The sequence below is a fragment of the Dermochelys coriacea genome, chromosome 13 (assembly GCF_009764565.3).
Source record: "Dermochelys coriacea isolate rDerCor1 chromosome 13, rDerCor1.pri.v4, whole genome shotgun sequence".
NCBI lineage: Eukaryota > Metazoa > Chordata > Testudines > Dermochelyidae > Dermochelys > Dermochelys coriacea.
The window spans coordinates 32514000-32746166 of NC_050080.1; the positions used below are offsets into that span (position 1 = coordinate 32514000).

At 48.4% G+C, this 232167-nt stretch overlaps 2 protein-coding genes, 1 long non-coding RNA gene and 1 pseudogene across 5 annotated transcripts; 2 read left to right on the forward strand and 2 right to left on the reverse strand.

Annotated features, from left to right (window-relative positions):
- Positions 1–28578: 28578 nt before the first annotated feature.
- On the reverse strand, positions 28579–54563 carry LOC122456523. The gene is made up of 3 exons (XR_006275455.1): positions 53970–54563; positions 43641–43710; positions 28579–30879 (listed from the first exon to the last, which is right to left on the reverse strand). It is a non-coding gene; the product is annotated as an uncharacterized LOC122456523 (long non-coding RNA).
- Positions 54564–59483: 4920 nt separating this feature from the next.
- On the reverse strand, positions 59484–63896 carry GDF5 (growth differentiation factor 5). Its single transcript, XM_038370106.2, has 2 exons — positions 62961–63896; positions 59484–61272 (listed from the first exon to the last, which is right to left on the reverse strand). The coding sequence occupies exons 1-2, from the start codon at positions 63592–63594 to the stop codon at positions 60404–60406; spliced, it is 1503 nt and encodes a 500-aa protein (XP_038226034.1). The 5' UTR covers positions 63595–63896; the 3' UTR covers positions 59484–60403.
- A 12263-nt stretch (positions 63897–76159) lies between these two features.
- On the forward strand, positions 76160–195928 carry LOC119842208 (arf-GAP with SH3 domain, ANK repeat and PH domain-containing protein 2-like). 3 transcript variants are annotated; one of them, XM_043496134.1, is made up of 29 exons: positions 76165–76414; positions 97564–97636; positions 99179–99324; positions 107427–107501; positions 112684–112733; positions 112841–112970; positions 117780–117899; positions 119632–119717; positions 120197–120272; positions 121767–121853; positions 123429–123529; positions 128867–128936; positions 129801–129888; positions 130742–130790; positions 131717–131880; positions 139718–139851; positions 140653–140744; positions 144647–144833; positions 168851–168936; positions 170779–170894; positions 177846–177913; positions 179079–179186; positions 179784–180015; positions 180670–180834; positions 181540–181603; positions 182661–182716; positions 183227–183372; positions 184991–185113; positions 188796–195928. In XM_043496134.1, exons 1-29 carry the CDS (start codon positions 76277–76279, stop codon positions 188868–188870), a joined length of 3105 nt encoding a protein of 1034 aa, XP_043352069.1. In that variant the 5' UTR covers positions 76165–76276; the 3' UTR covers positions 188871–195928. The 3 variants fall into 3 exon arrangements, with proteins under 3 accessions (XP_043352071.1, XP_043352069.1, XP_038226033.1); XM_038370105.2 differs by lacking the exon at positions 117780–117899 and having other exon boundaries at positions 76169–76414; XM_043496136.1 differs by lacking the exons at positions 183227–183372; positions 188796–195928 and having other exon boundaries at positions 76160–76414.
- A 3384-nt stretch (positions 195929–199312) lies between these two features.
- Positions 199313–222205, forward strand: LOC119841940 (annotated as a pseudogene).
- The last annotated feature ends 9962 nt before the right edge of the window (positions 222206–232167 follow it).

A 232167-nucleotide genomic window follows, 5' to 3' on the forward strand; every position in this document is an offset into this window, starting at 1 on the left:
TGGGAAAGCCCAGGAGTAGGGGCAACATGGAATCAATCATAGACTATCAGGGTTGGAAGGGACCTCAGGAGGTACCTAGTCCAACCCCCTGCTCAAAGCAGCACCAACCCCAAATAAATCATCCCAGCCAGGGCTCTGTCAAGCTGGGCCTTAAAAACCTCTAAGGAAGGAGATTCCGCCACCTCCCTAGGTAACCCATTCCAGTGTTTCACCACCCTCCTAGTGAAAAAGCTTTTCCTAATATCCAACCTAGACCTCCCCCATTGCAACTTGAGACCATTGCTCCTTGTTCTGTCATTTGCTACCACTGAGAACAATCTAGATCCATCCTCTTTGGACGCCCCCCCACAACCACTGCCTTTCAGGTAGTTGAAAGCAGCTACCAAATTCCCCCTCATTCTTCTCTTCTGCAGACTAAACAATCCTAGTTCCCTCAGCCTCTCCTCATAAGTCATGTGCTCCAGCCCCCTAATCATTTTTGTTACTCTCCGCTGGATGCTTTCCAATTTTTCCACATCCTTCTTGCAGTGTGGGGCCCAAAACTGGACACAGTACTTCAGATGAGGCCTCACCAGTGTCGAATAGAGGGGAAGGATCACGCCCCTCGATCTGCTGGCAATGCTCCTATTTATTGGCCTTCTTGGCAACAAGGGCACACTGTTGACTCATATCCAGTTTCTCATCCACTGTAACCCCTACGTCCTTTTCTGCAGAACTGCTGCCCACCCATTCGGTCCCTAGTCTGTAGCAGTGCATGGGATTTTTCTGTTGTAAGTGCAGGACTCTGCACTTGTCCTTGTTGAACCTCATCAGATTTCTTTCAGCCCAATCCTCTAATTTGTCTAGGTCCCTCTGTATCCCATCCCTACCCTCCAGCGTATCTACCTCTCCTCTCAGTTTAGTGTTATCTGCAAACTTGCTGAGGCTGCAATCCACGCCATTCTCCAGATCATTAATGAAGATATTGAACAAAACCAGCCCCAGGACCGACACTTGGGGCACTCTGCTTGATACCGGCTGCCAACTAGACATGGAGCCATTGATCGCTACCCATTGAGCCCAACGATCTAGCCAGCTTTCTATCCACCTTATAGTCCATTCATCCAGCCCATACTTCTTTAACTTGCTGGCAAGAATACTGTGGGAGACCGTATCAAAAGCTTTGCTAAAGTCAAGGAATAACACGCCCACTGCTTTTCCCTCATCCACAGAGCCAGTTATCTCATCATAGAAGATAATTAGATTAGTCAGGCATGACTTGCCCTTGGTGAATCCATGCTGACTGTTCCTGAACACTTTCCTCTCCTCTAAGTGCTTCAGAATTGATTCCTTGAGGACCTGCTTCATGATTTGTCCCGGGACTGAAGTGAGGCTGACTGGCCTGTAGTTCCTCCTTCTTCCCTTTTTTAAAGATGGACACTACATTTGCCTTTTTCCAGTCGTCCAGGACCTCCCCCGATCGCCATGATTTTTTAAAGATAATGGCCAATGGCTCTCTTTATGGCTCTCATAAAACTTTTTGAAACTTTGCACTTTTAGAGAGGTAAGGGATTGATTCTGTGTATACAAATTTGCAGAGGGACAATAGGGTTGAGGTCTATTTTTTCTCACCTCTATATATTTATTTATTTATTTATTTAAAACATTTTTTGCTGTTAACAAGCATGTTATCTCTGGAGACACAAATCCACAGTTTGAGAACTGCAAACTAAGCTTTTATTTTATAGTATCTTCTAGACTGAGCACTGAGTCCATTGGGTAGATAGAAAGATTAACCTAAACAAGCTATACAGAAGCCCTTGGAACCGCATAAGATTGGGTCCCTAATCCATTAACTATTGGAACTCATTTACAAAACTTTTCTTAAACATTACATGAATATATTGTCTCATACTATAGAATTAGAATTTGTAATCCCTATTCCATGATGAGATATCTTTGTGCTATAATGTATCTTAATTAAAACTATCTTTGGATAGGTTTTTTCCTCAAAAATCCACTTTATATCAAAAAAGTCAGATTTTAAATTTTTTTTAAAAAAAATCATTGATTTTTATCCACTCTCATGGATTGGAAGGCAGAGGTTGTGAGGGAGGCAAGTTGGAGGAAGTGAGTCGGTGGTTGGAGACAGGAAATTTGGTTATTGGAAAGATTAGAGAGGTACACGTGCTTGGTAAAGAGTGAGTCACCATTCGGGTGTGTGGGAGACTTGATTGTGCATTGCAGGTCAAATGAGGTGAGGAGAAGAAAGTAGGAGCTAAAGGATCAGATGGGACATCTATATAAGGGAGTTGAAAATAAGGAGAGCTAAGAGTCAAAATCAGCAAGGAAGGTGGCTGAGGAGGAATCAGGTAGGTGACTACATGGAGGACAGAAGAGTTGCATGAAATGCTGTTCAAAGTAGCAGAAAGGACAGTATACAGTGTTTGGAACCAGCAGGAGAGGATGATCATCCCTTGCTGTGTGGGCTTTGAGGTGGGGAGTGAGTGAGGAGAAGCTGCTGTAAGAGACCATAGCAGAAGCCAGGGTAAGAGGGGAGGATCCAGGTTTCTCAAACAGACAAAATATATGTGCAAAACTATCACTGATGAAAACTTTGAGATTGCAGAAATTGGTGAATGAGTGGTCCCTGTCAGAGATAAGTTTCAAAGAAACCAATGAAGCTGCCATTCACTAGCAGAGCAAAATTAAAAAGCAGCAAACAGAAAAGAAATCCAAATAAAATTGCTAATTTAGAGGAAAGATGATCCAGTGGTTGGGGCATTTGCCAGCAACTTGAGGCCCCAGTTCAAGTCTCTGCTGTGCACAATTTTTTTTTACCTTGGCAAGTCATGTAGTCTCCGTGCCTCAGTTTCCTATCTGTAAAATGGGAATGATAGAACTATCCTACCTTACAGGGGCGTTGTAGAGTCAATACATTAAAGAGTGTGAAGGGTTCAGGTACTATGATAATGGGGCATGTAAGTATGTTACGTAAAAAATAGTGGAATATTGATTAAAGTTTGCGGTTTTCACCCCCAGAAAACCTAAAGTAAGGGGATACCATTATTCTAGTGCAGAAATTTTGGATTTAAGACACTCTTAAATAAGGAATACCTAGATGGAGTAATCTTTGGGAGGTTGTGATGGGATGCATAAACCCCAAATTGGAAAAAAAGGGGTTGAAGAACTGCTCTGGGCCGAGGAGGCCCCATTTCATGGCACCTACCATAGGCACTGACTCCATGGGTGCTCCAGGTCTGGAGCACCCATGGAAAAAAAATAGTGGATACTCAGCACCCACCAGCAGCCCTGTGGATCAGCTCCTCCTCCTCTGTCCCAGTGCTTTCTGCCCGCCGTGATCAGCTGTTCAGCAGTGTGCAGGAGGGGCTGAGGTGGGGAGAGGGCAGGAAGGTGTGGGGGGGACTTTGGGGAAGGGTCAGGACGGAGCCTGGGGGGGAGCAGGGGTCAAGCACCTCCCACGAACTGGTGAAGTTGGCGCCTCTGGCACCTACAAAGCCTGGATAGGCTGGAGGAGAAACTTAAAAAGGGAAGCAGAGTGGCTTACTGGTGGGTAGTGGAGATGAGCTGACCCAGACTCTGAGCTCCTGGGACTTGGCTATTGTAATCTGACCTAGTCTATTGAGAAGGCACCTGTGACCCTCTGGGGGTTAGAGACCTTATCTTTATGTTTTAGTTCCTTACTTTACCATGTGGGAAGAGAGGGGACTGGTAGGATGCGTTCTGGGGATACAGCTGCATAGCACCCCAGGGTGCAGGACTTAGCTGCCTACTGTTGGGCCCTGGATCAGAGCCCAGTGAGAGTGTAGGCCTGGGCTCCACTATCAACCCTGAAAGGAGGACAACTACAGTGGCCTTGTCACTGATGCAGGGACCCTAGTTGGAGGAAAAAACCCAGAAGATAAACGGGTGCAAACTGGGAGATCTTGACCCAAGTGCGGGGGAGCCTTGAGTCCCCTGCTTAATCTTGAAGGCTCTTCCTCTATTTATACCCTGAGAAGGATAGACTTGAACACATGACCTGGATAGTCACTGGAAGGACAGACCACTTAGGAGTGGCAGTAAGAAACGGGGATGCCCAGGAGGAAGACAACCTGCTACACCCCTATCCAACTACTAGGCAGCACAGGTGGTAAGCATCCCCTTTCACATAGGCATTCAGAGCCTTGTATCTTATGCCACCAACAGACTCAGAGGTTACAGTTAGAACTCACCAAAGCATGGGATTTCTGGTTCATGGGAAAAATTGCAAATGAGAAATCCCCAAATAGTTTTGTTTTCAGAAACACCAACACCTGGTGTTTCCAAAATTAAATGTGCTCCCTGGGACTCCAACAGCCCCTAAGTGAAATTGACATTCTTGTCAGTTTTACCAGTGCTAGTAGCCTGGGTTGACATCCCAGAGAGCCAGCTAGCTTGGGAGTCTGGAAGCCATGGAATATTTGTATATATTTTTTTTAATTTAGGTTTCTAAGTACAGCCAAAAAAGAGAGAAGTGACAATCCCTAATCTCCAGGTGCCCTTCACAGTTGTTTTAAAAATGCAATCCATCATAAAGACAAAATTAGCATAACAATTCCTAAAGACTAATTTTAGCTCTAACAGGCCAACCATCTCTCTAAAGAAGGGTGGACGGTGCTCACTGAATGAGCAGCTATTCAATATTTCTCTTGCTATTCATTGGTCAGCATCTGGCTCTAGATCTTATTTACTGCACGCTCCTCAAACCATGCTCTGACTAAAGGAGTATTAATTTCTTCATGGAATTCTCTGTGCCGGTCATTGCTATGCTTTGGGTGCTTCACAAATATTAATGAACGTATTCTCACAACACTCCTGTGAGATGAGGGAGGGCACTTGATTCGTTCTCTAAGTAATGTCCATCCTGTGCACTGACTGACGGTGGGGTCCTGTGGGAAAAAGATAGGGTGTGAGCTTGTAATGAAAGATTAGCATGACAAATGGGAATGAGGATATGGAGGTAGATATTACCATATCTGAGGTAGAAGCGAAACTGAAACAGCTTAATGGGACTAAATCGGGGGGCCCAGATAATCTTCATCCAAGAATATTAAAGGAATTGGCACATGAAATTGCAAGCCCATTAGCAAGAATTTTTAATGAATCTGTAAACTCAGGAGTAGTACCGAATGATTGGAGAATTGCTAATATAGTTCCTATTTTTAAGAAAGGGAAAAAAAGTGATCCGGGTAACTACAGGCCATTTAGTTTGACATCTGTAGTATGCAAGGTCCTGGAAAAAATTTTGAAGGAGAAATTAGTTAAGGACATTGAAGTCAATGGTAAATGGGACAAAATACAACATGCTTTTACAAAAGGTAGATCGTGCCAAACCAACCTAATCTCCTTTTTTGAAAAAGTAACAGATTTTTTAGATAAAGGAAAAGAAGTGGATCTAATTTACCTAGATTTCAGTAAGGCATTTGATACCGTGCCACATGGGGAATTATTAGTTAAATTGGAGAAGATGGGGATCAATATGAACATCAAAAGGTGGATAAGGAATTGGTTAAAGGGGAGACTGCAGCGGGTCCTACTGAAAGGCGAACTGTCAGGTTGGAGGGAGGTTACCAGTGGAGTTCCTCAGGGATCAGTTTTGGGACCAATCTTATTTAATCTTTTTATTACTGACCTTGGCACAAAAAGTGGGAGTGTGCTAATAAAGTTTGCAGATGATACAAAGCTGGGAGGTATTGCCAATTCAGAGAAGGATCGGGATATTATACAGGAGGATCTGGATGACCTTGTAAACTGGAGTAATAGTAATAGGATGAAATTTAATAGTGAGAAGTGTAAGGTTATGCATTTAGGGATTAATAACAAGAATTTTAGTTATAAGTTGGGGACGCATCAATTAGAAGTAAGGGAAGAGGAGAAGGACCTTGGAGTATTGGTTGATCATAGGATGACTATGAGCTGCCAATGTGATATGGCTGTGAAAAAAGCTAATGCGGTTTTGGGATGCATCAGGAGAGGCATTTCCAGTAGGAATAAGGAGGTTTTAGTACCATTATACAAGGCACTGGTGAGACCTCACCTAGAATACTGTGTGCAGTTCTGGTCTCCCATGTTTAAAAAGGATGAATTCAAACTGGAGCAGGTACAGAGAAGGGCTACTAGGATGATCCGAGGAATGGAAAACTTGTCTTATGAAAGGAGACTTAAGGAGCTTGGCTTGTTTAGCCTAACTAAAAGAAGGTTGAGGGGAGATATGATTGCTCTCTATAAATATATCAGAGGGATAAATACAGGAGAGGGAGAGGAATTATTTAAGCTCAGCACTAATGTGGACACAAGAACAAATGGGTATAAACTGGCCACCAGGAAGTTTAGACTTGAAATCAGACAAAGGTTTTTAACCATCAGAGGAGTGAAGTTTTGGAATAGCCTTCCAAGGGAAGCAGTGGGGGAAAAAGATCTATCTGGTTTTAAGATTCTACTTGCTAAGTTTATGGAGGAGATGGTATGATGGTATAATGGGATTTTGGTAAGTAATTGATCTTTAAATATTCTGGGTAAATAGGACTAATCCCCTGAGATAGGATATTAGATGGATGGGATCTGAGTTACCCAGGAAAGAATTTTCTGTAGTATCTGGCTGGTGAATCTTGCCCATATGATCAGGGTTTAGCTGACTGCCATATTTGGGGTCGGGAAGGAATTTTCCTCCAGGGCAGATTGGAGAGGCCCTGGAGGTTTTTCTCCTTCCTCTGTAGCATGGGGCATGGGTGACTTGAGGGAGGCGTCTCTGCTCCTTGAAGTCTTTAAACCATGATTTAAGGACTTCAATAGCTCAGACATAGGTGAGGTTTTTCGTAGGAGTGGATGGGTGAGATTCTGTGGCCTGCGCTGTGCAGGAGGTCGGACTAGATGATCAGAATGGTCCCTTCTGACCTTAGTATCTATGAATCTATTGTATCAAAATGCACGTGCACAAGGGGGGCAAAGACTTGCCTAGGCAGTCTAAATTTTGGCGTTTCCTGACTTCCGAGTGCTTTACTTTGCAACCTTAATTATATTTTAATGTAGTTTTGTATATAATTTGGTAATTTAGCACCTATCCTGAAAAACAGAATTTGGAACCATATTAACCCCTATATTAGACATCAGCAGAGTTGTGACCTTTAGATCCACACCACAGACTTCTGCCACTTGAGATAATTGCTAGAGGTAGTTGTAGGTCTTGCTGGAACCCTAAGCATAACTAGCAGTATGAACAGAGTAGGCCTGGTCTTGGCAGAATAGTAACACATTAGGTGTCCGCTAACCAAGTAAGCACATTCCTGACCAGAGAGGATTGTACAAAAATACACAGATCTCAAGTAAATACATATTCCTAAGAGATGGTACAAGAACACACCTGTGATGGGTTTCCTTGCCCCCTGGGGTGCCACCTGGAACTGGAGTACCACAGAGCCTCCTGACTCACCAGCTTGGGCACCCTCTCACATTGTGCTGCTGTGACAAAATGCAGACCACTCCCAGTCCTACACTCCCACCAGTATTCACACAGGCAAGGACACCCCAGCTGCAGTTACATGCGGGCTCTGGCCAGCCACTGCATGAACCACAATAGAGAGGCTACAGCCAAAGCACACCCAGCTCCCCAGCCTAGGACCCCAGAGCTGTATCATCCGGTCCTGGTCAAAAACCTGCCCAGTATGAATTTATTACGCAGTTCGTCCCTCCCTCGATGTGGAGAGGAATAAGCACAGTGTCTATGTTAACTGAGCTGAGATTTTCCCTCAGACACTTCACTTAAAGGCATACTGGTTTAGATAAAGCATAAAATAAGTTTATTAACCTACAGAAAGATAGATTTTAAGTGATTATAAGTGATAGCAAACAGATCAAAGCACATTACCTAGCAAATAAACAAAAACGCAAACTAAGTCTAACATACTAGATGAATGGGATTTGAATGAGCAATTTCTCACTCTGACTGACGATATAAGCAGTCCACCAAGTTTCCATGCACAGGCTAGAAATCCCTTTAGCCTGGGACCAGCACTTCCCCCAGTTCAGTCTTTGTTCTTCAGGTGGTTCCAGGAGTTCTCTTGTGTGGGGAGTGAGGCCACAAGATGATGTCACATTCCACCTTATATAGTTTTCCATAGGGTGGGAACCCTTTGTTCCAAATTCAGTTCCCAGGCCAGCCTCTGGAAAAATATAGGTACCAAAATGGAGTTCAGTGTCATACGGTCTGGTCACATGCCCTAGCATGCTCTGCTAAGTCATAGCAGCCATTACTCATAGGCTGTCTGGAGTATTCTCAGGAGGGCTCACCAGATGGGGGATAAGCTTCTCCTAAGGCCTGTTGTTTCCCCTAATGGCCCATTACCCCAAATAGGCCCTTCACAACCAGCTGTCTAGACTGGAAGCTTTTTGCCTAGTGAATATTACCCTGGTGTAACCACATTTGAAATGCAGATACGTAGTCAATATTCATAACTTCAGATACAAAAATGATACATTCCTACAAATAGGATAATCATATTCAGCAAATCAAACTTTTCCAATGACACCTCACAAGACATATCTTGTACCAGATGCATCATAATTATGTAATCATATAATCATACAATTATGAAGAATATGGGGAGCAGTGTCACAACACCAACCCCTCATAAAGATGAGGAGGGGATGACATGATAATGGATAAACTAGCAGGTACAAGGATAAGGGTACAGAGTAGCAGCCGTGTTAGTCTGTATTCGCAAAAAGAAAAGGAGTACTTGTGGCACCTTAGAGACTAACAAATTTATTAGAGCATAAGCTTTCGTGAGCTACAGCTCACTTCATCGGATGCATTTGGTGGAAAAAAACAGAGGAGAGATTTATATACACACACACAGAGAACATGAAACAATGGGTTTATCATACACACTGTAAGGAGAGTGATCACTTAAGATAAGCCATCACCAACAGCAGGGGGGGGGAAGGAGGAAAACCTTTCATGGTGACAAGCAGGTAGGCTAATTCCAGCAGTTAACAAGAATATCAGAGGAACAGTGGGGTGGGAGGGAGAAATACCATGGGGAAATAGTTTTACTTTGTGTAATGACTCATCCATTCCCAGTCTCTATTCAAGCCTAAGTTAATTGTATCCAGTTTGCAAATTAATTCCAATTCAGCAGTCTCTCGTTGGAGTCTGTTTTTGAAGCTTTTTTGTTGAAGGATAGCCATTCTTAGGTCTGTGATCGAGTGACCAGAGAGATTGAAGTGTTCTCCAACTGGTTTTTGAATGTTATAATTCTTGACGTCTGATTTGTGTCCATTCATTCTTTTACGTAGAGACTGTCCAGTTTGGCCAATGTACATGGCAGAGGGGCATTGCTGGCACATGATGGCATATATCACATTGGTAGATGCGCAGGTGAACGAGCCTCTGATAGTGTGGCTGATGTGATTAGGCCCTATGATGGTATCCCCTGAATAGATATGTGGACAGAGTTGGCAACGGGCTTTGTTGCAAGGATAGGTTCCTGGGTTAGTGGTTCTGTTGTGTGGTGTGTGGTTGCTGGTGAGTATTTGCTTCAGATTGGGGGGCTGTCTGTAAGCAAGGACTGGTCTGTCTCCCAAGATCTGAGAGAGCGATGGCTCGTCCTTCAGGATAGGTTGTAGATCCTTGATGATGCGTTGGAGAGGTTTTAGTTGGGGGCTGAAGGTGATGGCTAGTGGCGTTCTGTTGTTTTCTTTGTTGGGCCTGTCCTGTAGTAGGTGACTTCTGGGTACTCTTCTGGCTTTGTCAATCTGTTTCTTCACTTCAGCAGGTGGGTATTGTAGTTGTAGGAATGCATGATAGAGATCTTGTAGGTGTTTGTCTCTGTCTGAGGGGTTGGAGCAAATGCGGTTATATCGTAGCGCTTGGCTGTAGACAATGGATCGAGTGGTATGATCTGGATGAAAGCTAGAGGCATGTAGGTAGGAATAGGGGTCAGTAGGTTTCCGATATAGGGTGGTGTTTATGTGACCATCGCTTATTAGCACCGTAGTGTCCAGGAAGTGGATCTCTTGTGTGGACTGGTCCAGGCTGAGGTTGATGGTGGGATGGAAATTGTTGAAATCATGGTGGAATTCCTCAAGAGCTTCTTTTCCATGGGTCCAGATGATGAAGATGTCATCAATGTAGCGCAAGTAGAGTAGGGGCATTAGGGGACGAGAGCTGAGGAAGCGTTGTTCTAAGTCAGCCATAAAAATGTTGGCATACTGTGGGGCCATGCGGGTACCCATCGCAGTGCCGTTGATTTGAAGGTATACATTGTCACCAAATGTGAAATAGTTATGGGTCAGGACAAAGTCACAAAGTTCTGCCACCAGGTTAGTCGTGACAGTATCGGGGATACTGTTCCTGACGGCTTGTAGTCCATCTTTGTGTGGAATGTTGGTGTAGAGGGCTTCTACATCCATAGTGGCTAGGATGGTGTTTTTAGGAAGATCACCAATGGACTGTAGTTTCCTCAGGAAATCGGTGGTGTCTCGAAGATAGCTGGGCAACGAGAGACTGCTGAATTGGAATTAATTTGCAAACTGGATACAATTAATTTAGGCTTGAATAGAGACTGGGAATGGATGAGTCATTACACAAAGTAAAACTATTTCCCCATGGTATTTCTCCCTCCCACCCCACCCCCCACTGTTCCTCTGATATTCTTGTTAACTGCTGGAATTAGCCTACCTGCTTGTCACCATGAAAGGTTTTCCTCCTCCCCCCCCCTGCTGTTGGTGATGGCTTATCTTAAGTGATCACTCTCCTTACAGTGTGTATGATAAACCCATTGTTTCATGTTCTCTGTGTGTGTGTATATAAATCTCTCCTCTGTTTTTTCCACCAAATGCATCCGATGAAGTGAGCTGTAGCTCACGAAAGCTTATGCTCTAATAAATTTGTTAGTCTCTAAGGTGCCACAAGTACTCCTTTTCTTTTTAAGGATAAGGGTCGTAACTAACATCATCTGGAGTGTGATACATAACTCGTTTGTATCAGTGTATAACAGGAGAAGTCATAGGAGGGATATCTTTGTGCTGGTCTAGGGGGCAGAATCCTGTGTGTTGATTGAACCAGTACCATTGTCGTAGGCATGCGTGTGTTAGTGTACCTGTAGCTCCTATCGGGCAATAGTGCCATGCTTTGTTGACAATAAACCTGGCCAAGCGCCTTCACCACTGAACCAAGCCTGTAGTCTTTCTTCATGAATAACATCGAGGTCTGCTGTCTCAGCAAGCTGCACTCTCTGCTTGTGCAGCTAACACTGGAGTTCCAGGAACAGCAGCACTAGCAGCATTAACAATTTAGCAGCCTTCACAACACTCCATAGCACTAACAACAGTAGTAGGCTGTTATTCTCTTGTAGACCAACCACAACAAGGGGAAGGAGCACATATTTTGCCAGTGGTTTCGCAGACAGGAGAGGAAGGGTGAGACTCAGGAATCCTGGGTTCATTTTCAGATTCTGGGTGGAAATATGAGTTAGTGATTATGCCTCTGTCCCCTCAGTCAGTCTTTTGTCCCTCTGTCCCTGTTTCTCTCTGCTCCTATCAATTCCAGTCTACTCCTGTTCCCCCCACCCTCTGCTCTTCATCCCTTTCCATTTGGGTCAGACTGCTTCCTCCCCATTCTCTGTGTTTCCTGGGCACTAGCGGGAGGCAGAGGGTGTTGAGAGCATAGGAGAGACCGTCTCTATACTCTTAGTTCCAGTGAGGAGCAATTACAGGAATGGTGCATGTGGAGTCTGGTTGGCATGTAGGATATGAGTGGGGGTGGAGCATGTGTGCTCAGTGCAGATGGACTCATAAGAGAATAACAAACCTCTTCTGCACATGTGTGAACTGAGAGTTTTCACACACTTATAATTTGGTCAAATTTGGTCAGATTTTTACAGGGATTACAAAAGGCCCATGCCTGGCCCAATGTGACATTTCCCCATTGCCAAATTTCAGATCTCTGCTCTGAAGGCAATGGAGCTGATTAATGAAATGGTGGTAAGAATGTTTAATATGGGCAGAACAACATATTTTCCCCTAATCTTGTTCTGAGAAATGGCTGAAATGCTTCATCTGAAACAACCTAATAGCATTCATTATGTGCAAACAAAATACTGTCCCAACTTGTATCTATATACTAGGCATTTTAAAGAGTCAATTTTTCAAAGCTAAAAACAATTATGAACAAAATTGATTGGTGCAGGAGGAATAAACAGAAAAATTTCAATGATAATAGGGAATTATTTACAAACATTTTACTAGATGCCAAGATAAAAAACAAAAACCACTGCATCTCCATGGCCATAAAAAGTTTCTTCAGCTAAAACCCCATACTGGTTAAGAAGGGAAATAAAAGTAGCTAAAAAAAGTAATAATAAATGGGAAGATAAAGGGCATTAGATAGAGATGTTAGGATTGGTAAGGGAAGCTAAAGGTATCAATGAAAAATCTATTGTCGATGGGGTTAACAGATATAAAAGGGAATTTTAAAGTATATCAGGAACAACAATAAAAAATCCTAGTGATGGTATTACCATTACCATTACCAGAAAGAGATGGTATAATTATCAATAACAATGAAGAAAATGCTGAAGTGTTCAATAAATATTCACTTTGTTAATGGAGAGTTAAGATTATCTTATGCCGTGTTCCCTTCCAGACCATGGAGGGTGATTACATTAAACCTCTGAAAACCAGGTAATGCCTCGTTTTAAGGTAATGCCTCCCACACCACATTTAGCCTCCCTCCCAAAAAAAAAGTATGTTGGGGAAGATCTACGGCCTGTGTTAAACAAGAGGTCGGATTAGATTATCACAATGGTCACTTTTGACCTTGGTGTCTATTAACTGCCCCTACACAGTCTTAACTCTGTTCCCTTTGAGCCATATCCCTGACAGAAACCATAAGACTATATCTTTCATGGACAAGTAGAGGACAGTGAGGAAAGTACACAAGAATAGTGTGTGAGAGAATTCCTTAAGCCGTCTCTCAATTACAATAAAAGACAACATTAGCCTGGGTTTAGCAAACACAAGCTATTTAAGCCTAACATACACTTGACTATGTCACCTTTTCCAGACATTCCAGCTGTTAGCACCTGCTCATCCTTATCCTGTGCATTCTCTCTAGGACATCCCCTTTGGCTGCTCCGACTGAGCCTTGTGATGCAGCCTGCTAGAACTTCCCAGGGCAACAGTGCAGCACCCAGAGCAGAGAGGCTGCATGGCAGAGTGTGAATGCCAGGGCAGAAGTGAAGTTCAGGTGGGCACCGACAGCATGCAGCAGAGTGTCAGAATGGAGGGAAGCACTCTTCTATTCCCGTTTCCTGATGTACCTAGTGGAGTATCAGCTGCCACAGAGGGCGGTTGCAGATGTGCTAATGGCCCTGAGACCCTGCAGTAGTTTTCACAACTCATTCAAACATTCCTCATCTGCTCAGACCTGATCCCAGCTCCCTCTAGCTGCAGTTGCACCTGTCCTCAGATCCCCGTGGAAGATCTGATAACTTGCTGCAACTAACTCCTACATCATGACACCTATATCTGTCTCAGTGGTCAGTGATAGTGTATGGAGAAGAATGACGATACAGAATTGTACTGGACACAACACAACAGAAAATGACAGATTTTAGCTGGGGATAAGTCAGGCATGCGTTGGTTGGGTTTGGTCTCCATGTCCAACAGCCAGCAGTGTGGAGATATGTGTGACGGGTTGGATCACAGAAACCTCCTTGGGGCTGCCAACTGATGTGCCAAGACTACTTCTGCTCCTGCTTTCCTGCCCTGGCAGCTTGGGACTTCCGTGCCCTGCCTGGTTTGAGCCAGATCCACTAGCCTGATGCAAACTCAGACCCAAGTCTGAACCACGTCCCCTAACAGCTGTAGGCTTAATTGAAAGCAGCTTGGGAAGTGTTCCTATCTTTAACACTTAGATGCCCAACTCCAAATGGGGTCCAAACCCCAAACAAATCCATTTTACTCTGTATAAAGCTTATACAGAATACAGAAAGTAGGATTTAAGTGGTTCCAAGTAGTAACAGACAGAACAAAGTGAATTACCAAGTAAAATAAAATAAAACCTGCAAGTCCATGCCTAATACAGTAAGAAAACTGAATACAGATAAAACCTTACCCTCAGAGGAGTTCCAGCAAGCTTCCTTTTACAGACTAGTCTTCTTCTAGTCTGTGTCCAGCAATCACTCACACCCCCTGTAGTTACTGTCCTTTGTTCCAGTTTCTTTCAGGTATCCTTGGGGGTGGAGAGGCTGTCTCTTGAGCCAGCTGAAGACAAAATGGAGGGGTCTCCCAGGGGTTTAAATAGACTTTCTCTTGTGGGTGGATACCCCTCCCTCCCCCTGTGTAGAAATTCCATCTACAAGATGGAGTTTTGGAGTCAGATGGGCAAGTCATATGTCCATGCATGACTCAGAACTTACAGGTAGTAGCCATGGTTTACATGCTACCTTGAACGTCCTCATGTAGACTTCTTATGTGAATTGGAGCCTTCCAAGGTCCATTGTCCGTTAAGTGCTTCTTGACTGGGCACTTATTTTTCACATTCCTTTCTCAAGAAGCTGACCAAATGCTTTACTAAGGCTACTTAAAAATCAAGCCAGTACACAGCCACTATTCATAACTTCGAATACAAAAATGATACTTGCATACAAATAGGATGAATAGATTCAGTAGATCATAACCTTTACATAGATATGTTACATGGCATATGTAGCATAAAACATATTACAGTTATGTCATATAGTAACTCCTCACTTAACGTCCTCCTGCTTAATGTTGTTTCAAAGTTATGTAGCTGCTCAATTAGGGAACATGCTCGTTTAAAGTTGTGCAATGCTCCCTTATAACGTCGTTTGGCTGCCTGCTCTGTCCACTGCATGTAAGATTTTGTGGAAGAGCAGAGACTTTATAAGGGAGCATTGCACGAGGTCCTCTTCTCCGCCTCCTCCCCCTCCCTCCCAGCACTTCCCCCACCGCCAAATAGCTGTTTGGCGGCGCTTAGGACTTTCTGGGAAGGAGGGGGAGGAGAGGGGAAGCGCTAGATCTCCACTCCTCTCCCTCCCTCCCTCCCAGAAAGTCCTAAGTGCCGCCAAACAGCTGTTAGGACCTAATCACATCAGCCACACTATCAGAGGCTCATTCACCTGCACATCTACCAATGTGATATATGCCATCATGTGCCAGCAATGCCCCTCTGCCATGTACATTGGTCAAACCGGACAGTCTCTATGTAAAAGAATAAATGGACACAAGTCAGATGTCAAGAATTATAACATTCAAAAACTAGTTGGAGAATACTTCAATCTCTCTGGTCACTCGATTACAGACCTAAAAGTCTCAATTCTTCAACAAAAAAACTTCAGAAACAGACTCCAATGAGAGACTGCTGAATTGGAATTAATTTGCAAACTGGACACCATTTAATTAGGCTTGAATAAAGACTGGGAGTGGATGTGTCATTACACAAAGTAAAACTATTTCCCCATGTTTATTTTTCCACCCTGCTGTTTCTCCAGACGTTCTTGTCAACTGCTGGAAATGGCCCACCTTGATTATCGCTACAAAAGGTTTTTTTTTCTCCTGCTGGTAATAGCTCACCTTACCTGATCACTCTCGTTACAGTGTGTATGGTAACACCCATTGTTTCATGTTCTCTGTGTATATAAAATCTCCCCACTGTATTTTCCACTGCATGCATTCGATGAAGTGAGCTGTAGCTCACGAAAGCTTATGCTCAAATAAATTTGTTAGTCTCTAAGGTGCCACAAGTACTCCTTTTCTTTTTGCGGATATAGACTAACACGGCTGCTACTCTGAAACCTAACTATAATAGATGCTGTTCAGCATCCTCCCTCCATACTTGGAATGGGAAGTATTCCATTATCACTGTATGATATATATGGATTCATAGATCCCAAGGCCAGAAAGGACTATTCTGATTATTGGGTCTGACCTGTATCACATAGGCCAGAGAACTGCCCCAAAATGATTTCTAGCAAAGATCTCTTAGAAAAACATCTAAACTTGACTTAAAAATTGCCAGTGATGGAGAATCCACCATGACCCTTGGTAATTTGTTCCCATGGTTAATTACTCTCATTCTTAAAAATTTATAGAATCGTAGAACCAGAGGGTTAGAAGGAACTGCAAGGATCATCTAGTCTAATCCCCTGCAAAGATGCAGGATTTGTGCCTTATTTCCAGTCTGAATTTGTCTAATTTAAATTTCCAGCCATTGAATTGTGTTATACCTCTCTCTGCTAGATTTAAAGAGCCCATTATTAAATAATTGTTCCCCATGTATGTGCTTATAGACTGTAATCAAGCCATCTCTTCTCTTTGTTACACTAAATAAATGCGGTCCTTGAGTCAATAAGGCAGGTTTTCTAATCCTTTAATCATTCTTGTGGCTCTTCTCTGAGCCCTCTCCAATTTATCAACATCCTTCTTCAATAGTGGGCACCAGAGGTGGACACAGTATTCCAGCAGCAGTCATACCAGTGCCAAATACAGAGGTAAAATAACCTCACTATTCCTACTTGAGATTCCCCAGTTTATGCCTCCAAGGATCACATTAGCAATTTTAGCCACAATGTTGCATTGGGAGCACATGTTCAGCTGATTATCCACAATGACCCCCAAATCTTTTTCAGAGTCATAACTTCCCAGGATAAAATCCCCCATCATGTAATCATGGCCTACACTCTTTGTTCCTAGATGTATACATTTACATTTAGCTGTATTAAATATATCATCCTGCTTTTTCCCCCACTGTAGTGAGGTGGAATGGCCTCCCACTGAGCCAGAGGGAAAGGGACCACTCCGTGAACCCTGGTGGGCGAAGCCAGGCTGCAATCACCCCTCCCAAAAGAAGTCAGTGGGTGCAACAGGAAGTATAAAAGGCAGGCCTGTTTCTTCACTTCAGCAGGTGGGTATTGTAGTTGTAAGAACGCTTGATAGAGATCTTGTAAGTGTTTGTCTCTGTCTGAGGGGTTGGAGCAAATGTGGTTGTATCGTAGAGCTTGGCTGTAGATAATGGATCATGTGGTGTGGTCTGGATGAAAGCTGGAGGCATGTAGGTAAGTATAGCAGTCAGTAGGTTTCCGGTATAGGGTGGTGTTTATGTGACCATCGCTTATTAGCACTGTAGTCTCCAGGAAGTGGATCTCTTGTGTGGACTGGTCCAGGCTGAGGTTGATGGTGGGATCGAAATTGTTGAAATCATGGTGGAATTCTTCAAGGGCTTCTTTTCCATGGGTCCAGATGATGAAGATGTCATCAATGTAGCGCAAGTAGAGTAGGAGCATTAGGGGATGAGAGCTGAGGAAGCGTTGTTCTAAGTCAGCCATAAAAATGTTGGCATACTGTGGGGCCATGTGGGTACCCATAGCAGTGCCGCTGATCTGAAGGTATACATTGTCCCCAAATGTGATATAGGTTTCAGAGTAGCAGCCGTGTTAGTCTGTATTTGCAAAAAGAAAAGGAGTACTTGTGGCACCTTAGAGACTAACAAATTTATGAGAGCATAAGCTTTCGTGAGCTACAGCTCACTTCATCGGATGCATTGAAGTGAGCTGTAGCTCACGAAAGCTTATGCTCTAATAAATTTGTTAGTCTCTAAGGTGCCACAAGTACTCCTTTTCTTTTTGCAAATGTGAAATAGTTATGGGTGAGGACAAAGTCACAAAGTTCAGCCATCAGGTTAGCCATGACAGTATCGGAGATACTGTTCCTGATGGCTTGTAGTCCATCTTTGTGTGGAATGTTGGTGTAGAGGGCTTCTACATCCATAGTGGCTAGGATGGTGTTTTCAGGAAGATCACTGATGGATTGTAGTTTCCTCAGGAAGTCAGTGGTGTCTCGAAGATAGCTAAGAGTGCTGGTAGTGTAGGGCCTGAGGAGGGAGTCTACATAGCCAGACAATCCTGCTGTCAGGGTGCCAATGCCTGAGATGATGGGGCGTCCAGGATTTCCAGGTTTATGGATCTTGGGTAGCAGATAGAATAACCCTGCTCAGGGTTCTAGAAGTGTGTCTGTGCGGATTTGTTCTTGTGCTTTTTCAGGGAGTTTCTTGAGCAGATGGTGTAGTTTCTTTTGGTAACCCTCAGTGGGATCAGAGGGTAATGTCTTGTAAAATGTGGTGTTGGAGAGCTGCCTAGCAGCCTCTTGTTCATATTCCGACCTATTTATGATGACAGTCCCTCATCTTAAAAGTATAACCAACATTCCTTTCCCTAGATATATGACCTTGCATGTAGCCGCATTGAAATGCATCTTAATCTCTTAAAAAATGTAAGGAGACCTGATCTCCTTAAATCCATGTGGCGTGTCACTCTTTAAATCCACATGGAGTATACATCATTATCCCCCTTCTACAGGTTTTGGGAAGCTGAAGCACAGAGAGCAGAAGTGAATGCACTAAGTCACACGTCAGGTCAGTGTAGAGGTCAGAATAGAACCCAGTCCCTGATTGCCAGTCCAGTGCCCCAGCCACTGCACCATGCTGCCTTTGATTGCATTGTCACGGGGCTGAGACCTTCACCAAAGGATAAAAGCAGGGCAGCCTCAGGGTGAGTGATAGTGATGTGCTCATCCTGGATACACCGGTTGGGGAAAGAACTGGAAGCGTGCTTGGTGATCGCATATAGAGACAGTGGATCTGTATCCTTGACGAGGCCATTGCTGTTGGAGGTTCTGCTAGGCATCTGCTGTGGCACGGATTTAAGGACAACATGGAAGGCTGCTTGTGGAAGATCACTGCTACAGCAGGTGCCTGATGGTGGGGCTTGCTATCCTGCCAGTCCAGTCCACTTTGCTGAGGGTAACCTTCCTGCACCTCCTGTTACTCCCCATTCTCCATTTTGCCCCCCCCCCCAGCGTTTCTCCACATAATCATGGGCAAAGTCTGTGGCTTATTGTCCACTCCCATCACTGGCCTGCTCTGCTCTTGGTGCAGTTGTAGCCAGGGTCTGTAGAAGATATCAGCTCATGTTCATCAGTTTGTTTTGTCCCACCATCAGCCTCTAATGAACAGTCCTGCCCGATGTGCTACATGCTTACAATTGGAGGCACTGCCTCTGCCCTGCTCCACTCTCACAGGCCAGGACACTGCAGCAAAGAGCCAGAAGTCCCCATAGAGCCTCTGCCTGACTGCTTCAGCCTGACGAGAGGGGGAGTGCAATGATACAGCACCTTAGGGGTGCTAGTGGCAAGGAGGTAGGAATCATAGAATATCAGGGTTGGAAGGGACCTCAGGAGGTCATCTAGTCCAACCCCCTGCTCAAAGCAGGACCAATCCCAAATATCCCTAAATGGCCCCCTCAGGGATTGAACTCACAACCCTGGGTTTAGCAGGCCAAAGCTGAAACCACTGAGCTATCCCTCCCCCCCATGCAAGAGCATATTCTTCCAGTCTTGCCATCCTTGCTGTTGAATGTTGTGTTCTCAGTCACCTGTGTGAAACTCCCTGGTGTTCTGCATTGTTCTATCTCTGTTTCTCATTCTAGGATTGTTTGGAGCTGTCAGGGTCTGTCTCTGCCAGGAGAATAGGCCACTGGACTGCCTCCTCCATCGTGCCCAGCCAGTTCCGCATCCCCCACATGGAGCCACCTGAAGGCTGGGAGGAACAGGGGATGACTGCTGGGTGGTGGTGCAATATGGGCCTAAGTATTCTTCTTTGGGGCTTATTTAGATGGGAACAGAGCCCATACTGTGCCCCATGCTGATGTCTCTGCTGTGTCCTCTCTATTTCAGCACTGTGGGGTGCTGTAGGCTGCTCCTGAAGAGCAAGTGGAACCAACATGTGTTTCTCTCATAACCAATTCACACTCAGTCCAGTCTCGCTATTGGCCAGGCACTGGAAGAGCAGACACCATAGCTCCTGGGCTCACTGCAAGTAAACTGTACTGCTACCCCATGTTTCTCTAGGCTTCTCCCAGTACTTATAGGCAGCTCCTTGGATTTCTTGCTGTCTGTCTGGTTCTGTATCCTGCCTTCCTTCGTGTATCTTTCTCTCTCTCTCACCCACACACCATTCAGCAAAAAGCCCTCTACCCCCACAGTCCAGAACTCTTGGGTGGGTTCACAACCTCTTTTTATCTTCGGTGGGGGCTTGTGGTTAACATAACTGTAAGGATAAGTTAAAGGGTGCATTCACACACCTCACTCTCAGCAAGGTTTTAACTCAACCCATAACAAGGTTTTACCCAGTTCATAACAGTGCTGTAGAGCTGTGTCATTCACACCGTGATGACACCAGAGTCTACCTCCTCTCACTATCTCCTGTAACTTCCTCACACACAGCAGGAGGGGTGAAGGTCACCTCTCTGTGGAACTCCACAAGGGCAAATGTGCACTTTCTTGGGTAGCTCTCAGCAACACATCTGCTTCTGATAGTCAGACCCTGCCCCCACACTAGATGATCTCGTTTGCACACATGAATGTACTTGGTATAACATAGAAGGTCAGGAAGGTTGAAGCACCATATATGAGAAAACATTTTCCAGATTTCAGCTTCCTCCAAGGTAATATGCAAGTGTAATTAAAACAGAACCTGGAAATACAGAGTACAGTACTCCATTCAAAGTGTGTTGTAGGAGCTGAACTCCCTTCATTGATAGTTTTCCAAAACACACAGCTGCAATAATCTTTATCCAGGAGCAGGGAATAAATTAAGTCTAAACACCTCCTGTGCACATAGTGCTTTTCAGTGTAAAGCACTGTGCCCAGTCTAACCTCTTACTGGGAATGGAAAGCTGCAAGAGGCACAAATGGAAAACCTCTCTGACCAGCAAACATTTTCTTCTTCAAAAAGCACACAGATGAGAAGAAAAACTCATGAAGTAAAGGCAGCTGAACTACTGTGGTGTCTTGTTCCTGGAGCTGTCTGCTCCAGCCTTCAAGGCTCCCAACTGGGCATAGTGCCAAAGTACATTCAAAAGTGGGCATGTGGGGAGAGGATGCCAGGGCAACATGGGGAGCAGGCAGTAGCAAATGGAACAACTACAGATGATCAGCTAAGGTAAACAAATGTGGTTGTTTACCATTTCATTGGACAGAAGCAGAAACTGCCAAGAGATGTAATAGTGGGTCCCAATTTCCATTCTAACCTTATGTTTTTCACTTCCTCCTACTTTCCTGAAGCATTCATTTTGGAGGGGTAAAGTTTTGAAGGCTTAGCCTCAAATGACTTAGTAAGGTGTGCCAGACGGAACCCTGCTTTGATCAGATCCTACGGTGATGCGCATGATATAACCATCTAAATAGAATAAAATCAAGCTTTGCTTCATCCCCAACTGCAGAGCTTGTAAGAGATGCAAGAGAGAAGCAGATCAGGGAGTCAAGTGGTTTCTAGCTAAGTGATTCCAGTTTATAGAGTTAATAGCACCATTTGTAGGTTTTTGAAAGCAAGCACAGTCTCAAAGTCCTTGTAAATAATGCTCCATTTGTTGTTGTTTTTTAATATAAACTTCCAACTTAGGAAGCTGGCAGTATTAAGTACAGTATTCACACAGGCCCTGTAGGTTGATTATACAACATTATGGAGAGACAGGAGCCTCTTTCAATAGTTAATAATGCAGCAAACTTCCATTAAAAGTCCTAGTTTAGCCCTTCTAGAACTCTGCCTTAAAAAATTGGTTTGACCTGAACGTTGCCAGGTTTACTCTGCGGGCCAAAGAGAATGTTTCTGCTAAGCATGAAGAAATTTGGGATCTTCCAAAGCACCTCACTCCCATTCAGAGTCAATTGGATTTAGATACTGAACCTGGTCAGGCACTTTGAAAGTCCTATTAGGCACCTAACTGCATCTGAAGGTACCTGTAACACCTTTGAAAATCTTCCTCCCAGACACTTCAGTGATAGGTTGCCTTATAAAACTCCAGGGAGAGATGGATTCAGTCTCCTTGAAAGGAGACGCTGCTTGACGAAAATAGTTAAGCAAACGTGTTAGCTATTTTGGTTAAGGTTAGTTATGGGCCTGATCCTGTTTTCACTGATATAGATAGTATTTTTTACCATTGACTTTAGTGTGAGCAGGATCAGGAAGTGTGTGTATGAATGGGCTTGTGGCTCTCTGTTGGTCAGCTGCTGCTTAGTAAGAATATTAGTAGATTTTTAAAGGTGGCCCCGTCAGACCTCCTCCAGCTCGGGTGTAGGGTGGCCCCTGTCATTCGTCCTCCTGTCCTTGGATCAGGAGAAGGTGTTCAAAAGGGTGGACCACGGGTCTCCTGGGCACTCTGCGGGCGTTCGGCTTTGGGCCTCCCTTTGTGCGCTTTCTCCAGGTGCTCTACACGTCTGCAGAGTGTTTGGTCAAGCCCAACTGAACCCTGACTGAACCCATCATCTTCAGACAAGGGGTGCATCGGGGCTGCCTGCTGTCCGGCAAGCTCTACACCTTTGCCATTAAACCATTCCTCCACAGGAGGTCGATGGGATTCATGCTCCACGAGCCGGAATTGCGGGTTGTCCTGTCAACATATGCCAGCAACGAGCTCCTCATGGTCCAGGATCCAGGTGACCTGGTGCAGGTGGAGGCTTGCTAAGCCATCTGTTAGGAAGCTTCCTTTGCCTGGGTCAACTGGGTCAAGAGCTCTGCCTGATGGTCAGGGACAGGTGACGAGCAAGCTCCTCCCACCCACCCTCCAGGCCATCCGCTGGAGTGTGGGTCTGCTGCTCTATGTGAGAGTTTACCTGTCCACCGCCCGTCCCTCCCTGCTGGAGTACTGGCATGATTTGGAGGCCATGGTGGCTGAGCAGTTACAGAGATGGACAGGGTTGCTCCGGTGCCTTTCCCTGTGGGGAAGGACACTGGTGCTCAACCACTAGTCCTGTCCATGCTCTAGCACCTGATCAACACCCTGAGCTGGGTAGCCTGGCCCATCTCCAGAAGAAAATCCTGGAGTTCTTCTGGCCGGGGACACACTGGGTCTTTGTGGGTGTCCTGAGCCTCTCCCTGGAGGAGGGTGGACAGGGCTCTCCTCTGCCTCTGCAGCTAGGTCCACACTTTCCACCTCCAGGCCTGCAGAGACGTGTTTATGCTGCAAGTAGTCTTGCGTGGAGTGTGCTGGTACATGCCTTCCTCCACCCTCTCCAAGGGCTCCGATACGACTGGCAGCTCTTCTACTTCTATATGAGAGGTCTCCCGTGAAACCTCTCCCCCGCTTCCCCCAACACACACACCTCCCTAAAGGTCTGGGAGGAAGTTTGGGTGTGGGCTCTAGGCTGGTGTTTGAGTGCGGGGGGTAGGCTCTGGGAAGGAGTTGGGGCATGGGGTCTGGGCTGAGGCAGGAGGAGCGGGTGTGGTGGATGTGCTCTGGGAGGAAGTTTGGATGCGGGGTCTGGGCTGTGGCAGGGGTGCAGGAGGGGGCTCAGGGCTGGGGCTGAGGGTTGGGGTGCAGGGGGTGAGGGCTCTGGCTGGGGGCACAGGCTCTGGGGTGGGTCAGGGCTGGGAATGAGGAGCTTGGGGGCAGACAGGCTGTCCCAGGGCTAGGGCAGAGAGGAGGACTCCCCCCCCAACCCTCTCCCCCACTGCTGCTGCCCCTCACCATAGCCTCACTGGGGGTGGGGGATGGGGCTGCCCCTTGCCCAGCGTGGGGCAGAAGCAGTGACTGTGGGCGGGGGGGGAGGGGTGCAGGGTGTCACTATACTCACCCAAGCTCCAGCTGCTCAGGTCCAGGGAGCCCCCTCACCTCCCCTGTGGTGGGTGGGTGCTGGAGCGGGATGGTGCTGCCATCACATGTGGCTTCCTCCCCTGCTGCAGCCTGCTGCCCCACACCGTAGCCTCATGGGAGCAGAGGAGAGCTGCCCCTTGCCCCATGGCTGCAGGCTGGGGGGGCAGGATCACAGGGTCAGACACTCAAGGAAGCCCCAGCAGCTGCTCAGGTGAGTGAGGTCCAGAGGTCTCTTCCGGTGACTCTTCCCGGCAGGTGCTGCGGGAGGGGAGGGCTGCCAATCACGCATGCCCCTCCTCCCCCTCGGGTGCCGCAGCAGCCCGCTGCCTCAGCCTGCTCTGGTGCTGTCGCCTAGCCTTCAGGGCAGCGGACGCCACCCGGGGGAGGTGCTGGGGGGAGGCGAGGTATGCTCCAGGCAAGGCCGGGGGAGAGATCCAGCTTCAAACATTGGTGGAGCTGGGCCCCCGGCCCTGAATATTGCTGGAGCCTGGGCATCACGGGCCCACGTAACTCTCCGCCCTGGCTGGTCTCAGTGGCCAGGTCCACTGCAGCCACTGAGGAGGAGGATCTCCTCGCGGAGCCCCCGGTACACAACCCCCACTTCAGGGGGCGGAGTCCCCTTTGTGCACCACCAGGATTGGAGACTGGGTGGACCCCCTTGTGCTCAGCTGGCCCCTGGGTCACTCCACCCCTTGCATCCCGTGGCATATACTCCAGGAAGTAAGGGCAGCCTGACTGCCTGCCTCTCGGGCTTTCCTCGAGCGGGTCCTACAGGAGGGTGCTCCCTGCCCTCCCTTCATCCCTGGCCCTCCAGACCTCACCTTCATGCCCCTGACCCCAGGCCTCCCCAGCTGCTCCCTCCGCACCATCTGAGTCGTCTGCACAACATGCAGCTGGCTCACCTCCGAACCACGCCTAGGAAACAGTTATATGCACTCGTGCTCCACACCCTTCACTTCCTCCCCCTCGTGTCCCGCCCTGACACCAAGTGTTGGGACCTGCTACCACCCACAAAGGGTGAAGAGTCCTGGTGGACCAGTATGTATTCCACCCTGGTCCCACGGCCCGCCAGGGATATTAGTTGGTGGCTCTTTCACAGAGCTGTGAGCATAGGCATAGGCATGTACCTGGCGCCATTTACTACCTCCCCCTTCTGCAGTGAGAGAGACCCTGGTGCACATCTATCTTGAGTGTGTCAGCTTGCAGCCTCTTTTCTGGCTCCTCCAGAATCTCCTCCTCAAGTTCTGGTTGCACTTTTCCCCACATCTCCTGACGTATGAGCACCCTGTCCATGGTCCCATGAAGTTGTGAGACCTCCTGAACAAGGTGGCCATCCACCATACGAGGAGGAGGAAGCTGGACGGGGATGTGCTCTGGAACTGTGGGGCCTATTTCCGCTCCTTTCTTAGGTCACATCTCCGGGCAGAGTCCCTCTGGGCCAAGTCCACTGGCTCCCTGGATGCCTTTGAGGAGCAGTGGGTGCTGTCTGGGGTTTTCTGCTTGGTGTCCCCCCTCTGGATTCCTGGTTTTGACCCTGTGACCCTCACTCCCATCCCCTTTTTTGTCATTTGTTGTCCCCAAAAATTATGAGTCCTGGGTCCAGTAGCTCCTCCCCTTAGGCTGGGGGGCCGGTCTTTAGATGTGCTAGATCCTCAAGATGTGCTGCAGTGAGTCAGCCCTCAGGCATGCAGCAGCAGGCTATCATCAGCAGAGTCTGACCACTCAGATGACTCAGGTATTTCCACAACCCCAGCAGAGCTGCAAATCAGTCTGAGCAACAGCACTATCCGGCCAGGAACCCTCCTGCTGCCTCACAATGCAGCAGACTCTAGAGACTCTCAGCCTGCTCCTGCCCTAGCATTGCCTGAGCCCAGTCCTTGCCCTGCATTAGCCTCACTCCAGCATCGTCACCAACACATTCCAGCCTTGTCTCTACCTCCTGATCCCTTCCAAACCCTGAGACGCTGTCTGGTTTTGACCTTCAGCCCCTATCTGGACACTGATTGTGGTATTGACTTGACTTGTCTTTGGACTCTGATCACCCAGCTTTGACCTCTGGCCTGCACCTGGACTCTATGGTTCTGATCCTGGTTAAGCTATGGACTGTGATCTTAGTTTTGACCCCAGTCTGTCCCTGGATCTCAGTTTCAGAACCACTCTTGGCCCAGGCCCCACCCTAGGCCTAATTATGCCCATGCTCCAACCACTAGGCCTGATTATTGGATGCAGTGCCTGACAGCCTGGACTTTGCCCACAAGGGACTGGGCTAGGCCCTTCCTGAAAGAATACCCCCGTAGGTAGTCTCTTTCCCAATCTTACAGCTTTCTGGGTTTGTAGTTAGTCCAGCCCCTCATAGGGACTGAAGTATGGCAGTGATTTATGGTAGATGTTCCTCCCAATCTTGGCTGTAGATGACCACATCATCTAAATAGACTGCTGCATATAAGACACAGAGGTGAAGAACTTGATCCATGAACCATTGGAATGTTGTTGGGGCACGATGGAGGACAAAGGGCATAGGCTTAAATTGATAGAGACCAAACAACTTGGTAAAGGTGCTTTTCTCCACTGTGATTCTGGTGAGAGTGGGATCTGCCAGTCTCCCTTCATTAGGTCTAACATGGTGCTATATCAGACCTCACCCAGACAGCTTACCAGGTCATCTACTCAAGGCATGGGCTAGGCATCAAATATGGAGATAACATTGACCTTTCTGAAGCCTATGTCAAACCAAATAGTGCTGTTTGGCTTTGGGACCAATATGATCAGACTCACTATTCGCTGCAGAGTTCTTCCACAACCACAAGTTCCAACATTGCCTGGACCTCTTGCCTCACAGCCTCTCACATTTTTGGGGGGAGTGACCAGAGATTTTTCCAGATGAGTTGCCCAGATTCCCTTTAGGTATGGTGTTGTATGAGATGAGTCGGCCCCAGCTAGGAGACAAACACCATTGAGAAGGTTTTTACGAGGCTTCTCACCTGGGCCCTCTGTTCCAGATGCATGTTCTCCCATCTGTAGAGGGTCTGGACCTGGTGAAGTGGGAAGTTGGGGCCCCAGTTCTGGTTCAGGGGGATAAAGAGCAAAAAGTAAACTCTCTCACTTCTTCCATGGCTTCAGAAGGTTAACAGGGTAGACTTAAGTTAGTTTCTTCTTCTCCTCAGACTGCCTGATTTCATAGTTAACTGGCCTGACCTGGCATACTACTTTGTATGGTCCTTTCCATTTAGTGAATAACTTGGACTCTGCACGCAGCTGTAGAAGTACCACACAATTGCCCCGCTTAAATATATGTATATGCGTCCCTTTGTTATGGGATTGCTCCTGGACTTGTTGAGCACTGAGTAGATTTTCTGTGGCTAAGGTCTCTCCTGAAGCTTCAGTACATACTATATAACATCTCTCGGACCAGGTCAAGAATTCTGCAGGGTTGTCTCCCATATAAGAGTTCAAATGGGGAGAATCCAGTATATGATTGGGGAACTTCGCAAACAGCAAGTAACAGGGGAGGGATCACCTGATCCCAATGATGGGGGTCCTCAGCCCTAAACTTTTTTAACATTCTTTTCATGACCTGGTTGAATCCTCAACCAGACCATCCATTTGTGGATGATAGACAGACGTACATAAAGTTTTCATTTTTTGTAGGTTGCCATGCTCCCTCAGAAGATGCAAAGTTGGTGCCTTGATCAGTGAGGATCTCCTTAGGTACCCCAACTCTGGCAAAAACATTTAGCACTTCTGCTGCAATAGTTTTTGCACTGGTGTAGCACATTGGGTTTGCCTAAGGATAGCAGGTAGCATAATCAGCTCTAACTAATACAAGTTTGTATCCAGCTGCACTTTTTTTCCAAGGGACCGATAAGGTTCATCCCAATCCTTTCAAATGGGATGTCAACTATGGGGAATGGGACCAGAGGGGCTTTTGACACTCCATTAGGTCCTACGAGTTGGCATCCGGGGAAGGAGCCGTAAGAATTTTTAATTTTTTTGTGAATCCTGGGCCAAAAGAAGTGATCCAAAATCCTGACCAAAGGATGATTTTGCGCCTATGAGGCCATGGAATGAGGAGTTGTGACCAAATTTCCCCCATCAGTCAGTCTTTCTTCAGGTGGTACAGTCATTCTGCCTGAAGCTCAAACTGGAGGGGGGTGCCACTTTACTCATTGGGGGTCTGTCACCTCTCACCTCTCTGTTAACCACCAGAAGTTTATCATAAGCCTGGCTCAGTTTCGTCCTTCCTCTGATCCTTTATGAAGTTCAACTCTCTAGTTAGGGTGTCCCTCTCCTGCAGGGAGGCTCAGCGTTGCTTCGTTGTTAGGTGGAGGAGCTTCCCCTTAGCTAGATCCCCCCTCTCCAGAGTCCAGTGCCTCACCTACACCTGCTAACATCAAAGGTTTTGAGACTCTGTCTCCCCGAGTTACCTCAGTTACCCTCTCTGGGGCCTCTGGATGTGGTTTAAACCCCCACAGAACCTCAGAGAAATACTCTCAAACCCAACCCAAGATAATGGGGTATGCTATGTAATGATGCTGGTTCTGGTGGAACCCAACTGAGAGTGCCAATTCAGGACAAATTGCTGAATGCAGGACAGTTACAGCCCAAGGCTGGGGTTTCTATACACACCAAGGCAAACCAAACCAGCCAAACAGAGAAGACTTTGGTTTTGCCCCATTGGCTAACCACAAGTCACACAAGCAATTCCCTTAGACACTCCAGTTTCCCAGTATCACCACCAGTGCCACTCGTAATGGGGACAAATGGTTATGAAAACCAATATTCCAGTAAAAGAAAAATGGTTCGCTCGATCCCAAAGGACCAAGCCCCAGACCCAGGTCAATATACAAATCAGATCTTGCCCACAAATCACACTGTTGCCAATCCTTTAGAATCTAAAATCTAAAGGTTTATTCATAAAAGGAAAAAGATATAGATGAGAGCAAAATGGTTAAATGGAATCAATTACATACAGTAATGGCAAAGTTCTTGGTTCAGGCTTGTAGCAGTGATGGAATAAACTGCAGGTTCAAATCAAGTCTCTGGAGTACATCCACAGACAGGAGGGGTCATCAGTCCTCTGTGTAGAGCTTCCATTTGTAGCAAAGTCTTTCCAGAGATAAGAAGCAGGATTGAAGACCAGATGGACGAGCTGCAGCTGCTTTTTATAGTCTCTTGCCATGTGGTCTCTGCTTTCTTTGTCCCAAGGACAAGCTGTCCATCACATGGCATGGAAAAACCTCAGAGTTCTGTCCATAGTCATGTCCCTGCATACCTTGATGAGTCACAAGGTGTGTCTGCCTTCTCTCAATGGGTCAATTGTATAGCTGATGGTCCTTAATGGTCCATCAAGCAGGCAGAGGTGACACCAACTTATCTGGGGCCTCACCCAGAAGCATAGCATAAGTTTGAAATACAGACAAGATAGAGCCAATGTTCATAACTTCACCTACAAGAATGATACATATATACAGATAGCATAACGAGAAAACCATAACCTTGTTTTAGACACCTTATTTGACCCCCTTTATACAAGATTTGGTGCCACTACAGGACTTTGGTTGCAACAATGATCTATATGGTTACAGATTCTGTCAATAACGTCACAGGCTAGTATGGAGGCCAGCCCCACTACAAGGGACTTTGTGTTTTCCCCAGAGTCAGCCTCACATATGCACTTGGATAGGGTCTAACCTCTCCAGGGATACACTGTAGAAAAATAGTCTACCCAGGGGCTTCAGGGTTTGGGATAAAATCATCCTGGACCAGGGTCTTCCCACACCTGGAATCCACCAGGCCCATTACATCAGTTCCATTTATCTGAACAGGGACAGTTACTTTTGCTCGGGTTCACTTACAGGCATGGCTTTCTGCCAGCCACATTTGTCCATAACCACAATCCATAAAGGGGCACTTGTGACACCAATGACCCAGGCGCCCACATGAAAAGCAAGTCTCCACTGTTGGCTGCGTGGCTACTGGCCCTGTGCTTTATGTCTGAGGCAGCCCTTCCCTATGTGACTTGTCTGCTCCCACACCCTGACTTTCCAACAAAGGAGCCCATGCGGGTCTCAAGGGCTTTTGTCTGGGCTGGGGCCCGAGGGGCTGGGATTTCACAATGGGAGCCAATCCAGGGCACAGCGGCCTGCTGGGCCCTTTGCAGCCTGGTGTTTCTGAGACTGCCCTGTCTGATTGCCAGTTCCCATGGTTGGGCCTTCCCTTGGTCTCAGGCAGTTGCTTATGTGAAGCTGCCAGAGCTGTTTCTGCAGCTAAATAATTTTTTGTTAGCTGGTCAGCACCGACTAGGGACTCTGGCCAGTGGTCGAGCACCTAGTCCTTACCCCCCTCCGGAAGCATGTGAGAGAACTGCTTTACCATGATGAGCTCGGTCACCTCAACTCCAGTCCGAGTCTCTGGCTTTAACCACCTCCAGCATAGGCCTCTTAATTTCTGTGACCAAGCAGGGCTCAGCTCCCGGGATTATTTCTCCCCACGGGACCTCTGTCAGAAGGTCCCCTCCATGATATCAAGGTCGTGGAGTATGGCTGCTTTCACCTTCCCATAGTCTTGGACAGATGCCACATCCAGCCCCTAATATGCAGCCTATGCTGGTCCTGTCAGATAAGGTGCCCACTGGTCAGGTGGCCACTGGGCCACTGGGCTGCTGTTGCCTCTCGCTCACATGATATCAGGAAGGCCTCCAGGCCTCCTCAGGACCTATCTTTGCGAATTTCACTGGCACAGGTGGGGCCATTGGGCCGGGGCCTATAGCCCCTGGATATCAGACCCAGGGAGACCCTGCATCAGTGCTACTACCTGCTGGACCCACCTTTGCTGCTGTTGTGCCCCTAGGTGCCAGACCAGCTGTTTGCTGCAGGAGCTTTGCTGCTGCTGGGCTGCTTCTCATTCATCCGCTTGAGAAGACGCTCCAAGTCCATGTTATCTGACTCACCAACCCATGGCTATAGGTCACGGCTATTAGACCATCTGGGTCAGTCGCTTCTTCCCCCTCTCCCCCGTTCTCCACCAGTTGCGAAAGGGTTGACTCATTGCTCGTGCCTCCTTGTGGCCAGGCGTGGCATGGCGGCTCTGTCACCCGTGGGGTCTGTGACCACTGGCTGCTCTGCCTCTGCAGTAGCCTGCCTCGTCTTGTGCCTTGGTCCTCCAGCCGGCTCTCCCCTTCTGGGGCAGTCTATAAACAAAAAAACAAGGGGAATTAACACAAATAAACTGAGTTAGTAAGAGCGAGAGAGCGCAGAATGCCTCCTCTCAGGGTGTATCGGGATCTGGCCCTCCCATTCCTCCAGGAGGGATCTTCAGGCAGTGGTGATCAGGGAAGCTTTTGCCCTCTGTCAGCCCTTTCCTCTGGAGCTGAGGATTCAAGGCCTGTTCTCTTCCTTGGTCAGCCCACCAGTGAACTACTCTGTTCCTCTTTTACACTTCTCCTCCAGCCTGTGTACATCTTGCAGGTGTGGTAGGCGGAGCTGTTTTAGCCCGGAACAGCTTCTTAACCTCTTGTTGTCAAGTATGGGGTTTGTATACTCCATCACTGCCATAGATTACAAATTTATTGTCCTTGATTCATGAGTGTTATCATCACAAATGCTATTCATTCATTGATTCATAGATGTTAAGGCCAGTTAGACATTTTAAAATCAGAAGATAACTTGCAGGTCCAGATAACTTGCAACCAAGAGTTTTAAAAGAGCTGGAAGAGGAGCTTGCTGGACCATTAATGTTGATTTTCAATCGTTCTTGGAGCACTGGCAAAGTTCCAGAAGACTAGAAGCAAGCTAAAAGAAAAGGAGTACTTGTGGCACCTTAGAGACCAACAAATTTATTTGAGCATAAGCGTTCATGAGCTACAGCTCACTTCATCGGATGCATACAGTGGAAAATACAATGGGGAGATTTTATATACACAGAGAACATGAAACAATGGGTGTTACCATACAGACTGTAACGAGTGATCAGGAAAGGTGAGCTATTACCAGCAGGAGAGTGGGGGGGAGGATGGGGAGGGAACCTTTTGTAGTGTTAATCAATGTGGGCCATTTCCAGCAGTTGACAAGAACAGTACAGGGGGAAATGAACAAGAGGAAATAGTTTTACTTTGTGTAATGACACATTCACTCCCAGTCTTTATTCAAGCCTAAGTTAATTGTACCCAGTTTGCAAATTAATTCCATTTCAGCAGGCCACACATTTTTAAATTATTATTTCTTTGAACCCTGGGTTGAAATCTGGTAGAACAGGGAGGGCCTGGGTTCCTCTACCTCTGGCCACTGACTCTTACCACTGGGCAACGCAGCCCACAGTATTACCAGTAGGCAGTACTGCTGGGCTCAGACACCAAACACCCCCACCCCTTGACAAGGAGAAGCTAAAGTCCTTTATCTATGTCATTGGGTGAGGGAAGGCCAAATTCATCCTGATCCCCTAAAGGTGGAATCTGTTGTCAACTGGCCTGTACCCCAAACTAAAAAGCAAGTAGAATCCTTCATAGGCTTGGGAAATTATTATTGTAAGTTTGTAGAGGATTGTCGGGATATTGTATCAGCAGTCACAGATTTATTGTGTAAAAAGAATAAACCAGACTACTCTGGACTGAAGCTTGTCAAAAGGGCTTTGATAAAGTAAAAAAAGGTTCTGTCAGAAAAGCTAGTTCTGGCATGTCCTGATTTTAATGAAGTGTTCAAGCTGTGTACAGAATCCAATACCAGGCTGGGAGCAGTTCTCGTGCAGGCAGAGAGAGCAACCCCATTGCATTCTTAAGTAAAAAACTGACCCCCAATAAAGAAAATTACTTTCTCAAAGCAAGAAAGCTATACAATCATATGGGCTGTCAAATAGTTAAAACAGATCTGTTCAACAGAAAATTTAGGGGCTCCAGAACATTGTCCATTGGTGTGCTTACACAGAAACAAAGGTACCAACTCCAGGCTGTTGCACTGAGACAGGAACATGAATTCGAGATTGTGCATATCGAGGGGAAAGAAAATGTGGTTGCAGATGCCCTGTCTAGAAAAGAGAACCCAGAACTGACACCTGAAGAATAGCCAGTGGCTAGCCCCCTACTGCATCAAAGTCAGGGGGCAGCTGTAACATGGAGGCCTCTTGGCAAAGGGTCCCCAGTTCTTTGCAAACAACCCTCATCATAGGCCTGACAAACTTATTATGTCAAACAAGTCTTTCATGGTATTTATCCACATGAGGCAACATATAGGGTATCTACAGAAAGCCCATAACTTTTCAAAACTCAATCATTGAGAGATGTATGTAGGAGTAATATTTTAAGGAATAATGTAACTATATTGAAAGTATGCTTTATGGTCTGGAGTACAAGTTAGTCACCAGGGGATTATATGTCTCAGTGATGTCTCATTCAGGCAAGAGGGAGTTGTCAGGCCTCCTGGTTAGCCGCTGATGTAATGCAATTGTCTAGCTTTGCTCCATCCCAAGACTATCAATGGCAAAGTGCCAGAGAAAACTGCAAACAATCAAAACCACTTGGAGGTAAAAAAGGAACATTACAACAGAGAGGGGATTGCTCTGTCTAGGAATAGAGAAAAAAGGCTGTTTCAATACAACATGGAGTGGGGAAAGGCCCTCTGGATCCATTCACTGAGGAAATATCCTGTTAAGTGGGACCATTTCATGAAAAATTGGATCCTGGTTGCTGAGAAGCCAGCCAGATCTGCAATGGACTGAAGTTTTGGGAACAGGGGGCACTACATTATTAGATAGGAATTGTCACTTTTAGAAGAGCAGGGCCTAATTCACATTTTATTATTTTGTTTGGTATGGTAACTGTTTGTTTCCATCAGTCTCTCTTGTTTCTAATGGAAGCTCTATTCTTAAATCAAGGGTGGGGAACTTTTTTTCTATCAGGGGTCATTGACCCACAGAAAAAAATAAGTCGCGGGCCACACACAGCCCCGTGGGGGGGTGGGGGCGCAGAGGCTCGGGGCTTCCCCTAGGGTTGCCAACTTTCTAATTTCACAAAACTAAACACCCCTGCCCCACCCACTGCCCTTCCCCTTCCCTGAGGCCCTGTCCCTTCTCTGAGGCCCCATCCCACACTCACTCCAGCCCCCCTCCCTTAGTCGCTCGCTCTCCCCTACCCTCCCTCACTTTCACTGGGCTGGGGCAGGGGTTAGAGTGTGGGAGAGGGTTAGGGCTCCAGCTGGGGGTGCGGGCTCCAGGAGGGAGTTTGGGTGTAGGAGAAGGCTCAGGGCTGAGGCCATGGGTTGGGGTGCAGGTGGGAGTGTGGAGTCTGGGACGGAGTTAGGGTGCGGGATGGGGTTCTGAGCTGAGGCAGGGGGTTGGGGTGCAAGTGGGGGTGTGGGGCCTGGGAGGGAGTTAGGATGCAGGGGGGGTTCCAATCTAGGGCAGAGGGTTGGGGTGCAGGTGGGGGTGCAGGGCCTGGGAGGGAGTTAGGGTGCAGGAGGAGGTTCTGACCCAGGGCAGGGGGATTTGGGTTGTGGGCACCAACTGGGTGGCACTTACCTCAAGTGGCTCCTGGTCAGTGGTGCTAAGGCAGGCTCCCTGCCTGCCATGGCTCTGCACTGATCCTGGAAGCAGGGCTGGCATTAGACTTGCTGGGGCCCAGGGCAGAAAGCCGAAGCCCCACCACCTGGGGCTGAAGCCTGGGGCTCCAAGCTCCGCCACCCGGAGCTGAAGCCAAAGCTGGAGCAACATAGTTTTGCAGGGCACCCTGTGGTGAGGGGCTCTGAGCAATTGCCCTGGTTGCTACCCACTAACCCTGGCTCTGGCTTTTATATGCAAAAAACAGTTGTTGTGGCACAGGTGGGCCATGGAGGTTTTATAGCATGCTGGAGGAGGGGTGTCTCAAAAAGAAAAAGGTTGAGAATCCCTGCTCTAGGAATTATTTTGGGGCTGTTCTCTGACCTGTGTTATACAGCAGCGCAGACTAGATGATCACAATGGTCCCTTCTGGCCTTGGAATCTATGAAAGGACTAGATTATGATCTAGTCTGATCTGCATGATTTAGGCCAGAGAATGTCACCCAGTGATTCCTGCATCAAGCCCGCCATTACTGGTTGAACTACAAGAGAGCTTCGAAAGAAAATGCATTCAAGTTCTTCAAGTGATGGAGAATCTACCACATCCGTTGGAAAATTGTGGTACTATTAATTACTCTAAATTGTTAAAATATTATGTCTTGTTTCCAGTCTGAATTGTCTAGCTTCAGCTTCCAGCCATCGGCTTTCACTATGCTTTTGTCTTTTTATACCTTAATACATTTTGTTATTCAAAATACTGTGGGTGAGATAATCTTCTTGGGCTGTCACTTAGACTATGTTACACCTCTACTTTAAGTTCACTCCATTGGCTTCCTATCTTCCACTACATCAACTTATTGCTGTACCTTCAAAGCTCTTCATACGAAAATCAAAACACAGAAATTGCTAGATCAGATCAGACCTGAGGTCCATCTGATTCAGTATCCTATCTTGGACTATCGCCAGCACCAGCTGCTTCAGAGAAAGGTGTAAGAACTCCACAGTAGCAGATGTGGGATGATCTGCCCTCAGGAAGGTCTCATCATGGTCTCTAATGGATAGAGACTAGTTTAAACCCTGTGGTCTTGGGTTGTCAGGCCTCCAGTTTTTGACCAAAACACCCAGTTGAAAGGGACCCTGGCAGCTCCAGTCAGCGGTGCAGTGGGGGCCCGGGGCTAAGGCAGGCTCCTTACCTGCCCTGGCTCCACGTGGGTCCAAGAAGCGTCCGCCAGGTCTCTGCGGCCTCTAGGCACTGGGGCAGCCAGGGACTGGGAGACTCTGGTGCTGCCCCCATCCCTAGCACCGGCTCCACAGCTCCCATTGGCCGGGAGTCATGACCAATGGGAGCTGTGGGGGTTGGTGCCTGCAGGTGCGAAGACAGCATGCACTACGCAAAGCTGCCCGGCTGCCCATGTGCCTAGAGGCTGCAGGGACCTGGCAGCTGCTTCCTCAGAGCCACAGAAAGCACCACCGGGACCTCAAATGCCCTCCCGCACCCCAACCCCCTGCCCCAGCCATCCTGGAGTCCCCTCCTGTGCCCCAAACCCCTCATCCCCACCCCACCCCATAGTGCACACCCCCACCTGGAGCCCTCACCCCTCCAAATACTCCACACCCCTTCCTGCACTCCAAACCCCTCATCCCCAGCCCCACGCCAGAGCCTGCACCCCCAGCCCAGGCCTCTCCCACACTCTAACCCCCTGCCCCAGCCCAGTGAAAGTGAGAGAGGGTGGGGAAGAGTAAGCGATGGAGGGAGGGGGATGGAGTGAGTAGGGGTGGTGTCAGAGAAGGGGTGGGGCAAGGGTGTTCAATTTTGTGTGATTAGAAAGTTGGCAACCCTACTGTGGTCCAATCCCAGGCTATGGAATATAGCCCTCTGACTGCCCGTTACCAAGTCTGCCTCCTTCTGGGGGGTATAAAACAGCCCAAACAAAAAGGAAAATAGTTCCAGGGCCTGTGAAGGGCCAGGCTCTCCCTCTTGCCAAGGAGGGGAAGCAGTCTTTCAGGTTCCACAGGATGTCTCAGCTCCCACCCTCCTGTGCAGCTATAGGCCAAGAGCTAGTCCTGGGGGTTTCAGCAAAAGAAATAACCTGGGACATCTTGTCTTCTCAGAGGGCTTAGGCTGGCAGAGCTCTCAATCCATTTTTCATCACATAATCCAGTGCTCCAGTCCGGAAGATGTGGGCTCTCACTCTGCTGGTTTCAGAGTAGCCCCCAATTGGGCTGAGTTCCTTTTAAGGGCCTGTCCCCAGGCCTAACAAGCTATACAGGTGTGGTGCCTTGGTCTGATTGGTTCTTTAACCTCTTCTTGACTGGTGGGGGATTATCTGCCCCACTACACACCCATTCCCCCCAAGATAGGGCTCTGAGACTCATCACCTGAGCCTGTCTCACCCATTGTGAGAATGGTTTGGAAGAGTCATCTGAAGGAAGGGATCAGAAGGAGACTGCATCAACAGAAAGACATGAGATGCATTGTCCTAGGGATGGGAGTTCCACGACCATCACTTGCAAGAGGAGAAGACGGGTGGTGGTTGTCAGGGACTCCCTCCTAAGGGGGACCTTGAGAAGTGTGCTGTTTGCCTAGAGCTAGAATTCAAGATGTGATGGAGTGTCTACCGAGACTACCTCAGACCACTATCCCTTCTTACTTCTCCATGTAGGCACCAATGATACTGCCAAGAATGACCTTGAGTGGGTCACTGCAGATTATGTGGCTCTGGGAAGAAGGATAAAGCAGTTTGAGGCGCAAGTCGTGTTCTCATCCATCCTCCCTGTTTAAGGAAAAGTCCCAGGTAGGGACCATCGAATTGTGGAGGTAAGTGCGTGGTTGCAGAGGTGGTGTTGGAGAGAGGGCTTTGGATTCTTTGACCCTGGGATGTTGTTCCCGGAAGGATTGCTAGGAAGAGATGGGATCCACCTAACGAAGAGAGGGAAGAGCATCTTTGCAGGCAGGCTTGCTAACCTAGTGAGGGCTTTAAGCTAGGGGGATGGAGACCTAAGCCCTGAAGTAAGTGAGGAAGTGGGATACAGGGAGGAAACACAAGGAGGAGTGTGCAACGGGGGTGGGGTGGGCTCCTGATTCATACTGAGAAAGCAGGGCAATCAGCTATATCTTAGGTGCCTGTACACAAACACAAGAAGCCTGGGAAACAAGCAGGAAGAATTGGAAGCCCTGGCACAGTCAAGGACCTATGATGTGATTGGAATAACAGACACTTGGTGGGGTAACTTACATGACGAGCACTGTCATGGATGGGTATAAACTGTTCAGGAAGGACAGGCGGGGGAGAAAAGGTGGAGGAATTGCACTGTATGTAAGAGAGCAGTATGACTGCTCAGAGCTCCAGAATGAAACACTGTTGAGTGTCTCTGGATTAAGTTGAGAGACAAGAGCAACAAGGGTGATGTTGGGGTGGGCATCTGCTATAGACCACCAGACCAGGAGGATGAGGTAGACAAGGCTTTCTTTGGACAACTAACAGAAGTTTCCAGCTCACAGGCTCTGGTTCTCCTGGGGGACTTCAATCACCATGACATCTGCTGGGGGAGCAATACAGCAGTGCACAGACAATCCAGGAAGTTTTTGGAGGGTGTTGGTGACAACTTCCTAGTGCAAGTGCTGGAGGAACCAACTAGGGGTTGTTTTCCTCTTGACCTGCTGCTCACAAACAGGGAAGATTTGGTAGGGGAAGTAGAAATGGGTGGCAACCTGGGCAGCAGTGACCATGAGATGGTTGAGTTCAGGATCCTGACAAAAGGAAGAAAGGAAAGCCGCAGAACATGGACCCTGGACTTCAGAAAAGCAGACTTTGTCTCCCTCAGGGAACTGATGGGCAGGATCCTCTGGGAGGCTAATATGAGGGGAAAAGGACTCAAGGAGAGTATTTTAAAGAAGCCTTATTGAGAGTGCAGGAACAAACCATCCCAATGTGCAGAAAGAATAGCAAATATGGCAGGAGACCAGCTTGGCTTAACAGAGAAATTATTGGTGGGCTTAAACACAAATAGGAAGCTTACAAGAAGTGGAAACTTGGACAGATGGCTAGGGAGGAGTATAAAAATAGTGCTTGAACATGCAAAGGTGTAATCAGGAAGGTTAAAGCACAATTGGAGTCACAGCTAGCAAGGGATGTGAAAGGTAACAAGAGGGGTTTCTACAAGTATGTTAGCAACAAGAGGAAGGTCATGGAAAGTGTGGGACCCTTACTGAATGGGGGAGGCAACCTAGTGACAGATGATGTGGAAAATGCTGAGGTACTTGATGCTTTTTTTGCCTCGATCTTCACAGACAATGTCAGCTCCCAGACTGCTGCACCTCCGTATGGGGAGGAGGTGAGCAGCCCTCATTGGTGAAAGAACAGGTTAAGGACTGTTTAGAAAAGCTGGATGCACAAGTCCATGAGGCCGGATGCAATGCATCAGAGGGTGCTGAGGGAGTTGGCTGATGTGATTGCAGAGCCATTGGCCATTATCTTTGAAAACTCATGGCGATCGGGGGAGGTCCTGGACGATTGGAAAAAGGCAAATATAGTGCCCATCTTTAAAAAAGGGAAGAAGGAGAATCTGGGGAACTACAGCCTCACCTCAGTCCCTGGAAAAATAATGGAGCAGGTCCTCAAGGAATCCATTTTGAAGCACTTGGAGGAGAGGAAGGTGATCAGGAACAGTCAACATGGATTCACCAAGGGCTAGTCATGCCTAACCAACCTGATTGCCTTCTATGATGAGATAACTGGCTCTGTGGATAGTGGTGGACGTGATAAGCCTTGACTTTAGCAAAGCTTTTGATACAGTCTTCCACAGTATTCTTGACAGCAAGTTAAAGAAGTATGGATTGGATTAATAGACTATATGGTGGATAGAAAACTGGATAGATTATCAGGCTCAATGTGTAGTGATCAATGGCTCGATGTCCAGTTGGCAGCCAGTGTGAAGTGGAGTGCCCCAGGGATCAATCCTGTGTCTGGTTTTCTTCAACATTTTCATTAATGACCTGCATAATGGGATGGATTGCACCCTCAGCAAGTTTGAGGATGACACTAAGCTGGGGGGAGAGGTACATATGCTGGAGGGTAGGGAGAGAGTCCAGAGTGACCTAGACAAAGTGGAGGATTGGGCCAAAAGAAATCCAATGAGGTTCAATAAGGACAAGTGCAGAGTCCTTCACTGCTACAGGCCGGGGACCAACTGGCTAAGCGGCAGTTCTGCGGAAAAGGATCTGTGAATTACAGTGGACGAGAAGCTGGATATGAGTCAACAGTGTGCCCTTGTTGCCAAGAAGGCTAATGGCATATTAGGTTGCATCAGTAAGAGTATTGCCAGATGGAGGGAAGTGATTATTCCCTTCTATTCGGCACTGGTGAGGCCACATCTGGAGTATTGCGTCCTGTTTTGGGCAAATAGGAGAGAGTCTAGCAGAGGGCAATGAAAATGATTAAGGGGCTGGCGCACATAACTTATGAGGAGAGGCTGCGGGAACTGGACTTATTTAGAATACAGAAGAGAAGAGTGAGGGGGGATTTGATAGCAGCCTTCAACTACCTGAAGGGGGATTCCAAAGAGGATGGAGCTCGACTGTTCTCAGAGGTGGCAGATGACAGAACAAGGAGCAATGGTCTCAAGTTGCAGTGGGGGAGGTCTAGGTTGAATATTAGGAAAAACTATTTCACTAGGAGGGTGGTGAAGCACTGGAATGGGTTACCTAGAAAGCTGGTGGAATCTCCATCATTGGAGGTTTTTAAGGCCCGGCTTGACAAAGCCCTGGCTGTGATGATTTAGTTGGGGATTGGTCCTGCTTTGAGCAGGTGGTTGGACTAGATGACCTCCTGAGGTCTCTTCCAACCCTAATCTGCTATGATTCTATGATTGTTTTGAGATAGGAAGAACAGAAACTCCTGATCTACCTTCTCAAGACCATCCAGTATTTTATAGATTTTATGTTCCCTCAGTCATCTCTTTGCACAGTAAACAATCCCAATCTTTTCAGCCTCTTCAGAGGTCTGTGGGTCTGTTGAATTTGATACACTCTGGAGCAACAATATGAAACAGTTCTTTTTGTAGTGACAACAACCAGTCTTTTGCATCAGAAATCTTCGTGAACAAGATGCATTTGTTATAGAAAATAGCTATGACATGTCAGAGGCAAAGCAATTATCAGAGGCGACAGGTCTTGAACAATGCTCTACAGGAAGCATAGGTCTAACCTGCTACCCAGTGTCCTGTTAATAGTTGACAGAATAGAAGCTGAACCCTTGAGAGAGGACTCCAGTCTTGGACTCTGATTGGTTCATAACTTCTATAAAAACCCAGTCCAGGAACAGGAAGTTGTCTATGCAACTGGGATTTCCCTGCTTTAGGCTGCTTCTGATCTGGTAACCTGACCCTGCCTGTCTTCTGACTCCTGGTTTGCCCTCTGCCCTGCCTTAGACTCGGATCTCCCAGTATCTGACCCAGCGTGATTCCCAGCTCCTGCTCTAACCACTGGGTCAAACTGCCCACGCCCTGAGTGTGACACCAACAGGCTTCCACAAAGCTCTAGCACCATCTTTGTCTCATTCATTTATCAGGAACCAGCCCTTGTCTGAAACTCTATAAAGCCCAGAGAGATCTAGCAGTTGAATAATACATTGAAAGTAAACGTATAATTCCAGAGGGGGAGAGAGAATGGAAGGTGGGCAGTTCTTAGCCAGGCACCCTGTCTCTTTCCCTGCCACCCTGTGGATTTGACTCTTAATGTGGGAACAGGGTGATTCAGGGACTCACGTGCTGGATTCATAAGGTCTGGAGGAGGGATGGCAGATTGTCAACATGTGGATAGGCCTGGTGGTAGGATGGCTTTCAGGTGCATATGTGCTTGTCAGCCTGTTGTAGGGTTGCCAGGTGTCTGGTTTTCGACCAGAAAGTCTGGAAAGACACTAAAAGTCCACTTACCAGAGTAACCGCAATCAGCCTCCCTGCCGAGAGGGCGGGAAGACCTGCAGCTGTTCAGCTGCTGACAGAAAGCCTCAGAGATCTGGGCCTCTTGCAGCCTGGGGCGGTGGCTCTGGTTGAGGAGGGGGGAAGGCCTGGGGCTGGGAAAGGGGAGCGCTTGCAGGTTCGCACTGGCACTGCAAGCAAAGTGGGTGAGGGGAGGGCAAGCTCTGAGCACGCCAGAGAGGCGATGGAAAGGAAGGGGGCAGCCCGCTACCTGCGGGGTGCAGATGTCAGGAGAGGGGTCATTTGGAGAGCAGCCCTGGCACTGCTCCGTTTGCGCCCCGCAGGCTGCAGAGCGGCCTGGGCTCGGTGCACCAAGCGGGGCTGCTTCCCCTGAAGGGCTGGGCTGGGCTGCCAATCCCGGCTCCATGCATGGTGCAATCACTGCCCAGGTAGGAGCCAGCTGCTCCCTGGCGCCGCTCTCTGGAAACTTGGGCACCCGCTCGCTCTGGGCAGCAGAAGTTGTCAGGCTCCAGTGCTTTCCAGACAGCTCGCCCCAGCCGGAGCCGAAATAGCCCAGGAATGGGAGCTCGAAGAGCCCCTTACTGTGGGGTGCAGAGGAACCACTAGCAAAGTCTCATTAAACTCCTCAGGAGAAGCAGGGAGACCCCGGATCCAATATTTCCATGTGAGTTTTCTGGAGCCAGCCAGCATGAGCGGGTCACGGCTGCCGAGGGGGGGGGTGGCTACAAACAATGGGGCAAGTTCCTCAGATGGAAGCAAGCAGCCCTCTGCCCAAGTTCCATGGACTCAGATGGGCAGGGAACACCTGGGTATGTTTGGGACCATCTCTGGCCTCAGTGTTAAGGGCCTGGAGGAGCTGGGGGAGGGGAGCTGGGAGTCAGGACTCCTGAGTTCTCTCCCTGGCTCTGGGAGGGGTGTGGGTGGTAGGGGTTACAGCAGGGGGGGCTGGGAGCCAGGACTCCTGAGTTCCATTTTCTGTTCTGGGATGGGAGTGGGGGCTAGTGGGTTAGAACGGGGGGCTGGAACTCAGGGCTCCTGAGCTCTATTTGTGGCTCAGAGAGGAGAATGGTGTTTTGTGGTTAGAGTGGGGTGCCTGGGAGCCAGGACTCCTGGGTTCTATCCTTGGGCCCTGGCTCTGGGAGGGGAGTGGGGGCTGAAGGTTAGAGCAGAAGGGGCTGGAAGCCAGGACTCTTGGGTTCTATTCCTAGCTCCTCCACAGACATGTGTGACTTGAGTGAGTGGCTTATGGAGAGAGCCTCCCCACACCCACAGGTAACTGGTGGGGTAGGTAGAGTGCTGTGGTCCCTGGACTGGGTGCAGGGAGTGGGGGGGAGTGAGTGGAGGGTGGCACTCTGGGGGAGGGGTCTCAAGGGGAGGGGGCAGAGCAGGGCTGTCCAGTTTTCAGAACTTGGAAAGTTGGCAGCCCCCTGTTGTCAATGTCACCAGCTCCTGTAGACAGCAGCTTCACCCAGGGCACCAGAGTCTAAAGGCCTTTCAAAAGCTGGGACATGACATTTTGTGTCATACCAAAAGGGACATCTGGACAGGCCTGACAAACAAGAACATTTTCAGGTTCCTAGCGACAGAAGGTCACCGCATTATTATTGTTGATCATTTTGCTGGACAGCTGAGTCACAGGAAGGTGAATCTTTTCCATTAGTACTTTGCAGTAATAGATTTCAGCAAATAGTTGCTCTCCTAACACAGTCTGTCAGTTGATGCTGCTTATCCAGTCTCCTCCTCCTCCTTTTCGGATAGCTCTTTAGTCAAGGTGTAGGTTCTGTCTGAGCCCAGGGTCTGGGAGCTTTGCTCTTGATCAGCTCAGCCCTTATCACTGCAGTTAGTCTGATTCTTATATACGGTTTCAGGGGACACGGGGACAATTCCACCAGACAAAATGATAAATGCATACATGAACTTTAGATAATTTCTAAAATAAATAGGCTCTTGTAAGCACCTAGCAAAGGGCATTTACTGTAGATAATTGTCTTCCAAAAATAAATTCAGATTTCCCTCTTTATTAGAAGTTGCTGAGAAGCAATGAAATCTGGTGTAATTTTGTGTCTGTCTTTTAAAAATACCATTTTACTACCCAACAGCAACAGTAATTCATAAAATAACATGTGATTGACCATGACTACGGATTTTTTGTTTGGTTTGTACATTCTTATTAGGCTTGGCTAAGATGTTGTAAAAGCAGTATCTTTTAACACCTTTTATTATACAAGGGTCAAGGGGTTTTTATGTTTCTTAAAGACAGCTTCAAATAGCCTACATAGCGGGTTACTGCATCTTTCATATGGCTGCTGTATAAACAAGCACGTTTTACACAGGAAATGACATAACCATGTAAAAGTGTACATGGAGTATAGGCACATATTCAAACACTAATGGGAATGCATTGTTTTAAATGGCATACTTTTATGTTTACCTATTAGCTTAGTGCCCATATTTTAGCCAAATACAACAAAAATCAGCTTTACATACCTGTCTTATAGTGTTCTGTTTATTTGAAATTTGGACCTTTACAAAGACTCTCAAGGGATAGATAATGACCCTAAAAAGAAAATACAAATGAGGCATTCTCAGTGAAAGTGAAACCTGCTGTCATAAACGTGGAAAGTTGAATTTTTAACCTGTATTATTTTATCACTCATGTTTCTTCATGCTTTTACCATTGGGCTGCAAGTGCCAGTTCACCCACAGAAAGTGGGGCCGTTGACAGTACCAACAATTAGGGGTGCCAGCGGCCTTGCACACTGTATTAGGATTACCAGTAGAAAAAACAGTGTGGAGTTTTTGTGATTCCAAGGGCCTCTACTTCTTTTCTGTCTTTCTCCATGTGCGTCATTCCCACATTGGTGCCCTAGAGCTGACCCTCTGCATTCAGAAAGGAAGTTGGCTGAATGAAGTCCACCTGGACTGTATTTTTGAGTTTTTCTGTGATAATTATTATTTGTAGTAGTTAGAGAGAGGGCCACTGTTAATGGTACTTTTGAGCCTGGAATATGTCTGTTTCTGTTCTAGCTCCAAATATCTCAAACTGCAAATTTTTATGAGAAACCCTGGCAAGATTTACAATTGTGAACAGAAATATACTAAAAATGTTATGAAATTCAAAAAAGATTTAATGGACAACTCACTTTGGAAGTGGTTCTACTTTGCTCCCAAAACTTTAGACATATAAGGAATACAGGAATTACCTTCAGAAAAGCAGATAATACTGCAGACTTCGATGATCCATAACCATTCAGAAAATATCTTATAATCAATTATGGAGACTTAGATCTGCTCCAGATACCCCTTTATGGCAGATACAATACATCAGTAAAAAGTCTGTGTGATAGTATATATTCTACACCACCACCACTGAGGCCATTCAACAGTCCAAAGCGTGTTCCCAAATAAAAATTAAGGATGAGTCATTTAAGGGTAAAAGCATCATAAGGATGTTCTCCTTATTCCCCAAAACAGCATTGCAAATCAAGGAAGTGCAGAGTTGAAGTTACACTTAAAAGAAAACCTTTACTCTGCCCTTTAGTGATGCCATGCAATTAACATACAAAGATAATAAATGCGTTTTAGCATTTGTAGTCCCAGATTAGATTAAGCTAATTTTTAAAGACATAATAGGGTTTCTTTCTTTATGGTCTCATTCTATGGCGAGTTAAGGTTGTTTAGGTGCCTAAAATGCCTTTTCCATACCTTAACATATTTGTATGTCTTTTATCTTTAACCTTAACTCTGAATTCCCTAGGTTTGTAATGCTTGGTTTTGGGATAATTATAACATTCCTGTAATGATTTCACCCTTAAAATACTGATATGTATTCTCAACCTTAAGTCCTGTTTAGCATAGATTTTATCTGTATGTTTTTAAATTATGTTCCTTGTACATTTTTTTAATGATTGAAAATTTCATATATGAAATGAAAAATCCAAATAAGTTACCTATGAAGTAGCAACCTTAAATATTTGTATATTAACTTTTACAGCCAGATGTATTCTGGAATACACCGGTGTATTCTGGCCATTTTACACTTTTCTGGAACAACACAAAGCAGTCAGAGGTTCTGGCCAGATTTCCAATTCTAGAGCTCTCGATAAATGGGAGTAAGGCTACAGTCTACTAATAGCTAAGGTGCCGTCTTCCAAAATAGCCACCACCTCACTGTGGGAGTGAAACCAATCTGACCTCAGGGAAGAAAGAGGTTGATTATGCTGTCAGGGGCTACCATCTTCCCTGAGAGCAGCTTGACTTCATTCCCATTTGGAAATAAATTGGAAACAGTGGCCATTTTGTAGAAGGCATCGTTGCTAAGGGCAGTTTCATTCATATTGAGAATAATGGGAGATGGCAGCCATTTTGCAAGAGGATAGTTCTCCATGGAATTTTCTGTGTAATACCATTCTTCAGAAGAAGAAACTTTCATTTGTGAAGAATAGTGGCAAAAATGACCATTAATCCTAACATATTGTTGCCCCTTTTTGACCCAAGCAACTACTGAAAGTTTTGGGGCCCTGGTGATGTTCCAGCTGGAAGCAGGAATAGATGGAGTCTGGTACTTAATTTGATGCAGTTTTGTTTCTTTACACACAATGTACAAAGCCCTGTGTCACTGAATGCAGAAGGAATCAAATAGTAGGAAACGCTTCTTTTGTTCTCAGCACCAACAGCAGTCTTTTCAGCCTGCTCCTCTCATGCAAAAACCTCTCCTCAGGTTTCTTCCAGGGTCAGCATCTGTGCTTTCAGCTGCTGCTTTAGGCTGTTTCCCACTTTTCTGTTCTGCCTCCCCGTCCCTTGACACCTACCCTAAACAATGCTCAGCCAAAAGCTCCAGGGCAAGTTCACACACTTTTGTTTTAGGTGGGGGCTTAACTCAGCCCATAACAAGGTTCCCCCCAACTCATAGCAACACCTCAGCTTTACTCAAGGTCCTGATGAGGTCTAAAATGGTGACAACCACTAACCCAACCCAGACAGAAAGGAAAAGAAATAGTTTCACAAATGTAAAGGGACACAAGGTTAACTATTCGCAAAAAGAAAAGGAGTACTTGTGGCACCTTAGAGACTAACAAATTTATTAGAGCATAAGCTTTCGTGAGCTACAGCTCACTTCATCAGATGTACCAACTTTTGCAGCCTCAACTTCCACAGATACATTCTCAGGCCATGTCTACATATACAGTGCTGCAGCTGCCCCGATACAGCTGCGCCACTGCAGCACGTCTGGTGAAGACTCTTTAAGCTGACAGGAGAGAACTCCCCCGCTGGCGTAAAAAAACCAGCCCTGCGAGCCGCAGAAGCTATGTCGGTGCGAGAAGCTCTCCCACTGACAGCACTGTGCACACTAGCGCTTATATCAGCGTAACTGATGTCGCTCAGGGGTGTGGTTTATTCACCCTGAGTGACACACATATTGCCAACATAGGCGGTAGTGTAGACATAGCCTCAGATTCAGGGGCAGTCAAATTGAAATTCTGTCCCCCTGATATCTTTACAAATGATCCTTATGGATAATGTTGGGTCTAGTCCTGGGACCCCACTGTATCCTGTCCTTCATTTCTTTGTGTCCGTACTGTATAGGGTCCCTCCCAAGGTTTATCCAGTTTAGGGCTCCTATCCTCTTTCATCTAAGACTGTGAGACCAGTCCAGGTGCCCTCTTTTAAAAGTTCCCCCATATGACTATCCAGACTTTTCATTTTGTCAGAGGCTGGCCTCACATTTTCCCTAGCATTTCTTTTGGTTCAGTTTCTGCCATTGGCGGCCCCACATGAGAGCTCTTCTGCTGCAGGCCACAGCATGACACACACCTGCCTCAGCTTCCCTCCTTCAGAATCCCCAGGAATAGTCCACAGAGCCTTTCTGAGGGCAAACAGCCCTGGTGGGGTTCATTTATTAAAAGAGTCCCACGGACATAAATATCACAAAAGTCCCACAACTTTTGTCCAAAACTACTCCTGCGAGAATTCGGCACCAAAAAATCTAAAATTCTGCATATTTTGTCAAAATAATGCAATATAATCACACCAGTTTCACTTAGTTTAGTAATTTATTTAAACTACCATACAGAAAAAAATAATCACAATAACTGTTCAGCATGTCCTAAATACATGAAAGTCAAGTTACAAATACTTGGTAACCAATACCCTGCATTCCAGTTTTCAGAGTAGCAGCCGTGTTAGTCTGTATTCGCAAAAAAGAAAAGGAGTACTTGTGGCACCTTAGAGACTAACAAATTTATTTGAGCATAAGCTTTCGTGAACTACAGCTCACTTCATCGGATGCATTCAGTGGAAAATACAGTGGGGAGATTTATATACACACACAGAGAACATGAAACAATGGGTTTTATCATACACACTGTAAAGAGAAAAAAGAAAAGGAGTACTTGTGGCACCTTAGAGACTAACAAATTTATTAGAGCATAAGCTTTCATGAGCTACAGCTCACTTCATCGGACGCATTTCCACCAAATGCATCCGATGAAGTGAGCTGCCGCTCACGAAAGCTTATGCTCTAATAAATTTGTTAGTCTCTAAGGTGCCACAAGTACTCCTTTTCTTTTTGCAAATACAGACTAACACGGCTGCTACTCTGAAAACTGTAAAGAGAGTGATCACTTAAGATGAGCTATTACCAGCAGGAAGGAGGGGGGAAGGAGGAAAACCTTTTGTGGTGATAATCAAGGTGGGCCATTTCCAGCACTTAATAAGAATGTCTGAGGAACAGTAGGGGGTGGGGTGGGGGGAGAAATAACATGGGGAAATAGTTTTACTTTATGTAATGACCCATCCACTCCCAGTCTCTATTCAAGCCTAAGTTAATTGTATCCAGTTTGCAAATTAATTCCAATTCAGCAGTCTCTCGTTGGAGTCTGTTTCTGAAGTTTTTTTGTTGAAGGATAGCCACTCTCAGGTCTGTAATCGTGTGACCGGAGAGATTGAAGTGTTCTCTGACTGGTTTTTGAATGTTATAATTCTTGATGTCTGATTTGTGTCCATTTATTCTTTTATGTAGAGACTGTCCAGTTTGACCAATGTACATGGCAGAGGGGCATTGCTGGCACATGATGGCATATATCACATTCCAGTGATGGCATTCCAGTTGTAATCCTGGATTTTCATTTAAATTACATCACTTTTATTTTGGTGTTTGGTGTTCTGTCAAGTCGAAGGTCGCTTTAAATTGCTCAGACTTTCACACATGAAAGTCATACAGGTTTGCTAATCATTTCCTGCATTTCTTTTAAATAGATAAGTAAAATAGATCTTGAGCTGTCATCTAACCCCATTGTGCCTCTCTGGCACAGGAAAAAAAGCGAGAAAGCACACAGCTCTTCCTAGCTGAGGATTCCGTTACTGTCATTTACAATAAGGCCCTTAACACCACCACTCTGGCAAAGTAAAAGAGCCTTAAATGACTAAGAATGGGAACAATTAATTAACGATGGGAACATCTGAAGAAGTGGTGTTTTACCCACGGAATGCTTATGCCCTAATAAATCTGTTAGTCTTTAAAACAACAAGGAGTCTGGTGGCACCTTAATGGGAACATTAGCAGCCTGCCTGCTTAGCTAATACATTTCTGCTCTGCCTCAGGGACAGAGCCTGCTTCACACAGCCCTACGCCTCCAAGTCCGGGATGCAGCAACAGCAAGCGAGAGGGATGGAGTGAGAGTCTCTCACCCGTTCGCACGCAGGCACCCGCCCAGCCCCAGCCCCTTAACGTCTCTCCAGGGATGCACACACGCATACCCAGCCTCCCGCTTCCCCCCAACCGTGATCTGCTCTCTGCTGCTGGCTGCTCCCAGCAGACGTGCCCGGGCTGCTGGGAATGGGGTGTGTGTTCCCCACAGATTTCTTGGCTCCCCCATTTTTCTGTGGGGGAGCCAAGAAATCTGTGGAAGGTATGAATTCTGCGCCCCCGCAGGGACACAGAGTTCCCCTAGGAGTAAAAATCCCCGAGCACAGTCCCACAAGTACACGTAGCATGCATCCCTGCCATTCCTCCCCATGGCCCAACTCTCCAGCACAGTCCTGGCTTCCCTCACCATGCCCTGGCTCTCCAGCACAGTCCTCTCCTATCCTTTTACCAGCATAGCCTCTGCAGCTCTTCCAGCTGGAATACAACCCAGCTCTTCCTAGGGGGAACCTCCACAGCCTCTCTGCTGGGGCCATCCTTGCCAGGGGAGCATCCTTCATTCCCTCTGGCCCTCTCACAACTCCTCTAGATCCAGCTCTCCGGCCCTGGAGATGTCAATAGGTAAGCTCCTCCATTGCTCCCCGGCCTTCAGCCTTTGGTGCCAGCTCTCCAGCTTAGTGCCAGCAGGCAGCTCTCTCTAGATGCTCTCTGCCTTCAGCCTTCTTCCAGATCCCATACATACAGTCTCATAGCCAATTCCTCCCTCTTTCCAAGGAGGGCCTGCATTGAGTTTTCTGCTCTCTACAGCTTTCCCCAGAGACCCTCACCAATCTCCCGATTGATTCTCACCAGGACTCTCTGAGTCTCCCTCTTACTCGGTCCCTCTTCTCTATAGAACCCAGGAGCTTTGATCTTTTGGGTATGTCTACACAGCACTTTGGAGCAAGCATCGTAAGAGTGGCCATACGGGGTCAGACCAATGGTCCATCTAGCCCAGTATCTAGCCCAGTATTCTGACAGTAGCCAATGGCAGGTGTTTCAAATGAACAGAACAGGCAATCATTGAGTGATCCACCCCCTGTCATCCAGTCCCAGCTTCTGGCACTCAAAAGTTTAGGGACACCCAGAGCATGGAGTTGCATCCCTGACCATCTTGGCTAGATAGGTCTATCCTCCATGAACTTATCTAATTCTTTTTTTAACCCAATTATAGTTTTGGCCTTCACAACCTCCCCTGGCAAAGAGTTCCACAGGTTAGTTGTGCATTGTGTGAAGGAGAACTTTCTTTTGTTTGTTTTAAACCTGCTGCCTATTCATTTCATTGGGTGATCCATGGTTCTTATGTTATGTGAAGGTAAATTACATGTCCTTATTCACTGTCTCCAAACCCGTCACGATTTTATAGACCTCTCTCATAGCCCCCCTTAGTCATCTCTTTTCCAAGCTGAACAGTCTGAGTCTTTTAAAACTCTTCTCACATGGAAGCTGCTCCAGACCTTTAATAATTTTTGTTGCCCTTTTCTGTACCTTTCCCAATTCTAATATATCTATTTTCAGATGGGGTATCAGATCTGTATGCAGCATTCAGGGTGTGGGCCTACCATGGGTTTATACAGAGGCATTATGATATTTTCTTCTTGTTATCAATCCCTTTCCTAATGGTTCCTAACGTCCGGTTAGTGTTTTTGACTGCTGCTGCACATTGAGCAGATGTTTTCAGAGAACTATGCACAATGTCTCCAAGATCTTTTATCAGTGGTAACAGCTAATTTAGACCCCATTCTTTTGTATGTATGAAAAGATCAGGCTAGCAGGATTTGTGCTGGCTCTCTAAAAGTAGTATTATAGGCAGTGCTTTGAAGCTGCAGCTCGGGCTCTGAAGCCCACCTCCCACCCTAGGCTTCAGAGCCCCAGCTCCAGCCTGAGTTGCAATTCAGAGCACTGTCTGTACAGCTATTTTTGGAGCATGAGGCGTGAGCGTGAACCCCACTAACCTGAATTTGTTGATCCAGGCTGGGAGACTCACTCCAAAATGCTGTGTAGACATGCCTTTATAGCCCCTGGGAGCTGATTCACCCTCTTAATTGGCCAACAGTTCTGGCACAGGGGAGCTGGACCTGCTTCATTTACAGGGGCCAGTCACCCTGTGGCAGTTTCAAATTGGCCAGCTTCAGCTTATCACAGACCATTCGTAAATGTGTTACTTCCTGCTCAAATGTTTTAGCATGTATCAGGATATCCTGTAGGCATTACTGCCAGGTTGAGCGGGATATGCCATGTAATACCCCTCCATTACTCTCCCAAATGCATCTCGTGCATTGCACAACCCAAAAGCCAGCACTTTAAATTACCATAGGCCTTGTCCTGCTGTAACAGCAGTTTTTCTTTGTCTTTTGGCTCCACTTCCACTTGCCAATGCCCACTTCTAAGATCCAGTGTGGAAAACCAGACTGAACCTGCTACAGCTGCTAGGGTACCATCTATTTGTGAAAACAGATAAGAGTCCTTTAAAATGACTTCATTTGATTTTCTATAGTCCTGGTGCTGCTGTCTCTTGTGCTGCTGTCCTTTTTCTTAACCAGAACTTTGGGTGAGGCCCAAGGGCGGTTTGAAGGCTCAGTTATGCCCTCCAGATACATTTCTTCGAGGATTTATCATGCTTCTTTCCTTTTTCCTATGGGTAGCTAATGGGGTGGCTGTTTAATGGGTCAGTTCCTGCAGTATCAACTTTTGTTCAACCAGGAGAGTACAATCTATATCTTTGTTGGTCTAGGAGAACAACTCAGGACAGGCCCAACAAAGAAAACAACAGAACGCCACTAGCCATCACCTTCAGCCCCCAACTAAAACCTCTCCAACGCATCATCAAGGATCTACAACCTATCCTGAAGGACGAGCCATCGCTCTCTCAGATCTTGGGAGACAGACCAGTCCTTGCTTACAGACAGCCCCCCAATCTGAAGCAAATACTCACCAGCAACCACACACCACACAACAGAACCACTAACCCAGGAACCTATCCTTGCAACAAAGCCCGTTGCCAACTCTGTCCACATATCTATTCAGGGGATACCATCATAGGGCCTAATCACATCAGCCACACTATCAGAGGCTCATTCACCTGCGCATCTACCAATGTGATATATGCCATCATGTGCCAGCAATGCCCCTCTGCCATGTACATTGGCCAAACTGGACAGTCTCTACGTAAAAGAATGAATGGACACAAATCAGACGTCAAGAATTATAACATTCAAAAACCAGTTGGAGAACACTTCAATCTCTCTGGTCACTCGATCACAGACCTAAGAGTGGCTATACTTCAACAAAAAAGCTTCAAAAACAGACTCCAACGAGAGACTGCTGAATTGGAATTAATTTGCAAACTGGATACAATTAACTTAGGCTTGAATAGAGACTGGGAATGGATGAGTCATTACACAAAGTAAAACTATTTCCCCATGGTATTTCTCCCTCCCACCCCACCCCCCACTGTTCCTCTGATATTCTTGTTAACTGCTGGAATTAGCCTACCTGCTTGTCACCATGAAAGGTTTTCCTCCTTTCTCCCCCCTGCTGTTGGTGATGGCTTATCTTAAGTGATCACTCTCCTTACAGTGTGTATGATAAACCCATTGTTTCATGTTCTCTGTGTATGTGTATATAAATCTCTCCTCTGTTTTTTCCACCAAATGCATCCGATGAAGTGAGCTGTAGCTCACGAAAGCTTATGCTCTAATAAATTTGTTAGTCTCTAAGGTGCCACAAGTACTCCTTTTCTTTTAACCAGAAAGTCTCTTCAACTTAGTGCTGCTGTTCCCCATTTTAAGTGTACAGCACTGCACTGGAACAAGTCCCATAGAAACTCTTGTTGTTTTCTTCTATCTCAGCATTTACCAGAACCACTGGCTGGCTTCGCAACTGTGCAGACCCTTTTTTCACTGTTTGCTCTTTATCAGAAACATTCAGCAAACAAGCAGGGATCAGTTCTTGTTTCAGCTCCACAAGAGCTTTAGCAACTAAAGTTATGTCTACACTACAACTAAAAGCCCACAGTTGGCCTGTGCTAGCTAACTTGGGTTCACGTGACTCGCGCTAAGAGGCCATTTAATTGAGATGTAGATGTTCCAGTTTGGGGGCAGCCTGAGCTCTGGGACCCTCCCACCTCTCAGATCCTAGAGCCCAGGCTCTAACCCAAGACCGAAAACCTACACCACAGTTAAACAGCCCCTTAGCCCAAGCCCCACAAGCCCGAGTGAGCTGGCACGGGCCAGCTGTAGGTTTTTAACTGCAGTGTAGACATATTCTCAGATTCCCCCAAGACCCTGGGTCTCAGCACAGATTCTAAATACTCCCCACCTTTCTGTTGCTGGAAACCTTCCATAGCATGTAGCTGTTATAATGATTTCTGCCTCCAGAGGAAGGGCAGTTCGTTCATTGTAAACCAATTACCTATAAACCATTTGTCTCACCTGGGCCATATCTTTAAAGGTAATTTCCATAGACTGAATTTGTAAGACACTTTTCCTGGCATTGATTACACAGTTATTAGCCATAATGAAATCTAAGCCATTATTAGCTCATCCACTACTTCACCCACCCAGACCTCTTGCTCGAATTTTGGAGGTCCAGTTTTCGGACATGTGGCCTTGCCCTAGTCATTTCCTCTGTTTCAGACCAATTAGGCAGGTCAGTTTGGGATCCCCTATTCCCTAGCCTTTTTAGCAAGTCTGGTCTAATAACTGTTATATATGAGTTCATGTCAATTATCCCTATACATAGCACAGGTCCTATTACACACATAATAGCCAAACTCCCATTATTGTTGTTTAACTGCCCATATTTAAACATAAGCTGTGGGGCTCATCTTTGTACCCCGAAGTTTTGCCCCTTCAATCTGATGTCCCTCCATTTCCCAAACTGGGAGAGAGGCTTTCAGTAGGTACTTGCTACAGTACATCTTGGCCTGCCTCAAATTTATAACAATCCTTCTTTTTGTGGTGAATATTGTCACAGTATCAGCACTTTGCTTTCCTTTAATTTTTGCATTCTTGCCACTTTTCCTTGTTTTACAAACCAATTTTATCATTGTTCCAATCACGCAATAGGGCTGTGAATAAGATTAGAATCCCCCCTTTCATCGTGTGTATTAGAAATAGAGTTGTACTTACAGGGCTCATGGTGATCAGCTTCTTCATCACTAGCAGCTGCTTCCTCTTATGAACTGCTGCAAGAAATGATTCAAGTTCTGTAGCAAATTGCACAGCCTCTCAGAATGTCTTTGGCATTCCTTTTACTGTTCTTGATCTGAAAGTCCAAGTGCAGCTGAGGATCTATAAATTAGTCTATTGCCCAACTATCCTGAAAGGCCTTGGTCGTATCTGGAGACGCTAGGAACACAAGTCTCCAGAGGTCCTCTGCTCGTTCAAGTGAGGCTTCTTCTTTCCTTCTCCTTCTAGCACTTGACATTGCCCAGGCTAGTTCAGATTGATGGCTAGCTCCAAACCACATGTTCAGGGCCAGGGTCGGCTCCAGGCACCAGTGAAGGAAGTAGGTGCCTGGGGCAGCCAATAGAAAGGGGCTGCTCTCTGTCCGTGATTGGAGCGGCTCTCTGTCCATGATTGGGGCGCCATGTCCACGTCTTCGGCAGCAATTCGGCGGCAGGTCCTGCTTCTTTTTTTTCTTTGCCGCTTGGGGTGGCAAAAAAGCTGGAGCTAGCCCTGTTCAGGGCTAGTACCAGATCTGAATATTTTAGTCTCTTTTCTGGTGGTAAGTTCTGCAACACCATCAGAGCTGAGTCACCCCTCTGACCACTAGTAACCTCCTTTTCTGCCCATCTTCCCAGCCATTGATTTGAGCTATAATGTTTAACTGAGCCAAATAAGCCTCGCAGGGAATTTTCCCTCAAAGATAGTGGGGGTTTTGCATCGCTGGAGCTCAGAGAGCTTGACCTCTCCTCTCTTGGCCTCTATGGGTTACAAACAGGGTAGAAAACTATTGTAAATGTCTGGTCTGACCCAGGCCTGTGTCTGATTCAATTCCTCATCCAGGTGGCTGCTTTCCACTGTGATCTGTGACCCTTTGATTTCCTTCTGGAGTTGAATTTTCAGCACCTTAAGTCTATGGTGCAGCTCATCTCTGTTAGAATATTCCAAGCTATTTCATTGAAGAACCTCTGGTCTATGGGGTCTATGGCAGTCAGGTTGTTGGTTATCTCTTTGATGTGTCTTGCCATTCCAGCCTAAAAGCTTTGCAGCTGGGCTTCCCAACCTGTCTGGACACTTTGTAGTAGTTGCTCCAAAAGAGATTTGACCTCCACCTGCAAGTCAATCCTCAGCCCTTTCTGAGAATCCTCCAGATGCTGCTTTAGTTCCTTTATGAAGCCTTTGAGTCCTGTTTTAAGTCTTGTTTTAATCCTTTTTGGCCTTGTTAGAGTTCTGCAAGCATTCCATCATTTGCTCCATCTTGATTCAGCAGGAGTACCAGCTCCCCATTTCTCTCCTTGTAAACTGGATCCCAACCCTCAGAGCACCAATGTTGATCCTTTCTGACCCCAGCAGCTTGTCAAAGTTTTGGGGCTCTGGGGACATTCCAGCTGAAAGTAGAAATTGATCAAGTCTGGTATTTTCTTTCATGTAGTTTTGTTTATTTACAACGAATGTACAATGTCCCATGTCACTGAATGCAGAAGGAATCAAAGAGCAGAAACAGCTTCTTTTGTTCAACAGCACAAAGAGATCTCTTTTCAGTCTGCTCATCTGATGCAATAACCTCTCCTCAGGTTGTTTCGAGGGTCAGTCTCTGTGCTTTCAGTGCTCCTTTAGGCTCAGCTGTCTCTCTCTCTCTTTGGGCTTGTCAACACTACCCGCCAGATTGGCGGACAGTGATTGATCCAGGTCGGGGGGGATTTCGATTTATCGCGTCCAGTATAAACATGATAAATCGACTGCTGAGCGCTCTCCTGTCGACTCCAGTATCCACCAGAAGGAGGAGCACAAGCGGAGTCGACGGGAGAGTGTCAACTGTCAACTTATTGCAGTGAAGTCACCGTGTTAAGTAGATCTAAGTTCATTGACTTCAGCTATGCTATTCACGTAGCTGAAGTTGCATATCTTAGATTGACCTCACGCGGTAGTGTAAACAAGTCCTTTGTCTTTCTCAGTTTTTCTGTTCTGCCTTCTCCCCTACACACACAACTATCAAAACAATACTTAGCCAAAAGATCCAGGGCAGGTTCACACACTCCTTTTGTCTTAGGTGGGGATTTTAACCCAATCCATAACAAGGTTCCATCCAGCTCATAACAATATTTCTTCAAAAGTAGCCTCCTCACAAGATTTCACTGAATTTTCATTATATGGGAAGTCTGTAATTAAATTACTGATATCATTTGGGACAGAGAAAAGGTTGAACAGAGGGTGCTAAATTTCTCAAAGAATTCATTGTTAATTAACTTTAACTTGTAAAATAACTCATGGATTTACTTGTAAATTCTCAGAAAACTCACTCTGTTCCCCAAGAGAAATTGTTGTAAATTTGGGGAGAATTGCTTTAATTGCAAAATTCATCTCAGTCTTAACTATGGAACCTCGCCTGATGCTTCCTTAATGCCAGCTGAGTCCAGTAGATACTGTTCGTGAGCTTACAGACTTCTCAACAGCACATGACAGTAGAAGAGAGATATGGTAACAGGAGTTGTGGCATCAAGAAATCATAGAATCATAGAAGTGTAGGACTGGAAGGGACCTCGAGAGGTCATCTAGTCCAGTCACCTGCACTCAAGGCAGGACTAAGTAATAAGTAGACCATTCCTGACAGGTGTTTGTCTAACCTGTTCTTAAAAATCTCCAGTAATGGAGATTCCACACCCTTCCTAGGCAGTTTGTTTCTGTGCTCAACCACCCTGATAGGAAGTTTTTCCTAATGTCCAACCTAAACTTCCCTTGCTGCAATGTAAGCCCATTGTTTCTGGTTCTATCCTCCTTGTAACAACCTTTTATGTACTTGAAAACTGTTACCAGGTCCCCTCTCAGTCTTCTCTTCTCCAGACTAAACAAACCCACTTTTTTCAATCTTCCCTCACAGGTCATGTTTTCTAGACCTTTAATTATTTTTGTTGCTCTTCTCTGGACTTTCTCCAATTTGCCCACATCTTCCCTGAAATGCAACACCCAGAACTGGACACAATACTCCAGTTGAGGCCTTAGCAGCATGGAGTAGAGCGGAAGAATTACTTCTTGTGTCTTGCTTACAACACTCCTGCTAATACATCCCAGAATGATGTTTGCTTTTTTGTAATAGTGTTACACTGTTGACTTATATTTAGCTTGTGATTCATGATGAACCCCCAGATCCCTTTCTGCAGTACTCCTTCCTAGGCAGTCGTTTCCCATTTTGTATGTGAGCAACTGATTATTCCTTCCTGAGTGGAGTAGTTTGCATTTGTCCTGATTGAATTTCATCCTATTTACTTCAGATCATTTCTCCAGTTTGTCGAGATCATTTTGAATTTTAATTCTACCCTCCAAAGGCCTTGCAACCCCTCCCAGCTTAATGTCGCCTGCAACTTTATAAATGTACTCTCTATGCCTCTCTATGCCTCTATCTGTCATGTGCAGAGGTATGGGGCAGTATGCAAAATGGTGGCAGGAGGCATGACAGGAGAATGCTGCCATAGGAGGCACAGCATTAAGAAGTATGGCAGTAGGAATGACAGCAGCAGGCTTGGCAGAAAGAGATGGAATCAGGAAGAATTGTAGTAGGGCTATAGCATCACAAAGAGATCATCCATGTCTCTCTCCTATTGTCATGCTTCCAGCCATCATGTCTTCTGCTGCCATGCTCCCGGGTATAATGTTCCTTCTTCTTGCCTTCTTCTGATGCAGCATTTCTGACAAAAGTACATGTGGAGCAGACACTTTTCACAAAGGGTGTGGCAGTGTGGGATCAGGCAGTGAAAGTCGGTAGTAACTGGACATGTGAGCAGGAGCCTGAAATCTATGGTCCTTGGAATTCTTGGCAAATCTCTTTGTAATTTCACCTAAAAGTTCCAGCTTTGTAGTGAAAGGTAGGGCTTGTCTACACTACCAGCCGGTACTCCACCTGAACAAGAAGTGCAAGTGGAGTCAACAGGAGAGCGCCAGCTGTCGACTTACCGCAGTGAAGACATCGCGGTAAGTAGATCTAAGTATGTCGACTTCAGCTAGGCTATTCACGTAGCTGAAGTTGCGTATCTTAGATCGACTCCGTGTGGTAATGTAGACAAGCCCGTAGTGATGAGTAAAGCTCAGAGGTTGGTCTGAAGAAGTTCCCAGCAGTTGCTTATCCAAATTATCTGCATTAGAATCTGTGAGATGAAATTAAGAAAGGGGGAAATAAAGCCGTATTTTCCCTACAAATGGCTGCAGAGAGCAATCTTCCACTGACTGGGAAGACAAGCTGGTCTTGCTCATGTCTGAAGTACATGACTCTGTGATTCTTAGAGCTACATAATTGGGCTGCAAATCTCCTCAGGGTGGTTTTTGCTGGGGTACTGAGTTCCTTCTGCCTCCTGCCCTGTCCCAGGCTTCAAGAGCTGCCAACAACCTCCATCTAACAGAATAAGAAACTTCACTGAATTTTTCTAACTTTAGGAAAGGTTGTGCTGGTTTCAGTCCAAGGGATGGGGAATGTTTGGAGTTTTTTTAGACAAACCAAAGTATGCATCAGTACAAAAAATCCTTATGTATGTTCAGCGAGTCTGTTTACACAGCATACACAGAACAATGGCATTTTTCCTTTTCTAATAGCTACTTGAATATATAGCACTTGTGTGTTGATGATAGCCATGAGGCAGATTTCAGAACTATGGGATAAACTGCAGAGCTATGCATGTTTAACTATCTCACCTGCTCACTGATCCATCTCCCCAGGACTTATGCTAATACAGTATTACAAAGCCCAGAGCAGCTTCAGGCAGCCATCACTTTAAAATGTATATCAACCTACTGTTGAGTGATGCTTCCCCCTTTAGTCCCCAAATGTGGAAGTCTCATCTCCCCCAGCCCTGTAAAAAAAAAAAAAAATTAACACTGGCACAAGGCCCAGGATGGGTCATATTCAGTCCTGCAGGTAGAAGCTTTATACCATTGGAAAGGGATCATACATTGGGAAGTTACCTATAATAGTTCTTCTAGATCTAAAAATATAATTGCCAGATTCTCCATTATGATCAGGCACCTTTGAGTTGTACAGGCAGCACAACGGAGCTGGAATCTTGCTGTGTTTCGCCAAAGAGGTGGCACCCCTCTGCCATAAAGCCAGCAGAAGTCAGCTTCTGTGCCAAGTGCCCCATCCCACTGCAGCTCATGGGGCGAGGTGGACAGAGTGGGGCTCTTCTCCACTCCGTTGACCCACAGTGGAGGGATTAAAAAAAATAGTCCCAAGGCAAATTCATACTTTAAAATATTTCTACAATAGATGCAGCATGCACAAAATACAGTGCAGTAAAGGTTAATGGCACTCATTTGCAATCACCACTCTCATCCCAGACTCAGCCTATTAAACCCTTTACTCTACCATCACGCATTCTCGCAGTAAATATTTCTTCTGATACTTCCACAGTGAACAAGTGCAACTGGAGGCAATCAAAGGTACACACACAAAGATGGTATCGACACCAGTAGCACCCTGCCTTACCGACAGCTCCCTTTCCATTGTATTTATTGTACAGGATTCAAAACAAAGCATGTTAGTAACATTATAATTGTGCAGATGAAGAGAGCTAGCTACACCACAGCACTGTGTCAATAATTTATTACATTTTATGCTGTTATTGAGTAATTTTACTACGAGCACTTGAGAACAGCTTGAACCTTATACAGAGTAATACAACTTGCAACATACCAGTGGATAGGGTGAATAGTTAAGAAAGAGGTGAAGCTTGGAACAAAACATACATTGAAACAAATATGCTTCCGCATTTATCTAGCTCCATGTACAATCAAATACTAAATCAACACATTATATTTAATGATTTTTTTCATATACACATAATTTTAAGAGCTAATGAGAAAAGTTCATCTTACAGTGTAACTATTTAAACCAAACTCTGAGTGTTTAGGGACATTTCTTTCTCTTACAGACATTAGTATTCTCTTCAAACATTTCCTAATGGACATGGTGAGGAAAATATTGGAAGTGGGACTCAGACTTGTCTTAAGAACAACATTTAAAGGAACATTAATTTTCTTTAAAGGTGTATATGCAGCTTATTGACTTTACATTTAACAATATCCTTAGGGATTAAAACAGCAGAGCTTTTTGTGGTATGGAATTTTAATTTCCTTGGAAGTGATCTTTAGTGAGAACAATTCTCTTGTGATTACGGAATTCTTTACTCAAAGCCCCATTCTGGGCTAAGTTTGGAGGGGGTACAGTATTGAACTACTGCTAAAATGTGTCTACCACTAAGAGACATACAGACACAGTGAGAGTTTAGCAGATTGTTTCTTATTACCATTGTTAAACATAGGTGTGCTAGGGCTAAGAGGATTAGTTACTCTTGTTTGAGAAGAAGTTCTTGTCAATTATCTTTGTTAATGTGTTAATGGGAGGGATTGTGCTGCTACCTACAACCACATGACTCCACTACCATGTCTTCATATTGTTTGTAGACCACGTTATTTGCAGAGTCTATAAAGAGAATGCTAATCGGACTCAGTCTGGTTGGAACACAGCAAGTCGGAGGAGTAGATTCTGGGTCCATTGAGTTCATTAGCGTTTGGATAACTGCATGATTGGTGGGTTCCAAATGAGATCGAAGAGGAAATTCACAAAGCCCTTCACAGTGATAAGCTTCATATTCCAGAGGGGCTATTATCCAGTCATCCCAGCCCATGTCCTTAAAATTCACATGGAGAGCTTTTTTACTACACCTTGCCTTCAGGTTCTTGTTGGGCCTCTTCCCTTGCCTCGTTGCTAGAGGAGCTCTTCTCTTCCTCCGCTGATTGAACAAGTATTCATAAACAGTTTTGTCATCTTGGCCTGATCTCGCCTTGATTTCATTGAAAAACAGGTCCCTTTTTTTTGTCCTCCCAAATACCAGGAAGAGAGCCTTTTCATTGACCTGCCTCCCTGTTCTATTCAATCCCATACTCCTTAGATCAATAGCTCTCCCCCTATCAAAAGCTTCAAGTTCAAAACACAAGTTAACTGAGTTTTTAAAATTCCTAAAAAGTTTCCAAATGTCAAATACTTCCCATTTTGGTGTATCTGCAATGCTGACAGTGCGAGAGTCCAGGAGAGTTGCTGCTTGTCTGTTTGTGGGGCAACTGAACAATTTCACTTGGGAAGTTTTCCCAGGAGAATGAGGCTTCCAGGTCTCAGAGGGCTTTTTCCTTAATATCCGCAGCTCTGCCCCCAACAAACCATCTTTTTCTAGTGCACTGATGTCAAAAATATATTTTTGTTTTCTTATGGCTGGAGCTCGGTCATCTAAAACAAAACAAAAACCACAGACACTTTTAAGTTTATTGTAATCAAGAATGAGTATTAGCTCTAAAATTCCTCCTGTTACTTCTGAAGTTTGCTCACAAACTCACAAGATCACTCGCTATTAGCCCACAGTCTTGGAAGTCATAATAAAGAGCCTTTTAACCAATACGGAGACAGTCATAAAAACCTGCTCTGAGCTGAGACTCAGAGGAGCTTAATTACTCAGTAGTGAAATAGCATTCTGAACTCTTCTTGTTTCAGCCAAAGAAATGTCATCTCACCTGTGTGTGTTTTCTGGCCCCAAAGTATCAATTAGCCAACTGGCAGAGATTCCTCCTTCAAGTGTGAGCTACCACTTACATTCTTGACATAGGACTGAAGTGGGGCTTAAGTGGTGCCTGGACCTCATGCTGGCCCCCTGTACAGGGGTGAATTTCACCAATAGACAGTACAATGGTGAATTTGTCCTTTAAAACCCAAATCCTCCAGGAACTGCCAGGCACCAGGACAACTGCTTTATTAACTACACAAGGCTCAACTTATTCTGATGGAGCAAAAAAATATAACCCCCAGAACCATTGTTTCATTTGCCTGGTAAGGTTCATAAGAAGCATTGTTAAGAAACATGGCTATTTAAATTCAGCATGTTACATTGACATTGCCTTCCAAAGGAAAATCAAGAATTTCATCTGGAATGCAGCTTTGCTGAACAGCATCCCATTTCTCTACAGCAGCCAAATTGTGATCATTAACTGCCCTCGGGGTCCCTGTTCTGGACTGGATTGTCAGGTGGCAACCTCACCATTGCTCTCTCATCCATAGCAATCCCAGGAGCTGCTCTCCATGGGCACCATCCATGCTCACTGAAATCCCTGAAAAAACACATCCTAACGTTATGGAGAGCAGCATGAGGCTCGAATTGCCCTACTTGAGCAGTCAGGTGAACACCTGATCTGTGACACTGTCCATCTCACCAATAAGAAGCTACGTGATGAACAGGAAATGAAGCCTGTTCATTTATTGGAGGAAGGGGTGCACTAGGTTAGCTCAATTTTCTCAAAATTTTCCACAATCAGAAACTTGTGCCACAGAGTCTCAGGTCTCTCCTTGAAGAGGCCAGCATTTTCACAAAGAAGCTCTTTGTTTTGCTCCTGGAAAAGCACAGAAATAGCACTGTCTTTACAGCGCCATATGCCGGTAGACATATGGCTAACAAGAAATAAAATGGTATTTTACCAACTACTGTAGTTTAAGTATGAAAAAAGCCCCCGAGTCATATTTTCAAAGGTGTTTAGGCACCTAAACATGCAGATAGGCAGCCAGTGGGTTTTCAAAACCACCTAGGCATCTAACAGCCATTCATTTCAATAGGAGTTAGGTGCCCCAGTGCTTTTGAAAATCCCACTAGGCACCTATCTGCATCTTTAGGCATCAAAAAGCCTTTGAAAATCTGTCCCTAAATGTTTTGCTTAGCTAGCATACAAATATTATGCCCTGCTGCCAGAAGAATCTTCAAAGCTTAAACTGAAAAGACAAAAACTGCCTATAAGTTACATGATTCTGATTACATTCGAATCAGTCAAACTATTTTCTTTCGATAATGATCATTATTTTTCATTTAACAATATATGCAGACATGCATCACACACACACACCCACACTCATAAATGCTGTAGCTCCTTTCTTACCTTGTCCTTTATCTATAAAGCTTGTTATTGTATTGGCAAGTCCAGTCTCCAGTTTTACACTTCCATTAATGCCTTTTCTTTCTGCATCCGAGAGAGTCCTGTAGAGGGAGAGCATGTATTCATGTGGCGTTATAGGGGGGTGTTTGAAAGTCTCTTTAGGTTCCCTTTGTGTTACAGGCTCTTTAGTCTTTTTGGTTTTGTAAGAACTGGCTTCAGTATTGCCTGTGCCAGTTTTTCTGAGCGAGGCTTTGCTGCCAAGGTTCTGAACCTTTGGGGTCACTGTCCTTACTCCAGATTGTCTGTTTGGGGACTGCCCTACCTTTGTGTCTGTGGTCCCTTCTCTAGAGAGACTCTTCTTTGATTCATTATTCTTTGCCAATAGAGCTCCAGCTTGAACAGTATTGCTTTTAGCTCTAGGCTTTAAAGTCCCAGTACTATATCCATGGTTTCCAGTCCTAAAGGTACCTGCCCTTGGCGAGGGATTCGTCTCTTTTCCTTCTGCTTTTAACAATCCTAATTTGGATCCTGGATTACTCTGACCTGCTTCGGAATTACTCAACACTACAGAAACTAGAACCAGGTAAAACCAAGTCAAGTGCCAAAGCAATAAAGTGAGAAAGTGCAAGATTTTCATCCTCTGGTCTTCCTTTGAATGCCACTAAAGAAAAAATCAGAAAAGGTTCCTCCAGTTTGGCATAAGAAAACATGAAAGAAATTAAAAACTGAAGTCAGCAGGAATAGTTTTCTTTTAAGTTTAAAACACTTTAAATCTGTTTGTTTAACATTTGTATCCAGTCCCATAGTGGAAATGCTCATTTATTCAGATCTAATCTTCTCCTGGCCTCAGTTAGCAGCTAAAAACTTGTTCTTGAAAAGAGAAGGTTTACCACCCCTTTTTCTTCTGTAAAACTGACTGAAAGCTTGAAGGAGTCTTGTTTAAATCTGAGGGGTTTTTTTTCCAAGAAGGAAGAATGGCGTAATGCTGCCTCTGTGTTACAAGTTTCTTTTTCTTTTTTTTTTTTTAAGTTTTGAATCCTTTCCAGTGAAAATATTTCACACACAGAGACCTGCAGGTGCTTAGAAATTTTTTACAAACCTGAACTCAGGAATTGGAAACGGAATTCCAACAAAAACCTATTTAATTACTCTCTGATGTCATGCTGTCTAAACTAATTTAACTGCGATATATTTCTTTTAAAAAAATCTTCTTTACCCTTTCCATTAGCATGAGTCATACTCTGCTTCATGTGAAACAACTCTGTAGGATCAAAACTCCAGAGGATGCCTTTTAAAGTGGCAATACGACCTTTACATTAGCCTTAGATGAACTTCACATTCAAACAGAACAAAGTACAAAACTAACGGTATGGATCTTGTACAGAAGCTGTTGGAATAAATAAATTCAAATATCTTATGATTCATAAGACATATTTCAAAAAGTTCTGGACTTGGAATCTTTTCCTGATAATTGCAACAGTGAAGTTGCTTTTTTGTTTGGTAACTGAAGGACTTTGCTAATAAAGTCATATACATTCATTCACACAAAGAACATATTTTGAAGGCATTTATCGTTACACTTTTAGAAAATAAAGTTAATTTCAGTTTGATGCAAACACTTGAACAAATAAACTGAAGCCTCATGAAATACAGAAGGAATGTTTCCCTGTTTTGTAGACAGCATTTTCATGCCTCTCCAGATTTCCCCATTTCTGTAATGTGTTCCTGACTGTAGAACTTACCTATCAGTTCTGATTTTGTCCAGAATTAAGCAGCAGTGTCCCCTGCAGGAAAATAGAGTTTCTGTCAACCTAAGGCATGGAGGGAGCCAGAGAGACAGGATTCTAAAACTCCCAGTCACAGGCTTGGTTTACACTAGCAAGTTATGCTGGTATAACTAAATCACTCAGGGGTATGGAAAACCCCCTGAGCCACATAGTTATACTGACCTAACCTCCAGTGTAGACAGCATTATGTCGATGGAAGAAGCTCTCCTGTTGGCGTAGGTAGCTGTGACACCCTGTATCTCTGGGGAACACCCTGCACCCCCATGTTCATCCTTATAATAGGACTGTGTGGTATCCAATGCAAAGTTTGTCATGTTGGGTGTCTTCAGAAGGCTTATAGAATCATAGAATATCAGGGTTGGAATGGACCTCAGGAGGTCATCTAGTCCAACCCCCTGCTCAAAGCAGGATCAATCCCCCCAATTTTTGGCCCAGATCCCTACATGGCCCCCTCAAGGATTGAACTCACAATCCTGGGTTTAGCAGGCCAATGTTCAAACCACTGAGCTATCCCTCTCACCTTCAATGATGCACTGAGCATTGTTGTTACAGTAATATTATAGTAATGTTATAGGTTATAATTTCACGTATATAGTTATGAGGTTGAAAATGTATCCTCATGGCTTAAAACAAGTCCAGACAAAACTCTCCAGGAACAGAGGGGCAGTTCACACCTCATCGGGGCATGTATGGGACAAACCCAGCCCAACCTCACAGGAACAAAGGACACTGGCCTAGGCAGCAACAAAGGATCTGTTGGACTCTCGAGTGAGTCACCCCCCTTCCCTTGGTCAGTCAGGGACTACGATGAGGTAATGCTCATGTGACCCTGAAGGGTGGAGGGGCAAAGCCAAGAGGAAAGAAAGAACATGATAAAAAGGAGAGATGTTTGCCATGCTCTTCCTCTCTCTTCCATCTCCATCTACAGACACCACCACCAAGCGACTGAAGCACTGATCAAAGGGGAGAGCCTGGCTGAAGGGCAACCATCCAGCCTGTGGTGAAAAGCATCTAAGTTTGTAAGGGCACTGAAAGTGTTAAGATCAGCTTAGAATGCATTTTGCTTTTATTTCATTTGACCAAATCTGACTTGTGCTTTGACTTATAATCATTTAAACTCTAGCTTTTGTAGTTAATACATTTGCTTATTTATTCTACCTGAAGCAGTGCATTTGATTTGAAGCATGTCAGAGACTCCCCTTGGGATAACAAGCCTGGTACATATCCATTTCTTTGTTAAATTGATGAAGGCATATAAGCTTGCAGTGTCCAGCAGACATAACTGGACACTGCAAGAGGGAGGTTCCTAGGGTTGTGTCTGGGACTGGAGATATTGGCTAGTGTCATTCAGTTGCACAATCCAAGCAGCTTACATGCCAGAGGCTGTGCGTGAACAGTCCAGGAGTGGGGGTTCTCACAGCAGAGCAGGGTAAAGTTGGCTCCAAGAGTCAAGGATTGGAGTGATCTAGCAGATCACCGGTCCAGATAACACCAGGGGAACATCACAGTAGCATCTTCACTAAGTGCTACGGTAGCACAGCTGCAGCACTGTTTAAGTGTAGACAAGGCCTCATTCTTTAAATGGCTTCATGTAAATGTGATCCTTTACTAAATAGTGAAATGCATATCTTTAAAGACCCATCCTTAAAACCCCACAGAAATAACACATAATCAAGGTGTTGGTACTTAGAAATAAGAACTGTCCTATGTGTCAAGCTAAACTCATTTGCATTCTGATTTAAAAGATAATGCAAAACAAACAAATCTCTGCTGTAAATTACGAAAATGGGCTATTGTTTTTCTAAATGAGATCTTTGGATGGAGGAACTGGCTCAGATCAAATAAGAATGAACTCGATCCCTTGCCCCAGACTGAAGCTGAACTCAGTCCCAGCAACCTGAATTTTAACTATTTCTGAGGCTGAGAAGTGCTACCGTATTTTTTTGGTATGCTTCTTTGTTTTCGTTTTCAACATCCCGCACTTCGTGCTTTGGACAGGCCCAGAAGGAGAAATACCAAATTATTATAGCAAATAATACTCCTGAAATGGAATCATATAGCTCTTTCCAATCAAGAGTCTCAGAACACTTTACAAATGTGGGTAAGTGCCATTATCTCCATTGTAGAAATGGGGAAACTGATGCACGGAACAGTTCAGTGCCTTGCCCGAGGTCACACAGCTGGGGGGGAATTTCAAAAAGCATTGGCATTGGACTAACTGCTCTCACTGGAGCCAATGCAGTTTTACTATTGATTTCAATAGGAGAAGAATTATGCCACTTCTGAGTACTTAAAAATATCACTCAAAGTTTGTGGAAGAGCCTGAAGCAGAGCCCAGGAGGACAATGCCAGCAGCCAAATGCATGGAGCGTGGCCACTCAGCCAAAAGTAGAAAGCACTGGAAGTCAGAGCAGAAATGCTATTTTGCAAGATTTCAGATAAATAGGGCTCAGAGAAGATTCTTCACTCATGAGCTATATATTGGCTGGGTATGCTGCTAAAATTGTAAAGACAATATTTATAGTTATATATTTCATTAATTTGACATTATCACCTTGATACCTGGGCATATTATACAAACTTTGAGAGAAAACTAAAATTGCCAACAACTGGTAACAAGCCAAATTAGGCCTTTCTGCCCCCAAACAGTTTTGGCCTACAAGGGAGGTGTTTACCAATTGAGGGGTTATATGGGACAAATCAGAGAAAGGAGGCAAAGGATGCTAAGGAGAAACATCCAAGGGCCAACAGAGAGAAAAAGCACACAGGCAGCTTCTCAAGGGGTGCTTCCATTTGGCTAACTTGGAGAATATGCTATCACCTCATGAATTGGCCCCCTAGGCCCCTATGTCCTAGAGGTCCCTGGATAGAACTCCTGCTCCATGGCACATTGTGTCTGATGGTCCCTTGGATGGGACTCTACGGCACTGTATCCAATGTGCCTTGGATGGGTACCCTGGCCACAGAGCCATTAGCGTAGATCCTCACAGCTCTTCAGCACTGACCATTCTGACTTTCTCTGTGGCCCAATGAAGATTTAATTATTTATATAAAATGGAACAGCTTCAATAGGAGAGGTTGAGAGGGCCCACCCCAAAGCACCCCATAGGCCAGCGGTTAGGGCACTCTCCTGGGAAGCAGAAGACCTGGGTTTAACTCCTTGCTTCAAATCAGGCAGAGTGGGGATTCAAACATGCATCTCCCACATCGGTCCCAACCACAAGGATTATTGTTTGTCCTGCCCAGAATGCCAATTAGTGGGCCCCTTGGTCCTGCTCCCAGTCCCACTAGTGGGCATCCCATTTGTGTGGATCAGGGTAGGCCTTGTTGGACCCTGTGATGGGGTGTACCTACTCTGCCCTAGCCCAGAAAGGGTTAACTGTTCATTGCAGGCCGAGGAGGCCACATCCGTCCGCCTCTGCTGGGCACGCTCAGCCTGGAGACAGGGTATAAAAGGAAGCATCCAGCTCAGTCTGGCAGGCTGCTGAAGGGGGAAGGATGCAGGCTGCAAACTCTCTCCCGACCACACAGCCAAGATGCATCGAGCCCCAGACAGAATCCAGGCTGCCTGTGGAACCCAGAGAGGGGACCAAGCCATCAGGAGCTGCACCGGCTGAGGACCCCAGAGACCCAGGGGAATTGTGGATCACCGCTGTGGAAAACAGGGGAGGAAGTAGTCCAGGGGACTTAGGGCTTGTCTACATTTACCGGAGGATCGATGCTGTGGCGATTGATGCATCAGCGGTCCATTTAGCGGGTCTAGTGAAGACCCGCTAAATCGACCGCTGATTGCTCTCCCGTAGACACCTGTACTCCAGCTGATTGAGAAGAGTAAGGGGAGTCGACGGGAGAGCATCTCCCATCGACATCGCATAGTGCGCACAGCCACAGTAAGTAGCTCTAAGCTACATCGATTTGAGTTATGCTATTCACATAACTCAAATTGCATAGATTAGATTGACTTTTCCCTTTAGTATAGACAAGGCCTCTGACATTGCTCCAGGTGGAGAACCAGGGAACAGGTTAGTGTGTTTCTGGGGGATCCCCACTGACTTAGTGGTGAGCACCCTGGCCACTGCCAGGGCCCTGGGTTAGGACTCAGAGAAGCAGGGAGGGCCCAAATCCTCCTACCTCAGGTGCCACACTAGGTGGCACCCCACTTCCCCAACAGCCCAATAGGCCAACACAGCCCCATGGAGGTGGATGACTTTATTGACTCCAGCCAGTAGGCCACACAGCCCCACGGAGATGGGCAGCTTTATTGACTCTGGCCATACAGGCCATACTACCACGCATTATAATCCGGGTCACCAGCATAGGACCTAACTAGCTGTGGTATAGCCTTTCTCTTTCTTTTAACCATACATGACCTGACACCCCATGACGGGGTGCACCTACTCCATGACAGATCCCTAGAACTAGACAGATCCATAGAATCAAGTGGATGTTGATTTATTTTAGTAATTGTAGACTACACCACCCAGTACCCAGAGGCTGTGGCATGCACTCTATACCACACAGGCAATAGTTACTGGATTACTGAAAGCGTTCTCCCATGTAGAGATCCGAAGAGTCATCTTGTCAGATCAGGGTACGGCCTTCATAAGTCATTACTTATATACAGGGTTTACTGTGGTACTCCAGCGCACGCACTGTATTTCCGAGCCATGCCACCTTCTTAATTTTTTTTTTAAATGACTAGTTAGGCTCACCAAGTTGCACAATATTATTAATTTCCTGCATTAGATGCACAACAAATGGTATAGTATAGTATATATGCTGCACCCAATTGCCTGAGAAACATTATTATGTCATGAATTACAGTATTTACAAATATATCATTAATTTTAAAATTTGTGCAATGGAGTGCATATTACTAATAATGCCTTTTGCTGGATGGTTAAAGTGCTAATTCCTCCTCCTTTTTTAATGGCTTGACCTAATTTATTAGTTAGTGAATTAATTAAGTGATGGGCACAGCAGGCAGTAACTCAAGGTGGGAGGGCAAGGGAGAAGAGAAGAGAAGAGAAGAGAAGAGAAGAGAAGAGAAGAGAAGAGAAGAGAAGAGAAGAGAAGAGCCCCAGGATGATCCAGGGTGAATCGCAGAGGATTGCAACGGAGAATAAAAGACCAAGCACTTCAGTCAGACCCATCCCCACCCGTGGCTCAGTGGCATCGGGACGGGGGGGAAGTTACCCTGCTGGGAACTGGTTCTGCCTGATTGGCCCTTGCATCATGTTGTTGAAAGGAGCTGGTGGGGACCCACGGAGCCGCCTCCCTGGCCTGCTATTCACCCACCGTCCCTGGGAGCAGCAGTGCTGAGAAAAAGGCCCAGGGCTGCGGCGGGGCTGTTAGCTCCATGGCACTGCCCACTCGTGCTGAGATTCAGCCTTGTCCCCCCCCAGTCCCAAGATACACAGACCAGAGCACCCTGCCCCTGATGCCACCTACCCATTGGCTGCAGCAGTACCACAAATTCCTCCCCCTTCCCTTTAAAGAAAGAACTAGTCACCCTGACACAGCTCAGGGTGGACACAGTTATCCTGGGCTGGGGGCCGCAGGCCACCTGGTTGCGGGCAGTGCTGCTCCTGAGCAGCTGTTGTTAGCCAATGGAAATGTCCCTTCATCTTACCTTAATCTGTCCCAGTTAGCAGCCACAAATCCAATATAACCAGTGTGCAGAAGAAACCGGTGCTGGGGGTGCTGCCACACGCCTTGGCTTGAAGTGGTTTCCATTATATACAGCATTTACAGTTTCGTTCAATGGCTCAGCACCTCCACTCTACAAATTGTTCCAATGCCACTGTCTACAGTGTTAACACAAATTGTCATAACAGCTTATAAAAGCAGTGCCCACAACTACAAAAATGTAAATTGATAATCTTTAAAAATGCTTAAAAATAAACATCAATATTAGCTGTTGAAATTATTTAAAACATAAAAATTGACTTCTGCCAAGTCTATCTGAGGGGCTTGCCATTTGCCTTTCAATAGGGCCTCCAGTACTGCTCAAGTTTCCTGTTCTAGTAGTTTGATTGCCTTACACAAGGCTGCAAGGTCACTTCTCTGCCTAGCAGCTTCAGGCTCTTCACATTTTCAATCAATATATGCCCTTTTCTTTTCTCCCGCGGTGTACACACTGACAAGCCACGTAGTGCGCAGAAACTGCACAGTTGCAGCGCTGTTTAAAAAACAACAACAACAACAACAAAACCCACATACCCCGATGAGAGGCATACAGCTTTCTGCGCTGGGGCTAGAGTGCCACAGTGCCAGTGTAGGCACCCTGGTCGATTACAGTGCTGTGATTGGCCTCCGGGAGGTGTCCCACAATGCCTGTTCTCACCTCTCTGGTCATCGGTTTGAACTCTACTGTCCTGCCCTCAGGTGAACAACCGTGAGCCCCACCCCTTAAATTCCTTGGGAATTTTGAAAGTCCCCTTCCCGTTTGCTCAGGGATGCATGCAGTAGCCTCAGCACATTTTTCCAAGTGACTATGCCTGCTCCACAAACCAGGCAATCCCCCGTTTGGAGTAATGCCAAGCTGCTGGACCTCATCAGCATTTGGGAAGAGGAGGTTGTGCAGTCCCAGATGCATTCCGGCCATAGGAATTATGATACCTATGGACACATTTCACGATGCATGACAGAATGTGTCCCGGCCATGGCCCCTCTGCAGTGGAGGGTCAAAGTGAAGGAGCTGCAGAACGCCTACCACAAGGCACGGGAGGCAAACCACCGCTCTGGTGCTGTGCCCATGAGCTGACGGTTCTACAAAGAGCTGGACGTGATACTCGGTGTCTGGTACCACTGACAGCCTGGCCATTGGCCACCTCCACTGCGAAGGCCACTGTGGATTCTTCGGTGGCTCACATGCCAGTCGAGAGTGGACTGAGCCAGGAGGAGGAAATCTCGGACGAGGATGTGGAGGGTGAGGGGGACCCAGAGGCACAGGATAACTTGGAGGTCAGAGATGCATGCACTCAGGAGCTCTTCTTTACCCCAGAGGAGGCTAGCCAGTCACAGCTGTTGGAGCTTGGCGAAGCGCAAACAGGAGAGGAGGCCCCTGGTAAGTGGCTTTGATTTTGGATATCGCTGAAGCAAGTTGAAACAAGCTTGTGTCTGTATGATGCGCATACCACCACATGCCCAGTCTGAGCGGCGGAACAGGGTGTTGATCGATTCCCTCACTTCACGGAAATCTGCCTCAGATCTCCACAAAACTCTCATGGAGATACTGGCAATCTGCTGCTGCAGGTTCTTTGGCAGAGCTGCTTTGTTTCTTACCCCATTAAGGGTAACTTTCCCGCACCACTCTGCCATCACTGAAGGGGGGTGGGGGAAATCATTGCTGCACACAGGCAAGGTGTATAAGGGCCAGGGCGGAAGCTCTCCAGACCCTCCCTTGGAGAAGGGAGAAGACCCTCCCTTGATTCCCTGCTCACTTTCAGCCGTGAGATATCTTCCATAATGAACACAGCCTGTGGAAAATGTGGGGAGGATAATGATTATAAGGCCCCCCCTACAGTGCTGGCTCTCCCCAAGAGCCAAGTGCCCAGTACAGTCCTGAAACAGTGATTCCCCTGCCCCTGCGGTTATTCAGCATTTTGGGGGTCTTGTGGCTCATGTGTGCTTGCCTAGGGTCAGCCAGTTAGTGACAGGTATGTGAATAGTGGCTGTGTTTTAAATCACTGAATCAGTGTCTCTCTGTTGTAAACAATACTACTTCGGTAAAATGTGCATTTTGGCTTCACAGATATGAGCTTGGGAGCCCAGCCTCCCTCTTTGTTAGCGCTGGCTGAACAGAATTAGAAAGCAGTCATGAAGAACTAAAGAGGACTTTCTGTGTGAGGTCATGATGCACTTCATGGCCGAAAAGCAAGAACTGAAGGAGTGGCGGGACAGCGAGAAGAGGGACCAAAAGGAGAATGCAGCGCGCCGGAACAAAGCCACAGAGCGGCTCTTAAAAGTTATGGCACGCCAGGCAGACCCGCTCCAGGTGCTACTAGCACTACAAACTGAGCAGCAACGTGCCTGCCCTCCCCTGCAGCCGCTGTCGCAAAATTCGTTCCCATTCGTCCCCTAGACACCACCAACACACTCTGATCAACCTCCTGGCTCCAGTGTATATCTGTGGCATTCCACTCCTCCCTCCTCACAGTCCAGCCCTGCGGACTCCCAGTACCCACTGCACTCAACACCCGTCCCTCTGCAGTTTAGCCCTGCTGAAGTACAGTACCTGCTGCACTGTACTCCAAAGGACAAGGTTGTATATGATACCTGGACATACACAAATCTTTAACCATTCCGGGACCCCACCTCCTCCTGGGACTCTCCCTTCCCCCATCCTCCACAGTGCTGATGTGTTTTTTTGTTTGTCTCTCTCCTCCGGTTATTGTTTTTTAATAAAAGAATCATTTTGGTTTGAAAGCCATCTTCATTCCATTCACTGAAAGCAAACAGAGCCCTGCAAAGCAACAGGCAATTTTCTTAAACCTTCTTAGTGCATCGTCTCCTAGCATTACAATCACTGCACTCCGGAGCATAGCAACACATATTAATGGATTTCAGCTTCAAATTGCTGCCTCAAGGCATCCCTGATCCTTATGGCCCCACACCGCACCCCTCTAATAGTCCTGGTCTCTGGCTGTTCAAATTCAGCCTCCAGGCGCTGAGCTTCAGCATTCCAGCCCTAAGTGAAGCTTTCACCCTTCCCTTCATAAATATTATGGAGCGTACAGCACGCTGCTATAAGCATAGGAATATTGTCATCAGCCAGGTCCAGCCTCTCAAAAAGGCAGTGCCAGCAGGCTTTTAAGCGGCCAAAAGCACACTCAACAGTTGTTCTGCACTTGCTCAGCTTGTTGAACCGCTCCTTGCTGCTGTCAAGGTAGCCCGTGTATGGCTTCATAAGCCACGGCATTAAGGGGTTAGGCAGGGTCTCCCAGGATTACAATGGGCATTTTGACACCACTGTGGCTCTTTTGGGTAATGTTGATTGCTAATTTGGCTCCTGAACCACTGAGGTCTGAGTATCACTGCTTTACACTTCTCCTATCCATTGATGCCCAAGTAGCTTCACTAATCCATTCTTCCCTTTTGGATTTTGTTATTAGAACTGCCTTTGCACTTTCTTGATAGAACTCTTTGATGTTTCCTTATTGAATATCAGTGTGAGGAATAGGATGCTGGTAAAAATATTCAGCTCCCTTGTGGAAACCTGTTATCTTCTGTCTGCTTTCTTGGCGGTGTCAGAGACAAGCTGGTGTATGCCAGATTGATTTGGTGGGTTTCAGCAGCCCATCCCTGACTGGCATAGCCAATCTCCCTGGAGCTGTAGAGTGGAGAATGTCCGGGAGTTTATGTTATACAGGGGAGCAGCTCTGGGAGGGGTAGTGTGTGGGTGTCTGGAATCTGGGGGTAGTGCCAAGGGGCATGGGTGGTGTCTGGATATATGTCTGCAATGGTGGGGCAGCTTGGAGGATGGTGTCTACAATGGTGGGGCAGCTCTGTGGAGGTGGGCATGGGCAGCAGTTATTGAAGGCCAGGGCAGGCTAAGCCTCCCTTGACACAGGCCGTGGCCCCACTGCTCATGTTCCCCCAGGAGGCCTGGCCCTGCCTTCCTCCCTGCTCTAAAATCATAGAGCTAGAAGGGATCTAGAGAGGTCATCTAGTCCAGTCCCCTGCACTCATGGCAAGACTAAGTACTTTACTCTGAAGCCAGCCCAGCATGGGCTCAGTCCATGCTGGTGGCCTTGGGTCTCCACTAGTCACAGGGTGGGAGGGACGGCCAGCAGACTAGACTCCCCAAAGGGGGGTTCACTCACCACCGATGGTGGTGCAGAGGTGTAACAGAGTCACACTCACCTCTCACGAGTACCGCCTGGCTAAGTGCACGTGTCTTCACTCTCTCTCTACCTGTTTGCGGTGTGTCTTCAGTGTCTCAGCCCTCCAGCCAAGGTTCACACACTCTGTCTGTGTGATAAAAGCTAAGCAAACCCCTTCCGGGCTATAAGGCCCACAGGGGGCCTATTTCAGCACTCTCTAAGATCCTTCGATCTGCAGCCATGTCCTGGAGCTCACTTTTCAATCAGTCCTGCAGGGCCTATCACAGTACCCTGATCCAAACTGTCTCTCAGCCCCTTCTGGGCTCTCTCAAGTTGACTCTGCTCTTTAAGCAGTCCCAGCTCTGGTGTGAGGCCATGTCCCCCAGGGCTCTCTCCTTGGAGACTCTTCACCTCTCTGGGCCTTTCTAGTCCCAGCTCTTCAGCTGGACCACTAAAAGAGATCAGTTCCCCTTCTAGGGTGTAACAAAATCCAGGCCACTTTCCCATTGGCTGGTGGCAGGGACCCAGGTCTGTCCTCTACTCCAGTCCCAGCCCAGGGACCCTATACATAGCAGCCACCCACCATGTCCCTTTAAATACACTGCATTGTTGCTACAATCCCCTGGGCCACCTCCATGGCTCCAGCACAGTCTTCACCCTTACTCCGGGCTTTGTCTGGGTGGAGTCCCAGGAGCCAGCCCAGAGCCATCCACACCCCTCCACCTCTGCCACTGCAGCTCTACTTATACTAGCCTGCTGGGTCCTGATTGGCTGCTTCCCACACAGCTGGTCTAGACAGCATGGAGGACCTCTCTACTTCCCTTTTCTGGGGCAGGGTGTGGCAGGGCCACCAGGCCTCCAGAAGGGGGCTTCAGGGCCTAGTCCACCCCATCACAGGGTGTCTGGGTTGGGGGGGCAATGCCACAGTGTGTGGGGATGAGTGTGTCTGGGATGGGGGGGCAGCTCAGGGCGGGGTTCTGGGATGGAGGGCAGGGTTAGGGTTGCCAGGTGTCTGGTTTTCGACTGGAACGCCTGGTCAAAAAGGGACCCTGGCAGCTCCAGTAAGCACCGCTGACTGGGCCATTAAAAGTCTGGTTGGTGGCGCAGGCAGGCTCCCTACGCGGCTCTGCATGGCTCCCAGAAAGCTGCCGGAATGGGGCAGCTCCGGAGTGTGATGGGAGGTGTCAGGGGTAGCTCTGTGTGTGGGGGATGTGTCTGGGAAGGGATGGGATGCGGGGGCAGCCTGGGGTTGTGTGTGTGTGTCTGAGATGGGTGGCTGGTGGGGGCAGCTCCTGGGCATGTGGGGATGTGTGTGGATGGATGGGGGTACTGAGAAGGGAAAGCTTAAAGCTTGTGTGTGTGTGTCTGATGGGATGGGGGGCAGCTCTGGGGTGTGTGTGTGTGTGTGTGTGTCTGGGATGGGCTGGGAGGCAGCTCCAGGATATGAGAGAGAGAGAGAGAGAGTGTGTGTGTGTGTGGGCAGGGTGGCAGCTTTGGGGTGAGGCTAGGCTGGGCAGGGGGATAGCTCCTGGGTAGGGCTGGGCCAGGATATTTGCTCTTGTGTGTCTGTCGCTCTCCCTGCATGAAGCAGCTGCCTTGGCCACTTCCTCCCAGGCTTGCGGCATTCTCAGCAGTTCCCCTTCCTGGAGCCGGACGTTCCACTCCTGCTGGCCAGTCCTTATCACCCACCCGCAGCACCCTGCATATGCCCTTCAGGATGCCGGAGCTCATCTCCGTCCAAGACTTCATCTCCCAGACACTGGAGGATCTGAGCTCCCCAACCACCTCCTCCTTCACCAGCCACATGAGCAAGTGCCGAGGCACCGTCTGCAGCCTGGAGGAGGTGAGGGGGCTGGGGAGGTTCTGCAGCCCACAGGCTGGAGCCGGGGAAGAGGGTGCAACGGTGGACAAAGTCCCATTTCCCTGCCCTCTCCTGCCTTGGAGCACAAACAGCTGGTGGGGTTTGCCAGGGCTCAGCTTATTGCTGTACTTTGTCTGCTGCTGTCTCCAGCCATCTCTCACCTCCCCACCCTTCAGACCTTGACTTCCTCTTGTACAATCTGCTTGCGACTGCCTGCTGCTTCCCCATTCAGTTTTTCCGTTGTGAGGCTTGAACTGAATGTCCTGGCCCCACGGAGTCCCTGAGAAAGTTGCTGTGTAATAAGGTTTAGCAGCCTGCCCTGGGTCCAACTCTGCGCAGACTAATGGATACAATTAAAGTTGGATACAGGGAAGCAGTAATTTGAAGGAAGATGAGACCACAGTCATTACAGGGAGGTATTTGAACCATTGTAGTAAAGGCTGTAACTTACTATTTAACAGACAAGTTTTCTAAGAGCTTTTCTTCACCACAGATGTAGAACCATAGAATTATAGGGTTAAAATGGATTGCAAGGGCCATCTAGTCCAGGGGTTCACACAACACATTTTTTAGTGGCCTCAGAGTGTGGTCACCAACTCTTGCTAGTGGCTGCACTGACAATTTTTCCTAAAATACTTAATTAACTTTAGGAAAAACAAATAAATATGTGCATATACATGTCTAAATCCTTGTCATTTATTTATATAGGATTTTTTTCAGACTCAGTAATGAAAATAATGTGCAGTTGTCTCTATTCTTAACTGGACCTAAACAGAACAGAAACACAAATAAGGTGCTCTGCATGTTCTTGTCTTTTTGTTGGTGTTGCTTCTTTTGCTTTTTTTAAACTTGCTAGATGGTAAGTCTGCCGCTGTGAAAAGTGATATTTGTATGTTTGTTAATATCACTTTTCACAGCAGATTTACTCAGCCCCGACAAGCCCTGGGACAAATTAAGCCCTGGATGGGGAGGTAGGCAGGGAAGCTGCAGGGCCCAGGGACAATGGCATGGGTGGTGAGCCTGGGACCAGAGCCAGCTACCGCGTGGATGAAGCCCGAAGCCCTGTGGCCAAAGCTTCCCCTACCCCACCCCGGGAAAGTGGGGAATTCATCAGCTGACTGCATCTCCAGTGTTTATGTCACTGGAGGAGGGGGGGCAGGGCCCATCGCCGCTGGTGCCCCTGGGAGAGGGGCCACTGCTCCCCCCTGCCCAATCACAGCCCAGGAGGCTGTGGCCGCAAGAAAAGCCCCTGATGACCGCATGCAGCCATGGTAGCCGCATTTGAGAAATGCTGAATTCTAGTCTAACCTCTTGCAAAGATTCAGGATCTGTTGTGTCTACACCATCCAACACAGAATCACAGATGTAAACCTCCTTTTGTAAACCTCCCGCGAAGGAGATTCAACAACCTCCATAGACGTTTGTTCCATTGTCCGACTGTTCTTACAGGTAGGAAATTTTTCCTGAGATTCAGTCTAAATCTGCTGAGCTGTAGTTTGAACCCATTGTCTCTTGTCGTGCCCTCTGTGGCAAGGGAGAACAGCTTTTGTCCAGCTTTTTATGGCAGCCTTTTAAGTATTTGAAGACCGCTATCATATCCCCCTTTAATCTCCTCGTTTCCAAACTAGCTGTCAGCCTTTGCTCATATGGCTGCATTCCATCTCTCTGATCATCTTTGGCGCTCGCTTCTGGATTCTTTCTAGTTCCTCTTCATCCTTTTTATACATTAGTGACCAAAACTGGACACAGTGCTCCAGCTGAGGCCAATCGGCGCTGAGCAGAGCGGTACCATCACCTCCCATAATTTGCATGCTATGCCTCTGTGAATGGAGCCCAAAATTATATTTGTGGACTCAGGTTGAGGTTGTGAGCCACCACAACTCCCAGATTCTTCTCAGTCGTGCTGCTGCCAAGCCAGTTTTCCCCCATTCTGTATTTGTGCATTTGTTTTTTCTTCCCTAAGTGGGTATTCACCCACGAAAGCTTATGCTCCAATAAGTCTGTTAGTCTATAAGATGCCACAGGACTCTTTGCTGCTTTTACAGATCCAGACTAACATGGCTACCCCTCTGATACTTGACACCTTACATTTGTCTTTGCTGAATTTCACTTTTGTTGTCTATAGCCCAGTTCTCCAATTTATCAAGATCCCGCTGAATCTTAGCTCTATCCTCCAAAGCGTTGGAAACCCCCCCGTGTTGTGGTGCCTGCAGATTTGATCAGGAGGCTCTCTAGTCCTCTCATTGACACCACCTGCGTAGCCATGTATTTACTTCCCCACTTTGACACTCCCTACCCTGGCCTTTTCCTTCAAAAGGGAGGATGGACGAGAACACCACTTTCAGCCCAAGCTCTTTTATCCTTCTTCCCAGAGCCATGTAGGGTTGCCAACTTTCAAATTGCAAAAAACCAAACACCCTTGCCCTGCCCCTTCCTGAGGCCCCACCCCTTCTTTGAGGCCCTGCCCCCACTCACTCCATTCCCCCTCCCTAGGGTGACCAGATATCCCAATTTTATAGGGACAGTCCCAATATTTGAGGCTTTGTCTTCTATGGGTGCCTATTACCCCCCACCCCGGTCCCGATTTTTCACACTTGCTCTCTGGTCACCCTACCCCTCCCGCCATGGCTTACTCTCCCCCACCCTCACTCACTTTCACTGGGTTGGGGTGGGGTGGGGGCGGGGATGAAGGATCCAGTTGGGGACATGGGCTCTGGAGTGGTGTCAGGGATGTGGGTTTTGGGCTGTGGCTGGGGGCTCTGGGGTGCAGGATGGGGCTCAGGGCTGGGACAGGGTGTTGGGGTGCAGGAGGGAGTGTGGGGTGTGGCTGGGGGCTCTGGGGTGGAGCCGGGAATGAGGGGTTTGGGGTGCAGGAAGAGGGTCTGGGCTGGTGCTGAGGGGTTTAGACTGCAGGAGTGGGCTCAGGGCTGGGACAGGGGGACTGGGTGCAGGAGGGGGTGTTGGCTCTGGGGTGCAGCTGGGGGATGAAGGGTTTGGGGTGCAGGATGGGGCTCAGGGGCTGGGACAGGGTGTTGGGGTAAGGGCTTCAGGAGGGAGTTTGGGTGCAGAAGGGGGCTCAGGGCTGGGGTTCAGGAGGGGGTGTGTGGTATGGGCACTGGGAGGGAGTTTGGATGCAAAAGAGGTTCCAACCTGAGGAAGGGGTTGGGAGGAGGTTCAGGGTGCAGGCTCCAACCAGGTGGTGCTTACCTCAGGTGGCTCCCAGTCCACAGTGCAACGGGGCTAAGGCAGGCTCCCTGCCTGCCCTGGCTCCGCATGGGTCCCAGAAGCAGCCGGCATGTCCAACTTCTAGGCGCAGGGGTGGCCAGGTGGCTCTGCGCGGTGCCTGCACCTGTGCCTATAGATGCCCCCCCGCAGCTCCCATTGGCCACAGATCCCAGCCTATGAGAGTTGTGGAGACCACGCTCGGTGTGGGGGCAGCGTGTAAAGCTTCCCCGACTGCCCCTGCACCTAGTGGCCTAAGGGACATGCTGGCCACTTCCAGGATCCACATGGAGCCACGGCAGGCAGGGAGCCTGCCTTAGGCCCACTGACTGGACTTTTAGAGCCTGGTCAGCAGTATCGTCTGGAGCCGCCAGGGTCCCTTTTTGACCAGGCGTTCCAGTCAAGAACCGGATGCCTGGCAACCCTAGAGCTATGTAATCTGCAGTGATCTGCTCAAGGTCATTCTTGGCACTATTGCTGGTGCCTATGTGGATAAGTAGGAAGGAGCAGTGGTCCAAGGACTTGAGGAGTCTCGACAGACTCTTTGTCACATCCTGTACTCTAGCTCCAGACAAACAGCACACACTTTTTGGGATTCCCAGTCTGGGTGGTAGATAGATAACTCTGTCTCCCTTAGGAGGGAGTCCCCGACCACCACCATGCTCCTCCTCCTCTTGGGAGTGATGGTCATGGAAATCCCATGCCTAGGACAATGTATCCTATGGCTTCAGGTCAACGAGGTCTCCTTCTGACTCCTTCCTCAGATGATGTTTCCAAGGCACTCTCAACAGTAGTACCTGTACAGAGGGCCTAAAAGCAGTCGCTTACCTCGATCTGTGCTGGGGTATATAGGTTCTCCTCCTCCTTCTGGAAGTCACATGCTGATAACCTTCTTCCTTGTTCTTCAGTCCCCCCTGCACTGCCCTCTCAGATTCTTCAGCATGCTATGCCCGCAGTACCAAATCCTGACTTCTATCCAGGAAGTCTACATTTTCTCTGATGCAGTGTGCACACAGGGTCATTACTTGGGTCTCTACTCCTTTAACCTTTTCTTCCAGTATGGGGATCAGCTTGCACTTTGTACAGACAGTCACTTCTAAGCTCCAGGACAAAGACAAACATGGTACGTCCCATGCAAGTCACAAAAGCTGATACTACTCATATTTCCTACCTTGTAGTGGGAGGCATCAAGAGTCTCTTCAGATGCTGTAATTACTGCCTGCAGAAGCCTGAAAGGCAAAACTGTGTGTGGTCTTTCCCCCTAGGCAAACTCCCTCTGTTTGCTTCTCCTCTTTTCACTGCAAGTCAAGTGTTGCCCCAAGCTTGAGTTCTGTTCACACAAATGCAAAACACTTAACTTGAGCATTGTGATGCTGGTAACTGGACTTGGCTGGCCTGTCCAGGCCCATAGGCTATAGTCCAAGTTGGGCCTTGACTATACTTACAGCACTGCAGCGACTCAGTGCTTAGTGAAGTTGCTACCTATGCCGAGACGGGAGGGCTTCGCCCATTGGCACAGGTACTCCACCTCTCTGAGAGGTGGGAGATGTGTCGACAGGAGAAGCCCTCCCACAGACAGTGCTGTTCACATCGGGAGTTCGGATAGTATAACTGTGTCGGTCAGGGGTGTTTTGCACCCCCCTGAGCAACGTAGTTATAATGACGTACGTTTGTAGCATAGACTAGGGTTTACACACAATGCAGCAGCAGCTAATACAACCATTCTGTACAGCTCCCATGGTATTTGGCAGTGAGGCTGCTCACTTGAGCTCGGCTAACTCAAGAGGAAATCACTTATGTTAGTTAACACTACAGTAAAGACATAGCTTTGGTGTTAGGAAACCCATATGCTTAGATGGATTGGTTTGAAATTTGCTGTGCCCCAGGGAGGGAGCGCGGAATTTGGGATTGGAGGTTGTTTGAGGCAGGGGTTCTCCAGATACTCCCCCCAAAATAATGTGTCATCAATATTTTACTGTTTTTATTACTTTTTTGTGCACACTTGGCGCTCAGAGGATAGTACTGATCCTCTCAGACTCCCATCACCCACTGGGGTTTGATCTCAGAGGTACCCACTGGCCCTTTGGGAAAACAGACGCAATTCACTGTAAAAAGTTGGCTCTACAACGTGACTCAAACATTGACACGTGCAGAAGGACTGAGCCTGTGCTGCAAGCCAGCGCGTCGGACAGCCTAATATTGGAGTGAGTGGGTGGCTCAAGGTGCCATGCTCTGGCTGTTGACCCCGAGCATCCCCCACGTATTGCGAGTTTGAGTCCTGCCTTGGCAACTTTCAGAGTCTGTGGTGAGAACATCGGTTCCTCTTGCCTGTATTCCTTCTGGAAGGTTTGTTCTCTTCCTGGTTTAAGAGCAGATATTTCAAAGTTCTCTGAACAGATTCAGATGCATCCAATGAAGTGAGCTGTAGCTCACAAAAGCTTATGCTCAAATAAATTTGTTAGTCTCTAAGGTGCCACAAGTACTCCTTTTCTTTTTGCAAATACAGACTAACACGGCTGCTACTCTGAAACTTACTTTAGAAGTATTATCAAGGAAAGTAGCATTAATTAAATAGAAGGAAGATGAGACAGTATTATGGTAATATAATCACACCACATCCTTCCCAACAATTTCCTGACTAAGGGGGCTGATTATAACCAAAGAAAAGCAAGCAGCTGCAACTTTTATCAATGTCAGCAGGATAAGGGGTGTTGCTGAGCAACGGGAAATGAACCCAGAATAGTCAGCTGTACTCTAAGGACTGGTGTAAGGTCAAATGCTGTGACAGGATAGTGTCATCAGTCAAAACCATAACTTATATTTCTCATGAAAAACAAACACAGAAAACAAATTTCAGCTTTCTACAACAATTCATTGACACAAACCCAGGAATCGTATTTATCTATTTCACCATCAAAGTGATGTAGTTTCCATGACCTCCCCCCCCAGAGTAAGCCTCTTTGGCTTCATTGCTTCCTGGGACCCCAACTTCTGCAGTCAGCAGTGACTCTCAGCCAGCGTTGTAAAACAGAAGGGTTTTTAATCATCTGGAACACAGGATAGAACAGTTCTTTGTTAGCTGTAACTTTCTGGTTTCTATGCTAAGTACATCTTGGTCAGGCCCAGAGCCCTGGCTGTCCCCCAGAGACACAAACCAGGAGAGGATCCTGCTTCCAGCAGCCCATCCTCAGTCACGTCCATTTGCTCCTCCTCTGCCATTGTCGTCTTTTCCAGGCAAAAACCTGGCCTCTACCTCAACTCTTTGTTCTCTAACACATTGCAACTGGCTGGCTTCTTACAGAGGTCCCCCCCCGCCATCAATTGCCTAGGTTACAAAGTGTCTGGCCACTGTCTGGGTCCAGGCAGCCAGGCAATAATCATACCTGGTTCTCTGTGTCTCTACAAATATCCGCAAAAAGAAAAGGAGTACTTGTGGCACCTTAGAGACTAACAAATTTATTTGAGCATAAGCTTTCGTGAGCTACAGCTCACTTCATCGGATGCATGCAAATATTAAGCCACTTTTCCCTCCACCTAGGTAAACATGCAGAAACCTGAGGAGAACACAGTATTCATACAAAATGTGAAGAAAATCCCCACTTTGTCACAAAGGCATACATTTTTAAAGATGAGTAATTAGCCATTGGAACTATTTACCAAGGGTCACAGTGGATTCTCCAGCAATGACAAATTTTCAGTCAAGATTGGATGTTTTTCTACAAGATCTGCTCTAGGAATTATTGTGGGGAAGAGCCTTGGCCTGTGTTATTTAAAAGTCAGACTAGATGATCACAATGATCTGGCCTTGGAATCTATTAATCAAATCTATCAATGTCTGTGCCCAGCACAGCTCCAAATAGCACTCCTCATCATCCTGTCCGGTGGCCCCCCACAGTGCTCTGGGCAGCACCACTGAATCAAGGAATATAGAGGCTGACAGAGGGGTAAGGGACAGGGATCTCACTGGGGGACTCCGCAGGGCAGGGATCAGAGAGGGCAGAGGTAGTTTTTCACATGTGAATCCCTATAGAATTTAAATAGTGCCCTTTAAGATGCTGAGCTTGGCACTGAAATACTGACCAGCACTCCTACTTGCTGTGCATGCTTTGAGTGGAGGTCTGCAGCCCTGTGCTCCTGTATGGGCATCATTCTGTCTTATGGTCTCTGTAAAGGCACCTCTTGTTGGTTGCTCCAGGAATTACATCTTTTCAGCTGTGGAGCACCCTCTGCACAGGGCGTCTCACCCATTGTCTGATCTGCTGGTCTGGGACCCACATTACTCCCCTCTCAGCAGCATCCTCTTCAGGACTTATTTCTACTTATCAGCTACTTATTTCTCACCCTCCTTCCAGGGGGTTACAGCAGTTCTTTGGCTTGCATCTGCCACAGGGGCTAACCACAGCCTAAAGTCTATCCCCTCACTTCAGGGGCAATTTGCAGTCTGTATTGGCCATGCTCGTCCACGGCCAGGAGCAGTGCAAGGGGGGGACCCTGGCCCACCAACTACTCTGGGTCCTGACCCAGGGACCCTCTAGCGGCCTCTCTGCCCTCCTTCTCTCCCCTTGTCTGCTTATCATCCCTGGGCCACTTCCCCTTGGCCCTTACACCTTCTTGGCCCTTTCTGGCAGGGACCTGCAGCCTAGCAGGTAACAGGCCAGAGCTCATCCTCCACTCCCCTGAACCTGCTCAGCACTGCTCTAGCTCAGGTGCTATCCCTAGGAGCTTATCCTCCTCCCTGCTATCAGGGAGAGACTGTCCCTAGCTCTGCTAGGCAGCTCCTTAGGTCTAGGCTGCCCCAGCAGCTGCCTCCTATCTGGCTTCTAACAAGCCTCACCCTAATTAGCTGCAGGTTTCCACCGCCTCCCTGGCTGCTTCTGCCCCAAACCCTGCTGGAGTGGGCCACCTGCACCACTACAGTCTCCCTTGAGCTCATTCTCACATCAGTCTCCTTGCCCTTTTCTAGTGGTACTGACCTTGTTTACTAACACGGGACATAGTGCAATTTCCTTGTATTGCTTCATTCTCAACTCTCACTCCTTGTATCTCCATCCAAAGCCAGAATCTCTCATTTAAAACAGAGGCTGCTGGGTCAAGAAATTGTGGTTATGGAAAATGTTGTTTACTACTGAGCCCAGGCCTAGGTCTCTGCAGTCATTAAGGAATAAAAGGTAACTAGAAAACCAGTGGGGTTATGCCCCTCTGTGCTGCTTTATGGTACATCAGGAGGAGGGCCTGGAAATGTTGGTTTTTGCTTTAACATGATTTTTACAGCTTGTTTTTACCTTAGAAAGGTCAGGAAGGTGACTACTAGCTAGTCTCTCCTAGTTTTGCTGGAGGCTTCTCGATGCCAGGGTGATAGGGTGGGAAGGCTCAGTAATGTGGCCATTGGGCTTAATGGAAATGTGCATTTTTTTATATGTGCATCTTGCACTCTAGAGCACATTTAAAAATTGAAATACAATGGTGAGAAGGTTGGAGTTGGGTTGGGGGAGAGGGAAGTTGCAGAGATGGTGCTTGACATGGAGCATAAGCTATTAAAATAACATCCACTCTCCAGATTCATACATTCCAAGGCCTGAAGGGACCACTGTGATCATCTAGTCCGACCTCATATATAACACAGTCCAGAGAACAGCCCCAGAATAATTCCTAGAGTACATCCTGTAGAAAAACATCCAACCTGGATTTAAAAATTGTCAGTGATGGAGAATCTACCACGGTCCTTGGTAAATTAGTCCAGTGGTTAATTACTCTCACTGTCAAAAAAGTACATCTTATTTCCAGTCTGAATGTGATTAGCTTCAACTTCCAGCCATTGGATAGTGTTAGACCTTTCTCTGCTAGATTGAAGAGCCCTTTATTAAATATTTGTTCTCCATCTAGGTATTGATAGAATATAATCAAGTCACTCTTTAACCTTCTCTTTGTTAGACTCAAAGAGCTCAATCTATTGAGTCTATCACCGTAAGGCAGGTTTTCTAATTCTTTAATAATTCTCATGGCTCTTCTGGGAACCCGCTCCAATTTTTCATCATCCTTCTTGAACTGTGGGCACCAGAACTGGACCCAATATTCTAGCAACAGTTGCAGTGGTGCCAAATACAGAAGTAAAATAACCTCACTACACTACTACTTGAGATTCCCCTCTTTATACATCTCAGGATGTCATTAGCCCTTTTGGCCACAGTGTCTCACTGGGAATGCATGGTCAGCTGATTATCCACCACAACCCCCAAATCTCTATCCTGGGAAGCAGTGACTCTGAAAGAGTCCCCCATCCTATAAGTATGGCCTATGTTCTTTGTTCCCAGATGTAGACATTTATACTTAGCTGTATAAAAAACATTGTCTAGCTGAGCGCTTTACAAGCACAACCCTTATGTAGATAGGTCAGTGTCATAGTCCCTGTTTTACAAGTGGGAGGAAACTGAGGCAGACAGAAGGAAGTGGCTTGCCCAAGGTCACACTGGGCATCTGTGTATAGAGCTCAAAACAATGTGTGTTACGAACTTGCATTTAGCTGTAGGTATATCTAGGAAGAAAGAATCCTGGCTGCACATACAAACTGGAGACTGTATTCTGAATAGGATTTAGCAGTCATGACAGAAAACAATCAAACATGAGCTCCCTGTGCGATACTTTGTATCAGAGGGCAAATGTGATCTTTGGCTGTCTAAACATAGGGATATTGAGTGGGAGTTGGGAGGTGATGTTATCTCTGTACAGAGTGATGGTCAGACAGTTCGTGGATACAGCATCCAGTTCTGGTGTCCACACTTTAAACAGGATATTGAAAAATGGGAACAGTTGCAGAGAAGAGCTACAAGAATGATTTAGGGTCCGGAAATCCTGGCTTACAGTGAGATATGTAAGGAGCTCAATCTGTCTAGCTTCTTGAAGAGAAAGTTAAGCAGAAACTTGACCAGGGTCTATCAGTACCTACCCAGGCACAATTCTGATAGCTCTTTAATCCGGCAGACAAAGCAGAACAAAATCCAGTGGCTGGAAAGTGAAGTTTGACCATTTAAAAATGAAAATAAGGTGCAAATTTTGAACAGAGAGGTGATTAACCAGTGGAGCAATCTACCATTGGATGGCTCTCTACAATGTATGCACTAGGTGAAAGTTCTCTGGCCTGTGCTCTGGAGGAGGTCAGATTAGATGATCACAATGGTCCCTTCTGGCCTTAATATCTAGGAATCTGAATGCAGAGTCTGAGCCAGGCATAAGTGATCTGAGAAACAGCCAGAGCCTCCCCACCCTTTCTACCTTGGCATTGAGGGCATGTTCTCCAAAGTATCAAGGGAGACAACTTCTCTGGAACCAAGGGTGATGATAAGTAACCCTAGGAGTTGTTGGTACAAACAAGGGTGTGGGGGGGGGGGTCTGTGAGATGGTGCCAGTGTTGTGGTTTGGGTCTCATGGCTTCACAATGCAGGACCCCGCCCTGTGAGAATATTGCATCTCATAAGAACATAAGAATGGCCATACTGGGTCAGACCAATGGTCCACGCAGCCTAGTATCCTGTCTTCTGACAAAAAGAAAAGGAGTACTGGTGGCACCTTAGAGACTAACAAATTTATTAGAGCATAAGCTTTCGTGAGCTACAGCTCACTTCATCGGATGCATCCGATGAAGTGAGCTGCCGCTCACGAAAGCTTATGCTCTAATAAATTTGTTAGTCTCTAAGGTGCCACAAGTACTCCTTTTCTTTTTGCAAATACAGACTAACACGGCTGCTACTCTGAAACCTGTCTTCTGACAGTGGCTGGTGCCAGCTGCTTCAGAGGGCAAGAACAAAACACAACAGCATAGTTCTCAAGTGATCCAATCCCAGCTTCTGGCACTCAGAGGTTTAGAGTCACCCAGAGCATAGGGTTGTGTCTCTGACCAGCTTGGCTAATAGCCCTTGATGGACATATCTCAGTCTTTCTTTTTAACCCAGTTATACTTTTGGCCTTCACAACATCCCCTGGCAACAAGTTTCAGAGGTTGATTGTTTCATATGAAGTACTTTCTTTATGTTAGTTTAAACTTGCTGCCTATTAATTTCATTGGGTGACACCCTCCCCAGTTTGTGTGTTATGTGAAGGGGTAAATAACACTTTCTCCACACCATTCCTGATTTTTTAGACCTGGGGTCAAATCCCTCCTCAGTTGTTTCTTTTCTAAGATGAACAGTCCCAGACTTTCTAATCTCTCCTCATATGGAAGCTGTTTTGTACTCATAATAATTTTTGTAACCCTTCTCTGAACTTTTTCAATTCTAATATATCTCTTTTGAGATGGGGCGACCACATCTGCACCCAGTATTCAAGGTGTGTGTGTACCATGGATTCATATCATGGCATTATGATATGTTCTGTTTTCTTATCTATCCCTTTCCTAATGGTTCCTAACATCTGGTTAGCTTTTTTGACTGCCGCTGCACATTGAGCAGATGTTTTCAGAGAACTATCCACAATGACTCCAAGATCTCTTTCTTGAGTGGTAACAGCTAATTTAGATCCCGTCATTTTGTGTGAATAGTTGGGATCATGTTTTCCAATGTGCATTACTTTGCACTTATCAACATTAAATTTCATCTGCCATTTTGTTTTCCTGTCACCCAGTTTTGTGAGAGCCTTTTGTAATTCTTCACAGTCAGATTTGGACTTAACTCTTTTAAGTAATATTGTATAGTCTGCAAACTTTGCCACCTCACTGTTTATCCCTTTTTCCAGATCGTTTATGAATATGTTGAACAGCCCTGGTACCAGTACAGAACCCGGAGGGACCCTGCTATTTACCTCTCTACACTGTGAAAACTGACCATTTATCCCTATCCTTTGTTTCCTGTCTTTTAACTAGTTACTGATCCAGGAGAGGACCTTCCCTCTTATCCCATGACTGCTTACTTAACTTAAAAGCCTTTAGTGAGGGATCTTGTCAAAGGCTTTCTGACAGTCCACGTACACTATATCCACTGGATCACCCTAGTCTACATTTGTTGACCCACTCAAATAAAATTGAATAGAATTCTCTGAAAATTACTTTTTTTGTAGGCCTTCCTTGATGCCAAGGAAGTTGTTGATGGCACAAGTGTCCATGGGGAAAGGCTGTGCTGCCTGGCTTCAAGCTGTTCCACCCCAAGAATGGTAAATTTGGCCTCTTCCCTAAGTAGGACTCTCAGGCTTCTGCATGAGCCCAAGGAATGAGGAATAAATTTGTGTGCCTTTCCCAGAGGGAGTGACTGACACTGCATGAGAATGGGTCAGAACTATTGTGACGAGTTGTCACCCCTGGGGTGCAGTCTGAGAGCTAGGGGAACCGCTGCACCTCTCTAACCAGCCTGCTGGGTCATCCCTTCTCACCCTACTTTGTTGGTGATTTAGCCTCTCCAGGCCTTGTTACCACCCAACACAACAGCAGGTGGCACCACACACCCAAGTAAGCTACCTGAGTGCTTACCTAAGCCACTCACAGACAGGCAAGAGACAACAGCCAATTTCCCAGCTTCCCAGGCTCGCACCCCGCACTGGAGTATAAACCCAAAATTATACCATTTTGCACTGCACAGGGGTCTGTACAATGTAAGATCATAAATAGTTCACCCCTCCCTCAATGTGGAGGGGAGAATGCACACTTGTGTTAACCAAGCTGAGATTTTACCCTGACACTTCACTTAAAGGCACACTGGTTTAGATTAAAACATAAAACAAGTTTATTAACTACAGATAGTTTTAAGTTATTATAAGTGATAGCAAACAGATTAAAGTAGATTATAGAATCATAGAATCATAGAATCATAGAATATCAGGGTTGGAAGGGACCCCAGAAGGTCATCTAGTCCAACCCCCTGCTCAAAGCAGGACCAAGTCCCAGTTAAATCATCCCAGCCAGGGCTTTGTCAAGCCTGACCTTAAAAACCTCTAAGGAAGGAGATTCTACCACCTCCCTAGGTAACGCATTCCAGTGTTTCACCACCCTCTTAGTGAAAAAGTTTTTCCTAATATCCAATCTAAACCTCCCCCATTGCAACTTGAGACCATTACTCCTCGTTCTGTCATCTGCTACCATTGAGAACAGTCTAGAGCCGTCCTCTTTGAAACCCCCTTTCAGGTAGTTGAAAGCAGCTATCAAATCCCCCCTCATTCTTCTCTTCTGCAGACTAAACAATCCCAGCTCCCTCAGCCTCTCCTCATAAGTCATGTGCTCTAGACCCCTAATCATTTTTGTTGCCCTTCGCTGTACTCTTTCCAATTTATCCACATCCTTCTTGTAGTGTGGGGCCCAAAACTGGACACAGTACTCCAGATGAGGCCTCACCAGTGTCGAATAGAGGGGAACGATCACGTCCCTCGATCTGCTCGCTATGCCCCTACTTATACATCCCAAAATGCCATTGGCCTTCTTGGCAACAAGGGCACACTGCTGACTCATATCCAGCTTCTCGTCCACTGTCACCCCTAGGTCCTTTTCCGCAGAACTGCTGCCGAGCCATTCGGTCCCTAGTCTGTAGCGGTGCATTGGATTCTTCCATCCTAAGTGCAGGACCCTGCACTTATCCTTATTGAACCTCATTAGATTTCTTTTGGCCCAATCCTCCAACTTATTTACTAAGTTGATTACTTAGTAAATACACAAAACCGCAAACTAAGCCTAAAATACTAGAAAGTTTGGATATGAATTAGCAATCTCTCCCCATGGCTGAAGATACAAGCAGGCTGGCAGATTCTCAAGGAACAAGCTGCACTTGCTTTGCAGCTTGGGCTCCCCGCCCCCATTCCAAGTCCTTGTCTTTCAGAGCTTCTCTCAGTTGTTGAGATATGGGGGAGTGAAAAATAACAGATAATGTCACTCCCGGCTTTATATAGCTTTTCCATATGGCAGGAACCCTTTGTTTCAAACTTGGTTCCTAGACTAGTTTGTGAAAAAATACAGGTACCCAAAATGGAGATCAGTGTCATGTGATCTGGTCACATGCCCTTGTATACATTGTGTTAGAGGGCTTTCCCTTCACCCTCTCCCCTGATTCTTGTCACGCAGACAGAAAGCAGAAGACCCGATGTCCGAAGTGTAGGCAATGCAATGTTTATTGGGATTATTTTCCAGCAAGCGTGTGTTCCATAACTCTGATGCCGCAGAGCCTTGTTTCCCAGTGTTCCCTCTCCCCCTCCTCAGCAGGCATAATTATATCTGAAATGCTCATCCACAGTCCCACCCCTTATAACTTAGCATCCTGTTCCGTTTTGGGTCTGGGGTCTTCGTCTCAACTCTTTTGTACCCCATGGGAGGGGTAAGGAGTGAGGTTGTCCTACAGTCAGGGACAGGTTTCAGAGTAGCAGCCGTATTAGTCTGTATTCACAAAAAGAAAAGGAGTACTTGTGGCACCTTAGAGACTAACAAATTTATTAGAGCATAAGCTTTCGTGAGCTACAGCTCACTTGGTCTTTTAGTGTTTTATACCTTCCCCTCAATTGCCCTTTGCCACTCCCTATGGTTGCTTAACTTTGTCTTGAGACAGGGGATGAGGCAATCTTAAAGTGTGCATTCAAGCCTTGAGATAGGGGTTGAGGCAATCTTAAAGTGTGCATTCAAGTAACACTTTAACCGCTCTTATTCCATTGTACTAACAAACCCATCTGACTAGGCAGAAGCAATATACATAGTCTTTTGTTCTTTGTTTACACATATTAGTATAAGATATAAGAGTATCAAAAAGTCAAATCCAAAATTCTATCCCAGGCTAACAGACTTATATACTAACACCGTGCAGAGTCATAGCAGCTGTTACTCTTAGGGCTGTCTCCAGAGTTCTCAGGAAGGCTCACCGGGTGGGGGATAAGTTTCTCCTAAGGCCTATTGTTTCCCCTGATGGCCCATTACCTTGAACAGACCCTTCCCAAACATCTATCTAGACTGGAAGCATCTTACCTACAGATGATGTCACTCAGGTGTAACTACATTTGAAATACAGCTACATAGTCAATATTCATAACTTTAGATACAAAAATGATACATGCACACAAATAAAATAATCATATTCAGCAAATCATAACTTTTCCAATGACACCACACGTGACATTTTTCTTAGGTACTGTTATCCTCACCTTATCTTTTAGGAGGGGTCAGCATGTTCCTGTTATCCTTATGGAATGTTTTTGTACCATCCTTGATATCGGGATGTTCTGGTACCACTTGATATCGGGATGTGTTTGCGTGAGTACTCTGCGCATAGCACTTCTTAGGAATGTGTATTTCTGTAATATCAGCCCTGTTCTTGCCAGATTCTATGAGCAGGTCCTGCCTCATACCAGGTCTCTGATACAAGGGCTTATGTCTGAGGCTTTCTTCCTACATTCCCCTACTTTTTGTTTTTTTATGGGGAGGATGTTTACCCATCATCCTGGAAAAGCATAGTGCATGGACTGAAGATGGCCCAGTGGGCAAAACACTGTTATGTGGCCACCTTACATCTTCCTACTACAGACAGAAGGTGTAAATTTTTAACAGTCAGGGTAATTAGCCATTGAGTCAATTTACCAAGGATCGTGGTGGATTTTCCATCACTTACCATTTTTAAATCAAGACTGAATGGTTTTCTAACAGATCTACTCTAGGAATTATTTTGGGTAGGTCTCTGGCCTGTGTTCTACAGCCCTATTAATTAGTCATTAAACATGGAACAGCATAACTTTTCCCCCGTGCTATACAGTTCAGTGTCAGGTAGGAAAGGCATCAGACGGTGGCTGCAGCACTATTGGATCCCCTACCAGGACAGTTGAGTGAAGGCAAGAAAAATCAAGCTCCTGCAATAGTCTCTTTAGTCTCGCGCATTGCGAGTGAGTGGGACTTTCCTGGGGGGGGGGGGAGGGGGGAATTTTACAATTGTGTTTAGAATCTCTCCCTGGTGAGGTGAAAGGTATTTGAATCACACATTTGAATCTCCCACATTCAAACTATTGCACCTCCTGGCCTTCTCCTGGTGCCTGCTTGGGCCTTGCAAAGAAAATGAGCAAGGGAGTGAAGGGTGGGGAGAGCGAGCGACAGAGGGAGGGGGATGGAATGAACAGGGCAGGGCCTCAGGCAAGGGCTGGGGCAAGGGTGTTCAGTTTTCTGCTATTAGAAAGTTGGCAACCCTACTCCCTGCCCCCTGTGGGGACTGGCCTGAGGCCCACCGCATCCCCCTAGATGTTCCTCCACACACCCCTATGGGGGTGGGTGTGCCCCACAATTTGGGGACCTGTGCTATAGATTTTGTAGATAGCCTTCAATTACACTATGTGCAGCTGGAGCACCTTGGTCTCAAACAGCGGAAGCATTAGCCTTTTCTTTCTTAGGGCTAGTCTGTGATAGCGAACAGTGCCTTATTACTTCCTCCAAAGGCAGTAGGCCTGCCTGAGGTCCCAGACCTTGCATGGGTGAGCTCTTCAGGCCTGTCCTTAGTGCAATGGGGCCCTGGCCAAGTTGGACTCTCAGAACTATCTCAAGGGAGTAGTTCGTTACAAGTATCATAAAGAATAAAAGGTCTCAGTCTGGCCCTAAGTTACGCATGAGAGATGGGAAGCGGACTCTGAGAAGCAGATGGGGGCCAGGAAACAGAGGAGTCTCTTTCCAGCCCTCTTGCCTGCCCCAGGTCCTCCACCTGTAAGCTGTACTGCAGCCAACCCCATAAGTGTAAAAATCATGAGACTGGCCCCAAATCATTGTTTTTTTCACCTGATTTCTGCTTTGTGAGCTCCCTGCCCCGTGTGTATGAGATGATCACAGGTATGACCCACCCCCACCATGTATGTATGAGATGATCACAGGTGTGAATGCTCTCGTGTGTGTGAGAGAGATGATCACAGGTGTGCACCACTCCCCAACCCCCTCATAGGTATGAGACGATCACAGGGCATGAACTCTCCACTCCTGTATGTGTGTGAGAAAGAGATGATTGCAGGATGTGAACTCCCTAGGGTTACCAACTTTCTAACTGCACAAAACTAAACACCCTTGCCCCATCCCCTCCCCACCCCTAACCCGAGGCCCCACCCACCTATTCTCTGAGGCCCTGCCTCCACTCACTCCACCCCCCCCTGCTCGCTCTCCCCCACTCTCACTCACTTTCATGAGGCTGGGCAGGGGGTTGGGGTGTGGGAGGAGGTGAGGGCTCCAGCTGGGGGGGTATGGGCTCCAGGGTGGGGCCAGAAATGAGGGGTTCAGGGTATGGTAAGGAGCTCCAGGCTCCAGCTGAGGGTGCAAGCTCTGGGGTGGAGCTGGGAATGAGGGGTTTGGGGTGCAGGAGGGGCTTCTGGGAGGACAAGGGATTTGGAGTGTGGGAGGGGGTTCCAACCTAGGGCGGAGGTGAGGGTTCGGGTGGGGAAGTGGGGTCTGGGAGGTGCAGGAGGGGGTTCAGACCTGGGGCAGGGGGTTCAGGGTGCGGGATCAAGCTGGGTGGCGCTTACCTCAGGCAGCTCCCGGTCAGCGGTGTAGCGGGCCTAAGGCAGGCTCCCTGCCTGCCTGGCTCTGCGCTGCTCCCGGAAGCAGCCACCATGTCTGGTCCCTATGTGGAGGCACAGCCAGGCGGCTCTGCACGGTTTATGCTGCCTGCGCCATGGCCAGGGGGAGCTGCAGAGCCAGCACGGGGGCGTTCCCTGATTGCCCCTGCCCCTAGGAGCCACAGGGACATGCCAGCCACTTCCAGGGAGCTGCGCAAAGCCAGGGCAGGCAGGTGTAGTAGGAAGAGAGCCTGAGACATAAGCCCTTATATCAGAGGCCTGCTATGAGGCAGGACCTGCTCACAAAATCTGGCAAGAACAGGGCTGATATTACACATTCCTAAGTAGTGCTAAGCACAGCATGCTCTCACAAATACATCCTGATATCAAGTGGTACCAGAACATCCCAATATCAGGGATGATACAAAAACATTCCCCAAGGATAACAGGAACACACTGACCCCTTCTAAAAGATAAAGTCAGGATAACAGTACATAATAAGAAAAGGAGTACTTGTGGCACCTTAGAGACTAACAAATTTATTAGAGCATAAGCTTTCGTGAGCTACAGCTCACTTCATCGGATTTCCTTTTGCGAATACAGACTAACACGGCTGCTACTCTGAAACAGTACATAATAAAGATGTTTTAATTGAACCAATATGTTCAAGGTGATAACTAGCCACATCAGGGAGCAGTAACTATGTCAGAGGCAGTACGTAACTTGTTTGTATCAGGGTATAAAGATGTATCTCAGAGGGAGTATCTTTGTCCTGCCAAGGCGGGAATGGAAAGTCCTGCCATTCACTGAGCTGCATTCATTGTCATAGAATCATAGAAGATTAGGGTTGGAAGGGACCTCAGGAGGTCATCTAGTCCAACCCCCTGCTCAAAGCAGGACCAACCCCAACTAAACCATCCCAGCCAGGGCTTTGTCAAGCCGGGCCTTAAAAACCATGGTGCCTGAGCTGGGGGTGGATCCTGGGCTGGCTGAGCTGTGGTGGGGCCTAGGCTGGAAGGGCCTGGATTGGTGGCAGGTCAGGGATTTGCCAACAATGAAAAGAGGCTGGACTTGCGACTGGACTTGCTGACCCTGGTTGTGCCTGTAGTCTCTGAGAACAGCTATCCTGGTGCTTGCATAGCATGTGCCAGCCCCGCTGGTGATGGGCACTGGCTGCTCTGGGTCTGGAAAGCCACCCTTATGGCTGGCCTTACCCCTGGGGCATTGGGGCTGCAAGACGGTGTCTGTGGGAAACCTCCCTCCATTGTGCATCTTGGCCACAGGCTCTCATCACAGTTGGGTCAATTCCTGTGCCACTTCAGGTTGCTTGAAGCAGCCCTAGGAATTGAAATAGAGAGGGGTTTGTGCCCTTCCCCTTCTTCTCTGGTGATGTGTAAGGTGGCCTCAAACTCACCAGCTCTCACTTGGGTACTTTTCTGGCCCCCATGGGTGTAATATCTGAGCACCTCAGAGCCTTTGGAAATTAGAAAACAGGTCTTATGGTGATTGACTCAAGGAGCTCAATCTGATTAGTTTAATAAAGAGAAGGTTTAGGGGTGACTTGATGCAGTCTGTAAATAGCTACATGGGGAACAAATATTTGATAATGGGCTCTTCAGTCTAGCAGAGAGGTCTGACGCAATCCAATGGCTGGAAGTTGAAGCTAATCGCATTCAGACTGGAAGGTGTAAATTTGTTAGAATAATTAACCACCAGAACAGCCTCCTAAGGGCTGTGGTGTATTCACCATTCGCCATGGCAATCTTTAAATAGTGATGGGATGTTTTTCTATAAGATCTGCTGTAGTTCAACCTCAGCCATAGGATTTAGAACAGGAGTAATTAATGCAGGGACGCCATGTGGTATGCAGGAGGTCAGACTCAATGGCCTTAAAATCCATTAATCTAATGTGTCCTCACCCACACCTGTGGGGCAGTGCCCCCTCCCCATGCTACTCTCAGGGAGCAGAGGCACAGAGAGATGGGTGACTTGTCCAAGTCACCCAAGAAGGCTGGGGTGGAACAAGGCACCTTAATGCTGCCCTGCAATAGCCATACAATTATCATTAAGGCAGTGTAGGTTTTGTGGACCTAGTTTAGATTACACTGATTTAAAGACACAATCATTTTTCCTCTCATGGTGTATCCTGACCCTCATGTCTTGAACCCAGGTCTGTAGGGGAGGCCCCAACCCTCCACTCAGCAGTGGAGTTGGCTAGCACTTACCTGGGACCCATGAAGCCCAGCCCCAGTGCGAGGCTCCACCCCTGAGGTCCAATTGGTAGAGTCCCATGGTGGCTGATTAGCCACTGGCCCTGCTGAAGCTGGCAGGGAGCTGTCTGAGCCACTGGGCTGTAAGCCTTGCGGTCCCTGCTCCTCCAGCTTCATTCCTGGCATCTGACCTGGCTTGACTTCTGGCATTTGACCTGTGGTTTCTGAGTCCAGTTTGCCTCTGACCCTCTGGTATCCTAACCTGGCCTGACTCGTGGTTCGAATCTCCAGTTTGTCTCCTGCAGCAGACTCTGGCTCTGATTTCTAGGTCTGGCCACCCATGCCCTGGCTGTGACATAGCAGAGTTAGGGTCTGTGGGTGCCCTACCCTTTCTTACCTTAACAGATTGGGATTTCTGGGAAGTGTAACCTTAACTCTGAATTGCTTGGATTTGCAATACTTGGTTTAGAGCTATTTACAGTGTATTAACCATCGTTTTGTCATACGTTACCCAGGCAATTATAATCTGGCACTGGAGTGCGGGACTTTGCTACCTTAATAATGTAGTTGGATCATGGGCTGAGATGGGCAAAAGTGCCTGCAGGAGTTGGGTGCTCAGCCCAGCTCTCGCTGCAGTGAGCTTTGGGCACTGAGGGCTAGATCCAACACTTAGGCACTGCTGAGATCGTCCAAACCCTCACTCAGCTGCCACCTAAATTCCCTAGGCCCCTACGTTTTTGCAGCTGGGCATGTGGAAGCTGCCACATTCGGATGCTGGTGTGCTCTGAGCATGCCTAAACCCTCACAAAAGACAGCTGTGGGTTAGCGGGTCAGGAGTTTTGGGGGCGGGCTAGCTGGGGTGGGTGTCCCAGAATACCCACAGGCCACAGGTAAGGCCTTTTGTGGGTCTAGCCATGATTGTTGAAAGCCCCAGTGGCAATGTATTGTGTGTAAAGAGGGGAAAGAGCAGGGTATGAGCAACAACCGGGCTGTTGGTTATTAGGGCTCCTTGTAGCAGCTTCCCTCAAACTGAGCAGGAGGTACAAATGAGCAGAGGCTTGGCAGGGCAGTGTGTGCTGCTTGGGCCCTGGGGTGTGCTGGCTGGTGCCCATAGGCTGTATAAACCAACCCACTTCCTGGCTGTGTAGTCCATCTGCAACGTGGCTGCGTCTAGTCTCATGTTTAGAGGGTTTGGCAGGTAGAAACCTACAAAACCTCTTTTGTTGTCCCTAGGCCTTGGATTCTGATCGAGCTGTACTGCAGAAAATGAGGAAAGCCACCAAAGCAGAGCATGCTTCTGGACAAGGTCAGAGCAGAGCTGGAGACCCAGAGTGGGCCAGGGGGAGGGAGGCTTGTCTGTTGGGCTGGAGAGTGGGCAGGGGGAGCTGGGGTTTTGGAGACATGCCCCCACGCTTGTGCGTGTTTCTGGGTATGTTGAAACCCCTCCAATTGCAGGGGAGTCCCCCAGTCCTGCCGCTCTCTCCACGCTCCTCACTGCCATCTGCTATCCAGTCCTGAGCCCTCCTCCCAGCTTTGCAGTGGACATCAGGGCTGGCCTCAGACCCTTTCTGCCCTCCTCACAGAAACCCTGCACTGAGCGCTGGGTATGAGTGGGAAATGGGGCAGGCCAGGCCAGGCAGTGCCCTTGTGAGCAGTATGCACCCCAGCCACGGCTCCATAGCAATGCCCTCTGCTTGGCGATCAGCTGAGGGGCAGACACCACCCTAGCAATAAGGATAGCATTGCACAACTACTAGCCATGGCATCACCAAACCCCACTGCCACCCAGGTCAGCTTACATGCCCCAGCTTGTGCCACCCAGCTCCCTCCACATCTCTCAGGCCAGACGGGGTCACTCGTGCTCACTGGAGTCAACAGGCCCTGGCGCTTCCTGCCCAGCAGGGAGCTGACAGAGAGCGAGTGCCAAGCTGAAAGGAATGGCTGTTCCCCTGCCCCAGCCCGGCTCCCCCACTCCGCTGATGGGGCTGGATGGGAGCGAGCTCTGCGCTGGAGCTTCATCCTCCTCCCCTGCCACCCCAGCACTGACAGGAGCACTGGCCTGGGGACCCTGCAGTGCGCCAGGAGCAGGAGGAGGTAGCGCTGCTGCTACTGAGGGGCACAGCCAGGGCTGGGGGCAGAGGGGGACCCTTGCCAGAGGCTGTTTCTCAAGGGCACCTTCTGGGACCCGTGCTGCCTCCTGCAATACCTGCCCCACAGTGTCTGTGTGCCCAGTGCCCAATGTGGGAGCCCACCGGCTCCAACCGACCTGGTGCAAGGTCTTCCCGCATCACAGGACAGGGGCTGTAGGAGACACACACACACCATCACCTCCTGCTCTGCCTCACTCACCTGCCCACTGCCTTGCCACTCCCCGACCCCTGCTTTGCCCCACTTACTCTCCCCATCTCCTCTAGTTTGCCCCATCCCCCAGCCCTGCCACTGTTATGCCCCACTCACCTGCCCCACTTCTCAGCCCTGCCTTGTCCCTCCCCACACCCCCAACCCTGCTCTGTCCCACTCACCTGCGCATCTCCCAACACGTCCCCTGGTTTGCCCCACTCACCTGTCCCATCCCCCATTGCTGCTCTGCCCCAGGCCCCAAGCCCTGCCCCTGCTCCCCTCACCCCCAGTCCTCACCTTCCCCCTGCACTCACCCATCCATCCCCCCCAGACCCAGTGCTCCTCTCCCCCACTTGACTCACCCTTCCAGCCCTGTCCTACTCTGGCCTAGACACTGACAGCTATCTGGGGAGTGGATTGAGATGTGGATCACTGGACAGCCGATGGTAGCTTCCTTCTCTGCTCTCCTTATCCATGTTGACTGGGGGTTTGGTGTTTATGTGCCTAGATCTCGCTTGCCACATAGAAGCTCATATTGCAGCCCAGGAAAAATTCTCTGCAAACTACCAGAGTGATGGTGACAAGCAACTGGCCAGTGCCTTCACCTCCTTTGCCGAGTTCTCCCGGAAGCTGCTGGCCCCAGTCAAGGGTCTGGTAAGAATTGCTGCCCAAGTGCCCCAGGCCTGGGTGCTCTCCCAGCCACAAGGCGTATGTCAGGGGTAGAGGGCCCAGTTGGTTTCCTCACCCAGAAATGAAGCCACTGTCATATGGACAAAACAGCATGTGATGGTGTAATTGTGGACTGGGTTGTTGTAATACTGTAGTGCTCAGAGCATGAGTCCCACCTCAAGGCAGGCTGTTAGGATGCAGGGCCTAAAACCCCACATTGGTGGGGAGTTCTATACTCGGATATCACCAACCAAGTATCAGGTGTAATCCTCAGCCACTACAACAGCCTAATCATGAAGTCAGATACAGTCCCCTTGGCTACTCCGATCTGTCTTGTCAGCTAGGTGAGCCTGCCTTTGTGATAGCTGGTCCCTTACAGCAAGAATCACAGCAGTATTCAGGCTACTTCTAGTCCCAAAGGGCCAGTCAATTACCCCAAGTCAGTTGCACCTTAGATCTCACACCAAAGACAATGCTTGTAGCCAGTCCAATAATAAGCTTTATATCAATATATTTACTAGGAAAAAGAAACGAGTTATTTACAAGGTGAAAGCAGGTAAACATAGATACACAAATGAGTTCCAATCTTAAGTAACAAAAGGTAATAAAAGCTTCTATAATCCGCTCTATATGTTCCTTAGGGCTAACCCAGGCTAAGCAGCTGGGGATCCTTTGCTTATGCCTTGAAAATTTTGTCCCCCAGAGTCCAAGCAGCATAGAGATCTCAGGTTCCTTTTGTTTGGCATTTTTATCTCCCTTCTGCCATGTACTGTGAGCTGCAAACTCAGCTCAGTTGATGGGAGGAGTCCACTTGCCTGGCTCATCTTCATGGGGAGAAGGCAGAACAACAACCAAATCTTTTGTCTTCTTTTTGCAATGTCCCCACCAGTCCATCTGGTATGGATGGCCCCTTCCTTTTGGGAAGGGAGAAACACTTGTTAGAGGTCAGGCCTTCATACTAGTCAGTGGCTATCTCCTATTTGGTCATTTACACAGTCATAGAGATTCACAAGACAAAGTGCTCAATCTGGGGTACAATGGTATAGGTGAGATTGGTGCAGGCAGCTACGCAGGAGCATTCAATAAAGTCTGAGCATTAAACACATTCTTATGATTCTTCTCATTCTAATACCTGTTACAACATCTCAGGGGAGCCAGCCTGATTTCAGCTCTGTATTTGTCAGGGTTCAGTTGAGACTGAGGGTGTTTCGATGGGCAGCAGCAGGAGGTGGATCCATTTTGTTGGTGCCCTGGGTGCGGGTTCCGTGCCATGGGGGTTTCCGAAGCAGGGTGGGGGGTAGAGCATGTGCAATGCGAAGGAAACGCTGCGGGAGCTTGGGAGGAAGCCCAGGCCAAGCTGGCTGTGTGAATCGTCGGCAGGCTATGGTGACTTTTAACAGTATGTAATTCAACCAAATATGAACAGACTTCATGAGGTCCCCAAAAGGTCCCTCCTGGGGCCCAGGCCCACCCTCCTGCCAAATTCCCAAGTGCCAGCGTAAGCCATGGGGGCGTTAGAGCGCTTCGCCACAGCTGCAAGAACTGTTTCTGATGGAAAGTGTTAGGCAACTGAACCACAAGTGCCATTGCTCTGCCCTGCGATAGTAGAGAGGGACAATAGCTCCATAGCTCCCGCCTCTCGGGGAGGTGCCGGACCTACGTCGGCAGGAGAAGCTCTCCTGTTGGCGTCGGCAGCATCTTCACTGAGCACTACTGCAGTGCAGCTGTGCCGCTGCAGTACTGTAAGTGTAGACGCCCTGAGTCCCTTCAAGGAAGGGCTTTTAGCTCTGCTCTCCAGGGGCCCAGCGCCATTCACTGGGCCGTGGCTCCTGTGCTATTCTTCAGGCAGCCCAGCCACGCAGCCTACACCTCTTACTCCCCTTATCCCCTGGCCGCAGGCAGGACTCCTGCTCTGGTTCCCAGTCCCTGCTGCCTGTCTCCATGGAGCAATGCAGGGAGCATACACGGGTGTCTAGTTAAGACCTCTTGTGCGAGGAGCTGAAGAGAAAGTGGCAGCTACAGGCAGGTCAAAGCAGGGCAGGGAGACAAAATAAATGTCAGGCACCTGGCTGCAGCAAAATGGTGAATTCTGTGGCAGAAATGGTGAATTCCATGGCCAGATTACTTGGCCACAGAATCAGAGTCCCTGGAGCCCAGACTGAGATGAATGGGGCAGTTCACACCTTTCAGAGTTACTGTTTCAGGCTGTCTGCAGACTCAGGCATGCACACTACATCAGTCGTACTCGGTTAACATTTTCAAGGTTAACAACATTCATTTAAAAAAAGTGAAAACTCAGGAGCGCAGCTCTGCACAAATGGTGAGTTCTTCAGCAAATTCGATGACTATGGTCTTGTGAAGTACAGGGCCCCCACCACACCAACATCTACAAAAAGAAAGATAAGCGCCGAGCCTGCAGTTCCTACTGGGAGTAGTTCCTGGATGGGAGTAAGTGGCAGTCCTAGTAGCAAGTGTTTGCAGGTTTAGCCCTCTGGTTTGAGCCTACTGACAACTTTCATTTCAATATGTTCTGTCCCAGAGGAGGCTCTGTGACAGAGGGACAATATCCTGTAATATCCTGATGGAATGAAGATAAGCTTTATTGAGTTAAGTTAAACCGTATGGAATTGGGATTAGCACGTTTGGGCACAGTGTGAAAAATGCAGTTGTGGCTGTGTTGTTGTGGCGTTGTGTGCCTCTTCTCTAGCAGGGAGGGGGGATACAAGTGTACCTCCTCCATTCCCAGCCCTTTGAAGTCACCCCCTGGGGAGATCTGCAAACGCTTGTGCAGACTGGATTCTCCAGAGCCCATCAGACAAAGAACAGACTTTTGCATAAAAGCCTGGGGTTTAACCTGCCTTAGGGTTTCTCCCTGCTCCAACAAATGGGCAGGACCCCTGGAGCCCAGAGGGCCCCAGTTCTTAGGGGAAGGTTGGAAGGACTTGGCCTATTGAAGCCTCTCATGACTGGGTGCTTGTTCTGAGCTGCGGCTCTGATGACCATGTACCACAAGGAGGCTCCTAGGGTGTGGTATTAAAAGCCTGCACTTGCCAGAGCCCAGGAGGGCGCTGGGATAACTCTGGTGAGCTTATTAGCATGCGGGTAGGATCTTTTGCTCTTTTACTGTTTTCTCAGTAATGCTTTGTACCCTAGGAATAAACTTGGCCTGCTTAGGAAGAGCTTTGTGGTAACTTGTATCTGTAGCAATTGCACTGTTCTCTGTCTCTGAAGAGAAAGCAAACAGGTGTCCTCGGGCAGCCGGTCTGCGCTGGGAATGACACAGTGAAGGCAGGGAGCTGTGCAGCGTGGGAATACCCTGCTCAGAGGGGAGAGATCTGCGGATCTCCACCCAAAAAGGCAATGGCTGGGAAGCTACCAGCCTGAGAGTGGGTGCCTTTGCTGAACCACAGAGGGGAAATCCAGGTGCAGCCGCCCTGAACCGCAATCTCTATGGTGGCAGCATTGGTGGGATCTCTAACAATGTCAATTGCCTAAATGCCAACCGCAGCAAAAGCAAGTTACTTAGACAGGAACGGCAAAGAGAAAAAAGCCTCAGTAGTCTTTCTGGGGTAAGGAGCAGTGAAAAGGGAGATGGGGAAAATTAATTATGAACAACTGAAGAAAAATCTGTTGGTTGACCTATGCAGAGAAAGGGAGATTAGCCCTGAAGATAGAACAAAATCATATTTAGTGATTTGCTGTATTCTAATGACCAGTCAAGGAATGATGGTCCATGTTCACAGAGAACCTCCAGTCGACTGACAGAGGGACCAGCAAACGGAGAATTTTGGAGCCAACGCCCTGGAGAGAAACAGGGAAGAGGCTGACAGTCAGCTACTGTGTTCTGTCCAGACCAAGGCCACCACTGCAAGAGGGGTGCTGGATACTCAACAGCTGGAGCAGGAGAGGCTTCAGCTGGAGCGGGACAGAGTGCATCTGGAAACCTAGCAGCTTGCAGACCTTGCTCTAGCAAGAGAGAGCAGTCTGGGACCCGCAGCAGTGCCAGTAAGACTGAACGCCAGCACCAGCGCTAGAAGAGAGAAAAGGACAGGGAGCATCAATATCAGATCGAGATGGCGAAACTGTTGCAGCAGAACTATTGTCCAGCAGGTGGAGCCCGACGCCAGGGACCTGTGCCCGTGGGTGGCATAGACTCCAAATGACTTCCTCGCTATGTGAATTAAATAAGCTCAGACAAGGGGACATAGTAAGGGACCTGGGTCCACTGCTTTCTGGGCAAAGGCCCTGGACATCTTTACCCTTATGGGAAGACTGTAACGATTATAATTGAAAACAAGTTTTGTGACTGAAGTTTAAACCGACCCCTGAAGCATATTGGAGAAGGTTTCGGGCAGCTCAGAAGAAAGAGGACATAATCTATATTGAGGCATCAGCTCGATGTGGAACTGGTTACCACGGTTCATGAGGCCTCTGAGTTAATGGGTACAGAACAGTGGTTCTTAAAGTGTGGGGCTCGCCTCCCAAGGGAGGCACGGGAATGTGTAAAGGGAGGCGCAAGCTCTCTGTGTGTACATGTGTGTGTTTTTAATAGCTCCAGCAATCAGCCTGGGCTCCCACTGTCAAAGCGGGGCAGGCTGTGACTCTGGCTCTCAGCCCTGGCTCCTGCTACCAGAGCCGCAGCCTGCTCCATGGTGACAGCAGGAGCCTGGGATGACAGGGGGAGCCACAGCCACACCGGGCACTGCAGGGCTCTTCACTAGTCCCACACAGGACTCTCTTAGCAACTGTGACAGGTCCTTTGTGTGGTTTTCCCCACAAGAACTTAAAACCATTAGCAGCAACATGCTTACAGTGAGAAAGAGCTTACCCGAGAAAGGGATGGTTTTGTGACAAAGGGAGTAAAATGTACAACCCAAGCCAAAGCGAGGGCAGCAGCAGATGTTCCAGCAAAATGCAAAAGCCAAAAATATGACTAAGCTTATTTCAAACTGGGCTTTACATGGAGCGGGTCCAGCAATGCACCAAGGCTTCAATGTGCCGAGGGGGTCTGCAGGAGCAGTTTTCTGAATACTTTCCTGAAGCAAGTAAAGACCAATGTAATCAATGGACCAGGAATCCATCAGCTTTAAGCCGAACCCCACAGCTATGCTGTCTTCAAAAGGAGAGGAAAGCCTTATTGCACCGTCAAGTGACAAGGAACTGCAGCACAAATGTTCATAAATGTGAGATGCAGACTTTTAGGTATCAGTGGGATCAGATTTTCGTGAGTTAAAGCCCTTGTTCCTTTTTCAGCTACCTAACTATGCGAGTCAGCTTTAACCACAATTCCAAGTATTGCTCCTGGCTTTCTGTTGAAGATGACTTACATCTCTTCCTTCCTGCACAGCAACCCCAAATTCCATTACTTTGTATAGTGAGGAAATACACACAGTCCTCCCACTGACAAGACAGGACTGATGGAAATTATACTGAATTAATACACCATTGTTTAGTGTCATGTTTCCTAAAATGTATGTGACATTTTCTTTTTGCTGCTTCCATTTGTACTGTTTTTGAACTGAAAATTAATACTTCTGAAACTCACACTGGTCTATAATTGATCAAATCTTTACTTTTTTATTTATTTTTGGTGGTAACTTGTCTCTGTAGCAATTGCACTGTTCTCTGTCTCTGAAGAGAAAGCAAACAGGTGTCCTAGGGCAGCTGGTCTCTTCTGGAAAAGGCAATAACTGGGGAGCTGAATGCCCAGAGTGGCTGCCCTTACTGCGGGATCCAGCTGACCTGCCCTGAACTGTGACAGGCTCCTCCCCCAGCATTTGATTTTTCCAAGTCCATCGGCGAAGTTAAACCAATGTCCTTTCTCCCACTTAAAAAGCCTGAGTTAGGCCTTCCAATAGTAATGAGATTTTAAAACATAAACAGGTTCTTTTACTTTGCCTTCTGCTTCTGAGCCTGTAGGCTGCACTCAGGTCATGTTTCCATGCTTTTCTCCACAACAAGGAGGACTAGAAACTTCCTTTTTTAATGGAAGCTGATGTGATGATATTCACATGACTTGAGGAGCTGGGGCTTTAAGAAAACTACCAAAGATTGGAAGAGACATGAGAGCTGCAGTGCTGTGTGGGGAATGGTTTGTATGGAGCTAAATGCTTTGGGCTACATTCACAAGGGGGACCTGGGCATTGCAACGCCAACTCCTAGGGACCCTGCCACCTTGTGGATTCCTCATTCCCAGTTAGGCACCCTACTTGCCATGCCTGGAGAAGTAGGGACCCTAAGAAAGGATTGCTCAGGTGCCAGCCTGCTGAGCAGGGAGCCACTTGGGCCAGCCAGTGGGAAATGCCAAGGAGCCCCAAAAAGAATTAGGCCTTTGCTCACAAAAAATGACCGAGGTGGTGCTGTGCCCAGACCACTCACCTGGGATGGGGGAGCTCTGGGTTCAAATCCCTGCTCCTGATCAGGCAGATTTGAACCTGGGTCTCCTACACCCAAGTGCATGCCCTACCACTGGGCTATTGTGGGAGGAAGGCTCTGAGTATGCCTATTGGATTGGCCCTTGTGGGCAGCTACATAGAGAATGTCTCGTTTGAGACTCCCGCTAGGGCTAGGCATGAGTGAGGGTGCTGAGCTGCTCAGCACTGTCATCAGGACATAGGCAATTCTGCGCACGCTTGTTGGGAATGTAGGGAATATATGTGGCAGCTGAGTAGGGGTTGTGTGAATGCCAGTGGTGCCTGCATATTGGATGTGGGCCCCTATAGGGCAGGTAGGCATCGAAATCCCCTAGTGAATGTAGCTCTTTGGACAGGTGCTGGCTCTTATTATGTCTTTGTTCAGCACCTAGCACAATCAGACTCTGATCATAGTTGTAGCCTCCAGATTCTTCTGAAATACAAATGATACAGAGCCTGATCCTCCTCACCTGTGTAGCCCTGTCCAATCCTGAATTACACTGTTCAGAATCCACTCCCTGCTGGGAACACACTTGTAAGGGTTGGAGTTAAGGCTTTAATTGCATTTTGAATTAGACTTTGGTTGTGGTTTGAAGTTATTGGGGTGTCTGATATATTCAGAGAGTAGGATAGATGGTGAAATGACTTAATCTCATTTCCTTGCAGTGTTTGTCTTGTTTCAAAAATCCTTTGTATAGTGATAACTGAAAGCAAATGAGGTTTCCTGTCTGGGAATTAGAGCTGGCACGTGACCTCTCCAGTTATGGTTGGCTAAATGTATCCATTTTAGAGGCCCTTGTTTAGTTGCTTATAACTTGGTCAAGTTTCCTCTTTCAGGCTGGAATTTTGCAGCTCTGGTTTCTGTCTGAGGGCTTTTTTCTCTTTAAAATATGAGCAGAATTGTTTTTTGAGAATTAAGAAAAGGAAAAGTAGCCAACGTTTTTTATCCATATCAAACTCTCTTTCTCTCTCTGAACTGCTCTGGAAGCTCTGTGTTTGGAGTGGGACAGACATGTGTGTTCCTGAAGGCTGGTGAAAATCCCCTTGGATTTGGTTGTGGGAGAATATTTTCCACCCTGCCCTTTGCCCATGCACACCGACCTTTCCCTCACAACCTCCCAGCTACCCGCACGATGTGAGGAACCAGCAAGGGAGTCTCAGCCCCTGTCCCACATACCTGAGGGTGTGTCGGACGAGACAGGGCTCCTTCTGACACCTCCACACCCTGCCTGCTTCCGGTGGGGCGGAGGTTGCTGTGTTTGTCCTCCAGCTGCAGAATCAGGGCCCAAGGGAAAAGATGGCAATCAACAGAATCCATAAGAAAAGTGCTTCCCCAAGGAGCCATTGTCCAGGATTCAGAGTAGCAGCCGTGTTAGTCTGTATTCGCAAAAAGAAAAGGAGGACTTGTGGCACCTTAGAGACTAACAAATTTATTAGAGCATAAGCTTTCGTGAGCTACAGATCTGATGAAGTGAGCTGTAGCTCACGAAAGCTTATGCTCTAATAAATTTGTTAGTCTCTAAGGTGCCACAAGTACTCCTTTTCTTATTGTCCAGGATGAGAGCGCTGAGGGGGATCTTCCTGCAGGCTGCGAAGTGGGTGTGAACCGCTGCCTGGCTTTGGGCTGGGGGCATTCACAATGCAGGCTTCAGAGTCTCTCTCCTTTCTTTCCAGTTGCAGAGCTTGTCTCATAACATTAACTTTTCCCTGGACTCGCTGGTAAAGAGAGATTTAAAGGAGCTCAAAGGGGTGAGTCGATGCTCAGTGGGCCTGTCAGGGTGGCCCCTGGGAGAGGGGTTGCACAGCTGAAGGATGTTCCCTGCCCCCCGGTTTCACTAGCAGCAGGCAGTAGCAGTGCTAAGAGCTGGGCTGTGAGCTCTGTGGGAGCAGCTGGGCCCATCAGTGCTCTGGAGCCCTTGGGAAAACTCCATCTCTGTCTCCAGGGCCCTGGCACGCAGCCACCTGCCGCTGCTGCTTTCCAGCCTCTGAGCAGGACACAGGCATAGATGTGATTGACAGCAGGGCAAAGTCCCCGCCCACCTCTTCACTCCTCCCGCTTCTCTGACCCAATTTGCCTGCAGCCCTTTGGCTGAACCAAGGGGTGTCATGGGAGTTCCCAAGGGAACAAAGGAACCTCTTTGCCCCTAAATACTTCATAGCTTCCCATTACATCATCGCGTGAGCATCCCCCCTGGCCTCCCAAGCAGCTCCCTCACCAGGTGAGCGTGCACCCCCCTGCACTGAGTGTGCATGGCATCCCAGAAAGACCTTACCGGCCGCCCCCAGTGACTGTGTGTCCCCATGGCTTCCCAGGGACCCCCTGGCGAGTGCATGTCCCCAGGACCTCCCAGGGAGACCCTGTTGAGTGCGTGTCCCCAGGGTTGCCAGCCCTCCTGGTTTTGCTGGCAGTCTCCTGGAATCAGGCTTCATCTCCCAGAGGCTACTGAAGCCAAATCGGGAGATTTTAGTCCAGCAGTGCAGCGGGGCTAAGGCAGGCTCCCTGTGTGCCTGGCTCCATGCTGCTCCCGAAAGCGGCCAGCATATCCCTGCAGTCCCTGCACCGACTCTGCAGCTCCCATTGGCGGGGAACTGTGGGGATGGTGCCTGCAGACAGAGGCAGCGCATGGAGCCCTTGGCCCCCCCAGGGGCCACAGGGACATGCCGGCCGCTTTTGCATGGGGCCAGGGCAGGCAGGGAGACTGCCTTTGCTCTGCTGCGCTGCCACCCGGGAGCTGCCTGAGGTAAGTGTTGCCCAGCTGGAACCTGCACACCTCACCCGCTCCCACACTGCAACCCCATGCCCCAGCCCTGAGCCCCGTCCAGAACCCAAACTCCCTCCCAGAGCCCACACCCCTCACCTCCTCCCACACCCCACACTCCTGTCCCAACCCTGAGTCCCCTCCTGGAGCCAGCACCCCAAACCCCCTCCCACACTCTAGCCCCATGCCCCAGCCCTGAGCCCCCTCCCATACCCAAACTCCCTCCCAGAGCCTGCACCCCAAACCCCCTGCCCCCCAAGCCCCCTGCCCCACCCCACTGAAAGTGAGTGAGGGTGGGGGAGAGCGAGCGATAGAGGCAGGGGGGATAAAGAGCAGGTCATGGCCTTGTAGAAGGGGCGGTGCAGGGGTGGGGCATAGGTGTTTGGGTTTGTGTGATTAGCAGTTGGCATGTCCCCATGGCCCCCCAGCAAGCCCCCCTGTGAGTGCATGGCACTCCTGGTCTCTCAGTGGGGCATCCCTGGATGAGTATGCACCTCTTGTGACCTCCCAGCGGGGTCTCCCCTGGTGTGTGTGCACACCTCCCATGGCCTCCCAGTAAACTCTTGCCCCCTCCCCAGTCAAATCATGCCCTCTGTGGCCTTCCCCAGGCAAATGTACACCCTTTGTGACCTCTCAGTGGAGGCCCCTCTGATGTGAGTGTGCGGCCTCTGTGGGCTCCTCGCCTGCCCCCCGCCCCCGCCGGTGTTTCCTGCCCACCCCCCGTGGTCTCTAACATGCGCTCTTCCAGGGAGCTCAGCCCACTATGTGTTTATGTGTGCACATGGTGGCTATGGGTGTATCTGTACATGTGTGTTGCTGGGTGTGCATGCCTCTCCTAGCTTCATAGATTCCAAGGCCAGAAGGGCCCATTGTGATCATCTAGTCTGACCTCCTGTATAGCACAGGCTAGAGAACCCCGCTGAAACATTTCCTCTTTGAACTAGAGCTGAACTTTTAGAAAAACATCCAATTTTGGTTTAAAATTGCCAGTGGTAGAGAATCCACCATGACCCTTGGTACATATGTGTGTGTAAGTGTGTGTTGCTTTCAGGTGTGCTTCTCTGTATTGATATCTGTATGTGTGCATGTGCCCATTATTAGATGAAGATGGTAAAATTGTTAATGATGCAGAAGAGGTAGAAATGTTCAAAAAATATTTCTGTTCTGGATTTGGAAAGAAGCAGGATGATGTGCGTGTGTCACATGAGGATGATGAAATACCTTACAAGTCCATTAGTAACTGAGGATGTTAACACCAGCTGCTAGGGATAAATATTAAACCCAAAAGGCCTAAAATGTTGGCTGAGGAGCTCTCTGGCTCACTGATGTTAATTTTTAATAAATCTTGAGTATATAAATACCTTCTCTGACAGGGGCCGTGGCTGAATGTTGTTCAGGCTCCAGGATCTTGATACACCTCTGGGAATCCCGAGCACAGAGGCTGAGATTGCCCACACAGCAATCCCAGGGGGAGGCCAGGAAGAGGCACTTGCTAGAATCTGGGACAGAATGTTAATAGCTGTGGGATACTGGGACAGCTAAGCAACATTGTGGCCCAGGACTCCACGAAGAGCAAGGAAACTAGTCACTGCTAATAGGTGGTAGGTTTCAAAACTCTGCAGGGGAAGAGAAACTGAGGCACAGCTGAAACATGATGTGTCAGAGCTCCCCTGGTATGAGGGTGACTCCGGGTAGTAAAGAGCGCTGCCAATTAATGATGCTTGGCAGAATGTGGGAAAAGCCATAGAGAGGTGTGAAGCAACCGCTGGGTGGAGTCTTGAGGTTAAAGAGGGAGAAAATTGTCCCTTAATCTATGGTTTCACGTTGGTCAGTGGAGGTGTAATTAAACCTGAGGGGGGTGGGGGAAGCAAACACACTTCACTTCGCCCCAAGGGGGTGTGACATTGGGAACTGACCTAGAATTTTGTCATGAAACTGTGTTTTGGGATGGTAATTGGAACTGTTTATCTGTTTGTTGAATGACTGTATGAAGTTTAAATTAATAAGAAGTAAAGCAGATGCGCTGTCGAAAGGGGGAGGGTGGGCAGAACACCCTTGGAGTACTTGTCATGTACCCCTGCTCTGTTCTTTTTTGAAAGACGGAGAAAAGTGATAAACTGGGGGCGCTGTCCTGACGGCCCTGCTGGGGTATGAGGGAGACTCCAGATGTCAGTCCCATGCCCAGCTGATTGCCAACAGGCGATGTAAGTAACGCAGTGTCTACATGGACACTGTGTCGCCCTAAATACATCGACCTAAGCACTGTGCCTTTCGCGGAGGTGGAGTTAAGTTGATGTAGTGGGCGACATACATCGGTTGGAGCACCACTGCAGTGTGGCTGCTGCCTTACGTTGACCTAACTCTGTGGTGTAGACCAGGCCTAAGTATAAAGAACATACAGTTGATATATTGAATAAAATGTGTGTGTGCGGGCATGTGTGTTGACTGCTTCACAGCTGCTGTCTGCCCCTGAAAGAGTTTAAGTATAAACCAGAAGCTTCCTGCTGTTGGGTGGAGTTCTGGCAGAGGGTCTGAAGGGACAGCGCTGCGCCCAGAGGGGCTAGGTGGCTGGGCAGCAGGTTCCAATAGTTGGGGGTTGCCAGCTAGAAGGTCTGCAACCTGAGGATGTGCTTAAGGGCCCCAAGATTCGGGCAGTGGCTGGGCTCCATTCAGGCTCCAGGAGCTTGAAACCCCCTGGAAATCCACAGCACAGCTGGGGGCAAAAGACCTATCTGGCTTTAAGATTAGACTTGATAAGTTTAGGGAGGAGATGGTATGATGGGATAACATGATTTTGGCAATTAATTGATCTTTAAATACTCATGGTAAATAGGCCCAATGGCCTGTGATGGGATGTTAGATGGGGTGGGATCTGAGTTACTACAGAGAATTCTTTCCTGGGTATCTGGCTGGTGAATCTTGCCATATGCTCAGGGTTCATCTGATCGCCATATTTGGGGTCGGGAAGGAATTTTCCTTCAGGGCAGATTGGAAGAGGCCCTGGAGATTTTTCGCCTTTCTCTGTAGCATGGGGCACGAGTCACTTGCCTGAGGATTCTCTGCTCCTTGAAGTCTTTAAACCATGATTTGAGGACTTCAATAGCTCAGACATAGGTGAGAGGTTTTTCGCAGGAGTGGGTGGGTGAGATTCTGTGGCCTGCGTTGTGCAGGAGGTCAGACTAGATGATCATAATGGTCCCTTCTGACCTTAATATCTATGAATCTATGATTTCACTCGCAGCAAACCTAGTGGGCAGCTAGGAAGGGGTACTAGCTAGGATCTGTGATGCCTTCCTGGTGAGAAAATACCACGTATTAAAGAGCTCTTCAACCTAGGGAAGAAAGGCAGAACAAGAACCAACAGCTACACACTGAAGCCAAACAAATTAAAATGAGAAATAAGGCCCAATTTGTAACCATGAGAGCGATTAACCATTGGAACAAACTCTGAAGGGAAGAGGTGGATTCTCCATCTCTTGATGTCTTCAGATCCAGACTGGCTGCTTTTCTGGAACATGCTTTAACCAAACACAAATTACTGGGCTCAATGCAGAGGTAATGGGGTGAAACTGAATATCCCATGCTAGACAGGAGGTCAGCTTAGATGATCTAATGGTCCCGTCTGGCTATAAAATCTACGTGCCTGTCTATCCTTGTGTGCACACGTGTGTGAACATATGTCTATGTGGCTCTGGTCTGTGTATACACGTGCGGTCTGTGTGTGTACACGTGTTTGGGGCGTGTTCCTGTTTTAGCTTTCATGCACACTGCACGAGCAACAGGGGAACTCACTCTCAGCAATGTGCAGAGTGAGATGGTGCAGATTCTCCAGCAGGTGAGTGCAACAGTTTCAGTCCAGCAGCATGGGGGTGGGAGGCAGGGGGTAGCTGTTGAGAGCACTCTGGTGTCCCCTGCATAGCTTCCAGCCCCTGCAGGTTCAGAATGACATGTCCAAAGGATACCACTACATGGGACACACAGAGCAAGCTGACTTACTAGCCGGGCAGCAGACGTGGCCATAACAAACAGGCTAGAGTGCACATTTGGGCACTGACTAAGCAGGCTAGCAGCGCGGTGTGGTGTGCGTAGAAAGCTCTGCCATGCCAGGGGTAAGGAACAGGGGCGTATTGTACAGGGCCATTGTCACTAATCACTTACCCGTCTCTTACCAGGACTTCAAAAAGCCTTTTGACAAAGCCTGGAAAGACTATGAGAATAAACTGTAAGTTGACCTGCCCCCTGTCCTCTTTACTCAGGCTCACTGGGAGCCGATTCTAATAAAGCCTGGCCCCAGGGAGCCTTTCAGGGTGTTTTTTCTCTTTCTTCAAGCACAAAGATTGAGAAGGAGAAGCGGGAGCTGGCGAAGCAGCACGGGCTGGTGCGGAGCGAGGTGGTAGGAGGGGAGATCGCTGAGGAGATGGAGAAGGAGCGCAGGATGTTCCAGTTAAATATGTGTGAGGTAAGGGGTGGGGGAGCAGCCGTATCACAAGCACCTAGAGCAACGACCCTTTCCACTGAGCAACACTGGCCTCTTCTCTGCAACTCCCACTTGATGTGAACTTGGAAGTCTCAGCCGTGGGCTGTGGGAGGAAAGGTGCAGAGTGGCTCAGGGATTGGGAAGGGAAACTCTTGAAGAGGAAGACTCCTAATTCTCACATTGTTATGGGTTTTTTTTAACTCCGATTGAGTGTATTTGTGGGGATGATATCAAGGCTTCTTCCATTGCCAGCCAGTCTAGCTCCCGGTGGCTGCTTTTCAGCTTCTTGTGTGGCACAGAGATGTTTCTCCTGTTCATTTTTGACCAGATGCCTTGTTTCCTGTAGTCGGACATCTTGTTGAATTTACAGAAATTACAACTGTGCCCATCCCCTCTCCCTTCCCCAGGCCCGTGGGCAGCGGGCAGAAGAGGCTAGGGGATGCTAAGCCTCCCCAAACAGGATGCGGCACACCTCCCTTGGGAGGCGTGCCGCCGGCCTGTGTCTTTGGAGCCCTGCCACCAAAGGATGCCCGGGCCATAGTCTAGTCCTTGCTTTGCCCCAAGGCCCCGTGGTGCTCATCCTCTTCCCCCGGCCCCGCCTGTACTGCTCCTCTTCCTGTCCCCACTCTGCCTCTTCCCCCAAGCCCTGCCCCACCTGCCGCTCATGCCTCTCCACCTGCTGAGTGGTGGGCAGGTAGCGGGGCAGAGAGGGGCGAGCGGTTGGTGCAGGGTTTGGGGGAGGGGGCGAAGAAGTGCGAGCGGTGGGGCTTGGGGGAGGGGCAGAGAGGGCAGGCAGGGGGGGCCTCAAGGCAGAGAGGGGTGGGGTGGCCTCTGGGGAGAGGGGCCAAGCCTTGAGGCGGAGCAGGGGGCAGGGCCACAGTCTGGGCATCAGTGGCCCCCCCATTTCTCAGGAGCTTCCAGCGCTCAGGCCCAGCCTCCCCAAATGTGGGAGTTATGCGCTGCCAATGCCCAGGACAACTGTATTTGTGTCCCGCCCTTCGCTGGGTACAGAGCCCTTGCTATTCCTGACAGCCAGACAGCTGCTTTGTCTGACTCATGTGCTCCTCAAGTCTCGTCAGCTTTGCCCAGCGCCTCATGAAATGCCCCCAAGCCTCTAGTCCTTTCTGAGCCGCAGCCATGTTCCACTGTAACTGATCTACAGCCTGTCCCTTCCCCATAATGCTCCCTGCTGCCTCATAAATGTAACCCCCTCCTTGTTAAACGGTCTTCTCCTCCCCCACTGAGTCCCTGGAGTTTCCAGCCTGGCTGGCCCTGCATGGGGAACTGGAAGCATCCAGAGAAAGCTCCCATGGGGCCCTGGGTATAGCCTTCATCCTAGCCATCTAAATGTAGCTTGCACAAGCTCCCTCCTCCTTGGAGGGGTCAGGGAGCACACTCGGTGCAATGAAACATTCAGTGAATTTACAAGCAAGTAGAGAAGCTCCTCTCATGGATCGGTAACTGGTTAAAAATAGGAAACAAAGGGCAGGAATAAAGGGTCAGTTTTCAGAATGGAGAGAGGTAAATAGTGGTGTGCCCTATGGGTGTGTACTGGGGCCAGGGCTGTTCAACATATTCATAAATGATCTGGAAAAGGGGGTAAACAGAGAGCTGGCAAAATCTGTAGATGATACAAAACTACTCAGGATTGTTAAGCCCAAAGCAGACTGTACAGAGCTACAAAGGGATCTCACAAAACTGAGTGACTGGGCAACAAAATGGCAGATGAAATTCAGTGTTGATAAATGCAAACTAATGCACATTGGAAAACATAATCCCAGCTATTCACACAAAATGACGAGGTCTAAATGAGCTGTTGCCACTCAAGAAAGATCTTGGAGTCATTGTGGATAGTTCTCTGAAAACATCTGCTCAATGTGTCAGTCAAAAAAGCTAACAGAATGTTGGGAATCATTAAGAAAGGAATAGATAATAAGACAGAAAATATCATATTGCCTCTATATAAATCCATGGTGTGCCCACATCTTGAATACTGTGTGAGATGTATTGGATTGGAAAAGGTTCAGAAAAGGACAACAAAAATGATTAGCGGTATGGAACAGTTTCTGTATGAGGAGAGATTTATAAAACTGGGACTTTTCAGCTTGGAAAAGAGATGACTAAGGGGGGATATGATGAGAGGTCTATAAAATCATGACAGGTGCAGAGAAAGTAAATAAGGAAGTGTTACTTACTCCTTCTCATAACACAAGAACTAGGGGTCACCAAATAAAATTAATAGGCAGCAGGTTTAAAATAAACGAAAGGAAGTATTTCTTCACACAACACACAGTCAACCTGTGGAACTCTTTGCCAGAGGATGTTGTGATGGCCAAGACTATAACAGGGTTCAAAAAAGAACTAGATAAATTAATGGAGGATAGGTCCATCAATGGCTATTAGCCAGGATGGGCAGGGATGGTGTCCCTAAACTCCGTTTGCCAGAAGCTGGGAATGGGTGACAGGGGATGGATCACTTTATGATGACCTGTGCTGTTCATTCCCTCTGGGACACCTGGCATTGGTCACTGTCGGAAGATAGGATACTGGGCTAGATGGACCTTTGGTCTGACTCAATATGGCCGTTCTTATCTTCTTAAGAATCTATGCTGAGCATGTGCAAATGGCAATTTTCTGCCCCTTATAACTCAGCCAACCAAATCTGACCCATGTGTCCCAGGGAGAGCAAAGGTACCTCTCTGACCCCAGGACAGCCCCTGCAAACACTGAGTCCCTGCTCCAAATTCCGGAGCCAGTAACCTCTTAAACCCAAGCTGGCATGAGCAAATGCGAGAAACAGTCTCATTTGGCACTACAGCAGTGCAGAAGAGGGGAAAAGATGGTGCCAAGGGCGGCATGGCCTGCCCAAAAGGGGGGAGCAGGGGCCAGGGCAGCTGTCCGTGTGGCTCTTACCTACGGCCCCCCAGCTGGAGCCGTGTCTAGGTAAGGGCCATGCGTGGGCTGCTGTGGGGAGCCAAGGACCCTCTTACCCTGGGTGGGGGGCCCACAGGGTGAGGAAACAGGCCAGAGGCTGTTCTCGACCCCACCCCCACCCCTGCAAGTGGAGGGTCTGCAGCGCAGCTCCCCACAGCTGCCCAGACTCCCGGCCAGACTTCAGTTGCTGGCCTGGCTGGGGGGTTGGGGGGAAATAGGAGGGGCCCCTGCCAAAAAGTAGGAGAGCCATGGCCCCCTGGTCCCCACTAGTCCGGCGCCACTGGATGGGGCACAGTTGGGACTCCTCACCCAGCACGCCTGGATCCAGAACTATGCAGAGACCCCCAGCCAGGATACCAAGGATCATGTGGTGCCCCCACTCCCTTGAGAAAGAAAGAAATCCCAGGGAGGAGCCAGCCCCAGGGTCAGAGAAACTCCATCAGCAGGAACAGGCAAAGGACATGGCCTCTCTGAGGCCCAGGGTTGCCAACTTTCTAATTGCAGAAAATACCCTTGCCCCACCCCTTCTCTGAGGCCCCCCCAGCTCACTCCATCCTCCCTCCCTCCATCACTTGTGCTCCCCCACCCTCACTCATTTTCACTGGGCTGGGGCAGGGGGGTTGGGTGCGGGAGGGGGTGAGGGCTCCAGGGTGGGGCTGGGGATGAGGGGCTTAGGGTGCAGGAGGGGACTCTGGGCTGAGGCAAGGAGTTGGGGTGTGGGAGGGGAAGAGGTGAGGGCTCTGGCTAGGTGTACGGGCTCTGGGGTGGGGCCAGGAATGAGAGATTTGGGGTGTGGAAAGCCGTTTCTGGGAGGGAGTTTGGGTGTGTGAGGGAGCTCAGGGCTGGGGCAGGGGGCTGGGGCGTGGGAGCGGGAGGAAGTGCAGGCTCTGTGAGGGAGAATGGGTGTGGGATCAGGGCTGGAGCAGGGCATTGGGGTCTGGGACGGGGTGTGGGTGCAGGCTCCGGGAGGGAGTTTGGGTGCAGGAGGGGGCTCAGGGCTGGGGCAGGGAGTTAGGGCGGGGAGGGGCTGAGGGGTTTGGCTCCAGGTGGGAGTTTGGGTGCAGGAGGGGCTCAGGGCCGGGCAGAGGGTTGTGGTGTGGGAGGGGAGTGTGGGGTGCAGACTCCAAGAAGGAGTTTGAGTATGGGAGGGGGCTCAGGGCTGGGGTAGGGGGTTGGGGTGCAGGTGGGGGTGTAGGCTTTGGGCGATGCTTGCCTCAGGCGACTCCTGGGAAGCGGCTGGCATGTTCCTCCAGCTTGGGAGTGGAAAAGTGACTCCAAGTGCCACCCCCGCCGGCAGGCGCCACCCCCACAGCTCCCATTGGCTGTGGTTCCCGGCCAACGGGCACTGCGGAGCTGGTGCTTGAGGCGGCGGCAGCACACGGAGCCGCTGTGGCCGCCCCCAAGCTGGAGGGACATGCCAGCTGCTTCCTGGTAGCCACGCTCCAGAGCCGGACAAGGATCCCGCTGCACCGCCAACCAGACTTTTAATGTCCTGATTAGCAGTGCTGACCAGAGCTGCCAGGGTTCCTTTTTGACTGGGTGTTCTGGTCAAAAAACAGACATCTGGCAACCCTAGTGGGGCCCTCAGACACTGATGATGTCCCAGGACCCCAGATGGCTATCTGCAGCATTGCTATGAGCACTCTTCTCCTGTGCTGAATTGGCTGCCAACTCCAGCTCCCTCCTACCCTCTGCTCACACAGTCTGACTCCCAAGTGCCCCCCAGGGTCCTCTCCTTCTCTCCCTCCCTCTGCTCTTTTCTCCCCTCCCCTCCTCTGCCCTATAATATTTGTAAGAGAAACAGGAATAAACTAAGCCAACGCTTTCTCCGCTTCCCCCACAAAAAAACTGAAAAAGGAAAGAACTGAATTGAAAAACAACCCGCCACCCAGAAGGAAAGAGAAACCCCAGCCCTACCATGCGGTTTGCTGCCCAGCACTCTGCTCCTGTCTTCTAGCCCTGCCTCTCCTGGAGTTGGTCTGTCTCTTTTCCTGGTCTCATTTCAATTGTTGGATTCATGTGCGGGGGCCTGGGTGGAGGTGGTGACCTGGGCAATACTGGAGGTCAGACTTGATGGTCTAGTCATTCCTTCTGGCCTTAAATTCAGTGACTCCTTTTTTTGTGTGGGCTGTATGCTCCACAGGGCTGGGCCTGTCTCCTGCTGCCACAGTGCACATAATAAGAAATACAATACATTAAAAAGGCTGGAAAGTTATTTAGTATTGTTAAAATTACTTAGCTGTCATTGACCTCATCTCTGGAAACACCGTTTCTGCTGAAACTTTCCAAAATTATTGAGCCTGAGGCATATGTTTGGCATGAACAAGTTCAGCCCAACTTGTTAAAGTTTGGCATCGTTATAATCAACTAAACCCAGGGCGTGTTAGATAACATCCATACAGTAGTTGCTACCATTAGAAAGGAACAAGCTTGTATCCCTGCTGGACTGGGTGGGATTCAAGCCAGCCATACAGAGGCAAACAGGTCTGTAGCAACACCCTCAATCATCCATTCCCTCATAAGAGTGACCAGGAAAGGAAGGGGGAGGCTGATTTCTGGAAAGATGAGTTTATTAACTCACGTTCCAGCCACTTTGGAGCTCACGCAGGCTGGGTCTTCCCTCTCTGCACACAGGCAAAATCTCCCACACACTCCTAATCTCAAATGCACTGTCAGCCACACTCTATTCTTAAAGGGCCAGCTCCCATTAGCCAAATGCATGCCCTGAAAATGCAACAGTAAAAGAAACTAGCAAAACATCCACATTCACTTCTAATTACAAGGTTCTGCAATGTAAAGTCATTCCAGTAGGTACTTCAGGGTCCTTCCACTAATTGTTATACATACATATTTGAGCCTTCAATGCAGACCACTTCCACATTAACTACAGGAGTAACTGGGTCCTGTATGGTGATGTTTTCTATATTGGACCATCCAATAGGGAGCCACAACACACACACAGGCAGCGGGTTACACAAATATGTGTGAGACAGTAGAACACTGGACATCAGGATTCTTGGTTTCTATTTCTGGCTCTGAAAATAGATTGTGGTCTACTGGTTACAGACTGGGTAGCTAAATGTAATACCACCTGTTTGGGTCATCTCTGGGGTTTGAACCCAAGACCTCTGGATGTAAACACCTGAGTCACTGACACTTGACCTTAAGAACCAGACCTGTTCAGTATGGAAGTGTAGCAGAGTCATAATATTCTATAAGTGGTCTAGCTTCTAGAGAGTAACCGAGCCACAGTGTGTTAGCATGGGATACACAATAACCTAGTTTGACAGGCATATTCTGAGGTGCGTGGCAAAGTAAATGAGACTTGGCCTTCTAGTATGAAACCTGGGTTAGCATTAAATGACCTCACTCCCAGTCATCAGTGAATTTGTATGAAAGCTTGACTCACAATAAGAGCTGTGAAGAGCATGGAAGTGTTAATAGGAGCTAGTTGAATAACTGGGGCTAGTCTCCAGGCTTACAGATCAGTGCACCACCTACTGGGCTACACAACACTTCATTAGGCAGTCTTTGCTGGTCTCTGGCTTGCTTCTCAAGAAGTCTGTAGCTAGCACAAAATGGCAAGACTGCAGTAGTGGGGGCCAAAATCACGTTATTCGGAAGTGATGGCAACACGGAGGGTGATAAGTAAACAATGCAGAACCCAGCAGGTAACAAGAACCAACTCCTGGGTGTGTTTTCCCCTCAGTATCTGATCAAAGTGAATGAGATTCAAACCAAGAAAGGAGTGGACTTGCTGCAGAACCACATCAAGCACTGCAATGCTCAGTTCAAGTAAGAGTGATTGGTTATGTTTATTCCTTATCCTCCCTTTCTTTGCCAGTTTAACTGAGGAGACCAAGGCATTGATTTATTTTGCAGTGAACAAATAGCCTGCAGTCACCCTCCACCTATGTGGCAACAGGCTCAGCTTCCTCTCCCTCTGGAGATGGTGTAGCCATAGGACTCTATGATTGTGTTTGTCCTGCAAGTTACAGTACTTGGTACTTGCGTTTTGACAGTACAATACAAAAGCAATTAGAGTGCTGGCTTCCCACTCCTCGGTTTGTTGTCACTGGTTATGATGAGAATCTGGGGTTCCTGAAAATAAGGTGTGTGAGGCCAGGACTGTTGGCCCAAAAGGGTTAATAATGATACTGCAAAGCAAAGGCTCTAAGGACTGCAATGCACAGCGGCATGTTTTGTACATGCAGCACTGTCAATGATAGGAGGTTTAGTTCAAACAGTTCTCTCACATTCGCTTCTCCTGTTAGTTTTTTCCAGGAATGTTTAAAGGCAACAGAGACACTTAAGCAGTTTATAGAGAAGCTCACCCCTGAGCTACAGAGCGTGAGTATGCATCATAACGCCAGCTCACCGGGGACCAAGGCAAGAGGCGGGCATGGGCCCTGGAGCAAGAATGTCTACCCCCTAAAGTCTCTTTTTACCCCTAAGGAGGCTTCTCATATGTCCAGTTTTCTGGGTCATGACCTCAGTTTTGGTCTGCCAATCTCTGTCCGGGTGGATTTTTAAAATATTAGCAATTGTCCAGGATTTCTCTCCCCCGCCCCCTGACCCCACATTGGGAGCTGACAGCTGGAACCGCAGATTCCCCGCCAAATTCTCCAACCCCTCCTCCCCTCTCCAGCAGTATCCTCTTTTTGGGAACCTGAAATATTTTAGTCCTACCCCATAGGAAGTAGAGAAGGTTTAAAGGCTAAGTGGAAAGTTCCCAGGGCTTGAAAGCTAGGATAAGTAGATACAGCTCATGAAAAGATTTGAGGATGCTACTATACACTCCATAGTCCTATCATCTTTTTAAAACGTTTCTTTTGTTATATCTCTCTGATGAGGATAAGGATGCAATCCTCATTTGGGTGAAGTATTCATCTTTAGTGCTGAGCCCTCAGTAACACTGCAGATAATTTTGGAGCCTTCTTACATGCTTTCCTCACAGTAATTTGGAGTTTAATAGATGTACAGCTGGCTGCTTTTGATATTTTGCATGGAGACTGACTTTACCAGCCCGAGGTGGGTTCTCCAGAAACGGCTCAGTGCCAGTTCTTTTAACACCCTTGGTCTCTTTACATTTGTAGCACATTAATACAAACAACATTTAAAAAAACCTTCCAATACATTGTCTCAATACAATCTATTCACAATCAGTAACTTGAGGAATGGAGAACAAGGCATAATACGCAGCACTTGCAGTGTCCCTTAATGCTAAAACACGCAAACCCTTCAGCTATGCGTCTGTTTTACAGGCACGTTGAAAATTAACTGTCGTTTTCTGGCAAACTGAACTTTTGATCCTGTTGACTGTTTTCATTCCTGACTCATCTCAAGAGGTGACCATATTAAGCTTCAGACTTTTGGATAGTCAGTGCCTGGTTCAGAAACATGAACAGATGTTGTAATGATGGCGTGTCCTGAGCAAACATTGTTTATATAATGCATTCAAATCATAGCCACTGGGCACCCACCAGGCTCCATTTGTCGTAGCTGAGGAGCACTGAGGAAATACTGCTGTTCCCGGCACCTGTCGATACAGCTGCTCTCGTGGAGATGGGCTTTTGGAGAAGCTTGTATTACAGTAGTACATGCCCTGTGCCGTGGTGCTGCACGGGGGGAGAACCTCAGCCTGGCCTGTGTTTTCAATATGGTGCTTCCCACAGGAATGGGAACGCGTGTGTTATGGGAGAGAAATGCCTGTCTTGCCTAAGAGAATGAGTGGGATGAGAAATGCCTGTCTTGCCTAAGAGAATGAGTGGGATGTACTGACAGAGGCAAAGCGCAATCCAGCTCCCCTGCTTGAGCAAATCACTGTGGTGTGATGCCTTTCAGATGAAGGTCAGGCAGGACAAGGAGAAGCAGCAGCTGTGCTCCCTCCGGGATCACCTGAAAACAGCATTACAACTGGAGCAGAAAGAGGTAAAGCGGGTCCCCCTTCCTAGGCGCTGCCATTATGGCTGCCTGGTGGAGTATTCACGGGAAGCAGCCAATCAGAGCAGTCTGTGCATTGCATCCCCCGAGCTCATCATTTGGTGGTTTTTTCCACCAAATGCATCCGATGAAGTGAGCTGTAGCTCACGAAAGCTTATGCTCTAATAAATTTGTTAGTCTCTAAGGTGCCACAAGTACTCCTTTTCTTTTTGCGAGCTCATGTAGGGGACAATGCACATGCAGAGTTGCAAGTGCATCTCGTTCCTGGCTATGGACTGTCCCCTGTGAGGTGGGCTCTGCCCCCCCACCCAGGGAGCTACGGGGACAAAGGGAAGCAGCTCTCCTTGCTCAAATCCAGAGGGGCCGGGGGGATGGTGAGGGCTCTGCTCTATCCATGGCTCTGCAGAGTTCTCCTTTGGGGGCTGTGGATTGGATGCTGTGAGTGAATTTCATGTGCCTGGAAGGTGCTGGAGTTGCAGCCCGGGGGACTGGAGCCCACTCTTCCCAGAGCAGCTGGGGAATGGGAAGTGGAGGGCATGTCTTCCTCACCCCTCCTCCTGTCCCGGCAACACACTCCTACTATTCCACAGGGAACCAGCTGCTGGAGATGCCTGGCTGTCCCAGTGGAGTAGGTTGAGGCTGAGGTGTTGTTGTGGTTTCTGCATACTGAGCTTGCTGACTGCCTCCCTCTCCGAGGCAGCCCTTCCTGACCACCTCACCCTGTGCAGCCCATCCTGACTGCCTCACCTGCAGCCCTGGCAGTGTCCCCTTTGCAGGCTCCCTAGGGATTGTGCACCTGCCAACAGGCAGTGCAGTCTGGGGCACGCGGCATCCCCAGGTTGGGTCATGCCAGACTGCCCTAGCTGTGAGGAGTGGGGACTCCAGAGAGAGGGAATGAGCCCAGAGGGAGCAGCAGGATCCCCCCTGGTACCTGCCAGAGGCTGTGGGAAAACAAGGAGATGAGGGGGCCCAAGGAGATTGGAATGGGGGGAGGAGCCCTCCAACACTCCTCTGGTAAGACCCCCACCTACTCCCCTCAGCAGTAAGCACCCCCCGAATGACAGGAGCTCCAAACCTGACCACTCATGGACCCAGCACGCTGGCAGCTTCCCCAGGGCTTACTCTGTCACTGGCCTCTCTGCTGCCGCTGCCACAAGGGGCCTGTTCTGGTGGTGGCCAAGTCCCTTCCCACACACACCTCCTTTCAGCCAAGCCACGGAGAGCGGCTAGGCAGGAATGGCTTCGGTCACTACTGCCCTGCAGCAGTTTGGAACTAGGGCCGGGCTCCCTCTCCCTTCCCGTGCCCAGCGTGGGAACGGGGCAGTGCTGGGGAGCGGACTGAGGGATCTGTGGCTTTCGTACCACTCAGTTCTGTCTGTGTTTGCTCCCTGGGCACTGCTCTCCGAGTTTGGTTCTCGCCACATTCGCTGCACTGCGTATTAACATCACATCTCCTCCCTGGGTGGGACTTTTCTAAGATGCCAGTCTGGAATATGCCATCAGGAGGAGTCACCCTATGGAGAGATGGGCATGGGCTAACGACTACCTCTTTGTGTCTGCTAGGACTCTGCTAGCAAGCAGCTACGGTATAACATGCACCAGCTGCAGGGGAACAAGCAGTATGGGACCGAGAAATCGGGGAACCTCTTTAAGAAAAGTGATGGGTAAGTGCAGAGTCTGTACAGTGATGGGTCAGTGCAGGGTCACTAGTCTGTAGCGTAGACAGTAAAGATCTCCAGTGCAGCCCCGCCGCCCCCTCAGCTGAGTTGCTGAGCTGACCGTGATACTGTGTCTCCCTCAGAATGCGTTCATTTTGGATTAGATGGGAACCATGCTTCATGCAATGAAAACTAGGGGCAGCAGCATAAACAAAGGGGAATGAGAAATAACATGGGGGGTGGCTTTCTAGTGACAATCTGCGTGGGGGCTGGGCTTAGGGATGGCAGCACAGTGTTCCCAGGATCATCCCCAGGAGCATTCACTGCAGACTCCCGAGCTGAACCTCCTTTGCATTTTTTTCTACCAGTTCCAAGTTTTTCCAGGTCTCTTTCCTATCCTCCCCACGCTCATTGGCATGACACTCTGCCCGGGTTAGCCTCCCCAGGACACTTCACTAATGTCGCTCCCCCACATCATTAAGGAAGATACTAAATGATGGAACAGTGATCTTCATGCACAGACCTCAAAGCCATTCACAGGAGCTCCGTACCATGACCCCCCTGTGACAGAGGGGCCAGGGGAGACACAGGGCAGTGAAGGGGCCACAGCTGATGGATGGCAGAACCAGGAATAGAAGCCAGATCTCTGCGCCACTGCCTTATACGCAATGGGAGGGAGCTCAGGGCAGCTGGGATACTAAGATACTACGATGGTGTCCCAGATCAGGGCTGGCTGCACCTGTCCCCACCTTGGGTCTCTCTGAATGCATCCCCTCCAGATCCGAGGCCTCTAGTTTTCACTTCTGTGGGTGGAGTCCTGTGATTTCCCCCCACTTAGACTGGGTTCTTGTTTTCCAACCACATTTGACCAGCAGGTCTGACGGGACTAAGAACCTGTAGTTCTTCCCTTGGGGAGCAGTGATGAATACAGTGCCCCAGACTGCTCCTGTTGTCTATTATGAACAGCAGTAACGCAGCTTCATGAGAAAAAAGGATTTTAAAACAACAGCTGGCCTACACACGTCTCTATCGTAGCAGGAGTCCTCTTTCTTCTTCAAGTGATGGCCCCTATATGGATTCCAAACATGGGTACACATGTGCGGGAACAATTCTGTAGCAGTGTCTGTTGACCTGCATGTGCATCATGCGTTGTCCTTGTGTCCACAGCCAAGGTTATAAGAGGTTGTGTGCATCAACTCTGCTCCGATTCCCTCTTACCACTGCATGGCCAGAGTCGGAACCCCTGTACCTCCGCGTTCTTAGCCTAGCTCAGAGAGTTGATAGTCTGTTCTGCCTTTGTGAACATAGTTATAGATAGTATTTTCTTGTTTTTATAATGTATTGTAATTAGTTAGGTTCCCTTTAGGACTTCTTCTCCCATTGGGGAAACTTCCCCACCTGGGGACTATGCCCTGGCAAGTTGGCTTCAAAACCTGTGCTTTGTGCCCGCACTCCTTCTCTGTGAGTGACAAGCACCAGCGGTGCCTCTACTGCCTCAGTGAAGCCCATGTTGTCACCCACTGCACCATTTGACATTGTTCCCAACCCAAACACGGGAGGCCAGGGAACTTTGTCTCTGTAAGTTCCTCGTGGAACTATGTGCCCATGTATTTGTTGAGAAGCCCCACTCTGACCATAAGAAGCACAGCCATGGGCATACGGGCAGATCCCAGTCTGGGACTGCCCCTAAATGCAGCACTGCATCCCCGAGCCAGGCCCAGTTGGGTGAGAAGTCACATGTCAACCTGGCTGCTCCCAAGGAGTCCAGGACAGAGAACAAAGAGAAACACTGCTGTGATTCACCGGTGCCGCCACCAACTGCAATCACTGCTCCAGCAGCGTTGTTGCTGCACCCGCCACTTGCACCGGCGGGATCCTCCAATCTGCCATGCGCAGTCCCCCACATACCCAGCTGCCTGGAACCAATTTCTTTCAGGATGTAGTCTGCATCAGGTGTGGGTTGTTATTGTTTGATGATATGCTGTATCTAGTGTGGGATGGTAGATGACAACTAGGGGTGTGCAGTCAGTGGGGTTTTTTTTCCCTCTACTGAAATAGATTCTTCTTGGGTATTTGAATGGCCCATTCAATGATGCAATATGCTTCTCTGATGGAGTGTTCTTGTTTAGTGAAGGCATTTTCAAGTGTGTTTAGGTGTATATCACAGACTTTCTCTCGGAAACATATGCTGTGGTACCTGATGCCTGGCTGTAGATAACAGATTTCTTGGCATGTCTGGGACTGTTACTGGATCTCTGAAAGTAGATGTGGTGATCCATGTGTTTGTTGTGCATAACTGTCTGTAGGGTTCCACTGCTGAAGCTGATTGTGGTGTCCAGGAAGTTGATGCTGGTGTGGGAGTGTTCTAGAGTGAGTTTAATGGATGGGTGGTGGTGGTTAAAGTTGTGTTGGAAATCTATGAGGGACTTTAAGTCATCTGTCCAGAGGATGGAAATATCATCAATGTAGCTCAAGTATATCATTGGTTTTGTGGGGCATTTTTCCAGAATAGTCCATGAAGATGAACACCATAGACAACCATATACGAGAAATCCATGGAGCACCACACCTACCTTCACAGATCCTGTAACCACCCCAAACATACCAAGGAATCTGTTATCTACAGCCAGGCACTCAGATATCACAGACTATGCTCTGAGGAGAAACTCAGGGATATACACCTTAACACACTTAAAACTGCCTTGATGAAGCAAGGACAATCCACCAGAGAAGCAGATTGCATCATGGAACGGGCCACCCAAATATCTGGGGAGAACCTACTTCAAAACGGAAAAAGAGAGAGCCTCTGACTGTATACCCCGAGCTGTCATCTATCACCCCACACTGGAATCCATATGGGGTATCATCAAACAGATACAACCCATATTTGATGGGGACTACATCCTGAAAGAAATCTTTCTTGAACCTCTTTTCTGGCCTTCAAACAACCTCCCAACCTCATTAAGTTCATCATCAGAAGCAGGTTCCCCACAGACCAGGACACAACAACTCAAAGCGGCAGCAAACCCTGCCAGAACAACAGATGCAAAACCTGCAGACATATCTCTACTGCTATGATGATCAATTCCCCCCCCAACACACTTTTCAAGATCCATGGGTCCTACACATGTCTATGCCAACATGAGGTGTACCTCATCCACTGTATCAAATCCCCCAAGTATGTGGCTGAAACCAGACAATCACTATGCTCTCGAATTAACTCTCACAGAAAAATGAAAAAAGAAAAAAAACACCAGATCACATGTAGGCAAACACTTTTCACAAAATGCTCACTCAACATCTGACCTCTCAGTCCTCGCTCTCAAAGGAAACCTGGATAACGCCTTCAAAAGATGAGCCTGGGAACTTAGGCTATATCTACACTACCACCTATGTTGGCAAAATGTATGTCGCTCAGGGGTGTGAATAAACCACCCCGCTGAGCAACGTAAGTTACACTGACATAAGCACGGGAGTGCAAAGCGCTATGTCGGCAGGAGAGCTTCTCCCGCTGATATAGCATCTGCCATTTGCTGAGATGGTTTTATTATGCCGACGGCGGAGCTCTCTCCCATTGGCATAGAGCGTCTTTCCCGCATGCACTGCAGTGGCGCAGCTATATCAGTACACTGCGCCGCTGCAGCGATATATGTGTAGGCATGGCCTTAAATTCATAACTCTCTGCTTGACATTAAAAACCATGGATTTAACAGAGACCCTGGATTTATGGTCCATTACAACAATTTGTAACATACCCTGCTGCCTACTAACCCTCCATTGTCATCCACTGCAAAGATACTAATTGCCAATTCATTTTAAGTGGTCTCCTACAACATGTGACCCCCTTTTGCTTAATAATCTGTTCCACCTTAGAATCGTAGAAATTTAGGACTGGAAGGGACCTCAAGAGGTCATCAGGTCCAGCCCCCTGCACTGAGGCAGGACTAAGTATTATCTAGACCAGTGGTTCTCAACCTCAACCTCAGGGCCCATTTGTAAATGTTTATGGCCTGTTGCAACCCAATAAATAGTCTGGGGATAGAGGCCCACGGGTGGTTTCGATTGGATCCTGCCCCCAGGGGGCTTGGGTCCTGCCCAGCATTTACCCCAGAGTGGTGGCTCCTGCAGCTCCAGTGCTGTGAGGCTGGCTGGACTTGGCTTTCCACTCTGGGCATTGCAATCTCAGGGGTTGCAGCACAGCTCAGGTTTGGCTCTGCTCCCGACTGCTCCCCTGAATTTGTGAGAGTGGAGTTGTGATCTGGCTCCTGGGGTGGCATTGCCACTCACTCACATTTGGCATACTGAGACGCCTGTCATGATGACAGCTGGCCCAAATCTGAGTGGCACGGGGACCTCAGAGGTTGCAATAGCTGGAGCAGGGAGGTGAGGCCAGCCTGTCCCGTGGGACGGGAGTCACAGGAGCTGCCATGCGACCTTTTGAAACATTCTGGCAACCCAATGCTGGATCCTGACCCACGGGGGTTGAGAACCCTGCTCTACACCATCCCTGACAGGTGTTTATCTAACCTGTTCTTAAAAACCTCCAGCTTGGACACTCTGGTTACCTTCTCCAGACCTGAGGAAGAGCTCTGTATAAGCTTGAAAGGTTATTCCTTCCAGCAACAGAAGCTGGGCCAGTAAAAGATATTATCTTGCCCACCTTATTACAGACACTTCCAAATCTGTCATGTGTTTGCAGGGCAGCACAGAGGCCAGGTAAACCATGGAAATGATCAGGGGCTGAAGGGATCAATGTGCGAAGGAGACTGGAAGGGTGTAACATGTTCGGCTTGGCTGAGCAGTGCCTGCAGGTGGGGAGGGGACAAGGCAGTTTACAAACCCATGGGCGGCATAAATATCAAGGCGGGAGAGGAATCTAGGGCATGGCAAGGGCTACAGCTAGAAGTGGAAGGAAGCGCATGAACTAAGAGGCCTGGAGCACATCCTCGCAGTGATCTCTGCCAGGCTGGGACTGGCAGCAGGGGCAGCCCATGGCTTGGGGAAAATGCTATATACATGGTCTCCAGTAGAAGGCTGTGCTGCCCATCCATCACGCCTCTTGCGGCGTGCCACAGGCCACCTCGCTCAGCTCAGGGCAGGCCAAGGGCTGCCCCGCCCTGCTCTTGCTACTACCTCCCATCTGCACGAGCCAGGCAGTTTGTCAGGAGCAGAAGCTGTGGCCTTAGCTGCGCCCTCCTCTCCTCTCTGCATTGCTGCCTGCAGTGGTGCTGCTCTGCACGCTCCTTTGACAGGCTGGTCCCTGGCTGAAGGGGTCTCCAGCCCCCTGGCAGAAGGACTGTGAGCATCTCCTTTGAAATGAGAGAATTCCCGGTTCATTTTCAGGTTGAGGAAGGTCTGGCAGAAGAGGAAGTGCACGATCCAGAATGGGTACCTGACCATCTTTCACAGCACGGTAGGGCCGGTGCCTCCATCACCTTCATGGCCCATGCTCAGAAGCAGTGGGCTGAAAAGGCCTGTGGGATTCAGTCCCTTCCAGGGGGGTTGTGCAGATGATTAACACTTTGTTACCCACAGTGAGTCTAGTGGCTTTCCCTGAGCCTGACTGGAATCCCTGGAGTATGATGATTTAGTTGGGGATTGGTCCTGCTTTGAGCAGGGGTTGGACTAGATGACCTCCTGAGGTCCCTTCCAACCCTGATATTCTATGATTCTATGATCTTCTCCAGCCCCGTGCTGCTGGCCTGACCCAATGCCCACTGAAGTCTTTCCTTTGAGGCTGGAGTCTCTGTGTCCTCAGTGGACCACAGGCAAATCACTAGTGTCTTGCCCAGCCTAAGAGCCTGCATGGAGACTGCACCCAGCATCCGGGAGCAGGGAAAAGGTCATTGCTGTAATTTTGTTTATTGTCATTGATGACAGCACCAGCAAAGACAAAGTGCATGGGTTACTGGGAAGGCCGACTGCATTTCATCTGGCCCCTGTCACTGGCCTAGCTGAGCGCTCACAGGCTTTAATGGATTTCCCCTCACAGCTCCTGTGGGAGGCAAGGCAGGGCTGTTATCCCCATGGACTGAGGGGAACTGAGGCCAGAGAGACTAAGTGACTTCCCCAGGCTCACACCGGCAGGCTCCGACAGAGCAGGGCCTTGAGCCTGAGTCTCCCAAGTTTAGGTTTGTCCCTAACCGCTGGGAAGTTCTTCCTCCCTGTTCCCTGCCTCAGTGACACTAATCACTTTAGAGCATGACCGGGACCTGCCCCCAGGGGTTCCTATTCTAGCAATGCTGCAAGTACTAAGGCTCCATCTTCCATCCACTAGCTAAACCGCCCACCGGCCAAGCTGAATTTGCTGACTTGCCAAGTGAAGCCGAACCCGGATGATAGGAAGTGCTTCGACCTCATTTCACGTGAGTCCCATTGTTCATTTCATAATGCCTGGGGACGGCCCAATGGGCAGCTGCATGCTGGATTTCTGACTCAGGGACCCAAGAAGGCGACAGGTCAGGGAACCAATGCAAGCAGGCAGCAAGGTGCAGGACAGGGGCGCTGCTTGTGTGGTTCCAATGGGGAGCTCTAGGCCAGGCCCAGGGCATGGGGATACGGACCAGGTTTGCGAGGCCGTTTACAGTTCTGAGCTTTCAAGCTGCTTGGCAAACACAGAGCCTGGGTGTTGTGATGAAAGGGAATCTCCACAGTGGGATTCACCGGAGTATGCCCATGCTGGACGTCTGGCTGGCTGGGTGGCACTAGCAGGCGAAAGCAGAGGTTTGGTAACAATCACATTGTGATGCAGGCAGCTTAGCCCACCGCAGGCGTTCCTAGGTATTGGTATTGCAGCAGTGCTCCGAGTCAGGGCCCCATTCTGCCTGGTGCTGAACGTGCAGCTCAGTAAAACACCACACCCGGGCTGGCTTCCTGAAAGGACTTGGGGCTGAGGAAAAATTGACAGAGAAAGAGGGGTAGAGCTCAGTGGTGCAGCACCTTCACAGCCTCAGATGCTTGAAGCCTACGGGCATGTGGTCCAGAGCTCTTGCGCCTGGCCCCCCTGGCACCACCTTCAGATGGGGCAAGCAGGGTGCTAACCCCATGCACATTGGCTTCAGAGGCGGAGCGAGTGAGTGGCGTAGGAGCGGCCCCCCTCTGTGTGCTGGACTGTGCCCCTCACCTGGGGAGTGCAGAGAGCTGCCTCTGGGCGGCGTTGGCTCCCTCTGGCGGCCGGTTTGTCTCAGGTCTAAACACAAATGGTTCTGTGTATCTCAGATAACCGCACGTACCACTTCCTGGCGGAGGACGAGCAGGAATGCACCGCGTAAGTACTGGGGTGGGAGCAGGGACTGCGCTGAGTCGTGAGCAGAACGGCCAAGTGGCATAAGGCTTCTTGGGGGGGACAAGTACCAGCCCTGTGAGCTGCTGAATGGGAGCCAGCTCCTTGGGCCATCTCACTCCTCTGCATCCTCCGCGCCTCTCCAGGCGGGGTAGCTAGGCTGAGGCAGAGGCTGCTGATGCCTGATTTGCCCAAGGCCATGGCTGGAATTCAATGGCCTCTGGCTCCCAGGCCTGTGTGTGGAGCAGAAGAGCCAGCAGCCTCCGTGTTGCCCGGCCCTAGCACCGGCCGGAGCAGTGGGACTTGCCTGCAAAGCTCTGCTGCCTCCAGCCTCTTTCTCTTGCCCATCCCCAGCTGTGGACGTGGGGGTTGAAAAGTGGTGTTCTCTGTTGGGCTGCCTCTGTCGGCCCTGCAGGGAGATGCACCAGCCAGAGGGCAACAATGGCTGGTCTGAGTTCACTGGCCCTCACTTCCAAGTTCCTGCCAGTAATGAGGTGTGGGGAAGAGCTTGCTGTGAGCCCACCCTACTCCCTTCTCTGAGCCTGCCCACCCCAGGCAAGTGCTGGGGCAGGCTAAAAGTGCTGGGCAGGTCTGGAAGCACAGTCCCCACCCTGCAGCTCTGAGATGCTGCTCTGCAGCCATTCCGGGGCTCCTCCCAAGTGCCAGGGTGAGGCCATGGGGCAGAGACCCTCCTCAGAGCAATGTGCATGCACAGAACTCGAGGTCTCCACTGCCCCAGGCATTCTCCCCGTGTTAGCCTTGAGCCTGCAGGGGGCGATGGCACAGCAGGGCAGCAAAGGCTCCTGCCTAGCCCTCGCCTCTGCTCCCCCGTGCACCAGAGTACAGAGCCCGTACCCCCTTCCTGACATGGAACAGGGGCCCCTCTGACAACAGCTTCCTCCTCCTCGCAGCTGGATTTCTGTTCTCAGCAACAGTAAGGAGGAGGCTCTGAATGTGGCCTTCAGCCAGGTGCATGGCAGTCGAGAGAGCAGCATGGAGGGGCTGACCAGGGCCATCATCGAGGAGATCAAGTGCATGCCAGGGAACAGTGTGTGCTGCGATTGCTCAGCCCCAGGTGAGCGTAGTCATGGGAGGACGGGACAGGGACAGGGACAGGCACCCTACAGCTGCTGCGCAGTCAGCACCCAGCACAGTGATGCAGTGACCCTGCTCCAGCCAAGCCAGCAGCCGTCTCAAAGGCAGCTGCTAGCCCCTCCGCAGCCCTGTACTCCACTCACAGCATGGGGCTGCTGGAGCCATGAATGGCAGGGAGCATCTGGGCACCCTACCCCCACCCCAGCCAGCACACCACGGCTCCCGTCCCCCTCACCAGCGCCATTCAGGGGCTTTCCACAGCTTCTTGGGAAAATGCCCTGCATTCCTCCCTCCTACAGAAATACCTGGTTTGGCAGGAGCCCCACATAGAGCTTTCCCTGAATTACAGCCTTGAGGGAGGGGACCATGGATCTGCCCTCAAACTCCTTGGACTCCCCCCCCCCCACCAGAATCAATGGAAGGATCCTGCTGTGAAACTGCTCAGTGAGAGGAGACCTAGTCCCCTCAACCATCACTTTGCTGAACCCTTTGCACCTCCGAAATCAGTTCCTCCCGCCCCCACTCCGCCCTTTGGCTCCTCCCACTCAGTCACTCCTGCCCTCTGCTGCTGGAATCCTAGGTCCTGTTCTGGTGCCCACAGTTCAAGAAGGATGCTGATAAATTGGCGAGGGTTCAGAGAAGAGCTACGCAAATGATTAAAGGATTAGAAATCTACCTCATAGTGATATAGACTCAAGGAGCTCACTCTATTTAGCTTAACAAAGAGAAGGTTAAGGGGGGATGTGATTAGTCTAGAAATACCTACGTGGGGAACAAATATTTGCTGGTGGGCTCCTCAGTCTACCAGAGAAGGTCTAACACTCCAGTGGCTGTAAGTTGAAGCTAGACACATTCAGACTGTACGGAGGTGTACATTTAGTGGAATGGTTTACTAAGGGGAGTAAAAAGAACAGAAGTACTTGTGGCACCTTAAAGACTAACAAATTTATTAGAGCATAAGCTTTCATGGGCTACTGCCCACTTCATCGGATGCATAGAATGGAACATATAGTAAGATTATATATATATATATATATATACATACAGATAAGTTGGAAGTTACCATACAAACTGTGAGAGGCTAATTAGTTAAGATGAGCTATTATCAGCAGGAGAAAAAACCTTTTGTAGTGATAATCAAGATGGCCCATTTAGATAGTTGACAAGAAGGTGTGAGGATACTTAACTTAAGGAAATAGATTCAATATGTGTAATGACCCAGCCACTCCCAGTCTCTATTCAAACCCAAGTTAATGGTATCTAGTTTGCATATTAATTCAAGCACTGCAGTTTCTCTTTGGAGTCTGTTTTTGAAGCTTTTCTGTTGCAAAATTGCCACCCTTAAATCTTTTACTGAGTGGCCAGAGTGGTTGAAGTGTTCTCCTACCGGTTTTTGAATGTTATGATTCCTGATGTCAGATTTGTGTCCATTTATTCTTTTGTGCAGAGACTGTCCGGTTTGGCCAATGTACATGGCAGAGGGGCATTGCTGGCACATGATGGCATATATCACATTGGTAGATGTGCAGGTGAATGAGCCCTGATGGCATGGCTAATGTGAATAGGTCCTATGATGGTGTCACTTGAATAAATATGTGGACAGAGTTGGCATCGGGCTTTGTTGCAAGGATAGGTTCCTGATTTAGTGTTTTTGTTGTGTGGTTGCTCGTGTGTATTTGCTTCAGATTCGGGGGCTGTCTGTAAGCAAGGACTGGTCTGTCTCCGAAGATCTGTGAGAGTGAGGGATCATTTTTCAGGATAGGTTGTAAATCTTTGATGATGCGCTGGAGAGGTTTTAGATGGGGGCTGAAGGTGACGGCTAGTGGCGTTTTGTTATTTTCTTTGTTGGGCCTTTCCTGTAGTAGGTGACTTCTGGGTACTCTTCTGGCTCTATCAATCTGTTTCTTCACTTCAGCAGGTGGGTATTATAGTTTTAAGAATGCTTGATAGAGATCTTAGAATCATAGAATATCAGAGTTGGAAGGGACCTCAGGAGGTCATCTAGTCCAACATCCTGATCAAAGCAGGACCAATCCCCAACTAAATCATCCCAGCCAGGGCTTTGTCAAGCCTGACTTTAAAAACTTCTAAGGAAGGAGATTCCACCACCTCCCTAGGTAACGCATTCCAGTGTTTCACCACCCTCCAAGTGAAAAAGTTTTTCCTAATATCCAACCTAAACCTCCTCCACTGCAACTTGAGACCATTAGTCCTTGTTCTGTCATCTGCTACCACTGAGAACAGTCTAGATCCTTCCTCTTTGGAACCCCCTTTCAGGTAGTTAAAAGCAGTTATCAAATCCCCCCTCATTTTTCTCTTCCGCAGACTAAACAATCCCAGTTCCCTCAGCCTCTCCTCATAAGTCATGTGTTCCAGTCCCCTAATCATTTTTGTTGCTCTCCTCTGGACTCTTTCCAATTTTTCCACATCCTTCTTGTAGTGTGGGGCCCAAAACTGGACACAATACTCCAGATGAGGCCTCACCAATGTCAAATAGAGGGGAACGATCACGTCCCTCGATCTGCTGGCAATGCCCCTATTTATACATCCCCAAATGCCATTGGCCTTCTTGGCAACAACGGCACACTGTTACTCATATCCAGCTTCTCGTCCACTGTAACCCCTTGGTCCTTTTCTGCAGAACTGCTGCCGAGCCATTCGGTCCCTAGTCTGTAGTGGTGCATGGGATTCTTCCATCCTAAGTGCAGGACTCTGCACTTGTCCTTGTTGAACCTCATCAGATTTCTTTTGGCCCAATCCTCTAATTTGTCTAGGGCCCTCTGTATCCTATCCCTACCCTCTAGCATATCTACCTCTCCTCCCAGTTTAGTGTCATCTGCAAACTTGCTAAGGGTGCAATCCACACCATCCTCCAGATCATTTATGAAGATATTGAACAAAACCGGCCCGAGGACTGACCCTTGGGGCCCTCCACTTGATACCGGCTGCCAACTAGACACGGAGCCATTGATCACTACCCATAGAGCCCAACAATCTAGCCAACTTTCTATCCACCTTATAGTCCATTCATCCAGCCCACACTTCTTTAACTTGCTGGCAAGAATACTGTGGGAGACCGTGTCAAAAGCTTTGCTTAAGTCAAGGAACAACACATCCACTGCTTTTCCCTCATCCACAGAGCCAGTTATCTCGTCATAGAAGGCAATTAGATTAGTCAGGCATGACTTGCCCTTGGTGAATCCATGCTGACTGTTCCTGATCACTTTTCTCTCCTCTAAGTGTTTCAGAATTGATTCCTTGAGGACCTGCTCCTTGATTTTTCCAGGGACTGAGGTGAGGCTGACTGGCCTGTAGTTCCCAGGATCCTCCTTCTTCCCTTTTTTTAAAGATGGGCACTACATTAGCCTTTTTCCAGTCATCCGGGACTTCCCCCGATCACCATGAGTTTTCAAAGATAATGGCCAATGGCTCTGCAATCACATCCGCCAACTCCTTTAGCACTCTCGGATGCAGCGCATCCGGCCACGTGGACTTGTGCTTGTCCAGCTTTTCTAAATAGTCCCGAATCACTTCTTTTTCCACAGAGGGCTGGTCACCTCCTCCCCATTCTGTGCTGCCCAGTGCAGTAGTCTGGGAGCTGACCTTGTTCGTGAAGACAGAAGCAAAAAAAGCATTGAATACATTAGCGTTTTCCACATCCTCTGTCACTAGGTTGCCTCCCTCATTCAGTAAGGGGCACACATTTCCCTTGACTTTTTTCTTGTTGCCTGAAGAAACCCTACTTGCTAATCTCATCATCTCTTGCTAGCTGCAACTCCAGGTGTGATCTGGCCTTCCTGATTTTTGACACTGTCTCCCACAGTATTCTTGCCAGCAAGTTTAAAGAAGTATGGGCTGGATGAATGGACTATAAGGTGGATAGAAAGTTGGCTAGATTGTCGCGCTTAATGGGTAGTGATCAATGGCTCCATGTCTAGTTGGCAGCCGGTATCAAGTGGAGTGCCCCAAGGGTCGGTCCTCGGGCTGGTTTTGTTCAATATCTTCATAAATGATCTGGAGGATGGTGTGGATTGCACCCTCAGCAAATTTGCAGATGACACTAAACTGGGAGGAGAGGTAGATACGCTGGAGGGCAGGGATAGGATACAGAGGGCCCTAGACAAATTAGAGGATTGGGCCAAAAGAAATCTGATGAGGTTCAACAAGGACAAGTGCAGAGTCCTGCACTTAGGATGGAAGAATCCCATGCATCGCTACAGACTAGGGACCGAATGGCTCGGCAGCAGTTCTTCAGAAAAGGACCTAGGAGTTACAGTGGGATGGGCATTTTGGGATGTATAAGTAGGGGCATTGCCAGCAGATCGAGGGACGTGATCATTCCCCTCTATTCGACATTGATGAGGCCTCATCTGGAGTATTGTGTCCAGTATTGGGCCCCACACTACAAGAAGGATGTGGAAAAATTGGAAAGAGTCCAGCGGAGGGCAACAAAAATGATTAGGGGACTGGAACACATGACTTATGAGGAGAGGCTGAGGGAACTGGGATTGTTTAGTCTGCAGAAGAGAAGAATGAGGTGGCTTTGATAGCTGCTTTCAGCTACCTGAAAGGGGGTTCCAAAGAGGATGGATCTAGACTGTTCTCAGTGGTAGCAGATGACAGAACAAGGAGTAATGGTCTCAAGTTGCAATGAGGGAGGTTTAGGTTGGATATTAGGAAAAACTTTTTCACTAGGAGGGTAGTGAAACACTGGAATGCGTTACCTAGGGAGGTGGTGGAATCTCCTTCCTTAGAAGTTTTTAAGGTCAGGCTTGACAAAGCCCTGGCTGGGATGATTTAGTTGGGGATTGGTCCTGCTTTGATCAGGGTGTTGGACTAGATGACCTCCTGAGGTCCCTTCCAACTCTGATATTCTATGATTCTATGATTTCACTCCTGCATGCCCGAGCAATATTTTTATACTCTTCCCTGGTCATTTGTCCAATCTTCCACTTCTTGTAAGCTTCTTTTTTGTGTTTAAGATCAGCAAGGATTTCACTGTTAAGCCAAGCTAGTTGCCTGCCATATTTACTATTCTTTCTGCACATCAGGATGGTTTGTCCCTGTAACCTCAATAAGGATTCTTTAAAATACAACCAGCTCTCCTGGACTCCTTTCCCCCTCATGTTATTCTCCCAGGAGATCCTGCCCATCAGTTCTCTGAGGGAGTCAAAGTCTGCTTTTCTGAAGTCCAGGGTCCGTATTCTGCTGCTCTCCTTTCTTCCCTGTGTCAGGATCCTGAACTCGACCATCTCATGGTCACTGCCTCCCAGGTTTCCATCCACTTTTGCTTCCCCTACTAATTCTTCCCAGTTTGTGAGCAGCAGGTCAAGAAGAGCTCTGCCCCTAGTTGGTTCCTCCAGCACTTGCACCAGGAAACATCTTGTAGGTGTTTGTCTCTGTCTGAGGGATTGGAGCAAATGCGGTTGTATCTTAGAGCTTGGCTGTAGCCAATGGATCATGTGGTGTGTCCTGGATAGAAGCTGGAGGCATGTAGGTAAGTATAGCAGTCAGTAGGTTTCCGGTATAGGGTGGTGTTTATGTGACCATCGCTTATTAGCACAGTAGTGTCCAGGAAATGGACCGCTTGTGTGGATTGGTCTAGGCTGAGATTGATGATGGGATGGAAATTGTTGACATCATGGTGGAATTCCTCAAGGGCTTCTTTTCCATGGGTCCAGATGATGAAGATGTCATCAATGTAGCGCAAGTAGAGTTGGGGTGTTTGGGGACGAGAGCTAAGGAAGCATTGTTGTAAGTCAGCCATAAAAATGTTAGCATACTGTGGGGCCATGCGGGTATATATTGTCCCCAAATGTGAAATAGTTGTGGGTGAGGACAAAGTCACAAAGGTCAGCCACCAGGTTTGCTGTGACGTTATCAAGGATACTGTTTCTGACGGCTTGTAGTCCATCTTTGTGTGGAATGTTGGTGTAGAGGCTTCTACATCCAGAGTGGCTAGGATGGTGTTTTCAGGAAGATCACCAATGGACTGTAGTTTCCTCAGGAAGTCAATGGTGTCTCGAAGATAGCTGGGAGTGCTGGTAGCATAGGGCCTGAGGAGAGAGTCCACATAGCCAGACAATCCTGCTGGAGAGGGGTGACTTCTCCAGCCCTGGCAAATTTTGAATGAAGGATTATTTGGGGTTCAATGGCCTGTGTACGCAGGAGGACAGATTAGATGAGGCCTTGGAATCTGAGAGTATTAAAAGTGGGATGTCGGGCAAGAAACCCCAGGAACTGCCTTGTACTGGAGCACTGGCAGCGCGATCACCTCTGCTCTGGCAGCAACCTACAAACCCCGTCAGCATTTGCCCTTTTCCCAGGGGTAAAGGAGGCACATGGAGGGGAATGACTTGGTCAAGGTCACCCAGCCAGTTAGTGTCAGAGTCTGGCATAAAGCCAAGTCCCATGCTCAAGCCACTAGCCTACAGTTCTCTGTGCCCCCCCCAAGGCCTGAGCTCAGACATTTCCAGGCACTGGCGGCTGGCATGTCGTGTGAGACTGACTAAGTCAGGTTCTTTCTTTGAGTTTCATTGCTAGGGAGCTAGCTCCAGAGGGGGCATGGCCCTTTACAGACAGAGCCAATAGTTAGGCAGGTCCCTGCCCAGAGCAACATCCAGACCAAGCATTTGTGTGAGTTGCACCTAAGCTAGAGCACTAGCACACAGGGACATGGACCTGCGAGGACAAGGCACCAACCTCTCGTTCCAGAGAGGGAACTGGGGGGGAGGAGCAGTGGCCTGGAAACTCCTTCTAGGGGTACCTTTAAAATCAGTGAATTTATGCCCCCCATTCCCAGACCCCCAGGGGCAGCCCATTATTACCAGCAGCTATGGAGAGTGCATTTCCATGGGTCGTCAGGGAAAGAGCATCTTCACCAAATAGCTACAGCAGTGCAGCTGCACCAGTGCCGATGTGCCATTTTAAGTGTAGACCTGCTCTGTGCAGCATGCACAACCCACAGCAATGGCATGGCAAAGCAGCCAGCAGACCTGTCGGCCCCATCCACAAACTCCAGGGGGATGACAGCATCCAAGGGGGGGGGCTCCCTGACCAGACCCAACAGGGGCCAGTTTGGGGGAAAGGGCTCCCCACTCTCCTCCCACCCCTATCCAAAGCTGGGACATTTTCAAATTATTTTTACATGTTTGCCATAAACAGCCCCCTTTGCCATCCTCCACTCTGTCAATCGTGTAAAGTCAAGTGGCCAGAGGCTCCTTGGACCCCATGGCACTTCCCCTTCCTGTTCTCACATTTTTTTCTACAGCCCAGATTCTCTATTTTATCCAGTTATGCCTCCCTGATTCTGTTCCTGGCCCCTGGCACAGACTAAAGCATCCTGGTGGCTGCTCTGATTTGCATCAGCCAGCTGTGGTCCCTGAGGGACTATCCACCAGAGACTGCCAGAGAGCATTGTGCTCCAGCCACTCCCCTCCGAGGTGCCGGAGGCTGCATGTAGGAAAGCAGAGGAGCTCTGACAGCTCTAGGCCCAGCAAGGATTCCCTCAGTAAAGTGCACCTGATCTGGGGAGGGGAATCTGGCTCTTGCTGTCCATATACCTTCATTCCCAATGTAGCCTCCCTTCCACTCTCCTTCCTTTCCTGTCTCTGTCCCAGTCCATCCTCCCACCTTCATCCTCTCCCTTCTCCATTTCCACCACGTGCTCAGATGCCCCACTGTAGGCCAGGGGGTGTGGGGGGTGAGACTGAGTGGTTGACAAGGTGCCTTGTTCACCCCACCCTGTACCCCTGACTGCCCAGCACCTCTGGCAGGATGGGGGTGCTAATCAGAGCAATGTGCTGTCTCCCCAACAGACCCAAGCTGGCTCTCCATTAACCTGGGCATCCTGATCTGCATCGAGTGCTCCGGGATTCACCGAGAGATGGGCGTGCACCACTCCCGCATCCAGTCGCTGTCTCTGGACAAGCTTGCAACTTCCGAGCTCTTGGTAGGGAACTGCCCGCGTGCGCTCCCTCAAGGCACCCCCTCCCGCGCTCTGCCACCGCCTGTGCTGCCTCAGGGCATCCGCCTGCTCCTCTGCCGCCCACGCACGCAGTTCCGCAGAGCCCCCCCTGCTACTGCCCATGTGCGCTTCTTCAGAGCGCCCTCCCCGCTGCCACCTGCGCTCCCTCAGGGCACCCCCCTGCTCTGCTGTTGCCCACGTGCGCACTTCCGCAGATCCCCCCCCGCTGCTGCCCACATGCGCACTTCCGCAGATCCCCCCCCGCTGCTGCCCATGTGCGCACTTCCGCAGAGCCCCCCCCGCTGCTGCCCATGTGCGCTTCTTGAGAGCGCCCCTCCCCCCCTGCTGCCACCTGCGCTCCCTCAGGGCACCCCCCTGCTCCACTGCTGCCTACGTACGCACTTCTTCAGAGTCCCCCCCCACTGCTGCCCATGCGTGCACCCTCAGAGCGCCCCTCCCTCCCGCTCTGCCACCACCTGTGCTTCCTGCTCCCTTAGGACACAAGCCAGCTCCACTGCCACCCACAGACACACCCTTAGGGTGCCCCCCTGCTCTGCTGTTGCCTGCCCCTTGGATAGGGCATTGCACAGACAGGAGCTAGTTCCAACATGGGCCAGCTTATGGTGAGAGGCGGGCTCTCTGTGCCCAGGCCTACCTGGCCCCTGCCCTTGGGCTCTACTGTCTAGCGCCCCCCCTGCCCCTGGTACACTGGCTGGTGTGCGATCCCAGCTGTCAGCATGGCGCTGTATGTTGCACCAACTTGTTTCTTGCTTATATGTTTTGCAGCTGGCTAAGAACATTGGCAATTCTGGTTTTAACAACATTCTGGAAGCCAACCTCCCCAGCTGTTTGCTGAAGCCCACAGCCAGCAGTGATATGTAAGTCGTTTCTCAGGAGCCTGGAGCCAAGACAAACGTCTCTGGGTAGGGCTTTGGGGTATTAGCTGTGGACCTCCGGGGTGCTTAGCCTATCTCCTGCACCTATTTTCACCCTCCCAATTTTCTTGGAACAGATGCCTGGGTTCCTCCGGGGTGGAAGGGTCACAGTGCACCCCTATCCATGCCCCTCTCCTCAGCAACGCTCAGTCATGGAAATGGGGGAGCCAGCCAGCATTACTTTCTGGAGGATTACCCAGACTTCTCTGGGCATTTAACAAGGACAGACACAGCAGAGAGGCAGTTCAAGCAGGCGGGATGTGACTGACTTCAGGGCTGAGATTTCCAAAGCTGCCTGGGGCATGGGTGCCCAGTTCCCTTTAATGTTACTGGTAGATTTCCCTGGGTGTCAATGAGAGCAGTTAGACCAATGCTGAATGCATTGGAAAACACTCCTCCACATGGGAAGGTGTCATGGGGAGGGGCATACCCTCTGGTGCCAACTCTTCAGTAATGCCCTTCACATCGATTACATTTAGATCAGACTATGGGCCCAGCCCCGCATTGCCTCAGGGCACAGTAGGTCGTGCGCCCCAGGGCATGGTGAGCGGTGGATGCTACTGAGTTGGAATGGCAGCATTTTACAGCCACTGTACACAGGTGCAGCCCAAAGGGGGATCAGGTCCAGTGTGAGTGAGGGCAGAAATCCAATAAAGGGAGTAGAAACACACAGTAGAAATAACAAGGTGAGATTCATTTTGGAAAAATACAAGACTGTACTTCTAGGGAGAAATAATACCAAATAAGCCCACAGCAGGTGGGAACAGGAACAGCTGCTGGAGAGCTAGCAGGGAGAGCAGTCAGCAAATTCCACTGTGCTTCCAACGCACTGAGATGCCCCAAGGGAATCTGGGCTGTCTGGATAAAGATGTCTGTGATGGGAACCCCGGGGTACAACCTGGAACTGTGGGACCACTGTGCCCCCTTAACTGACTAATCTGGGTTGTCTCTCACAATGCTTTATTGGTGACAAGCAGCAAACCCCTCCAGGGGCTGTCACTCAGTACAACTGCATGTGGAGTCCCACAGCCAGCTAGATTGCATGAATGTTCCCAGAGCCACTCACGAATCACATAGACAAAGGCAGCAGCCAGATTCCCTCAGCTCCTAGCCTAGTAGCTCAGGAATATACCGTCTTGCACTGCTCAAGACCCTTTCTTGAGCAATGGAAATTTATTAATTGGTTCACCACTTCATCAATGGGAAGTGGATATACACCAGCCTTTGTAAACCTGAGCACATTTACCAAACACTTTGGGCAAACTCACTGGTAAAGATAAACAGTTAAACAAATGTATCGACTATAAAAGATAGATTGTAAGTGATTATAAGTGATAGGCAAAAAGTCAGAGTGGTTACCAAAGGAAAATAAAATATAAACACTCAGCCTCAACCTTAACTCTTATCACACTAGATCAAGCAATGTTCTCACCCCCACTGGATCTTACAGTTCTTAATATACAGGTTTGTCCCTTAAACCTGTGCCAGTCTCCTCTTTTGAAATCTCCTGTCTTCTGAGTATCCTTGTTGCTTGCAGCATAGGTGAGGGGAGGAGAAAAGGTGAAGCATGGGGCCACTGTGTTCTGTTTTATAACCTTAGTCCGTGGAGGACACAAGTCCAGGCATGTCTGGTGGGCATTGCTGAGTCACCAGGCAAGGTTGAGCAATTCCCCTGGTGTGGCCTTGTGCAAGTGAGTCATTGTATTGTAGCTCCCTTGCTGGACAATGTCTGTTGATGGTTGTTTGACACCTGTTTGGGCATTGGTTATCCCCCTGGTTATTGTCTTTGGGAAGCTAGTATCTGGGTGCTTCCCAAACCCACAGCATATTTAAGTGACAGCCATGCAACACAATTCTCATAATTTTATATGCATTAAAGATACTCACATTTAGATGGAACAGTGGGTTTCAGCAGATCATAACCTTTCCCATGATACCTTACATGGCCTGCTTTATATGCAATATCACAATTATAGATAAATGACGAATACGGGGGTTACAGGGTGCTCCCCTGGGGTGTAGAGTGTCATAGTGTCAATCACAGACCAGGGAGATGACTGCACTGGCACCTCTTGAGATCCCCTGGACATTGAAGTCAAGGCTGGTAGTCTCCTTCTAAGCTCTGCTCTAGCTCAACCACAAGTTCTGGGCTGGATCTGGGAATCCTTGGATGGGTTCTCTGTCCCGTATTTGCAGGAGGTCAGACTAGATGATACTAATGGGCCCTCTGGCCTTAATATCTATGAATCCCTAAACACTGCATCCAGCTCTGGGCATTGCCCTGTCAGAAAGATATAGACAAAGGCCTGAGAGCAAAGGAACCAGCCATGAAGTGAGAGGCTCTGCTTTATAAGGAAAGAATAGAGAGCTCAATCTGCAGAATGTGGCTAAAGCAAGACTGTCTGGGGGGCACACACAACTAGGCGTGGGGTGGTCTAAGTGTGATCTGTGGGGCTAGAACCTGGGGAAATGGGAGGAAACTGAGAGAGAGAAAAGAGAGGCTGCATCACAGGAAGTGCTCCCTGGTGGTGAGCTATATGAGGTGATGCAAGCGCTTCCCAGGGGACAGGGCAAGAATCCCATGACTTGGATATTTAAAATTAGATGGGACAAAATGCTAGAAAACAAACCCTGGGGAACAATCCTGCCCTGGCCAGGGACAGGCTGGAAGGGCCAGCAGGTGTCTCCATTGCTAGCTTCCACCATTCTGTGACCCGCAGTGTTTGCCACTGCGGAAAGCCCCTGAAACCCATCTGTTCAGAGGGCAGCAGCAGGGGCTGATATACTCTTGTGCACCATGCTGGTGTTCTGCTCCCCCCTCAACTCCTGCCCTGCCCATCCCTCACCTCAAAGCACCATGCCTTACTGTAGCACATTGCAATCCATTCGGAGAAATCTACAGAGTGCTCCCGAGGTGGGGCAGCATTGCTAACCTGACACATCAAAATCATGTGTCAAGCCCAGATATCATGAGATGATAACATTTGATAAGAACATAAGAGTGGCCATACTGGGTCAGACCAAAGGTCCATCAAGCCGAGTATCCTGTCTTCCGACAGTGGCCAATGCCAGGTGCCGCAGAGGGAATTAACAGAACAGGTCATCATCAAGTGATCCATCCCTTGTTGCCCATTCCCAGCTTCTGGCAAACAGAGGCTAGGGACACCATCCCTGCCCATCCTGGTTGATAGCCATTGATGGACCTATCCTGTATGAATTTATCTAGTTCTTTTTTTGAACCCTGTTATAGTCTTGGCCTTCACAACATCCGCTGGCAAAGAGTTCCACAGGTTGACTGCGTTGTGTGAAGAAATACTTCCTTTTGTTTGTTTTAAACCTGCTGTCTGTTAATTTCATTGGGTTACCCCTAGTTCTTGTGTTATGAGAAGGAGTAAATAACACTGCCTTATTTACTTTCTTCATACCAATCATGATGATGGCCTTTCCCTTCTGATTTGTGGACCTTTCACTTACATGTGGGACATGGCTTCCAGTGGCCAGAAACTGACTTTTGAAGGATAGAAACTGAGATTCTCACATAATCACCTGACTTCAGCAGCTGTAGTTTAAGACAGCACCAAATATCTCAAGAGTTGACAGTGCTTGTGGAGCAGGATCTGGGGAGTGTTGCAGGAGGATAGGGGGCCAGGCAAGAGGAAAGGAGGGGCAGAGGTAAGAAGGAACCAGCAGCAGGAGAGGAGGGGAAGCACCGCCTCTCTGATGGCTGCCTCAAGCCTCGAGCCTATGCCTGCCTTGCCCAGGAGTGGAGCAGGAGCAATCGTGCTCCAGGGCCTGCGCATTCCTGTGTGAATTCTAACTCTCTTCCCATGCTGGCACCACCCCAGGGCCCTTCGGAAAGATTTCATCATCTCCAAGTATGTCAAGAGGAAATACGCCAAGAGAAGCTCTAGGAGCCCAGCTGCCCAGCGCCAGGAGCTACAGGAAGCCATCAGGTGGAGGGACTTATTTGCATTGCTCCAGGCCTATGCCGAAAAGGTGGATTTAAGTGAGCCTGTTCTGGAGCCTGTACAGGTGAGGATGCCCCTGCGCTGGGTGCCCCAAGAGACAGTGTAGATGGAAAGGAGCAGCCCAGGCAGGGACAGTGCAGACTGGGGCAGTGGGACCATGTCACTGACCGGAGGGGACAGGCATGGGGCACAGTGCTGAGGCACCAGGTCTGCGGTTAAGGGGCTGACATGCAGGCATGGGGTAAGGAGCCCCACACCTCTGGTAGGAGCCAGGGTCACAAAGAGGTCTGGATTCTCTGTCTCCAGTGCCTGCGGCTACACGGCCCCAGTTTTTCTTACCTTAGGTCAGAGGTTTCCTCTCTTTCTTCTTGCTCCTGCTGCTTTTCGCACCTGTGTTGGCTTTCCAGAGGCAGTGCTCCCATCTGGCCCTGTCAGGAAGCACAGGCTCTTGGTAGATGTGCAATTTCTTTACCATCTGTTTTTCTTCCTTTTCTGCCTCCTGAAGCAGCTATGATTGACTATTCTTCCCCAGGAGGTGGGGAAGTGGGAAGCAGCCATTCAGATGGGGATTTCCCCCAGGCCATCTAAAATGTCTTAAGGCTGCAGCTTTTGTCATCGTGAGACTGGCTTCAGCAGGGACCAGAATCCCATGACTGTGATAAATTTGGGAGAGTTGGCCACCCTGGCTGTACTATTAGTGCATGAAAGCACTGTGCTTTGTTTCAGGCGAGGTTGCGTTGCAGATAGCATCCCTTGGCACGCCCATCTCCTCCTGAGAGTCTGGCTCCAAACCTGAGCGGATGGGGTGGTGAGAGCAGAGGGCTGCTGGCTTTGAGGTGGTGAGAGCTTTGGAAAGCAGAGGCAGAGCTAGGGTTGGGGATGATTCTCCGGCGTGTGTGGTTGTGCTAGTGGGGAGGCGGCGGCTCTGGGCTGAGCAGATGGAAGGTTCCGTTGGATGGCTTCACTTTGCATTTCCGTCATCTTTAGATTTTCTCTAGAGTAACTTTAACTGATCCTCAGTGCAGCGTTTTGACATATCATTTTCCTGGTCTCTGGAGACTTGGATAGGGTCTCCAACCTGGTGACTGTGCCTTTCAAGGTGGGCAGGCCCTTTGTCAAAGCACCCAGCAAGCTCAGAGCTTGTTCTCAGCACTTTCAGCAAGTTCCTGGTATTCACCAAAAAGCTCTTTGAAAAGCTGTTCTACTGGCTCATACTCTGCTCCTGAATCAGCACAGCAGCCCGACAGGTGTCCTGCCAGGGTGGATAAAAACCAATGATGTACAAAAAAAAATCAGACTTTTTAGGTTTAAAATTGAATTTTTTTATTTTGTTGTTTCAATTATTATAACTTTTTCTTTTCCAATGAAATCTGAATTTAATACAAAATATGTTAAGGCCTAAACTTATTATAATCTCTTCTTAAAAAATTGAAATAAAAAATAAATGTGCTGATTCCATGAGCCGCTGCTTTTCTATATCAAGAAAAAATCAGGGGACAAACATCGAACTTTGGAGGTCAAGATTTATGCACAAGGCACGATAGGTCGTGTTGTGGTGAGGGCCTGATCTTGTGGGGGCCCAGGGCTGTGCTTCTGGGTTTAAGAGACAGGTGCTTGGACCCAGCCTGTGATTCCAGGAGACACCATCATATATCTCACCAGAATCATCCACTGAACCACCTAGGGGGTCTCATACTCCTGTTTTACAGCTTCTCCCTCCCTGAGCTCCGATTGGTTCAGTTCTCAGATTATGAATATTTACAACTCCACCCACCAGGGAAACTTACTAAGGGAAAATATTCAACTGAGTGCAGCCTCTTGGGTTGACTTTAACACCTGGGAACTGAAGGGAAAAGCCTGCCATGGCTTCAGCTCCTTTTAAAAAAAAACCCATCTGGGAATATTTTCAAGACATTCCTTTACCTCTGGGTAAAAAGGGAACAGGAGTCAAATGTAAACAGCACAACAAGGAAACGCAAGGCGTGGTTGTCAAAAGGAAACAACATTTAAAAAGTGCCCCTCAGAAGGCAATGCCTTTGAAGATGATGTGGACTTGTCTGACCAATCTGAATCAACTGGTTAGTAAACTTATTTTTGCACCATTCTTACAGACTGCCTGCCATGTTTTACTATGCTAGTAAATGATTACTTAGATTATTGTCATACATTTGTGTTTTGAGTGGATTAATTGCTTATGAATTTCAATATATTTGTGTTCAGAATATAATTGGTATGTTAGTTTGTTGTGGGAGTATTTATCAATCACAGTTTTTCTGTTACTGCTGGACTTCTGAAGTGATCTTTTATGGCTCAGTATAATCAAGCATCCTAGGTGAAGTTTACCTGTTTAAAAGTAAAGTTTTCTTAGGCATTTATGAATTTTGACATTTAAATTTTTTTCTAAGCTGTTTGGTATGTTGCTAAAGGTAAAAGTTCAAATAGATTTAGATAATTCTTATGATTTATTAATTATTTTCCCTATGAAAATGGGTTTAGAATAAATTATATCATTTAAACTGAGGCACAAACAGCTTCAGTAGGAGGAATCTTTCATTTACAATCCCTTTTTTTAAAAAAAGACAGTGCACTGAGTAAAGATGAGTGAGTGACTTTTTGACCCTTTTGTTTCAGGGCCCAGCTTAGACAGGAGGGGTTATAAATGTCCATCATTTGCAAGGTCTACAACTTTAGAGTCATCTGCTGGTACCATCGGCAGGGCTACAATTAAACATATGTCAGACAGCATTAAAAAAAAAAGACTTCATCCTCCTGTAAAACCATGGCTGCATTTGTCATCAGGACCAGCATATTCCAGCAAAGCTCCATAGACGAAAAGGTTGCTCAGTTCATTTATGCAATAAATTTTTCCTTTTTTCTTGTTCAGAACAAACATTGCATTGACATGATTTAATCATTACAACCAGGCTGTGCTCCACTTGGCAGAGCAGACATTGCAGGAAGAGTGCTGGATACAATGTCTGAGAAGGAAATCGAACTGTGTGCCAAAAACATTGATGGGAAATTTGTTAATCTGAGTCTTGATGAGCAGTGTACAAAATGATCCAGTAATATGTGCTTGTGTGGCAACATACAATAAGGTTGTCTCTCTCACAGAAACAATTGATACATCAGGAAATGCATTTACAGCAAAATACTTAAGAAGTAGCAATACAAGGTGTAACAAACTGAAGAAAAATTCAAGTGTGTAGCTTTGTCACAGACAGTGCTGCAAATATAGCTGTGACCATGGTCACTGAAGGGACTATACTGAGAATACTCAACCAGAGCAAACTGCAAAGAATAAGGTAGACAATCCCCCAAACTGGTGGTTTATTCTTATAATTAGATTCACTAAGCCAGTAACAAAACAGCTTCTGTAATACCTTACTGGTTACTAAGAAGCCAAAATACGGTTCCCTTTAAACAATCCAGCCTTTGGCTCTCACCCAGACAGCCAAATCTATACAGTGAGGGTAATTTAAGTCGTTATTCACCATATATAAAGTTCTACCAATCACAAGAGATTGGACACATTACCCACCAGGTCAATGAATATTTCAGATCTCACTCAAATACATATTTAGAGCCAGTTTTTATTAGCTAATCTAGGATTTATTACTAAAAAGAAAATAGAGTTACTTTAAAAGATAATTATACATACAGATATGAATAAAGTTCTTAGGACAGTTTCACAGCAGAGATGGTGAGGCTGCTGATTTGTAGAAATGAGGGGTGTCAAGCGATTACAAAAATTCATTGCGATTAATAGCACAATTTAAAAGATTAATTGTGAGATTAATCACACTGTTAAACAATACTAGAATACCATTTATTTAAATATTTTTGGATGTTTTCTACATTTTCAAATATATTAATTTCAGTTACAACACAGAATACAAACTGTACAATGCTCACTTTATACTTACTTTTTATTACAAATATTAATAACAAACAAAACAAAAGAAATAGTATTTTTCAATTCACCTCATACAAGTACTGTATGCAATCTCTTTATCATGAGAGTTGAACTTACAAATGTAGAATTATGTACAAAAAATAACTGCATTCAAAAATAAAACAATATAAAACTTTAGAGCCTACAAGTCCACGCAGTCCTACTTTTTGTTCAGCCAGTCACTCAGACAAACAAGTTTGTTTACATTTGCAGGCGATAATGCTGCTCGCTTCTTGTTTACAATATCACCTGAAAGTGAGAACACATGTTTGCATGGCACTATTGTAGCCGGCATTGGAAGATATTTACATGCCAAACGTGCTAAAGATTCATATGACCCTTCATCTTCAACCACCATTCCAGAGGACATGCGTCCATGCTGATGACGGGTTCTGCTCGATAATGATCCAAAGCAGTGCAGACTGACGCATGTTCATTTTCATCATCTCAGTCAGATGCCACCAGCAAAAGGCTGATTTTATTTTTTGATGGTTCAGGTTCTGTAGTTTCCGCATCGGAGTTTTGCTCTTTTAAGACTTCTGAAAACATGCTCCACACTGGTCCCTCTCAGATTTTGGAAGGCACTTCAGATTCTTAAACCTTGGGTCGAGTGCTGTAGCTATCTTTAGAAATCTCACATTGGTACCTTTTTTGCATTTTGTCAAATCTTCAGTGAAAGTGTTCTTAAAACGAACAACATGTGCTGGGTCATCATCCTAGACTGCTATAATATGAAATGCATGACAGAATGTGGGTAAAACAGAGCAGGAAACATAGTATTCTCCCTCAAATTCAATCAAAATTTAATTGTCGCATTATTTTTTTAATGAGCATCATCAGCATGGAAGCATGTCCTCTGGAATGGTAGCCAAAGCATGAAGGGACATATGAATGTTTAGCATATCTGACACGTAAATACCTTGCAACACTGGCTACAAAAGTGCCATGCGAACACCTGTTCTCACATTCAAGTGACATTGTAAACAAGAAGCGAGCAGCATTACCACCTGAAAATGTAAACAAACTTGTTTGTCTTAGCAATTGGCTGAATAAGAAGTAGGACTGAGTGGACTTGTAGGCTCTCAAGTTTTACATTGTTTTGTTTTTGAGTGCTGTTATATAAAATAAATTTCACTTTCACAATAAAGAGATTGCATTATGGTACTTGTATGAGGTGAATTGAAAAATATTGTTTCTTTTGTTTATCATTTTTACAGTGCAAATATTTTTAATAAAAATAATAATATAAAGTGAGCACTGTACACTTTGTATTCTGTGTTGTAATTGAAATCAATATACTTGAAATGGAGAAAAATATCCAAAAATAGTTAATAAATTTCAATTGATATTCTATTGTTTAACAGTGCGATTAAAACTGCAATTAATCACAATTAATTTTTTTAATTATGATTAGTTTTTTTGAGTTAATCACGTGAGTTAACTGCGATTAATCAATAGCCCTAATAGAAATTAATTTAAAAAGATATAGTACAATAGGCAGCCCATGTGCAGAGTTTGTTCAAATCTCCATGAGAATGGCAGGGCTAATCCAGAATAGTCATAGAGACCTCAGTCTTGCAACTTCAACTTCCCCTGACCAAGTTTAAGCAGATCTGAGATGGTAAGGATCAGGCCCGAAAATTCCTTTAGAGCTGAAGTGCAGCTGATAAGCCTCTTGGCAGCAAGTAGTCACAGCAGCCATTCCTTAGGTGAAGAATAGGTAATGTACATTGCTGCTTTGAAGTAATACTCCATTTCCTAGGCATATACCAGTAACTAGTTGCATTGATTAGCATAAGGCAATTAACCATTCAAACGGTTTATAGGTAGTTTACTACAAACTTCAAAGAGAAATAAAGACAATTATATTATTAAACCACAAGTTTCATCTAAATTTTAATATCCCCTTTTGATCACTGAATCAATATAATATAGTAATGAAACATTACAGACAGGAACCAATGTTTAGCATCTACAAGCTAATTAGATCACAGTGTTGAACTTCTAACAAGGCATAGGTAAACACAGACAAATACAATTAGTATCTACTTCTAATTCTCTAACAATACAGACCTACATTTCAAGACCTCTAGTCTATAGTCAGTACAGAGGACCTCTAGTCCTCTATACTGTGAAAAGGGATCTGTGGGTCATAGTGGACCACAAGCTAAATGAAAAGGAATACTTGTGGCACCTTAGAGACTAACAAATTTATTAGAGCATAAGCTTTCGTGAGCTACAACTCACTTCATCGGATGCATTTGGTGGAAAAAACAGAGGAGAGATTTATATACACACACACACACAGAGAACATGAAACAATGGGTTTATCATACACACTGGAAGGAGAGTGATCACTTAAGATAAGCCATCACCAGCAGCAGGGGGGGGAAGGAGGAAAACCTTTCATGGTGACAAGCAAGGTAGGCTAATTCCAGCAGTTAACAAGAATATCAGAGGAACAGTGGGGGATGGGGTGGGAGGGAGAAATACCATGGGGAAATAGTTTTACTTTGTGTAATGACTCATCCATTCCCAGTCTCTATTCAAGCCTAAGTTAATTGTATCCAGTTTGCAAATTAATTCCAATTCAGCAGTCTCTCGTTGGAGTCTGTTTCTGAAGCTTTTTTGTTGAAGTATAGCCACTCTTAGGTCTGTGATCGAGTGACCAGAGAGATTGAAGTGTTCTCCAACTGGTTTTTGAATGTTATAATTCTTGACGTCTGATTTGTGTCCATTCATTCTTTTACGTAGAGACTGTCCAGTTTGGCCAATGTACATGGCAGAGGGGCATTGCTGGCACATGATGGCATATATCACATTGGTAGATGTGCAGGTGAACGAGCCTCTGATAGTGTGGCTGATGTGATTAGGCCCTATGATGGTATCCCCTGAATAGATATGTGGACAGAGTTGGCAACGGGCTTTGTTGCAAGGATAGGTTCCTGGGTTAGTGGTTGTATTGTGTGGTGTGTGGTTGCTGGTGACTATTTGCTTCAGATTGGGGGGCTGTCTGTAAGCAAGGACTGGTCTGTGTCCCAAGATCTGTGAGAGTGATGGGTCGTCCTTCAGGATAGGTTGTAGATCCTTGATGATGCGTTGGAGAGGTTTTAGTTGGGGGCTGAAGGTGATGGCTAGTGGCGTTCTGTTGTTTTCTTTGTTGGGCCTGTCCTGTAGTAGGTGACTTCTGGGTACTCTTCTGGCTCTGTCAATCTGTTTCTTCACTTCAGCAGGTGGGTATTGTAGTTGTAGGAATGCATGATAGAGATCTTGTAGGTGTTTGTCTCTGTCTGAGGGGTTGGAGCAAATGCGGTTATATCGTAGCGCTTGGCTGTAGACAGTGAATCGAGTGGTATGATCTGGATGAAAGCTAGAGGCATGTAGGTAGGAATAGCGGTCAGTAGGTTTCCGATATAGGGTGGTGTTTATGTGACCATCGCTTATTAGCACCGTAGTGTCCAGGAAGTGGATCTCTTGTGAGGACTGATCCAGGCTGAGGTTGATGGTGGGATGGAAATTGTTGAAATCATGGTGGAATTCCTCAAGACCTTCTTTTCCATGGGTCCAGATGATGAAGATGTCATCAATGTAGCGCAAGTAGAGAAGGGGCATTAGGGGACGAGAGCTGAGGAAGCGTTGTTCTAAGTCAGCCATAAAAATGTTGGCATACTGTGGGGCCATGCGGGTACCCATCGCAGTGCCGCTGATTTGAAGGTATACATTGTCCCCAAATGTGAAATAGTTATGGGTCAGGACAAAGTCACAAAGTTCAGCCACCAGGTTAGCCGTGACAGTATCGGGGATACTGTTCCTGACGGCTTGTAGTCCATCTTTGTGTGGAATGTTGGTGTAGAAGGCTTCTACATCCATAGTGGCTAGGATGGTGTTTTTAGGAAGATCACCAATGGACTGTAGTTTCCTCAAGAAGTCAGTGGTGTCTCAAAGATAGCTGGGAGTGCTGGTAACGAAGGGCCTGAGGAGGGAGTCTACATAGCCAGACAATCCTGCTGTCAGGGTGCCAATGCCTGAGATGATGGGGCGTCCAGGATTTCCAGGTTTATGGATCTTGGGTAGCAGATAGAATACCCCAGGTCGGAGCTCCAGGGGTGTGTCTGTGCGGATTTGTTCTTGTGCTTTTTCAGGAAGTTTCTTGAGCAAATGCTGTAGTTTCTTTTGGTAACTCTCAGTGGGATCAGAGGGTAATGGCTTGTAGAAAGTGGTGTTGGAGAGCTGCCTAGTAGCCTCTTGTTCATACTCCGACCTATTCATGATGACGACAGCACCTCCTTTGTCAGCCTTTTTGATTATGATGTCAGAGTTGTTTCTGAGGCTGTGGATGGCACTGTGTTCTGCATGGCTAAGGTTATGGGGTAAGCGATGCTGCTTTTCCACAATTTCAGCTCGTGCACGTCGCACAAGCTAAATATGAGTCAACAGTGTAACGCTGTTGCAAAAAAAGCAAACATCCTTCTGGGATGTATTAGCAGGAGTGTTGTAAGCAAGACACGAGAAGTAATTCTTCTGCTCTACTCCGCGCTGATTAGGATACTAGAGTATTGTGTCCAGTTCTGGGTGCCATATTTCAGGAAGGATGTGGATAAACTGGAGAGAGTCCAGAGAAGAGCAACAAAAATGATTAAAGGTCTAGAAAACATGAGCTATAAGGGAAGATTGAAAAAATTGGGTTTGTTTAGTCTGGAAAAGAGAAGACTGAGAGGGGACATGATCACAGTTTTCAAGTATTTAAAAGGTTGTTACAAGGAAAAGGAAGAAAAATTGTTCTTCTTAACTTCTGAGGTTAGGACAAGAAGCAAAGGGCTTGAACTGCAGCAAGGGAGGTTTAGGTTGGACATTAGGAAAAACTTCCTGTCAGGGTGGTTAAGCACTGGAATAAATTGCTTAAGGAAGTTGTAGAATCTCCATTATTGGAGATTTTTAGGAGCAGGTTAGACAAACACCTGTCAGGAATGGTCTAGATAATACTTAGTCCTGCCACGAGTGCAGGGGCCTGGACTAGATGACCCTTGAATTCCCTTCCAGTTCTATGATTTTATGATTCTATTTAACATGGCTTTGCTAACTATCTATAAGGAATGGCCCTATTTACCATTTCAGTATTCTTCTAATATGTCCTTAAAGGTTTCTTTTACTTCAGCCAGCCAGCTGGTTGCTTAACCCTCACTGGCTCAGTGTCACAATAGCTAAAATGAGAAGAAATCTAAAAGAAAATAATGAATTATAGAATCATAGAAAATTAGGGTTGGAAGAGATCTCAGGAGGTCATCTCAAAGTAGGACCAACCCCAACTAAATCGTCCCAGCCAGGGCTTTGTCCACCTGGGCCTTAAAAACCTCTAAGGATGGAGATTCCACCACCTCCCTAGGTAACCCATTCCAGTGCTTCACCCCCTCCTAGTGGAATAGTTTTTCCTAATATCCAACCTAGACCTCCACCACTGCAACTTGAGACCATTGCTCCTTGTTCTGTCATCAGCCACTACTGAGAACAGCCTAGCTCCATCCTCTTTGTTACCTTCTTCTGGCAATTGAAGGCTGATATCAAATCCCCCGTCACTCTTCTCTTCTGCAGACTAAACAAGCCCAGTTCCCTCAGCCTCTCCTTGTAAGTCATGTACCCCAGCTCCCTAATCATTTTTGTTGTCCTCTGCTGGACTCTCTCCAATTTGTCCACATCCTTTCTTTAGTGGGGGCCCAAAACTGGATGAAATACTCCAGATGTGGCCTCACTAGTGCTGAATAGAGGGGAATAATCCCTTCCCTGGCAATGCTCCTACTAATGCAGCCCAATATGCCGTTAGCCTTCTTGGCAACAAGGGCACACTGCTGATTCACATCCAGCTTCTCATACACTGTAATCCCCAGGTCCTTTTCTGCAGAACTGCCGCTTAGCTAGTCAGCCCCCAGCCTGTACAGTGCATGGGATTCTTCTGTCCCAAGTGCAGGACTCTGCACTTGTCCTTTTTGAACCTCATCAGATTTCTTTTGGCCCAATCCTCCAATTTGTCTAGATCACTCTGGACTCTATCACTACTCTCCAGCATATCTACCTCTCCCCCCAGCTTAGTGTCATCCGCGAACTTGCTAAGGGTGCAATCCATCCAATCATCCAGATCATTAGTGAAGATGTTGAACAAAACCAGCCCCAGGACCGACCTTGGGGGCACTCTGCTTGATACCGGCTGCCAACTAGACATAGAGTTGTTGATCACTACCCCTTGAGCCTGCTGATCTAGCCAGCTTTCTATCCACCTTATAGTCCATTCATCCAATCCATACTTCTTTAACTTGCTGGCAAGAATACTATGGGAGACTGTATCAAAAGCTTTGCTAAAGTCAAGGTATATCACATCCACTGCTTTCCCCATATCCACAGAGCCAGTTATCTCATCATAGAAGGCAATCAGGTTGGTCAGGCATAACTTGCCCTTGATGAATCCATGTTGACTGTTCCTGATCACCTTCCTCTCCTCCAAGTGTTTCAAAAGGGAATTTGAAACTTACAACATATGGTTGCAGTGCTCATTTGATGCATCTTATAGCCACAGACTTAAGTATAACTGCAGGAAAAAGGAAAATGTTGTTGAAATTTCAAAATACTTCCTTAGCAACCACTTTGCTTCAGCTTCACTAAAGAAAGCAGAACATAAGAGCGGCCATACTGGATCAGGCCAAAGGTCCGTCTAGCCCATTATCTTGTCTTCTGACAGTAACCAGTGCCAGGTGGTTCAGAGGGAATGAACAGAACAGGTGATCATCAAGTGATCCATCCCCTGTCACCCATTCCCAGCTTCTGGCAAACAGAGGCTAGGGATACCATCCCTGCCTTTCCTGGCTAATACCCATTGATGTACCTATCCTCCATGAATTTATCTAGTTCTTTTTTGAATTCTATTATAGTCTTAGCCTTCACAACATCCTCTAGCAAAGAGTTTGACAGGTTGACTGTGCGTTGTGTGAAGAAATACTTCCTTTTCTTGTTTTTTTTTTGTTCATTTTAAACCTGCTGCCTATTCATTTCATTTGGTGACCCCTGGTTCTTGTGTTATGAGAAGGAGTAAATAATAGTTCCTTATTTACTTTCTCCACACCAGTCATGATTTTATAGACCTCTATCATATCCCCCTTAGTCATCTCTTTAACAAGATGAAAAGTCCCAATCTTATTAATCTCTCCTCACATGGAAGCTGTTCCATACCCCTAATCATTTTTGTTGCCCTTTTCTGAACCTTTTCCAATTCAAATGTATCTTTTTTGAGATGAGGTGACCACATCTGCATGCAGTATTCAAGATGTGGACGTACCATGGATTTATATAGAGGCAATATGATATTTTCTGTCTTATTATCTATCCCTTTTTTAATGATTCTCAACATTCTGTTCATTTTTTTTGACTGCCGCTGCATGTTGAATGGATGTTTTCAGAGAACTATCCACAATGACTCCAAGATCTCTTTCTTGAATGGTTAATTTAGACCCCATCATTTTGTATGTATAGTTAGGATTATGTTTTCCAAAGTGTATTACTTTTGCATTTATCAGCATTGAATTTCATCTGCCCTTTTGTTGCCAAGTTTTGTGAGATCCCTTTGTAGCTCTTTGTAATCTGCTTTGGACTTAACTATTTTGAGTAGTTTTGTATCATCCATAAATTTTGCCACCTGTTTACCCCTTTTTCCAGATCATGTATGAATATGTTGAATGGCACTGATCCCAGTACAGACCCCTGGGGGACACCAAACTGATTCTCCCCCAGGATATACAATGGAATTTAGTGGTTGACTACTTTGAGCTTGTAATGGATGGTGCTTACTGGTGGAGTCCTCTAATGGTTAGGGCACTATGTCTCTACTCACTTCACCTCCAATGTTTCACCTGGGCACTGTTGCTCCATAGCCGTCTGTCTTTTGCTGGTTGTTGACTTGATCCTCTGGTCAGGTCACCAGTTAGCTTTATCCGTCTCCAGGGTAACAGAGTTCCAAGAAAGATACTGGTTTCAGAGTAGCAGCCGTGTTAGTCTGTATTCACAAAAAAGAAAAGGAGTACTTGTGGCACCTTAGAGACTAACAAATTTATGCATCCGATGAAGTGAGCTGTAGCTCATGAAAGCTTATGCTCAAATACATTTGTTAGTCTCTAAGGTGCCATAAGTACTTCTTTTCTTTTTTAAGAAAGATACTGGGTCCCACGTAGGGCTGGATTACCCAATAGGCAGACTAAGCACATGCTTAGGGCACCAGCAAAGCAGGGGGTACCAAAAAAAAATTTGAAGAACAAATTAAAGGGGAGTGTGAATACTGGCAACATGTCTTGTAGTGTGTTGTAGCTGTTATTCAAACATTAGCTGAACGTGGTCTGCCTTTCCGGTGATCAAATGACACATTTGGATCATTGCAGATTGGAAATTTCTTGGGATTGTTGGAGTTTGTGGCTCAGTTTGACCCATTTTTAGCAGGCCATATCTCAAAATATGGAAATGCTGGCAAACGTAACCCATCATACTTATCCAAGACAATATGTGATGAACTCATTGGTCTAATGAGTGACAAAGTTCGTTCAGCTATTGTGGATGAAATAAGTACTGCTGGGTACTTCAGTTTATCTGTCGACTCTACACCTGAACTTTCACATATTGATCACTGAGTATTGTACTAACATATGTGTCTCCCACAGATGGAAAACCAGATGAACGATTTATAACATTCCTCAATTTGAAAAGCCACACTGGTGAAGAAATGGCAAATCAAGTATTGCATTATCTGTGCCAAGTGTGCAAAATAGATTTCTCAAAGTGCAGAGGTCAATCTTATGACAATGCTGCCAACATGTAGGGATAAAGTGAGACAGGCTAAAAGTCAAGTAGAGTTGGACCTTGCAAAGGGAATTAAAACCAATAGTAAAAGGTTCTATAGCCATATAAATAAGAAGAAAACAAAGAAAGAAGAAGTGGGACCGCTAAACACTGAGGATGGAGTGGAGGTTAAGGATAATCTTGGCATGGCCCAATATCTAAACAAATACTTTGCCTCAGTCTTTAATAAGGCTAATGAGGATCTTAGGGATAATGGTAGCATGACAAATGGGAATGAGGATATGGAGGTAGATATTACCATATCTGAGGTAGAAGCGAAACTGAAACAGCTTAATGGGACTAAATCGGGGGGCCTAGATAATCTTCATCCAAGAATATTAAAGGAATTGGCACATGAAATTGCAAGCCCATTAGCAAGAATTTTTAATGAATCTGTAAACTCAGGGGTTGTACAGTATGATTGGAGAATTGCTAACATAGTTCCTATTTTTAAGAAAGGAAAAAAAGTGATCCGGGTAACTACAGGCCTGTTAGTTTGACATCTGTAGTATGTAAGGTCTTGGAAAAAATTTTGAAGGAGAAAGTAATTAAGGACATTGAGGTCAATGGTAAATGGGACAAAATACAACATGGCTTTACAAAAGGTAGATCGTGTCAAACCAAGCTGATCTCGTTCTTTGAGAAAGTAACAGATTTTTTAGACAAAGGAAACGCAGTGGATCTAATTATTTCAGTAAGGCGTTTGATACTGTACCACATGGGGAATTATTAGTTAAATTTGGAAAAGATGGGGATCAATATGAAAATTGAAAGGTGGATAAGGAATTGGTTAAAAGGGAGACTACAGCAGGTCATACTGAAAGGTGAACTGTCAGGCTGGAGGGAGATTACCAGTGGAGTTCCTCAGGGATTGGTTTTGGGACCAATCTTATTTAATTTTTTTATTACTGACCTCAGCAGAAAAAGTGGGAGTGTGCTAATAAAGTTTGCGGATGATACAAAGCTGGGAGGTATTGCCAATTTAGAGAGAGACTGGGATATCATACAGGAAGATCTGGATAGCCTTGTAAACTGGAGTAATAGTAATGGGATGAAATTTAATAGTGAGAAGTGTAAGGTCATGCATTGAGGGATTAATAACAAGAATTTTAGTTATAAGCTGGGGATGCATCAATTAGAAGTAACGGAGGAGGAGAAGGACCTTGGAGTATTGGTTGATCGCAGGATGACTATGAGCTGCCAATGAGATACAGCCGTGAAAAAAGCTAATGAGGTCTTGGGATGCATTAGGCGAGGTATTTCCAGTAGCGATAAGGAGGTTTTAGTACCATTATACAAGGCACTGGTAAGACCTCACCTGGAATACTGTGTGCAGTTCTGGTCTCCCATGTTTAAGAAGGATGAATTCAAACTGGAACAGGTACAGAGAAGGGCTACTAGGATGATCCGAGGAATGGAAAGCTTGTCTTATGAAAGGAGACTCAAGGAGCTTGGCTTGTTTAGCCTAACCAAAAGAAGGTTGAGGGGAGATATGACTGCTCTCTATAAATATATCAGAGGCATAAATACCAGAGAGAGAGAGGAATTATTTAAGCTCAGTACCAATGTGGACACAAGAACAAATGGATATAAACTGGTCATTGGGAAGTTTAGACTTGAAATTAGATGAAGGTTTCTAACCATCAGAGGAGTGAAGTTCTGGAATAGCCTTCCAAGGGAAGCAGTGGGGGCAAAAGACCTATCTGGCTTTAAGATTAAACTCGATAAGTTTATGGAGGAGATGGTATGATGGGATAACATGATTTTGGCAATTAATTGATCTTTAAATATTCATGGTAAATAGGCCCAATGGCCTGTGATGGGATGTTAGATGGGGTGGGATCTGAGTTACTACAGAGAATTCTTTCCTGGGTATCTGTCTGGTGAATCTTGCCCATATGCTCAGGTTTCATCTGATCACCATATTTGGGGTCGGGAAGGAATTTTCCTTCAGGGCAGATTGGAAGAGGCCCTGGAGGTTTTTCGCCTTCCTCTGTAGCATGGGGCACGGGTCACTTGCTGGAGGATTCTCTGCTCCTTGAAGTCTTTAAACCATGATCTGAGGACTTCAATAGCTCAGACATAGGTGAGAGGTTTATCGCAGGAATGGGTGAGTGAGATGCTATGGCCTGCATTGTGCAGGAGGTCAGACTAGATGATCATAATGATCCCTTCTGACCTTAATATCTATGAATCTATGAATCTATCAATGCAGAAGAAGCTTTTAGAACAGAACAAATATGTCATATTCATATCATGTGCTGCACACTCTCTCGATCTTGTTGGCCGCAGTGCTGTTGATTGTTGGCAGTAAGTTTTTTCTCAACAGTCCAGTTACTTTATATATTTTTCTCTGCCTCAACACACCGATGGGCAGTTCTTAAAACATATCTGGACAATGATCGTGTGTTGAAATCTCTTTCTAATACTTGCTGGAAGGCACATGCAATGGCAACAAGTGCAATTCTGGAGTCCTACTCAAAGATTGTGGATGCATTAGAAAGTATAGCTGAAGACCAATCACAAAAGGGAGAAACTATACGAGAGGCAGAAAACATTGCAAACAAGATGCAAGAACTAGAGTCTGTATTCATGTTGACCATGTGGAATGAAATTTTCCAACACTTTTACCACACAAGTCAAGCTCTCCAAGAAAAAAGAATTGGATTTGAAAACATATGCAGACCTCTGTCAATCATTAGCAGACCACTTACACACTTTGAGGAACGATTTCGAAAGATTTGAAGACATGTCAAAAGATATCTTGCCTGATACTAACTACAAAGAAACCCAGTCCTGCAAGTGAATCAGGAAAAAACATGAAAATACTAGCAGTGCAACAGAAACAGCACTGAATCCTAGAGACAAATTTCGCGTATCTACTTACTACGCTATAATTGATACACTTGAAGCTCATATAAAGAGGAGAGGTGAAGTGTACAAAGAAGTATACAGTAAATTTTCTTTTCTAAACAATATGGACTTATCTGATGCACAATATTCACAAGGTTCCCAAAAGCTAATTGACTCATACCCTGTTGACTTGAACATGAATCTCTGTGGAGAAGTACAGTTATATGCGTGCAAAGTGTAATGAAACAGGAAAAATGAAATTTAGTCACATTGATCTTCATGACACAATATTGAAAGACGGAATACAATGTGTATTTCCAAATGTAGAGATCACACTAGGTATTTTTCTAACATTGATGATTACTAACTTTTCCGCAGAACGCTCTTTTTCTCAGCTGAGAAGAATAAAAAACCCTCAGAGAACAACAGTGTGTCAGGACAGACTTGATTCACTTTTCCTATTGTGTATGGAAGCCGACATGCTTCGTCAAGACAGCTTCGATGAACTTATCTAGAATTTTGCAATAAGAAAATCTAGAAAGAAGCTATTTTAATTTCAGCATACATGTAAGTTTTGTGTCATTTCAAAAAATAAAATTTTATTTTACAGTATAGTATTGTTTTTATTTTGAATTACATATGGGGGGCATCATAATCTTTTCAGTGCTTAGGGCCTCTAATGGTCTTAACCGGCCCTGGTCCCACGCCTCCTGACTGCAGTAGGAGTTCATCCATTTATGGACTCCTCCAGGTGTCCAGTCCCAACCACTAAGTTTTCAAAGTCTTTACCCTCCCCTGGCTTCCTCAAGGGGGAGTCTGGAAGTGAGGGGCCTTGTGCTCTCTGTAACAAGGGTGGTTGGTAGGAGAGCCCTGGCCTTCCCACTCCACTGGGCTCTGGCCCAGAACCCTGTAAGAGGCAACAATGTCCAGCACCCGGAAGTGCATTGAGGCTGCGTCCTTGGGCCACTTCCTACCACCCTTGCTCCCGCCCAAGTCTCACAGTGTGACACAAAGCAGTAAAGAAAAGGAGAATGACTGACCACCAGCCCCCCTGAGCACAGCAGACAGGCTGTGTCTCCCAGGGACAGGGTTCTGCAGCACCCTTCTCCAGGCACTCTCTCCTTGCCCTATCAGGTCTCTTCTGAACTGTCTGGCTCCCTTTCAAGTTCCACCTCCAGCTGGCACATGCTCTGTAGGTGCAGCGGGGTGGGATCACCTGGGCCCAGAGCTGCTCTCTAACCATCTCAGTCCCAGTGTGGGATTTATACATCCCATCACAGAGCTATTTATTAAGAGCTGGCCTAGTCTGATGACAATTTGTGAGAAAATCATGACAAAACAGACGGAACTATCACAGTCAAAGTAGCCACCATTGGACTAAAGAGAAACATAAAAGATGCTGGATATACTGAAACCGGTTTCCATGGCCTTGGACAAACCACAGAAAGATTGCTGTTGCATTGCTGATGCTGTTAGCATTTGGAAAGAACTTCAAGAGGCATTAAAGAAAGAAGTGTAGGCAGTAAAGAAGCAGATGGATCAAGCACTTACTCCACCTCACTTTCTTGTTAATATCCTCAACCCAAAGTACAAGGGTAGATGTCTAACTGTTGAAGAAGATGCTGCTATGATATGGGCATTTAATAATCATCCCTTAATCATGCCAACCATAACGAATTTCAGGGCTGGAGGTGAATCGTTCACACAGGACATGTTTGCTGATGATGTTTTAAAGAAAGTTATACCACTGAACTGGTGGCAGTCACTAACTAAGCACCTGGAACCAGAGTGTGTTGAAATGCTAAACCAGCTTTTGACAGCAGTAGCCTCTTCTGCAGGGACAGAAAGAATATTTTCTTCATTTGGACTAATTCATTCCAAGATAGGAAATCAATTGGGAGTTGAAAAAGCAGGAAAACTTGTTTCTCTTCCAATCTATGAATAAAAACAAGACGGGAAAGACAGCCTAAGTCACTTAGGAGACTGTTGTCTCATTTTCAGGAGACTTAGGTGAGTAGGGACTTAAGCTCCTGTCACTTTCAGATAGGTATATTTGACATTTTTTCCAGGCTGACCTGAAATAATCCATTTCATTCACTGACTACAGCGAATCCCTCTGTTCCTGTAATAAATTGTTTGTGGTAAATATGAAACCCATTTTGGTAAGAGAAGTTATGTATCCAAAATATTTAAGGTTGTTTTGTTTAATAAAAATAAAATATATATGGTGGTGTTTAATTAAATTCCCGTTACCATCCTAATGTAGCTTGATACAAGTCATGAGCAAAAAGTTAATTATCTAGTAAATAATCAATATATCATTCACCATTTTCTAACATACTAAAATGTACAATTAATAAGAGTGTGAAAATATTAAGCTATATAATTGATTAAATAAGTGTATATAGTTATAATATACCCTCCAAGGCAGCAAAAAGATTTACCAAATCTAGTGTAAAAGCTCTATTTAGTTGTAAATCAACATGTTTTAATAGTTATATTAACCAATGAGACTGCACCCTTCTTTAGAAAATAATAAGTACAAATTGAAAATTCGATTAAAATTGATGATTTAAATTGAGGTTTTCCCACTTAGTGATTTAAATCACCTTGATTTGTATCAACCCACCCTGTGTCCAGGTCATGATCAAAGCTGCTGCTACTGTGTTGAAGATCTTGCTCTTTGTAAAACTGTCCAGCTGTCTCAGTATCTCAGTTTCAGCGAGATCCTGATTTCAGCAAAGCATCCATTCCTTTATCCGTGATCTTCTCCAGCCCAACACCAGTACCCCTGGACAAGCACTGCCCACTCCCCATACACCATGGTAGCTCCCAAATTCAGACACAGGGAAGGTTCCTGGGGGCGTCTGATAAAAGGCAGTATTGTAATCCTTTCTCACACTTCTCAGAAAGACTTTCCCACACTGCATCAGAGAACGGAGGTTGCCAATTTAAATCACGCTTTCCATCAGCTAGGCACAATGCATACAGATTTAATTATGGTAAATAACACTAATACATTCTCTTATTTTTGTTAATTAGCAAAGTAGTCACATCCAAAGAGAGACAGCACACTCGCCTTACATGTACCTTGCTTGCTTTCTATATGCCATAGCTTTTAAGCTAGAGAGGCTTGAACAATCATAAAACTCAATCTTTTTGCGTTAGAACTTTTTAAGGCCAATTTTTAACTGATTAAAACTCAGAAATTAACAGATTTATTGAAATCCTCAGAAAGTTCACACATCACTCAAATTATGGGCTGAACAGTTGGGACAGATACATTAGGTTTTCAAACCAAAGTCCGAAAGATATAATACGTGCTTTAAGTGAACTAATAGAACACAACCTTAACTCAGAAGTCACTGCCACTGCTCTATAAATAGTATGGTTTCCTCAGGAAAAGAATACCTGTAGCGTGCACCTGTAGAGAGAAATGAGAGAAGGAACTCAGCCTAACAAAATGATGAAACGAGTGACTTCAACTGGGCAAATGGCACATCAGTTACTTCTTGGAACAGCTAGCTCTAGAGCACATAAGACAAGAGGCTGTTCTCAACTTCCTAAGTAAGGCGTGGTCTGCACTGCACAGCTAGCTGTCTTATATCGACCAAATTATGTCAGTGTCTACACAACAGCCTTGTCCCACCGATGTAAGTGCCCTGCTACACTGAAATAATAACTCTACTTCCACGAGAGGTGTAGGGCTTATGTCGGTGTAGGCAGTAATGAGCTGCCAAAATCTTAACAACGGGTTCTCTCCTCACCCCATGAGGGGGTCGTTGCCCACCCCCACCCCCCAGGACTCCTGTCCCATCCAACCTCCCCGCATTCCTTGATGCCCCCCCAGAACCCCTGCCCCATCCACTCCCCTCCCCTGTCCCCTGACTGCCCTCAGAACTGGGCAGGAGGGTCTCATGGGCCACTGTAGTGGGTGCCCACCCCACCCCTAAGAGCTGGAGGGAACTGCCGGGGGGCGAGGTGGGGAGTCCCAGCGGTGCTTACCTGGGGCAGCTCCCAGGAAGCATCCGGCAGGTCCCCCTGGCTCCTAGGGGCGGGGGAGCGTAGCTGGGGGGGAGCAGGGAGAGCGGCTGCTCCCCCACTGATCACATCAAAAGTGGCACCTTAGGCGCCGACTCCCTGGGTGCTCTGGGGCTGGAGCACCCACGGGGAAAATTGATGGGTGCAGAGCCCCCACCGGCAACTCCCCGCCCCGCGCCCAGCCCCAGCTCACCTCCGCTCTGCCTGCTCCCCTGAACCCACCGCCCCCTCTGCTTCTCCGCGCCCTCGACTTCCTGCGAATCAGCTGTTCGGCAGGAAGCCGGGGAGGGCTGAGAAGCAGGCGGCTCAGACGGAGGTGAGCTGGGGTGGGGAGCAATTCTCCTGTGCGCGCGCCCTCCCCGATTACCTGCTGGTGCGGGCGGCCCTCCTCACGTCCCCCGCTAGCTCACCTCCGCTCTGCCTCCCTGGGCCTGAGCGGGAAGCCGCCGCTTGCTTCTCAGCCTGCCCAGCTTCCCGCACGAACAGCTGGTTCGCGGGTAGCCTGGGGTGGACGGAGAAGCAGGGCAGGGCGGCATATTCAGGGGAGAAGGTGGAGGCAGAGCGGAGGTGAGCTGGGGCCAGGGGTAGGGCGGGGAGCTGCCGGTGGGGGCTCTGCACCCACCAAATTTTCCCCTTGGGTGCTCCAGGGCTGGGGCACCCTTGGAGTTGGTGCCTAAGGCGCCACTTTTGGCCGGTTAAATTAGAAGCCCTTTAGAACCGGTTCTCCCTTGCAGAACAGCCAGTTCTAAAAGAGCTTCTAAATTTAACAACCGGCTCCAGCTCACCACTGGGTGTAGGTAGGGCCACTGTTTGTGTAGACACTACCTTACTTAAAACGGCTGGTAGCTTTCTTAGCTGAGAAATTGACAAGAAAGCCAGGCAGCTAGAACCCAGTTGCTCCCTGCCCCTGGAGGGCTGGGTGGCTGGACCCCGTTCCTGGCTGGCAGCTAGGGCAAAAAGCCTGGGCAGCTGGACCCCACTCTGGGCAGGGAATGGGGAGGCAAGAAGCCCCGGGCGGCTTGCACCCTGCTCCTGGTGGGCAACAGGGAGCCAAGGGGAGCCGCCTGCAGAGAGGCCGGGAGCCTGTGGGGCAGCTGGGCTTCCGGCAGAGATGCGAGACCAGGCTCTCAGTTCCACACACTGCCCCTCTGAGGTTGGTGGAAGCACTCTTGATGAGGATGCGCATCACCAACCCAAGGAGGTAGTGTGGACTAATTACTGCGGTGGCTGTAAGTCAACCTAATATAGGTCAACTAGGAGTTAAATCAAGAAGTAAGAATAGCTGAGCCACTAAGGGTGTGTCTACTGTGCAATTAAAAACCCACCGCTGGCCTGTGTCACTTGACTCAGACTCACTTCACTCAGGCTAAGGGGCTGGTCAGTTGCAGTGTAGATGCAGAAGGACCCTGCGAGGTGGAAGGGTCCCAGACTTCAGGCTGCTGCCCAAACCCAGAAGTCTACACTGCAATTAACCAGCCCTGTGAGCCCAAGTCAGCTGGCACAGGCCAGCTGCAGGTGTCTAACTGTAGTGTGGACATACCCTTAGTGGCAGGCTGCCAAGAGGAGGAAAGATTCCAGTAATGAGCATGGTGACACAAAACTTCAAGAAAAGGAGGAAACAAGTAAAAAACCTTAAAGTAAGAAATGAGGAAATTAAAACCCTTGAACTCAGCATGGAGACTGTTTATGCAACCCTAACAGTCCCCAGAACATATGTACCCCTCAATTGGAAAGGGCAGCAGAAAGACAGGAAGTAAACCCGCCTGGCTAAATGGGAGGTTCAAGGGCTATCAGCTAAATAGGTATCCTTCCAAAACTGGAAAGCCAACGCTAGCGAAGCCTGTAAAAGAACATAGAGACTATGTCAGGCAATATGTCTGAAGGAAATCAGGAGGCGTAAGAGGGAATCCAAGGAGAAAATGGCTAAAGGCATAATAACAAATCACAAGACATGTTTAAAGTACATCAAAAGCAGGACACCTGTCCTATGAGAGAACTCGGGAGTCTGGTGGGCTGCTGCAGGATAAAGAGAACAATTAAGGAGGATGAGGAAGTGATTTTTATAATAAAGATGAGGCACTGCCAGAAATTGTGGTGTCAAAACAGGAAGTACTAGAGCACACTGATCATTGAAAGATTGAATCTCCAGGATCAAATGGTTCACATCTAAAAGGAATCCAGTAGTCCCTTTGGATAGGGCACTGGATATGAACTCAGGAGAGTAGGGCAGTTCTGCTGTTGACTTGAAGTGAAACCTTAGACAAGTCTGTGCCTCAGTTTCTTCATCTGAATAATGGGGTATTTAATATAAAGCTTCTTGAGATATACAGTTGGAAAGTGCAATATGTGGGATAGGTATTGTTTATTATTGAGAAATGAAATGGCCGAGCTGCTTATAAAATATGTAATCACTTGTTAAAATCAGCTACAGTACTGGTCAGCTGGTGGGTAGCAAGTGTAAAAACAATGCCCAGGGTGATGTGGGGAATTACAGATCACTGAGTCTTCAGCACTAGGAAAATTCACTAAAGTAATCATTAGAATTATACACCACCATGATGAACTGGATATAAGGGAGAAACCAGCATGGCTTCTACAAAGGAAAATCACACTTTGCTGATACATTGCAATGTTTTGTACATGTCAGTACAAATGGGTGAAGAGGGACCAGATGGTTTAGCTCAGGTATCTCTGAAACAATGAGATCCTAATTCTGATTGGGGCTTCTGGGTGCTCCACTAATACTGCATGATTATAGTGTGGTGATCCGGCCAGGCAGGAAAAGCAAATTGGGAGGAGAGGCAGAGGCAAACCAAGACAAATGGGTCATTTGAAATTTTTAGGACTTTATAAGGGAAAACCCCAGAGGTTAACAAGTTGGTACCAGGAGCTTAAATCATGTAGAACATTGCCAAAGAGTTACTGTTCATAGTTAAATTATAAGTTACCAACTTGTTAACCTCTGGGGCTTGTACACGCTGGGCAGTTAGTACCAATGGATTGTTATTAAGAAGAACAAGAGATTCTTAACAATAGACTGTGTCACTTCACAGAAGAGTCAACTTTTCTTCTCCTTGGCTGCAAGTCCAGCTCCACTCTTGCTGGCCTGTTCTTTGCTTCTCTTTGGCTTGAAGGCTCCTAGATTTGCTGTTCCTCTGGCTGTATGTCTTTTCACAGCATTTATCTACAAGTGGGGTTTCTTCACCTAGTGGGCCCTCATTTGTGCATTAGGTCCTTTCGAACTGTATCCCATCACTAGATGGTCACAGTCACTCTCTTGTCTCACGTGCTTTAGGTCCCTTGTGGGTGGCCTTCTCGTTTACCATTTTCAGGCTCTGCTTTCATCTAACTCAGCTTTTTGATCAAGTCCCTTTTTCACCAGTTCTATTTCCTTTCAATTTTTTCCCTTGATGCTCTGTCTCTGGTAAGTCTGTAGATATCATTTCCCTCAACTTCCCTTCTTTATTAGTGCCTGCTCCCGCCCGCCAAGTCTGGTTATTTTTCTGCTTCTCCTGACCTGAAACCTTTGCTGTTTTCCTTCTTTCCTCCTTCTCACTTCCCAGTCCCCTACTTTTATTCTCCTGTTCTTCTTTTATTTTATCACCTCCCCTCCTACCCAGACTCCGGTTCACCCACTAGCTCAGCATCTCGATTCTTCTCCTTCTCTAACAGCTTTTCCCAACTGCCCCTTTGAGTGGATTCAGAGCCACCTCCCCAGTTCAAGCTGCCCTCCCATTGGCCGTCCTCTCCCCAGGACAGGATCGTGTTCTGCTGCATTGCAGCTGGAGCAGGGGCCAGTGCCAGGGGGCAGATTACTGTACTACTATTATTATAATAGTGATTATTTGATAGGGCTGCCGGTGATAGCAGGGATGGAACCGTTGTCCCAGGAGATCCCTTCCGGTTCTGTGTCCTACTAAGGAAACTATGTCACAATTGTCTCTTACAGTTTGGTGATTGAACAATGGGGCCCTGATCTAAGCACTACTGCAAACTGCTCTTCTTAATTACTGATGACTTCATCTGCAGTTATATTACATAAAGAGTGGGGATATGAACCCTCCCCTCCCCCGCTTCAGGGCATGAGCAAGCCTCTAACTGATGGGTGTGAGGAAGATACTTCCCCTATGGATGGGTTATTCCAAATTTGTCCACTCTGGGGTTTCTTGTGCCTTCCTCGGAAGCAGCTGGTACTGGCCACAGTCAGAGACAGGGTATGGGGCTAGACAGGCCCCATCCCTGATCCATGGTGGCAATTCTTCAAGTCCTGGAAGTTAAGGAGGGGTAGAACATGCTTGTTTTGCATGGAAATACTGAGAAACTCAGATGCATCCAATCACTTGCTGTTTGTTTCCCATTTACAGGAACCCGGGGAAACTGTTCTCCACCTGGCAGTGTTGTTAGCTGACCGAACCTCTCTACACATTGTAGATTTTCTGGTGCAGAACAGGTAAGCTGACTGCAGGCACTAGCAGGGGTAGGACTGTCTGCTCAGGCTAAGACACATAATGTCATCAGCGGAGTTAGTGCTGGTGGAAGGTGCTGGATAGCCTTGTAGACTAAGTGCCTCTGGATATCTCCTGAAGTACCACCAGGGGACAGCACCAGGGCATTTCCCTGTGGAAGTGCCTCAGTTTTGACTTGGAGAAACCATCTTTAGGGTTAGAGGGGAATTCATGGCCATGGCCCTTCCCTGGGCTCTCTGCTGAGGGGAGCAATGACTGCCAATGGGGATGGAGATTTTCCAACTAGGACATGTGTCCCCCTGGGTGGTTCAGCCCATGCCCCTCCTCCCGCCCCACCACTAAACAGCTCTCCAATGGGCACGCCCACCCTGACTGCAGTCCACTGGTGACAGGCTCTATATCCCATTGGCGACTACTCTGGGCCTGCCAGGCTCGAAGATGAGCTTCCCAAGGGCCAGCTCTTGCTTTTCTGAGTGAGTCTGGTTCTTCCTGAACAGGAGAAGGTATATTTTTGTTCCTTCTGCATTCAAGCCCAATGCACCATTGATTGGGGTGGAACCAGCATTAAAGTCTGTCTCCCTAAGGGCTGCCCCACAGTGTCTGGGTACCTCCCAAGTGTTTATGGATTTATCTTCCCAGCACCCTTGTGAGCTTAGACTCCGTTATCATCATCTGAGGGGGCCATTTAGGGATCTGGAGCAAAAATTGGGGATTGACGCTGCTTTGAGCAGGGGGTTGGACTAGATGACCTCCTGAGGTCCCTTCCAACCCTGATATTCTATGATTCTATGATCTCCAGTTTACAGAAGGCAGATTGGAGACTCAGCAGGAGAAAGTGACTTGTGCAAGGTCACACAAGAAAGTTCTTGGAGCTGGGAATGGAATTCAGCTCTCCTGGATTCCAGCTCATACAAAAGCATCCTTCCTCTAGATGATCCTTCTAAACCCTTATCTTCTGCATCACTTCCTGTACTGTGAACTCTTCTCTTTATCTCTAACCCCCACTTCCCCCACGACCGTATATGGTTGTAAAACTTGAAAGCTGATAAAAGTGTATGCTCATTCCATACAAAATTCCATGCTGACATCACTCAGTGATGCATAGCTGTGTCGTCACGGATGTGCAGTCCTGTGTGATCTGGTACGCAAGTGCAGGATTGTGTTCTGAGTTCGGCTGCTGCTGCAGTAGAGTGGGTATTGTACCAGCCACACAGCACTGCCCATTGCTGGGGAACGTGCACACAGCTGCCAAGATTGGGGAAATTCCATGAGTAGAATATTCAATGAGAAGATTTGCATATTTTCACATAATTTGCATACAATCCTAATTATTTTAATAAATCCTGTGTGATTTATTACTGGAGGCAGCATCTGGCAGCTTGGGATGAGACAGCCTCTCCTGACCCTTTTCAGACCCTGGCTTAATCTGGGCCCCAATCAGTCCCTTCTGTTCAGCGTGTGTCACATCCCCACCCCCATAAAGAGCTGTCCCCTCCTGCCTGAAGCCATGTGCCACAACAGCCTCTTGTGGCTACGGGATGAACTGCAGTCGCTGCCCGCAGCTCAGTCAAATGCGCGAGGTCCCAGGTGAATTGTCAGCAGGCATGGCAGGGCTGCCCAGTGCACAAGAGCTGCACAATATGCCAGACATTTGGCAGCCCTACATTCACATGCCTTGGCTAAAAGCCTGAATGGGCAGTATCAGCTCTGATCTACATTCCTGTGAGCTAGGGAGAAGGGTTTGGGGTTGAACGTCACGCAGTTATTGTTACAGACGAGAACTGCTCTTTCTCAAGCATACTGATACTGACTGTCCTTTGCCCCAGTGGGAGCCTTGTGAAGCAGACAGTGAAGGGAAACACACCGCTTCATTACTGCTGCCTCCACAATAAACCCGAGTGCCTCAAGCTCTTTGTGAGAGCCAAAGCCAGCATTGCCATCAGTAAGTGACTGCACGGGCTCGGTTCTCCAAACAGGGAAGAAGATGTCGGGGTTGGGTTCCTTATTTTTTACCGTCTCACTCGCAGGGCCTGTGTCTGCTCTCTGCACCTTGCATGTCTTACTGGAAACAGAACAGGAGCCCTTTGCACCAGGCCAAATGCAATAGAAGAAGCACGCAGAACCAAGTGGCTTTTATACACAGAATGTGTAGCATTGTAAATCCACAGGACAATGTGTCTCAGGAGCAGCGCTGAGGTGGCCCAATAGGGTCGGCAGTACATGGTGTGTAACAGGGTTTATGGCTTAGCTCTGGTTAGAGAAGTCACGTGCTGATCCTTGATGACTCAGTGTATGGTAAGAATCCTGATTCCTTCAGGAGATACCTGTATAGGAGAGGCTGTGACTGTGAATGTGACAACCATGAACTTTATACAGGAGTGACTATTCCAGGTCACAGGAAGGCAGATATTGCTGACCCATTGGCTCAGAGTTACTTGTATTTTACTGACCGATTGTTTTGAAGCAGCTCTGAGCACCTCTGAGGTGTCACTAATGCCTATTAAGCAGAATCCCAAAACAAAAACTTGTTACAGTTAAAGTTAAGTGCAAGTCAAGAGACATTTTACGATAAACCCATCTTAAACCCCTCAGACATTAACAGTTTGGACAACAACCTATATTCGAGCATCTGCAGACACACACACACGTACCATTAAAGACAAAAATGTTCAATGACCACCACTCAAACAACCTTAACTCTGCCCCTGCATTTGTGTTAATATGTTAGGCCCTGACCTGACCTCTGCTAGAGACAACAGCAGTCTTTGCTTTTACTTTATTGGGAGCTCCCTTGGTCCTTTGTGCTCCTATTACCTAACCTTATATGTGTCCATCTTCTAGTGTGTAATTCTATGTCTGATTTGTGATGATGTGCACAGTTCCTGTGTTAATATAATCAGTGTGGATCTTTCTCAGCTGGTGTAGCAGTTCTGGTTAGTTCATACAGTAACTTCGTCTCTAACAATATGTCTTTAATTGGGGGTGCATGGTATTAGTAGTAGGAAAAAAATCACTCTTTGGATGGGTTTGCATGCTATGCTGATGGGCCCTGTAACAAACTTTAGACACATATTGTGATGGGGTGTATAGACCCCATGCAGACAAAGAAGGGCTAGCCCCACCCTTTTGGCCCTGTGAATTATGTATGATAGGGAAGAGGCCTTTAAAAGGGAGGACACGGCTGTCGGCAGGGTGGGAGAGGAGCAGGATTGCCCTAAGCTGCAGACTGCAGGAGTGATTCCTAGCCAGGAGACCTTCATCCTGAACAACAGATTCCCAGCGTAAGATGGACAGGCTGAGCCTGACTCGGAGGCCTGGCCAGACCAACTTCCCCAAAACCCAACACATTGGTGCACTGTAGACTTGCTGCACCCCTCCCTTTTTGCTGGGGCCCCTGGGAGGGAGTATCCCTGAATGCCTTGGGGTTTGTGACTTTCATTTTTGATCCCCGCCTCTGGAGAGACTTAAAAGGGCACACAAAGGGCAGAGCCCCCACCACCCTGAAATAGTAAGGAAGTGGGGCCTGGGCTGGGACCCCCCAGTGCAGATAACTGAGCATTGTCAGGTTCCTGCCCTCCCCCCGCCCCCCAAGGGAGGAACCACCAATGACTCTGTTACACGCATGAATTCAGGGATTCCTGAATTAATAAAGTGCCTTTAGTTTTGTGGACTGGATTTTAGCTTTACAAAAGACCTGATTGATGACAAGTGGTATCGGAGGTGATAAACACAGGCATATCTTGAGACTAGTCTTGCGATTTTATAAATGTTATCTCTGTAAGCCAGGCAGTGTATGCTGGCTGGTGAAGAGCTCCAATCACTCCAGGAGCTACAATCAGTGAGGGAATTACTGCAGCCCTGGGACAGGTAGACAACTCCAGAGAAGTACCACCCCCAGGGGAAATTGCACAGACTAATTCAGACCATTCAAGAGGCCCAGGAGACAAAGAAGAGCTTGTAAAGGCCCAACCTGAACTGGCTGAGGTCCTGCTTTAGATCCAACAAACTGACATGGTCCTTTGACCAAGGGGGAAAACCCTACCCAAAGGGTTGAAGGACTGTGACCTACCAGATCCCCCACGTGGATGATAGGTGACCTCTGATAAGCTAGAATGTGTTTAGACCTTTCTCTGTTGCATGATATATTTTCTCTAATACTTTTCTCCTAAAATCAATGTTCTATGTTCCGTGAAATCTCTCTGGTACCAGGTAACCAACTGAACCTTGGAGGATCAAAGTAAAATGCAGCTGCTGAGTGAGGTCAGATGTACTGGAATAATCACCGTGAATTGCAGGGGGACTGCAGCCTAAACCCCCAGACTGAAGGGAGAAGGGAGATGGCTGGAGGCCTGAGATCTAAAGGGGTGCCCTTTAGCAGACAATGGAGGGGGTCAGAGGTGCAGTTACCCTGAAACAGTGACACAAGCTTTCTATGAATAAGAGTAATCTCTCCATGCTTTTAGGTGCAGTTCTGAGAGAAAGCTCTGTGATAAATGGATCATTTCATTCATTGAGTGTGCTTTCTCCTTAGGGCAGAGTTAAAGTTGCCCCCAAACAGTTAAAGTTGTTTGGGTGTTGGGCATTGAGAAAGTTGCTGCTGATGTCTAATTTGTTTAGGTATCAATTTCTATATATACCTGTTAATGTTGAGTGGGGTTGCTTTTATGTGTCCAATGTGGTCTCTTCTCTGGACTATCATGTGCTACTTTAACTGCAAATTGACAAAGTCTTTGGGTTAGAATCCCTGTTTTGGTAAGTCCCAGCTGGAATCCAAGGCCAGATTGCTCTCTGGAGAGCTCTGTGCACATCACTGTAAAATTAGTTAATGCTTTCTTAGCCAGATGTGCAGAGGTTTCCTCAGAGCAGCTATGGGTGTTTAACCATCTCCATGGTTCACAGCCCTTCCGCTAGGCCAGCTCCCAGTCACCAGCCAGTCATCCTCACTCAGCCAGATCTCACTGTCCCCTTCCAACTCCCAGTCAATCAGTCCTTGCTTTCTAGCTGCAGCTCTGCTCACTATCCCCATCCCCAGGCCTGTTCCATGGACCAGAATCACCTCAGCTCTCCCGGCCAGCCCTGTTTGCAAGTGCCAGACCTCAGGCAGTGCTGGCTCCTCATCTCCAGTCCTGCAGCCAGCTCCTCCCTTTGGCTCCTGCTGCACCACTATGCACTCTCCTCTCTCCACTGAGGTCTGTAGAAGGGGAGCCCCATGCAGCTGGACCTATATAAAGTCTGCCAGAGCAGGGCTCCCATCCATTAGACCAATCAGGGCTCCCGTCCATTAGGTCTCTGCACATCAGAGCCTCCCCCTTTCTGTCTCTTTCCAGCCCCCTCCAAGGCCCCACCAGTAGTTTCCTCCCTACAGCCTCTCAGCTCTGCCTGCTCCCTCCAGTGGTGCTTCCAGTGCTCCCCATGAAGGGGACCATTGACGGAGAGAGCTATAAGAGTTTACCCTAGCTGAGGGTCTGTCCCAGGACATTTGTTCAACATCTTCATTAATGATCTGGATGATGAGATGGATTGCATCCTCAGCAAGTTCGCAGATGACATTAAGCTGGGGGGAGAGGTAGGTATGCTGGAGGGTAGGGATAGAGTCCAGAGTGACCTAGACCAATTGGAGGATTGGACTAAAAGAAATCTGATGAGGTTCAGCAAGGACAAGTGCAGAGTCCTGCACGTAGGATGGAAGAATCCCATGCACTGCTGCAGGCTGGGGACCAACTGGCTAAGTGGCAGTTCTGCAGAAAAGGATCTGGGGATTACAGTGGACAAGAAGTTGGATATAAGTCAATAGTGTGCCCTTTTCGCCAAGAAGGCTAACGGCATATTGGGCTGCATTAGTAGGAGCATTGCCAGCAGATGGAGGGAAGTGATTTTTCCCCTCTATTGGGCACTGGTGAGGCATCTGGAGTATTGCATTCAGTTTTGGGCCTCCCACTACAGAAAGGATGTGGACAAATTGGAGAGAGTCCAGCGGAGGGCAACAAAAATTATCAGAGGTCTGGGACACATGACTTTTGAGGAGATGCTAAGGGAACTGGGCTTATTTAGTCTGCAGAAAAGAAGAGTGAGGGGGGATTTGATAGCAGCCTTCAACTACCTGAAGAGGGGTTTCAAAGAGGAAGAGGAAAGGCTGTTCTCAGAGGTGGCAGACGACAGAACAAGTGGTCTCAAGTTGCAGTAGGGGAAGTCTAGGTTTTATATTAGGAAAAACTATTTCACTAGGAGGGTGGTGAAGCACTGGAACGGGTTATCTAGGGAGGTGGTGGAATCTCCACCCTTAGAGGTTTTTAAGGCCTGGCTTGACAAAGCTCTGGCTGAAATGATTTAGTTGGGGATTGGTCCTGCTTTGAGCAGGGGGTTGGACTAGATGACCTCCTGAGGTCTCTTCCAACCCTAATCTTCTATGATCCTATGATTAATTGCTTAGCAGTGAGAAAGGTAATTGAATCGGATGAAGAACTAATCCCCAGGGCCTAAATTCATAAAAGTCATTAGGGTCCCAAGGCCCAGTTTTAGGCTCCACTGAGATCCACAGAATTCCAGCTGAGCCCTGAAGGCTCCTGAACTCACTCAGCGCCTACATTTTTGCCGTAGAAAGTTCCCGTGGTGCCTAAGTTACTGCCTCTAGGCATGTGCGCTCTGCTGCCCTCTCGACACCTGGATGTCTAAACCCCAGGCCATGCACAAGGCAGGGAAAGATAGGCATTCAGCCATCTAAGTCGGGGTGGGACCCCAGCCAATAGCTGGGCTCAGAGGCTGCCTACAGTCTCAGGCCCCTCAGGCAAGTTCACACAAAACAGTGTGGTGGGAGGAGGAGGACCAGGCCCTCCCTCATAACTATTAGCCCAATGGTCAGGGTACTCACTGGAATGTGGGAGACCGTGGGTTCAAGTCCCCCCTCTGCTTCAGGGGAAGAAGGGGTTTGAACAGGGAGCTGCCACGCTCAAGTGCAGCTCAAACCACTGTGCTGTAGGATATTGTGATGGGGGGGCTACCTCAGTCTCTTCTGTTGAAGTTCTTCTATTGTAGATAAATAAGTAAATAGTCATTGAAGCAGGGGGCCTAGACACTGGGTCTCCCACCTCCTGGATGAGTGCTCTGCCCACCAGGCTACAGAGTCATTCTCATGCTTGTGCTCTCACACTTTCCCTCCCGCACTCGCTTCTTGCAAACTGGCATAGGCGCCTAATTCCAAAGAGGGTTTCTGGCTGAAAATCACTAGCAGAGAAAGGCACCTACTTCTGAGAGAGAGCTGGGGCTTAGTGCATACCCCTCTGGTTGGCATCTCCAAGATGGCTAGCATGCTGGCTTTTATGATTTGCATTCTAAGGTGCATCTCTCGCCCCACTCCTAGGCGCCTACCTCAGGCTTCGAGAGTCACAGGTTGTTCCCAGTATTTTCTAGGTGCCCAAGAGTTCAGCGTTGCAACGCTCAGTGTCCCCACCCTATGTCCTTTTGTGCATTCAGGCCTAAGTGGCTGAGGGAGCTCGACTCTGTTCTGACTAGGATAGCTAACTTTTGTTTCCAAGCTAAAGACGGGTCAGACTGGGGAGAGAGGTGGGTGTTACTCTTCTGGGCTCTGCCTGCAAAATAAGCTCCACCCTGGTGCATTCCCAGCACAAGACACCACGCACAGTAGATTATGTCGATGTTCAGAATATGATCATGTGCTGACTGGGCTCCTTGAGTTTGATTCTGCCTCAGCAAGGCCTGAACAAGCCTTTGAGCTCTGCTGGGCTCAGTGCCTTTTAGACTGGGGAAGAATTGAATGATGGCATCTGCCCAGTGCCACCCACCTGCAGCACCAACATGAGCCGTTACTCCGTAAACGGCAGGTGCGTGGCCCTCCCTCTCCTCTCTTCCAGGGGGAGGAAATAGTTCCCAATGGTGACACCTGAACAGGACTGGCTCTAGGCACCAGCAAAGCAAGCACGTGCTTGGGGCGGCACAGTTCCGGGGGTGGCGTTCCGGCTACGCTTTTTTTTTTTTCCCCTTTGGCAGTTGCACTCTCGGAGCTTGGGTCGGCTAAAAACCTAGAGCTGGCCTTGCACCTGAATGTTCCTCCCTAGGCCTCTGAGCAATCACCTCCCTGAGATGAATGAGGCAGGGCACACCTTTCAGAGCTGCTGTTCCAGACTCAGGCAGACATGCCTGCACAAGTGACACTTTGCTCACACTTTTGAGGTTTTCTTCCCACAACAGCTAGAGACTTCCTTTTTTAAAAAGAGATTCTGGAGAACAAAAGAGCAGGCATGGAGCAGCACTGGTATGGCGTATGGGCATATGCCAGCTGGTGTTGAGCCCTGACCAAAGATCTAATAATCTGCTGTGCGTGAGGGTATGAAGAATGTTCCCTGTGTTTGACCTTTGAGATTTATAAAGAATTCCACTGTAAAGTTCGGGGTGGCAGTACAATCACGACAACTAATTAGTGTCTGTATCTTTGTCACGCATTTGTCAGTGGTGTCACACATTTACCTTTAAAGGCTGCCTCCTGTGAGAGGAACCATTTAGTAGCAATGGCTGTTTGGTTATTCTCTCCTCTTTACAGTCCCTGGCTGCACACATATCTTTGCTCATGTGCAGAGCAAATTCTGCAGGGGCCAATCAGGGGGCTAAAAGTGTGTCCTGACCTGAGGGAAGCCAAAACTCCCAAAGCTTGGCAGCCAAAAGTTAAACTCCCCTGTGCCAGTGCCGCACCAGTTGCTCTGGAATCCTGCATCCCACATGGAAGCATCCAAACAACTCGCTCACTCAGAGCAAGAGCTAGAGGAGACGGGGGTTAATGTGGAACTCACAGGGCAGCTCTATCGAGAGTTGCTACCATGCCTCCCTAGCAGGAACTGCCTTAGCGCTCACAGGGCTTATGACAGCTGCTTTTTCCCCACAGCCAATGAAGCTGAAGAGACAGCCCTGGATGTGGCCAGGTGCATGAGACACTCGCTATGTGAAGAACTGGTAAGAAAAGGCACCTTACAGTCTCCACCTTTGGGGTGTGAGCTCCATGCAGCAGGTGGGGTGCTCAGTAGCTAACCAGGGATTGGACCTCATTAGAAGGGGAAGGGGTCAGCCCCACTACACTGCTTCTGCATGGTGTTTCCCCGAGCTCACATTGCACTCCCTGGAGCATAGATCTAGCAGTATGCTGGGCAAATAGCTCCATTCTAAGGTCTTGCCTCTTGTTTAGCGGAGGTCCATAGTGCTCAGCTTTATTGCCCATATTTGCATAGTGCCAACAAGACACCTAAGCTTCAGGCCCAGGCTGCACCGGGCTCCATGTGACAACTTGGCTGAATTCTGTGAGGTTGGTCTCTTCTTGGTCTGGAATCTGACCTGAACTTTGCCTGATTGATAGGGGGTTCTGAGCTTAGGGGTGGGGGGAGAGATTGGGGTTGCCCCTCCCACTGGCTCATCCAGGATGGCCTAGGAGTGCTGCAGGCAGTGCATGCTGCTTCTGCTGGCCCTGGCTGACAGTGATGCCCTGATGCAAGGCCTTGTCTGAGTTGCTATGGCTCTGCTGGTACCCATGAGGGATGCAGAGCAGGACATAAAGTGACCTCAGGTAGATGCCTGGTCTGCTCTTGTTGACAGAGAATGGGATTCGTTCAGACCCCACTTGAAGGATGGGGTAGCCAGTTTGGAGACATTTCTAGTGGTAGTGCAGACTTTGGGGTTAGAGAGATGTTTCTTCTCTCAGCTAGCAAAATCAGAGTCAGTACTGATGGGACATAGTCTGGATTTGCCAGGTTGAGAGGTCTCTGTGGCTATAGCTGCTGGGCTCAGAGCAGTCTGCTGTGCGATGATCTCCTCCTGGCATATGGCAGGATCCCACACCCAGAAATCTTGCTTTTGTGCTGCCCAGGCCCATGTGTTAGGGCTTCAGTGCAAACAGCAGTGTCCTGGAAAGAGGACGAAGGCTGCAGGAAAGTCCCCAGGTAGAGATGGAGCAGCCTGGGTGCCATGCCTACCAGCTGGAAATCACTGCTTCAGACTGAGGTGTGTCTTCCCCCAAGACCTGTCTCTGTGACCCTGGGCTGCCCACTCCACTTTCAGCCTTGATGCAGAGCGTTGTAGGTGGGTATAGGAGAGAGTTTGACCTGAGCCTGATTCCTCTGTGTTCCAGCTGCTGCAGGCTCAAAACAATCAGTTCAACATGCGTGTTCACGTGGAATATGAGTGGCGGCTGGGCCAGGATGACATGTATGAGAGCGACGATGATCTGGATGAGAAGGTGAGATCCCAGCATACTACAGCTGTCCTCAGCTACAAACAGAGGTTCTTGCCCACATATATATAGATTAGTATGGACCCAGCACAGACCTGGCTCAGCACTTCTTCTTATCACTGAGCCATTAACCGGGGCTGCATGTGCCTATCTTGCCCATCTACCTTATTGCAGCTGTCTCTGATTCTGCCTCATTTTCTTTTGAGGTTATCATGTGAAACTGTATTGGATGCTTCACTGAAGATGAGCAAAAATATAGCACCCATTTTCTCCTCTTAGCTATCCATGTTGTGCCATCAACACAGGAGCTGAAACTGGGCTGGAATGGGATTTGCTGCAGCCATGCTGCTTGCTGTTTATCACCTGCCTTATTATTGTTACAGTAATTTACCAGGCATGGAACTCTTTCATCCAGCCTTCTGCCTGCTTAGAAATTGGCATGATACATGCATGTATCATGTGCTCAGGGAACTCGGCAGTTGAGGGTGAAAGAGCTTTTCAGCTGAAGCTTGCTGGATTGAATCCAGCCCAAGGTTGCCGTGACCAAAAGTCTTCAGCAGTTCACAGCTCCACATAAACAACATGCCTGTCTCTTCTTTTCAGTTGGGTTCCCCGAAGGAGTGTATTCCCCACCCTCAGAGCTACTACCATTCACCTGCTACTGCCTCCCAGCCATGGGGAAATGCAGCAGGGCTTTCAAAGGGTGCAATTCCAGCCCCCCAGGGGAAATTGCATGACATCTATGCACGCCCTCATTCCCACACTCGTGACATACCAGCAGCCCCTGGCTCTGCTTCATGTGTGCCGCCTCTTCCACCACGCAGTGTAATCCAAGGTGAGACTTTCCTTCGTGGTAGCCCTGCTGCAGCAATGGGGTTTGTGGGGTAGGGCCAGTCCCAGAGCAGTGGAGTCTGGCTGGATAGATTTCAAACAATTGTGATGCCCTTCCTTCTTATCCGAGGCAAAATTGGCAATTAATTGTCCTGTTGGCTCCACTGACAATACCCCATCTCTGCAGCTCCCTACCCCATCCCCCGGGGCCTGACCACCACTGGGCCAAGCCCTAGAGCAAGCGTCAAAGCAGCCAGGTTCAGACCAATCTGCCTACAGCAAATGTCTGTGAGGAAGTGTCTTCAGTTATTCTCCGTGTACGGGGCGCAGTGACGTCTCAGGGGCTGAGGTGGGGCAGCCCCCCAGGATGTGGACGGCACAGTGACATCTCAGGGGCTGAGGCGGGGCAGCCCCCCAGGTGCAAGGGGAAGCATGATTAGCTAGCCATGCAATTCAGTATCAGCCCCTCTACATTTTTTTGCCCACCTCAGGCCAGATTCTCAGCGGGTGTAAATCAGCCTTGCTATGTTAATGTCCATGTAGCTACTCTGATGTACACCAGCGGAGGCCCTGTCTACCAAAGCTGTCAGTAGCCCCGCCCTGTACGTGTCCCCCTCCCTCTCCTCTCACTGCCAGACTTGCTGTTGGTTCTGTGTAGCTCCCATCGTGCCCCTGCCCGCTTCTCCTGCCATTGCTGTGGACCCTGGAGTAAGGAAGATCCTGTTGCTACCTCTGAGCATGAAGCACAAACGAACCTCATCGGATCCTGCGCCCTGGGTGCCGTTCAGCCCCATGCAGCCCAGCCACGGCAGCCTGGCTCCAGGTAAGGGACTGGCCAGCAGGATAGGGCTCTGTGGGGAAGAAGCTTGGGGAGCTGAGGACACTCGTTCTGGCTCCGTTGCCCTTGGGATCCAGCCCTGCCCAAGGTAGACACCGTTCCTGTCAGTCCTGGCCTGGTGGGCATGTCAAGCTGCCTGCGATTGCAGGGTCTGGCCCTTCCCGTTGAATACTGGGAGATGTACCCCCCCCGAAGGCCAGAGAGCACAGGGGTGGAGAGGATCCCCAGAGGGCAGCAGACCGAACTGTGCAGCTTCCAGGGACTAGCCCTGTGCCAGCCCTTCACCCTGGATTGTTCCCTTCCCTGGGGCTCTGAGGCTCCTTGGCCAGACCTGTGGGGCATGGGGAACGTAGTGAGCCTCGGAGCCGTATGTGATCCGAGTGCAAAGCGTCTGCACCTGGGAATCCCTGGCCATCCTGGCGGGTGAAGGGTACATAGCTCCCAGCTCTGGGCCAGGCCTGTTCCCCGGCCCAGCTCTGCTCTCAGGGATGCTACGGCAGTAGCTGAATGCTTGCCCCATGCCCGGGAGGATGTCCCCGGTGCTGAGCGAGGGTGGGGTGCGACAGAGCATGGCTCCACTGTGCACATTGTCCATCGGTGGTGGGTCAGCAGCTGCCGAGAAGGCACCACCCGCGGGCAACACACCACCGGCTTCTCCAGTGCTCAGGCCATTTCTCTTCTCCCGCTCAGATTCTGGATCCTTCTCACCTCCCAGAGGCCATTCTGCAACAGGAGCCCCTCCCAGGAGACTGAGGTAACTCCCCATGACTGAGCTCACTGAGGGGCAAGGCCCTGGCACCCCTTAGCCTCGGCCCGAGTTCACATGAAGCTGAGAGAGCTGGGGCCTAGTCATGTCACTTGACTACAAGCCCCATGAACCTGGGACGAGCTATGCAGGGCCTCTGGGGGTCACAGGGGAGAGCTCCCTGGGCAGAAGGCCTCTCTGTGGGGCAGGGTAACCTGGGCAGGGAGGCTGTGGGGGGGCTCTGTGGGGCAGGGTTACCTAGTCAGAGGGGTTGGGGGGCTCTGTGTAGTGGGGTTATGTAGGCAGAGGGGCCGGGGTGGGCTCTGTGGGGCAGGATTCCTGGGTCTGGGGCTCTCTGGAGGGAGCTCCTTGCACAGCTGGGGGCTTGGCAGTGTTCGGGGGAGGTGAGTGCCCTGATCGTGCCTGGTGCCCAATGGGAGGCCCTGAAAGAGGTGGGTAGGGGGCAGGGGGACACTGCCGTCTGCAGCCATTGTCTCCCAGGGCTGCTGTTCCAGGACTGGAACCCCTGGCAATGGCACTGGGTGCCACGTGCTGCTGTCACTAAATACCATATCTCAGTGCCCTGACATGGGCGTGTCTGGCCAGCTGCCCTGTACGATGGCCCCTTCCTGCGGGAGGGGTGGTGGCTGTGATACTACGGCGAGGTGTGGGTGAGGCTTTGCCCTCTCACCTCCTCTCCCCTTCCCCATGGCAGGAGCCCCAAGCTGCCGTCCATGGAGGCTGCAGCATGGCTGGCTCTCTGGAGTGCCTTGTGGCCTGCTGGATGCAGTGGGGCTCCCGGAGGGCTGCCTCCATCACTGGAGAAAGACTCCAGGCCAAGCCCATCACCCAGCTAGTGTCGTACTCCTCTGTGGCTCTGCCTGCCCGTGGGGCTGGCTGGCAGTCAGCAGCCAGCAAGGGAATCTCACGGAGCCCTGGAGCCCACCTGAGATCTGCTGCCCACCAATACATGCCTCAGGAGTGCAGGGTACCTGGGGCCCCATTCCGCACCCCACCCATCCTCGTCCTGTCTGGGTGACCAGCCCTTCTCTGCGGCTTCCCTTAGCACCGGATCCCGCCAGGTCACCAACCACTCCTCCACCAAGGACATGACACAGCCTGGTAAGGACGACTTGAGCCCTGCTTGGCTACCAGAACCTACCCACGGTCTGCCACATCATGCCCAGCTCCCTGCCCTTGCGCCACTCACTTTGGAGCCACTGCCTGCCTAGCCCAGCTGCCTGCCTCCATCCCACCCCTCTCCAACCCCCTCACCTACCCTCTGCCATCTGACCACTCCCCAACCTCCTCCTGCAGCCCCTCCACCATCCCTCCCCTCACCCAGCACTGCCACCCTGCACTGCCCCACCCCTCCCCCAAACCCCTCTGCCACCCTACCTCTCCCACAGCCCCTCTGCCATCCCTCCCCTCGCCCAGCTCTCTGCCATCTAACCCCAGCCCCACTGCCCGCTGCCGTCTTGCCCCAGCCCAGCTGTTCTGTCTCCCTCCTTTGCCCAGCCAGCTGTCCAGGGTAGTGAGGGGGCCTGGCTGGCACAGTGTGGTGCTGCCCTGGGGATGGTGCTGATTGCCTGTGAAGAGAAGGAGTTGGTGACTGTTCTGCTGGTGTCCTAGCTGCCCTGGAGACAGTGGAGACACTCTGTGAGGCCGGCCCCAGCAAAGGAAGAAGCCATGGGCTGCCGTGGACCTCGCAAGATCCAGGTGGAGGCCCTGGCCCAGCACAGGACGTGCCGCCCCCTCTCCCAAGTAGGAACACCCTGGTAGGTGCTCTGGTCTGGGATGTCACGCTCAGATCCCACTTCCTCACCTGCCTTTTCTCTCCATATTTGGTTGTAATGTTGGCAAACATGCCCCCCTTCAAACTCCAGTGCTGCACGCTGGCACCCCGGCCACGGACAGGGCTCGGCCTCGCGACTGGCTCAAAGGGCAGCAGAGCGCCACATGGAAATGGCAGGAGCTGATTGCAAGCATGGAGCCCTCCCCCTGCGGAGGCATTCGCAGAACACCATGGGGAGCAGAGGCTAGCCCGAGTCCCTAGGTGCGCAGTCCCTCTCATCCCCACACAGCTGGAGCAGGCTGCCCTGCAGCCAGCAGTTCCACGGGGCCTGATTTCTGAAGGGAGGGACTGGGGGTCCTGTACATCTGGCCTGCTCCCTTCCCCTGAGAGCACATGCAGAGTGGGTGAGCGTGCGTCCCCGGGGAAGTGTCAGCTCCTCTGCCCGGGCAGACACAGGCGTGGGCGTGGGGTACACACAGTGTGCATGGTGAAGACTGCATGCTGCAGATCAGGCCCTCAGCCTCCTGGGGGTGCCCTGTCGCTGGGGCCCTGTGGAGTTCAGAGCCTCTGCCTCACTCTTCCAGCTCTCCCTTGGCATCATGACTAGCACCAACCCTTCCCCCAGGCTCCCTGCCCCCAGGAGAGCTCCACACAAGCCCCCCTCCCCCCTAAAAGCCCGCAGGGAAGCAAATAAACAAGGACACAGGGCTTGCAGTCTTTGGGAAGATTATAGGGTTTCCAGGTGTCCGGTTTTCGACTGTAAAGTCCGGTCGAAAAGGGGACCTAGAAGTATCCAGTCAGATTTACTGACCAGACACCAAAAGTCCGGTTACCTCAGGAGGGAGAGAGGTGCTGGGCCTTCAACCGGGGGCCGCCTCCCACTGCATCTCGTGGGCAGGCAGGCATCAGGCTGCAGCTCCTGTCCCAGCCAGGGAGAAGCAGAGGGAGCCCAGCTGTGGGGGGCAGGGGAGAGAGTTGGAGAGGATCAAGCAATGAGGAAGGGGGACGGGGTAGAGCAGCGAGCCAGGGTGGGGGAGAGGAGCAAGCGGGGGGGGGCTTCAACGGAAGAGGTGGAGCAGGGGCAGGGCCTCAAGGGAAGAGGCAGGTCCCTAGGGAAGAGGCAGGGCAGGGGCTGGGGCCTTGGGGGGAAAGAGGTGGACCGGGGGTCCAGTTTTCAGAAATTAGAAAGTTGTCAACTATATGGAAGAACACTGCAGGTAGGGAGCTGCCAGAGCCACACTACACAGTCTCCAGCATCTGGACCCCTGCAGCCCTTCACCACCCACTCCAGAGCTCCCAAAGCACCCACAGCCACCCAGCACTCGCCTCCCTTTCCCCCTCAGCACTCTCTCAGCCTGATCTCCTGCGGCCCCATGGCATGCCCCTCACTCACCTGCCCTGCGCCGTGCTCCCATGCTTGTTGGTGCCCTCACCCATGTGCCTGGAGGGGATTCTCTCGTGCCCTGAGTGCACGGGGGCTTGGGGACCAAAATGCCCCTGCATTCAGGCTGCATTTGTTTGTGTCTACCAAAGAGCATGGTGCAGGATGCGTTGGACAAAGGGATCCAAGCTTGATGATGATCTCCCCTCCTGATTTGCAGAGTAAACCGCACTTCTTCCGGGTCCGAGCACTGTATGACTGTCAGGCTGACCGTGAGGACGAGCTGACCTTCCATGTGGGAGAGACCATCATCGTGGCCGAAGAGGAGGACTACAATTGGTGGGTAAGTATCAGCCTACACTGTAGTACGCACTGCGGGTTCCACTGTACATACTGATGACCCCTTGACCTGCGCGCCAATCCCCTCCCTAGCCACAGCTCCCAGAATCTTAGCCAAGCTGCCTTCCTCCCTTTGGAGCGCTGTCCTGTTTTTTTCATGGTCTCCTGGTTAGAGCTGAGCAACCCCACTCCTGCCTTGTTGATCTCTGGAGCTCTGCACTCAGCCCTCTGGACTCTCCACTCTGATGTGCTCGCCCATTTGCGCTCTCTTCCTCTCTGTCTCTTGCACTGATACCTGTTAATCCGCTTGCTCCTGTCACACCCTACTCTCCTTCAGCACTTCTGGTTCCACTGTTGCACTATCCAAACTTGCGCTATGCAAACTTGAAATGCAAATATTAGAGTATTGGAAACCAGTTGTACATGTCCCATCTCTACTGAACATCTAGAAATCTAACCTCTGGCTGGCTCTTCCAAGACAAACAATACAAATGTCACCATTTTATTAAAAAAAATATATAATTGTGACTGGTCCCAACTCCCCCCTCTCCGGGGTGTCACCTAGGACTGGGGTACCACTGAGCCTGCCTGACCCACCAGCCTGGGTATCCTTAACACTCTACTGCTCTGCAGCCTGCCAAGCCCTCCCTCAGGCTTCAGACTGCACTTTACTAGAACAGATACAGGTAGGGACACACCCAGCTGCAGATTCCCACAGATGCTGAGATCAGCTCTGCATGAGAAGGCTCAGCTAAGGTACTGCCCAGTACTCAAGTGCACACCCCCCTTTAGAGGGTAAACCCAAAATTATGCAGTCTTCCGCTGCACAGATATCTGTACAACATAAGCTCATGAAATTCTCCCTCAATGTGGAGAGGAATATACACAGCTTTCTGCCCCACAGTTATGATTTTCACCCACTGGTTTTAGACAAAACAAGTTTATTAATGTCAAAAGATAGATTTTAAGTGATTATAAGGGATAGCAAACAGATCAAAGCAGATTACCTAGCATAGGGGTAGGCAATCTATGGCACGCGAGCCGAAGGCGGCACGCGAGCCGGAGGCAGCACGCAAGCTGATTTTCAATGGCACTCACGCTGCCCGGGTCCTGGCCACCGGTCCGGGGGGCTCTGCATTTTAATTTAATTTTAAATGAAGGTTCTTAAACATTTTTACAACCTTATTTACGTTGTATACAACAATAGTTTAGTTATATATTATAGACTTACAGAAAGAGACCTTCTAAAAATATTAAAATGTATTACTGGCACACAAAACCTTAAATTAGAGTGAATAAATGAAGACTCAGCACACCAATTCTGAAAGGTTACCGACCCCTGACCTAGCAAATAAAACAAAAATACAATCTAAGCTTAATATTCTAAAGAAATTGGGTGTGTGTAGCAAATTCTCACCATAAATGTTGTTTTAGGTAGATTGTAGAGATTCTTGAAGGCAAGCTGCACTTGCTTGCAACTTAAAACTCCAGTTATTCCTTTCACAGGCTAGACAACCCTCTAGCCTGGGTTCAGCCCTTCTCCCCTAGTTCAGTCCTCTTTCTTGGGCAGGGAGTCAGTGAAGAACGAACCACGATTATGTCACTCCCCTACCTTAAATGGTTTTTGCATATGGCATGAATCCTTTGTCTCCCAGTTTGATTCCCATGCCTGGTCAGTGGAAAAACACTAGTTTTATCATGGAGTCCAGTACCAGGTGACTTGGTTACATGTCCCTGTAGGGCCACCGCAACCATGACTCAGAGGCTGTTTGCAGCGTCCTCAGGAAGCCTTCCCAAGAAGGCTCCCTGGTGGGAGATTAGCATTTTCTAAGACCTATTGTTCTCCCTAATGGCCCTTCCCAGCCGGCCATCTAGACTGATTGCATACCCCAGGTGTAAACACATTTTAATAGATGCATAGACAATATTCCTAACTTCAGATACCAAAATAATACATGCATACAGATAGGATAATCATATTCAGTGAATCATAACTAAGGTTCCATGTTTGTCACAGAGGTCACGGAAGTCACAGGTTCCATGGCTTTCCGTGACTTCTGCAGCATCCCCGTGCGGCTGGCCCAGGAGCCACCTGAGCAGTTCGGGCAGCCTCCGGGTCAGTCGCACTGGCTGTCGCTGGGGCAGTCTCAGGGCCCCTCTGTCCCCCACAGTAAGAGTTTGGGTGTGTGGGGGCTCAGAGTTTGGGATTGGGGCCAGTGCTAACCTCAGCTGCTAGCTCCACTTGCTGCCTCTGCCCGCAGGCACTGCCCCGGCAGCTCCCATTGGCCACGGTTCCCAGCCAATGGGAGCTGCAGAACCATGGCTTGGAGCAGAGCAGAGGCAGCACGTGGAGCTGGGGCCGCCACTTCCCAGGAGCTGGGTAGGGAACCTGCTCCAGCCCCACCAACCCCCGACCAGCACCCACGCCCCCCCCGGGCCGTGACTCCCCACCCCAAGCACCTGCACCCCCATCCCCAGCACCCACAATGCTTTCTCTGGTTGCACCCCCCTCCCCAGCACCCGCCAGGAACTGCGGCCAATGGCTCCTGGTTGATGGCACAGTAGGGCTAAGGCAGGCTCCAACCCTGCAGCTCCCATTGGCCACAGTTCCTGGCCAATGGGAGCTGCAGAGTTGGTGCTCGGAGTTGGTTCTCAGGGCTCAGGACTGCAGGAACATGCCCCAACCCCTGCCCCAGGCTCAGCCCGGAGCTCCCTCCCACACACCAAAACCTTTGGCCCCAACCCAGAGCCCAAACCCCTTCCCACAATCCAATCCCCTGCTCCAGCCCGGTGAAAGTGAGTGAGGGTGGGGAAGAGCAAGCGACGGAGGGATGGGGGATGGAGTGCGTGGGGTGGGGCCTTGGTGAAGGGGGAGGGCAGGGGTGGGACCTCAGGAAAGGGGGTGGGGGAAGGGTGTTTGGGTTTGTGTGATTAGACAGTTGGCAACCCTAGCTGGAACTCTGGATGGCCGTCCCCTGATTCCTGTAATGACTGGGGCATGGGTGATCAGGCGCCATGCCATGGGTCGAAGCTGGAGTCAGCATTGGGGTTGGGCAGAGGAGCAGGGATGCGGAGTGAGGCAGGAAAGCAGGTACTGGGAACAGACGGGGATCTGGAAAGAGGATGACAGCCACAGGGAGGCAGGCAGGAACCAGGAGTCATGCAAACAGGCAGGGTCCATAGTAGTAGTAGCAGCAGCCAGGGATTCTTCTAGTTGCTCAGACAACTTCCTGTCCCTTTCTGGTCTAAACCGAGCTCCCCAGTCATCCATGGGGCTAGGCATTTCCCCCAATCAGGAGTTTCGGAGGCAGAGCCCTTTGTGAGCAGAGCTTTACTGGTTTCCTTCTACAGTGGCTCAGGTGAGCTGCTGGGTAGTGGCTTTGGACTGAGCACTGTCTGGGGACCCAGGGGCCCAGATTCGAGATTCACGCACAAGACCATTCTGCCTTCAGTGATGCAGGAAAGAATAGAGCAACTAATGCAAGCTTGCTGGGAACCTCGTCACCTGCCCAGAACCTGCCCTTGTTCTCAGGGGAGTTGGCTAGTGCGGAGATTGAAATGGCTGGGCACTGCCTGGGCTGGTTTAGGAATGGCTTGCAGTTATTAGTCAGTTCCTTTCCACTGGCTACCCAACCCCATGGAAGAGCCACAGCTGACTAAGCCTTTGCTGGCTTTTCTCTTCACAGAGCGGCTGGATTGAAGGGCAGCCCCACAGGAAAGGCGTCTTCCCAGCATCGTTTGTTCATGTGCTGAGTGAATAGGACCTGGATGGCTGACAGAAGAAAGAGCATCTCAGCCGCTCGAAGTGCAGATCCCCCAGACTCCCTGTTTTCAGCAGGCTTCCTGCAGACAACACACTTGGCAAGCTTGTGCTGTTTCATCTCTTGTGCCTTGTCACTCTCACCTTCAGGCCCGCAGCAAGTGGTTCTGCCCATGGGGCCCAGAGCAGGGCTTGGAGGAGTCAGGTCTGTGCCTCTCTCCTGAATTGCAATCAAGTATCTTATTGGGTGTCTTTGAGTCCTGGTTTCAGCTCCAGCTGTTCAGTGTGCTGGCTCCCCCACAGCAGTGAGGCACTCACTCCTGCATGGTGTTGGCTGGGAGTGGCCAAAGCTGGGAGAATGCCACTTTAGGGACACCAGAGTTTGGGGCCTGTTTTAACACGGGATAACTGACTGCTGATTAACTGGATAGTAAATGCCACTCTAGACACACCACAGATGTCTGTTCCACACTCAGCCCTAGTGTCCAGGTTAACATCCACTCTCCTCTCAATTAACGCGAGTTAACTCAGATTCAAACAAGTCCCAAGCCCCATTCCAGTCAAACCCGTCCACTATCCAAGTCAGGGAGCTGCCCAAAACAGGCTTCTTTCCACTCTCCCATTTGAACCAGTCATTCAGCTGGGCAGCCACTTTGACACCCAGACCCATAGAAACTGCACCAGCTCCTGTCTGTGTGTTTCTGCTCCAGTGCTACGTCCAGTGGGAGCTGGAGCCTAGCTAAGGGTAAGGCATTTTTGCTGGCCCTGTTCAGAGCCCTCTTTCCACTAAAGCTGCCACTGCTGGAATCACTGGCAGAGCTGTGCTGGGACAGAAAAACGCTGATCAATGTTCCCAGTGGCCAGGGGCATGGGACAGGAGAGAGCTCATAAACCTTAAGGCCAGAAGGGACCACTGTGATCATCTAGTCTGATCTCCTGCACATCACAGGCCACAGACCCTCACCCACCCACTCCAGTAATAGACCCCTAACCTCTGGCTGAGTTACTGGCGTCCTCAAATCATGATTTGAAGACTTAAAGGTACAGAGAATCCACCATTTACACTCGTTTAAACCTGCAAGTGACCCGTGCCCCACATTACAGAGGAAAGCAAAAAACCCCAGGGTCTCTGCCAATCTGACCTGGGGGAAAATTCATTCCCAACCCTCAAATGTGGTGATCAGTTAGACCCTGAGCAGGTGGGCAAGACCCACCAGCCAGACACCTTGGAAAGAATTCTCCGAAGTAACTCAGAACCCTCACCACCTAGTGTCCCATCACCAGCCATTGGAGATATTTGCTGCTAGCATTCGCAGATCGGCGACATGCCATTGTAGGCACTCCCATCATCCCACCCCCTCCATAAACTTATCAAACTCAGTCTTAAAACCAGTTAGGTATTTTGCCCACACCTCTCCCCTTGGAAGGCTGTTCCAGAACTTCACTCCTGTTGATTAGAAACCTTTGTCTAACTGGAACCCTAAACTTATTGATGGCCAGTTTATAGTCATTTGTTCTGGTGCCATCATTAGCCCTTAACTTACATAACTCCTCTCCCTTCCTGGTATTTGTCCTTATGTATTTATAGAGCACAAACATATCTCCCCTCAGCCTTCTTTTGGTTTGACTAAACAAGCCAAGTTCTTTGAGTCTCCTCTCATAAGGCATCAATCCTCTGATCCTCCTAGTAGCACTTTTCTGCACTTGTCCCAATTTGAATTAATCTTTCTTAAACATGGGAGACCAGAATTGCACACACTATTCCAGAGGAGTTCTCACCAGTGCCTTGTATAATGGTACTAACATTTCCCTGTCTCTACTGGAAATACCTCACCTGATCTTCTTTGAGAAGATAACTGATTTTTTAGACAAAGGAAATGCAGATCTAATCTAATTCTTTTTTACAGGCTAATGCAGCCACATCACATTGGCAGTTCATAGTCATCCTGTGATCAGCCAATACACCCAGTTCTTTCTTTCCAAGGTGTCTGGCTGGTGGGTCTTGCCCACCTGCTCAGGGTCTAACTGATCACCACATTTGAGGGTTTGCACTATCATATTTCATCCTATTTTTATTACTCCAGTTTTCAAGGTCCTCCAGATCTTCTTGTATGATATTCTGGTCCTCCTCCATATTGGCAATACCTCACAACTTTGTGTCATCTGCTAGTTTTATTAGTGCACTCCCACTGTGCCAAGGTCATAAATGAAAATGTTAAATAAGATTGGTTCCAAGACTGATCCCTGAGGAACTCCATTAGTGACCTCCTTCAAGCCTGACAGTTCACCTTTCAGTATGATCCATTGTACCCTCCCCTTTAACCGGTTCCTTACCTTTCAATTCTCATATTAATCCCATCTTCTCCAATTTAACTAATAATTTTCCAGGTGAAACTGTATCAAATGCCTTACTGAAATCTGGGTAGATTAGATCTGCATTTCCTTTGTCTAAAAAATCAGTTATCTTCTCAAAGAAGATCAGGTTGGTCGGGTGCAATCTAACTTTTGTGAAATCATGTTCTATTTTATTCCAATTATGGTTCACCTCTATGTCCTTAATTACTTTCTCTTTCAAAGTTTGTTCCAAGACCTTCCAAACTAACAGGCCTATAGTTTCCTGGATCACTTTTTTCCCTTTTAAAAAAATAGGTACTATATTATCAATTTTCTAGTCATAGGATACTGCTCCTGAGTTTATGGAGTCAATTAAAATTGTTATTATTGGGCTTGCAAATTCATGTGCCGGTTCCTTTAATATTCTTGGGTGGATATTGTACAGGCCCCACGATTTGGTCCCATTAAACTGTTTGAATTTGACTTACATCTTGGATGTGGTGATTTCTGCTTCTGTCTCCCCATTCCAATTAGCCACCCTGCTACTACCCCTAAACTCTTCATTACCCTTCGCAAAGTATTTGTTTAGGTGTTGGGCCATGCCTAGATTATCTTTAATTTCCATTCCTTCCTCAGTACTTAGCGGTTTCACTTCTTCTTTCCTTGTTTAATTTCTTTTATTTATATGGCTATAGAACCTTTTATGATTGGTGTTAATTTCCTTTGCAAGGTCCAATTCTGCTTGGCTTTTTGTAGTTTTCACTTTTTCCTTACATTTTCTGATCTCCAAGAGGTAGCTTTCCTTGCTGATCCATCCCATCTTCCATTCCTTGTAGGCTTTATGCTTTCTTTTACCTGTTTGAGAAGCTTGTTCATCCCATTTGGTCAGCAACCCTTCCCTACAAATTTTTTCCCCTTGCTCGGGATTCAGGCTTCAGATAGGTTCTGCAACTTCGATTTAAATTAATTCCAAGCTTCCTCCACATTCAGATCCTTGAGTTCTTCAGTCCAGTCCACTTCCGTAACTACTTCCCTTAATTTTTTAAATTTAGCTCTTTTGAAATCAAAGACCCTAGTTGCAGACCTATATTTGTTGATCCTTTCATTCAGTTTAAACTGAATTAACTCATGACTCAAACCAAGATTATCTTCTACAGCCTGTTCTTCTATGAGGTCCTCACTACTCACCAATACTAAATTTAAAATGGCATCATCGCTTGTTGATTCAGTCTGAAGAAATCTTTCATCTATCACTTCCAGGAAAATCTGGGCCTACCACTCGTCCTCCAGTCTATATCTGGAAAATTAAAGTCTCCCATAATCACACAACTCCCAGTGGTATTTGTTTCATTAAAAATATTAAAGAGGTCTCTATCCATATTCAAATTGTATCCTGGGGTCTGTAGCAGACCCCAAGCACTCTCCCAGTGGAGCCTGTTATCTTTCTTCCCCCAAAGTGATTTTGAGCCAAACTGACTCATCCATTCCATCACTTCTAATTTCCTTACAGTCTGCCTCACCATTACCATACAATGCTACTCCACCTCCTTTGCCTTTAGTTCTGTCTTTCCTGAACAGCATGTACCCTTCACTACCTGTACTCCAGTCACGACAACCTTCACTACCTGTACTCCAACTCTACTGTTTGGAAGTTAAAGTAGGTACCCCAGAATCCATGGAAACAAGTGCATCTAAACTGGGGATCATCCTGGGTTCAGCTCCCTCCTCTCCAAGAATTTAGCCGGCACTCACTTGGCACCACGGGCAAGCCTCTCCTGCAGGGCTGGTGCTCTCTGAACTGGAGAAGATTCAGAGAATTGCTCCATCCTTTGCTAGAAGCTCTGGAACAGTGCTGAGGCCATGAGCTTCTGGGGTGTGACCCAGTCACCAGTAAATACTGACTGTCCACTACTAGGTCTCACAGAAGGAAGGAATGTTCCAGTTTCTCTCTCCAGCCTCCTTTCCAAGCCTACCTCTACCCTGGTGTGGAATCTACCCTAGGATCCCATCTAGTCCAGCCATTGAGGGTTAGGGTACAAGAGTCACTGCCGGCTTTTTCCAGTCTAGTCTTAAGTGTGCCAAGTGATGGTACTTTCCTCCTGTTTTCTATGTCCACTTCTAGGCCCAGAGTCCAGTCTAGGGTATGACTGTGTTTGCTGTTCCAGAATCCAATGGTGTGGGACCTGGGTGGAGAGGAGGGCTTGCCCATTGTGTCAGAGGAATTATCTGCACAGCTGTTGAAGTGTCCCGATACAATGAGCCACAGGAAACAAGTGGCTCCATCTTCCTCCATTTCCCAGAGAGCCCATTCCCCAGCTGAGTAGATCTCACTGCCAGGGAGATTACCAGAGTCTGAACCTAAGAGTTTCCTATCTTAACATCCCCCTCTCTATGCCTATTTCTGTTCCTAGCTCCCCTCCCAGCTTGGTGTTTGGACCTGTCAAAGACCCGTAGATAGCTGAGTTCAGCTGTACATGTGTGAAGAAGAGATGCTGGGGTCCTTGCTGCAGCTGTGGGCTCTGCTGCAGACAGATTGTAGGGGAGGCACTGCCAGAAAGGACCTCTCCTAGCCCTCTAAGAGAAGCTGCAACCTGCTCTGTCTCACACACTCCTCATTCAACTGCTAAAACGTGTGAGAGAAGAAAGGGATGAAAAGAGACACCCCCCCACCCCATCCTGCTCCGGTTTGCAGGCGCAAGCCTGCACTACATCCTTTCCCACAGCAGATGAAGCCACAGAGGCCAAGTGGCTATGCCATTCCCCTAGGTATCTGGCACTTAGATACACCTGTGTTACATGCCGCCTCTTCGCACTATCACAATCCCAGAACTCAGATGGGGAAACCCTGTCTCCAAAGCAGCTTGCGCCATCCAAGGGACTTGTAGCCACCCCCACCTAATGAGCCGCAAAGCCATTCACATACTTGCTAGTAACTGCCACCCTGCAGGTGGGCTGGGCACACATGCTGCTGTGAGCTGGGTGGGGAAGATAGAGGGGGTAGGCCCTTGCCAAAGACAAGTGCACACCGCCGCGTCATTGGTCTGAGGGGGGCAAGGTGAGACCCTCAGTCAGCCTCCATGCTCCTTTCCCTTGAGCTGGGATGTGTGCCAGGAACTGGCAGTTTCACCCCGCGCTGGCTGCCGCCACCCTTTCTTGCACTGCAGTTGCAGGACAGGGCTTTGGGAAGCAGCTGGTTTCCATGCCCCCCCCCCATCTATGAATCTCCAATAACAGCCTTCTTCCCTCTGAGTTCTGCTTCTCTGCCCTCCTCTGTTCCTGACACATTCCCAGCATCCCTGTGCAGGGCTGTGCACAGCCTCGGCTCCCAGCACCGACAGGTGAGCCAAGGCTGGGTGTGATTGGGGCCAGCAGTCAATGCCCTGGGAAGGTTGGATCTGTGCATCTGGCTCTTCCCACCTGTGTTGCTGGCTCTGCTGCACAGTGACTGAAGGCAGTGGTGCAGTTGAGCTGCCTGAGCCTTCGTGAGCAGCCGGGACGTCAGCCCCCCCCCCCCCAAGGGAAGGCAGCAGGGACGGCCCAGGCGCCACTCAGGCTGGAGCTGTCACGCGGATGAAAAATGGGACTTGATGTGGCAAATGTAATGCGAATGGAGGGAACCTTCATTTTCCTCTAAATGTTCTTTAGCAAATGTTGATTTTTTTCAGTGGAAATGGAATTACCAAAAAAACGGCCGAGAATGGAAAGAATTCAGCTGAAAACCACAATATTTGACTTGGGAATGCTGGTGTGGTGCCCCACGGGAGCTGGAGTTCAGGTGGCTTGTGCTCCCACTCACCTTTGTAGGGTGGACTCTTGAGTTTGACTGTGTCTCCCACAGTGCACTGTGGTCTTCCTCTTGGGAAGGGCAGGCAGTGAATCATGGTAGCCTCTGGCCATGGTGCAGCGTGGGAGCTGGCGTTTGGCTGGGTGAGCCTGGGCCACAGAGGAAAATGGGGATGAGGCACCAAACTACAACTAAGAGGCACTGCAACAGCATCTCCCAGTTTTCAGTTGGGGGGGGGGTTAATTAAAATCTCTACATTTTCCAGAGCAATGCAGATTCTTTCTTTCAAAAAAATTGTTTTGTTGAAAATCCAAGATTCTGTGGAAAACAGTTTTGTCAGCAAATGTTCCACCGGTCCCAGTGGCCCTTCATATATATATATATATATATATATATATATACCCCTTATGCCTTTATTTACTACACCTTAGAAAATCCAATCAGCATGCTCAGGGTTATTTTGCATTATCAGCCCCGAGCAGAATAATGCCCACGCTGGAAACATGGGGCATCTTATCTTCTACTTGAGCAAGTCCTGTCCCTGCAACACTGTGTCGCTCTACTGCGCTGCTGGAAAGAGCAACAAATACACTGGCTTCATGTGGTTGTTATGAAATCGTAAAACTATGAAAACGCTTAAAGGGCAGGATGTGACATCTTTCTTGATGGCACTGTCCCAACCAGCATATGTAAATATTGAGTGAGACACAAGCACACCTCAGAACATTACAGATTTTGCTAAAAGGATCTGAGTAACGGTGAGATGCCCCATTTGCATAGTTTGAAATCTTAGTATGCTGTATCAATCTGACCTGCACCAGTCCACCACAGAAAAGTCAAATATACTATTTTAATGACTACATTTCGTTTATTTCTATTTTTGCAACACTTCTAAAAACAAATCGTGATATTCATGCCTGTTAAAAAGAAATGCTTAACAATGGGTTCACTATTGCGCCACCATAATACCGGTACGCCCTACACTGTCATCTCTATACCTTCATATGTGACCCGTGAGGCTGAGTTACAGGAAATATGCACCCTCACCATTGTGTATGCATCTGGAGCACTGCACTTCTCTGGGGAATAAGGCCTCCAGTGTGTTTCCTTGAATGTCTAGTCACTGAAATATACTCCTCCGCATGTATTTCAGAATGCAGTGCTCTGTAACAGGCAGTCCAGAGATCCCATTGATTCCAAGGCCAGAAGGGTCCACTGTGATCACGGAACGTACCTGACCCATCCTCCAGGAACTTTGCCTATGTGCAGCGTCACACCCCAGATCCTGCTTCCACATGTAATGGAGAGGCAGATACAATGTGAGCTCAGCGGTCCGGGCTGCTGGTGGTGCCCTAAAATGCCTGTAATCCCTCAGCTCCGTCCTCGGGGTTCATTTTCCACCAGACCAGCTGCCCTGCTTGTAAGAGCAGAGCAGCAAGCCATCTGGCCAAGCACGGGTAAGGGTTGAGTCTTTTTGGACTGCTCAGCACCCTCCAATGCCCCTTGGCTTTGCCCCAGGCTGCTGTGCCGTTCTGGTGTCCCCGAGAACATGAAAGCTGATGTGGCTCCCTGCCCTTTGTGGGACAGGGATCAGCCTGGGGTAGGCATGAGGATCAGGCCCAAGGAGCAAGCCAGAGGCTATGTGTGAGCAGGGGCAGCAGGCCAGAGGCAGCCTCCTGGAGCTGGGGGAGAATCTGAGAACGGTGCCCGGGTGCAGGCTCTGGCTCAGAGGGGTGGTGGCTCTGGCTGGATGGCAAGAGAGCAGTGCAGGCCCCAGTGTGAGCACAGGTGAAAAGACTGAACTCTGACCAGTCGGACCTTTACAACGGCTTTTCATTGCCCATCCGGGGGGGGGGGGCAGCTTTTCAGCAGTTCTCGAACTTCATTGCACCATGACCCCCTTCTGACAACAAAAATTATTACACGACCCCAAGAGGGGGGACTGAAGCCTGAGTCTACCTGAGCCCTGCCACCCCAAGTGGGGGAGCCAACGCTGAAGCCCAAGGGTTTCAGCCCCAGGTGGGGGGGGCCTGTAACCTGAGCCCCACCACTCAGGGCTGAAGCCAAAGCCTGAGCCCACCCCCTGCCAAGGGCTGAAGCCCCTGAGCGTGTGCTTCAGCCCCAGGTGGTGTGGCTCGGGCTTTGGCTTTGGCCCTGGGCAGTGGTGCTCAGGCTTCAACCCCGGGTGATGGGGCTTTGGTGCCAGGCTGTGGGGCTCAGGCTTCAGCCCCCGACGATGGGGGCTCAGGCTTTGGCTTTGGCCCCGGGAAATGGGACTCAGGTTTCGGCCCCATGTGGTAGCTTCAACCCCGGGTCCCAGCAAGTCTAAGGCCATCTCTGGTGAGCCCATCAAAACAGGGTCGTGATCCACTTTTGGGGTCCTGACTCACAGCTTGAGAACCGCTGGCTAGGTAATAGGCCAAGGGAGCCACTGGGGACAATTATCCTTGTGCCACCCATCGGGAACTATTTTGTGGCTTGAAAGAGCTGTCCCTAGGGTCTTTCCCCGTCTCTTCCTCCAGAGCCAGCAACGGCCCTGCCTGCCTGCCGGGGGAGTGAGAATAGCTGGGAGCAGAGCTGTGTACCAGGCCTGGCGTGCTGCACCCTAAGCCACGGCTGGAGTCGCTCTCCACCCATGCCCAAGGGCCAGGGGAGCCGCCCGGGTGGGGCTGGAGGAGAGGCAGTCACTGGGAGGCTGCTCAGCATGGGATTCCTTCCCCCTGCCTCAGCTCTGCAGGCAGCCCCTCCCCCATCAGCAGCCCCAGTGGCCTCCTCCCTGGGCTGGGAACCTGCCAGGCAGGACCCCGTTCCCCAACTTCCTCAGGCTGGGTAGCAGCGAGCATGTGCCCATGACAGCAGTGGGGGTGGGGAGAACCCAGAGCAGCCCCATGCTGGACCAGCTGCTTGAAGGGTGGGGGAGGGTGGAAGCAGGAGAGACAGGGGCTGGAGGAGGGGTGCACGTGCGCATCCCAAACCCAGTGTGATGAAGTGGGACCTTTCTTAATGTTTCCTCTGAATACTGTAGGGGTGCCTCAGTTTCCCCTATGCATTTCTTAAGTCTCTAGGTGGTGGGATAAGGGAGTATATTGTTGCAGAGCAAAGGGCCGGTGTACACAAATGTCCAACACTCTGTCTTCTGGCAACTGATGGCCTGGGCCCTTCCCTCCTGCAAGGTGAGAGCTAAAGGGTTGGAGAACAAAGGAATCAGGTGACCTCCTGGCCCGGGAAAGGGACAAAGCCCAGATGATGGGGGGCTCGACGGGGAGTCAGTTTGGGGCTGGCTGGTGGACGTGTAGTGAAGTGCAGACTTGGTTGTCTGGCTCACTGCCCCCCAAAATGGACTCAGCTGAGGGGTCCTGTTCTCTGCACCTACAAGCTCTGTTTTAGACCATGTTCCTGTCATTTAATAAACCTTCTGTTTTACTGGCTGGCTGAGAGTCACGTCTGACTGTGAAGTTGGGGTGCAGGACCCTCTGGCTTCCCCAGGACCCCACCTGGGCGGACTTGCTGCAGGAAGTGCACGGAGGGGCAGAGGATGCTGGATGCTCTGAGGTCAGACCCAGGAAGGGGGAAGCCGGGTGAGCTGTGTGTCCCTCAGACAGGCTGCTCACAGAGAGGAGACTTCCCCAGAGTCCTGCCTGGCTTTGTAGGGAGCCGTTCCAGAGCATCGCCCAGGGACTCCGTGACACCCAGCCATTAGATTTTGAACATACTGACCTTTATCCCTGTGGGACTGAGGCCTGCAGTGCCCTAGGAGGCATATGCTGGCCTGGACACTGTGCTGTGGGGGGCCACCACCCTGGCACTCCTGCAGAGGGTTGGGGGAAGGGGATAGTACCTCCCTGGCATGTGCTGCTCTCTGGGATCCTATCGGGTCTGGATCATCAGTGGGGACGGGCATCAGCCACAAGATCCCTTGGCAGGGGCAGCAGGTTTGTGCCTGCCCCCTGGCACAGAGGGCCCTGTGGGGCAGTCTGGGGAGCCCTGCTGCATGGGTACATGCAGCCAAGGGGCTGAGTTCCATGTGGCTTTGCAAGGTCTTCTGGATTCTCCCTCCCTGAGGGTGCCAGGGAAGGCCAGGCTCGTGCAGGATTGCTCCAGGGGAGCTGTGTGGCAGTCCCAGAATCCACGCTGAGGGGTAGCTAGGAAAGCACCCGCAGTAATGGCTCCCCAAGTCCCCCAGCTCTCCTGTGAGTCACCCAGCCCAGCACAAGCTCTCCTGAGCCCTGCTCTGGTGGCCCTGGAGTGCTGTCGGTCAGCCCTCAATGCGCATGCTCCTCAGACCGTTCCAGTTGTTGTCATGCTTGTGGGCTGCAGATTTCCCCTGTGCTCTGTACAGCTAGTTCCTGTTCAGAAAACGGAAGTGTGTGGCCTGCCCAGCGCAGTGAGCGAGCAGGGAGAGTTGGGGGCTGCAAGGCTCATGCTGAAGCCCCCAGCCTCTGAGGCTGGGACGCTCACTTGTCATCTTCACGTCTCAGTGCCGCCCAGGTGAGTGTGCAGCAGTGCAAGAGCGGGGCCTACATTCTGCTCTAGCACAGCAGTGTCTTTGTAATGCAGGCCACAGGGACATGTGCCAACACATGGGCTCTACCTGCATGCCCAGCATCTTGGCAGGCTGCAGGGAGGGGCAGGGAGACTGTCCTACTCACTCAGGTGGGGAGCAGGTTCCTGGATGCAGCACCTCCAGCCTGGGTTGTCTCTTTGTTGTTTTAAACCAGCCACCAGGGCTGCAGTTCTAGTGGAGGCGGCCACCCCATATTGGCTCTCCACTGATTGCTCCTCTGAGGAAAGGCGCAGAGTTTGCTTGGGCTTCACCCAGGCCCATGGCGTGGCCAAGTGCAGCGGGGAAGGGTCAGTTCCCATTGCACTGGGCAGATGGGGGGGGTGAGGCCTTTAAAGTCTAGAGTCCCCTAGGAACAAGGCCTTGCCCCCTCATCTGCTCCCATTCTCTGCCTTTTGCACACAACAGCTTAGTCTCCTGAGGACTGAAATGCTTTGGTCTAGTTCAAGTCTTGGGCTCAAACCAGGGGTACCAGGATCATAGAACCATAGAAGATTAGGGTTGGAAGAGACCTCAGGAGGTCATCTAGGGGATAATCTTGGCTCAAGCGATCATGAGCTAATTCAGTTCAAACTGAACAGAAGGATTAACAAAAATAAATCTGCAACTAGAGTTTTTGATTTCAAAAGGGCTGACTTTCAAAAATTAAGGAAATTAGTTAGGGAAGTGGATTGGACTGAAGAACTTATGGATCTAAAGGTAGAGGAGGCCTGGGATTACTTTAAATCAAAGCTGCAGAAGCTATCGGAAGCCTGTATCCCAAGAAAGGGGAAAAAATTCATAGGCAGGAGTTTTAGACCAAGCTGGATGAGCAAGCATCTTAGAGAGGTGATTAAGAAGAAGCAGAAAGCATACAGGGAATGGAAGATGGGAGAGATCAGCAAGGAAAGCTACCTAATTGAGGTCAGAACATGTAGGAATAAAGTGAGACAGGCTAAAAGTCGAGTAGAGTTAGACCTTGCAAAGGGAATTAAAACCAATAGTAAAAGGTTTTATAGCCATATAAATAAGAAGAAAACTAAGAAAGAAGAAGTGGGGCCGCTAAACACTGAGGATGGAGTGGAGGTTAAAGATAATCTAGGCATGGTCCAATATCTAAACAAATACTTTGCCTCAGTCTTTAATAAGGCTAAAGAGGATCTTGGGGATAATGGTAGCATGACAAAGGGAATGAGGATATGGAGGTAGATATACATATCTGAGGTAGAAGCGAAACTGAAACAGCTTAATGGGACTAAATTGGGGGGCCCAGATAATCTTCATCCAAGAATATTAAAGGAATTGGCACCTGAAATTGCAAGCCCATTAGCAAGAATTTTTAATGAATCTGTAAACTCAGGAGTAGTACCAAATGATTGGAGAATTGCTAATATAGTTTATTTTTAAGAAAGGAAAATAAGTGATCCGGGTAACTACAGGCCAGTTAGTTTGACATCTGTAGTATGTAAGGTCCTGGAAAAAATTTTTGAAGGAGAAAGTAGTTAAGGACATTGAAGTCAATGGTAAATGGGACAAAATACAACATGCTTTTACAAAAGGTAGATCGTGCCAAACCAACCTAATCTCCTTTTTTGAAAAAGTAACAGATTTTTAGATAAAGGAAATGCAGTGGATCTAATTTACCTAGATTTCAGTAAGGCATTTGATACTGTGCCACATGGGGAATTATTAGTTAAATTGGAGAAGATGGGGATCAATATGAACATCAAAAGTGGATAAGGAATTGGTTAAAGGGGAGCTGCAACGGGTCCTACTGAAAGGCGAACTGTCAGGTTGGAGGGAGGTTACCAGTGGAGTTCCTCAAGGATCAGTTTGGGACCAATCTTATTTAATCTTTTTATTACTGACCTTGGCACAAAAAGTGGGAGTGTGCTAATAAAGTTTGCAGATGATACAAAGCTGGGAGGTATTGGCATTCAGAGAAGGATCGGGATATTATACAGGCGGATCTGGATGACCTTGTAAACTGGAGTAATAGTAATAGGATGAAATTTAATAGTGAGAAGTGTAAGGTTATGCACTTAGGGATTAATAACAAGAATTTTAGTTATAAATTGGGGACGCATCATTAGAAGTATGGAAGAGGAGAAGGACCTTGGAGTATTGGTTGATCATAGGATGATGAGCTGCCAGTGTGATATGGCTGTGAAAAAAGCTAATGAGGTTTTGGCATGCATCAGGAGAGGCATTTCCAGTAGGGATAAGGAGGTATTAGTACCGTTATACAAGGCACTGGTGAGACCTCACCTAGAATACTGTGTGCATAGATTCATAGATACTAAGGTCAGAATGGACCATTCTGATCATCTAGTCCGACCTCCTGCACAGCGCAGGCCACAGAATCTCACCCACCCACTCCTATGAAAAACCTCACCTATGTCTGACCTATTGAAGTCCTCAAATCGTGGTTTAAAGACTTCAAGGAGCAGAGAAGCCTCCCTCAAGTGACCCGGGCCCCATGCTACAGGGGAAGGCAAAAAACCTCCAGTGCCTCTCCAATTTGCCCTGGAGGAAAATTCCTTCCCGACCCCAAATATGGCAATCAGCTAAACCTGAGCATATGGGCAAGATTCACCAGCCAGATACTACAGAAAATTCTTTCCTGGGTAACTCAGATCCATCCATCTAATATCCCATCTCAGGGGATTAGTCCTATTTACCCTGAATATTTAAAGATCAATTACTTACCAAAATCCCATTATCCCATCATACCATCTCCTCCATAAACTTATCGAGTAGAATCTTAAAACCAGATAGATCTTTTGCCCCCACTGCTTCCCTTGGAAGGCTATTCCAAAACTTCACTCCTCTGATGGTTAAAAACCTTCGTCTGATTTCAAGTCTAAACTTCCTGGTGGCCAGTTTATACCCATTTGTTCGTGTCCACATTGGTGCTGAGCTGAAATAATTCCTCTCCCTCTCCTGTATTTATCCCTCTGATTATTTATAGAGAGCAATCATATCTCCCCTCAACCTTCTTTTAGTTAGGCTAAACAAGCCAAGCTCCTTAAGTCTGTCCTTTCATAAGACAAGTTTTCCATTCCTCGGATCATCCTAGTAGCCCTTCTCTGTACTTGCTCCAGTTTGAATTCATCCTTTTTAAACATGGGAGACCAGAACTGCACACAATATTCTAGGTGAGGTCTCACCAGTGCCTTGTATAACGGTACTAATACCTCCTTATCCCTACTGGAAATGCCTCTCCTGATGCATCCCAAAACCTCATTAGCTTTTTTCACAGCCATATCACACTGGCAGCTCATAGTCATCCTATGATCAACCAATACTCCAAGGCCCTTCTCCTCTTCCATTACTTCTAATTGATGCATCCCCAACTTATAACTAAAATTCTTGTTATTAATCCCTAAGTGCATAACCTTACACTTCTCACTATTAAATTTCATCCTATTACTATTACTCCAGTTTACAAGGTCATCCAGATCCGCCTGTATAATATCCCGATCCTTCTCTGAATTGCCAATACCTCCCAGCTTTGTATCTCTGCAAACTTTATTAGCACACTCCCTTTTGTGCCAAGGTCAGTAATAAAAAGATTAAATAAGATGGTCCCAAAACTGATCCTTGAGGAACTCCACTGGTAACCTCCCTCCAACCTGACAGTTCGCCTTTCAGTAGGACCCGTTGCAGTCTCCCCTTTAACCAATTCCTTATCCACCTTTTGATGTTCATATTGATCCCATCTTCTCCAATTAACTAATAATTCCCCATGTGGCACAGTATCAAATGCCTTTACTGAAATCTAGGTAAATTAGATCCACTGCATTCCTTTATCTAAAAAATCTGTTACTTTTTCAAAAAAGGAGATTAGGTTGGTTTGGCACGATCTACCTTTGTAAAGCATGTTGTATTTGTCCCCATTTACCATTGACTTCAATGTCCTTAACTACTTTCTCCTTCAAAAATTTTTTCCAGGACCTTACATACTACAGATGTCAAACTAACTGGCCTGTAGTTACCCGGATCACTTTATTTTCCTTTCTTAAAAATAGGAACTATATTAGCAATTCTCCAATCATTCGGTACTACTCCTGAGTTTACAGATTCATTAAAAATTCTTGCTAATGGGCTTGCAATTTCAGGTGCCAATTCCTTTAATATTCTTGGATGAAGATTATCTGGGCCCCCCAATTTAGTCCCATTAAGCTGTTTCAGTTTCGCTTCTACCTCAGATATGGTAATATCTACCTCCATATCCTCATTCCCATTTGTCATGCTACCATTATCCCCAAGATCCTCTTTAGCCTTATTAAAGACTGAGGCAAAGTATTTGTTTAGATATTGGGCCATGCCTAGATTATCTTTAACCTCCACTCCATCCTCAGTGTTTAGCGGCCCCACTTCTTCTTTCTTAGTTCTTCTTATTTATATGGCTAAAACCTTTTACTATTGGTTTAATTCCCTTTGCAAGGTCTAACTCTACTCGACTTTTAGCCTGTCTCACTTATTCCTACATGTTCTGACCTCAATTAGGTAGCTTTCCTTGCTGATCTCTCCATCTTCCATTCCCTGTATGCTTTCTGCTTCGTCTTAATCACCTCTCTAAGATGCTGCTCATCCAGCTTGGTCTAAAACTCTGCCTATGAATTTTCCCCTTTTGGGATACAGCTTCCGATAGTTCTGCAGCTTTGATTTAAAGTAATCCAGGCCTCCTCTACCTTTAGATCCATAAGTTCTTCAGTCCAATCCACTTCCCTAACTAATTTCCTTAATTTTTGAAAGTCAGCCCTTTTGAAATCAAAAACTCTAGTTGCAGATTTATTTTTGTTAATCCTTCTGTTCAGTTTGAACTGAATTAGCTCATGATCACTTGAGCCAAGATTGTCCCCTACAACCATTTCTTCTATGAGGTCCTCGCTACTCACCAAAATTAAATCTAAAATGGCATCCCCTCTAGTCGGTTCAGCAACTACTTGATGAAGGAATCCATCAGCTATCGCATCTAGGAAAATCTGAGCCCTATTATTATACTAGCACTGGTCCTCCAGTCTATATCTGGGAAGTTAAAGTCTCCCATGATCACGCAGTTTCCATTAGTATTTACTTTTTAAAAACATTAAAAAGGGCTCTATCCATATCCAAATTAGATCCCAGAGGTCTATAGCACACCCCAAGCACTATCGTAGGAGAGGCTTTACTAGTTATCTTCCCCAATGTAATTTTTGCCCACACGGACTCAGTCTTATCCATTGCATCGCTTCTTATTTCTTTACATTCTACCTCATCATTGATATACAATGCTACTCCACCCCCTTTACCTTTGTTTCTGTCTTTCCTAAACAGCACATACCCTTCAATACCTGTAGTCCAGTCATGACTACTATTCCACCATGTTTCTGTTATCCCTATTATATCTGGTTTCACTTCCTGCACCAGTAGCTCTAGTTCCTCCATTTTGTTACCTAGGCTCCTCGCATTGGTGTACAAACATCTTAATTTTTGCTGTTTGGCCTCGCTCACATTTTGTACCCTATTAGGCACAGTCGTTCTACAGCCAGTATAACCTATTAGACTAGTATCCACACCGCCCTCGCTCCTTATATACATTCTCCTACCCACGGCTGTATCCTTTCTTACTTCGTCTTCTTTCCTCTCAATGCTAAAATCTGGCGTGGAGATTACCTGGACATCTCCCAACCATCTCCCCCTAATTCCTAGTTTAAAGCTCTCTTTATCAGTTGTGGCACCTTAGAGACTAACAAATTTATTAGAGCATATAAGCCCCCACCGTTCCTCTGATATTCTTGTTAACTGCTGGAATTAGCCTACCTTGCTTGTCACCATGAAAGGTTTTCCTCCTTTCCCCCCCTGCTGCTGGTGATGGCTTATCTTAAGTGATCACTCTCCTTACAGTGTGTATGATAAACCCATTGTTTCATGTTCTCTGTGTGGTGTGTATATAAATCTCTCCTCTGTTTTTTCCACCAAATGCATCCGATGAAGTGAACTGTAGCTCACGAAAGCTTATGCTCTAATAAATTTGTTAGTCTCTAAGGTGCCACAAGTACTCCTTTTCTTTTTGCGAATACAGACTAACACGGCTGCTACTCTGAAATTTATCAGTTGTGCGAGCCTTGATCCTAGAAGTCTATTTCCTTCCTTACTCAGATGAAGTCCATCCCGAGAGAACTGTCCTCTGTCTGTGAATGCCTCCCAGTGGCCAAACATCCCAAAGCCCTCCTTATAGCACCACTGCCTAAGCCATCTGTTGACAGTCATAATCTTGTCACACCTTTGTTGCCCTTCTCTAGGAACAGGAAGGATCCACTAAAGATCACCTGAGCCTCAATTTCCTTAAGCATCTTCCCCAGCCTAGCATAGTCTCCCTTAATACTTTCCAGCGAGAATCTAGCCGTATCATTTGTTCCCACATGAAGGATAATTAGGGGATTCTTTCCCGCTCCCTTTAGGATCCTTTCAACCTCAGGTCTACATCCCGTATCTTAGCACCCGGAAGACAGCACACCCTTCTATTCTCTGGATCAGCTCTAGTTACAGGCCTGTCTATTCTTCTCAATAAAGACTCCCCTATCACATAGACCTGCCTTTTCCTGGTGACAGTGCTATTCTCCAGTCTCTCCCCTGTTCCCTCTGGCTGCAAGGTCTTTCCATTCCTATTTTCCCTTATAATCCTCTTCAACCCATCCTGTCTCCTCCTGGGGCTCATATTTGGTGTAGTCTCCCTTGACTCTTCTGCTTTTCTTATAGGGCTAGCCTCTCCTCTTTCTTCCTTACCCTTCCACCTTCAACAAGTACCTGCTGAGCCCCTTCTTCCTTTTCCAACTCTGCAAACCTGTTCCTAAGCTCTATTTCTCCTCACTAGCCCATCTTTTCCTCTGCCTGGTTCTTTTAGTCACATGCTTCCACTGACCACTTTCCTCACCCAGTCTCCCCTCAAAATTCCCCAGCCCTGCTTCCATCTGTGAGTCTGAGCTTTTCCTTCAGATACTCATATTTGCTGCTCCTCTGTGATCTGCTCTCAGAACTCCTTTGCTCTCATCTGCTCAACCCCTCCTAAACTCAATGAGACTTTCCACCTGCATCTCCAAACCTCGGATCTTTTCCTCCATGAGCTCTATCAGACGGCATTTCATGCAGAAAAAACTCTTACCAGGTCCCCCCCTCCTGGATCATGTACATACCACAGCTTCCACATCCAGTCATCCTCAATGTGTCTTTCACTACAGGAGTCACTCCCACAGCTGCCTCCGTATCTGTCATCGCCTTCCCACCTAAATCCTGTTAATCTGGGAAACACAAGTCACACCAAAAAGACCACACCCCCTCCAGCGAAAGGAAATCCCAAACAAGCACCACAATACAAACTCCCCTTTCAAACTCCCCTGTTTACAGCTATGTTTGCTAGCTCCTGTGCCCCTGCAGTTGTCTGAAGTTCTGGTCTCCCATGTTTAAAAAAGATGAATTCAAACTGGAGCAAGTACAGAGAAGGGCTACTAGGATGATCCGAGGAATGGAAAACTTGTCTTATGAAAGGAGACTTAAGGAGCTTGGCTTGTTTAGCCTAACTAAAAGAAGGTTGAGGGGAGATATGATTGCTCTCTATAAATATATCAGAGGGATAAACAGGAGAGGGAGAGGAATTATTTCAGCTCAGCACCAATGTGGACACAAGAACAAATGGGTATAAACTGGCCACCAGGAAGTTTAGACTTGAAATTAGACGAAGGTTTCTAACCATCAGAGGAGTGAAGTTTTGGAATAGCCTTCCAAGGGAAGCAGTGGGGGCAAAAGATCTATCTGGTTTTAAGATTCTACTCGATAAGCTTATGGAGGAGATGGTATGATGGGATAATGGGATTTTGGTAAGTAATTGATCTTTAATATTCAGGGTAAATAGGACTAATCCCCTGAGATGGGATATTAGATGGATGAGATCTGAGTTACCCAGGAAAGAATTTTCTGTAGTATCTGGCTGGTGAATCTTGCCCATATGCTCAGGGTTTAGCTGATCGCCATATTTGGGGTCGGGAAGGAATTTTCCTCCAGGGCAGATTGGAGAGGCCCTGGAGGTTTTTTGCCTTCCTCTGTAGCATGGGGCCCGGGTCACTTGAGGGAGGCTTCTCTGCTCCTTGAAATCTTTAAACCACGATTTGAGGACTTCAATAGGTCAGACATAGGTGAGGTTTTTCATAGGAGTGGGTGGGTGAGATTCTGTGGCCTGCGCTGTGCAGGAGGTCGGACTAGATGATCAGAAGGGTCCCTTCTGATCTTAGTATCTATGAATCTAGTCCAACCACCTGCTCAAAGCAGGACCAACACCAACTAAATCACCCCAGCCAGGGCTTTGTCAAGCCGGGCCTTAAAAACCTCTAAGAATGGAGATTTCACCACCTCCCTAAGTAACCCATTCCAGTGCTTCACCACCCTCCTAGTGACATAGTTTTTCCTAATATCCAACCTACATCTATCCTATTGCAATTTGAGACCATTGCTCCTTGTTCTGTCATCTGCCACCATTGAGAACAGCCTAGCTCCATCCTCTTTGGAACACCCCCTTCTGGTAGTTGAAAGCTGCTATCAAATCCCCTCTCACTCTTTTCTTCTGCCGACTAAATAATCCCAGTTCCCTCAACCTCTTTCCCTGTAAATCATGGGCCCCAGCCCCCTAATCATTTTCATTGTCCTCCACTGGACTCTCCAATTTGTCCACACTCTTTCTGTAGTGGGTGATATTTAGTGACCTGCATTATACAGGAGGTTGCTTCTGGCCTTAACTACTATGGAACCCCCCGGAATTCTGCACTGGGGATCCATGTGCCTGGAAATTTAATTGCCTCTGTCAAGGCTAATTCCCCACTCAGGTACTTCGAGTGCAGAAGATGGGGGCCTGCAAGGATCCTAAAAATTAACACTGGCCACTCCAGGCTTGTATTAAACTCCCAAGGTTACAGCTTTTCTCTGACCTTGGATGGGTAGATGCTGCCACCACTCAAGTGCAGAACCCCTTTAAGAATCTAGGAAGGCGCATTTTTTAATTCCTTCCTGAGGGGTACCCTCAAGCCCCACACACACACACACACACACACACACACACACACACACACGAGCTAAGAAAAAGAAAAAGAAAAAAGGAAATTAGCTGTTGCCACCAGCTAATTAAACATGTGCACAAACCTCTTAAGACACAAAAATCCAATTCTATTCTTAAAAAGGGTAAATTTTATTAATAAACAAATGAAAGAAAATACATCTGGGAATTTAGTCTTTCGCTAGATTTAAAAAAAAAACAATTAAGCATTAAGAATAACTTTTCTTGAGGTCCAGCCTAAAGGTTACAAGCAAAACAAAAGCACCTGAGGTAAGCACAGAGGAATCCACATGCCATAAAGAAATAAAAAGAGAAACCTAATCACGTCTTCCTAGACATTTCCTGATCTACTTATATACCTGGGGTTTCAAATGAGTAGTTTCTAGGTATGATACTGAGGATTTTTCATACCTAGCCCAAAACTTCTTACAGCATAGCTCTACTCTGTCCGCCTCTCCCCAGGAGAACAACCACAGACCCAGACCCACCAGGTACAACCAGGTACAACCTCCTGTGGACATTCAGCTCTGTCTTTTGGGACCCAGAGTGGCCCACAACAACAGGGTAGACTTGGAGCAGCATCTCGGTTGCTCTGGGGCAGCACCATCTGGGGGATTTCTTCATTTTTCCTGGGGTCTTGAATACCAATCTGCCCACTTGCTCACATGAATAGGCTTGCTGCTTCAGCAGCTGGGTTATTTTTGGTGGAAAGCCCAATGCCTTGCAGGGTACTCTCTAATACTCTATGAATAACAGGGCTGCAGCCTTGGATCTGGACCCAGAGGTCCTCATCCTCTTCAAACTCTTCCAGGGGTTTCTTGTGAGCCTCAGGGTGACAGCAGTTGCCTGGCACCATGCCTGGAGCACTTCAGTGGGGATGGCCCAATACTACAAGGTGCTACATGTGCCTAACTCCTGCTGAACTCAAGTGGGGGTCAAGCTGTTAAGGTGCCTCAGTTGAGCTGAGAATACCAGATTCCAGATAGATCACTGAAAAATAGAGCAGATTCATCCCAAACTACTGGTTAGCCTATCATTAGATTATACTAAGCCAATAACAAAAGTGAACATCTGTCTCACCACACTGATTAACAAAAAGTCAAAAATGCACATTCCTTAGGCATTCCAGCCCTTGGCTCACCACCCAGACCCTGGACTGTATGATGAGTGGTTACTGAAAACCAATTTAATCAAATATAGGGTCCTTCTAATCCCAAGGGGTCAGCCACTTAGCCAGGTCAATATATAACTCAGATCTTACATAATAATCACGCTGATGCCAATCCTTTTGTAACTAAAAACTAAAGGTTTAATAAGAAAAGAAAAGAAGAGAGATGTGAATGCTTAACTTTTCCATTGACACCTCACATGACATGCTTTGTATATGATTTGTTGCAATTGTCTAACAGTGGTAATATCACTGATATAATGTTACTATTCAACCATACAGCATCACACTGCCCCTGGCAAGATGAGGCCTGCCCTTTCCTTTTGGGAGGATCCTTCCCGTTCTGGGGCTCAGCTCAAAGGGGGATTATTGTTTGGGGACTTAATGCAAAAGACTTTTAGCTTCTATGATTCAGGGCACAATGGGTGGGAAATCCTTCTTTTCTGATCTTATCTGCTGGAGAGGGTTTGGCCCCCAAATAATTTAAAATAATGGCTGCGCCCTGGTTCTGGATCCTCACTGGGGGCTGGAGTCCTTTGGCATAGCCGAGCGTTCCTGAAACTGCAAAGCTTTGAAGCTCTGGGTTTGTCACATGACACACGGAACTCTTCTCTGTTGGGAATGGTGGCGTGAGGGTCCCCCTGTGCATGTGCCAATGCCAGGGGAAAATGTGGGCTGGCAGTGCACATGGTTTATTTGTTCCTGGCCCACTGCCTCCTGGGGCAGTGGAGGGGATTGTCTTTGCACCTCCCTTAGCCAGAGCTGAGCAAGGACCAACGTTGTTTTTCAAAGGAAATTGCATGGGAAGCCTATGTCACTGGAACACAAAGGCTGAGAATTTAAACAAAGGGGTGAGGTTCCCCCAGCAAGGCTGATGCCCTCACATTGCACTTGTTGGATATATCATATCTGGAAAATGGGGCTGTTAATGCTTCTGGGAGGAACCATAATGTTTGAATTTCTTGACTTATGTGTGTTTAAATTCTCTGCTTGGACTCTGCATTAAATGTAGTTTTGAGACTGTCAGGGTTCCCCCCCTACTCTGAACTCTGGGGTACAGATGTAGGCACCCACATGAAAGACCCCCTAATCTTATATTCTACCAGCTTAGGTTAAAACTTCCCCAAGGCACAAATTCCTTTCCTTGTCCTCGGACGGCATTGCTGCCACCACCAAGTGATTTACACAAAAATTCAGGGAAGGGTCACCTGGAATCCCTATCCCCCTGCAAAATATCCACCCAAGCTCCTTCACCCCCTTTCCTGGGGAGGCTTGAGAATAATATACCAACCAGTTGCCTTAGCAATGTGAGCACAGACCAGACCCTTTGTCTTCAGGACACTGAAATCAATCAGGTTCTTAACAAAAAGAACTTTATTTATAAAGAAAAAAAGTAAAAGAATCACACCTGAAAAATCAGGATGGAAGGTAAAAGGGTAATAAAAAGATTTTAAACACAGAGGATTCCCCTCTGGGCTCAGCTTCACAGTTACAAAAACAGGAAAAAAACTACCTCTGTAGCATAGAAAAATTCACAAGTCAAAACAAAAGATAACCTAACATATTTCCTTGCCCTTCTTACAATTTCTGTGGTTTTAGATGGATTATTCCAGGTATATTTTTGGGAGATATTGTACCTGCTTGTCTTCTTCCTCCATCCAGACAGGGAACCACAAAAGAGAACCACAAACAAATCCTTCCCCCTACCCCCAGATTTGAAAGTGTCTTCTTTCCTCATTGGTCCTTCTGGTCAGGTGCCAACTAGGTTATTTGAACTGCTTAACCCCTTAGAGGTAAGGCAAGCCAGTACAGCTGCCAAGGAGGGAGTTTATGCTACTGCATACATAAAGGTTTCTACCCTTCCCCCCATTCATGACAGAGGGGTTCATATTCTCAGAAAAAAAATACCATAATAATAAATTACTAATACATTTACATTACTTAGAAAAACATATTGGAGCATTTAATTACAGAAAGAAACACAAGAAAGCCAGAACATTCAAACCACTTTAACTCTGCCCCGTAGCTCATCTAGGTTCCATAGTGATGACCTACCCGCAGATGTGGCTACAACATAGATGAACAGGAGGGTTTATAAGTCTCTCACAGGAACTGTAGGGAACAGGGTGGACTCTGCTTCCACCTCGCTTGCCCACAGCGCTGGAAGATTTCATCTGGATGTAGGTGCGCAACTTTTGGTTCCAAAGTTTGAAAACTGCAGCCTCAGTTCTGCACTACCTTGGCACAGAATCAGTGCCAGTTGTGGTGTGACCCTCCCACCCAGTCCAGCTCCAGTGTGACTCCACTGCAGCCCATGCAGTGAGCCCTTTAATTCTACCATACAGGTAGCACCTCCTCCTGTCCTCAGCCTAGTCAGTGTTGTCAGACTGTCCTGAGTGACGGCAAGTCACAGTAAGACTCTCCCTTGGCACTGTAGTCTGTACTGATACTTATTATCTGGTCTGTTTCAGGCTGGGACAGAGAGAGCCAAAGCCTGGAAGAAGTGACCCGCTGCACAGAGCTGTGGGGGACTGGTGCCAGGCTGGCTTAACACAGGAAAACTACGACTGGGCCCAGATGCCCACAGGCAGTGACCCTGAACACCCCTTCCCATGGAACAGACCCACTGAAGTTCTGCAGGGAGGAGCTGGTGGAGTGAAAGATGCTGCACCAGAAGAAGTTGTGGGCTGCTACAGCCCTGTGCATGGTGCCTGTCCTGTGGCAGGTTTATCAGTCCTTGTACCTGGGGCATTCGGCCTCTTCCTGGAGCCTTGGAAACATACTAGGGCCTGTGTCTGTCTCAGAGGCCAAGTCCTGTGGCTGTGCCAGCTGTATGTGGAGCTCAGCAGCTCAGCCTGGTTACGAACGGTATGACTCAGCGATAAATCCCCTGCTGACGGTGCACACCTCCAAGATCGTCCCAGACGTTCTGTCGTGGTGGCTGGTGAGTTACAGAGTCACAGCAATTAAACCAATACAGGCACCTCCTACAGTAACTGTTGGCAGCAGAGCCCATCCTTGGGCTCCTCAGAGCATTGTGGCAAGGGCAAGCAGAGGAACTGGGGCATGGCATCATGGCACGGGTGAGTAGCCAACAAAGGGATGCTCTGAGCGCCAAGGGCTGGCTCCTTTGCAGGACTGGTCCCAGGAGACAGGCTGTAGCAGCTGACAAGGCCAGCAGAGACTCATAGGGGTGGGTGCCTGCCTCTGCTGCCATGCTCCCTGGTTGGGGGGCGTAGGGCCAGGGCCAGGGGCTTTCACATTCCTCAAGCAGCTGCCCATGCAGAGATCCTGTTCTGTGTTCCTGTCACCACACATGGATCCCTCTGGGAGGAGGAGGTTGGGGTAGAAAAGGGCAGCCACCAGCACACCTACCAGCCGGTTTGCAGCACAAACTGCTCAGCTGGCCCCTCCCAAGTCCCTGCTGGTTGCATCTGTCCACTGCGTGCAGCTCCCTGTACAGCTGTGCTTAGCTCAGCCAGGAGCAATTTTGGGGGCCCAGTGCACGCACAGAGAGTGGGAGCTGCAGGGAGCAGCAAGGGGCCCATGAGCTGAGCTAGCTCACACAGAGTCACCCAAGGGAAGGCCAGGCTGTTTGGAGCGTTCCCAGAAGGTCACAGTCGAGGGAACCCATCGGCATTAACTTGGCCTGTTAGCTCCGCTGGCCTGCTCTGCATCAGGATGGGACTGTGTGTTAGCTACCTCATGGCGCCACAAGATCAGTGCTACACCCCCAGGTTTGGAGCAGTCTCTTGGAGGAACCCCTTGATGTGCCAGACCCCCAGGGGTTCTCACTCTTCCCTCAGGGTAGGACACCTGGCCTCACTGCCTCCTAAGATTGAACCTCTGTGAGCTCTGTTCAGCGAGTCCAACTGAGAGGGACTCCTGGGAGAGACTTGTCTGCTCTGCAGGGATTAAGTGCACCTCACACAGTATTAGAGGGACACTCAACAGTGTTTCAAACCCGTTGGGTTTATTAGTCCCCTGGCATATTAGCGTGGGAAGTCTTAGGTTAGCACAGAGAAGTGAAGCTTAGCAGAGTCCAGTTTGCTCAGCCCAGAGCCCCAGCCATGCGTAGTGAACCCTATTTCAGGCTCTGTCTCTCTCTCAATTTCACCTTCTGTGTCAGTTCCCAGGTGAGAGAATTCCCAGCTTCCTCCAGAGCCCCCCGGCCCCCCTTCCAGTCTTGTGTGCTTAAACTGGGCTTCCCAGCCCGACTTTCCTGCCGAGAGGCAGCGAAATCCATGAGGCACTGGAGCTTGCATTGTTTTTCTGGCCCCGTTGTTGAATTTCTGGCCCCTGGGGTGAATTTCAACCAGTTCCTCAATGACTCTTCAGTCCACCCAGACAGGGATGGTGGCACACAGACCATAGGCACCGACTCTGGAGGTGCTCTGGAGCTAGAGCATCCACGGGGGAAAATGGTGGGTGGGTGCTGAGCATGCACTGGCAGCCCCCTTATCAGATCCTCCCCATGCCCCAGCACCTCCCCCTCCCTCCTCGTGCCTCCCACCCACCATGATCAGCTGTTTCTCAGGGAGGCTGAAAGGGGGAGGAGCGAGAATGTGGCAAGTTAGGGGGAGGCGGTGGAACTGGGCAGGAAGAGGTAGGGTGGGGGTGGAGTGTGGGTGAAATGAGGTGGGGCAGGGGTGGGGCCTTGGGGGAAGGAGTAAAGTGGGGGCAGGGCCAGGGCAGACCCGGGAGTCGAGCACTTTGGAAAGTCGGCACCTGTGTCCCTTAGTCTGCCCTGAGAGCAAACTTAATCCTTGTACACTACTGGGTAGCCATGCAATGTGTCAGGGAAACTGAGGCAAGCACCAGAGTCATACATATTATTAAAAAATTCCCAACTTCATTCCACCAACACACCTAGTGGAGATGCACTCATGTGGCCAGCAGAGCTCCGCTGGCAAGGAGCTTGGGGCAAGCCCTGCGCAAAATTGCGCAGGTAGGGTGGGGAGGACTGCCCCAGCCATTCCACTGCAAAAAGAGGGTGTAGAAGAGCCATTCCACTGCAAAAGAGACAGGAGCTGGGGCATGCTGTGTGCCCCCTGAGCACAGCTGGGTTGGGCTCACAGCCTTTCTGGCCCTTGCAGAGAAGGCATTGCCTGCCCTAGCCCAGCCCACAGGCCCTGCCAACCTGCCGGGCATTGGGCTCGGCGGCACCACGGACATGCCATAGCTTTGTTCTTGTTCCTTTAGAAGCTGCAGGGCTCACAGAGCAGTGCCCAGCTCCAGGGAATAATCCAGCAAATGTTTGACATTCTCCCATCCCCAACCATGGATGCTCAGCCCATCTCCCGCTGTAGGATGTGTGCGGTGGTGGGGAACTCGGGGCGCCTGAGGGGCTCCCACCACGGGCAAGAGATCGACTCCCACCACTGGATTCTGAGGTAAGTGGGACAGAGCCGGCTCACCCCCTGTTCTTCTGCCGCCCCTCTAATGGGCCCAGCCCCCTGCAGCCGCTCTGGTTGAGCAGAGTAAATCTCGCCCATAGGCCTGGGGTGGAGCCCCAGCAAAGGCGTAGACGAACCCGGGAGCACCTCACGGTGCTGTTCCCTCCCAACAAGCCATGAGGAGGCTCCCGCAACTGCAGCCAGGCTGCTGAGGGCCCAACGGCCCTTGGGCCACCGGGTCATTGGGCGGGAAGGAGTTCCCAGGTCGTGTAGGAGGCACTCTCTGGAATCTGTATCACCATCTCCCATGTCTTCCCTCCAGCGCCATGTTCCAGCTCACCTGGGAGCTGCTGGAGGAGAGCGGGGCACAGCTCTGGGGCTACATCTGAACTTAAAAAACCAGCCAGCTTGGGCTAGCAGCCCCATTGAGCACCAGCCACGACGACAGACAGCTCCAGCTCTGAGCCACTTAGCCCCCCAATTCCCTGCTGGCCAGGATGGCTCCCTTGCCCCAGCCCATCCTCCCAGCCATTGTAATACCCATACTCCATCCTTCCCTCCCAGCTAGGGCAGGCCCTGAGCCCCCAGCCAGACAGAGTGAGCCCCAAGCCCCATCCCCCACCCCACCAGCGGCCAGGGCGGGCCCCGGCCCCCAGCCGGCCAGGGCGGGCCCCAAGCCCCATCCCCCACCCAGCTGGCCAGGTGGGCCCTGAGCCCCAACCGCACCCAGCTGGCCAGGGTGGGTCCTGAGCCCCATTTCCTCCTGTTGGCCAGGGCAGGGCCCAAGACCCATCCGTACCCAGCTGGCCAGGGTGGGTCCCGAGCCCCATCTCTCATCCAGCTGGCTAGGGCAGGCCCCTCAGGGTTCCCTCTAATTTTCCACCCAGGTGCGGAATGAATTTCTTATGTGCACCAATATGGAGGTGATGGTGACACAGCACCTCCTACTGGTGCACATAACAAAATTCATGTGGTGGGGTGGGGCCGAGGGTTTCGGAGTGTGCGAGGGGGCTCAGGGCTGTGGCAGAGGTTTGGGGCACAGGGAGGGTGAGGGCTTTGGCTAGGGGTGCAAGCTCTGGGATAGGGCCAGGGATGAGGGGCTCAGGGCTGGGGCAGATGGTTGGGTGGGGGGTGAGGCTGCCCCAGGGCTGCGACGGAGAGAGAGAACTCCCTGCAGCAGCACCTGGGCTTGGGGAGAGGCACGCCTCTTCCCGCCGCAGCAGCTCTGGCCGCGGCTGGGTTGGGACCGTGAGAGAGGCACCTGTCCCACAGCCAAGGCAGGTCCAGGCCAGGATGGGTTGGGGCTGGGGGAGGGACATGTCTCCCCCGACCACAACAGGTCCATGGCTGGGCTGGGTTGGGTTGGGTCCGGGGTTGGGGGAGAGGAACCTTTCCCTCTCGCAGCCTTGAGCACCTGTGCAGTGCTTAATAGGCTTTTGCATGGTCGCATGGCCATGCAGCTTAGAGGGAACTTAGGCCCCGATCCCCATCCCCCACCCAGCTGGCCAGGGCGAGCCCCATTCCCTCCTGCTGGCCAGGAAGGGCCCCCTGGGAGGCAGGGAGTGCCCAGCATGTCTGGGCCAGGCATGTTACAGTAGACTCAGCTGTGCTCTCTCCTCATGCCCCCAGGATGAACAGGGCGCTGACTGCTGGGTTCGAGGAGGATGTCGGCACAAGGACAACGCACCGCTTTATGTACCCAGAGAGTGCTGTGGACCTCCAGCTGGTGTCCACCTGGTGCTGGTTCCCTTTAAAGCACTGGACCTAAAATGGGTGACCAGTGCCTTCTCCACAGGGAAAGTGCGCTAGTGAGCATGGGGCCTGATCTGCCGAGGGGGAGGGGGATCCCCTGAGGGCAGTGTCCTAGGCAGGAGGCTCATTTGCCCCTGGTGAAGGCTAAGTAGTCTCTGGGGTCTGAGGCCTGAGGTGGCTCTGGGGGTGTTGGCTCATCCCATGGGGCAGTGGGCTCCAGTGTGCCCACAGCACAAATCTCCACACGAGATGGGGCTTAGGTGGTGCCCAAGCTCCATTGACTTGTGGAAGCTGATTCACCCCTATGTCCAAGGAGAGCGGACTCAGGAGGCCCACCAGAAGGATGACCCCACCCTAGGATGAGGGATGGAGAGTCCCCAGGACATTGGCGCTGCCCCTTCCCCCAGGATGGGGGCTTTGCTCGGGAAGCTAGATTGCTCCTGCCTCGTCCCTTGTGGGGACTCAGTGGCTCCCTTGGAGGTTGATGGACTCAGGAGCTCCTCCCCCTCAGGCTGGGGCGCATGCCGGACATGATGTTCGACTTGGCTCACTAAACCCAGAGGGTGGCGAAGGACAGGGCAAACTTGAAGCTGGTTAGAGAGGGTGAGAACATTTGTACAAGACCTCGGGGAAGGGACACATTCTCATGGCTGATGACTCTAGCACTGGTGTCAGACACGCGCCACAGCACCCAGGGGCTGGATCGGTGGCTTAACAGCATTGTGCTGAAAGGCTTCCTGGCTCCTGAGCTGAGGTCAGTGCATGGTGCCAAGGAAACAGCAGCTCCAGCAGACGCACGATGAGGAGGCAGCCACTCAGCTCCCGAGAAGTGTCTGCGCAGGCATTAGTCTCATCCTGGTGGATTGTAGAAGTCATGGGTGAGGCCAGAAGAAGCCAGGCATATGGTACGGAGGACACCACTTTCCACTGACCACGCTTCCTCTTCCTTTGTAGCACGTACACAAGAGTCAAACAGTTCATTAAAGCTGACAAAAGCAAGGTAAGGACTGGCTGGGGACACAGCCAGCACCAGCCACCTCATGTTCTGGACATTTGCTTCCCGAGTCTGGGTAGAGGATGGCCAGGTCTGTGGGGAGAACGGTTATCGGAGGCCCTTACCATTACATCGCCAGACATTTACAGTTTCCTAACACTGCTTAATGGCGGGGGTGTCTAAGAATTTCCATAAACCTTTGATCAAGTGGCCAAGGACTAACCATGGAACCCGCTTGCATGGGAGGCTGGAGCCACAAAGTCTGTACGTTAGAGTCTTGGCACAGGTGCTTGTCAAGTGGCTTCCAGCATGTTAAAGGCCTGATGGCCAGTTGTGCTCTGGGATCCCTGAGACACACCAGGGATTCAGTCATTGAGGCAACAAACCCATCCGGCTCACAGAGCGGGTGTTCCTCAGAACCGGCTGCAGGAGCACTCCATCTTTCCTGGCTAGCCAGTGCAGAGCTCCAAGCTCCTGATGCTGCTCGGAAACAGCAAAGGGCATGAGAGCTCTGCCAGAGCCTCCTGGCCAGCCAAGCGTAGCATTCCCAGGCCTTGGCCGTTTCCGGCAGCAGCTGGTTACAGTGTCCCAAAAGGCTCAGGAGTGGGCTGCCCTTGTGGTGCGTGTTCTCCTGCTGTACACGAGGTGGTCAGCACTGCCCACAGTGCGCTAAGACCCAATATGGGCCATTCGTCTCAGAGCAGACTAGCTCCCATCAGGGCAGGAGCGCTATTGGATTAAACTCACGCTTTCTAGGTACTAATCTCTGCCCCATCAGCGAGTGCCCAGACCTGTGCACACGATCCCAAGATGGGCTCTCACTGAGATATTCTCTAGCCCTTCCAGGACAGTGACACCCACTGAAGTGTCAGCGGTGAGCTGGGGCTGGGTTTGCACCTTCCGGGCATGGCCTCTTAGTATTGGGTAGGATGATGACAGAATCTCATAGCATTGGCCCTGTTCTGTTCTCCTCCTCTCAGGTGCTAATCTTGAACCCCTGCCTTTCTCAAATACATCCATGACAAGTGGACACAGCACCATGGGAGGTATCATCCACGGGCTTCACAGCATGCTTTTTGCCCTTGCACACCTGTGATCAGGTAAGTGTCCGAGTGGGTGGGGCCAATGCCCTTGGCCTGTGATGAGGCAGGAAAGGTTGGAGACAGATGTTGTCCAGATGCTATGATCAGAGGAGTCTGGAGCAGATGCCAGGTTCAGCCTCCATGCTGAGACCATAGGTAGCCAGCTCACACACCACCCTTGCTGCAGCTGGCTGCTCGTAGGCCTCCTTGGTGCCCTGCTCGCCTCTGCCGCAAACTGCAGCATGGTACCTGGGCAGCTCAATGCAGTACCTGGGCAGCTCAACATGGTACCTGGGTGTAGGACCATAAGAGCGGCCATACTGGGTCAGATCAAAGGTCCATCTAGCCCAGGATCCTGTCTTCCAACAGGGGCCGATGCCAGGTGCCTCAGAGGGAATGAACAGAACAGGTAATCCTCAAGTGATCCATCCCCTGTCACCCATTCCCAGCTTCTGGCAAACAGAGGCTAGGGACACCATCCCGGTCCATGTAGAGGCATTATGATATTTTCTATCCCTTTCCTAATGATCTCCCAAGATTCTATTTGCTTTTTGCTGCGGCCGCATTTGGAGCAGATGTTTTCAGAGAAACTATCCACAAGACCCCAAGATCTCTTTCTCGAGTGGTAACAGCTAATTTAGACCCCATCATTTATATGTAGAGTTGGGATTATGTTTTCCAATGTGCATTACTTTGCATTATCAACACTGAATTTCATCTGCCATTTTGTTTCCCAGTCACCCAGTTGTTGTGAGGTCCCTTTTTTAACTGTTCACAATCAGTTTGGGACTTAACGATATTGAGTAATTTTGTATAGTCTACAAATTTTGCCACCTCACTGTTTACCCCTTTTCCCAGATCATTTATGAATATGTGGAACAGCCCAGCTCCCAGTGCAGACCCCTGGGGGACACCACTATTTACCTCTTTCCATTCTGAAAACTCACCATTTAGCCCTATCCTTTGTTTCCTGTCTTTTAACCGGTTACTGATCCAGAAGAGGAGCTTACCTTTTATCAGCAGTGTAGCATGGCACCGGGGCGGCTCAACGTGGTCCGGGGGAGCTTAGCATGGTCCCCAGGGCAGCTCAGCATGCCCTTTACTGCGACCTAATACCTTTGCGCCTTTTTTTTTAATAATTTTTTAATTTTGGGAGGCATTTCTTGTTGTTTCGTTTTAGCCATTAAAATGTTGTTTATTTCTTTTTATTACATGTACATAATAAAATACCACAAATTAACTCTCTCTCAGTCCCTCCCCCCACCCTCACCGGGGCATTTGGGTAGGTGGGATCCAGCCCTCAGAGTGGGAGACGCGGGGGTTGCAGACTGAGCCTGGCCTGCACTCACTCGCCAGTGGCAGCTCCTAGCCTGCAGGGTGGAGTCTTGCCCCAGGCATTGTGCTTGGGTGCCCAGTGTTGCAATGCCACTCAGGTTTGGCTTGGCCATCTGCCAGGCAGAATGGGAGCCCCAAGAGCTGCAGCTGTATGGTGTGTGTGTGTGGGGGGGAATGTTTCATTTTATGTGGTGGGGGCGAGGGGTTCATGTTATTTTGCAACTGCAAAACCCTGGGGCTTTGCTGACCTCACCTGCTTTGCATGCAGGTGTCAGTGTTTGGTTTACGGTGCGGACAGCAGTGGGAACTGGCACCACTACTGGGAAGAGAACCGTTACCCTGGAGCCTTCCGCAGGACGGCGTGCACAACGCGGACTTTGAGCTCGCCCTCATCAAGAAACTGGCAGCCGAAGGCAAAATCTCCTTTTATAACTAGCTAAGGGGGCTCTGCTGCCTACGCCAACCCCCAGCCAGGGGGCACTTCCTCCTGCGGGTGCGCCGCTCTCCACACCCAGCCCCACTGCCTCAGGGGGAGGGACTGTTCGGGGTTGCAGCAGAACCAATTACGCTTCAAAGCTATATACTGACCATGCTGCCCCATTCCTCTTGCTTTTCTTCCCTGAGAGGGGACGCTCTGGAGGGGGGTGTCTAGCTATCCCGCTCGCCGGCCCCGCTCTGTCGTCACTCAGCAATGGCTTTACCCTCTCAACACCCCAGCAGGTTGGGAAGGGGCAAGATTCCCATTGGCCAGCTGGGGAACCAGGGCTCAGGGACTTGCCCAGAGTTGCCCAGGATGGCTATGGCGGAGCAGGGGCGTTGCAGTGCAGTTCAGGGTGTTGCTGAACCCTGCACGGCCGCACATTGCTGCAGCTTTTCGGGGCACCTGTGACCTGCTTGCTGGTTACTCTGAACATGAATGAGAGAAGAGAAGCTGAAGAGCCATTCACAGGGGGGCATAGGGTTTTACAGGGAGCCCCTGGGTCAGCTGTGTGCATAGTCATCCACTAAAAGGAAGGCATGCAAGGTCTTTTACCGAGAGCAGTACCCCCTTGGGCATCAGCACTGTGTCATGTATGGCTGGGTAATATTTAAGGCATAATGTAACCATATTGGAAATTAGCATCTTAAAGCCTTGAAGTGAAAGCAGGACTCCAGGAGGTGACACCTCAGACAAAGTCCTTTCAGGCGGGGGCGGGGTGTGTGTGTGATCGACTGCTCCCTGTCTGGCATTTGGCCGTTGAATACTGTGTGCCTCACAAAGTGGTGCCTATTTGCCTACTAAGCCAGATGCCAATTAAGAGACCGCAAAATCTACAAGATTATCCAGAGTAAAACCAGCAGCAGCATGGGGGTGGGGGTTGGGGGAGCTGCTTAAGGCCAGTGGATTTTTTGGTCTATTGGGAGGTGCAGACACATGGCTACGATTTGATACTTGACACCATGCAAGGCACTGCATTGAGCCGTGTGGACTGGAAATCCATCAACCTCATGAAGAAACTTGCACAAGTACAGACAGACATCATCTTCCTTTCCAAATGCAAACGGATGGACATCATACCAAATGGACTGAAGGTGAAAAATCCATTGCTATCTACATACTGCACAGACCACATTGAGAGATTATGCCATACACTATCAAAGAAACTGAGGAACCACCTGATCAGCATCCTATACAGCAAACAGGAAAACATCAAAAAGAGCTCTCCAACCTGGAGACTCATAAATAACCAACCTTCCATATAAACGGACTTTACTAAAATAAGACAGGAGATCTACATTACACACTTCACCTCTCTACAAAGGAAAAAGGACTATAAGCTGTCTAAAATCCTACCTGCCACATGGAGCCACAACAGTGGTACACCTAACTCACCCAGCAATATTGTCAATCTATCCAGCTACACACTCAGCCTGGCAGAAGAGTCTGTCCTATCTCGGGGACTCTCTTTTTGCCCCACCACCCCCACAAACATAATACAGTTCTGCGGTGATCTGGAAGCCTACTTTCGCCATCTCCAACTCGAAGAATACTTTGAAGATAACACTGAACAGCACACTGATACACAGATACCCTCCCACCAACAGCACAAGAAGAACTCCACATGGACTCCTCCTGAGGGTCGAAATGACAGTCTGGACCTATACACAGAATGCTTCCGCTGACGTGCACAGGCAGAAATTGTGGAAAAACAACATTGCTTGCCTCATAACCTAAGTCGTGCAGAACGCAATGCCATCCACAACCTCAGAAACAACCCTGACATTATAATCAAAGAGGCTGATAAAGGAGGTACTGTCGTCATCATGAACAGGTCTGACTACCAAAAGGAGGCTGCCAGACAACTCTCCAATACCAAATTCTATAGACCACTTTCCTCAGATCCTATTGAGGAATACACTAAGAAACTGAACCATCTACTCAGGACACACCCTACACCAACACAGGAACAAATCAACATACCCTTAGAGCCCTGACTGGGGCTATTCTATCTACTACCCAAGATCCACAAACCCGGAAATCCTGAACGCCCCATCATCTCAGGCATTGGCACTCTCACTGAAGGACTGTTCGGAGATGTGGACCCTCTACTCAGACCGTACACCACCAGCACTTCCAGCTATCTCTGTGACACCATTGATTTCCTGAGAAAACTACAATGCATTGGTGATCTTCCAGAAAACACCATCCTAGCCCCCACGGACGTAGAGGCTCTCTACACAAACATCCCACACACAGATGGAATACAAGCTGTCAGGAATAGTATCCCTGATGATGCCACAGCACAACTGGTTGCTGAGCTCTGTGACTTTATCCTCACGCACAATTATTTCAAATTTGGAGGGGAGGGATAGCTCAGTGGTTTGAGCATTGGCCTACTAAATCCAGGGTTGTGAGTTCAATCCTAGAGGGGGCCATTTAGGGATCTAGGACAAAAATGGCTACGATCCTTCACCAGATACGTGTCTCATGAAGAAGTCTTACAGCCAGGCCCAGATCAACGACACTGGAAGGCCTTTAGGTGAGCATCGCTCCATAAAACAGGATTGTAACTAGTTAAGTAACCCTAGGTCCAGATAGGGCTGTCAATTAATTGCAGTTAACTCAAGCGATTAACACAAAACACATTAACTAGGGACTATTTAGAAAAGCTGGACGTGCACAAGTCCATGGGGCCGGACGAATTGCATCCGAGAGTGCTGAGGGAATTGGCGGCTGTGATTGCAGAGCCCTTGACCATTATCTTTGAAAACTCGTGGCGAACGGGGGAAGTCCCGGATGACTGGAAAAAGGCTAATGTAGTGCCCATCTTTAAAAAAGGGAAGAAGGAGGATCCTGGGAACTACAGGCCGGTCAGCCTCACCTCAGTCCCTGGAAAAATCATGGAGCAGGTCCTCAAAGAATCAATCCTGAAGCACTTAGAGGAGAGGAAAGTGATCAGGAACAGTCAGCATGGATTCACCAAGGGAAGGTCATGCCTGACTAATCTAATCGCCTTTTATGATGAGATTACTGGTTCTGTGGATGAAGGGAAAGCAGTGGATGTATTGTTTCTTGACTTTAGCAAAGCTTTTGACACGGTCTCCCACAGCATTCTTGTCAGCAAGTTAAGGAAGTATGGGCTGGATGAATGCACTATAAGGTGGGGTAGAAAGCTGGCTAGATTGTCGGGCTCAACGGGTAGTGATCAATGGCTCCATGTCTAGTTGGCAGCCGGTGTCAAGTGGAGTGCCCCAGGGGTCGGTCCTGGGGCCCGTTTTGTTCAATATCTTCATAAATGATCTGGAGGATGGTGTGGATTGCACTCTCAGCAAATTTGCGGATGATACTAAACGGGGAGGAGTGGTAGATACGCTGGAGGGGAGGGATAGGATACAGAAGGACCTAGACAAATTGGAAGATTGGGCCAAAAGAAATCTAATGAGGTTCAATAAGGATAAGTGCAGGGTCCTGCACTTAGGATGGAAGAATCCAATGCACTGCTACAGACTAGGGACCGAATGGCTCGGCAGCAGTTCTGCGGAAAAGGACCTAGGGGTGACAGTGGACGAGAAGCTGGATATGAGTCAGCAGTGTGCCCTTGTTGCCAAGAAGGCCAATGGCATTTTGGGATGTATAAGTAGGGGCATAGCGAGCAGATCGAGGGACGTGATCGTTCCCCTCTATTCGACACTGGTGAGGCCTCATCTGGAGTACTGTGTCCAGTTTTGGGCCCCACACTACAAGAAGGATGTGGATAAATTGGAAAGAGTACAGCGAAGGGCAACAAAATGATTAGGGGTCTAGAGCACATGACTTATGAGGAGAGGCTGAGGGAGCTGGGATTGTTTAGTCTGCAGAAGAGAAGAATGAGGGGGGATTTGATAGCTGCTTTCAACTACCTGAAAGGGGGTTTCAAAGAGGATGGCTCTAGACTGTTCTCAATGGTAGCAGATGACAGAACGAGGAGTAATGGTCTCAAGTTGCAATGGGGGAGGTTTAGATTGGATATTAGGAAAAACTTTTCACTAAGAGGGTGGTGAAACACTGGAATGCGTTACCTAGGGAGGTGGTAGAATCTCCTTCCTTAGAGGTTTTTAAGGTCAGGCTTGACAAAGCCCTGGCTAGGATGATTTAACTGGGACTTGGTCCTGCTTTGAGCAGGGGGTTGGACTAGATGACCTTCTGGGGTCCCTTCCAACCCTGATATTCTATGATTCTATGATTCTATGAACTACGTTCAAAAAATAGTTGCAATTAATAGCAGTTTGAATTGCACCGTTAATAATGGACTACCAATTGAAATTTATTATAAATATTTTGAATGTTTTTCTATATTTTCAAATATATTGATTTCACTTACAAAACAGAATACAAGTGCACAGTGCTCACTTTGTTATTTTTATTAAAAATATTTGCACTGTAAACCAGATAAACAAAAGAAACAGTATTTTTCAATTCACCTCATACAAGTGCTATAGAGCAATCTCTTTGTTGTGAAAGTGCAACTTACAAATGTAGCCTTTTTTTACATAAACTACTCTGAAAAACAAAACAGTGTAAAACTTTAGAGCCTACAAGTCCACTCAGTCCTACTTCTTGTTCAACCAATCGCTCAGACAAACAAGTTTGTTTACATTTATGGGAGATAATGCTGCCCTCTTCTTATTTATAATGTCAGCTGAAAGTGAGAACAGGCGTTCGCATGGCACTGTTATAGTCAGCGTCGCAAGGTATTTACGTGCCACATATGCTAAACATTTGTATGCCCCTTCATGCATCAACTTGCAGGCCCTAAAGTTTTACATTGTTTTGTTTCTGAGAGTAGTTTATGTAAAAAAAAATAATTCTACGTTTGTAAGTTGCACTTGCACAATAAAGCAATTGCACTACAGCACTTGTATGAGGTGAATTGAAAAATACTATTTCTTTTTTCTTTTTACAGTGCAAATATTTGTAATAAAAACAATAATATAAAGTGAGCACTATATACTTTGTATTCTGTTTTGGAACTGAAATCAATATATTTGAAAATGTAGATAAACATCCACAAATATTTATAATAAATTTCAATTGGTATTCTCGACATGTGATTATAACAGCAATTAATCACGACTATATTTTTTTTATTCTTACAATTTTTTTTTAACTTGGCTGACATCTCTAGTTCTAGATTGCAGGTTATGATTTTATATGCAACCATTTGGTCCTACACATCTATTTGCTATCAGGTGAATCTCTACTGTGTGTCAAATAAACTTTTGCTTGTTTACGCTATAAACACCTCCAAGTGCTGTGTGTTAAGTGGCGCCATCACCTGAGGCGAACTGGTAAGTGGGAGTGGGAGTGGGGGAGATGCTGTTTCCTTAGATGCAGTGTCCAAGGGCAGGGGCTGGCCACTCCAGGGGGATGCGCAGAGAGCTCAGGGGGTTCAGTGTGCTTGTTGCTAAACTGCAGCGAGAAAGGAGGCCTGCAGAGGCCTAGAGAAGAGTGGCCAGTGGAGCCCGGGAACTGACCCAGGCAGGCACAGACGAGGCTTCCTCCCACTAAGGGCAGGTGGTAGCCAGGGGCCTCTCAGCCCTGGGTACCCCCAGAAAGGGTCACACACAGCAGGCAGCTTTCACTTGGAGTTGCTAGTTTAATGAGGGCCATAGGACTGCCCAGGGGCATCAATTTTAAAGTCAAAAGGGACCATTGTGATTGTGACAGGTTTCCCCTGGGGTGCCACCTGGAACTGGGATATCACTGAGCCCGCTGATTCACCAGTCTGGGCTCCCTTTCACACTGTGCTGCTGTGACAAGCTGCAAAGCCCTCCAAGCTTGCACTTTCGCCAGCACTCACACAGATAGGGACACATCCTGGTGCAGTTACATGCAGGCTCTGACCAGCCACTGCATGCAGCAACAATAGAGAGGCTACAGCCAAAATAAGCACCAGCTCCCCAGACTAGGACCCCAGAGCAGTACTGTTCTGGCCTGGTCAAATCTGGCCAGTATATGAGTTTAATACACGGTCCACCTCTCCCTCAATGTGAAGAGGATGATGCACACTTGTGGTAACCAAGCTGAGATTTTCCCCAGACACCTCAGTCAAACGCACACTGGTTTAGATTAAAGCATAAAATAAGTTTATTAACTACAAAAGATAGATTTTAAGTGATAACAAACAGATCAAAGCGGATTACTTAGCAAATAAACAAAAACGCAAACTAAGCTTAACATACTGGATAGATTGGATATGAATTAGTAGTTTCTCACCCTGACTGATGGTACAAGCAGGCTGGCAGCATGGGTTTCCCAGGTTTTCATACACAGGCTAGCAATCCCTTTAGCCTGGTTCCAGCACTTCCCACCAGTTCAGTCTTTGTTCCTCACAAGATGCAGTCCAGAATTATGCGGCTGATAACATGCCTTTGTAGAATCATAGCAGCTTTAGCAGGAAGGCTCATCAGGTGGGGTATACGCTACGCCTAAGGCCTATTGATTTCCCTAATGGCTCATTACCCTGAATAGGCCCTTCCCAACTAGCTATCTAGACTAAAAGCATCTTGCCTAGTGAGTGTCACCCAGGTGTGACTATATTTGATATACAGATACATAGTCAATATTCCTAACTTCAGATATAAAAATGCATTCGAATAGGATAATCATATTCAGCAAATCATAATTTTTCCAATGATGCCTTACATAACCCATCTTGTACAAAATGCATCATAATTATGCTATAATCATATCATAATAATATCACTATGAGGAATATGGGGTGCAGTGTCACACTGATCATCTAGTCTGACCTCTCACATTATACAGGCCAGAGAACAGCCTCAAAACAATTCCTGTTTGAACTGGAGCAGATAGTTTAGAAAAAACATCTGATTTTGATTTAAAAATGGCCAGTGATGGAGAAAAAACTGTTACCTATCTTTCATAACTGTTGTTCTTCGAGATGTGTTGTTCATGTCCATTCCAATTAGATGTGTGCATGCCACGTGCACACTTGTTGGAAGATTTTTCCCTTAGAGCGGTATCTGTCAGGTCAGCTGTGAAGCCCCTTGGAGTGGCACCTTCCTGGCGGTGTATATAGGTCCTTGCCAACCCGCTGCATCTTCAGTTCCTTCTTACCAGATACTCTGACAGAGGTGAAGCGGGTGGGCTTGGAATCGACGTGAGCAACACATCTCGAAGAACAACAGTTATGAAAGGTAGGTAACCGTTTTTTCTTCTTCGAGTGTTTGCTCATGTCGATTCCAAGCAGATGACTCCCAAGCAATCCCCTGAAGGGGTCAGAGTTCACAGCGTTACAGACTGTAGCATGGCTTTAAGAAATGTGGCATCGTCTCTAGCCTGCTGAGAGATGGTGTAGTGCGACGTAAAGGTGTGAACAGACGACCATGTCACTGCCCTGCAGATGTCCTGGTGTCATGGAGGCCCCAGGCGATGCTCTGGAACTGCTCCCCATGAAGCCGGTCAGGACTCTGGGGAAGTCTCTCTGGGAGCAGCCTGTCTTCAGGACACACAGCTCACACAACTTCCACCTTCCTGGGTCTGACCTCTGAGCATTCAGCATCCTCTGGCCCTCCATGCGCTTCCCACTGCGAGTCCGCTCAGGCGGGGTCCTGGGGAAGCCAGTGGGTCCTGCACCCTAACTCCGCAGTCAGACGTGACTCTCAGCCAGCCAGTAAAACAGAAGGTTTATTAAATGACAGGAACATGATCTAAAACAGAGCTTGTAGGTGCAGAGAACAGGACCACTCAGCTGGGTCCATTTTGGGGGGTAGTGAGCCAGACAACCATGTCTGCACTTCACTCCATGTCCCCAGCCAGCCCCAAACTGAAACTCTCTCCCACCCCTCCTCCTCTGGGCTCTGTCCCTTTCCCGGGCCAGGAGGTCACCTGATTCCTTTGTTCTCCAACCCTTTAGCTCTCACCTTGCAGGAGGGAAGGGCCCAGGCCATCAGATGCCAGGAAACAGGGTGTCAGCCATTCTCTGTGTCCAGATCCCTGCATACACCTGCCCTCTAGAGCTCTGCAACAATCATGCATCCTTATCCCACCACCTAGATACTTAAGAACTGCATAGGGGAAACTGAGGCACCTCCACAATATTCAGAGGAAACATTAAGAACAGTCCCGCTTCGTCACACCTGGATAGGGACCTGGCCAGGAACGCTGCAGATAAAGCTTGTGCTCTTGTGGAGTGTGCTGTTAATGCTGGGGCTGGTATCTTTCATAAGTCATAGCACACCCTGATACAAGGCGGGATCCATGAAGAGATCCTTTGGGATGAGACAGGGAGACCTTTCATTCACTGAGCAATCGCGATGAAGAGCTGTGTAGACTTTCTAAATGGCTTTGTCCACTCAATGTAAAAAGCTAACGCCCGCCTGACATCCAGGGAATGGAGCATGGGTACCCTGTCATTAGCATGCAGCTTAGGGCAGAACACCGGCAGAAAGATGTCCTGATTCATGTGAAATTGCGAAACTACCTTCAGGAGGAACGCTGGGTGTGGCCGCAACGGTACTTTGTCCGTATAAAGCATGGCATAAGGGGGCTCAGACATCAGGGCCTTGAGCTCAGACACACTTCTGGCTGATGTTATAGCCATTAGGAACACCCTCTTTCAAGAAAGTTAAAGGAGACAGCAAGTCGCCAGGGGCTCGAAGGGAGGGCCCATCAGCCTGGAGAGCACCAGACTGAGATCCCATGGGGAAATCGGCTGTAGTACCTGAGGGTACAGCCTATCCAGCCCCTTGAGAAAATGGCCAACCATGGGATTAGCAAATACTGAGCGGCCCACTGAGCCAGGATGGAAAGCCGAAATTGCAGCCAGATGAACTTTGACTGATGACACCGGCAGCCCCTGCTGTTTTAGGTGAAGTAAATAGTCCAGGAGGAAGGGAATTGAGGCCTGCAATGGAGGAGTGCCCTTCTCTAGAGGCCAAATTGAAAACCTCTTCCACTTAGCCAGATAAGTGGCACGAGTGGAAGGCTTTCTGCTGCCAAGGAGAACCTCCCTAACCAAGTCAGAGCATGTGAGCTCCAACAGCTTTAGCCGTGGAGTTTTGATGCCATGAGATGGAGAGACTCCAGGTTGGGGTGCTGGAGGCAGCCATGATCCTGAATGATCAAGTCCGAAAACCAGGGGCAGAGTTATAGGTGCGTCCATGGACAAGTCTAGCAGTGTGATGAACCAGTGCTGATGTAGCCACGCTGGTGCTATCAAGATTAACCACGCTTTCTCCTGTCGGACCTTGAGGAAGACCTGGTGGATGAGTGGGAAAGGCAGGAAAGCGTACAGCAGGCCCCCCTTCCAAGGGAGGAGAAAGGCATCCGCGAGCAAGCCCAGGCTGTGATTCAGGAAGGAGCAGAACTATTGACACTTCCTGATGTGTTGGTGTTGCAAACAGGTCTATCTGGGGAGAGCCCCACCTTTGGAAAATGCTGATGGTGATGTCCGGGCAAAGAGACTACTCACGGCCTTGAAAAGACCTGCTGAGGTGATCAGCCAGTTCATTCTGCGATCCCAGAAGGTACGATGCCTCCAATTGTATCAAGTGGGCGATGCAGAAGTCCCATAGCCCGAGGATTTCCTGACACAGGGGAGAGGAGTGAGCACCACCCTGTCTGTTTCTATAGAACATCGCTGTGGTATTGTCTGTCAATACTGATACACATCTGCCCTGTAGATGGGTTTGAAATGTCTGGCAAGCGAGGCGCACCACATGCAGCTCCCTGACATTGACGTGCAGCAAAAGTTCTGCCTTGGACCATAGACCCTGAGTCCACTTAGGTGCGCTCCTCATCCCATCGCTGATGCATTTGTGACTAGTAACAGCGAGGGCTGAGGTCTGGAGAAGGGTATGCCCGCGCAGACTGTCTGTGGGGCAAGCCACCACCAGAGGGACTCGAGAACCTGAGAAGTGATTATGACCAGTCTGTCTAGGTGGTCTTGGTTTGTTTGTCCTGTAAACTCGGGCCAGCCATGCCTGAAGGGGATGAAGCTGCAGTCTGGCATGCTGTACTATGTATGTGCAAGCAGCCATATGTCCAAGTAGTTCTAGGCAATTCCATACCATCATGGCGAGGAACCAGGATTCTGGGAGGAATGCTCTGGCCTGAGTGGAGTCCAGGAGGTCCCAATCATAGAATATCAGGGTTGGAAGGGACCTCAGGAGATCACCTAGTCCAACCCCCTGCTCAATGCAGGACCAATCCCCGATTTTTGCCCCAGATCCCTAAATGGCCCCCTCAAGGATTGAACTCACAACCCTGGGTTTAGCAGGCCAATGCTCAAACCACTGAGCTATCCCTCCCCCCAATGAACTCTATCCCTTGAATGAGAGCTATGGTCGACTTCGCCACGTTCCGGATGAGGCAGAGCCAGAGGAATGTTGTCCGCACCAGGCTCATGTGGTCCTCCCCTTGGGTGTCGCTAAACTCATCTTCGGTGCTGGAGAATGGCGGTGCCGTGAGTCTCTGGGTGCAGGGTCCTTTGCCGACGCTGCAGCCTCCCTTACTGAGGCTGGTGTGCTCAGCACCGAAGTGCTGGGTTTCAGCCCCGACACAGGCTGTTCCAGCTGGGGGGAAGAGCCAACTCCATAAAGAGAAGCTTAAGTTGGAAGTCCATCTCCTTTTTCCTTCTTGGACAGAAGCTCCTGCAGATTCTACACTTAGTCTGATGGGCTTCGCCCAAGCACTTTAAGCAGGAGTTGTGAGGATCTCCCCTGGGCATAGGCTTCTGGCAGGACCCACAGGGTTTGAAGTCTTGAGACCAAGGCATGCCCTGGTCCCTGAAGGAGAGAGCGGGGCGGGGGAGTGGTGGTGGAAGCCCCCAACAAAATTTTATCATTAATTAAATACACTAAAAACTAACAATACAATGCTAATAAAATTATTTACAATACAAAGAAAGGGAATGCTAGGAAATCGCCTGGCCAAGGCAAGAGAGAGAAACTCCAACAACTGTCACTGGTGGTAAGAAGGAACTGAAGAGGGAGCAGGTTGGCAGGAACCTATATACACTCTGTATATACACCCTCCACAGCCGCCCCGAAAGGCATCAATAGGGGAAAAACTTTCCAATAACTGTGCATCTGGTGTGCACACCCCTACTTTGAATGGAGACGAGCAATCACTCGAAGAGGAATCCACCACTACCCTTAGTAAATTGGTCCAATTGCTTCTTCTTCGAGTATATGCAGCTATGTATTCCACGTAGGTGTGTGTGCAGCCAGCGCACCGGAGTCTGAGAACGTTGCCTAGCAATACTGACGGTGTGGTGCTCGCACCTTGTGGCCACCCCTGCCCCAACCTCCCTAAGTTCCTTCTCACTGGCTGTGGCTGG

Excerpts from the sequence above, each read along its gene's own strand:
- GDF5 (XM_038370106.2), bottom strand. The coding sequence starts at position 63,594 with ATGAAAATCTTGCACTTTCTCACTTTATTGCTTTGGCACTTGACTTGG. Across the intron at positions 61,273-62,960 it reads CTTTATAGATAAAGGACAAG|ATGACCGAGCTCCAGCCATA; the intron begins GTAAGAAAGGAG and ends GTTTTGTTTTAG.
- LOC119842208 (XM_043496134.1), top strand. The coding sequence starts at position 76,277 with ATGCCCTTCAGGATGCCGGAGCTCATCTCCGTCCAAGACTTCATCTCC. Across the intron at positions 139,852-140,652 it reads TTGCAACTTCCGAGCTCTTG|CTGGCTAAGAACATTGGCAA; the intron begins GTAGGGAACTGC and ends TATGTTTTGCAG. Across the intron at positions 185,114-188,795 it reads AGGAGGACTACAATTGGTGG|AGCGGCTGGATTGAAGGGCA; the intron begins GTAAGTATCAGC and ends TTCTCTTCACAG.